Below are 288,358 nucleotides of genomic sequence, written 5' to 3' on the forward strand. Positions count from 1 at the left end.
TCCACCCTGACCATCGTGAGCCGCGCCTCTTCCACCCGCCGCCGCTCCGCACCTATCTGCTGGCCCAACCGCAGCCACACGGAAGACACTTCCTGTCCTGGGTCCTCCTGCCCTCCGGCCGATGCCTGCCCCTCCGATGTTGATGGCCCCGAGCCATGATGCCTCCCACGTTGACTCTGCTGCTGCCTCCGACGCAACTGCCTCTGCCAGCACGACGGCATCCAGGCTGATGGAATCCACCGACGCCGTCGTGCACGTGCCCTGCCTGAAGATGCCGGCACATCCTCCATCTGCTGGGGTACAGTTGCTGTGGTGTCCACCCCTGCTGGACCTCCGACTCCCGACTGTGGCAGGGATGGGATCCCCACCAAGCTGGCTGCATTGGCCAGGGCAGGTCCACAGGGGGCCCTGGTGGCATCTGGGCCGGAAGACGGCAAGGAGAACGACCGGCGTATAGCCACACAGATTGGCCGACACATGCAGGAAACCCCCGAACATGGAAGATCCCAATTGGGCCACGTCGGCACGGTGCTCTTCGTGATGACGTGCGTGCTCCTTCCGGAAAGCACGCACGTCATCACGAATTGCACCCGCGCGCATCGCGACCCCAATCAGGACCTTCTCCATACGGCCACGGGTCCCCTCGTCCGCAGGTGGAGGGGAGTCAGGTGACATGGACATCCCCTCTACCTGCGGACGGGCCTGGGACGGGGCATCCCTGCTGGTGCATGGTGGTGCACTCACAGGGTCAGGGACAGCGACATGCACAGGCCCCTCCACGGTGACCTGTGCTGCCTCCTGCCCCTGCCCCTGGACTGCACCACTTGCACCAGCAGGGATGCCCCCACCAAGCCCCATGTGTGCCTCAGTGGCGGCCTCCTCCTCCTCTGTGGAAACCACCAACCTGGATGGCTCCTCACCGTCTTCCGCCGTAGCAGGCCCCTGTGGGGGCTCACCCACCCCTTCTGCTGCAGCCGTGGGGGCATCCCCGCCGCCTTGCTCCACAGCGCCGTCTCCGCCCTCTTCTTCACTAGCCGCTGCGTAGAGGGAGACATAGAACACAAGCATCAGGGTACTGTTCAATGGTCCCCTAGACAGGAAGCAATAGCAGATGAGTACCACTGTCAAAGTACACTTCCATCATGTCCCTCCACAGCACATGGGTCAGTTCAGGCAAAACACACACAGTAACAGGCATGGTGCATGCCATGGACATTTCCGTACATGTCCAATGGACTCTTGAAACATACAATGATATGGAACTCACATGCATCATGGGTCATGCCTATCACATGCACACACTTCACCTCAGTCACATCCATCTGGCCTCATACACCCCAAACACAGCGGATACAAGGATAACTAGGCTGCATCAGTGAATCTGTGCATTGTCACACACATGTGTCATGCATCCATGGCATTCACAAGTCACAGACACGCAGGTCAGGCACACAGACATGGCTACCATATATGTACCTGGCATCAGCTCCCATCCCTCACCCCCACCCATGTCCAGGGACAGAGACTGGCATGCTCTCATGTGTAAAATCTGCATAGGGCTCCCCATGTCGCATTTAAACACATGCAACAACCATGTGGTTCACACATCACTGGTCGCACATGCATTACCATGATGTCCCTGCACACATACATGCATACATGGCCTATGTCACACATACAGGCAAGTATCAGATAACCAGCACACCGCAACATGCCCTGTCTCACACAGCAATGCTTGGCCACTTACCGCTCAACTCCAGACGGGTCTCCTTCTCAAGGATCTGGGCATGGAGCGCTGGGCGTACGCGTTCCAGGACCCTCATCTGGATGGAACTCATGCCACCCCGGCCCCCCTCCACAAGGCGCCGGGCCTTCACGAGGGTCCTGGACCTCTAGTCCTCCCAGCGCTTCTTGATCTTCTGGACGTCGCGGGTTGCCACCCCCTCCGCGTTGATGGCAACCACACAGTCGGCCCAGATCCTCTCCCGTCCTTCCTTGCTGGCGCGGGACGATCCAAAGAGGGCATCATACTGCCCCAGGACATGCTCCACCAGGACACCAACTTCGGTGGCAGTGAAGCTGGTGCCCCTCTGCCCCTCTGGCCTGGGGTTGCCACTGGTGCCAGATGTGGAAGTGCCCGACATGGCAACCCCAGAGGCAGGAGTGGGTGGGCAACTGGGTCCTGGGGCTGGGTTGTGGAGCGATGTTATCCCAGTCGGGAGTCTTCTGTTCCAGCAGGGGTGGACACAGCAACTGGACCCCTGCAGATGGCTGATGTGCAGGCACCAAATGGCAGGGCACGTTGGTAAAAGGCAGGCAGGCAGGCAGCAGCAGCAGATGGCACGTGGGAGGCTGCTCGGGGCACTGGGGGGCAGTAATTCGGCCTTCTGGGCAGGAGCGTGGTCTTCCGTGTGTTTTTCGCGTGGCCAGCTTGATACGGAGTGATTTGGCACGTGAAAATCCTGCACGTCAGCGTGAAATTCGAGGAAAGGCCCTTAGCGCGTAAGCGCGTCAGCACGCATACGCGATTCTATTGGACCAAAGGCCCTCAGCGCGTAAGCGCGTCTGTGACGTGACCCGCACGGGTGTTTCCCTCATAGCACGTAATGACGGAGCACACGTGGAAAGACTGCACGTCAGAGTGCCATCGCGTGTAATTGGACAAAAGTGCACGTACACGCGATTGGCCTATGTACGTGTATTTCAGGGGTGCGCGGGCACTTACAAACGCGAGTACATCAGCGCACGTGTATTCTGGGGTGCGCGGGAATTTCCACACGCTATTGGCCTGGGTACTGGATTTCAGGGGTGCGCGGGAAGTTTCACACGCGAGTACATCAGCGCACTTGTATTCCGGGGTGCGCGGGAATTTCCACACGCTATTGGCCTGGGTACTGGATTTCAGGGGTGCGCGGGACGTTTCACATGCTCGCCTACAACACGCGCAAAGAAACACATACGCCAGTAGGAAGCAGGCATACGTCGACCCGCGACGCATAAATTTGCGCGCAAAAAACTAACAAGCTCAGACGCCAGGATGAATATACCGTTCCTAGCAGCAGTGGCCATGGGCTACCAAAGGAGGAGGAGGAGGATAGTCAGGGCCAGAATATTCACACCCAGAACCAGCCTTTTCGGGATGCCTGATGACCAGGTGTATGAGAGGTACAGGTTTCCACCACACATAATACTGGACCTGGTGAGTGAGTGGGAGGATGACCTCACATCACCCACCCTGGGCTCCCAAGCACTCAGCCCCCTGGAGAAGGTCCTCAATGTACTGCACTTCTTAGCCACTGGATCATTTCAGCGGACAAGTGCCATAGTGGGTGGGGTGTCACAGGCCACGCAGTCACGCTGCCTACACCAGGTCTTGAACATCATCACTGCATGCCCATCAGTCCGCAGGCACATATACCTGCCCAGAACACCTGCAGTAAGGCATGCTGCCGCCCTGGATTTTTACGGTGTGGCACGATGGCACCTAACACCCATGTGGCTCTACGTCCCCCTAGGGCATCTGAGCACATCTATAGGAACCGCAAGCACTGGCATTCCATCAACGTGCAGGTAGTATGTAATGCCAAGGGAATCATCACCTCAGTATATGCCAACTATCCCGGGTCCACCCACGACAGCTTCATTTACCGAATGTCCACCCTAAGCCTGGACCTAGAAGCTGGGCGGCATGGCGATACATGGCTGCTTGGTGAGTATGAATGCCACTGCACATGCATGCATGTCAGATACTGAGCAAGGTCACAACCCCACCAATGATACCAATCACCACCTCCACAGGGGACAGTGCCTACCATCTCAGCCCCCACATGATGACGCCAATTCGGAACCCCACCACGCCACCCGAGGTAAGATATAACACAGCCCACATTGCAACCCGGGGCATAGTGGAGCGCACATTCGGAGTGCTTAAGTCACGCTTTCGCTCCCTTGACCATTCTGGTGGGCAGCTGTTATACGCTCCCCCAGTAGTGTGCAGGATCATAGTGGCAGCATGTGTCCTGCACAACGTTGCAACACGCCGGGGCCTGGCCGTGGACATGGTGGTGCCCCCACATCCCCAACCACATGCACGCCCGCTGCGCATGGGAGGGGAAAGGGCACGGGGGAGGCAGCCCGTACACAGCTAGTGGCTAATTACACATAGAAATCACACCCCTGTGGAGTGCACACTGCCCTGGCACATACCATCTGACAATCAATGATGACTCAACTTGACACTGATCCTGAATGTCTGGAGAATCAACCGTCAAAACCATATCAGCCTGAGATTGTTCACCTGGAAGTGTTCCAATGTGTGCATCCCTACCTAGACAGACACCACCAATGCAGTTTCGTGAAAAAAAACATTCATGCAGATAAATGAATACCCACTTGCAAAATGCAACATGAGGACAGTGCCATGTCACCCAACCCATCCCCAGCACCGCCACACGACACACCGTGCCATGTCATGCTATGTGCAGGTAAACAAAGTAATCCCCACAACATGACACAAGTGTCACAATGTACAGTGTCCCTAATTGAAACTCGCGACACCTGAAATGCTCACAGTAATGCAGGACCAACAACACACTTGAGCAGGTATTTAGCAATAACACTTATCAGCTACTGACCCTCAAAACTACCATTAACATGACATTACGAATGTAAGGAATTAGTAGTCTCACCACCTGGAAATGCCTGCACTCCCCCCACTTCCAACTGTACAGTGTTGCCGCCATGTAGAGTTGTAGGTGCACTGCTGCCAACATGGACCCCATCTCCAAAGTAGAGGGCTTTGTGTAGACATGAGGAAAGGACTTGCAAATTAGGAGGTAGACACGGATGATGAGTTACACATCAATGCAACATGCAGTGTACAACACAACAGCAATATGCACTAGGAATGTATACACAGTATTGACTAGACTACCCACACATGTAGTGGGAGTCCAATGTCACCATGTACGTCAATGTCACTTGGGCACACCCTATGCAAGCCCATGGAAACGGGAAGCAGGAGGGGTGTGTTTGACAAAAACCCAAGCATCTGAACCAAATACATGACAAGCCTGCATGTGCCCAGCCACAATGCAGCGTATGCCCACGGGAGCCACACAAGGCAACAGATTGTCCCCCAATAAATAAATAAATAAATAAATTAATAATAATAAAAAAAAATGGCCATTAATGGGCCCGGGGGGGTTGGGGAGGCCACCCAGGAGGTCCGAGGACAGGGTGCACACCAAAACCCACCTGTGTGGATCTTGCGGAAAAAAAACACCTCCATGGGCTCATGGCCCACACGGCTACCCTATTGTGGGAGTATCACTGCTGTCGCTATTATCACCCTGTGCAGCTGCATCCGGAGGTGGTGGCACTATGGGAGGCAGCCCACGCAAGGCCCTAGTCTGTTCCTCCATGGCTGCAAGCATGCGGGTGTGGTAGGTCTCGTTCTGGAGGATGAGTGTGCGGAGGTCCCCATGCAACAACTCACGGGATGCCCGGACCTCCGCCCTAGTTGCCTGCATCTCAGCTGAGAGCGTACGGTGAGACGCTCCAGCTGCTGTTCTGTCCTTCGGTTTGTTGAAGCCTCAAGCTCAACAAGAGTCGTCCTGAGGTGAAGGAGTTCCAGCCTCAGGGCTTCCCTGTGGCCCTGGGACTCTATGGAGATGGCTTCCTGCAGAGTCGCCAGTGCCGCCCGCCTGTCCCTGTTGGACGCCAACATGTCCTCCCTGTGTGACTGGCAGATGGAGTCGGTTGCCTGCTGTAGTCGCTCCATCAGCCTTTCGGGGAGGGACAATGGAAGTGGCCACCCTATCCATGGCCTGAGCCATCATCTCTGATGATGCTGCCTGTTGGGTTGCCATACCGTAAATGGATTGCTCCCATGCGGTATTGCCAGGTGGCATACGGCCACCACGTCGGCGGGCACCACACCTGTCTGGGGCAAGGCGAACTGCGCCTTGCTGTGCTGGCACTGCCTGAGGCTGCAGGACTACATTCCCCCTCTGATCTGCTGGCCCAGGAACAGGATCAGATGTCGCGGAGTGTGACCCTGCATCCGTAACCACCAAAGGCGTAGCTGCCAACACTGACATCCCCATTGAGGGTTCTGACCCTGGTGCAGGTGGGTGGGAAAGAACAGAATCCCTCCCAGGAACACTCACCTGAGACGGCACGTAGGTCTCATCATCCGAATCAACAGCTGAGTACAGCTCGGGGGAGGTGCAGCCAGAGACACCCCTTGAGAGCACGACCTGCAGCAGTTGTGGGTTCTCACCCACCACCACACCACGTTCCTCACTGGTGGTCGGTCGGCCCTCGGACCCCTCCTGGGTCTGCACCATCTCCACAACCCCAGCAGTATCAGGTGCGTCTTCCCCTGCAAAGACATAAAAGCAAACAAATGGAAACAGGCATTAGCACCATGGCACACAATGAGGGCTGAGAAGCAACGATTGACACATGTCCCACATGACTAAAACCCTCCCATGCATGCACCCTCACTGCGTATGAAGGGCAGGCAAATGGCACACACTGATGACACCAAGATGGAAGATGAACACATTTTCTGCATGCTGCCTGGCAGTGGCATCACACATTGGCCTGTGATTGCCAGGTGAAATACACATGCCATCACACAGATGGCATGTACCATTGCTATTGAGTGAAGATGGAGAGGAGGGCAGCACTTATTCATTCAGTCCAGTTCCCTCATGTAATAGCTTTTCTAATTCAAACAGGTCTGATTTTTCACCTGGAGCTGCCAGTCCAAAATGGTCCGATTGCACAGGGACATGTCTAGACAAATGATATCCAGGTAACAAAGTCACTCCACTTTACCATAGCCATGTGAGACATGTGACTAGAGGACTGAGAAATGCCTAGTAAAAGTGGTGGAATGCAAACAATCTGCCTGAATGAACAGAGAAAAATAAGCAACAATGTTGTGGCAAGGTGACACTTCAAGGGCAACTGGCGTGCTGTTGGGCTAGATGTCTACTGTTGGCAGAAGGGATACTGCTATGGCCAAATGCTGCTGCGCAGAATGTATTGCATGAAGCACATGGGTGACCCAAACGACTCAGGCGCACGCACCCTCACCTGGCACACAAACAGAAGCCCTCACACACACACCATGCACATGGATGACACACACATGCATGTGCACTCACCGGACAATGCCTCATAATCAGGCAGATCTCCCACGCCTTGGATCTGTTCCTCCGTGACGTAGGTCCCAGCGACTGACTCATGTGGAGTGAGTTCCATGTCTTCTACTGGAGACCCACCTCCAGTCACTAGAGTTGCGGCATGACTTGAGGCCAGCTTATTCTTTGCCCTGCGCTTTAGGTCATTCCAGCGCTTATAGCAATCATTGGCTTTGCGCCTCACGATTCCAAGGGCACTTACGATGTCCGCAACGGTCTGCCAGTGTGCCTGGCGTTGTGCAGGTGTGGTCTTGGATCCTGCAACAATGACCATCTCGTTATCATGTGCGGACACATACTCGACAAGTGCATTCAGTTCAGCATCCGTGAAGCTGGGCTTCCTCGACGGGCCGGACTGTGTAGCCGTGTCTGGGGCATCAGCCTGTGCCGGACGAGCACTCTTCCTCTTCCGCTTGGAAGGTGGTGGTGATCCTGAGTGTCCTACGCCGCTCTGGACACTAGGGGCAGGAGCCCTGGTGGACTCTATATCAGGAGTGTGGGATTGCACACTCAGCATGGGAGTTGGTGCAGGCATTGGCTCAAGTGTAATGGTGTCAGGGGGAATGTCAGCAGGATGGACTAGGACCGACACTGTCCTGGCTGGGTGTGTGAGAGCTGGGGTGGATGGAGCCGCAGCTGCCCCTGCAGCCTCTCCACCCTGCCTACTTGGGGCAGCAGATGACCTTGCTGCCCCTGATCCACGTGGCCTGATGACATCAACGTGCACCAGCGCACGTGTCATAGGCCTGCTGACCTGGATGTCAGCCATGGAGTCAGCCAGGTCTGGTGCCACAATGGGCTGGTCCAACAGGGGCTGAGCATGGATGGTGTCAGCCACATCAGCCTCAGGGGTGGCGGGGGGGATTATGGGTGCCCTTGACTGGTCCTCCACACATGGGGGGACAGGGTCACCCTGCAAGTAACGACCACGTCCCCTACCGGATCCACCACGGCCACCACTTGTGGCTCGTCCACCTTTGCCACCCTTACGGATTCCTCGCCTCCCAACCATGGCACTGATGTTACTGTGCGTATGGGAGTGGCTGTAAACTATTGTCCTGGGCAATTGGGGGTCAAAGGGGTTGGGTACCAGATGGTAATTGTACCCTAGTGCTCTAGCAAGGCTGAATGTGACCCCTGGGGAAAGATGACGGGTCACGCAACGCACAGGAAGCCCAAAAAAGGGAGATCACGTGCACGCAACCCCTCCTAGACCACGTGTGCGGAAAAAAAACCTGCACTACGCTGTGGCACCCAGTAACACAAGAATGAACGTATGCGTGTCACACGCAGCCTAGAATGACCTCTGAAGGGGTAGGCTACACACGGGGCAAGCACAGATGTTAGATACGTGCGTGACTCGTCGTCTGCCAGGAAAAAGAGCGTGAAAAAGAAGCGCGTTTGGCAACACCCCCGCCAAAAGAAGAATTGTACGCTGTCTGAGGAGACAGGACAACAGTAGAAGGGAACGCTGTTTGAGGGAACAGGCCCAGGAAAACCAGAAAAAGAGAAAAAAGAGAAAAAGCTGTCAGAGGTAACAGGGAGTACGAACTTGAAACGCCGTGAAGTAAATCGCGTGTGCAACGACAAGAAGTACAGATTTCACCCACTCGCTCGTACAAGGAAATGGTGTTCTACACATACCTTTTATGCAGGCCCACACGTCCAGCGTCACTTCTGCGTGTACGCGCTAGGGCCATTTCCACCAATTACACGCTTTGTCACTTCCGCGTGTAGGGCCATTTCCACCAATTACACGCTTTGTCACTTCCGCGTGTAGGGCCATTTCCACCAATTACACGCTTTGTCACTTCCGCGTGTAGGGCCATTTCCACCAATTACACGCTTTGTCACTTCCGCGTGTAGGGCCATTTCCACCAACTACACGCTTTGTCATTTCCGCGTGTATGCGCTAAGGCCATTTCCACCAATTACACGCTTTGACACTCGGACGTGCCTTTAATTTTTTTAACACGCAACATTTCAAACGTGTGCCATATTCAACGTGCACGTGACTTCATAGACGCGCATACGCTGGTGGCCTTTGGGCCAATGAATGTACAGACGTGTGCTGACGCGCTTACGCGCTAAGGGCCTTTCCTCGAACTACACGCAGACGTGCTGGATTTTCACGTGCAAAATCACTCCGTATCACGCTGGCCACGCGTTCACACACGGAAGACCACGCTCCTGCCCAGAAGGCCGAATTACTGCCCCCCAGAGCCCTGAGCACGCTCCCACCTGCCATCTGCTGCTGCCTGACTGCCTGCTGCCCACGTGCCCTGCCATTTGCTGCCTGCACATCAGCCAGGGGTGCTGTTGCTGTGACCACCCCTGCTGGAACCGAAGACTCCCGACTGCTTTTCCATCGCCCCACAGCCCAGCCCCAGGACCCAGTTGCCCACCCACTCCTGCCTCTGGGGTTGCCATGTCGGGCACTGCAACATCTGGCACCAGTGGCAACCCCCGGCCAAGGAGGCAGAGGGGCACCAGCTTCACTGCCACCGAAGTTGGTGTCCTGGTGGAGCATGTCCTGGGGCAGTATGATGCCCTCTTCGGAAGGTTGCGCGCCGACAAGGAAGGACGGACTCGGATCTGGATGGACATCGTGACTGCCATCAACGCGGAGGAGGTGGCAGTCCGCGACTACGAACATGTCAGGAAGCGCTGGGAGGACTTCAGGTCCAGGACCCTCAACAAGGCCCGGCGCCTCCTGAAGGCAGAGGATGCTCAGGGGCGCCGGGGCCACTTGTCGGAAGATCAGATTAGGGTCCTGGAACGCATATCCCCAGCGCTCCACGTCCAGGTCCTTGAGAGGCAGACCCGTCTGGAGTCGAGCGGTAAGTGTACATGCATACTGATTGTAAGCTGTGCGTGTGGTGTGCCAGGAGTGTGCAGGTTGAACATGTATTTTTATGTGGGCAAGTAGGGGGGTGCACAGGGCCGTGAGGGTGACACACGCGAGGGGTCTCATGTGTGACACATGGATGGTGCTTGTGTGTGTGGGCTTGCATGGCACAGGATGTGAAGGAATGATTGTCAGGTGTGGCATGGATTTCGATCGGAACTCTGCGACAGTTGGCGGAGGTGTACACATGCATGCAAGTTTCGTGGTGTGTGTGCATGTGTAGTGTACTCCCTCTGTTGCATGTGATGTGTGGATGACCTTTGGCTGCTCATGCTGTTGTATGTGAATGGATGAAGCTGGCTGTTGCAATATGCCTGTGGTATGGCTCATGTGTGCAAGTTGAAATTACATGTGTATTGGGGATTGTGATGCCATGTCTGAGGTTTACCAATGCCACTCATGTATGACTGTCATGTGTGTCTGTGTCCATTGGACAGTGCCCTGATGCCTGTGTTTTCTTTCTCCCTGTCTGCAGCGTCAACTGATGAAGAGGGCGGAGAAGGTGCTGTGGAGCACAGCGGCAGGGGTTGCACCACCAGCCGGAGACGCAAGGCCCGGATCCCCTCCCAGGTTCTGATCTTGTCGGGGAGTGAGGAGTCCGGTGCCGTATCCCAGGCCGCAGCTGCCGAGGGGAGGTCCAAGAGGTGGAGGTTGGAGTTGGGCTCCTCGGCAGCAGAAGGGGCAGCTGGGACCCCACAGGGCCCAACGGAGGAAGATGGCACAGAGTCATCCAGGTTGGTGGGGGGTTTGGAGGAGGAGGAGGCCGTGCAAGCACAGAGGCGGGGTCTGGAGGTGGGGATTCCACTGGTGCTAGTGGTGCAGTGCAGGATCTGGGACAGGAGGCAGCACAGGCCGCTGCGGAGGTGCCTGTGTGCAATCCTGTCCCTGCTCCTGTCACTGCATCATCTTGCACCAGCGGGGATGCCTACCTCCAGACCCGTTCTCAGGGAGGGGATTGGCTTACAACACCTGGCCTTCCTCTCCCTGCGGATGTGACTATCCTGCACCAGGTTGAGCCTGTCCAGGGTGGGGTGGCATTGCGTCAACGGGCCATGCGAGCTGACCTGCAGTCTTTTCATGATGAGTCTGCACGTCTTCTTGCATGGCTCGTTGACTGTGTTGACCCACTGGGACAGCTCACCAGGGCTGGATTCCTCAGTTTCCTGGACCTTGTTCCGACCCCCTCCTCCACGGAACCCCCTATGCCCCAGTCGTCCTCCATGCCATCTTCCCACCCATGTGTCACCTGGGTGCCCTGTGGAGCTGCCTCCGACCGTGCGGCCAGGCTGGTGGACAACAGATCCCTGCCACAGTCGGGAGTCGGACGTCCAGCAGGGGTGGCCACATCAACGACTGCACCCCTGCTGGAGGAGGATGTGCAGGCACCATCGGACAGGGCACATGGACAGCAGCAGCTGCAGCAGCAGGAGACCGTAAATGGGAGCCACGATAGCTCGGGGCCTTCAACATCGGAGGGGCAGGCATCGGCCGGAGGGCAGGAGGACCCTGGACGGGAAGTGTCTTCCGTGTGGCAGCGGTTGGGCCACGCCATAGATGCGGAGCGGCGGCGGGCGGAAGAGGCGCGGCTCAAGATGGTCAGGGCGAAGAACTCCATGCGGAGGGCCCTGAGGCAGGCCGAGTGCCTCGAGGCAATCCGCAGGGAGTTGGAGGTGAACATGTCGGCGTCCCTGCGGACCCTCGGGGCCATGGAACAGGACCGCCTCCGGGACATAGACGAGGAGTTCGATGATGCCCTGGCCCGGAACACCACTAAGTGAGCCGCTGGACTGGCCCGCCGCCATTGTATATAGTTATTTAGTGATAGGTTTCCTTTATAGTTTATTTTTATTTGGAGTCGACGGACACTGCTCCACCTTTTGTATATAGTTCCATTTTAGATAGGTTTTTTGGTAGGTTTCATTTCTTCTGTTGGGATGATGGACCCTGAATACTTTGTACATAGTTGGACTTTGGATTTGGACATTTTTTTTACTATGAATATTTTTTCCCATGGAGCAATGTTTTTCTATTTCTTTTTTCCCTTCATTTCCTTTTTATGGACTTGAACTTTGGAAGAAATTTTTTTGGATTATCATTTATTGATTTTAATTTGAAAAGGGACAGCCAGCTTAATTTAGTTTTTTTTTTTACTTGTGTATTTTGTTTAATTTTGATTGCCATTACTGTTGTTATTAATACATTATTTGGATTTTTTCATTCTTCAATGTGTGGTTTCATCTCATTGTTTTCATGCATGTCATGATATGGGTTTTCAGGTTCACTTGCATCCATTGTGTGTGTGTGAGACACATGTGTTGATTTACATTGTTTCCATTGGAGTAGTATCATGGGCGCATGTAATACTTGGTTGTGTCTTTGGGCTGTGGTGGCTGGCCATGAGGCCAGCCTTGAGGATTGTCAGGGCCTGTGGGCAGGGGGACATGAGTGGGGGCCTGGTGGAGGCTGCCCATGGTGGCTGGGGGGTGGGGGTGGGTGGGAGACATGGGTGGGAGCCTGGTGGGGGCTGCCCATGGTGGCTGGGGGTGGGTGGGAGACATGAGTGGGGGCCTGGTGGAGGCTGCCCATGGTGGCTGGGGGTGGGTAGGAGACATGAGTGGGGGCCTGGTGGGGGCTGCGCATGGTGGCTGGGGGGTGGGGGTGGGTGGGAGACATGAGTGGGGGCCTGGTGGGGGCTGCCCATGGTGGCTGGGGGGTGGGGGTGATGGGAGACATGGGTGGGGGACTGGTGAAGGGTGCCCCACACTGCTGGGGGGGTGGGGGTGGTGGGAGACATGAGTGGGGGCCTGGTGGAGTCTGCCCATGGTGGCTGGGGGGTGGGGGTGGTGGGAGACATGGGTGGGAGCCTGGTGGGGGCTGCCCATGGTGGCTGGGGGGTGGGGGTGGTGGGAGACATGGGGGGGCCTGGTGGAGGGTGCCCCACACTGCTGGGGGGGGGGTGGGGGCGGTGGGAGACATGAGTGGGGGCCTGGTGGAGGCTGCCCATGGTGGCTGGGGGGTGGGGGTGGGTGGGAGACATGAGTGGGGGCCTGGTGGGGGCTGCCCATGGTGGCTGGGGGGTGGGGGTGGTGGGAGACATGGGTGGGGGCCTGGTGGGGGCTGCCCATGGTGGCTGGGGGGTGGGGGTGGTGGGAGACATGGGTGGGGGCCTGGTGGAGGGTGCCCCAAACTGCTGGGGGGGTGGGGGTGGTGGGAGACATGAGTGGGGGCCTGGTGGAGGCTGCCCATGGTGGCTGGGGGGTGGGGGTGGTGGGAGACATGGGTGGGAGCCTGGTGGGGGCTGCCCATGATGGCTGGGGGTTGGGGGTGGTGGGAGACATGGGTGGGGGCCTGGTGGAGGGGGCCCCACACTGCTGGGGGGGTGGGGGCGGTGGGAGACATGAGTGGGGGCCTGGTGGAGGCTGCCCATGATGGCTGGGGGGTGGGGAGGGTGGGGGGGTGGGAGACATGAGTGGGGGCCTGGTGGGGGCTGCCCATGGTGGCTGGGGGGTGGGGGTGGGTGGTAGACATGAGTGGGGGCCTGGTGGGGGCTGCCCATGGTGGCTGGGGGGTGGGGGCGGGTGGGAGACATGAGTGAGGGCCTGGTGGGGGCTGCCCATGGTGGCTGGGGGGTGGGGGTGGTGGGAGACATGGGTGGGGGCCTGGTGGGGGCTGCCCATGGTGGCTGGGGAGTGGGGGTGGTGGGAGACATGAGTGGGGGCCTGGTGGAGGCTGCCCCTGCACTGCTGGGGGGTGGGGGTGGGTGGGAGACATGAGTGGGGGCCTGGTGGGGGCTGCCCATGGTGGCTGGGGGGTGGGGGTGGTGGGAGACATGAGTGGGGGACTGGTGGAGGGTGCCCCACACTGCTGGGGGGGTGGGGGTGGTGGGAGACATGAGTGGGGGCCTGGTGGAGTCTGCCCATGGTGGCTGGGGGGTGGGGGTGGTGGGAGACATGGGTGGGAGCCTGGTGGGGGCTGCCCATGGTGGCTGGGGGGTGGGGGTGGTGGGAGACATGGGGGGGCCTGGTGGAGGGTGCCCCACACTGCTGGGGGGGTGGGGGTGGTGGGAGACATGAGTTGGGGCCTGGTGGAGGCTGCCCATGGTGGCTGGGGGGTGGGGGTGGGTGGGCGACATGAGTGGGGGCCTGGTGGGGGCTGCCCATGGTGGCTGGGGGGTGGGGGTGGGTGGGAGACATGAGTGGGGGCCTGGTGGGGGCTGCCCATGGTGGCTGGGGGGTGGGGGTGGGTGGGAGACATGAGTGGGGGCCTGGTGGGGGCTGCCCATGGTGGCTGGGGAGTGGGGGTGGTGGGAGACATGGGTGGGGGCCTGGTGGGGGCTGCCCTTGGTGGCTGGGGGGTGGGGGTGGTGGGAGACATGAGTGGGGGCCTGGTGGGGGCTGCCCATGGTGGCTGGGGGGTGGTGGGAGACATGAGTGGGGGCCTGGTGGGGACTGCCCATGGTGGCTGGGTCGTGGAGGTGGGTGGGAGACATGAGTGGGGGCCTTGTGGAGGCTGCCCCTGCACTGCTAGGGGGTGGGGGTGATAGAGGACATGAGTGGGGGCCTGGTGGGTGCTGCCCATGGTGGCTGGGGGGTGGGGGTAGTGGGAGACATGGGTGGGGGCCTGGTGGAGGGTGCCCATGGTGGCTGGGGGGTGGGGGTGGTGGGAGACATGAGTGGGGACCTGGTGGAGGCTGCCCATGGTGGCTGGGGTTGGGGGTGGGTGGGAGACATGAGTGGGGGCCTGGTGGGGGCTGCCCATGGTGGCTGGGGGGTGGGGGTGGGTGGGAGACATGAGTGGGGGCCTGGTGGGGGCTGCCCATGGTGGATGGGGGGTGGGGGTGGGTGGGAGACATGAGTGGGGGCCTGGTGGGGGCTGCCCATGGTGGCTGGAGGGTGGGGGTGGTGGGAGACATGGGTGGGGGCCTGGTGGAGGGTGCCCCACACTGCTGGGGGGTGGTGGTGGTGGGAGACATGAGTGGGGGCCTGGTGGAGGCTGTCCATGGTGGCTGGGGGGTGGGGGTGGTGGGAGACATGGGTGGGAGCCTGGTGGGGGCTGCCCATGGTGGCTGGGGGGTGGGGGTGGTGGGAGACATGGGTGGGGGCCTGGTGGAGGGGGCCCCACACTGCTGGGGGGGTGGGGGTGGTGGGAGACATGAGAGGGGGCCTGGTGGAGGCTGCCCATGATGGCTGGGGGATGGGGGTGGGTGGGAGACATGAGTGGGGGCCTGGTGGGGGCTGCCCATGGTGGCTGGGGGGTGGGGGTGGGTAGGAGACATGAGTGGGGGCCTGGTGGGGGCTGCCCATGGTGGCTGGGGGGTGGGGGCGGGTGGGAGACATGAGTGAGGGCCTGGTGGGGGCTGCCCATGGTGGCTGGGGGGTGGGGGTGGTGGGAGACATGGGAGGGGGCCTGGTGGGGGCTGCCCATGGTGGCTGGGGAGTGGGGGTGGTGGGCGACATGAGTGGGGGCCTGGTGGAGGCTGCCCCTGCACTGCTGGGGGGTGGGGGTGGGTGGGAGACATGAGTGGGGGCCTGGTGGGGGCTGCCCATGGTGGCTGGGGGGTGGGGGTGATAGGGGACATGAGTGGGGGCCTGGTGGGGGCTGCCCATGGTGGCTGGGGGGTGGGGGTGGTGGGAGACATGGGTGGGGGCCTGGTGGAGGGTGCCCATGGTGGCTGGGGGGTGGGGGTGGTGGGAGACATGAGTGGGGGCCTGGTGGAGGCTGCCCATGGTGGCTGGGGGGTGGGTGGGAGACATGAGTGGGGGCCTGGTGGGGGCTGCCCATGGTGGCTGGGGGGTGGGGGTGGGTGGGAGACATGAGTGGGGGCCTGGTGGGGGCTGCCCATGGTGGCTGGGGGGTGGGGGTGGGTGGGAGACATGAGTGGGGGCCTGGTGGGGGCTTCCCATGGTGGCTGGGGGGTGGGGGTGGTGGGAGACATGGGTGGGGGCCTGGTGGAGGGTGCCCCACACTGCTGGGGGGGGGTGGTGGGTGGGAGACATGAGCAGGTGTGCAGGGTAGTCCCCTGTTTTGTGGGCTGCCTACAGGGGCCGTGGAGGGTGTACAGGGTACACCTGTGAGGACCCACCCAGCCTAATCATGTGTGATTATTCCCGCGCACCCCTGTAATACACGTACCCAGCCAAATCGCGTGTGAGAATTCCTGCGCACCCCTGTAATACACGTACCCAGCCAAATCGCGTGTGATTATTCCCCCGCACCTCTGTAATACACGTACCCTGGCTAATCGCGTGTAAAACTTCATGCGTACCCCTGTCATACATGTACCCAGCCAAATCGCGTGTGAAAATTCCCGCGTACCCCTGTAATGCACGTACCCTGGCTAATCGCGTGTTTAACTACACGCGTACCCCTGTCATACACATACCCTGGCTAATCGCATGTAAAACTTCCCGCGTACCCCTGATATGAACGTTACCCGCTTTGCGTTCCTTTTTTGGCAGCCCTATAAACTGGTCCAGGGTTAGCGCAGCCCTTTGCGATGATTTAGCGATTTTGATGGCTTTTCCTTGCGCAAGGGCGTTCTTGGGGGCGTTACTGGCGCTGCTGCAGGGTCGCTGCGATACTCTGCGCCACAGCTGGTTTGGGAGCCTAAAATCCATGAGTACGCTGTGCGCGGAAATCGGTTTTGGCGCACGCGCCTGGCGCAGACAATCACACGCGGACACTCTGCGCCAGCCGCTTGCAACACTTTTCTGCGAAATTCTATGAATTACCCTGTCAATGTTTTTGCTAGATCTTCGTGTATTGTCTTTGGGTGCACTAATATCAAAAACTCTGGGTCAGTTATGCATATTTTCCCAAAGGATAGGTCGTTGATATGAACATGGTTGGTCAATTGTGGATTTCCAGTATCCGACTTTGACAGCAGAGCCAAGGATGTCTCGGAGGACATGAGGGGCAATTGATTCCTCATCTGCAGCATGCACTTCTCGGAAAAATGTACAAACCATCAAAGTTCATAAAAAAGCATCTCCCCAGACTCCTTTGCAATTTACTTCCCAATGCTGTTCCAACATTATTTCAACACACACTGAGTCAGGTGAATAGTGAACATGAATGATTAATCTATGTTTATATATACTTATGTGCATATATATGTATTAATTGAAAATACTTTGTTAAAGGGACGTTATGGTTACAAGTAAGAAATTCTACAGTTATGGTAAATTAAGCAACCATAACTTGCGCCACCAGCGTGCACTGCTAACACCCAGGACATCAAAGATGACATCATAAAAAACACCTTTCACAGTTAAAAAATAGAAGTAAAAAAATGTAAGCTTATAGACTCCAGCTACTTTACATTTTTCAGTAAAGTAGTAAGACTCAATAAGTTTCTCCAACATTCCCATTAGCATTTTCTAGTATGCTAATGGAAATAATGGACAACAGTATACCAGAGAAAAAAACAAAACACAGAAACAGTTTTCTGTCCTAAATACTTTTCTCTAGCATACAATACGGACCATAATCAATCCTCTCTATGACTATCTGCGGTCTCTGCAGTCCCCTCTCTAGGTCATACTTTATTTTAAAAAACAGATTGCAGGTGCACACCATCGCACAAGACAACCCTTCTACCCTTTTTATGGTTATGTTTGTACCACTCCCTCATTGCCTGCTTTCAAACAATCACACACATATCCAGCAATCAGTTAAAAAAGCTCTGTAGATAACCCTATCAACATATTAAACTGCCATACACCAACTACTACTTAAAAATGTTGTACACATCTTTTCCATAGGCATTTAACCTTGCTCATTCAATAAATGGTACACACTGCTGCTATAAATGCACATATGCATTGTGCAGTAAAAGAAGTACACAAATGATAAGAGAAGTAGGGATTACCAAGTGCTCATAGAAGCCCAGAAGGAAAGTACCAAGACATACCAAAGTGGGAGACCACTAACTACCTGCTGGGGCAAAGTTACACAGCTGGGCGGCAGTACACCGGTAAGGACAGTGCTGATGGGTGGAGGGGTTTATTGGTGTTGACTAGATATAGGGCATGGAACCTGTGAGGGTTATGAGGGACCAAGCCACTAGTGTCAGTGGTATGAGTTAGCAAGGAAGGGATTAAGTAAAACAGGAACACAAAAGCACAGTTTGTGGAATTTAAGGAAGTCCAGCTCAAGTATAAAAGGAGCAGGAAGGCTGTTCCAAAGAGAGGCAATGGCCGAAGACAGAGACATGACTCCTGCTCTCTGTTTCAAAAAGGATTTCACAAGCAAAGTATTGAAGGTACAGCAGCAGAGCACTGTGGCAGTGCAGTATTTAGGGAAATGAAGTTGGACATATTATAGTCCTTGCAATTAGCAGGACCCAACTTATCCCTTTTCGGTCTGCAGCAATACCACCCCAGAGGTTCAGGCCAACGATAAGTCTTCCAGCCCTATTCTTCATTACCCGAAAGGGGTATAGACAACAAATGGGGAAGTTAAGGAAGAGGCTGTTGCAGTAGTCTAGCCCACACAGTATCAGGGCTCTATAGACTTTGACCTTCTGGGGGAAGGTAAGGAAGTGTACAATACCTGTAAGGAGGGCAAGCTCAAACCATGGACTTTTTTTACAAGCGCCAAAATGTAAAGAGTAAAAGAGAGAAAAGATTTAAGGATACCACCAACATTTCTGGCTGTACAGAATGTTAAGAGTAGACCGCCCAAAGACAGCAGCCACAGGGTAGGAGAAGAACAGGGTAGAGATGTCATAATAAGAAAGATCTCCGATTTACCAGCATTCAGCACTATCCTCAAATGTAGTGCAATCATAAATACTATATACACTTCAATTATATCACTCCACCATATTGCAAATACTGTATACTCCCCCTGCATTACCTGCAATTACTATACACATAGTATTATACTATGTGTTGCCAGTAGCCAGATTCTTGGGGGCATTATGTAAGGAAGGCATGGTATCAATAGTAAGACAGACACAAGTGACCACAGTTCAAGGGTGTTTATTGAACTTCAACAAGGGTATGATAAACGCCTATCTAATCCTAAATCTACAGATGGGAGCAAGCTACGACCTTCAAATAATAATAATAATTCAGTCCTAGTTGTGTCTTGTCAAAATAAAAGGTCCTATACTAAAAAAATACCTATTACCAATCCTTACCTCTAAATGCAAACAGCGTGAGGGATAATATTACAAAAAAAGAAAGAAAGCGTTCAAAATGATATGTCCCTACTTGTATAGCACTGCACAGGGTGGTTCACGCAAGCATAGCACAGTCTCTGGCTTCTTTAGCACAAGGATACAGTCCAATCATAACATCGGGACCTGTATGTAAGTCTCTTTACTCCTCAAAGTCTCTTCATTCAGAGGACCTGATGCAACCAAACAAAAACAAAGTTATTTTCCTCTTGGGATTTCCACAATTATTCACTTTAGGTGATTCACAAGGGAACTGAGAAAGGAAATCTACGTTCCCTTTATCTTTGCCTTTTCGGTTCTCCGCAGAGAAACATAAGGTTGCAGGTCTAAGAACCATCGGATGACTCGAGTGTTAGAATCTTTCCATTGGCTAATCCAAAGTAAGGGAGAATGATCCGTGACAAGTGTGAACTTTCTTCCTAGGAGGTAATATCTAAGATGGATAATGGCCCACCTGATGGCAAGGTCCTCTAATTCTAACACAGAGTCATTTTATTGACGTGGGAAGAGTTTGCAACTAGTCAATAAGATGGGCTGTTCCAATCCATCACACAATTGTGACAAGACTGCTCCTAACCCTATTAGGGAGGCATCTGTTTGTAATACAAACTCTTTCAAGAAATCTACTACCATTAGGATCGGGTTCTGGCACAGAGATTGTTTTAGGTTGTTGTATCACACATCATCCTCGTCAGTCAAATTAATTTTCTGGGGTTCAGCATTCTTTCATTTCTCGGTCAGTTTTGCTGTTCTGTCTGAGTAATTAGGGGTAAACCTACGATAATAATCAATTAGCCCTAAGAATGCTCTATGGTCTCTCTTAGTTTTAGGCGTAGGGGTATCTAGGATGGCCTTTATTTTCTCGCATTGAGGTTGGACACTATCATTCCCTACAAAGAAGGCGAGGTATTTCACATCTGATTGGTCCAGCCTGCATTTGGATGAATAGTCAGCTAGGCCGGCTTTCCTGAGGGCTCTCATAATAGTAAAAAGATGGAAAAGGTGGTCTTGCCAGGTTTTACTATAAATGACTATATCGTCAACATAAGCTCCACAGAAGCAGGGCTGTAATATTTTATACATGAGTCATTGGAAAGTTGCGGGGGCCCTGTGTAAACCAAAAGGGAGGACTTTGAACTGAAACTGTCCCAGGGGCATCGAGAAGGCTGTCTTCTCCTTATCAGGTCCATGTACTGGGACCTGCCAGTTCCCCTTGGTTGGGTCTAGGGTGGATAGAAAGGTGGCACTCCTGAGTTTATCAATTAAGTTATTGATGCGTGGCATGGGATAAGCATTGAAATCTGAGATGCCATTAACTTGGCAGAAATCTATGCAAAACCTCTGGGAATAGTCCAGTTTTGTGACCAATACTAATGGTGGAGGACCAAGGGCTTGAGGAGGGTTCGATGATATTCGCTCTTAACATTTGGTTTACTTCCTCAACCACTATCTGTTTACAGGTTTCCGGGAGTCTATATCGTTTCAGATGGACCACTTTTCCTTTCGGTGTTCTAATGTAGTGATAGGCACCTTTCACTCTTCATGGTTTCTCCAAGAATACATCAGGAAATGCTATAACTAGATCCTTTACATTTTCTTGTTGCTGATTAGATAGCTCTTGGGGAATTAATTCAAAGTTATCTATTTCCTCTGGGACCAAGCAAGATAATATTGTGGCATTGGCGGCTAAAGGATTTTCCTTCCACTCTTTTAAGAGGTTTACGTGGTATAGATGGGTCTTTTGTTTCCTGTTAGGTTGGGCTACCTTATAAGCACAGTTTCCCGTGTGTTCCAATATTTCATATTGCCTGTGCCACTTAGAGACCAGTTTGTTTCCCAAAGTAGGTAGGCGGACCAATACTTTTTGTTCTATGGAAAACCTTAAGCTTACTTTTGTTTCATAAGTGGACTTTTGGTGTGCTTGGGCTTTTCCATATGAGTATACACTAGATCTCAAACAAGCCTCATATGCTCTCGCAATCCAGTAGCAGTTTGCAAAAGGAGAATGGGTGCATCTTCTCTTTCTTCCCATGTTTCTCAGAGCATATCATAGAGTAGTTCAAAAGGAGAGAATCCAGTGGATTCCTGAGGGGTTTTCACACTGCAAATAGTGCTGAGCGGATCATACGGTCCCAATCTTTCCCATCCTTGTCTACCAATTTCCTCACGATAATTCTAAGATTTTTATTGAATCTTTCTACCACTCCATCGGTTTAGAGTTGTAGACCGATGTTCTTAAGGTGATAATATGGAGAAGCTCCATGACTTTACCCAAAAGCTTGCTCATGAAATTGGATCCTTGATCCATCAGGATTTCCTTAGGAAAACCAACTCTAGAGAACTATGGTAATAGATGTTTTAAAATCTGCTGGGTGGTGTTGTTCCGCACAGGAAATTCCTCGGGGTATATGGTTGCAAAAGTACATATTTGTGTCCTAGTCTAGAGGTTTCCAAAGGTTCAATGATTTCCATCCCAATCCTAGAGAAAGGGATTTCTATTATTGGTAAAGGATTCAGAGGGAATGCAAGGGAATGTGATTACTGGTTCAGTGACATAGCTCACATGTCTGAATAAAGTTTTTTATATCAGCATGGATGCCTGGCCAGTAAAACCTCTCACTCCTATGTGCCTGGGTTCTGGATTGCCCTAGATGTCCCCCTGTTAGATGAGAATGGGCAATCTCTAGTATGATCTTTCGGTAGGTTTTGGGGTTACTAACTGAGTTTTGCTTAGGCCTTCTTTGGATTCTTCCTTTCTATACAGTAACCCCTGTTTTAGGAAGAAAAAACAACTTCCCTTTTCTCTCCCCTCCCCTTTGCGAATTGCTTGCAAGAAAGCCTCAGCAAGGGCTGGATCATTTCGCTGAGTGAAGGCTAGGTCAGGAAAAATAGTAAACTCGACTTCCTTTTTTTCTTAATTTGAATAAGCTTCATCACCTTCCCCAAAGCCTAAGGTACCTCTCTCCATATCTTCCAGTCCATTCTCTTTAAGGAAATAGAGCTGTTTCAAGAATTCCCTGTGCAAGTTTGTCTCCACAATGTACTTCAAATGGGATTTCACCATGGTTCTGTAAGAGAACCTTTATGTCTCCCCGGAAGTCGGGATCTATGATGCCTGCCAGAACGTATAGACCGAATTTCCAGGCCAGGCCAGATTTCGGGGCCAATCCTATATAACACCGAGGAGGGGGTATCAAAACTAAGTCTGTGGGGATCATTCCTCTTTTCCCGGAAGGGATAGTAGCTTCTCTGCTGCTACAAATATCAAAAGCTATTGATTCTTTTGTGGCCACAGAACGGTCTGAGGCACTATGGCTAAGCTTCTGAAATGTTATGGTTCCCCAATTTGTTTCAATTGAGTCACAGCCCACTCCTGACACCACATATAAGTAAGGCATGGTATCAACAGAAAGACAGACACAAGTGGCCACAGTTCAAGGGTGCTTATTGAATATCAACAATGGTATGATAGACGCCTATATAATCCTAAACCTACAGATGGGAGCAAGTTACGACCATCAAATAATTATGACGCAGTCCTAGTGGTGTCTTGCCAAAATAAAAGGGCCAATACTACTCTGTTCAGCGTAACTATCGTTGCTTCAAAAGTTCAGTCACTCATTTAGTGCATTAATTATGTTTGCATCACTTGCCACCTATGCCTCATACCCTGTCCTCTTCAAATTCCTTCCTACAATGTTGCCGTTTGCTGACAATCCGGGTTAGTATCAGTCTCCCCAACCCACCGACTGTGCTGCCTTCACTGGCTTTTCTTTGTTGTAGGAGTCAAGGACAGTACCACGCCGGCAACCGCTTCTCCCTGCCTTGTCTTTCGATGTGGGAGGGCCCCGAGTACCTTCCACACACAATGCAGAAGTCTTCAGCATTGATCCGAGGTCTTACATTTTCTATTCTCGAAGGCACATAAAGGTTAGTCTTTTGGTGAAAAGGTCAAGGGATCTTCCTGCTTCCTCGTGTGCTTTCCCTCACTCAAAGTGTGCTCTTGTGCTCCGCCTTTTATCTGTCTGGGGAGTGGAATGGAGTCAGGTGTGTGTAATGATCAGTAATTACCTGACCCTGCCTGACCATCGTGTTGGGACATGTCAGGGATACAGCTCGGATTTTAGTCCATTTTCCCTCACAGTGAGTTGTCCTTGAGAAAGTGTTTGTGTCGGAAAAGGGGGGGGGAGTTGAATCCCTAAGTATCCTACCTGGTAGGATGGAGTAAAAGTGTTATAGGGAAGGAGATACCACATCTTGCCATCCGGTGTCCCACTTCCACTCCCCAAAGACCACCCATCCAGGTCATACTTCTACACTGGTCCACCCCCAGGAACTGGATCCAAAAGCGATGGCTGTGTCCTGGCCACCTGGATGACAGATCCCTGGGGACTAGCGGGTGAGACACTTTCTGGTTTCTCACAGTGGCCTACGGCCATGCCCCTAAGAATCTGGCAATTGGGCACAATCTCCACAATAGAATTAAACCATATAACAAGCCATCCTAATCATGTGAGCGGACACCAAAATTGACTGCAAACTCAACGGCACCTGCATGCCTTTTTTCACCTATAAAAACAGCTCCATGTCATCTTTATTCCACTCCACCACCCTTTCCAGCCGCTCCTATGACCACCAAATAACCCCAAATGGGTTTTCAAGACTTTTTCCCCAGTGCACTATCCACGGACAGCGGCGGCTGCCCGCGGATCCAACATGGTAACTGTTCCAACAAATATGACTCACCTCATGCTTTTCACCATCCAATCAGCAGGTGCATCCCGGATATCACAATTATTTTTACCTACTTTTTGGCCGTTTTAAAAAGAAACTACTGAACAGATTTACACCAAGCCGTCACTCCTGGCGCAAATTTGGTGAAATTCCAACCAGCGGTTTGGGCTGTAGGTGTGATTTTGGGAACCCCCTATAACTTTTCCCCACTGTATGAAACCACACCAAACTTCACAGAATCATTCCAAGGGGGCCATATAGTTGTTTTGCAAAGTTTCATGAGGATTCGTCCAGGGGTGGTGAAGTTATAAGCCGCCCAAAAAGTGCTCTTTCTATGAGTTGAGCAACTTAACCAGAGCTACAGGGACACTACTGCAGGCCCTGTAGTATATATATTTATATATCTATAAATAATGTTCATACATTTTATTGACATTGTGTGCCAATAGGAATTGGGATGAAAAGATTAGTTTTTTTGGTGTAATATTGGTATAGTTATTTTTTAGTTCAATGTTCTATTGTGTTTCAATTTGCACATGTATTTAGATTTTAGACTTTCTCCTTGAATAAATACCGACTTTTGTGATGCATTGAAAGTTCACTGCAATCAGAGACTTTCTAAAAACTTCAATTGCAAAATCTGTAAGTTGATTATTTTTCCAATTTATTCATTACAATATCTGTCATTACGTAGAGTACACTGATGGAAGTCCAGACCATTTGGAAATTTGAGGAAATGACAGACACCTCCAATATACAAACAGTGAGACCTACTGACATGCACATAAACTGATTTATAGTGTATTAAATTGCATATTTTGTATGAATAATACATTTTTGTTACTATTGTTATGTATACATAAATTGAATAAAGAAACAAGCTTCATCATCGGCAACTACTTTGGAATCAACAGCAAGCTGATTTCCGTTTAAAGTAATATTGTTTTCAATTATACATTTATCTGTGACTATACTATAGAGGTTTAGGGTCATGATCAACCTTTGAACAAACTAATAATTCTTATTGTTTACATTTCTTATTGATTAAAAGTAGAATGTTTAAACTTACCACTGTATTTATTCTCTTTTTCATTTAATTTTATAGCTCAACTTCACTCCTAACATAATTTTAAAAAACTATAATAAAGTATATACAGTTTGATAACCGTACTTACACAACATAGTCTTCTTCTGTTGCGACCGATCAAGCGAATGAGGTATGACACGTGATACTTTATTGAATGACCTTTCCAAGTAATAACATAAATCGTACTTTATTTTGCAATAATAACATAACTGATTATTTGTTTACAAGTAATAACATTGTCGCAAAATCTGAATGCAGGCAAACATCAATGTATTGTTGTCATTCACCTTCCTACATGCAACATTGACTGTAATCCATTACAAAAACTCTGATAGTAGATTCATTAAATGGAATATTTTATTCTCCAAGTGGTCTATGCATGTTTTAATGCATTGTTGCTGGACAGCGAAAGTGCAAGACACGAAAATCAACATTATCATTTTGCATTTTATTTGTTTTAATAATTAATTATCTTTATTTTTGAAGGATAACAGTAAATTGCTAACTGTAACGCCAATTTCTTTGGACACAAGTGAAGTTCAACAGGTACATTTCAAAATCAATCGGTGTTAAAAACTATATTTGCTTACAATGGTCAACTTTCTCTTTTTAAAAAATAAATTTCTTTTCATTTTGAAATATAATTTTCTTCTTCAACAATTGTATTCAACATATGTACCTTTTCATTGTTTTATGTATAACTTGTGGTTGAAATTCAACAATCATACAAGGTTACGTATCAAGATATAATCCTTGTTATCAAAGATGTTAACATTACATTGTCAAGTTAGTATCCAATGTTTATTGCATGTGTCTACAAGGAGTCTAGTACTGAAGCAGCCGAGATGGAAGAGACACTTGCATTGCAGGTATACAAATAATAATGATAGTCATCATTTATCATCTATTGGATTTTTAATGTTACTTTGATTGTGTGCATACTGTTCTTGATAGTGAAATTGTGTTCATGTTGTAATTGTATTCATGTGTCATGACATGGAAGAGTATCATGGTTGTTTACAACATGTGTGAATGTTCTGTAACAGTTGGGTGATGAACTAGGCAACTCAGGATTGACTGTATCAAAGCACATTCAGGCCTATCAGTTTTAATTTTTAGAAAGTGGCTATTTGGAATTTGTTTAATTGGTAATAGATTGTAAGGTTGATCATCATATGTTCTGCAAGTGTGAAATAAACAATTCTTGTGTTTTTTTATGTTTAAGAGGCCTAAGAATAAGAGCTGGAAGACTTAAACCACAACACTAACAAATGATGTCGCTTGACGAACTGATGTCACTTGGATGCAACCGATGTTTGAGGTTGATAATGCTTGTCCCAAGCTTCAGAATCAGTATGCCGATCTGCAGTGGCTGGAATTTGAACTGAATATCACCAGCGAGCCATGGAAAGTAACAATTGATCGTTGTTACAGCACACAACATCAACCAGAAATGACAGACAACACAGAAGATGCCTCGTCATTACTTGCTGATCCTCTCACACAATCCACGCCATTGAAACAATTTCATTCAAAGAAAAAAACAATGTTTCCTGTTTTCCCAATACATTCTGAATATCCAGAAATATCACACATTGAAATCACTGAGGCATCTTTTCAATTGATCGACGACTATGTTCATGACCACCCTGACTTCACCATTCCTAGTGCAGAGGACATATCCACCACCATAGAATGGCAACCCATAGTACTGCAGGACAATTGGATATTAAGGGAACCAAAATACATTGTTTATTGACAGCTGCCTATTGCAGATTATTACAATTATTAAATGTCACTATAGGATATGTAGGTAGATTTGTTGGGAGACACTGGCTAAGTTTACTGGAGCAGTCAAAGGGACCAAACTGAAGAACAAGGGAGGCTGTCTCCACAGCCATAACACATTTTAGTGGTCTGTACAACCCATTATAGAAAAATTCAATCCTGGAAATGTACTTTGTTCTCGTGCTCTGTTGTTCAGTGGTTCAACGTTTAGTAAGATTTCAAGTTTCTGTAAATTTGTAGTACTTGAGTTCATTGCTAAAACTGCATACTACAAATATCAGTGACAGTTCTTGTACCCCGCTATTAACTACAAATATCAGTGACAGTTCTTGTACCCCGCTATTATTCAGGCCTGGAATCTCAAACAGATATCCATAGATAATGCTCTCAGAGACATAAGGGTCAGACTTGATGGTGATGGACAGTGAACCCTGGATTTTTGGCCAAGTACTGCACTTACCACTTCCAGGACATGGACATCCCAGAAATAGTGAGTTCTATCAAGGTGCAAGTGTCACAATGTACATCTTCTGTTGCCATGGAGAAACATGGTTTCATTTAATCCATTGAACTTCTTCAATGAAGCGGAATGCAAATACAACTGATAGCCACTGCAAGAGCAGTTCCCGCACATAAAGCATCAATTTGATGTGTGGCACATTTCCAAATCAATAGCCAAAAAAATACCAGCAGCTGGTACAAATAATAAAGGTTCAGAAGAAATTTGAAATGGCCAGTCTATCAGCAACCACCTTTGGTAGAGTTCAAAAGTTCCATACAGATTCTTGTTGAAAGGTGGCATTCAATGCTCCATCATAGTTCAAATGGTCACTCATAGGGAGAATAACAGGAGTTTTACAGGAACCATTGTGTACATGAACCATTGAGTGAGGAGCACAATTATAAGAAAGAGTTGTTGGTGCAAGGCTCCCCTCCTCACATAGCCCTACAATAGATTGTTTGAGACAAAAAGCTTCTCAGAAATTTAAAGGTACAGACATAATTTTGCTAGACTGGTGATTTGGAGATTTTCCATAATATATGCCTGAAGTACAGGCCTAAGAGGTTGCATTTCATAATATACGGCATGGAGGCTGGAATAAGGCATGCTGTACTTGCTCACAATGAGAATATTGGTATGGGACAAGCTAGAACTGGAGGTACTTTTGGTATGCTTCATTACACCATGGCGTTTATAAAAAGAAAAAGCATATTACAGCAGATGAAATTTGATTTCATGAAAGATCTGACATTGACTGTGCTGGCCATGCAAATATACAAACTGAACTCTGAATATGTTTCAAGGGGGAAATCTATGCCACAGAACATTGCTAATGTGGTTTGTGCTCCAAAAGTTGAACTTGTTGGAAAGTTAATTTTGAGATTCAAATGAAGTGGTGTGGTTTTTACACTGCCATCCAAATCAAGTTTCAATCATGTGTTTTCCTTTTAAAAACGTTAATGATAGAAACATTTTATTTAAAAAAAGGTGAACATAGGGGCGTGGATTGGTGCCATGGTAAACGGTCGGGTCCGGTGAGAGCTCCCGGCCGTGACCGAGTGTTACCTAAAATGCCCAAGTAAATTGTAAGTCTAGGCGAAGGAAATCGACGCCCTGCAGAGCCGGGAGGCTCGGGCTGCTCATGCCTTAATTTGGCGGTTCGAAGTGACGGGGGGATCGAGCTGAGACCGTCTTCTCCCAGTGGGGGATTCCGACGTGTGCGGTGAGCCAAGATGGCGGACGGCGGATGGACATAATGAAGGCCCCTCCGACGTCTGAGTGGAACGGGAACTGAGGGAGCCCCCCTCTCCGAAGCGCACAACAATCGATCTGCCTGGATGAGACTGATCGGCAACACCGCCAGCACCCCCTGATCGTGGAAGCAGGGGCTGATCCCTGCCACAAGGAGCAACGGTGTTGGATCCCCCCCTTGCCTGCAATCTGCAATCTGCAATCGAAAGTGTGAGTCCTGCTGAGCCCCGCGACTATCCGCAGCCGCTCACCTCTCGGAGGACCGTCGGGGGGAGTGGCGATGAGCGGGGGGCCTGTGCTGAGCTCCGTTGTCATCCGCTGAATCCTGAAGCGAGCTGAAGCCTCCCCCCACTCTGACCCGAGAGAACCGCCGCCAAGGCGGACCCAGATCTCCCGCGCCCGCCACCCCTGAACCGTCGGGCCCGCGCCCGCCCTTACCTTTCTGCAATTGTCGGCTGCCGCGAGGAACATCGGAGAGGCAGCGGGCAACCAGGGTGCCGGCTGTAATCTACAACGCCCTCGTACGAACTCCGTGACCCTCTCCAGCAACCACCAGCGGAGGGCGCGAGACCCGCCTTCCTCCGGGAGCTTGCCGGCACTTCTTCCGTTGGGGCCCGGCAGTGGGCGGAAAAACAACTCGGCCATCTCCCCCGACTGCCGCCCCAAACCAGCAGCTACAGTGAGGTGTCCTCCGATGGGAGGGGGGGAGCATATCAACAACTACCAGCGGTATCGGCAGCAACGGGCCTCTCCCCTGAACGGAGCAACTCAGCAGGCTGGGAGTCCAGCCGCCCCCATCAAGTGCAGCCCTGGACAGTGGAAAGAAGGCTGAGGGCGGCCCCCCCTCAGCGGGAGTGAATTCCCCCCCCCCAGCGGGCCAGCAGCCGAGGCCCCGGGGGCCTGTACCGCCGACGGCCCGGTGGGGTCAGGGCAGGAAGATCCTTGTCCCCCCCCGGCTGGGCACCGACGACCCCCGCGGTCTGGGAGGGCCCAGTCCTCCGGCTTCCCGGGGGTGCAGATCCTGGAGACTGCTCCTGAGGGGAAGGTAAGGCGGCACCTGCTGCAAACTGTGGGAGTTTCCTAGCCCCTCAGGCCTATCCTCGCGCCCCAGCGCCCAGTGGGGTGACCAAGCCAGCCACACAGACGCGGTCCCTCCGGGGAGTGGACCTGGGACTTGAATTGGCGGCGGAGGCCACGCCTGGTCCCCAGTATCGGCACTCCCGGCCCCGGGGGGGTTCCCCTCGCCTTCCCCTGGAGACGCCAATTGGCCAGGAGAGCAACCGACGGTCCGGAGTCCCTTCACCCGAACTCTAAGATCTGAAAAGAACCTAGTAGCCCCGTATGCAACGAGGTCTCTAGCAAAGACTCCACAGAGAGGGTGAAAGGGGGCCCTAAGAGGGGTCCAAGCGCTCCATAAAAGACATTCTACCCCCGGGTGGGTCGGGCTCCGGGTAGTCCACAAGAAGTAATGTCTAGAAACCAGAAAGTAACCAAACAGACAGACATTGCGACACTGCTGTCCACTAACATGGGAGAAAAGAACAAGAAAGGAGAACGCAGTGACGTGGTGGGTGCCACTCAAGAACCCAACGGGGGTTCTGCAGCCCAGGCGGTGACCAAAGCTGACCTACAGGAGCTCCTCTCTGCCATAACCAAGGAATACCAAAAAGGGACAGAGGAACTGAAAGACAGAATTGCGTCGCTGGATAGGAGAGTGGGCGAGATTGAAACCAGAACAACAGAAATAGAAACCACCCTGTGTGAACAGAACTTTGAGATCGGGGAGGGGGCTGATAGACTCTCCGCTCTGGAGGCCAGATATGAGTCCCTCGAGAACAAACAAGAAGAGGCTGAAAATAGGTCCAGACGCAACAATATTCGCTTGAGGGGAATCCCGAGCTCGGTCTCCGACGAGGAGCTCAATACCTATGTCAACGACTTATTTCGCTTCATCATAACGCTCCCAGATGGAGCTCCTTTGGAACTGGACAGGGTCCACAGAGTTAGAGCCAGACAAAATGCAAATGTTGTGCCGGATGTCTTAGCAAGAATCCACTTCTATAAAGTAAAGGAAGAAATTATGCAGGAAGCTAGAAGTTCGGCCCGAATCCTGTTCCGGGATGCCAAAATATCCCTATACCAGGACCTAACTGCGACTACCCTCGCGAAAAGAAAGGCCCTTAAGCCACTAGCCGAGTGGCTGCGTGAACGGAAATCATCATAAAGATGGAAGGACGGAGAATTTCGTCACGCAAAAACAAGGAACAAGAGAGCTTCAAGGAACAATCTGAACCGACCTACGTGAAATCCAAAAGATGGGTTCGCTAGACAAAACCCTAACTATTACAACCTGGAACGTGCAGGGGCTTAATGCGCCTAGAAAGCGGAAAGCAGTGGAACACAAACTAGACCAACTAGCAGCCGACATTGTCTGCATTCAGGAAACCCACCTCATTGCGGACGACGAAAGCCGACTAAGGTTTTGGCGCTACCCGAAACGCTACTTTGCTTCGGCCACACAGAAAAAGAGAGGCGTCGCTATCCTACTAAAAAGAGTTCTCCCATTAACACAGATCACCATCAAAAGAGACCCCGAGGGCAGATTTCTACTTTTGAAAGGCCTCCTAGTGGAGCTACCAATCACCTTGGTGGCCATTTATGCGCCAAACAAAGAGCAAGACCAATTCCTTCACAGCCTTCCTCCAACCATCACGTCCTTCGCAGCGGGCTGCTTAATAATTGGAGGGGACTTCAATCTCCCCCCGGATCCGACGATGGATAAGTCGCTCCCAGCCTCAAGGGAGGACTTCGGTAAATCCCTCGCCCTGGCGAAATTCTTGCGGGAAACTGAGACAATAGACATATGGAGATTCCACAACCAGGGAGAAAGGGACTACACCTTCTTTTCGCACGTGCATAAAGGCTACACACGGATCGACCTCTTGCTAGCCACGAACAACTTGGCCCCCTGCGTGGCGAAGATTCAAATTGGACCAATTGCAATATCGGACCATGCACCAGTCACGATGGCGGTGTCTATCCACGGGGCCCCGGAACCTAACCAGTGGCAATGGAAACTGCAAGATTACATCCTTACCGATATAGCGGCTAGCTCGGATCTCACTGAGGCGATTCGGAATTACTTCTCCGAGAACACAACCCCCGACTCCTCAACAGCAATGGTGTGGGACGCCATGAAACCGGTGATTCGAGGGGTCGCAATGTATTTGACAGCCAGACTCAAGCGCCAAAACCTACGGAAGCAACAAAAGCTCGAGCAAAGACTCACAGCCTTGGAAAACAAACTCAAGGCCCGTTACAGGAAAACAACGCACCAAGAACTTAAAAGAACTAAAAGAGAGCTCGAGATCCACCTGGCGGACCGGGCCGCCAGAGCATTAACTTATACCAAACAATACTATTACCTGAACAGTAACAAAGCGAACAGTCTCCTAGCACACAAACTGAAAAAGCTTCAGACCAGGAACCACATCCAATCCCTGCAGGATAGGAACGGCTCCTTACACCACCTGGACCCCGAAAAACTCGAGTTAATGGTGCAACACCACGAAAAAATCATGGCAGGGCCCCCGACAGCCACTTCCTTAACGCCAAAGAAACAGCCACCTCCATCCCTAGCGGACTTAGAGGGCCCTATCTCAGAGGAGGAAGTTAGCGAAACGATCCGCCACCTGAAGAACACAACACCTGGCCCGGACGAGTTATCGTCAAAATTCTACAAAAAATCTGCTCACCTGCTAGCCCCACTTTTGGCAAATCTATTCAATTCATTCCTGTCCACTGGTTCCACGTCCCCTTCTATGAACGAGTCAATAACAGTGCTGATCCCTAAACCAGGAAAAGACTGAACACAATGTGCATCGTACAGACCCATAACGCTCCTAAACAACGATGCGAAAATATTTGCAAACATTTTAGCAAACCAGCTGTCCCCCTTTCTCCCAGAGCTCATCCACCCGGACCAGACAGGATTCATCCCGGGCCGGGGTACCCAAGACAACATCCGCAGAACCATCAACATCATTGAATCAGCGAACAGACTGGGCACAAAGCCGGCAGTTCTCTCCTTAGACGCGCACAAAGCTTTCGACATGCTCGACTGGGGCTATGTTGGGAACATTCTAGAGCACTTTGGCTTTGGCCCGAATTTCGCAAAGTGGGTCCTGGCCATCTACCAAAGACCCTCTACAAATCTTCGCCTCAACGGGGTCAAATCCAGTAGAATAAACATAACTAGAGGCACGAGAAAGGGATTCCCTCTCTCCCCACCTATTGAAAGGGTCCGCCGAAATACATCAATATTCGGCCTAACGATTAAAAAAGAATCCTACAAAATTGCGCTATACGCGGACGATGTGCTCCTCACACTCACTAGACCAGAAGAGTCAATAAGAGCCCTATGGCAAATGATCGAAGAATTCCGAGTAGCATCGGGATTCACAATAAACATCACCAAATCCGTCGCACTGGGCATAAACATCCCAAGAGAGTCCAAAGCTCATCTCAAAGAGGAGTTCCAAATCCCCTGGGCAAGAAGCAGCTTCAACTATCTAGGGGTGCATATGCCCAATAAAACCGAGAAGCTGTATAAGACTAACTTCCTGGCATTCTTCAGAGATCTGAGAAATGACATCAACCGCTGGAAAAAACAGGAAATCTCCTGGTTCGGCCGAACTACTGCGATAAAACTGAACCTCACGCCGCGGTTGCTATACTATGCCCAAGCCCTGCCGGTGTCGATCTGGGAAAAGGCCCTGCAAAAACTGCAAGGAGAGGTGCTGAATCTAGTCTGGGAAGGAAAGAAATCTCGTATCCCATAACGCATCATGCTCTGAAGTGCCGCCCTGGGCGGCCTAGGGGTCCCAGACGTGTCAAGGTACTGCCTCGCGGCCCAACTGGCCCCGGCCTTTGCCTGGAAGCTTCCAACCAACCGACCCCGGTGGTTACAACTGGAGGAAGATTGGTGCCAGACCCCACTGGAATCCTTGCCCCACTCCAAGGAGCCCAAAGGGGCCCGGGACCTGGGCCCCCTACCAGAAACAAGAAACACAGTCGCCAGCTGGAAAGCGGCTGCACGCCGGTGGAAATGCAGAGGCACAATGGGTCCACTCACGCCAATTTGGAACAATCCTGACTTCTCCCCCGGAATGACACCAAATCAGTTCACAGAGTGGCGAGCCGGTGGCTTAGAAACTATCTCTGATTTCTTCGAGAATGGCCTCCCTTTGAACTTCGAAGAGTGTAAAGCAAAGTTCAAGATCCAGGAAACAGAAAGCTTCCGCTATTCCCAGCTGAGGCAGTGGCTATCGCACCCTCAGGTCAGGAAACTAGGCAGCAGGGAGCTAACGGCATTGGAACACACCCTCTCAACAACCCCCCAAAAGGGGAAAATATCCGCTCTGTACAAAATACTAGATAGAACAGATCCCACAAAAAAGAGCCATATATGGTGAAATGGGAAGAGGACATCGGGAGACCAATTGAACTGGAGGAATGGCAACACATCTGGTCCCGTGCACTGAAAAGCTCAAAATGTGTGACGAACAAAGAAAGTGCATTTAAAGTCTGCTACAGATGGTACAGAACCCCGACAATCCTTAACAAATGTAACCCGGCTATCACAGCGCAATGCTGGAGGGGATGCCCGGACCGCGGAACCCTATTCCACCTCTTCTGGTTATGCCCTAAAGCCACCCTATTTTGGAAAAACATCCTGGAACAAATTAAAACAATCACCGGACTCAACATCCCCTGGGATCCAGGGATCGTGCTACTGGGGGCGACAGGAGAAGGCCAATTCCCCCTAACCGGCAACCTGGCGGACCTATGCTCCTATCTCCTGACAGGCGCCAAAATTACCATTGCCAGACTCTGAAAAAACCCGGAGGGTCCGTCCACACAGATGTGGTGGTCCAAATGCTGGGAAATTGTCGCAGCAGAGAAAGTCACAGCCATCAGGTCAGGCAATAAACCCAAATTTGAACGCACATGGGCGCCCTTTCTGGACTATGGGCAGCAATTCCCTGGGGTGGCGAGGCAGCCACCTAACTTACGCTGGATGGAAACCCAAGACTGAAAAGAATGCACAGCCCCAAGCCGGACAGGCAGCTGAGTTCCTCCAGTCCTCTGAAGTGCCACGAACGATCAATCGATTTCCCCCGACTTGGAAGATCCGGTGCTAAAGTACCCTGCCGAAATCTAGTGAAAGTGTCACCTCGAACCCTTGAAATTGTCTCCTTGTCGAAATAGGCAGTAATCTGCTCTTATGTGAAAACAGCTCCTTGTGAAAACAGCTCCTTGTCCCTTGTTCCCCCTTCCTCCCCCCACCCTGTTGAAGTTATTACTTTTATTATTTTTATTATTGAAGAGAACGCAAGACTGGCTAAGACTTAAGCACGCAAAGTACTGTTCTCCTAAATTATATGTTCTAAGAAGCTGGCAAAACATGTAATAATCTCAACTTCTGCATGACTTGGTATGTTTAAAACAATAAAAATAAGGTTGGAAAAAAAAAGGTGAACATATTTTTGTGCATTTTTTTATTTAAATAAATGTGAGTCTATATTTTTAATAAATGTGTACCTTTAAATGTGAGTCTATATTGTTAATAAATGTGTATCTTTATGACATTTTACTTAATTATTCACATAAATAGTATTACTTGATATTGTACATGAGAATGGCAATATATTATGTTGTACTATTTCTGCAAAATCATTACAAAGTAGATTCATTCTTAAAATGCAGTATACATTTGGCTGTTATGTTATTGTTTTCAATTGTAATAGGTTATTTTAAATAGTTAAAAAAGAGAAAAGGAACATAGATGGCTAGGATAGCACTATCAAATTCAAATCATTAGACTGAGTCAGGTGACAGATGTCACTTTAAAATTCTTTTGGTTTTTTAAAATACATGTCTAAAGAACAGAAGAAGATTAATTTCCCTACCTTGAAATATATATCCATAAATATTTAAAGTTAAGAAAACATACCCAAGGGACGACTTATAATGTTTTTCCTCGGGGGCTAGTATAATAGTATTGAAGATGGCGCTCCTGCAGTGGCATAAGACGTGAAAACCAGCTTCCCTAGCCTCCATAACAACTAGATTCCTAAGAAATGCTACACCAAGCTCACATTATGTATCATCTTGTAGACAGGACAGGAATTGACAGGAAAAGAAGCATTAGTTGGTTGGTTATTAGTAATTGTGGATCATGGTCTGCGCTTGGACAACGCAGAGCGAAGAGGCTGATGATATATAGCTTTTTACATGCAATAAACATGCACTTCATTGTAAAATATTATGCAGATTACTGTATTACAGGGAAATCCTTAGAGATGTATTTTCAGATGAACTTCTGCGTCCATTATGCTTATTTTTGAATAAATCTTGCAAGATGATTAAAACCCAAATCTCACATAACAGGTTATGTTTCAAAGAAACATGAATATATTTTAAAAAACATCTATAAAATACGGATATAATATTTCTTGTGGTCATATTGAACCTTTTATTAAATGGTTTGTATAATTAGGTCACCATGGAGCAAATATAATTGACAAGACTATTAAAAATAATAAAACACAGAACCAACCAAAATATGTATGGCCTGTTATTTCATTGATAAGTTGGTGTGTTTAGAAATTGATGAGGATTTTAAGAGACCAATATTCTAGGTTATACAGCGCTGCCAATTTTACCAACAAGGCTTGACAATGAGTGCAATAACTATAGGTCCATGCAGAACCTCTTTGTCATCCTTATAAGCCAATGTGTATGGCCTTGTGTTGGGTCCGACCACGTAGACAAGAGGAATTGCTGAAATTGATAGAAGTCTATCACTGCATCTTCTCAGTAAGATTGCAAAGGCATGAGACATTGAAGCTGTATAGACTGACTCTTTCTCATTCTTCTTCAATACCTCTTTGACAGAAAATGTGTCCTCTTTTAGATATAAATATATATAGTGATCTCCATGTGTATGTATCAGCCTCTACATTTCCACTCACCTCTTTTTCTCCAACTCTATCCATATCTATATCTAACTGTATTCCTCTCTCTATGTCTGTCTTTGTTGAGCTGTGTTTGCATGTCTCTTTATGAAAAGTTCCATCAAGTTCCATCCTTCTCTCAGTGGACATCTCAATTGATGTTTATATATGTATATGAATCTCTCCATCTATCTATAGCCATCTGTGCCTCTGCATTGTATCATTATTCTGCGTATATCAATCTCTCTACATTTGTCTCTATGGACACATACATATTTATATTCATCTATCTTTTTGCCTCTCAGTGTACTGCCAAGACACAGAGCACAAATACTCAAGCTCACATCCAGCCTCCCCAACACTGAGGGCACAAGCCCTATACCTTGCGTCCTTCAAACTTATCACCAAGACTGAGAACCCCAGACGTGGGATGTAGCCCCCCACCACACAAAAGCCATAGCAGAAACTCAGTACTGGGCACCTATTGGTGCCTAGATGTAAGAACCTAAGTTCTGTCCCCCCTTGTGTGCTGCTGGCTTTCTGCATAGAGTGGATTCCAGCACGGAAACATGCGTACGCACATGCCACCTTCGGTCTAGGTGATGGAATATTGTGAACCGTTACCATTTTATTTAACTCACAGTAAACATTGTATTTAATTGATTGTGATTGTTAGTGTAGGACACGGTTTAAATTGGGTTGAAAGAGGTTAGTTGTTAATGATTTTACCCAAATAAATTTGATTTTGAATGCAAGTTATAATCTATTTGCATTGTAAAACTGGTTGACCAGATGTAACACCAAAACACTCCCTCGTGCTCATATAGCCTTGTTCAATAAAATAATTATAATAATTAAACAAGGTTTGATTAAGAATGTGTCTTTTTATAGCAAAGTAGACAAAAATATGATCTGCTTTTCAAGAGTTAAAATATTTTCTTATTTTCAATGTAGAGCTTTCAATTGAAACTCGATCATACAATTTGTAATTTCTGTGGTAATGCGGAAAACTAAACCTAAGTGGACCTTTAGCAATTTGAGCACACACTGCAGGGTCTCTTTGTTATTTGTCCATTAATCCTTTGCACTAACCATTACATGGACACAATATAGCAATACTTGTAAGCAATGAAAATGGAGTCTTGTTACTGGGTGTATTGAAGGTGATTTAATTAAACACTTATCGCTGTGACCTCACATCTAGTTACAGCAGCCTCTGTGGCCTTACAGGTTGTTAATCAACAGAGTCAACAAGTCGGAGCTCATATTCTACACACACCCCTCTTGCTATCTAACACACGCCTTGAAAAAGATACCTGTTGGGTCGAAACAAGTGTCAGCATAAGTGTTTAATTAAATCACCTTCAGTATACCCATTAACTCAGTTTTCATTGCTTACAAGTGCAATTGCACTTATGGATACTAGCAACATCCCCAACGTAGCGCCTGGTTCGAGTTTGGTTCTTCCACAATACCTACTCTAACTTCACTTAGATGGAAGGGCACCATCTTACAAGAACTACTCACTGGCTGCAGGACCAACTATTCCCCACACTTGATCAGTGCAGTCATCCGCATATTCTAGTGCTCTACCTAGTCCGTACAATACAGCAAGTAACCTCAAAGAAAAGATAAGATTTACTAAAATGAAACTGAATGGAAGAAATTGACGTTTCTATTCGAAAGAGCTTTCAAACAAGAACATGCTTCAATTTAACATTGCTAACATTGAGAGTCTTGAAATAATGTGAGGTAACTTTTCAGTATTCCCATAATATTCATGCAACTGTGTGCTTGATGATAAACAATATGCCACACTGGCCATTTTTTCTAATGTAAATGTAACTTAACCAGAAAAATGCAGTTTTATTATGTAACTTATTTTGCAAAATGGGTACCAAAATATATTTTTGCGTTCATAAATGTACATAGTCATGTCATTAGGATGTGCGTGTGCCATAGCTACAATCTGCCCATGGATGGGTTCTTTAACCAGAAGTGGATCATATCTATCACTAACGGATCAGTGATAGCCACTGTTTGGCCATTTGCGGTGCCAGTCATCCGGAGCAACATGCCAGGCTTCATGGTATGAAGACATGTGAATTGGAAAGTTTTGCTTGTCGACGTGTAAGGAGACACATTTTTCTCGCAAACCAAGCACCAAGTGCTTCGATAGAATATAGATGATAGAACACAATTGGATTATATTTTAGTAAATGGAACTTTGACTTTCACAATTCAAGTACTGGGATTAGAACATTGATGAACGGAATCATAAAGATTGGATAGAATGTGACAGTCAAACTCAAAATGTGAAGTATGCTTTGTAGTAAACAATGTGTTCTTACACTCATTAGGTTTGCTATAAGTTTGAATGATTCATTGGATGTATTCAACTCATTGTACGTCGAATTAGGAAATATAATGACTTGGTAAATTCCCGATTATGAGTATTTCTTGAAAAATGTACTCTGTTTTCTTCTTTTTGTGAAAAGAGAGTAAACCTTTTCTATGTGTGTGTGTGAGTGTGTTAATCTTCCTGCTTTTGTGTTAGGTAACGTGATGATGTTGTTGATGACAGGGTACCTTTGGCTGTGCTTTAGATGATATGTACTAATAATATCATGAGAAGAGGAGTAGCATATCGGTTTGACATATCGATTTGAAATTGAGGGGCGGGTGATCTGACTTACTGCCATAAGGGTGCTTGAACTTATGGCCATGGGTCAATGGATATGATTATAACAAGATGGCTGTTTCCAACCCGTGTGTTTTGCATGTGTAAATGTGAGAAAATTGAAGGTAAGAGGCATTGGAAAAAAATATCATATTGATCGATATATGATAAAAAAAAAAACATACTCTATCCATTGGCCAGTAAAATTCCTGAGAGAAATACATTTGGGCGACAGTTATGTGGAAAGAAGGTGTTAGCATTTTAATGGTATTCAGTAGCAGTGGCATTTCATATAAACATTACAGAATGATGTGAATGTTCTTAAATGTCTGGGTTACTCGGACATCAATGAGGCATTGCACAATCTATTGCATAACATAGAACTTACATAGTGGTCTATCCCTTAACCCAGGTTTCACAGCATAGAAATGCAGCAATGTGCGGTTGTGTGTGGTTGGCTGTACCAGTTGCTAGCTATGGGTGCATGTGCAGCAGAGAAGTGTTGTGATCTGAAAAGAACATCACATATGACACAACATTGCAAGTACTTTCCAAATGCGTTATTCAAGCTTGTCAAGATCTTGAGAGGCGACACCAAAGTGTCTGGGCAACATCGAAGTGTCTCAGGTTTAAATCAAAGTCTATGATTTTCAACAAAAAGATCTGTGGCTTTTATGCATCAGTTCAGAGATCCACGTCCTGGGTCTTTTTCATTTTCCTTCAAATACCCATCTCCCCCTATTTTTGAGCCCTGTGTGCTCTTGCGCAGTAGACCTTGGCAAGAGCAAGAATAGTCAGTGCTGCAGCATTTTACACTAGGTGTCAGGATTCTGGGCCATTCACCACGGCCACAATCAGGGTGTCTATGGCAGCAATGGAGTCTACAGCACTATAGCCACCATTGCCTCATTCAAGATGGCACCAGTATCGCTACGACACCCCCGGGATGTCACATTATGCATGACGTCATCAAAAAGGCGCCCAGCGCATTGCCTGGCCTCCATAGTTCCCGTAGCTGTCAGAAGCACATAAGGAGGCGCTTGACTGCTGGATGGTGCATTGCTTCGCGCTGGTGAGCCCTGATGCAGCCCTTTTCATTCCTTTTCCATGCTTTCCTCCTTGTTTCTCTCCTTCCTTCCAGCCATGTAAATGCCCTCTCTGCTCCACTTTTGGAGATTAATTTCCGTTCTCCTGCTTCCCCCCTGCTGCTTTCTGGAGTCGATCCTCTGCCATCCTGGTTCCTGCTTGCTCCTACACCTGCTCCTACACTTCACAGGTTTTCTTCCCAACCTAGTCCAAGGGTAGTGACTAACCCTGATACCAGGAGTATGGACAAAGGAGCTGCTCATAAGGCTGGGTCTGTTTCTCATCACCACCTCCAGGTTATAGAGTCCTGATTCCAGTCCCCTGCACCCCTTGTGTATTTCTTCGATAAGTACTCACAGTCACATGCCTATGGGGGCGGGTCTTGTACCTCTCCTCATCTTTACTTTCCTCTATTTCTCCTTACCAGCCCATTGACACTCTCCCACACTCTCATGCATCCACCCAACCTTTGCCCAGGGTGTGATGCCCTCTCTTTCCTCCCTCTTATCTCTTCTCTTTGACACACTCCTCCTTCACTTCTTCCCCTTACCCACCCCTTTTGGATTTCTCTTATCCCAACCTCTGGGGTCTCTCCTCTCCCACCCTCTTGGGCCTTTCTCTTCCCAACCTCTGGGTGTCTCTCATCTCCCAAGCCCCTGGCTTGCTCTCTTCCTAATTGCTGGGGTCATTTTCTCCCTAGTCTCTGAGGTCCCTCCCTAACCCAAACTCTTGGGTCTCTTTCATCCCACCCTTTGGGATATCTCTCTCCCTAGCCTCTGGGGTCTCTCTCCCTACCCAATCTCTGGTGTCTATCTCCCCAACCTCACTCCTTCCCCTGTTCCACTGCACACCCTATTTACTCTATACCACCTCCTCATTCTTTGTCACCTCCTGCTTCCTCTCATGCTCTTTGGCAACCCATCCAGCCTCTTTCCTCCTGCTCTCTGTGCACCTCTATGCGGCCTCATTCCTCCTTGCTTTGACCACTGCCTCCTCCACTGCTTTTTTTCTCTCTCCCAATTCTTACCCTGGAACTCCAAACTTAGTGTCCCCTGTTGTGTTGGAGTTGCTCCAATTTAATGGTTGGTTTTGAATGGATGCAGCCTGACGATCTGGAGCTGTCACAGGCTGAGTCTGATCATGCTCAGTAGATGGGAGAGAGGTAAATGATTCCCCCTGGAGGAAGTCTTTAAAATGACCAGCCACCATCTTATATTGAAGACCAGAAAGTGATCTACTTTGGATAGGTAGCATGTTCTGTTCCCTTTTTTAGGTTCTTTTTAGGCTTGAAAGGCTTAAGAACCCATCTACTGCTTGTGGCTCAGTGGGGAATTATCCCCCATTGGTTGAAGTGTGGAAGAGGAGGGTTGCACTTGCTTCTGCTCCTCTGAATATTAGCTGAGGGATGAGCATCAATTGCCTATGAAGGATTTATGTGTGGGTTGTACAGTAATCATGTGATGTAGTTCAGACTTCCAGAGCTGAAGGTTTTCTTTCAGAAGGAAAGGGGAATTGTGGGAGACATAATCCTTCTCTATCTGCTGGCAACATTCAGGTACCGTGTTTGGATGGAGATCTCACAAGGCCTTCTAGACTCTAGAAATCATCTTAGGGATTTTCTATTAACCTCTTCCAATCAGATCCATAGGGAGCTCTTACATGTTCAGTTCAGGTTTTATTCCCAACCAAGAGGGGTGTAACCCATTTTGTCTTTACTTACTTTAGGTTTGGCACTTGATGGGTACTCTGATATACGCTGAATACCAGAGGACTCAATGTAGAGAGTAATCAACCTAGGTGCCCATGACATGAGAGGGGCTTCATGGTATGTGGGCATACCTGAATTCTCTATATAGTCAGGGGGCTAGCCTTGAGGTTGTTGTACCAATAATCTCTACCTGTGTGGATGCAATGCCTCCATCTGGAGTGATTGTAAGGGTTGTACTGCCAGATCCCTTAGCCGGAATGGAAAAAGTATCTCATGATTGAAAAAATGCAAAGCATATCGCAGTGAATGAATGAAGAATAAAAAGCGCAGCTGTCTAGAACCCTACTTTGAATGATCCTTACAGTAATAAACAAATAAAGAACGCCTCCCTGACTAAGCAGTGTAGAACAGAAAACCCCTCAGTGAAATGCTCAAATATCCATCGATATTGAATACATCCACAACTGAAAATTATTTTGATGCAGTTTTTAAATATAAATAGTGCAATAGCACCTAATCTGACTTTTCAATACCCCAACACTGAGTGCATGTACAACAGTGTGCAACATTATAAACTAGAGAGTACAGTCCCAAACACAGCCTTTGATGCTATTGTGGTCTCATTTCCTTGTTTCACCCAGAACCTGGACTTTCAAGATGTTATATTTATTTTGTTTCTTCTTTTTTTAGTTAACTTCCATTAGTGCAGTGCCTGCCCAATTCAGCTTTTCAAAAACGGGCCCCTGGCACTTGACTTAAAAACACCCTTCTTTTTAAATAGTCCTTATTACTCCTTTTACTAAGGCTCAATGCTAACTAAAGGGTAGATGCAGACTACCACAAAAATAACACAAGAAAAGCCAGAAAAACCTAAGGGCACCCCAAGAATGGTAAAATGAAAAACAACAGTTTGTTAAACCGCAATACCTAGGACATGGTGAAGGTCAGTGGGGCTGGTCATGCAGCTTCTGTCATTTGATGCAGGATTTTTTCTTTCTTAGATGGGATTTCACTGCTTGCTCGCCAAGTCTGGCGGCCCTGGGGCAATGTTATTCTTCCATAAAGAACCTTTTGTACCCTAGCACCTGGAGCGTTCCAAGTGCTGAATGGGATTACCACAATAAAGTATCTCAGGACCAAATAACCAGACAGACTCAAAGAATATGGCAAAATACTACTTTAATATCAGTTCCGCGCGCGACTAGCAAGTGGGCTTCAAGTGGGCTGTTTGCTGTTTGGAGGACTGATCGTGGATTTAACACAGCCTGCCTTTCATATATCACACGAATCCTATGGAGAGCTAAGAAGCCACGCCCCCTTTCTAACGATCGTCATAAAAAGCCCAGCACGCGCGCTCCTGCGCGCGCGCGACTAGCAAGTGGGCTTCAAGTGGGCTGTTTGCTGTTTGGAGGACTGATCGAGGATTTAACACAGCCTGCCTTTCATATATCACATGAATCCTATGGAGAGCTAAGAAGCAAGTTGACACTACTTATCATATGTAATGGACTATGATGGACTTTTAAATTAATTTAGGGAAGTATACTATAATTATAGAGTACTAATATGATGTTTATTTGAATTTTTTATAGGCCACGCCCCTTTCTAACGATCGTCATAAAAAGCCCAGCACGCGCGCTCCTGTGTGCGCGCGACTAGGAAGTGGGCTTCAAGTGGGCTGTTTGCTGTTCGCTGCTCGTAGCGCAGTGGAGCAGTCCCATGAAAGCTGGGTGTAATATGTGCCTGATGAGAAACATATGTATGGGGAGATGCTAGGCGAAGTTAACTTACACAAAAACGGTATCTACGCCTAACAAAGAGAAGCGGCACGCTAAAACAGTATGTAAAGTGGTAACAAGGCGAGCTAGCATGGCGCTGGCAACAGCAACGCCAATTCCAGTATCATCCGATACGGACGATGACGTGCTGGAGAGTGCCCAAACTGTTTCTGAAGATGGGGAAGAATTGTTTAATGTGGAAAGTACTATTCATTCGCAATGCTTGTTTGATGATGGTGTTAAACACGCTCTAATTGTAGATACTAGAATAGAGTTAAATGCGAATGAATCTTTTGCTGATACACCCTTGATCTTTAGCACAGGTGAAATCACTATGCTAAATTTTACGCAACACCTGAATACAATTAATGAAGAACACGATGTGCTCGAAGCAAAGAGTAATAGCCAGATCCCTAGTAAGGAAAAGGAATTAGGACAGGCAAGTACTCAAGGTATGATGTTTATTGAATTAAAAAAGCATTCAATGTTACTGGATGAAATTGTTCTAGCTCTAAGAGCGCTGCCAGTACTGTGCAGAACTTTAATGTCGGAATGGCATGAAGGAGCATACAAGACGGATAACATAGACGCAAAGCATCAAACAGAACAGTGCGCTATAAGTGAAAATAATAAATGTCATGCGCAGGATACCGCGGAGGTCATTCTGGTGGAGGAAATAGCGTCACATACTACAGAAAAAGACCCAGCAATTTCATCCGTCCCGACTGTCACCGGGGAAATAGGTGGAGAGAGGGGCCTAAGTATGAATAATACCAAAACCTGTGTTAATACGGGGTCATCCAAAATAAGGAAAAAAATAATAATAATAACAAAGGAAAAAAAAAATGGTGCCAAGGGTGAGGGACCCAACATGTCGTCACGCAAATTTATGCGAGGAGTAGACCTGCATAATGAATTAACAGATTTTCAGTCTGAAAGGGATAGGTCTGTACATGAAGATACTCGAAGCACAGTTAAGACCCCTAAACAAAAAACAAATAGGATTCTCCCTGGCTCGGCTCCTGAGTCTTGTAACACCGAAAATTAATACATTGAAGGGACTTCAAAGTTCTCAGAGGCTCTAAAACACAAAGATGTCTCTGATAGAATTGACAAAAATCTACAAATCCTGGAAAGAGGTGTAGCAGACATTTTTGACATCTTCAAAAATCCCGAAGTAATCTCAAGGGAAAATACACCGACATCGGCATGTACCATCATGAAAAACAAAAGTAATAAGATAAGTGACCAGTCCTTACTGTGCATAGACGATCTGATTACAAAAAGGACTGAAAATAATGGGGAGTATGGCATACAGAACAATGTCCCAGCAGATAAAACTGCTGGGGTTAACCATCACAATGAGATGCCCTACTTAGGAAACAACTTACCCACTTTAAATAATATGACAGATAAAAGTGAGAATGATAATCTTAAGAACATGTCTGTGCAGGATCTAAATATGGCCATAGACAGGATAATTGCACAGAGGCTTACTTTAGTCACGGATTGTACCAACTTAAATGGAAGTGCGGAAGAGAACGCACCAAAATCGAATCAATCCTTTAATGCTCAGAATTCGATTGCGCTAAAAAAAACCTTAGAGGTTAACAATCGTGCATGGTAGAGAAAGAATCTAGAGAGTCTGACAAATCAGTAGACCACTATATAAACCACCAGGAAAATTTTAGGGATCCAGTGTTTCCAAATGAGCCAAGTTTAATATTGTATTATGTTTTTGATGAAGGGGGACCCAGATCCTTGAACAGATCTTGCATTTTAAACTTGTTTGAAGACATTCCCGAACTAAGATTGATTTCCTCAACGGACATACAACTAGTGGACTTCATGCACAAAATAAGATATGACTATGTGCGGCTGATTATTAACTCGCCACTGGTTAGAGCGCTGATTCTAAAAGAGGCAGGTTCGCTGCAAAAAAAAGGCTATGACGTTATGACCTACACACACAGGGAATTGAAAAAAACAGATAACCTTAGACCCAAAAACGGGGTACAATATGAAGACAGATATTTGGATGAAAGGTCTGTTCAAGGTGAAGGGTATGCAGTTGTGAATGAAGCCAGGGCATGCCTTAAAGATATGAAAGAGTGGAGAACCCTGGCCTCTTCTGTGAGAGAATCATTAGAAATTATAAAATCAACCCAGAAACCAATTTAGTAAAGATTCTTTCTTCCAACTTGTATCCTGGAATAGAAGGGGCCATAAACAGTTATTAAAAAACGAGGAAGATTGCATCAAGTTGAAAGAGTTTGATTTTATTATGTTGCAGGAGACATGGGCCATAAGTGATTTATATTTAGACGGATATACCATAAAGGGATTACCAGCTAAAAAAGGCTGATTAGGTAGACCTAGTAGTGGGCTCATGATTGCATACAAAACAGATGGTAACATAGTTTTCGAATGCTGTAATATGGTGCTAGATTGTGCGATATTAGCCGGTTTTGTTTTATGCGCCAAAGAGTCTAGATTTCATATTTTACTATGTAACATATACTGGAATGCCTGCTCTAAGCAAAATGAACAATTGGATGATTTGTTTGAAAGCCTACATGTGGTGTTGGATAATTGGCTGGAAATTCACCCACTCAGCTTTATTGTATTGGGTGGAGATTTGAATGCAGATTGTGAAGTATCTAAACGAGAATTATTGGTGCACAGTATGGGTTTGAGTATTGGTCAGGAGAAAAAGAACAGAGGTAGTCAATGGCTTAATTTTGCTGCCAAAAGTAGGAACCTGATGTTAGTATTTAATAATAAGCATACGTGGCATGCTCGGGGTAAGAGCTCCATAATTGACTACATATTCACAAGTGCGCAAGAAATACTGAGTTGCAGTAATCTAGTGGTCATACCCTCTGTACGAAGTGATCATGCAATGTTGTGTATAGATCTTCCATGGGCAAAAAATCAAGACAACGATGTATACTTCCCCATTCAGATCATCACTAGCAATGATGGTAAGTGCATAAGGTGGCCCGAACACAATATGAATATATTCAATGGAATGTTGTCACAAGAGTATGCATACTCCTCATATGAACTGAAATGTGCCAATTATTCTGTGGAATTGTACGCTGAATACATAGAAGGCACCATAGACCGAAGTAAAATTCTTAATAATGCTTCACAAGGGGTACAAAAACATCATAAACATTCCTTTAGCAAGGCGGTGAAAATGAAGAAAAAGACTCTTAGACAGGCTATTAGAGAAATAGAAAAGGTTTCAGGGAGATCGTCTGAGGGAATAGCGAGGATCAAGGTATGCAAACAGAACTATAAAAATTGGCAAAAAAGCATCAAGGCCAATATTAATCAAGATGATGGGGAACAAATGCTGAAAGCCATGAATACATCTAATACACATAAATATTGGTCCATTATTAACAAGGACAAAGGTGTTGAACATCAGTTGCAAATTAACCCAATCGATGCTAACACATGGCAGGGGCATTTCAGTTTAATTTACACTAACTCTACTGTGGCTTGGAAAAATGATAAGGGGACTGATGATTGTTGGCTCTTGGACACTACAGAATTAAATATCCTGAACCATATTAAAAAATCTAAGAGTACTTCCACACCAGGTCCGAATTTGTTGTCCTTTGCTAACCTGAAGAATGATCCACTCACATGGGGAAAACTAATGACAGTATTGTTTCAGGATATATGTCATACAAAAAAAAATCCCAGAGGCATGGAAAATGTCTTACGTCTTACTGATATATAAAAAAGATAGGATGTGCCCACACATTTATAGACCTATCACCCTTCTGAACGTCGAATCTAAAATATTCACATCCATTGTGTTAGAAAAACTAAATAACTGGATTAATGACAAAGTGGTTTTAGATGTGAGACAGATTGGGTTTAGACGAAGCATTGGTACAGATGCAGGGGGGCTCTTACTACATCATTTGCTGAACTCGGTGAAAGGCAAAAGGTCTGAGAATCTTTATGTAGCATCAATGGACTTGACGTCAGCCTTTGACCTAGTGGATAGGCCCACTTTGTGGAAAACCCTAATGTCACTGGGGATCGACAATGGACTAATAAATATTATCATCAACCTATACTCAGATACAGTGATGAGGGTCAGGTTAAACAACAAGGGATTACTAACTGACATCATAAACACCTCAAATGGACTAAAACAAGGCTGCAGGCTCGCAGCCACTTTATTCAACTTATATGTGACTGAAGCTGGGAAAAAAATAAATAAGAGTGGACTGATTGGTCTAAAGATAGGTGGTCTTATGATACGATGGATCACCTATGCTGATGATTTTCTTCTAATCGATGGCTCCAAAATAGGGCTACAAAGACTAATAAATGACTTCGGCGAATACATCTCAGAACGGAAACTAAATATTAACCCAAGTAAAACAGTCATCTTTCATGTAGGGTGTAACAAGAAGAAATACTCGTGGCATTGCGGTGGTATGGAAATAAAAAGCCAATCGCTATTAAGATTCCTGGGCTATGTTGTATATAAATCCTATTCGAATGAGATAGCAAAAAAGACACTGTTACTGAAAGCAAAAAAAGCCTTGTTCCAAATTAAAGCAGTAGAAAGAAGATTCGGGAAATTTACCATAGCACCGTGTATACAATTCTATAGGCTGAAAATTATCCCAATACTAACTTATGTGATGGAATTCCTACCGGATTCTATGGTAAACTTCTTGAAACAGGTCGAAGCTACAATATGGCGTAAAATACTATTCTTTATACCGACATGCGTACCATTTGAGATGATTCGGTATGAGTTGGGATTAACCTCTTTGGCCTGCATCATGAAGATAAAAAAACTTGCCCTGATGAGAAAATGTCTTACGGCAAAAAATGATTCCCTGTACTATTACATCCACGTAGATAAGAAGAGCAAATTTATGATGGCCTTAAATGAGTCATGTCTCAAAACGCTGGTAGGTGTGGGTATGTCATTTCAAACATTGATAAGTAAACCAGCAAAAGTAAAAGAAACAGTAAAAGCGTTTGACTGGGTAGAGAACAATATCATACTGTTGAATTTGAAAAAATGATATGCACACATGGTATCTTTTTGGAAATGGTGTCCAAAGCCAGAGAATTATCTCTTAAAATACCCCTCCAAGTCGTTCAGAAACAGGATGATGCGCTTTCGTTTTAATGTTATGAACTGTAACGAAATACTAGTAGTAAGAGGTTGAAATTCTATGGGCTCTACTGGATGCAGATTTTGCAAAGACACAAAGATGAAAGAATCACTGTTACATCTGTTGTTGGAATGTACCAATTTAAATGTATCAAGAATTGAATACTTCTCCAGATTTGTAAGGGATACTTCGCACGTTAACAGAGAGAAATCATGGCACGATATGCTACATGGCAGCTCAATAGCATTGAATTTGAAAGTGTTGTCATTTTTAAATACCATATGTTCACTAGAATGAACTATAGGATGGAGCAACTGCTTAGCTGGATCTTAATTAGTACTCAACATTTTGTAAAAAAAGTAGTATCTAAATGAGGAACTGTATGATCTGTAAATAATTGATACCACGAAAGCATGGAATCAAGTATGAATGCTTTTATTCTATTTTAAGTGAAGATCTGTTTGTATAGTGTGATTTGTTAAAGGTTTAGTGATTAGAAGCATGTGAATTTTTGTGAAAATTTTTAGTGGTTGTAAATATGCAAACTTTCGGAAGTAAATATTTTTGAAATTTTGTATGAAAATGCTGTAAATTGTGAAAGGTTTATATAAACCAAACAATAAAAGAATAAAAAAATATCAGTTCCATAAAGTAGGGAAACCTGGTGAACAAATAGATTGCAGCACACACATTCTCAATGCATTTCAGTTACAAAAAAGTTTTACACCTCAACATGCGTCAGGTATCACGCAATTCTATGTGGCTAACAGTAAAAACCTACTGGGTGGAGGGATTGTTTAAGGGAAACGTATACATATAGTTTGTTTAAGTGTTAGTATCATCATTGGACGCCTCTTATCTGGTAGGCATGCCTTGAACCATCTCTAACTATGTAAAATACAGATAGTAATGTAATACCAGCAGCGAATAGGCCTGTGCAACAATGTATGGTCCACCATTACATTGGACCTCATGAATGGTTGGCACTTTCTTACCAACCTTGAACATTCGACTCGTTAACAGCACGTAAGCAAAGAGACCTAGGTACAAGGGAACAAAGCCAGACAACTGCCTTTCTTAGCTAATCAGCCTACCATCTCTCATCAGTTAGGCCTAAATCAAGGCTTCTTCTTTGCAGTTGACGTTGCTGAGGGTTTTCTTCCTGTGAACTTTAAAGGGAGTGAAGGTACATTGCTATCTTCGTCTTGAGCCATATGAATAGGCGTTGTTTTCCAGTCCTAAATCAGGTGTCAGAAGACCATGATTTTGTCCATTTTGCCCTTCTATTTAATATTATTTGATTCACTTATATTGGGTGCGATTCCTCTCCTAGGCCTCTGAAGGCTTGGTTGCTCCATTCTACATGTGCTTTCTGCATCTTTATTTGAATAATACTTGCCATTTGCAACTGTTCCCTCCTTTACTTAACCTAAGAGAAATATGCCCTGCGTCCATTGCTTATCCTCTTCGACTCCTTACGAGCCATGTAGTTGCTCCTGCTGCAGCATCCTTGATTCTAAGCCAAGAAAATACCCTTTGTTCTTACACAAATTTGTATTCCAGTGTCTGTCAGCATTACAGCCTCGGTTTTCCTTCTTGGGGCTTCTTGCTTACTATTATACGATGCCGACACCGACCTTACCATGGCTGCTTTGCTCGCGTTCTATTTACTACGTTAGCAAACTTCTATGTGTCTCATCTACCTTGTGTCTCTGCACATATGCATATGCATCTCCTGTCAGTTATCCTCTTAGCATATATGGGTTTTCTTCACATTTGCATATATGTGCACGTCGTCACTTTAATTACATCTTCGTTCTTTAGATATTCATACATTGAGTTCAGTGCATCCACCTATCTACTCTCTTTAGTAGTGTCACTTTACATCTGCCAGACTTCACTTATAACTCTTCTATGCCCAGTGGTGTCTGCAGGTTCATGTCTACTGCATCAGTTCGAGGGTACATTTCGATACGGTTGTCTGAGTGCATAATGTCTGTCCTACCTTCTATGTGGTATTGGGATGATACCAGGTGTCAAAAACAGTGCTTTCTTGTTCTTCCAGTATGACAGAGGTAAGGGGGTGGGATATATAAATGACGTGCACATTTTCCTCTCTGCACATTTCTTCAGAGATTCATGTCTTGTATGATTGCCCCACAGATGAAGCTTGGGGGGAAGCCAGGGGGACTGGAGAAGTTTACAATTCTGCTCTTCCTGCTGCTTAAGTATGATAGCATGGTTAGGAAAGCATATTTTAGGATTTAGAGTAATGCCTTCTGGTGGGGGGATAGTGCATTTATCTTTCTCTTTTCTCCCTAATATGTGGGTAGATGAAGGTTCCAGGGTGATGAGCAGGACTATATCTCTCTCTGTGAGTGATAGTTGGGAGAGATGCAGGTAAGAGGGATTGCTTTTCTTTGTTTCTTCTCTTTCCCTCTGAATACCCGACAAGGGTGAGGGAATGCCAGACAATCCTTCCTGGGAACCTGCAATACCTTTGTAGCGGTGGATCATACCACACACCTTATTTGGAGACAGGTGTAGGTGGGCACCCAATATTCCTATTATATACCTTTACTGAATACTTTACCCGCCTCTTTGCTCTGTGCAACCCTGCCTACCTGGATCCAAGATCAACCCAGTGAGCCCTGCAGTGATGTTGAGAACAGATGAAAAAGTAAAGATTAGGGCAAGTTTTCCCACAAATACCCCTAAGGAAAAAAGATACTACGTTAAAGTAACTGGCACATCAAAGGAAACACAGACAAAGGAATGTTGTGTACCATTCTTTTAGTTGTTGTTTGATAATGTATACTTTTTCCTTCAGTTCACCAGCAGTTTTTTTTGGAGTTTTGTAAAAAAAAAGAAAATCCTGAGACCATTGATACACAATTACAATATTTTATCACAAAATTAAAAAACATTAATTTACATGTATATATTATCACTCTCACAATCAATTTCCCTGCCGCTCATACACACTCATACATTCAACCATAGCTCTCACTCTCTCTCTAAGACAAAGCCTGGTATTAATACACATATACCTCTCTCAAAAAAATCATCTAGGACAAAGTTCTCGCACCTTTTCTTTGGTACAAGTGTGACTAATCTGTGAAAACCATAGATAGTGTACAAAAACAGTTGACACGTGTTTTGGTCGTTTTGTCTTGGGCTTTATAACGCTAGCCCCTTTGTTGATTCGACCTTTGTCAGGACAGAAGCTCAGTGCCAAATGTGCCTTGCTTCAACCATGGCTGGGGTGAGAGCCTTCATCTCCATTGTACAATTTGTGGAGTAAGTGCAACCAGACATGGCGTAGTTCCATGCAGACTAAACCAATTAGCAGATATTCAAAATGCAAGCTAGTATGTCTTCCAACATCTTGTGTAAGCTGGAAGTTGCCTATGTCGAATTTTCCAGTATCCAACCAATGTGCTGGTATCTCAATTTAGAGGGACAAAACCGTCATCCTTCTCATCGGCGACATTATTATGGTTTTGGTGTATTAAAAATGATGTCAAGTATTTCTCCACGGGCCTCAACTGTCCGTAGGGGTCATGTCACGTTCAAATTCTGTTGCATGTGCAGCACTGTGGCAACGAAGAGGTGTACCCCAGTGCAGTTCTCTGAGGGTGGAAAAAATTGTTTGCTTGATAGGTTCTATTGTTTAAGATATCCAAAGTATATATTGTTGGGTCTCCACAGTTTGAGATCCACAGGTTTGGGTCTATGAATACCCACCCCCAATTTCAATGAGCATTCCAACAGTTTCATCAAAGAACATTGGGAATGGAAGATTAGTCAATAAATTTGTTTTACTTCACAAAAAAAGATGATTATCAGGTTAAAGAATAACAGCATGAAGAATAAACATAAAAATACAAATTACAATTTGTTAATGATCATCATGCTGACATAAAACAGCAATCATGAATGGTTGTCAATTGGTTTGTGTCACTTATTTCAGGCTGAATGTTTGGGTGTACAGTGTGAAGTGTAAACAATACAAATTGAGAAAAGAAAGACATTCATAGAACAATTATTTCAACCCTCATGTGTATTGCTTACTTCTTGTGTAATTCTTCTTCCCCAGGTTTGGGCTGGTGATTGATAAACCAATTTTGGACCAAGCCTATGTTGACACTGGGGAGATTGGGGTCTCAATGTTACGCTGAGTGTAAACTAGATTTGATGAGGAAATAATTTTTCAGGGTCCATTGATTAAAGATATCCTAGCCATGGCCTATGTGAAAAGAATTGATTTAGCAAAATCTCAAGTGAGGGAACCTATCAATAAGAGGTTATTCCCTGTGGCCATCACGTTTTCGGGGGACATGAGCTCTTAAGATGCTGCCTTCATCAGGGCTCCATGTCGGGTACCCTACCGGGGGTTGAATCCTAATTCTCGAGTCTGAATATCCATGGGAAGCAACACAATCAGCTGTGGTGGTGACAATGTGGAATTGTTTAGTAAGAACTGCCTGGTGATAACAGAGGAGTGGCCTGCAGTTTCTATGGGCATCTGGGAGGACAGGTGGTACTTCAGTGTGGTCCTGCGAGTCTTCAGTATGAGCGTATCGTTCTTCTAATTTGTCTTTCTAGGGGCAGTTCCTGGTGTTGTGAATCTGCTCCTTCCTTTCTCCCCTGTACCTGTTCCTCAGTACCACGAGTGAAATCTTCAGTTATGAGCGTCTCTGGTTGATGAGAAACCGTGGGCGTCTTCGTGTTCACCGAGGCGTCTTATACCTGGAATAGTTTTCAACCATAGACACACATTACTGAAGATTTCACTCATGGTAGATGTTTTGAGAGAGGTATACATTAATTCCAGTTTTCGACTTAGAGAGAGGGAGACCTATGGTTGAATGTATGAATGCGTATGAGCGGCTGGGAAATTGATTGTGAGAGTGTTAATATATACATATAAATTGATGTTTTTAATTTTGTGATAAAATATTGCTTATATTTGATAAAAATAAAATTATCTGTATGAAGAATTAGTTCGAATTGTCATCCTCGATCTATTCACATTCTCGATAGTCTCCATAGAGACTCTAGTTTTACCTTATAGATTTTCCTGGAGGACACCAGCATCCCCTTGGTTTTACCAAGGTTGACTGTTAGTTTAAACTCGTTTGCATATGTAGCCAGTTCATGGACGTCATTTAGGGGTCACCGGGGGTCACAACTGCGACCCCTGAGGCCACCCTGGCTACCCCTGTGGTCTCCCTTGCTACCCATAAAAAAATGTAAAGTTTTTTTTCATTTTATTCTTTTTAAAATTGTAACATTGAGGCTAATGGGCTGTGGCCAGCATCATGTGGCTCTTTGTTTCTGTAGTGGCTTGTTTTCTTATAGCTATAGCTGGTACGATAGCTCAATGGTTTGAGCGCTGGCTGCTGCAATGTGTGTTTGATCTGCAGGTCGCAGGTTTGACTCCAAGCAAGGTCAACTCAGTCTTTCATCCTGCCGAGGTTGATAAATAAGTGCCAACACAGGTTTGGTGATATTGTATGGATATTTGTTCTATATGAAGTGCTTAAGCATAAGTGCCATATAATATAACACATCATTGTCATTTGGCCTTGGACGTTTGCTTGCATTCACAGTGATTTGGTAATATGGGCCTATACTCACTGATATTAACAATACATATGGTGATTGATTCTTGTATGAAATGTATATCACTTTACAGTGATATCGTAACCATATTGCTCGTAGTCTACTCAGAAACAATGCTATGTGATGCCACTCTGTTTTGTCGTGGGGTGAAAGGTCGTGTTCCATCGCTTCCTGTGATGTCACTTTTGGGTGGGGTCAAATGACATCACTCCCTGTGATGTCATCAGCGGTCAAGGGTCATTTGATGTCACTTCCGCTACCCCTGGCATTTTGTTGAAATGACGTCCCTGAGGCAACTCCTCCAGCATCATCTTCAGACCAGTCACCAAGTGATCAAAAATAACCAGATCATTGGCACATAACATGCCTCCAATCTTAGTGTTACCAATCTTTGGTGAACAACCCGCTCTTATTAACAATCTGGCCAATAAGTCTACTAAATTAAAGTTTAAGAGTAGAGGGGCCAACATACCCCCTTGCGTGACCCCCTTATTAATAGGTATTTTATCTGATAGGGTCCCCTGATCATTCAATCTAATCCGAGCACTGGTGCACTCATGCAGTGCCCTGATGACCTTCAAGAGCCAGCTAGGGCAACCCAGCTGGTGCAATTTACCCCACAGGATGCACCGATAAACCTGGTCAAATGCCGATCGGAAATCGACAAATGCGATATTCAAAGAAGGGCCAGCTGTGGTACAAGCCTGAGAGAAAAACACATCCAAAACCCCAAGATTGTGAACCGTACTTGAACAGGTCTAAAGCCTGTCTGGCGAGGGTGCAAAATAATGGCCTCATCAACCCAGGCCTGGAAATGCTCCAGTACATAAATTGCAAAAACCTTACCGGTTACATCGAGTAGCGATAACAACCTATAATTATCGGGGCTCAAACGGTCACAGCCTTGAAAATCGGAACCAGAATGGATTCTTTCCAAGAGTCTGGAATGCTTTTACTCATGCACGCCTTTGCATACAATGGATGCAAGGCTTCAGCCCAAACTAAAGGGTCTCTCTTCAATACCACTGAAGATAGGCCATTCGGCCCCAGGGCTCTAGAATTCTTTAGGACACATAAATGGTGGCTGATATTATGCCTGGTAAAGTAAATGGGCTAACCAGCCTCAGAATACTCGACAGGTAAGTCTGGCCCCCATCAGGATCCTCCACATAGCCCCCACCATACAGTTTATCAGGGTCTGAATCAGATGTTCACAGTTCCCCCGCTTCCCCTCCCAAGATCTTCTTTGTACCCAATTGCGAAATCTGGTCTTCAATTGAGATCTTTCATACATTACCATATCAGAAGAAACATGTAAAAGGCTAACTGCCCATAATTTTCTCCTCTGTAATCTTTTGGCCCTGTTAACCTTTGGGTCGTAGCCATGTCTATGTTCTTTCCCAGTCATGGTCAAACATTTACTTTTACATTTACCTGTGGACTTAGATAACCATTTTAACCACCCTTCAATATCATTAGAAGTCAATGCATATAGATTTAACCTAAAAAAACTCCTTTTTTAACAAGGCACAGGCCTTAGTCACATTCTTATCAGATCATAGGAGACGATGTCCTGCTAATGAGACTTCTCTAAAAAGTGGGGGAAATCAGGTATAGTAATAGGTTATGGGGAAGCAGACCTGACCTGTATAAAGTAAGAACAACAAGGCTCCCACACCTAAATTAGGTTTATGGCATGTAATTAGCTGGCTAATTTTGGGATCCACACATTAGCAGACGACAATTCAAACAAAGACAAGTGGTAGTTCAAGGAAAATACAACCTAACTTCATAGAGCATTAGTATAGTAAAATAAGCAGTTTTTAATAAATAGAAATGTTAAAATCATCACATAAAACTAAACAAGGTGACCAGTGCTATAACGTGCATGATGGTAGTCATCACAACAATTCCAATGTGCAAAATGTGCTTCAATTGTGCAAAATATGCAATTACACAGTATCTCTCCCTGAGAGATCTCAAATCAAGTGTACAGATAAATATACAGACAGCTTTGAGTTATTCAAGTCTCAATTGTTGCCGTAGGATCGAACCACTCGATATATCAACAGGTGACACAGAGTTCTTGATAATAAGTACCTCTTGTCTACATGCCTGGGTCAATCAGTACCTAGAGTGCACCTATCTGAGATTCTTAAGCTTTTGTTAATGCTTTATATTAGTATCTCAAGTTACATCATACAGCTCACATGGCTCTAGTGATGAAAACTTGGAAGATGGTGATGATTACTACTTCAATAATAGAGGCACTCCAAGAAGCAGAAGAGCTAATGGAATGAGACAAGGTCAACTACAGAGACCCCAAAGAGGGAGAGGGAAAGGCAACATGAGACCCAACTCTGCTTTTTTTAGACCAGGGCCAAATGAACTGGGACTTTGAACCACGACAAGAGCAAAACACCTTATTAGTCAATCTATCGATCTACCAACTGAATGAGGCAGAGAGAACTATACTGGAAAACTGTTTTAGCTTTGTCTCAATTGATCGCTATGATGCCTTCAGAAATACAAGTGATCTGGAAGCACTGTTTAGGAAAATCCACTTGAAACAATTCTTCTCTATGAATACATACACGGGTGAGACTAATGAAACAGGACTACGTCATCTCTCCAACTTTAACCCACCTACCACAAGCCATACACCTGAATCGATAGTATTCGAAAGAAGAGTGATGAGCGACCTGGAGAAACTCGAAAATAGAAGTGTCCCTCGCAAATTTCAAAATGTTAGCAATAAAGAAAGAGAAGCTATCCGTACATTGAAATCCAAACCGGATATAGTGATAAGAAAAGCAGACAAAGGAGGAGCTATAGTTATTCTCAATTGACAAGATTACATTAATGAGTGTGAACGGCAATTAAGCAACATATCGACATATCATTTTATGAAATCGCTTACCACTGATCCTACAAAGAGGCTTCAGACTTTAATTAATTGTAAAATCACCAAAGCGGCAGTAAGAGGTTGGATTTCCAAACAAGAAGCAGATTACCTTATGCCTCCACATCCCAGCGTGCCTAGATTTGAATTGTCGTCTGCTAATGTGTGGATCCCAAATTAGCCAGCTAATTACATGCCATAAACCTAATTTAGGTGTGGGAGCCTTGTTGTTCTTACTGCTAATGACACTCCCAGTTTCGCAGGCCCCTTCTATACATGGTGATTTAACTCCAGCCCCCATTCTACAGAAATGGTGGCATGATCACTAGCTACTTGCGGGGAGACAGACAACATCACCACTCTCTCTACCAAAGGGTGGTTACATGCAATGTAATCCAGTGTGGCACGACTGCCACCCATCTGCCACGTTTGCTTCGCCGGTACCTCTTCCTCGACTCTGCCATTTAGGACCACCAAATCCCAATCATTCAAGAACTTAAGACATTTTTTTCCTTTGGGATTAACAGTTTTAAGCTCCATACAATAAACAAAAGTTCCACCATCAGTGATGGGATGCTCACCAGTTCTGGCATTTAAATCCCCTACCACAATTATGCCTTAATTCGCATTGCCAGTCACCCATGCGGTAAGCATCTCATCAATATATGCAAAAGTACTTTCAGTGTGCAGGACACCTGGGGGTTCATACACATTAACAAAAAGCACCTTTATTACCTCTGACATCCCCCCACTCCCTCAGGGCACCTCAACAATCAACACCTTACCCCCTTTCTCCACTGGGGCAATTTACCTGGATACCAATGCATTGTTAACCCCACCCTTCAAACCACCATAGGGGCATCCAAAGGGACCCTTCCCTGCCTCCTTCTGATATATCTGAAACCCGTCAAGTAGAAATTGATCAACCAGCCAGGTTTCCTGGAGCATAAAGATATTGGGCCTCATTACAAGTATGGTGGTAAGGCAACAATGGCGCCATTTTGGCAACCAGCACCGTTGCTACCATACCGTCATACTACGAGTTCTGCTCGCAGGTGCCCTTGCAGCCACCAGGTCTGACCTGGTGGCCGTACCGGCACCCGCGAGCAGAACCTGATGGTAGCACCGGTACCGTTATTAACAGTGCCGGTTTTACCACCCTCCCCATTCCCATTGAACCCTATGGGGCTCAAATGGGAATGGGCATGTACCTGGGCCGGCACCCGCGAAAGTGCAAATACCGGGTCCGGCTGGGCCAGAATAGCCCGGTAATTTCCCATTCGCCGATCCCGGACCCGGATGCGAGATTGGAGGTAGCCTTGCCGGTTTTACCGCCAAGGCTACCTCCAAACTCGTAATGGGGCCCATTGGGTTATTCCAAGACCATTAAGGAGGGACCTAATTTCAAGATATGGGAATGACCCCTGGTATTCCACACCACCGTGGCCAGAGGCTTGACTTTCACTCCCCGCAAACATGGCTTTCAGCCAACGCCACCCATGTACATTATCAATCTTCAACCCCTCAGGTTCCTTTGCATTTAATTAACAAATCCTAGGAAATACTTTCAGATCCATTTTACACCTACACTCAGGTGCAGTACTTACCAGGATTAGAGGTTTGCCTAGGGTCTAACCTAAAAATGTCAAGGAATCTTCCTGATCACGTAGTAATGATGCAGTTACTGGAAGGCCACAATGAATTGAGGCATCGCCATATAGCCCACCCCTTAATGGCTCAACAAAATCAAAATCTGCAGAGCTAAGAATCCGCAAGGCCGGCATTTTACTGCAGATTGTGAGTACTGGCTTCGCTTAATGTGGTGCTTCTGCAAGCTCTTGCTTCTTGCCATAGTTACTTTACATTAATCCAGAGGCTCAGACTTGGGAGTGGGAGTCCTTGATGGTACCAGCTCAGACTCAAACGAACCCTGTTGAGGCACCCTCCCTTTCCCAGATTGAATATTTGCCCTCCCATCACCTGGGGGACTTGGAGTCAAAGGCGGCTCGTTGACACACACTCTGTCTTGGGGCCCTTGAATGGGCACCGATTGCAAAAGCAATTCAACTTCTGCCTGCTCCTTAATGAGCCAACTTGACAGCGTTCCATCACCCATAGAAGTGAGCTTCATCCTCTGTGCTGCGTATTTACATTTGCACTTAGTCAATGTACGCAGACCATTGCTTGATATTACCGTAGAGTTTGATAATGAGTCAGCTTCAGACGGCTCACTTGCCATTACTTCCTTCTTCCTGGGCATTTTGTTATTCTTTTTCAGTTCTTTTTATTCACTACCCGTTGCTGCTTTTGTGTAAAATAATTCGCAGGGGATTGAATAAAAGACTCCACATTTTCTTTGTCTTGATCCAGACTTTGTGAGGGAATTGATATGGGGTCATCGTTTATCAATACACAATTGGACCACTCCTGAGGGCCCGACTGCCTTGCTACCACCATCTGCTGCATGGCCCCCGTACATTTTGCTACTCCTTCATGTAGCAGTGAGATTTGCCATGCCTGTTTCAAAATTTCATTATGGGTACTTCCACATAGTGTAAGCAGAATTTTGACAGCAAAATTCAGTACAACCCATGACACACCCACTTCAAGTTGAGTTAACTGTGCTCCAAAATTCCCACTCCTATTACCAATTATCCTCTCATCAGTAGAAACTTGGCCCGTACCTCTGGCCATTTCGGCAGATTCTGGAGAGTTAGGGTTTGAAATTGGCAACAATATTGGAGTGGTAGAAAGTCTATCACCTCTGCTCTTATCCGGCTCTTCAACCGGTGCTAGTAAAGAAGATGTGTTCCTCCTGAGTCAGGCCCCATTGGCAAAACCATGGGGTTAAGCTGAACAGTGGGGGGGGTGTGGGGGGAGATGGAATAATAAACTGGTCTCCATCCGCAGTGCAGTTCAAAACAGCCCTTGGCTCAGCTTCCGCAGAGCCACCAATCACCCCACCAGAGCCCATCTGATAGCATAGCCGTAATAGGGAGGTATTATCTATGTCCCCAAAAGTAGAGTCAATAGAAGCTCCTGGGAAATAAACTCCTGTAGATTTGCTCAGTCTGCAAGAGGGTGCACCGAAATTCTGGTTATTTTGGCACCTTTAGATGGAAAATACTTAGTGATCGGGCCCCTTGCAGTCAAAGGAGTTGCCAACCCCCTCTCATATAATGCCCCATTTTCATGCTGAGTAGCCACCGTTGATGGCGAGCTCGTCATCGCATTTCTTTTATTCCAGTATGGTTTGTTAGTTTGTTTGCTCTTCGATTTGAGCCCTTGGTAGACAAGCTGTTTGTAAAGGGCCTTTCCAGGCATAACAGCCCCCTGCAACACATCACATATTGCTTGTACTATCCCTGCTCCAACACCCCCAGTTCAGGTGTAATATCCAACGCTCAGAAGGATGCTTCTTCAGACGGACCCCCACAACTTCCCACACCGCTGCTAAAAGACTGCAGGAACTCAAGATCACTAGTTGATGGAAAACACTGCTCACCATCTTACCCGGGGAGCAGGGGAGACGGAGGTGGCTGCAGGGCATGGCAAGTTACAAGGCACTAAATAAGAAGCATGATCATAGGGGCACTCACAACTGTTACCGCGTAATCAATCAGGAGGGAGGAACATCATAAACAGCCGTCCCCGCAGTAACTGCATTATCAACAGAGTCCAAAAGAAAACAGGGGTAGCACAAGCAGCTTTCCCTGCACTGTAGACCTTCGCCCACAGTCACGACAGCTCCACATGACTGGTAGAGTAAGAGGTGATAATGGGATTCAGGCTTACCTTTGCCCTCGCGGCAAATACCGCATATGCAGCTGGAGAAAGGGACAGCACAAACAGCTATCCCCTAGCTGCAGGCTTGCCACCACGGGAAAGACAGGCTCCACAGAAATCAAGAGAGAGCAGGGGCAGCACGAGCCACTTACCACACGGAATAGACTTTCCCCTGCAGTTGCAAGAAACGCCACATTGCTGTCGGGCTAAAGAGTCAAGGCAACACCGGAGGCCGCTCACCGCTTCCACTTGCGAAGACTCGTAAACTCTCCGGTCACGCCTTCCTCGTTCTTCCCAGCCTAGAGAGATTAGAGGAAAGGTCCTCTTGACATCAAGCCACACCATTCGTGAGACAAGCAGCGTTTAGAGGAACAGGAGAACAACGGCCACTTCTGACACCAATTTGTATTGATTAGTATTATGTCTTGGACAAGGGATGAATGTTATTTCTTATTTCACACAAGTGCCTGTGATCTTATGATTTTACCTCTAAATGTTTTTTGAAATACGTGTGATCTTCTATTTGAGACCTTTTCTTGTTGGTCCAGAAACTAGAGACGCAACCTTCCTTTTATATACTTTAGCGGTTTCTACGTCCCATTAGTGGAAAGGTGTTGCTATAACCCCCAAAGTCTTGGGCACATCATTTATATATCGATTATTTCAGAGACAGTCAGGGTTTCCAAAGTTCCTTGATGCTGCCCTTTCTTGATGTTATGCTGTGTCTTGATGTCCTCTTGAGATGATCTTGAGCTCTCTTGTGATGATTCTGGTAAGCAGTTCTTATTTATATGTAGGCAGTAGGAGTGTGTGGGGGCCCCAAAATCTTTGCTTTGGCTGGGTTGCTTATGCAAGATGCAGCCCTGCACTCATATGCAGCATGGAGGCCCCACACAACTCTCCTCCACTTGGGCACATCTTCCAGGTGTGGCCCATGGAGTTCTGGTAGGCCACCTGTCAGGGGTGGTCCCTTTAACAAACTAAGTGGCCCGAGAGGGCTGAAACAATGAATGCTCCCCAGTGTGGGGACCACCAGTAAATTAGATGGCCCGGGGCTTTGCTTCAGCTTTCACACCATCCCTTGTCTTCATTCCCGAAAGTCCCAGCCTTATTTTCCACCTCGACAGATAGCAACAATCTTGTACCAAACAGAATTTCTCCTGAACCTCCTGTTCTTTCCTCTCTAATCTGTCCTTCCTCTTGTAACTTCTCGACGTGCTGGCAAATGCTTGTACATCCACCCCTCCAAGGTTCACCCAGCTCAGATGTTGGGTTTGCTTCCTCCTGATCCTTTAAACCTTACCTCGGGAACAATGTTCTCATATTTTCGCCTCCCATCTCCTTCACATTTTCTTCTCCACCTGACACCTGAATATCATTTCAAACTCTATTTCCACCAACCTCCTTCCTGTTCTTCTTCCTACCTTTCTCCTTAGTACCCTCCGCAACCTCCTCTGTCTGCCTTTTTCCTACTTCCTGGTTTATATTCCTTCAAATTACCAATTTGGTGTTCTCTCCTCCTTCCTCTTTTCTTCTCTATCCAAACACCTGTTTCCACACTCCTTACTCCATCTCTCTGCCTCCTCCCAATTTACTGTAAAATGTACCTCTTAACTGCCATTCAAATGGTCCCGCCACATTCCTCTCTCTTCCCTCCAAACATCTTTCTCTCAGGCTCCTTACACAATGTATTTCTGTTCTGCCTGAAGTGCCTCTTCTCTGTCTCCAGAACCTGCACAACTCTCTTGCCAACTCGTTTTCACGCTCCCGCATGCCAAAACTACCTGTTTCTCTTCCAGTCTCTAAGCCACTACTTTTGCTCTGTGCTAGTTGGGAGTGGTGACACCTGGGTGTGCTTATTTTAGTTGTGACGGGATTGGAGTAGCAGTTTACCTATATTGAATTCCCCTGATGCAGACCAAGCCAATTTTAGACTGACATCATCTTGGAATTGATGTGCATCTTTAGGATGCAACCAAGTGGGCTGCCCCACCCTCTCTCTCCTAAACTGACAGTTGCTGAAGTTGCTCTTGCTCTTCACCAGATACTATCGGCATATTTTCACAGTGTTAATCAGTTCCTGCAAGATTTTCAGATATTTTCCTCAACCTACCATTGCATGCTGCCACAGTGTTTATCTGTTCCCGTAAGACTTCCAGATCTTTTCCTCAACCTACCATTGCATGCTGCCACAGTGTTTATCTGTTGCCGTAAGACTTCCAGATCTTTTCCTCAACCTACCATTGCATGCTGCCACAGTGTTTATCTGTTCCCGTAAGACTTCCAGATCTTTTCCTCAACCTACCATTGCATGCTGCCACAGTGTTTATCTGTTCCCGTAAGACTTCCAGATCTTTTCCTCAACCTACCATTGCATGCTGCCACAGTGTTTATCTGTTCCCGTAAGACTTCCAGATCTTTTCCACAACCTCGGTGCAACAAATGGAGATCATAATGTAGAGAGTCATTGGGGTATTGGATCATTCTAACCACATGCAAATCCCTTAAAAGGTCAGTTTTCAGCAACAGTCATATATCTTAGTCCTGGGGCAAGGCAAGGCAGTGGTTGGGATGCCCTGTGCACCCCCAGCAGGCCCAGCATCTTAACCGTGGATGGCAGCTACTTGCCCAAGTGACTACTCTGTCCGCTACCCCTGGCACCGGCAGGGGAATTCGTCACACTCTACAACTCTGAGTTGAGGTTTGGGGATGTTTGAGAATGATCTGTTTGCGTGTCTGCCTTGAGCTCTGTCCTCCCGTGAGCTAGATGGCACTGTTGTTTTTTTGGCATCTGGGTTGATTTCCTTGGATGTGTACATTGCTTTGACAATTTTTCATAGAGTAATGAACGAGACAAGGAAGCGGTAATTCCCTTTTTATGCATGGTAAGGAATGGATCCTGGTAGATGCAAGGCCGTTCTAGGGCACTCTCTGTGCAATGAATTATTCCTTACATGCAGTATAGTTTTTAGTTTTCCTAAAAGATTAAGCTGGAACATTTCCAACTATAGCTTCAATCTTGAATTGTGTAATAAGATCTGAAGCAAAATATATACAAAAACCATTTTCAAATGCACTGACTATAGCTGGTGGATTTGAAATGCATGTGAGTTCTGTCTTTTAACTTGTACAGTTCAAATGCAGTAAAATAGTCATTTGTAACTAATGGAATGTAAATAGAGTTTTATTAGAGCTTTTTGAGGTATAGTTTTAAAAGGGTTGCCAACGTTGACTGCAGCGTGCTATTCAAGATTTAAGTGGTTACAGACAGAATTTCAATTCAAGTTAATGAAAATGATTTTCATTGCAAGAAACTGAGATAGCTTCCAAAGCAACACGAATTTGGATAATAAAATAGTGTTATGTTTTTGAAGGCTCTTTGGATTTCCGTGCTGCGCAGGAGACAACGAGTGGAAGCAGAAAACGTAGGAACTCTGGCACTCTGGCTATGAACCCCTAAGGGATGTCGTTTCACCAAAATGTCAGGGGTAGCGGAACTGACATCACAGGAAGTGATGTCACATGACATTTGACCCAGATGGTATCGGTTCCTCTTTAAACCTGGTGACATCATAGGAGGTGACTTGTGGCATAAATAAAAAAGTACATAAATGTACAATTTATATAATGCCAAATTGGTACTAAAGCAGACAGGAATATTTTAGAATACCAACCACATTTTAATAAGAATGCTTCTTTCATATGCCATGGATGGGGTAATAATATGCTAGCATTAGACCCAACAGAAACAACATAGGCCGAGGCACTGCCATAGATATGCCACTTCAGCATTGTATGGCCAGTTACTTCCATATTATGCCTATTATAGCTGCATGTCAGGTATTGTCATTATATGATAAGTAAAGCCGCTACATTGCCAATTGCTGTAATAATACATTATCCACAAATCCAAGTAATCAACAGTGCACAGGAGCATTAATGCTTTAATTCATGATAATGATTTGTTATTTACATAGCATTTTTGCCCCAAACGCTATGTGTAGCACATATTTACATACAGTCATCAATCCACCAAAGTTGGTACTGAATTAACAACCTCGGAAGAATGAAAGGCTGAGTTGGGCTTGCCAGGATCCAAACCTGTCACCTCCAGATCACACATAGATTGCAGCAGTAAACGCTGACCACGCTGAGCTATCGGACCGCTTTGCTACTACAAATGAAATACCACAGTCAGAAAACATGTCAAAATTGGCCACACAATGTCGGACAGACACGTAATAACACTTATCATGTTTGCTGTAGCTTGATGATTCACAGTAAACACTGTCATGACACAGTAAAACACAGCTAGAATTCCTGCATCAAAATGCCAATCTGACCACGCAATAACACTTCTCATATCATAGATGCCCAGAAAAATATACAATGCCACAGTAAGGAAACTGGCTGCACCCAAATGCCATTTTAGCCAGAAAAGTACACTTATCATGATTGCTTTATCAGAGATGCCCAGTACAAAATGTTAAGCCACAGTAAGAAATGGCTAGACTAGCTGCACCAAAAAGCTACTCTAGCCACGCAATAGCACGCATGTTGCTTACTTCATCCTATATGCCCAGAAAAATATGAAAACATGCTATGATACAGTAAGACATGGCTAGACTGACTGCACCAAATGCCAGTTTGCCACTAATAACACATTTCATGCCTGCTTTATCATTGATGACCATTATGTATTAGTGCACCCATTTCCTGCCCAACCGTTCCCACACATCCCTCTCCCTCCCACAGTCCTCCTCCAACGCCCAAACTCAGCTCCTCAGCTCAACATTACCTCCATGTCTCCCTTCCTTGTCCCTTGTTCCTCATCCCAGTACTTAAATACTTACATATGAGGCAAGTTGCTTCACGGGCAAGTACTGGGATGAGAAAGGGTAGGACTAGGAGTGATGAACATTACCAGTATGTAATCCAGGCATTGAACACAAGCACAAACATTCACACACCATTCACTTGCTCGTTTATGAGTGCACCCATTCACCATTCACTCACACACACACAAACCCAGCCACCCATACATCATGCACTCACACATTCCCACATATTACAAAATATATACACACATGTACATTACATAATTTACACACATACACACTCTTACACTTAAAAAATACATGTTCTTACCTTCCCAAAACGGTTGCTCCTCCTCTTCAAGCTCCAGCATGTACGCAAGGAACCAGCTCTGGGTCTTTTCATACCCAGCAGAGCAGAGGAGCCAGAGTCCTCCATATCCTGGGGTGGGAGGAGCTCGGATTTCACTCTGACTGACTTAAAAAAAAGAAACGATTTCCATTACGAAAACTGTAATGGAAACAATTTCCTTCGGAAGTCAGAGTGACTTCAAAAAGAGATGATTTCTCCTTGAAACCCGAGGGGTCGCAGATGCAGTGCCAGGGGTCCATTCGAGTTGCCAGGGTTCGCAGTTGTGACCCCTGGTTACTCCCAAATGATGTACCTGGCACTCCTCTCTTAAGGTACTCGCAGGGTAACGTATTATAGCCTCCTTCATTGTTACCCTGTAGAGAACTGGCACTTGGACAGAAGGACGAATTACATTTGTGTTTTAGCAAATATTTAGAGTAATGGGAATCTGCTGTGCAACTACTTTGCCAGCACTGGTAGAAGCAACAGTTTTGACCTTTATTTAGATATTATTATTTTCCACAAGTTGCGCAAAGAACATTAATACCATGTTACAACTAGTCTATCAGTTCTTGCCAAATAAAAAAATAACATAACTACTAGTAATTCAAGTTTCTATACAAAATCTCAAGAAAGAGAAAATATGTACTGTAGTTCAGGGAGGTGTGCTTGGATGCAGCATTCTTAGAAATCAAACGAATGAAGGCTTACTTTTTTATGAAGTTAATGTTATGAATTGCCTTCCAGCCAGCTGTTTTAGCAGGCAGAAATAACGTTTTGGCATCACATTAATTAATGGGACAAGGATAAAGACAACACAGTGATTTTGCCACTGGCAATGCTACTGGTGTACATGTACCCACAAATACTTTTACAAAAATAGACCTATATACTTTCTATACCAACAGTTTTATTCTCATAAACGTGGCTTCAATCACCCCTATGAGCCAAAAAAAGAAAGAGATACAGCCTCATCATGAATATGGAGGTTAAGTTAAAAGAAGTGGCAGTGACAGATTTACTGCCACTGTTACCAATCTGCCATGTTCTCAGTTTGCAAGTAAAGTGAGGAAAAGCTTCCACCACTACCTCGGGATTTGAAGAATTTACTTCCAGGTCTGAGGCAGTAATCCAACAGTAGCGGTAAATGAATTCAGTGGATTTACCTATGGTAATGTTGCCAAACTCATTATGGGGCCCATCATTCTCACTGAGGAGTAAAAACCCTTTAGGCCAGAAACACTCCTTTTGTACCTGTCCTTGTTATTAATGAAGCAAATAAGGTAATCCCTTTGACAAACAAGGAAGGTGTGCATATCTATTCAGCTAATAGATCATGAGATGTGGGCAGTTATGAGCAGTGGCGGCTTTTGAATTTTGTAATGAGAGGGGCATAAATACTTGCTCCCCAATATGCCCTGAGGAACATACGTAGTGACGGAGCCCGAACTAACAATGTTTTTTTTGGGGGGGGGGCGGGGTGCTCCCACTGAGGAACCTATTTGAATAATGGGTTAAAATTGTCCATTTTACAGCACACTTTAAGAAAAAAAGTGGGTAAAAATCTAGATAGTTTGCAATTGGTTTTGTAGCTAAATGTTTTTTATTTATTGTATGCGGCTTCACACATATTGTTACGAAAGAAGATCATACATTGTATACAACATCAATTTAAAAAAATGTATTATGTCATAATTTATAAACAAAGGCACATACTTCGTTCCACCATAATATATACCTTATACAAACTTAAATACAGTATTCATAGTACCTTCATTAAAATATCAATATTTGGCTGGCAGTTCCTTTAGCTGTGCCTCGATCTTACACCATCCATCTCTTAAGGCTGCAGACAATATCATGGAATTGCCTGCCATACACTATGACCACAAAGTGCCATCTCAACATTTACCATCCTAGCAACACATTTTTTATAACCCTTACAAAACAGATCCAAAAGCATATAGGACATTGCGTCAACAAATGCCTACCTGTTTCTTTGGCCAGATGACATAATCTACATATCCTCTTTTCTCGAGGAATATCGTTTCTAACACATGTTGTTGCTAATAGGGGGGAGTTGTTTTAATCGTAGGTACAGAATACATCTCAATGCATGGACATTTCTCTCGCTATGTCATGAAACTACCCAGACAGTCATGACTGTCTGTGTTACCCTTAATCATGCTATTAAACATACTCATAATTGGATCTTCTTTACTATAACACATTTTCAAATACAGAATGCTCTTCATGATATGCAATTGGACTTTAATGAAGGGATGCCCAGTTCAAGTTGTACTGCCTGGACCGGAAACACCTTGTCCAAGACCCATAACAGGGTGCCACAATTTGCCTTCTAGAAACTATAGCCACTCCGTTTTTAGATAAAAATGCGATTACAGGCTATATAAAATCACCCGAGTAACACTCTCCTGGTATTTTTTAATAAAACCCTCCAGCGATTAACCCGCTTTCGATTTTTTATAAAATGCTTATCAGCAGCAAATTTCCCTATAGCGTTATTGCATTTCTTTTGCTCAATTTGTAAGTTAAGGTTACCATTACCAATAACAACCCTGAGATATTTAAACCAGGTAACAGGCTCTATCTTTTAATTTCTGATATACCAGCAGATGGCTCTTTTCATCTTGTCCCTGTCAAAGGAAATAATTTTTGTTTTAGACCGATTGATTATTAGATCATTACTTTTAGAGTATTCAGCCAACGCTTTCATTGAGTTTTATAAGTAACTGGTGTACGATCAAGGATGACCAAATCGTCAGCATAACTAAGCCACAGAATATGATCAGTGCCAATTTTTGGAGGAAAAGTATGTGTGCTGGTTAAAAAGAGCCGAGGCCAACGCGCTGCTTTGTTTTAGGCCGCGATTAGTAGTGATCACTTTAGAAAGTGTGCCATCTGCATCCATTCTCATTTGAATCTTTGGATTCGTATGTATTGCTTGTAGCATTTTTAATAGCCCCATCGGTATATTCAGTTGAATCCATTTCTCCCATAGCTTACATAGATAGTATCAAAAGCTGCAGTATAATCGATTAGGTCAATATATAGCTTCATGTCCATGTTATTACTAGCATCCTCAATCCATTTCTGTAGAAAAATGACATTATGCATTTTTCCATAACCAGATCTAAAACAAGTTTGAAATGTATGTAGAATATTTTCCTCCCTTTCCCATTTCTCAACTTCCTTGAGCAAGAAGTTGGCGTAAAGTTTGCTATATGCATCAAGGATAGCCAACAGCCAGTAGTTTGCAGGCTCAATTCTATTCCCATTCTTATGCACTGTGATAACATGAGCGGTTTTCCAGGAGGAGGGAACCACGGATTGCTGCTGGAAATGCTTATAAATGTATGCTTAAGAATCGGCGCTATATCTCTGGGTCTTCCTTAAACATTGAATTTGCAAGCCCATTAGATCCTGGAGCATGTGAGGAATTACTTATTTTTATCATATCTATCATATCCTCTATAGTATATTCAAATTGATATCTATACTGATGAGTATGGTTTAAATTATTGTAATTCATTTTATCACAACATTTTTCTTCAATATACCTTCGCCAACTCTCCTCCCTGATCAGGTTTATTATTTGAGTATTCTTAATCTGGGTTAATTTAGTATTCTTACTCTGGGTAAATTTATGATGGCTGGACCTGAATTGTTTTGTATTCCCGCTTTTTAGTGCTACATACATAACATTCCATCTTGCAGAATGAACTAATATCATATGGTTTTTTATCCAGTTTCTGTATTGATGTTTTAAGTTTATTAATCTCTTCCTTGATGGTGCTGTGTGTAAGAGCGCTCGTGCTACATATCTTTCTTATTGTTTGCCTTAATACTTTTTTCTTGGCGGCAATTATGGCGTCATATGGAAAGATCCTGTTCTCAGTGTCTCTTATAGTCCTATGATGATTATCTGTACTATAATGATGCACTAAGGTTTTTAGCATTTCTATGTTCCAGTCACAACTGTATTCATTCATACTTTCGAACAGATCAGACTGCATCGTGCCAACGTGCCTGTTCAATGACAGCATGTTTTTATGCCATGTAATTCGATTGCCACTCTGATTAACATAATAACGTCCTTTTAGTTTGGAATTCTTAACATATTTAGCTACTTTCATCAACATGTTTAGCACTGCGTGATCACTAAGTGGTTTAAACAAGACTTGGGTTACGCCAGGTAGGTTTCATCTTAACCTTCACCCCCCCATATTGTAAATTGACCAAATTATTTGTGAGTATGAATTCATCCCACAACCTGGCCATCTCTCTTTTACCTTTTTATTACTTCATCATTCCCAAAAGAGACCTCTGTCTGCCCCGCGATATTCCGAACTCCCCGGCCAATTTCATGACAGTGAAAATCTCCTCCTACCACAATTGGGGCATTGGCCCTGTCATCTCTCAATTTTTGTAAAATAATTTCGAGCACCTGAATTACTTGTTCTCATTGCCTTCTCCCAGGGGGCATATAAACATGTGTAACTAATAATTTCGTATTCTTCTTGGGAGTGTCCAAGTCTACCACACCACGCAGCATGTGTTCATTCATTGCACCTCCCATATAACGAGTGAGTCTTAAATGGTTTGTAACACCAATTAGTATGCCATCGAAAGGCCGGCCCATCTTACCCGTCTTCACACATCCCTGAATAACAGAAAAGCCATCTAGATACATTTCTTCTACAAGTCATGTCTCTTGTAACAGTACTATGCCATATTTGTTTATAATATCCAAACCATCCTGTCTACTAACGAAGAGGAAGTGCTTGCTTATATTCCATGTCATCACAGCTATGTGGTGTGAGACCTGGTCATCATATTTTATTCATCCATCATTATTAATAATGGGTATATGGACCCACTCCTACCGGGGGGGCCTCAGTCGCCCCTCTACCTTGTGTGGCAAGCTGATCATATGTAACATAACGCCCTTTTCCATCTTGTTTCACCATAATAAATTTAGAATCAAACATGTGGGGGCATAGCTTGGCACAGAGCGGAATGGCGGGCTAGCTTTGGAGCTCCGCTCTTCGCGTAAAAGATTATATCAATAATGTTGTGAGAGTCGGGTTCTTCTTACCCCTTTTCCCCGTCGGAGCCTCGGGAAGGCTAGAGCGACCTGGGTTTATCAAAATTGCAGGTTTGCTGAAAGTCAGGAGGAGCTGTATAACCGGGAGTGAAGCATCGAGCTGCAGTCGTAGTTAATCTGGAATTCCTGTCAGCTGTTCTGGGCAACATGCGATGTGCGCACTGCCTGCTGGGGGAAACGTTTTTCCTCACAACACGGATCAACTTTATTAAAGGACCCAACACGAAATCCACACACACAAGTGTTTCAGGTACTTTGTGCAATACAAAAGGGTCACAGAAGATCTATAATTATCCTTTTGTTGTAGTCTGCATTATACTGTCACAAATTACACAGAAACTGTTCTCTTCAAAGCTTTACAACACGACTAGTGGCTCCAACCACTAATTATCAATCAGAGGCTCTATAATTTTAAAAGGGATACAGAGACCCACACCTGTCAATACTAAACATGGCATAATCTAAGAAAAATCTGGCCAAAGATACTACCTCAACAACTGACACTATGTTAAAAAGACAAAAAAGTGACCCACTCACTCCTAATGAGGAAAGTATGGACCCACCTTTGCTTGCCATTTTGATGGACATTAGAGCCTTAAAACTATTCATGGAGGATACCAACAACATACTACAATATTTGGATGACAAGTGATCAGCTTTTGATTCTAGGATCACTGAAGTGGAGCGCAGAGTGAGTATTGAATTGTATTGTATTTATTTATATAGCGTGCCCAGCCCTTAGGCATCTGGGCACATTTCTTACGGATACATATTTACAAGGTTACAAAGAAAGTATTTGTACATAATTTGACATTTACATGGTACAATTTACAGTTGCATAGGTATGAATTTACAGTATAAAGACAGTTGCATAGGTATGAATTTACAGGATAAAACATAATATAACTACATATACAACAAGGGAGATCTCAGATAGTGTGGAAAGTTAATCTTCATTAGTGGAGAGCCAAGATTTGAAAGACTTTTGGAATTTGTGGTAGGAAGTTCCGAAAGTCTGTAAAATCTTGTGATGTAATGCGGAAGACATCACAGACAAAGTAGCCAACCTAGAAAACTCGGTTAAAATATTTCAAAAGCAATCAGGGGTGGAATGGGAACCAAAATAGGCCCTGGAAAATCCACTGCAATTAATTTTCAAAGTGGCCCCATATTACACATTTTCAGCTAGCCCAACCCTTTTCCTATGAATAAATTGGGAAATACCACACAAAAGAGGCCCAGGGTGCAGAGGCCTACTAGGAAATCTCCAGAGTTCCCTAGGGGCCAGTCCACCCCTGAAAGCAATCAGAAAACCTGGAAAATAGAAACAGAAGAAACAACCTTCATGTTGTGGGCCTTCCTGAAGGGATTGAAGGAGAGGACACCATTCTTTTCCTAACCACTATATTATCTAAATTACTTGACCTCCCTCGTTCATTTCAACTTAACATCCAAAGAGCTCACAGCAACAGTCCATTGCTACCTCAAGCTAACACTACTAAGGCCTCAAGAACTCTTATATTCACTCTCCTAGACTTTTAAAATGTACAACTCATAATGAAAAAGGTCAAGTTGATTAAACATCTCGTTTGGAATGGGTATAATATTTATTTCTCTCAAGATGTTGCAAATTCTACTGCTGCAGGAAGAGCATAATTATTGGTGCTAATGCCAGCCTTGAAGCAACTTAATGCTAGATATGGATTGGTTCATCCTGCATCCTTGAAAGTAACCTTTAGGGGACACACAACCTCTTTTGACAATCCTGGAGAGCTGAGACAATGTATTCAATCTCAAAGGTCGGATGAAATGGACACGGATGGGCCTTCTGTTAAAAATACAACATTAGTTCTCTGAAAATAAGTATCTTTCTGGCTTTCTAAGCGTAAGCATGCGGGTGCAATGCCTGGACTAGCCTGCACTCGCTGGGCGCCCTGCCCTCATTACCGTTCTTAGGTTAAAACATGAAATATTTTGGCTGTTTCCAGTTAGCCATTGGGTTCTATCATACCAAGATTCAAGATCCACTTTCTCTCTTTTTTCATGTTTCTGTTTGTCTTCCCTCTCTCCTCATGTATCTCTTTATCCTCATGTTCTTCCCTTAAGGGTAACACATCATTTGTAATTACTAGATGTTTCATCAAAATGATTTGGAGATTCTTATACTCATATTCTCCCATGAATCAATTAACTATTTATTTTAGGTTTATAATGTATATCTCTGAATTCCTATGTCAATAGATATATCATCTTGGAATGTTAAAGGTATCTACAATACCATCAAAAGTCAAAAAGTACTATCATATCTCAACAGAAATAAGCCTTCCATTGATAACATACAAGAAACACACCTTTCCGCCTTAGAAGCTGCTAAACTTAAGAAGCTCTGAGTAGGTAAAGTCTTTGCAAGTGCGGCTCTAGATAAAAACAATTGAATGATTATTCTAGTAAATAAAAACTTTGATTGCAAGATTATTAGCTCAGAATCTGATGACTCAGTTAAATGGGTACTTTTGAATATTCTTGTACACTCTATGTACTACTCAATCCTAAATGTATATGGCCCTAATGCTTCAGACCCAGGTTTTTGGAAACAACTCAAGGAATGTTTGCTACACTTTAATGTACACAATCTTATTATTTGTAGAGATTGTAAGGAAACAGTAGATCCATTCCTTAACAGAAAATCTAAATCTCTTTTTAAAAATTCAAAATCACACAACCAATTTCTAAAGTTCATCTCAGAGCTAGGCATTGCTGATGCCTGGCGACTGCAACATCCATCGGCCATGGAATATACCTTTCATTCTTGACCGCACAATTCATTTTCTAGCGTTGACTATATCTCCCTAACCAACTCCTTGGCTGCCAGCCTAATTGACTCCACTCTAGATTCTATAGCCTTGTCTGATCATGCCCCTGTCTAAATTAAAATTGGTAATACTGTTCTTAACTCTAAATCAAATAGATGGAGATTTAATTCGGCCTTACTCAGACATGAAAAATGTGTTTCTTTCCTGAAAAAACTCATAAGAATTTTTTTCAGTGTATTAAAGCAGCTGATACTTCTATACCAAATATTTGGGACTGTTATGTAGCAGTACTCAGAGGAGAAATAATCTCTTTTGTGAAAAAAAAAGGATATGAAACATGAATCTGAAGATATCTTAAGGAAAATTAAAAAATGTAGAAAAACAATACACATCTAACCCTTCCCAAGTAGCCCACTCTAATATATTACAATTAAGAATCAAATATAATAAACTATTGACTATTCATGTGATAATATGTTAAAATATAAATAAAACATGTATCAATTTTCCATCAAAATAGGCAAATCCTTAGCCTCCTACCTCAAAATTAAGGGATTTCCCATTGATTTTTATGCTCATTTTAAATTATTACTTACTCCTAGATTATTTGAACTTTTTGCCCATTTTGTTTCAAACTCAAAATCTGAAGGCTCCTTTATAGAAACCATGATTTTGGCATTCCTGAAACCTAGCAAAGACCCTGAATTGCCACAAAGTTATTGACCAATCTCCTTAATTAACACTGACTGCAAAATCTCTGGCAACATTTTAGCAAACAGACTCCTCCCATGTTTGCCTAAATAAATTAAACAGGATCAGGTTGGTTATGTGAAAGGAAGGCTTTCATCATTTAAAATTAGGATCTTTCTGGATGATTTGAATGTAGCTGCCTCCTCAAGTGATCCCTACACAGCTGTTTTAGATGCTGAAAAAGCATTTGACAGATTTGAATGGGATTTCCTGTTTGATGCGTTGCGGTGGCATGGGTTTCATGAAACATTTATATCCATAATTCCTATACTTTACTCTAATCCCAAAACCACTATATTCGTAAATGGCCAGAAGTCCCCCTTCTTTCCGTTAGGCAGAGGTACACAGCAAGGTTGTCCTCTCTCTGCCTTTGTTATTTGCTTTAGCCCTCAAATTATTTTTAGAATCTGTGACAGTGCACCCACACATCCAAGGAGTAACTTCAGGTAATTTACAAGTTAAATTGGCAGTTTATGCAGATGCCATCCTCCTATTCATTAAAAATCCCGAAATAAGCGGAGACAATGACTCAAATTTGTATCACGTTTCATTAGCGCCAGGATATAAATTGAACATGGATAAATCAGAAATTCTTCCCATGAACGTTCACTGCACTAAACACCTTGTCCAACAGTATGGCATGAAATGGTGCCAAAATAAAATAAAATATCTAGGTCTGCAAATGTTCCCCTCGCTTAAAGATATCATTGAAGACAATACCAACAGTGTATTAACCAAAATCAAAAGTCTTTTAGATTTCTGGTCCACGCTATATCTAGCCTGGTGTGATCGCCTCAAATCCATTAAAATTATGATTTCCCCAATTATTTTATATACCTTAGTTATGCTTCCTATTCCAATTCCATGTACATTTTTAAAGATATTGACTCATGCCTTGCCAAATTTCTATGGGGTAAAAAAAAACACAGGATATCCCTTAGTAAACTAAATCGGAATGTTATGTGTGGAAGGGTGGGTTTTCCCTCTTTTACTAAGTATCACTCTGCCTTCATTGTAAAGCAAGCACAGAACTGGTTTTGTCAAGTTAATCATGTTGATACCCTGACATGGGTTTGTGTTGAAAACATCATGGTTAGGCCCTTCTCTCTATCTTAATGTTATTTGTTTACTGCAAAAAATAGATTTATTAAATGTACTAATGTTCAGTTCACTGCTAAACCGATGAGAACATATCTTATCTCTACAAGCCCCTCCAAATTTATTTCACAATTCATTTGGTTAAACAATCATATCCAGATCAAAGGTAAAGCTATTTATTGGAAAGGTTGGATATTGGAGTCAAATATGTACACCAACCTTTTAATCAGGTCATACCACTAACATTTAATGAATTCAGAGTGAAATTTGCCACTCCAAAGTCTTTCTACCTCCAATATTCGCTATTAATTAATGCTATCGTTGATAGTTTGCAGCTTCTAACAAAATCCTTTGGACAAATTAATGCTGCTAGACAAAAGCATATGTACACCAATCAGTTTTCAGCCTCCCTCTTTTATAAAGATCTTACTAAAGACTTGATGGAAAACACAGCAGGTATGGCAACAGGAATGTTCATTAGCCCTTGAAGATTATACCTGGCTGTCTTTTTGTAAAAAAACATTAACCATAACTGTCTCAGCTAATCTAACTCAAACTCTTTTCTTTTTCCAGCACAAGATTTTTATTACCCCTGTTATGCTTTCTAAGTATAAGATATAGTCAATACATGTTGGAATTGTCATGATGGTGAAGGATCTTTCATACATATGTTTATGGACTGTATATTTATAGAGAATATATAAAGGGCGCCTGGCAGAGTCCTGATATGCCCAGGAGGGTACCTGTATGCAAAATGCTAAAAATCAGGGTGAAGGATCCGTAGACAGCTGTCGAGTTTTGAAGCAATTTTATTCTGCCTTCAAAACGATTTTGCACAGATGAAAAGGAATTAAACATTTACAATATCGATAAGCACGAATGTTTTTGGACAGACGTTTGTTTTACAAGGGAAATACAGGTGAGTATTGTCCTCTTCAATTGTCAAGAGACAATTTCCACAGTGATGCATGAGTGTACAATACAGGTAAGTAGTAACATAGAATATTTACAGGGTGTGACCCAGTACTGTGGTTGGTCCAGGATACTAAACAAAATAGTGTACACAACACTATCTATAAACACATATATACAAGGGTTGTGCCACAAAACTTCGACACAGAAGTGTTTCGGCCAAGCTGGGCTGGGTAAGAGCCCAAGGTGGTGGTGGCCTTCGTCAGGATAATCGCTGGTAGTGGTGCTGTCCTTAAAAGTGATCTGTGGGGGAATGGAAAGCTGTCAGGATCTGAGGATCAATGATTGATTTAAATATTAATAAATAATGGCTGATTAGTGCCTCAAATACACTGGTGGTGTATTAAAAGAACAGCTTACCGTCTGCTGTAGTGCAGCGGGGACGCTGTGCTGAGAGTCCTTTCATGAGTACCGGACTCTGAGAGCCATGTCAGCGGGTGACATGGAAAGACTTGTACAAATCGGGTCTCCTAGGCAACTAAATGTAGCCTTTGGCCTCTGGGAGCTGTGAGAGAAAAGGTTAACAAACCGTTATCTCCACACTCAAGAGGGACCGTGTATCTAAAAAAAGCATGTTCCAGGCACGTCCAGCGTGGGATTGTGCGGGTTTGGTATGTGACTGGGGACACCAGTGGTGTGGGTGTCTACAAAGTGGGGTGGAGTGAGTAATAGTCACCTGTAAATGGGGTGCCTGCTGCAAGGTCCTGCCGACCGTGGACTGGGAAGCGCCGCTGGCTGTGGTCTAAAGAATTTACAATTAATGTCTACAAAGTTGGGTGGATTGAGTTATAGTCACCAGTAAATGGGGTGCCTGCTGCAAGGTCCTGCCGCCTATGGACTGGGAGGCGCCGCTGGCAGTGGTCTAAAGAATTTAGTACGTGGTTCATTGACTGTTAGAGAAGTGTTTAAAAACGCTCACAGAACAAGCGTAGTGGAGATAGCATGTACACATGAGGGTGTTGTGTCCATATCTAGTGTGGTGGTGACTAGTTAAGGAACCAAGTAAAACCTGTGGCGTGTCAGCTAGTGACTATACGTGTTTGGACCTCTTATGCGAGGTATCTTATAAATATATTAAATGCTGCCCACGGGGTGGTCAAGAGATAGCAGCTGATCTAAAGATAACAAAAGCACTGCAGCGGTGCGTGAAAGCCCGAAAGTGACGGGAAGTATAAAAGCATCTCAAAATCACAGAGATGAAATGGAGAGTGGGGAGCCAATACAAACGTTTTTCTTAAAAAGAGAATGCCCGTGAGTTTAGTGGGGAAAGCTCAAGGTACCTCGACTACATGCTACATGCAACAAAAAGCACAAAATGGCACCGAAACTTACCAATGCAAAAAATGGCGACTGCACTCCTCACGGCAATGGATTCTGCCGAGGAGTGTTGTTGTCACTCTTAAAACCATGAGACCTGCAAGACATCCAGCCAATGGGGTGTTGGCTGGGTGCAGGGGTGAGCGTGTGGCTCCAGAATGAGCAACAGCAAGAGCAATTGGTGGGAGGTGGTTGACCAATGGCATATGGGCACATCATGAGTAAAACAAAACTTATGTGTGTGGTCCAATGAAGTGACCAAAATAACCAAAATAACCCCAATGATGGATAACAGGGGAAAGTAAATGGACAAGGATGACAGCGGCCAAAAGTGGCTGCTAAAAGGAGTGACCTCCAACCTGATTGATGGTGGCATGGCTATTGCTATGGCTGTATAGGCCCTAAGGTGATAACCAGACAATGGGTTACAGTTACAAATGAACCTAAGGTGAAACACGATGTCACTTGGAGATCAAGTACATATTACGTGACTATTATGAGTAAACACAAGCAGACTTATGGTAACATATATAGTGCATCATCCCGCAGTGACTGAGTAGCTTACAACTGAATGTTGCAATTTATCTTTTCATGGAGCATGTATGCCAGGAGTCACAATGAACATACAACAGGCAATAAACATTGATGGTGCATGTTGTAATTGGTGTTTTACATGATGTTAAAAAAACTGCTGATGTCACCTGTGCTCGGTAATGGGCATCAGATGTCCATGTGGGGTATATTACCACAGTGGGGTTCTGACCCAATCCCAGCAATGTTTCCACTCTACGGTGATATTAAGGCCAGTTTTAACTGTGTCCAATCTGTGGACCCATTTTTGTTCAAGCCTGGTGAGGGCTAGATTGATATCGCCACCTCTTTTTTGCTGCTGGAGTTGTTGCAGGATAGTCCACGTGAGTTGCTTGCAGGGTGTGGCCTTTTTTGCTAAAATGTTCCACTAGAGGTTTGTCTTGTATAGAGTTTTTAATGCAATATCGATGTTCGCTTATCCTCTGCTTTATGGGTCTAATGGTTTTCCCAATGTAAATGAGGTTGCAAGGACATTTGATCACGTATATGACATTTTTGCTCTCGCAATTAGTGTGATTTTGCATTGTCCAGACAAAGTTTTTGTGAGTGAAGGTCTTGCTGGTCTCGGTGTAGCAACATGCCACGCACTTGCCACATGAGTAGTGTCCTACTACGGGCGGTAGTCCCCATAGTGTAGGTTGCTGTTTCTCTGGTTCCAGAAATGTATGTACCAGGGTGTCTCTAAGGTTCCTGTTCTTCCTAAAGGTAAACAGAGGTTTTTTGTCCAAAGTCCCTTTGTTTTTTATCAGGTGCCAATGTTTGTTTATTGTGGTCTTAACTAGGTTACTGACGGGGTTGAATGTAAACACACAGACTGTCCGGTCTATGGGGTCCTTGGTGCTGACAGTCAAGCAAATAGTATGATCAGTGTTGGCTGCCCTTTTATGAGCCATTCTGATGGACTTTTTGGGGTAACCTCTTTCACTTAGGCGTGTCTGGAGTTGTTTGGCATGATGTTCGAACTTTTCTTTTTCTGTGCAGTTCCTGCGTACGCGGAGAAATTGTCCGTATGGAAGGTTGTACTTTAATCCTTGGGGATGGAAACTCGAGAAGTGGAGCAAGCTGTTTCTATCAGTAGGTTTCCTGAATAATTATGTTTTTAATGAGTTTCCGGAGCGGTAGATGTGCAGGTCCAGGAAATTCACAGTTTGGCAATCCCTTTCAATGGTGAACTTTATGTGAGAGTTTATGTGGTTTAGCCATCCGTGGAACTCGAGCAAGAGCTCTTTACTGCCTTCCCAAACTAAGAGAACATCATCAATGTATCGTCGCCATAGTAGGATGTGGTCTTTGCAGGGGTTGTCCTCGTTGTATACATGGTCATCCTCATACTGAGCCATGTATAAATTGGCTACGTCTGGGGCAGAAGTGGCCCCCATGCTGACGCCTTTGATCTGCTGGTAAATCTGATGTTCAAAAAGGAAAAAATTCTCGGTCATGGCTAGTTGAATACACTCCAAGATGAAATTCGTGGGAGTAGAAGTGGTATCGGTTCTTCTGTTGAGACAGATAGTTAATGCATCCAGTCCTTCCTGTTGAGGGATCGAGGTGTAGAGAGCCTCTACGTCCATGGTTGCCAGGATGCAGTTGGAGGAAAGGTTTAGATTCTGTAGAACTTTAATGGTGTCAGTGCTGTCTTTGATATAGGACTTCATCTTTCCGATGAATGGTTTCATTAAAAAGTCAGTGTAGAGTGACAAGGGCTCCAAACGTGAATCGCAGGCGGAGACAATCGGGCGACCAGGCGGTTGAGTAGCGTGTTTGTGGATCTTGGGGAGGATATAAATCGCTGGTATTCTAGGGTGGGTCTTGTTGAGAAAATGGCGTTCATCCTCACATATCCAACTTTGGTCTTCTGCATGTTTGGTGAGGCTAAGGATCTCTTCTTGTAGTCTCTTGGTGGGATCTCTGTTTAATTTTTTGCATGATGAGGTATCGGCCAACAGGCGCAAGCATTCCTTGTTGTAGTCTGTGGTGTTCATACAAACAATACCTCCACCTTTATCTGCCGGTTTGATGGTAATAGATCGGTCAAGGTTGAGATCGCCCAGGGATTTCCTTTCTTCTTTACTGAGATTTTCTTGGTAAAAATTATTTTCTGTTAGGCCTGCGTTGATGGTGGTGGTGACTAATTTTTCAAATGTGTCGAATTTACTGGGGATAGTGTGTGGAGGAGGTACAAAATTTGACTTTGGTTTGAGTCCTGACGTGTTCTCTTGGCTCCTTTCGATGTTCTCGGCACTAGTGTCTTCTGAGTTCAGTTTGTTCGGGAGGTATACTTCGAAGAAATATTTGAGTCTCAGGGTACGGAAAAATCTTCTTAGTTCTGCTTCAGTTTTGAAAGGATCTGCTTTTGTAGCTGGGACGAATGATAGTCCTCTTTGTAGCAGTGTCTCTTCTGAGTTGGTCAATGATCTAGATCATGATCTAAAAATTATCTGAAAAAAGGAAGTTGCGGAGGGCAGGTGGACCAGCGGCCCTCCGCAACATCCTTTTTTTCAGTGGGGAGGACAACTGGGCCGACCGAAGAGGCACCCACAACAATCAGGCCAGTACATGAGGACGAGGCAATGGTATTCCAACCAACCATGACAACAATACCTATCTTCAACCTCTCATCTAGATCATTGACCAACTCAGAAGAGACACTGCTACAAAGAGGACTATCGTTCGCCCCAGCTACCCCAAAATGCCACTCTAGCCATCTCATAACACTTAAAATGCTTACTCCATCATAGATGCCCAGCAAAAATAAATGTCATGCCACAGTAAGAAATGGCTTGACTGGCTGTCTCAAATGTGCAGTACCCCAGCTTGCATCCACAATGGGCCATGCAAGGCTAGGGAAGCAAAACAACCCCAGCCTTGCGTGGCTAACTGATCATGTGTGCTGGGGTATGAACTGGCAAAGGAAAACTATGTTTCCCTTTGACAGTTCAGGTCAGCTCAGGAGTCCTCCCTCGGCTGCAACAAGCACCTGAACGAGTGTTCCTGTTCTGGCTTGGCTCCCCCTCGCCCATTATGGATAAACCATGCCGGTTTATTTGATTCTCTGAGGAAGGGGTTGGGAAATGGTTGTCTTAAGAACAATAAATAAAGGCAGGTTTGCTTAGCTTGTTTAGCTTGTTACACCCTTTTCCGGCCTTTCCAAACCTTACCATTAAACATGTTTCTTCAATCTCATCATTGCTTGAAGATGCTCTGTCATCGAACACTCTGAGAATTTGTACATCTTCCCATGGAGAACTAAGGTTCAGGGCTTGATGAAAAGACAGATATATAACCACTGTTAAGTTTGGCTTCATTGATGTACAAGTACCACCAGAGCAAAAGTAATGACTTAGTGGCTCACATATTCTTTGAAGTGAAGAAAGCAGCAATTTGATGTCTCACTTTGTGGTGGACTCTTTTTAATGTGTTGTTTAACCAACTCTTAAAACACTAGACAGTAAATTGCGCTTATGTTGTTGGTTTGATAGCTCAGTTGTACATCTTGTTTTTCATGGTGTGTATTTTATATTTATGAATTCTCTGATAGGTGGCATGTCACATGAAGCACATGCTGTGGGATATAGTGCAGTCCAGTCGAAAGTCACCAGGGAAGGTTGATCTTCCAGCAGTGGTGTCGCAGTCTGGGCCACAGCACCGACAGCTGCTGCACCTCTATCTGGTTAAGGCAGAGATCAGGCTTCATTCCGAATTTGGTGGTACTCCCATGACATTTCATTTCAAATACCACCAAACCCTGCTAACATTTCAGCCACTCGAACCAATGAGTTTACAGATAGATTACAAGTGTTGGAATGGTGGTGTTAATCTCAATTTTTGGAGTCCATAGAAATCTATTGCGGATTTGGCGGATTTACCACAGGTGGTAATTCCACCTGTGGGTAATCTCCCTCTTTTTGCTATAATCTTAGAGATCGTATTCATGTAATCAACCTTCTGTGGTTAGTCTTAGGCTTCACTGGTCAATTGATTCTCAATTATTTAATTCAGTTGTCCTTGGTCTGTGTGTTTAGAGTCCTGCGTTGCTACACTCAGCTTCTTTCATGACATCGGTACTCTGATAATCAATCAACCAGTGAAACCTAAGACTAACCACAGGTTAATTAGTAGTTAATTGGGCATCCTTTTTTCATCATGTTAAATTTGACAGGTGGGAATGCCTCCTGCTTCCGGCCTTAGTCCCGGCTTCCCTTTGATAGGTTTTTGATATAAAGTTTATATACATTTTATATAAAAATGATATCACAATGTTCTTATATCGCTTTCATATAAAATGTTTATTTGATATAACGTGGGTATAATTTATATCAATTTGATATAAAGTGATTATACATTTTATATAGAGAGCAGCGGGTTGTTATGCTGCTTGACCGACTATGTAGGGCGGAGTGAGCTCTGAAGAAAGAGACTGTGAACTTAGGGTTTTGCAGAGTGACACAGTGATGACGTGGGAGAGGGTTTTGGCCTTTAATGTTATATGAAGTGTTTATACATTTTATAGATGGTGTAGATGATTTCATGATGTTATAATTTGAATGATACAGGTTTCAGAGTTAGCTTCAATAGCCAGTAAGATTAAACATGCATATAGCCAGGATATTGAGTGCAAATAAAGACTGGCACGGTCAGCCTTATGTGAATTTGCTTTATAAGCAAAGTGTGCTTGTATAGTGCTAATATAAAAGACTTAAAACTATTGGCTTTGGACAATGGGTGTTGCTTTTAAAAAATGTATGCAATTTGCTTTATAGGCAAAATGTGATTTTATAGTGCTAATTTAACATACTTAAAACTATTGGCTTTGTTGCTTTTAAATAATGAAAGTAATTTGCTTTACAGGCAAAGTATGGTTTATAATGCTAATATAAAAGTGCCGCTTTTAAATAAGGAACATAATTCATTTTATAAGCAATGTGTGTTTTCTAGAGCTTATACAAAAGTCCAAACTATTGCCTTTGGAAATGTGTGTGTCTTTGAAATGATAAAGGCAAGTTGCTTTATAAGCAAAGTGTGTTTCCCAGAGCCCATATAAAAATGATTGGCTTTGACAATGCATTTTTTAAACAATGAAAGGGGTTCACTTTATAAGCAAAGTGACTTCACCAGAGTTACATAAAATACAATGCATGTGCAGTCAGATACAAAATACAAAATATAAAATGAAAGAGCGCAATGGCTGGTTTACAGTGCCAATACAAAAGGCCATTAGCTTGGACAATGCAGCCCGGTCTCTGCCAGCTAAAAATATAAATGATAGAACTGTCTCTTGTTAGACAGCAAAAGTGTTTGCCTTTTAAACGTTCATGAATGGATGACATTTTTGCATTTTTCAGATCTCAGCAAAAAAGACATCTGTGACTATTGATAAGAAGGACCATGTATTTCGCTATGTAAGCATCGGTGCTGCTTATGAATGGATGATGTGATGCATTCGATCACAGTATTTTGGAACTTTCAATGGTTTTGTTGGTGAGAATACCAGGTATGCCAGAGGTCTTGGGGATTGTTCCGAGGGTCCAACAATCCCCTCCCCAAAATAAAGTAGGACTCAGCCAAGGGCCAGTCAAACTGTGGTTTATTACAAATAACTGACTGGGATCATACAAGACAATCACAATTCTCCAGTAGATCTAAATTTTCCAAGGTGCGTTTCCCAGTTTTGATGCCACATGTTGTCATCACCTGGGCCCTCCCCATAAAACCTATCCCCACTACTGATTGGGTGCTTAGAGTAGTATCACCTATAGCTAGCCCCTATAGAGGTTATTCTACTGACCCTCGCATTTCAGGTGGCTGACCTGCCCCATCCCCAAGAAACAATCTATTACATTGTTGCAGGGTCGTAGACTTACCATTGGCCCATTCCCTTTGCCATCCACCCCTGGATTTCTTCTCTCGTGATTGTCTGGATCTGGTCTCCACAGGCCTGGGACCCAGTTCGGTTCTCAGCCCTCTGTGCACCTCTTCAAGGCAATGTGAAATGACTATGTGTCTCAATTGTATCTGGTAGTATGATATGATATGATATTTTATTTGTATCACGCTCGTACACAAGTGTTTCAGAGTGCGATAAGGCAAGGGAGGGGAAAAGAGGAGAACAAAAACAACGATCTTACTAGGCCCAGTGACATTAAGATTGTGCAAGTGTGTGGGAAACGGAAAGGGGGAGAGTGGAAAGTGCAGAGGATAAACAGATAAATTTTAATAAATACAAATAAAATATATAATGGAGCAATAAAGAGGGTAGTGCAGCCAGCAAGTGGCAAGTGCTGTAGACCACCTTTGCATATGAGAATGCGCTCCTCGTTGCAACATTTGTTTCACTTGTCATCTGTGTGGCTGAGAACAATTTGTATTCCCACCATGGGTAAGTGCCCATTGTCTAGTTCGGCTCCATCACCTGGCTGTGGACCACAAAATTTTGCTCTTTGGGTCTGCATTTATGAGGATTTATTCTGTTTTCCTGCAACTGGTCCCTTGTCAGGTGGAGCTTGGAATGTGCTTGTTTTATCTCTGACCTTGGCTGTGTGCTCGGGCTTCCTGCTTGGCGCAGCCTGAGCCTGCTTCCCTTGTTTGGTGTCCTGTAGCCTGAGGCCTTCTGTAATTTTCCTTACACTTATAATGTGATTTCTACATGCTCATACTGTGCTATGTTTCCTATAGGTTAGTTATAGGTGGTCTTACCAGGCTACATGTATACTCCTGTAGTCCCATAGAGTTAATTGCCATAACTATCTGCAACCTTGGTCTGGATCTCTTGTTGCCCCGCCTTTCAGCATTACTGCATTTGGCTAGTGATAAAAATAATAAAAGCTTTGACAAAATTTATATGTATCTGACCTCTATCTACAGAACTTTGTAAGCATGTTCTTTGTGTATACAAGTGTGTGTTCCTGTAATGCTGTGTAGGGCTGCAAGTATGGTTCACGACTAATGCTGCTATGTCGTGTTGCCACCAGTGAGTTCAGCACACTGGCTTCTCGGCACTCAGTTGATGCAGTCCGTTATAGTGTTCCCTGCATCTGGAAGGATATGCACTGGATATGTTTTGAATGGCTGTCTGAGGAGATATCTCTCTGAATACATGTCAGTCAGTGGTGCACCTGGGGTTCATCCAAAAAATAAGTGACTTCAAGCATTCTTGATTCTTCGGCCTGTCATGCTCATGGGAGTGAGGAGGGGCATTCCTGGGACACTCTCTTCAGTTTGGACGGTCATTTTTCATTTTGCAGATCGCAGGGAAAAAGACATGTCTGGCTATTGATAAGAAGTGGTTGTATTTTTCTTCTGTGTAAGCACTGGCACAGAAAGAAATAAACAGCTTTGGTTATCTAGATGCATCACAGGTGCTATGAAGCAAATAAAAAACAGCTGTAGCATATTGGGACTGTCGATATAATATGTATTTAGCTGTGTCATAGAGAACACACTGCATGGTACATTATCAGTTGATTGTTGATTTCTGTACATACCAGGTGCTTTTGTTAGCCAGAGGTGGCAGGAGGGCTGTGGGGCCTTCTGCAGTCCCTTAAAAGGGTCCGTTTTGATAAAGGAGGAACAGCTGTTGTGAACCATGTGGATTTTTACTTGGAGTTAAATTCTGACAGAAGAATCCATCTGGGAGTTTTAGCTGTGAAGGACGCAGCCCATTGTCAACAACCAACTTTAAGGACAGTAAAAGGTGAGTTGTTTTTTTAAAACTATATGTATATGATTTATTGCTATTTTAAGACACGCTCTAATAACACGTAGATGCACCACAGGAATGCTTTTTATCTATACTTATATTTTGTTCACTGCGAGGACATTCTGCAATGCGTATCAACTTCTTATTCTAGATAATGTGTTTACCTCGTCTTGTTCAGCGTTCATTAGGGGTGTGAAGGTATTGCCTAGTTGCATTTTTAAGTAATGTTTGAATAATTTAGTGTTGATTGGGGTCTATTTTGACACATGTAGGCGACGTGGATCTGAATATATGTTGTGCAGAAATGATTTTTTCCACATTTAGCCACAAAGCTCTTATACATTTTAAATGAGCGCTTGGATGTTTTAAGCAATTTTATGAGGGGTGTTTCACACCTTAGAAGTTGAGAGTAATTGCAGCCTGTTTTGATGTATTAACCAGCACAAAAATATAAAAGCTATAATTGCAATTTAGACTCAGGCCCTGGACAACGTGCTAAAATTTACATTATTTGTTTGTGCAAGCAAAGCGTTCTATGTGATGGGGAGGCTTAGAGTGCTAGGACTCAATTTCTACATGTGAAAGCTGCAGTGTGTGCTTTATTAATTGCGAGTAAGATGTGTGATATGTTGTGCATTTGCAATTTAAAATACAGTTTGAACTTTCGCTGTGTTTCATAGAATATTGACACTGTTTTTTAAAAATGCAGGGCTTTGTGAATGTATAGTTTGGCCGGCTGTGCATGACAAGGTTTGAGTACATGGCAGAGATCACACATTTGCTGAGATGGTGCAGCCAAGGTTTTGTCACACAAGTGGAAAGAAATGTTGATTTTTTAAAAATGGTCCAAGTGCTAAGCGCTGCATTGGTATTAGGACATGATTGGTGTCTTTGCAACATGATGTGTGTTGCTACAGTTGGAATATTATTGCTTAATATTTTTAAAGAGGTGAAAGCTGGCTTCTTTTAAGCTCAAGTTATTGTGACAGTCCATGCTGTAAATTGTGCTGAACTCATGTATTTTTAGTATGTCCTACAACTTACATTTTTGTTTTGTGCACGCAAAGTGGTATCAATTACAGTACTTGCTTTGTGCACGCAAGCCATAGAATTGACATGGTTATGGCGATGTCCACAAAGCAGTAAAAAACAAACAAATATTTATGCTCATTTTCTGTGTGCAGGGAACATCAGAGTGCTAGGACTCCATTTTTACATGTGAAAGTTGCAATGTGTGCTTTATCAATTGCGAGTTAGATGTGGGCCATTGGGTACTAGCAGTTTAAAATACAGTTTTAAATATTGCTGTGTTTCATAGAATATTGACACAGCTTTTTAAAATGCAGGACTTTGTGAATTTATAGTTTGGTCATCTCGGCATGACAGGGTTTGTGTATGTGGCAGCCTTTGATGAAGTTCTGTAGCCGATAATCATTTATACAAACAGAATGAAATCCAAATTCTCTAGGGGCCAAGTGCTAGGTTGTTACATAGAGTTTAAGATGTTGATGCTGACATTGTAATATGCTGAGTGTTGCGAAAGTCGGAATATTATTGGTGAGTATTGTAATGCGCTGATTCTCATTGTGTAAAAGATGTCCTATTATGATTCTATATTCGTTTTATTTAAAGAGACCATCTCTTCCAACAACTGGATGATGCAGCAGGATTGTGCCACCTGACAACCGGTAGCCGATGAATTTATCGAGTTTGGTGCATCTAATGCAACAAGCCCCATCTGATCTGGGAGTCAGCAAGACCTAAGGGTGATGGGTGGTGTGCCACAGTTTCAGAATGGCTTTGGGGGACTTTAACAGGGGTGAATGGATGGAGCAGTTAAAGAGTGGAGATTGGCTTCTCTGATTCGTCAATGCGCCTTGGTAATCGGTTTCTAGGAAATGGCCCAGTTTATGGATTCAGGCCTATGGAACTGTGGTGTATTTCACTGCTTTGTTGTCACAAGGAGGTATACATTTGGTACAGCGTTGCTACCTAGGCTTCATCATGGAATGCTATAGGTAGTGGTATTAAGCCTCCAGCCAGCACTACATGATGTGATGGTGGCCACAACAGTTTTTAAGTGTGAAGCATTGTCTTGCAGTTTCATGGGGTGGGTAGCCATATCACATTTTAGGTAAGAATCAGCCCTTGTAACTCTGAAATGCACTCCAAAGGATATCCTGAGACGTTGATGAAAAGATCCTTACACAGAGTGTAAAACAGCAATAGACAAGCCCTGTCAGTGTCAAAACTAAGTTGAAATCCCCAAACTTTTGGAAGTATGTTCATGAACACCACTGTTGTCAAGACAATGAGAACCAGTACTTCCTATTCTAAAACTCTTCAGACATAGAACGCAATCACAGTAAAATATATAATAGGGCTCTATTACAAGTTGGGTAGTAGCCTGGTGGTAATTGTGCTGGAATACCGCCCAACTCTATGTCAGGCCCTGTGCTTCCTTGTCCGCAGGAGCTCTTGAACACCACAGATCCACTGAGGTGTATAGGCAACAACTTATTCGTGTACAGCTGAAATCCAAACATTCCTGGGGGAAAGGGGAAGTGGATAAAATAAAACAGGCAACAGATTTTCCTATCTTCCATTGGGGAATATCCTCTCAGCTTCTCAATAAGAGCTGAGAGGAATTTCAAGTGACTTTTTGCGAGTCCAGAAGATGTTCCAAAATATAATTTTGATTTCTCCTTTAAAAAAAACTTTCATATATTATTGTCTTCAATAATAATTTGAGAAATTTCACCTTCAAATTTCTCTTTGAGTGTTAATTGCTTGTTGCATTTCTTTTGTAAACCACATGGTTCTTAAATATAGTATTTTAAACAGGAAACATTACTCTGAACAATCTGAATATCTGGGTGAGAAGACAAAAAAATAATTATTATTACTCTAAGACACCTTGCACACCTTATAGCCCCTATTGAACAATTAATACCTGTGCATTTCTCAATAAGAGCTGAGAGGAATTTCAAGTGACTTTGTGAGTGCAGAAGATGTTGCAAAAGATAATTTTGATTTCTCCTTTAAAAAAAACCTTTGTATATATATTGTCTTCAATAATAATTTGGAACATTTCACCTTCAAATTTCTCTTTAAGTGTTAATTGCTTGTTGCATTTCTTTTGTAAAACATGTGGTTCTTAAATGCTGTATTTTAAACAGGAAACATTACTCTGAACAAAGTTCCAACATACTGTGTGGCAAAGTCTCTCTGAAGTTGAACTTTACTGATCGGAACGTTGTTTTGAACTTATTTCACTCTTTGTTACGAACGGGAACCTTTATGAAGAAAGATGAAGTCACTACACCAATGCACATGATTATTGCTTTCAGTCGCAAATGAACACGACTCCCCTTCAGGTAAATACGTTTACTTTGGCGAATGTGTGCTGCAAATGTTCAAAGGGAGTATTCATGCAACACTATTCTTTTGGTCAGGCGTGCGCAATTTACTTTGTGGAAAACTACGTTTCAAGATTGACTTGTGTCCATGGAAGTTAACACAGTTCTTTTTGGTTACGCAAGCGCACCCTACTTTCAAAGAAACAAAAGTTTCTGGTTTCTTTAAGGTTTTCTGATTAAGATCTTGTGCGCTACTGACTGGGTGTTTGTATTCCTTACTATAGATGACGTTATCAAACACTGCTCGTTTGAGCATGTGCACTGATCTCAGATGAATTTGCTTCACCTTAGCTGACGCACAAAGCACATTTAAAGTCTTTTACTAAACAGAATTAAACGTAATAGACGATTTACCAACTAGCCTCGCTAAATACCTAAGCTAAATTATACACTACCGAAAACATTAACAGCAGTTTCATGAAGACTTGAATTTTCTGCACTTATTTCAAGCAGTTAATTTTGCCGCGCTCCCACAAAATACTCTGCTTTTCATGAACCATGCAGACCGTAGCACTTCAGGTTGATTTCTTTATCTGGAACTTGATCAGCTTCTCAAAGTTAGGCCTGAACACAAGAGCAAAAGACAGAGGACCTTCCTGCTTAAGGAAGGACAATGAAAGGCAGTTTAGAATGCCTGTTTCAGCTCAAAGTTCTCTTGCACCACCAATCAGCTGCTAGATTAAAATCCTCACCAATCAGTTACTAGGTTCTTTGCCACCATGATTTTTTGGGAAGCACTCCCTCTGCAAAATGAAGGTTAAGGGCCAAACTTCCAAAGATAACACCTGAATGCGAAAAATATGCATTCACTCATGTAAATCATGACCCAGACCTGACAGTACCCCCTCCTCAGGCCCTAACCACAGGACCAGGTTTGGTTGGATGTTTTCTGTGAAACCTAGCAACTAATTGTAGGGTGTGAATAACAACTGCTAACTCCCAAGACCTCTCTTCAGGGCCATAACCCTCCCAATCCACCAAATACTGTAGTTTTCCGCTTGACTTCCTAGAATCAAGAATTGTGTTCACTTAATTTTCTTCAGAATCAGTGTCAACCAACACAGATTGAGGGATCGGACCAAACCTTGTTCCTTTAATTACAGGTTTGAGCAAACTGACATGCGAAGTTGGGTGTACTCTCAAATTAGGGGGCAACTTCAATCTCACTGCCACAGGATTAACAACCTTTTCCACTCCAAAAGGACCTATAAACCTCAGACTGAACTTGTTTTTACCCTTCATCCTCAAAAATGTTGTAGAAAGCAAAACTTTATCTCCAATACAATACGTAAAACTTGGCCCATGTTTCTTGTCTGCACATTTTTTATAATCTTCCTTACTCTGCTGTAAAGCTCTAATCGCCCTTGCCAAACTCTCACACATGGTATGTAATCTCTCCTCAACAGCGAGATTAGACAACTCTTCTTGCACCAAATCTTGAAGGAACCGTGGATGAAAACCTCTGCTACAGAAGAAAGAGTTTGAGTTTGAGTTTGAGTCTTTCTTTGAATTGTTATATGTAAATGCTGCCTTTCAGAGAAGATCCACCCAACCTTTGCCCTCTTGCCAATAACATTGCAAATACTTTTCTAATTCTTGGTTGACTCTTTCTACTTGACTTTTACCCTCAGGATGATAGCCAGAAGTCAACTGAATTTCTATTCCTAGTTCTAAAACTTAGAAACAAATTGCGTTCGATGATCCAAAATTACCTGATTAGGCAAACCATGTAATCAAACCACTACCTCAAAGCATTAAACCACTTGGGATCTATTCTCGGACTAAGAATCAAGAGAAAGATATTTCCATTCACTGTTTGATTTTATATATGAATATGTAACAAAACATGTTAAAAATGTACTTGTTTGACAGTATGGCAATTTTTGACCCTATGTGTACATAGCTGCTTACGTTGTAATGCAGTACCCATTAGGTTAATATTTGTTATTGAACAAAATGTGAGGAAAAAATGATATTAGAAATCTAGTTCTGTGCGACCACAAGTGTTTAAGCTACAACTTAGTACAATCCAAGTCAGAAAATCTCACAGAAGTACTGTAAATAAGAATACATTTGGACAATAGGGGTGGTGTTGTGCACCCACAATGAGCAGAGTCCATCAGCATCACTGATCACAGACACAGTGACATAACGACTGCCTCTAAAAAACTTCCAATCCCGGGTATGCAGCGCGTAACCCTTGCTAGTGACATCATCACGCCACTACGCACTTTACGTGCTATATAAATAAACATGGCAATGGGGGCTGCGATGCGAAAGCACGCAGAGTGCTCTATGATGAATCTGAACTGCACACCAGCTTATTTACGGTAAGCCGCGTGACGGGGCTTAACTCAAGCCACAAGTTGCAATAGCCATTGAATAGGCATGCGGGATTCTAGTAATTAACTAACTAGTATCCTTAAACGCTACAGGCATTGAAAATAACTGCTATGCCAATTTTGAGGCAACAGATTATTTTCTATAGAACAACAACGACCGAGAGCAAATTGCCTAACAACCAAGCAACGGTATGTTTACAAACATGTACGTTAGATTGATGATGAAATGTCAGAATTCCATAACTAATGAGACCTATATTTGTCTGTGCACAGGTCTAACAGTACATGACGAGGGAGAGCAATTAACTTTAAATGCACGCTTCCCTGCACGTTATAAAAAGGAGATTGGTACCAATGCCTGGGCATAAGATTTGTGGGTGCACAACCACCGCACAACCACTGCATGCACTGTCACCTAAAGATATTCTCACCATTAATGTTGAGGGGCTATAACAGACCACTATCCTTTGTAATCACCACCCATAACTTGTGATAGGTAATGAAATGAAGAGTTCCCTATACACACTTATGCTAATATGCTCATGTACAGTTGACAGCAGGGCTAAGTAACTAACGAGTATATATGTTCATTCTGCTTCCTTCTCAAACTTCCCGACTGCCACCAATGGTATCTATTTCTGTACCTTGTTTGTTATGGCATGCTATTCAATGCCCACATAACATCTGTTTGTTCATTATACGACAACCACTTATCATTTGTCTTGGAAAATTGACTTTGTTTGAATTTTGTTTCTTGTATGCAAATTTCTTTTGAATCCAATGCATTATAAATATAACAGTCTTGAAAAAGACATCTAGTCGAAACACGTGGTGGCTGTTTCAACAAAGAGTAAAATAATTGAACAGGGACACCAAATCAAGTGTTGAACTATAATTGCTTGTGAAATTGAGTGCAAAAGCGCATTGAGCTGACAGTATACATGCACTATCTTCACTTAAAGTGTGTGATCTTGGCCAAGTCATTTTCTCTTACTGTATTTGCTGAAATTGTTAATCCATAGAGGCACAGAAGTGATTCTGTTTATAGTATACTTTTTGAAAATGTCTCAATCACAGTTCAATACATGTTTAATGTTGCTCCATTCATAATATTAGTGACCAATCATATGCATTTCAAAAAAGTTATTTGTGCCTTGTACTCTCGCTCCCTGTGATATAATAAGGTATAAAAGATTGCTGTCACTCATTGTGTTGTCATTTTCTGTATTGTTCCTTCCGGCAATGTCACTATGATAACACGTTTTTCTTATTTTTTGAGGCCTAGATCATGCCACCATGTCACCCAATGAAGTTACATGTGAGCTTATGTAAGCGTCCTAAAATTTCACTTCATCCTTTCTTCTTTACGTCCGACGCCACCAAGTTAAGTACCATTCTTTGCATGCACTAAACTTGTGTAGGAATGCTGCTAAATTATTGCTTGAACTGTTGCTTATACACTTATTTTTTGGCATTGTGCTTCACCGTAGCCACACGCTACCTAGAGCCACAGTCCAAGCCCGCTCATTGGCATAACACTGAGGCAGACCCTACATGCAGCTTCTCACTGCTTGTATGACAGTCGCACAGGGACCTTTTTGGTCAATTCATAGACCCTGTACAGCTTCCAGTGACCTCCTGGAGGTGTGTGTGGAGCCTTCCAGAGACTGCCCCTCACACAGTGCTCCTGTTTCCATTGTGTTACTGCACCAATACCTTTAGTATCACAAGGTTTGGCTGTTATTATGGGATTGTGTTTTTGTGTCTGCTCGATGCACTTTGAGTACTTCAGTGCAAGTGAATGCTTGGGGTCCGCCTTAGGCGGCACCTCATTGATGGTCGTAAGGCTGTCAGTAAGTGGTTTTCTCTTAAAAGGTAACAGTTGTGCTTTTGTGTTGTGGGGCTTTCCAGCAAGTTGCTAAGGGAGATGTCAGCCTCTAGCATCTTGGAAGAAAGTATGCCTGATGCTAGCAATGTGGGTGCTAGAGGTTCAAAACAATCCACTATCCAGGGGATGTGGCTGAGCTCTTCCGTCAAGGGCAGGGTCTGCTGGGCCTTCCTTATTCACCTCTACTCTATGAATGGAGTTGTCAAGTAAACTATTGACAGTGATGAATGGGACCTCATTAATAAACAAGTCTCCACCTTTGATATACTTATAGTTTCTGTCGTAAGTAAATCCTCCTCCTGCTGGAAAAAAGGATTGGCAGAATCTGTCAAGAGATTCATCTTACACCAAAGGAAGGAGGAGTTGTCCCTCAGACAGTTGGCAAAGGAGCCTAGGATGTTGTCGGCATCCATTCAGGCTCTCTTCTCAACCATCTTCACTACAGAGATCTACAGCGGCTCAAAGCCAGATACCTACGCAGGAGTCTCTTTTACTCCCAGTTGATACATCTCTTTTTAAATGCCAAAGAACTTATTTGGTAGATCAAGTTCATGGAATCCTGATATGGGAAAGGAAAAGTTTGGTCCCTCTATCAGCAGAGTGTTAGAGCCAGGTACCAGCAATCAAGGCTAAGCAACGTGAAAGGGGTACCTGTCCGCAAGTGGGGAAATGGTCACAGGTAGAGTGAACTCTATATGAACTGCCTGGAGCTTTTGTCAGGTTTGCATTGAAAAGCCTTGCAAGGAATGAGATAAACAGTTGTGTCCTCCTACATATGGACAACGTTTCAGCGGCCTGTTATATCACCTGCCTTGGGGTACAAAATCCAAGAGTCTAGCGGGTCTGGTGAGGGAGTTTTGGCATTTCTGCCTGGACAGTAATATAAACCTCTAGGTCAACACTGTTGTAGATTGGAATTCCAACCATGTACAGGACATAGCGATTGGAGGTTGGATCCCAGACTGTTTGCTTCCCTCCAGGCCCTTTGCTGCAGATTGAGTAAAGTCTGGAGAGACAGAGATAAAGCCAAGCCAGGAAGCATGGAGCTCAGCTATCAATGGACCCCTTGCCACCTGCTAGTCAAGTATGCTTGTCTCAGCATGGCAACATGTGCTGCATGTGTTCCTGATAGTTACTATTGCCATATTTTCTGTAACAAGTATTCTTACGACTTTAGAGTGGAACCAACTTGCAGTCCGTTATGTGGGTTGATCATTTTAACTGTTTTCAATGTAAATGTGGTGGAGTGTGGCTGAGTGTGGCTGTCTCTGTGGTGGACTCTTCAGCTCTTGGTGGAAGTTGTTACACAAAGCACTGACAGTGTTACACCATCCTCGTTATCAGCTTTGTAACACGCTGAGCATGGCACAGAGTGTGGATGATTATGACAGTCTCTGCAGTGGACGCTTCAGCTCTTGGTGGAAGTTGTTACACAGAGCACTGACAATGTTACACCACCCGTGTTATCTGCTCTGGCACACGCAGAGTGTGGCGTGGAGTGTGGCTGAGTGTGGCTGTCTCTGCAGTGGACGCTTCAGCTCTTGGTGGAAGTTGTTACACGGAGCACTGACAGCGTTACACCATCCGTGTTATCTGCTCTGGCACACGAAGAGTGTGGCGTGGAGTGTGGCTGAGTGTAGCAGTCTCTGCCATCTGGGGCCTCACCCTAGTTGGAGGTACCTTCACCCACTGCGCTTGTGAGTATAGAACTGTGTAAGAGCTGGTAAATGATCTGCTTGACTGCCTGACTGCTGACGGTCCAGATATTCAATCTTTAGTGCCAGTGGGGTGAAATGCCTAGGAAAATGGCAAAGAAAAACTACAGCCTATGCAGTAAAACTGTGATGGAGTGTATTATACTAATTAAGGCTACGTTGGATAATATTGCAGAGACCTCCAAAGATTGCCTTAGCGCCGTAATGACTGTACCCATGGACACTAACAGCGTGACACATAAAGGACAAAACAAATCACAAAATATTTTCAACAAGCAAATGCATCCGCACTAAGAAAACTGAAACCTCACTAAATGAATCTGCTACTAATATGTCAGTCCTTAACTCCATAGACAATATAATTAATTGCTAAACCTGTGTGAAATAAAGCTAATACTAACCATCAACTTAATCTCCCTTTCCAAGTTAATAATTCTATCTCTGGATCAAAAACAGATGGTTTTGCCCCACCAAATATTAAATATAAAAGGGGTGCACTCTAGATACTGCAGGAGGGTAGCTGGTAAAGTAATCAGTCTTACAGTTCAAGGTTATTTGGTTCCAGCACCAAGGGGGCAAAGGGTCATAACTGTCTCTAGGGGCCTTCGGAGAAGGACCAGGGGGCAGAACCACAATGTTGCTGGTGCTGAAGAAGTTCTTGGTGCTCGACAGCGTCGAGGTGGTTCCAGGGTGCTTTGCAGCCCTTGAAACAGAGTAAGTTGCGAGAGACAGATCCAGGTACCAGGCAGCAGGCAGTTCGGCAAGCGAGGCTGGATGGACATCTGCAGGCTGTCCGGCACGATAGCTTGGGGACAAGAATCGTTGTCTCTGTGCTGGTTTAGGCAGCTCGGACGGCTCTTGTGACCGCGGCATTACAACAGTCAGCGGTGCAGCCGGATGCGGTTCGAGGACTCGGCTGTCTTGAAAATGTCCTTCAAAGATGGACGCTGGATGATGCTTGTGTGGCACTTCTCCTGGCTTCTTCACAGGGCTTGTGTCCTTTCAAGGCAGACAGCCCAAAGCTCAGGCAGCAGCCTTGTCCTTTGTACAGAGACTCTCTGGCACTTCCCACCTAGGAAGCTTGCTAGCAGAACCTAGCAGGGCATGCTGTGTGCTGGCTGAGTACTGGTTCTGGAGCTCCTGGACAGGTCCTCTGAGTCCAGTATCTCCCTCTGTTCGCTGAGAGATGTTTAGGTGAAGGATTTTGCTTCCCTCTTGGAACTCCTGGCCTTCCTTAACTGGCGGAAGATCTAAGGTAGATTGCATCTTCAGCTCTGATCCAAATGAGTCCTTCTTCTTATTCCTTTCAAAGTCTAAGTGAGGGGTTCAGCCCTCTTTTAAAGCCAAATGGGCACCAGTGATTGGTGCAGGCTAAGCCTACCTTAATGGACCAATCCTGGGTCCCCACCAACAATCTTCTGTTATGCCTGAGGTCAAGACCAGAGTGCTCTGCAACAGGAAAAGGTAAGGGGTTACCATATATACCTAAGTCCCACCCATCTTACCATCTGTTGTAGATCAAAGTGTCTCTCTGGTTAGCTTAGCCCTCTGTGACTCTTGATCAAAGTGCAGGTTTCCCTTGAAGAATGTGGTGGGAGAAGACCAGTGGTAACTGTTGGTCCCAGACAGGCCATTCACTGACTGTCATACAGAGAGGTGGGAACTAGCTTCAAGTTGACACATTGCATACCAAAGGGTTGTTAGCCCTGTCTTCCCGTTGTCTTATTCGGCAACCAAGCCCCTTCAGGCTTGCCTCAATAATCTCATTTGTATACACTTCCACCAATTGCATTTAGAGAAAAGGAATGCAAATCCATGGAGCCTTCGATATTTAAATTAGGCTGCTCATGGCTGGAGGAGGGTGTGCCTTCCTCCTTCTTGGAATGCTTTGATGTACCCGGGGCTGTCACATGCCAGCTGAATATGACAGGGAAAAAGGGTGCATGTAGGCTGTGTCTTCTCGGAGTACATATGGCTATGCGTTTTGTGCGGGAAGCAGGTGAAATGTGCGCAGAATGGCCTCACACATTTCTTGGAGGTTGGTCTCCCATCATTCATTTAAAAGATCAAAAAAGCCCAGGCGAGCGCACACTCCCCGTGCAGATGGTCGAGTTACTCACAGTCTCATTGTTTCTCCCATTCATTTAGGGAGGCTCAGGATAACGTTTCCAGTAAGGACTTTAGTTCCCACCAGATTGAGCCCTCCTCCGGCACCATATCTTCCTCAACAGAGAGAGGTTTTCCCAGAGTATAGAAAATGTAATGGAGGATAGGCCAGGCTTATAGCAGATTACTGCTGCTGGTATGCCGTTTGGCAATTGCAACACCTACCACCAAAACAGCCCCTATGGGGCATCGCAGGCCAGTTCAATTGGAAGCCCCAGGTCCCCCCCCCATTCGTTATTATTGGGAGCACCTTTAGTTTACAGAGTTGAGAATGGGTATCAACGAGAAATGACCAAACCTGTGATTTACAACAAAAGCATGGGCACCCAATATTGTCATTTTAGATCGGTAATGGTTCTGCAACTCAATTTTATTCTGGAGCTCAAATAGACAGATTGGCAGGTAAATGAAGTTAGGTACTGTCTCCAAAGCTGCCCCAATCAGGGACCTTGGAAAATTCATGTACTTGTACTTCATCCCTGGACTCAAGACGAGGACTTGAATTTAGCGAATTAACTGTTAATTTGTTCTGATTTGCACACACTTTCAACACATCCAATTTATGTTGGAGCCCAATAGGGGTGTAATAAAACAAGGCTAAATCATCAGCGTACAAACGATAATCCGGTCGACAAGTAGTGAGGCACAGGGAGAAACTATGTATGTTCCCCAAAATGTTGCTGATGTCTGAGATTAACAAACTAAAAGTAACAGATTCAGAAGCTCTGAACAGTGTGTTTTTCACCACCTACTGTATAAACATGGTCCTCTATTAATACACCTTTTGACCCTCCTGGTCGCTTGCCAATTGTATGGTCGCTTAGAGACCACCGTGATTTGTGCTGTGCCTTATGGTCGCTTAGAGATCACTGTGATATTGTGTTGTGCCTTATGGTCGCTTAGAGATCACTGTGATATTGTGTTGTGCCTTATGGTCGCTTAGAGATCACTGTGATATTGTGTTGTGCCTTATGGTCGCTTAGAGATCACTGTGATATTGTGTTGTGCCTTATGGTCGCTTAGAGATCACTGTGATATTGTGCTGTGCCCTATGGTTGCTTAGAGATCACTGTGATATTGTGTTGTGCCTTATGGTCGCTCCTGACCGCCCACAGGCCCTCCTAGGATTCTTGCTACTAGCCTAACAGTATTTCACTGCTGACTACTGTATCTAGCCCAATTGGTGCTATAAAGCGAGCCGAGCCTCACTTTACACCACCCCCTATATCCCTAGCTATGTTAAGTTGGATATTGCGCATTATGTTCCCCTTCTGCCTTGTCCGAGCAGACACCCCGTGCACTGGCACTCACTTCTTCGCCCTCAGTAAAGGCCTCACCAAACTAGCTTGCCCAAGACACCATCCCATCCCCTGTCCTTCCCCCTTCCTCCCTACCACACCTCCCTTCCCATCCTCCTCCATTCTCTTTTCCAGGCTCAAGGACTCCCACGCAACCAGTAAGGAACACCATCCCACCTCGACCATCACTGATGATCCACATGCACACCTCAACCCCTCAAGCAATGGTAAAACACACCCTATCCTAGGAGACAAGAGAATACCCCGTTTAAGAGCTCGCACAAGGCCACCACACCGCAACCCTACTACCATGACCCAGCCTCCCAGATCACCCAAACCCACGGCCCACACAACAAACGACAAACACACCCAGCCTAGAGCAACTAAATCTACCCCACTAAGTGGCCCACCAACCATAAATACTCCCACTAAGGAGCCCAACCCTCCCATTAGTCTCAAAAATGCTCTCATCAATGCCCGCTCCCTTGGAGCCCACGCCATTCATATTCATGACCTCATCATCGAACTTGACCTTGACATGTTAGTAATCACAGAAACTTGGCTACACCAAGCATCAGGCCCTCTGCTAGCATTAGCTATTCCACCAGGCTACACCAATATTCAGATCTGATAGAACCACCACTCCAGGTGGTGGCGTGGCCTTCATTGCAAAAAACACTATCAAACTTAGATCAAGTTCCATTGAAATAATCTCAGGGTACGAATTACTACTCGCCAAACTCTCATTGAATGAAAACACCACAATTAACATAGTGGTCATCTATAGAGCCCCTAGCACAAACAGCCACCCAGAAACAGACATCCCACTAATACTGGCGCCCCTCCTCAAACCCAAAACAAAATGTATCATCATTGGTGACTTGAATCTAGGTTTTAATGACAACCAAGACACCAAAGCAACCGCCCTCATCCTGGCACTAAATGACATGAACTTCCGCCAACATGTCAATGTCCCCACCCATACCAAGGGCAGAACCCTTGATTGGATCCTCACCCTCAACACCAACATCACCTTAGGCCCGATTACCGCACTGAATTGGACAGACCACTTCTGTATAGAATTTACTATCACTAGTGACGACCCTTGCACACCCAAGAACATACCTATGGATATCATCGAAAGTAGAAACTCCAAAAAGCTCACAGCTGAGAACTTCGACCCCACCTTGAACAAATTGCTAGATACCCACTCAATCCTCAGCAATGACCCAACTACTCTCGCTGAGTACTACCATAAATGCCTCTCCACAGCGATTAACACCATAGCACCTGTAACCTCCAAACTAAGGCGCCTCAACAAAAAATCCAACTTCTGGTTCAACGAGGAACTAATCGCCCTTAGAAGGAAAAAACGCTCTCTTGAGCATGCCCATAATAAACACCCCTCCCCGGACTCAGCCAAAGCATTCAAAGACGCTAATACCCTCTACAAATCAGCTATCATCTCTCATAAAGCTAACGCCTACAATGCTCGCATTAGTAATGCAGCATCCGACTCCAAAGAGCTCTTCTCTATCCTTAGAGAACTTGAAAATCCACTTCCCACCGTCACATCCACAAACACAAGCAAAGAATGGTGTACCACCATCCAAGATGCTCTTGCCTCCAAAATCACTACGTTACAAAACAAAATCAATTCCAAAAAATTACTCCTAGCTACAAAAAACCCCCCCTTCCCCAACCCCTGTGCCCTTTCCAGTGACAACTCCAACCCCCCCCTTTCAATTCACACCAGTCACCCACAATCTCGTACTCGATACTATCTCCAAACTAAAAGCATCCAACTGCAAAGGAGATACTGTCCCAGCCAAACTAGTCAAAGCCTGTGCACCCACCCTGACCCCCCTCATCACCAAATTTGTCAATGCCTCATTCAACTCCAATGCAGTTCCGACTTGCATTAAAGAAGCTTGGGTTACACCACTTCTAAAAAAATCAAATCTAGACCCCACCATTCCAACTAACTATCGCCCCATAACCACGGTCCCATTCTTACTCAAAATCATCGACAAACTAGCCTACAACCAAATTCAAACCCATTTAGAATCTAACCAGCTCCTCAGCACCAGACAATCAGGCTTCAGGCCCAACCACAGCACTGAAACAGCTCTCTTGGACCTCAAAATCCAGATGGATGCCATTAGAGATTCAGGGAAACTTTGCATTCTCCTGTTGTTGGACCTCTCAGCAGCGTTCGACCTGGTGGACCACGACAAACTCTGCAACTCACTTGCCCGTGAATTCAACTTCTCTGGGGCAGCCACTGCTTGGGTGAAATCTTTCTTAACTGACCGCACCTCCAGAGTGTCCATAGGCAAAGAAGCAGCCAACCCCATCCCAGTCCCCATAGGAGTGCCCCAATGCTCTTGCCTTTCTCCCACGCTGTATAATGCATATACCAAGCTCCTGTTCTGATATGGGTGTCATTTACACTAATTTTGCGGATGACACCCAGATCCTTATACCTCTTACAGGCAACTATGACCAGGACACTTTAGCTATCAATAAAATGTACGTCATCATACAAAACTGGATGGCATTGAACAGCCTATGTCTTAACGATGAGAAGACGGAAGTCCTCATAGTAGGAGCTCCAGCCAAATTAGCAACCCTTCAGCCAGAATATTCAACCATCAACATCGACGGCACCAATATCCCAGTGTCAAAACAAGTAAAAACACTCGGCGTGTACTTCGATGCTAGCCTGACCATGACCAAACAGATCAATGCACTTTCCTCCTCCACGGCCTACACTTCCAAATTAATCGCACTCAGCCGACAATTTCTGACCCCAGCAAACTGCCTCACCCTGGCCAGAGCACTGGTCCTATCGAAATTGGACTACTGTAATGTATTACTACTGGGCACCTCCAACACCAACCTAGCCAAAATGCAACTTTTGCAAAACAAAGTCCTGAGGGCAGCACTAGGCATAAAAAAATCAGACCATATATCCAAGACCAGGAAAGATGCCCACTGGCTCCCCATCAAAGCCCGCATCATTTTCAAAACACTATGCATCACCCACAAATGCATTACAAAAAAAGGACCTACCTACCTCAATAACATCTGCATCCTAAAACTAACATAAGATTACTGAGATCCAACGACAAACTCCTCCTTGACCCCCCTCGATTCAAAACCACTAGAGCAGGGGGCAGCAGCTTCACCACTTTAGCCCCCAAACACTGGAACACCCTACCCATCATCATCAAAAAAACATCCTCCTTCAAGCTCTTTAGGAAACAGCTAAAAACCTGGTTATTCAACCAATATTAGCACCCTAAAATAGGACCCCTCCATCCGACACTGTTGTGAATACTTAGGCCACTGTATATTGCTGTGAATATGTTGTAACCTTTATCTTGTATTGCACCCTTTGTAATGTTTGATTGTGACTAATTTCTAAGCTATCTTATAACCTCGCCGTGACACCCGAGGGTCTGGGCGTGTAACAAATATACAAATAAAATAAAATAAATAAAATAAAGAGGCCAGAACGCAACTACTTTCAATTACACTCGATAACCTGCCCTAACCATTGAGCCTCACCCTCACAGATGTGTTTGAGTGCAGAGCCACAGTTATCCCAAGCAAATTTTTCAAGCAGACGCATGGCAACAACTTACTCCATAGTAGATGCCTTTCCACACTGTCAAAGGCCATGGAGGAGTCAATAAAATCAGGTCTTCACCTTCCCATGGCCTCCTTCTTTAGCAGTCCCACACAAAAAGCATTGGCGTTGGTACCCGTCCCCCTTCGGTACCCTGTCTGAAGTGAGTCTAACCTACCTACACTCTTGGCCCAACGGGTCAGGTCTCTCAGAACCAGGGCCGCAAAGATCTTATCAGGGATGTATGTCTATAAGGGTGATAGGTCTATAATTGCTTGGGATCAATCGCAGTCCCTTTTTATGAATAGGGACCAGAATAGACTCCAGCCAAGATTTTGGCAGATGGAAGGGTGATGTAATTCCACTAAAGATGATTCTCAACGCTCAAGCCCATAAGTTGGAATTCAGCTTCAAGACAGCATTGGATAAACCATCGGGACCTGGTGCTCGTGAGTTCCTCCTGCGGTTTATTATTAGTGCTATGTCTTTCGCAGAGAAGACCAAATGCCAAGGTCCTGATAGCGGTTTTAGGTGCTGCTTAATGCGACTTGTTCACCAGTGACGGCTCCTTACATCATCTATCAGTGTACCAGTGCCGGCTGCTCACATTGTCCACCACTGGCCCCACTCAGTGGAGGGTTTAAGGCCATTACTGTACTTTCATGCTAATCACATGTCCTGCAAACACTGAGCTATCTTATTATGCCAAAGAGCATTGGAGGTCTAATACCATCACTGGCACCAGACAGACCTTGACCAGAAACGCAGTACCTTACACACTTTATTCCACAATTTCCTGTGGGATTTCCCCCCTCTTCTGTCCCAGCCCTTTCCTTCACTCTTTTTTTTTTTACCTGTCTGCCAACTTTCCAGCAGCTGTTCTGTCGCCCCCAGCTTTTTGAGAAAAAGTACTCCTCTGTTACTTACTCCAGTGATGGCCTAGTGCTGGAAATTGACAAAATGTACTGGGGGAACTACCTCCCTCCCCTTCGCAGGAGGTGGGGGGTGGATTGTCAGGGTCTCCGGCGACTGGGCCGGATTGTCAGTGGTGTGGGCAGGACTCTGGGGCAGTGCTAAGTGTCGAAAGATGGGCCTGCCCAGTATATAGGGGGCTGGCTGCTTTGCATAAAAACAAAGTGCATTTTGGGTGCAGAAGAATAACCATTAATGTATCAGACATGTCTGTGGTAGTCATTCAAACGTTCATTCCTTCTGAGGATGGAATGCACACTTGGTATGGTACTCGTTTGCTCTGTCAGAATAGTCACCCTGACAGTAAAATGTGTGCAAAGCAAGAGGCAAATACACAGGGTTGTACAGTTTCACTGTTTGAGTTTGAACTTTTGAGCAAAGTACGACTTTCAGATTCAGTTTGTGATGCCATGAACCTGTGGCAGTTAGGAGCAGAGAGCTTTCTCAATTTAGGGGGTTTGGACCTCGTCTCTACATGAAAGGCACTCCTGCAAAACTTTTTGCAGTACCACAGCTCCGTCTTGTTCCGGCCCAATTCTTCCCCTGCGGTATATTGTATTTACCTTTAGCCATAAGCTCCATGAATCCTTCAGTGTATTTGTTGTGTGCATTTGTAGGCAAAACCACTGCTGTCTTCTCAGACGGTCTGCTCGGGTTTGACTGGCTGCTATTCCAGCTATAAAATGAACAGGAGTCAGGATCGTCCTCCTTCGGGTGTTGCCGGGACAGCTGTGTGTTTGCGGGGCCCCTGACAGTTTACTTTAGCAGTGTCTGGCAGTTCCAGTCTGCATCTTACACCAATCGGAGCGTCTGTACACGCTGAAGCCACTTGTTCCATTGTGCTGTGTTTAAATAATGTTTTACGGTCAGTAACTCTTAAAGTAAGTCTTAGGTTTACATTCTCACGGAAAGCTGCCTGTCCGAGATGCTGTGCAGGCCTGGAGCCCCATTTTAAACTTGATCCTGGGTTGTAACACTGCATACGCCTGAACGCCAACATCTATGTTCTGCCTTCTTTTAATATAATATGCGATTTGATCTTAACAACTCGCTGATTGGAAGCGAATGATTGGAAGATGATGACAGAGAGGAAAACAGACATGATGTCTGGATGTGAAGGAGCTTCTATCGAAGGATGACATTAAGACTTTCCAGACCCGGGGCCTCCTGGGAGATTGCCCTGCTGCAGCTACAGGCGTGAAGCAGATTGATTATCCGGGGGTACTCTGCAAAGGGCTTGTCCTCACATCCGAGTCCCTTGCAAGAGTTTACATTTCTCTGACAGTGGGAACGTGTTTACCTTCTTGGGCCCTTTAGGTCATGGGCTTCGAGAGAAAGACTGCGGGATTTATTGGGCAGAGGCGCTGCATTCCAAGCGCCCCAGTGACTCAGCTGAGTTACGCTCGGGTTTCTTGCCCTGGGCGCCCTGACCTCCTGCCCCACACCGCATCCCGAGGGAATGAGGAAGGGTTGCCCTCGGTGTGCAGGGAGCTGCCTCCTTTTAAATTATGCCAGTGTGGGAAGACGCACAGAAAGTGACCTCGGTGCATAGGGTGGGTGAGTCATTCTCGACACTTATATGTGACAGACATTATTCAAAGAAACCGCTCTAAATGGGTTGGGAGAAGGCCATGACGCAGTGCCCAGAGGTCGCTTGGGCACAGGATGTTGCTGGAGATGGGGCAGATTTTAGATACGGAGATATGCAGTAGAGTGCTTTACAGATCACATGAATACCAGGAACTGGAACAAAGGGAATGAATTGTTCAATGATACATATTTTTAGACTTTAGAATTAAGGCAGAGGTTTGTTCTTGCATCTGCATTGTTCACCCTCTTGTATACTTGGAAGGCTTGGAAACTGACATACCCTCAGTGGGGAAGGGGAGAGGGCATCGACCACAATCTGGATTTTCTCAGATGATGCTGTACTAAAAAACAGCTGATTTGGTACTGAAGTGTCTTTCGAGTGCTGCAATGCTTTATTGCAGGAAAAAAGCTGTGGTGATAAACTTTCCAAATAACACGCTTCTGATTATTGGAAAACACCACAAGGCAAAGGAGGATACACCCAGGTTGGGACTGGGACATACAATTATCTCGGGCACAAACGAAAAAGTGGCCTACAGTAGTTGCAAGTAGCAATTCATTCCTTTTGTGGCAGACTGAGTAGTACCCAAGAAGGAGGTTTTCGATAAAATGTGATGCAAATTGTGCATTTTAAAGAATATTCATTCAGTAACACTGGTCAAAACCACTAGCTGCAAGGTGGAGTAACTTATCAAACAGGCCACATGGGCCAAAAAAGTGGTCCACCTAGACCCAAAAAACTGTCCCACACTAGAATTTTTGCATTTTGGGTTCGGGCAAAAAAGCAAACTTGCAGCCATTTGCTTAATTGATACATTGTGGAGTTATGATCATTCGTTCATCCCCTCTTACACTATCACTATTTCCTTGTGTTAATTTATTCCCTATTGACCTGTTTGTCTCCCATTTTTTTCTCCCGCTGTTCGGAATCGGGTCACAGTACATACATCCAGGGACAAGGACTAAGTGCACTAAGGGCCTCATTCCGAGTTTGGAGGTAGCCATGGCTGCCTCCAAACCCAGGTCCGGGTCCGGTCTGGTTGAATGGGGACTTACCGGGACATTCTGACCTTGCAGACCCGGTAAGTCCCCATTCAACCAACCATTCCCCATTCCCATTTGAGCCCTCATAGGGCTCAATGTGTATTTGGAAGGCGCTAATTACGGTCCCGTAAATTACAGGCCTGTTATTAGCCCCCTGGTCCCTTAGCGGGACCCGCAATGGACGTGTGGTCAGACCACACGTCCTTTGCGGGTCCCGCTAAGGGAACTCCGGATTGGGCGGTAAGGGTTTACCAGCACCAGGTTCCTTACCGGTGACTGTTAACCCTTACCGCCCAACTCGGAATGAGGCCCTAAGATCACTATGGTAGTGATTTGCGCAACACAAGAATCAAGTAATCAAAATAACATAACATAATATTAAGAACAAACAGGTCTTTATGGCCCTTTACAGAAAAAAGTATTTGGAAATCTTTTGAATTAACTAAACTCAATGCCTCTATTTTTCAGTGCCCACATCGGGAATCAGCTGAACTGAGATACCTAGCTCTGATATGAACTGGCCAAGCGTGCATCATACTTATGGGAAGCGTCTCTAAATCCACTATGTGCGTTCATGTTCATTTATAACCATGCAATACACTGCTTGATTGTGCAATGCAATGTTAGCCCAGCCTCAGGGCTTAGAGCTATAGGAATGGCAGTTAAGTGCTTTATAAAATCCATGTAACATAACATCTCTCTTTCTGCTCTGGGAACTGTCTCATTTTGGAGTCAGTCTTGAAATAGAATCCTTTCGTGTTTTTATAGGTTTTAGTGTAGTTTGGGTTTCTAAGTGTATTTTTGGTCCGAATTTCAATTCCAAGTCTATCTACAGCCCACATTTCTCCTGTTGCTGGCACAATGCTTAGTCTGTCAGTCCATTTTGGAGCAAACTGATTTGTGTTTTGACAGGTTTTAATGCAATCATGCAGTATTTTTAAAGAGTTTCCAAATTATCTTTCACCCAGATCATAATTTCCCCTGCCAATGTGTCTGTTTTGGAACCACTTCATTTGTGATCAATCCTATCTTCTTAACTTGGAGCCTGAATATTGTCCAGCTTCTTGAAGATTTCCAGCCTACTTGCAAATTCCAACACACACCGCAGCTATAATTTCCAGTGATTGACCAGAATATACAAATACAACTTCAACGGATCAAGCTATTTCCCACCAGGTGCTAGATAAGTATGGCACTTTGATTTTAGTTCTCTACCCACTTTTAATTCCCTCGACCTTTCTCCGACGCATACACATTTCTTGGTGATCAGTGCTGTGTAAAGAGCAGTTTGTTCATTAAGCTGAGCTATTTTCCCAAAGCTATCTCAGTTCACACTATGGCCACCAGTTAATCTAACTTGGCATCAGCAGCTATGAGAAAGAGTTGGAAAGAGATGATAAAAATGTAGATTATTGCCAAAGGAGACCACAAGAGGGGCACAACCTCCACAAAGCCTCATGAAACCTCACAGGGTTTAGTGGCAGGGCCCAATGACTGCTAAAACAGCAGAGTCAGGAATGACGTCTCATCTGGGTTCATACATACTGAAGGTAACCCTAACCTGGTAATGTCTTCAGGGTCAACAGTTTATCACTACTATCAATTGACATTTGTAGCCATTTAGGGTTGAAGGATACACCATTGCAAATGTTTGGGAGCACTGGTGCCAACAGTTTTGCCATGAAAGTTCAGAGATTACCCTCTGCTTCTCAATCACAGTGCTGTGTGGTGGGCTTACTGTGGATAAAGCACAATAGAAGCAACAAGTATATCATAACTTTTTGTGGAAAAAGTAATGTAAACCACTCAGCCACCTGTACAGGAAGCCTGAGCTCTGCAGCGCCTGCACTCTCAGACAATATATTACAATATATTTTATGAATATTACAGTATTTCCACCTACTGCACACATCCCTCAGTTTGTAGCCATGTAATTATGGCACTCTGAGGCACGACCCACATCCCTACAGGTCACTTCCCCTCTGTGTCCACCTCATTTACCTTGCACACTATTACTCTATGCTCTATCACTTTTGACAGTCAGCTGTGGAAATCCCAGATTTATCTCTCTGAGGTATATCAAGTTGTGATAACACCTAATTGACAAATAAGCCTCCACACCTCAAGGGTATGCTTAAGCAGACCCTGAACCCACCACCCAGCCCCACATCGGGCCTGGCTGAAGAGGTTAAAACAAAGGAGACAGGAAACCCCAACACCCCTTTCATATGTACTGTGTTGACCTGAAGCCAGCTCCCACCCTAAAGTGTCAATGACAGTGAGGTGTCATGTCTGGTACATCTGTATGCGGGTACCAGACCCCCTACTCCCCTCAAACTGAGCATAGATAACATGATAGGTTGCTCAATGGTTCCAGCATTGCAAAAATCAGATTTATAGTGTTTTTCTTTAAAGATAAAGACCGCATGTGAGGCACTCTTGTATATTTATGGGGTCAGAATGACTCAAGAAGTGAAGGGTGCCTCAGGTATTACACACACATCATGCATATGTAAAAAAATATTCTGGAAACTGGATAGAAAATGAGTTATGCTCAAAAGTAGATAACAATTTACCGTTTGGTAGCGAGGCTGAACAGACAACAGATATTTTCTAAAATGGATGACAGATACAAAATGGCATCATGAGACCAGGTGTTAGAGTCCTTACTCATGCAGATAGAATATATTCTTTGGCAACAGTTCACTGTAGATAAGCACATCTGGGATGGTATATTTAGAAATGTTGGCAAGGAAAGCAGACATGATTGATATTAAATCAGATAAAGGTATGGGGAAGCAACCAATTAGACAGAACAGCTGCGATAGTTGGCGGCTAACAAATGAGGTCATGAGGTTTTCCACGGTATGCACTGCCAATTAAACTTGGCAGAACCTCGAGAAGCAGTTAAGGATTGTTTCTTGGCAGGAGTTAAATGATGTGTAATTGTGTCTGGCTGGGCCTGAAATAAGCTTATCAGTCTATGTGTCAGTCAGTTAGGGCTTGCCAAGTGTGACTAATGTGGGCTTTGTGAGTGATGGATAAACCAACCAATCAAAGATAAGGAGGGCTTTTATTTCTGCTAAAAGAACCAATCAGAGAAGTATCCTGAATTTGCATGAAAGTATTGCATCATTCAAAAGACAAATATAAGCAAGCTGATTGCAGGAGCTCTGTGTGCTTCCAGTGTATCTTTCTGAACTTGTATTAATGATGACTGTGAACCTGTACCTGGGCGTCCGTTCCTTTGTTCTTGTCCCAGTGCCAGTCTACAGATGCCAAAAGCTGATGAAGTACAGAGGGTCATCTTTTACACATGTGTTTACAGTAGGCAGCCCCCACGGGGGACCCCATTCAGAGGGTAGGAGTATGAGAGTTGATGGAGACAGAAAGTCTGTTCAGGCACTGGGAGACCTGCTGCTTTAATCGGGAACCAGAGAGAACTCAATTACCCAGAGAGACCCTTTGATCCACAACAGACAGGACGATGGGTGGGACTTTGTATTACATGTTTTCACCCCTTTACCTTTTCTGTTGCAAAGCACTCTGTTTATGACCTCGTGCATACAGGAGATTGTTGGTGGGGACCCAGGATTGGTTCATTAAGGTAGGCTTAGCCTACACCAATCAATGTGGCCCATTTGGCTTTAAAATAGGGCTGAGTCCCTCTTTTGGGCAGATCATTTGAAGACTTTGTAAGGAATAACCAGAAGAACTCATTCAGACCTGGGCTGAAGGTGCAGTATGCTCTACAGCTTCTGCCAGTGATTTCCCAAGAGGGATGCAAGATCACTCCCCCAAACATCTCACAGGGAACAGAGGAAGATACTGAATCCAGTGGACCTTCCATTAGCTCCAGAACTAGTACCCAGCCAGCACACAGCATGCAATGTAAGGCTCTGCAAGCAAGCTTCCTAGGTGGAAAGTCCCAGAAACTCTCTGAACCAAACCAGGGACAAGGAAGTTGCCTGCAACACTCTCCTCAGCTTTGGACCATCCGCCTTAAAGGACAACATAAGCCCAGTGAAGAAGCTAGATGAGTGCATCAACAATCATCCACCAATGTCTGCCTTAAAGGACATTTTCGAGCCAGTCGAGCCCCTCAAGCTGAAACCGACTGCACCACTGACTGTTGTTAGGCCGCAGTCACTCACACCGTCCAAGACTCCTCGACCAGTGCTTCAGACCCACCAACCAGCACTGAGACAATGATTCCTGACCCTGAGCCACATTGTAGGCCAGCCTGCAGCCATCCGTCCAGCGTCACTCGTCTAACTGCCTACTGAATGATACCCGCAGCTGTATCCCATCTTGAACTCTGTTGCCGGAGATGCAAAGGATGCCAAGCACAAAGAACTTCTATAAGCACAAGGTACATTGTGGTTCTGTCCCCCTGGTCCTTCTCCAAAGGCCCCTAGTGACATTTTACAACCCATTGCTCCCTTTGTTCTGAATCCAAGTATACTTGAACTATTGTCATTAATTACTTTACCGACTACCCTCCTGTCAGTATCCAGAGTGCATCCCTTTTCCTCTGCATTCCTATACAGAGTGGGTTGTATTTTGTAGTGTGCTAGAACAGCCTATTGAATAATGATAAAGTAGATATTTGTATACAACCTTGACTGGACATTCCCTTTTATCCTTGGGTAATAATTATATTTTCGCTGTGTTGCAACTAACCAATGATCCACGACCTTGCAGAGATAAGCTTGCGGTTTCATCCACGTTACCAAAATTGGACAAGGAAGTTTATAATGTTCTTGTGTTCCCAATCCGTTTGTATCCATTCTGGTGTACTAGAGGTGTGGGGCTGATTGATGGTTTAGAAACCGATATTCATCCCTGGACCACTTGTGCCCCAGAAGTTGATTCATCACATTGGTGGCAGGCGGTCGGGGCCCTACACACAGCTTAGTCACCCAGTCGCAGGCAATGTTTAGACACTGCTAGGTATTTGTAATAATCATGGACGTGGTTTTTCAACACATGCCAGTGAGGTCAGGGGCTAGTGCGGCATCTTGCAGGTTCCAGGCCTCAACACAGTCTCTAAGTAGCCCAGTAATTGTTCCTGCTGTTAATGAGGTAACAGCTAGAAAGCTTCTGCTGAAGGAGAGGAGACTAGCGCTAGATGAACAGAAACAGCGGGACAAGGTCACCTTAGTGCTGCGCAAGCTGGGGCTCGAAGAGAAGAAGGGGGCCAACAGATCCACCTCTAGCGAAAGCAGCAGTAGTGGCTCAAACCAGAGTGCCCGGGATAAGGGCCGGCGGCACATCCCTAAAGACTTAGTACAGGCTTAAGAAGTGGGGAAGGATATTTTTGACTTGTTTGAAGCACTCAAGCTGACTTTTCAGCTATAGGAGATGGACAAGGTACTGTTGGGTGCAGTCTGATGAGCCGCTTACCCACACCAGGGACTGACGCAAATCCTCAGTTAACTCCTGAGGAAAGGCCTGTTTATGAAAGCATGAAGGCGGCACTCCTCAGGAAGTTCTGTATAAACCCCAGAACAGTATCTCAAGAGCTTCAGAATGAAAAGTGGGCAGACATTTAAAGTGTTCACACACTTGTCGTTGAAATATCTGAGCGGGTGGGTGGCTGGTAACAAAGTTGACACATTTAAAGGGATGTACAAATGAATTGCGTTTGAGCATGTATCGAAGAATTCTGAGGTTGACCTACACCAGAATCTCATGGACAAGACTATCACAGACTCTAGGGAGCTTCGAAAGGATGCCGAAAGGTTTGTGAGTAATCGAGTCCAAAAAAATGCTCAGGTGAGCACACCCAAACCGCAAGAAAATCTTCAGCCAAAAAAGTAAACAAGGTTGGGAAAGCCAAAGGTCCAACCCACTCCTCTTCAAACTTAGGTCCCCAAAAGAATGAAGGGAAAACCCCAAACTTTAGTTCAGCTGTAGACACTGAAAAGAAGAGCACAGGCACCCCTAACACTGGGACACCTGTGTTCTCATCAGCCAAAGGTTGTTTCATGTATAAGGATATGGGCCATAGGAAAGGGGATCCTGCTTGCAAGGGCTTACCCAAGCAAGCCATTGTGAATTCTGGAATCATAGAAGAGGCCATCATTAGTGAGGGCCTCCTAGAGGAGGACTTCCCACTAGACCAAGGAGTGGCCGAATGTGGATTGGTTTCACAGAGTGGGAATGGTCCCGGGTCTCCAGAAGAGAGCCCAGTTCCCAATAATACTCAACTCTATTTTAAACATGTGTATATCAATTGACACAAAACTCCTGCGGTCCAAGAAACCGCGGCTAACGTCACTGCTGTTTTCCGGCAGTGGGTACAGCCAGGTCAATATATTGATGGGGCTGACTGTAGCATCATTGGCTTTGATGGAAAGAGTAAGTGCCCCTTGGCGATAGTAGTTCAGCTTTAGAGGTGAAACGACCTAGCGCAGTGTAGTGGTGAAAAACTCCATCCCTGTCTCATGTCTGTTGAGTAATGATCTTCCTGATCCCAAGATATTCACTGCGGCCACACGATCGAGGGCCAACGAGAACACCAGATTGAACACTGTCAGAGCCTTAGGGCCTGGAGTGATTGCAGAGGGGTTTATTGGAAGGACCGGCATGGCCCTTAACCCCTAGTCCAGTTCCACAGACTGCTGAGTCACATACTCCTGTGTGAGGGGGTCCGGTAGCCACTGAGGTCCCTACTTTGTTAGCAGGGGACTCAGTGACTTCAGAGTTGCCTGGCACAGCGCAGGAACCTGAGTGTGCTACCAGTTATTTTGTCCATGACCCTATCTGTGTCCCCTCAACTCTACACTAACCCTCCCCTCATCCCTTACCCCTTTCACACCCCTCTATTCCCCTACTTACCCACAACACACTGCTCCAGTCTTTCGCCGACTGCTCTGGCCTGCCGTGATGTTCATCATCAACGTAGGGAAGGGATTTACAGCCTTTTCTACGTTGCACAGTGGCCATCTTTTCTTTTTAAAGGTGTAATGAAGCAATGTCCACACATACTTTAGTTACTACTTTATAAGTTTACTTCCAGCTTTTAGGATACAAGTTAACAAGACTAGGACATCAGGAATAGGACATAATCACCCGCACCCATCACCCAGGGAGGGAGGGACCAACTGACCACAAACAGAACACTCAGCATGCCATTCTCTCACTCATCCATCAACATTCCACTTGACACTCACATGAAATCACCAAGCACATGACAACTACAGCAGACTCAGACAAGCACTTCACAACACATCTCCCTCCTTACCAAAAGCACCTACACAAATGACAAGCACTTCACATACAGACACATCACAACACATCCAGCGTCAGATAGCACAAAAATGCTCCTACAGCCATGCAATTCCAAAACTTTCCCTACACTTATCCAAATCACCATCAATAACAACACAAATCACCTTCTGTCTGTTCCTGCCACGAACAAACTCTAAACTCACACTCTAGACACATACTAGCCCAGATAAAAGGCTAAGACTCCCCTACAAACCAAACACCCACTAAAAATAACTTTTATCCTTCCGCCCGCCACAGGCGAGCCTCCAGGCTGCCACCCTGAAGCACAAATTGCCATCCTGGCGCAATGCTAGACATCCAGGATGACAACAAAATCACCATAGCTAGAAAGAGAAAACTCTTAGAAACGCTGAAACCACTACCAAGAAATATCACCATCTGTGCCTGCATCACAACCAAACACACTGATACATAAATGGACTAAGCCAATCGAGCACACCCAACCAAACCAAGATATACAGATCCTTCAACAAACTTGAAGATGCTGGCCATCCATCTCCAAGACCACCTACAATGCATGGGGTTGACCTAAACACTCATCTCAATAGCAGTACTAACAAGTCCCATAATCAAACCCTGACCTCATAACACAATGGCCAGGATTAACGAATAACATACAAAGAAAACAACTCACCAACCAACTCTTCATCTGGGACAGATTCTTTCCCTTTCACCATTTAGAGGCATCCCTAAACATAACCACCTGTCTCTTACAACAGATAAGAGTCGGTCAACCAACCAACTCTTCATCTGGGAAAGATTCTTTCCCTTTCACCATTTAGAGGCATTCCTAAACATAACCACCTGTCCCTTACAACAGATAAGAGTCGGTCAACCAACCAACTCTTCATCTGGGACAGATTCTTTCCCTTTCACCATTTAGAGGCATCCCTAAACATAACCACCTGTCTCTTACAACAGATAAGAGTCGGTCAACCAACCAACTCTTCATCTGGGAAAGATTCTTTCCCTTTCACCATTTAGAGGCATTCCTAAACATAACCACCTGTCCCTTACAACAGATAAGAGTCGATTTATACTACAGTGCACTACCACCTCTCCTAATCTCACCAACCATACAACTCGCATTCTACTTAGTGCACATCTCACATACCACTCTCTCACACACCTGACAGGGGCGCTACCCCCAGAACTCTACCTCACATTGGTTTTTTACCCGCAGTCGCTACCTCCATATCCCAAAAATGCCAACCACAATTAAACCTAAAACTAATGTAAGGAGGCACTTCCACCTAGCAACAATTGTACCACAAAAACGGAGGCGCTATCTCCAGTTTCCTTTACAGAGTGCTACCTCCATAACCCAGTGGTACCAACCACACATAAACCTAAAATTGCCATAGGAAGCTCTACCACCTAGCAACACTTGTACAGCAAAACGGAGACAACTTCCTCCTGTTAACTTCAATAGAGGCGCTACCTCCTTAATATCAATGATGCATAGCACACATATGTCCCTCACATATGCTATAAAAGGCACTACCACCCAGCATCTCTAAACCACCATAGCAGAGGTGCTACCTCCTAAATGTTCCTAACACCCACACTAACAGAAGCAAACTCTCCTCACCCGCACCTTGATACGAACCACACAAACACCCACAGGCGTGTACCGATCCACACCAACTTCGTAATGCTTGAGCACACATCTATCATTGATGTGACATATATAGTGCCTGTTATTCACCAACATCCTTCTTAAACTAAATGCATAGAATGCGCATCTTCTGCAACCTTCAACATTTTAAAATGTGTCTTCAATTTCCAAGACAGTACACTTCTTGGCTATGGTTTACACGAGAGCTCAAAGGCTCAAAGTCCATGTTGTTGTCAAATTACTTGACACCTGAAAATCCTCCAAAAGGTTACACTAACGCATGCCACACATATAAACCCTTGCCCCATCACCTCACATGCTCCACTTTTAGGACAACAACCCAAAGCATAAACAATTGTAACCATCATCTCAAAGACATTTAACTCCAAAGCCTTGAAATGGTTACTCTTCAACATTACCTAACAGTCCATTTACCTGCCAAGCCTCGAAAGGGTTATACTTTACGTGACATGTTTTAACCATTTCAAACACATTTCCTTATTTTCACCCTGTCTGATGCACAAATGCATTTCAATAAACTTCTATGTGAATGTCTATATTCACCCATTCCAAACTGCATTACTCAAAAACCGGAATGCACAATATAACTCTTAACCCATAGGAGTAAATCGTTCTAGCAAGGATTAAAAAACATAATGCACAGTACTTGACACGTTATGACGTGTCTTGATCCTTACAGGGCTACGGTAAGGTTTCTTCTGTGGTTTCTTCCTCCATAAAGGCCTCTCCCTGCTCATTCCCAAAAACGATTCCATCACGGCCCCACAGCACTTGATACTTGGCCGCTGCTTGACACCTCGGTAGCCGAGGTGGAGCGGCATTCTTTGGTGCGGCCGCGACTGCCTTCCCCAACTTGAGAAGGCAGAGCGGCAGTTTCTTCAAACGCGTCCTCTTCCGGATGTCGGCACATGACAGCGTCACATTGCGTGCCTACCAAAGGGTCCTTTACACGAGCATCCGAGGTATTCCTCATCTCGCTCCTGTCATACGTATCTTCCACTGTGAACCATGGCGCTCCAGAACACTGGGAACGCTCAATGTTCCGAAGCTTTGCCAAATCCCTCTGATGGATGACAGACGTCATCATTTCTAAACAGGTAACCAAAGGCTGAATAGGTCCCTCACTGCCGGATGACCAACAGCCCGATTGGCCACAGTGCTTTTCAAAGAACATGCACTACTTCACACCCGGTCCAATGACACACAGAGTCAGTTTCAACCTTAAGTAAATACATCTGGGCAGGCCTATTCAACATTTTTTTCATGTGGCATGTGTATAAAACTCATTATGTCCAGGAGCACATTCACGTTCATTATGTCCCATGACCAAGCACTCCCAAGCACTATGGGCTGCACTTTACTGGACTGCGCAAATAGGTACAGACACACCCTTCTGTCCAAATAAGTACAGGAACACCAATCTTAAATGAACCGCTTCCCACTTCTTATGTCCCTGGACTACTTCCGACTTCAAATGTTCCAGGACCACTTCCAACTTCACTAGTCCATGACTTAGCACTCCCAGTAACCTATGGGCTGCTGATCGTATCTATTATAGTCCATACATCCTCCTCCCTTATCCGCCCAGGGTGATGGGTTTTCTTACTTGGGGGCGGTGTAGTTCATCGATTGCTATCTGGTCCGATGTCTCCTGCACCCCCCGCAGCAGTCCTCTTCAGTCTGTATGCCAGTCTTTCCAGGTTTGCTTGGAGGAGAAATCCTCGTTGCCAATGTAATGAAGCAATGTCCACACTTGCTTTAGTTACTTCTTTATAAGTTTACTTCGAGCTTTTAGGATACAAGTTAACAAGACTAAGACATCAGGAATAGGACATAATCACTGGCACCCATCACCCCGGGAGGGAGGGACCAACTGACCACAAACATAACACTCAGCATAGCGCATTCTCTCACTCATCCATCAACATTCCATTTGACACTCACATGACATCACCAAGCACATGACAACTACAGCAGACTCAGACAAGCACTTCACAACACATCTCCCTCCTTACCAAAAGCACCTACACAAATGACAAGCACTTCGCATACGGACACATCACAACACATCCGGCGTCAGATAGCACAAAAATGCTCCTACAGCCATGCAAAAAAATATTTGCACCTTGCAGGGAGCTACAGGGTGCTAATAACATTAATGCATTGGGGGGCTGCTTGGCCGGTAACGGCACAAAGTCCTTCCAGATGTCTTTGCTTTCTGCAGGCCCACTGTGGCTCTTGCTAGCAGTAGGATACTGGTCAAGCCCCCCTCACAGCATTGATGTACCCTCCAATGATATGGGGAACACACTGATAGGCACAAACAAAAGATGTTCATGTCACTCAGATGCAGTCAACTGGGAACAAGAGAGGGAGAAGGGGATTGGAGAAATGAGCTAAAATTGGAGAGTTGTTGATGCAGATTATGTAAACAGCTAATTGTGACAGTTGACCTTCCAATTTTAAATTGGATTGAATTAGAAGCAACCAGTATATTGGAAACCTATATTTTATCAGATTTTAACATGAATGACTGATTCAATGAAACATTTAATGACGTCATTGAAAATTCGATCATATGGAGGTGTAGTGAAAAGATATAACTCAAGACCCCCTGTTGTTACCTGAAATAGACCACATGGTCCATAAGTCGATTCCTGAAGACCTGTTGGTCGGGCTGGTTGTGAAGCTCTTCTGCTGTTTGTGTTTATCGCCTGGTGCAATCAAGCGAAAGGATCAATAATTGCAATGTGGCAGATTTGGTGAATTAAGATGCTTGTTGGAACATAGCTCGATTTTGGAGTTGTCAAGGTTAATCATAAACATTTTTGATGTGCTTGCACAATATCAGGCATCACTTTACTAAATGATGTGTTCCTAATGGGACCCAGACCTAATATGAGGAGTCTCCACTAATGAATCTATGTGAGATTTTATCTATAGCGTATGTTACTCATATTATATTCATTAGTCTGGTTGAAGAAGTGAGATGTAACTGTTTATTAGGATGAAACCAGGGTTGGATTGGCCCATCTGCTACTCGTCCCTGGCCGGGCTAAAATCATGTGTAGTCCCTGGGGGCTGGTTTCTGGCCATGCCTGGGCCGGTTTGAAAAATCAAAATGTAAAAAAATAAGTTAGAATTTTTTTTTGGGGTGGGGACAAGCAAAAAGCACCTGCAATGGCATAATTCATCAAAGCAAGGTAACGTCTGTTACCTTGCTTTGATGATTGATTTGCATGCATGATGTGTGCATCATAAATTATGAAGCATGCATCATTCACATGCTGCTGCAGAATGAGGCCAACTTTGCACCAGACCTGCAGATGAACTTAACTGGTCCGCTGTTAAATCTCAGTTCCCAGTTTAATGGTATCTACTACAGAGTAATTGCTCATTTTACTACAGCCAATATGACAGCTCAGTGGGTTGATCGCTCGCTGCTGTGGTGTGTGTGATCTGCAGGTTCGATTCCCAACAAGGCCATCTCAGCTTTTCATCCTTCTGAGGTCGATACATGAGTACCAACACAGGTTGGGTGATACAGTGTGCATATTTGTTCTATAAAAAAGAGTGTAAGTGCTATACAATGACATAATATCATTTGAATCCTTGGACGTCTGCTTGCATTCACAGTAATTTGACAATATGCAGGGCTTTAAGTGGGCCGGGGCCTGCCGGGGCTGGGCCCCGGCAGGCTCCGAAATTTCGTTTTGAGGTGGGGCCCTGCCGGTGCCCACTAATCTCCCCTTGCAGCCCCAGCCACTACACGAAAAGGCTTTTTTTCTACAGCCTGAAGCTCTCGCTCGTGTGCGAGAGCTTCAGGCTTCAGAAAAAATGCCTTTCAGCCATAATGGTGGCGCCGCACCTGCGAGGCATCCCTTTAATCAAGGGATGCCTGTGGGCCGGCGCCACCATTATAGAGAAAACGTGAGGCCGCTGGAAGCAGAGGCCTTGCTTTCTAAATAATGAAGCTCCCGCGGATTCGCGGGAGTCCCGGGAGTTTCAGTATTTAGGAAAAAGGCCTCTGCTTCCAGCAGCCTCACCCTTTCAACCTTAATGGTGACGCTGCTCCTCCCCAGCTGGCGAAGGGCAGCGCCACCATTAAGGCTGAATAGACGAGGCACTGTCCACTGCCAGGCAAGCCTATAGAAAACAAATGCAGAGATCAGCACCCTCTCCCCCATGGGGAGAGGGTGCTGATCTCTACAAAAGGCTGCCTGGCAGGGGTGCCAGTAGCCCATTGAACCGAGGCTTGTCAAGGGGGCGTTCGCCTCACGGGCCAGCAGGACCCCCGCTGTTAGGCCACGCCGCCTCGATGAGCCCCGGCTCGATTTGTAGTGCCACTTAAGGCACTGACAATATGGATCTATAAACACAGATATTAATGATAGATATGGTGATCCATTCTTGTATGAAATGTATATCACATTATTGAAATCATAACCATATTTTTCGTACTGTACTTGGGAACAATGCTATTTGATGCCACTTGCTGTCTTGTCAATGGGTGAAAGGTCGAGTTTCATCGCTTCCCGGAATGACACGTTTGGGTGGGGTCAAATGACATCTCTTCTTGCGATGTCATCAGAGGTCAAGGGCTGTGAGGAGAGGGGTGGGCCACTTTTTTGAGGCGAGGAGTGGGCCACTTTTTCTTGGGTGTCCGTGCCTATTTCTTGTCCCAGTCCGACCGCTTTGTGATGGATTGGAACATTTCCTTAGCCCATAGCCAGGACTCAAGTTGAGGGAATCTGCAGGTGGACGGCTTCTGCCCAATTGTTTCTGGGGCGGATATGTTCTCCGTCGTGTTTTCAATGAATTCATTTTGTTCTCATAAAAAAGGGCAATATCCGCTTGATAACACAGCGTCATGTCCGGGATTCCAATCCGGGTGGCGAGGCTGTGTTGCAAAAAAGGTAACTGCGAGACCACAAGAATCTCTGAGCACAACCTTGTGAAGCATTCATATTGACTTTCTGCTGTACAGGACACATTTTCGTACACATTTTAACATATAAACGGTGCATACCTTTTCTATTTAGCAAGCAACGTTTTAAGAAATCAGGTTCTCTTGGGAAATGCTTATTCGTCCTGGTGACTTCTTTGAGTTGGGAAAGGCATCTTAAAATGAAATATGCGAATGTCTTTCAATTTACACTCAGTGCCTGTGACGTCACACTGCAGCACATATGTCATAGACCCCACTTTCTTTTAATAGGACTCTGGTCCTGTTAACTGTGACATGTGGAGCTGCATTTAATGTGAATGTGTTTGAAGTGAGCATAGGACAGGAGCATAGTGCAGGCAGGTTACCATTCAGTACCAGATATGATTACACTCCTTGATCCAATCCTTCTTCACTAACGGTAAGCGTGCTATCGATGGGATGGTAAATGCCCACCTCGAGGCCTGCTGCCGCTCCTCCAGGTCTGGAGGTCTGGGAAGAGACAGGCTCCCTGTGGAGGCAACACACAGATGAGAACAGCAGAATGCAATAAAGTATAATATTTGGAAATAATAGTAAGAATCAAGCAGTTGATTGTTGAAAATGTATGAACAATCTTGGGCCGAATCAGATGATTTTTCAAACAGCCAGATTGGATTGCTCATTTTGCTAACATTTTTGGGGCTGCGATAAAATATCAATTGCAATAAATGATCATCTTCCATTTTTGATATTGAATGTAAGCTCCATAAATTGAAAAGCCCTAGAGCTGTTGCCCCAGATGGGCTCTCAAATTATGTCTTGAAATGGGAGCCAGACCTGTCAGTAGAGATTGTATTCTTTTTCTTCAACAAAATAGGAGCTAAAGCAGAAATACCATGTACATGGTATACATTATTTACTGTTTGTTTGTTTGTTTTGCTTCAATAGCCTCACTGAATCGCTTTACAGTTATTTAATTAGTACAATTTATAGATATGATGAGACAATTTAACAGAAGGAAGATAGATAGAAGAAATAAGAGGGATGATAAAGAAAGAAATCCAATGATGAACCAAATAACAGAGTAAATGAAGTTCAGCAATAATGCGACCATTGCAGGACAAAAATCAAACCAGCCACCTTAAGCTTCCAAAATAGCTAACAGAGGTAAAGACTAAATATACAGAGTCAATGGGGCTCATTACGGGTCCGGCGATAACCCTGCCGGTGCTACCAACGGGTTGCTGCCAGACCCGTAACAAAATTACCGGCGCCTGACTTTCCGGTGCCACTGAGCTATTCCAAATCCAGAGGCCGGAAAGTCAGGCACCGGGAATTTCGTTAATTCCCATAGAGTCTCACTGAGACTCTATGGGTGTGGGGACCCGAAATCACCGGCACCGTTGTTAACGGTGCCAGTGCTTCTGTGACGGGTTTGCCTACCATGACCACTGTGCCCGACTGGGTCAGGCCTGTCGGCCACAGTGGCTCTGGCAGCTAAACCTGTAGTTTCTGGTCTGGAAACAAGGGTGCTGGTGAGCTTACCAGCATCCTTATTTCCAGACCGGCAAACTCACCATGAGGCCCATTGTCCCCTATTGAATGTTACAGCACCATGGAGCTACTGCTGGTGTCCTCAAACACTCAATCTTCACATCCTTATCTCTTTCAGACTTTGAGCAATTGGCTGATGATTCTGGAACACTTGCCCAACTACCCAATACGTTGTAAGAAAAGAAATAAGTACAATTTTAAATGGTTTTATGCTTTATCTACTTGTCTGACTTGGTCTAAGGGCAATTTACCAGTATAATTAGCTTGTGTTGATCTAACGGCAGCTTTTCACTGTGTCGACAGACTGACACTTTTGTAAAAACTGCAGAAATGGGGAATGCCAGAAGGGCTCCTAAAAATGCAAATTATGTTACAATATGATTATGATTTTATCCTCGTGTGTGTTCAATCTTTACCTTTCTGATTTGAATGAGGTTTTCCCTAGAGGTTGGGCAAGCAGGATCTTAGTGTGAGTGACTTCCCCTTAGGGGACAAGGACTCCAAATCTGGTAAGACTGTAAGATCTCCCTTAAACCTGGTAACCCCACTGCTCCCAGCAAGGGACTAGAGGGAAGTGCTGACGTAATGGGGACTTTGCACATAGTTGGTGTGGACTCTGACCCTCCTGAAAGATGAAATCACAGGACCAATGGGACTATGCCTCTCACCTCAAGACATCAAATATAAGGAATCATAGCCTTCCCTGTAGAAAGCGGAGCGGATGTGAATTCAATCAGCTGGAGGAAAGACGTGCAGAGCGGATGATGCTGCTGCAGCCACGCAAAGCCGACACTGCCTACTGCTTGAAGGCAGGACCACAGCCCAAATGTGGTGGGCAGACAGCCGGCTGCACAATTCTGCTCAGCCTAGGATTGCTAGAGGAGCAAGGCTCCCTGCTCTCTATCCGAGAGTGACCCCACCACTGAAAATATGGAAGACTGTTGTGCCGGAGAACAGGCTCCTGCCGGTGGAAGCACAGAACCTACATCCCAAGAAGGAGGAGACCACTGCTGACGGAGCGATCGCCACTCCAGCGAGAGAAGACTGCGGAATAGCAGGTATGCAGTGTATGAGCTAAAGAGGGAAGAGGGCAGTTGAGCTCCGAGGAAACCAGAGGTTAGCTCAGAATCCCGTAAGTCAGAGGCCTGAAAGGCCTAGTAAAGCCACCCACTGGATATCTAAAGAAGGGGAACCAATATCCCTCATAACAAAATGGACACCTAGAAAACGGAGCCCAAGAGAAATACCCCAAAGAGGGGAGCCAGCAGAGTATATCCAAGAAGTGAATGTGAGACAAAGAAAGCAGAGAAGAAGACCTGAGAGGAGTGTAGGCGAACTGGCTAGTTTGTCCGATAGAGCTATGTGGTCGAGACTCAGATTTCCGAGTTGACCACATTATCAAAACTATGTAGAAAAAGTGAAGAACTTTAATCAAGGATGTGAATCAGAGTCCATCGCTCCTTAGGACCCCAAACCAGAAATTGAACTGAACTGAAGGGGAAAGTCAAAAGGGCCATTAGAACTACATTCAACACTACAAAACCTAGCAAAATAAGTGGGATGTGCACGTTTAAAGCTTGTCTAGAGTGTGTGGAAGGGCTCAAGAGTTCGCCCCAGTAATGATGCCCACCTGATATATACAGAAGGGCAACCAATATCCCTAGAGACTAAAGGGTCCTCTAGCATAGAAAGCATTGGATAAAACCCCCAAAAGGGAGGAATCCAGAAGATTATACCCAAGCACTGACTGCAAGACAAACAGATCGGAGGAGAAGACCCAAGGAGAGTGCAAACCGATAGGCTACTTGGTCTGAAATCGGTACATGGTTGAGACACAGAGGTCTGAGTCGACCAAACAATAAAAGCTGTTTAGAAAAGCTCAAGAACATTAATCGACGCTGGGAAGCAGGGCCCAGAGGTCCACAGGAGACCATCAGAAAATACCCCAAACAAGTATGTGAACTGATCAGAAGGCGAGAACCAAAGAGACTACTAGATTTACTGTTAATGCTGCAAAAGCTAATTAAACAAGCGGGAAGTGCACTTGTAAAGATTGTCAAACGTTTACGGAATTGTCCAGCAATTCGTCCTGTTCTCCTGAATTAAACAACTTTTAAGAACTATCATGACTAAGATCTGTGAAAGTCTAAAAATAGGATTTTGGTTACTTTTCTGTTGATTATAAAGACTGTAAAGGGAAACCAGGCAAGAGGATAATTTCACCTTTATACAAGACTTTGGGGATTTTGTTGGAACTGTGAAGAGAGGCAAAAACTTGGGCAGCTGAGAAGGACATTTTGAAATACATTTAGTGGGCGGGTTCAAGAATTACCCAACAACCGTTGTCTCTAGAGCAAGATGACACAGAGCAATATAGGTTAAATCCCCGGGTCCGCACTTAGAAACCTATGTGTATTAAGCACGTTATAAATAACCTATCATATTATAACCAACTTAGAGCATTTATCTGTATTACTTTTTTTTTTACTTTAGAGTGTTAGGGTCAGTTAAGTAGCTTAGGTTTGGACAGAGGACAGTGTTGTGCTATGCAAGAAGGCCATGACGAGCACCATTTGTATTTAATTTCATAAATAGGGAACCCCATTGTAGCAATAGGGCTAGGTGAGGGAATTTGCTTTCTTTTGGTAAGAAAACTTGTATTTTAACAATGTACACGTTTCGGACTCCTATTTCGGAGCCGACGACAGTATATCCTCCAAAAATAGCTTATCTACATATCGTTTTTCTGGTATTTGTAGTGAATATAATTTTTGATAATGCATAGGCTTACATCATTGCCTGTCTGCTATGGAATCTGAAGCCAAAGAAAACAATGCACAGATCAACACTGTAAATCAGCTTTAATAACTTTCAAGCATGGTAAGAAATTCCCCAAATTTAAGTAGCCTATTTATGATCAAGAATCGATGATAGTTCAATAACTAATACATTTAGGGTTCCCAGCATATGATAAGATAAAGGAAAATTAACAGTTTTGAAGATTAACTATAATAAAGTACCATTGGTGGTGCAAATAAATACAACTCAAAGTACATTTAGCTGCTTTACCATTATCCCATTCTTTAATTTTTCCAAGGTGACAATAATTCCCACCTAAATGTACGACCTTGAAGTTCCCGATATAACTAAGTGGGAGAGACTTGAACTAATTGAGGGAGGAATATGGAAAAAAATCATGAATTTACGGTTCTCCTTACCAACAGTAATTGTTAGATATGATTTAGGCCTGTAATCAATGCAGACATCAGTTATATGGACACAATTGATGATACATTATTTAAAACTGAGTCCTGTTTGAGAATATTCACTAAAGTTTAATTCAGGGATTGTCTAACTTCATGTGTGAATTTACAGAGCACCTATTGGCTACATTGGTGTGAGTAATGGCAAGGCTAAGCAGTTTCATTTTATTTTTATTCTGACTATCAAAGAAACTGATTGCCACCCCATTTACAAAATGCAGGAGTCTAGTTTTGGTCTGGTTGCAAACATACAAACCGACCAAGGGCTTGGGGTTAGCTTTTCCCCACCCCACAGGCTTGACAGTTTAGGATCCAGGCTTCTTTTAGGAAGCCTAGGATTTTTTGGGACACTACATGCTTCTGTGTGAGCCACTGTGAATGATGCGCAGGTAACAGAAAGTGTCCCCCAGGCCTTGCATTAGGCTACAAATTATGTTTTCCACACTGTGCCCTTGCCCTTGCCTGTAAGATAGCTCAACGGCACGAGCGCTCGCTGGTGCAATTTGTGTGTGAGCAGCAGGTCGCAGGTTCAAATCTCAGCAAGGCTATTCAGCTTTTCATCTTTCTTATGTCGATTAATGAGTACCAACTATGGTTGGGTAATAATTATATGGACATATGTACAGCACTTAGACAAAAGGCTATACAAATATCAAATTATTATTGGTTTCATAAATCCATTTGTAAAGTGCAGCTATTTTATTTGGGACTGCAGCAGACACAGCAAAGAGTGTAAGATTGTCCTTTTTATCTGCCAAGGGCTAATGCCAATGGTTATGGGAAACAAAGTGCTGATATTCTTTGTGAAGCTGTATATGTTATGCACATTACACATAACAACAACGACCAAGCTGCAAACCTATGTCAAGCAGAAACTATAAGCAGGTGAATTTATCGTAAAGAGTATTATGGAAAGCCTTGAAAATAGTACAACCTTTAGGACAGTTTAGAGATTTACCATGTCAACAACAGTCAAACACTCTTGGGTTTTAGGGCCACATCAGATTGTACTCTGGCAGGTGTAGTCCTGCATCAGTAATGTGAAAAGGAATGCAAACTGAAATGCAGGACTTCCAGAGCATGAGTTCATAGCTCTGGTTCAGTATATTTATTTTTTCCCCCGATAATCGCAGCTAAATAAAAACCAAACATAATTGCGGCTATATGTAGTTCATTGATATTATAGCTGCAGTTATGGATCATTTCTTTTTTTTTTAAATGAGCTTCAGTGAGGTCGGGCGTGAAAAATCATTGGTTAACATTATATCGATACTCATACAATTGCCAAAAGGGTCTCTACTGATGTTCCAAGATAAAGATTTAAAGTAGATATGTGAACCTTGTGAACAAATCCATGTTTATATTTCACTATATGTGCAATAGGAAATTGAGTCTCTATGTGTGTGTACTGTATTTTTGTTTTTAACATATCAAAAAAGAATTATGATGTATTGGTGAACTGTATAATAAAGACATTTATTTCTGATATTGGATATAACAACTATAGAGTGTAGGTTCATTTTTTCAGGACTATTCACTTTTTCTTATAACCAGGGTACATAAAGCTGAAGACAGCCTTCCTATAGAATAATATATTTGTGTGTGTATCCCTTGGGGTAGGAAGGTTACAATGTCCCCTTTCGTGGGGTTGCTGATTTTGGGGGTAATTCATAGAATTTAGCGCAGAAGCAGTGCACGCGGGCAGTGCAGAGAGGGAGTGTGCGCCAGCGTGCGCTAGCCGCGTGCGCCTAAACCCATTTTCACGCACAGTGTATTCATCGATACTTACATCCATAACCAGCCGTGGTGCAGAGTGGCGCAGTGACCCTGCAGCAGTGCAAGTTATGCCCCAAACCCCGCCCTGTGCGCCAAAAACATCGCACACATCCCCTACATGGTGCAAAGGCCAGTGGACCAGCATACAGCCCCCCCAACCATGAAAATGTGCTAAAACGCCACTCGGCTCTCACGCACCAGCATAATCGCATGTAAAACTCCCCACGCACCGCTCAGATTACGCGTACCCCGCTCGCGGCAGCAAATTTCGTGTAAAACTTCCTGTGCACCCCTGGAATACGTGTACCTCGCTCGTGCCAGCGAAATCGCGTGTAAAACTCCCTGTGCACCCCTTGGATTACGCGTACCCTGCTCCTGCCAGCGAAATCGTGTGTAAAACTCCCTGCGCACCCCTGGAAACGCGTACCTTGCTCGCGCCAGCGCAATCGCGTGTAAATCTCCCCGCGGACCCCTCGGATTACGCGTACCCCGCTCGCGCAGCAAAATCATGTGTAAAACTCCCAGCACACCCCTGGAATATGCGTACCTCACTCTCGCCAGCGCAATCGCGTATAAAACTCCCCGTGCACCCCTCGGATTATGCGTACCCTGCACCCACCAGCGAAATCGCATGTTAAACTCCCTGCGCACCCCTCGGATTATGCGTACCCCGCTGGTGCCATTGAAATCACATGTAAAACTCCCCGCACACCCCTGGAATACGTGTACCCCACTCGTGCCAGTGAAATTGTGCGTAAAACTCCCCGCGCACCCCTGGAATACGCGTACCATGCTCGCGCCAGCAAAATCGCATGTAAAACTCCCAGTACACCCCTTGATTATGCATACCCCCCTCACGCCATCCCAATCGCTTGTAATTCTCACTCCCGTACCCCCAGATTCATGCAGCAGTGTGGTGAGAAGCCACATGCACCCCCTGCAGCCAGACCATGCCACAGGGGTCCATCCTAGACCCCTACCCATGCCCTGCAGGCAGCCCATCCACCCTCTCCATGCCCCGCAGGCAACCCATCCACCATGACCATGCGCCGCAGGCAGCCCATCCACCCTCCCCATGCCCCGCAGGCAGCCCATCCACCCTGACCATGCCACGCAGGCAGCCCATCCACCCTCACCATGCCCCGCAGCCAGCCTATCCACTCTGACAATGCCCCGCAGGCAGCCCATCCACCCTGACCATGGCCCGCAGGCAGGCCACATGGCACCATGCACTTGGGAACCCCGACTCAAGTCCCCCCCAATTGACAGGCACCTGCCAGTAGGCCCCGACTCATGTACCCCCAATTGACAGGCACCTGCCAGCAGGCCCCGACTCATGCCCCCCCACCGACCCCCATTTGACGGGCACCTGCCAGCAGGCCCCGACTCATGTAACCACCACACCAACCCCGCATTGACGGGCACCTGCCAGCATGCCAGACTCATGTCCACCCCCCAATTGACGGGCACCTCCCAGCAGGCCCCGACTCATGTCCCCCCCACCCACCCCAATTGACGGGCACCTGCCAGCAGGCCCCGACTCATGTCCCCCCCAATTGACAGGCACCTGCCAGCAAGCCCCGACTCATGTCCCCCCAAACACCACGTCATAACTATACAGACCCATGGCCCTAATGCCAACCCGAATCCCACACACCCACCACCCAGTACAAACACCCAATGATTCACTAACCCACTCCCTAGTAAATTACCCATTCCATGATAGTCTGAAAAGAAACAGCATGCCCATCAACAACTGACCTACAGAGCCACATAGTGGCAACACATGACTGAGCCAATGCTCATGGAGACATGCACAAAATAAATAATAGTAGACCACACCAATAATGAAGATTAATGAAATGTATTAAAAAGAAAACCAAATGACAAAATGAAAACCACACATGCAAATGAAGAAATAATGATTGCAATATGAAAAATAAAGTAAAATCCAAGGAAAAATAAAAATCCAAAACATGAAAAAAGAAAAATGGTCCATCCCCAAAGTCCACAGAAAGAAATCCTAAATTGAAAAGCATTAAAAAAAATGCCTTCATGTGAAGATATAAAAAAGAAAGTATGTACATGTCCGCAGAAATAGTAAATGAAAGTCTGTAGGGTCCGTTATCCCAAGACAAAAGGAAACCTACAAAAAACCCTATCAAAAATACAACTATATACACAAAGTGGAGCAAAGTCCAAATGAAACCTAAACCTAAATAACTCTATACAACGGTGGCGGGCTAGTCCGACGGCTCACTTTTTGATGTTCCAGGCCAGGACATCATTGAACTCCACGTCGATGTTCTGGAGGCGGGCCTCTTCCCTGGCCTTGAGGTCTCGCAGGGATGAAGCCATGGCTTCCTCCAACTCCCTGCGAGTTGCCTTGAGGCACACAGCCCACATCAAAGCCCAGTGCATGGAGTTCTCCGCCTTGACCATTGTGAGCCGTGCCCTCTCCGCCCGCCACCGCTCTGCACCTATTCGCTGGCCCAACCGCTGCCACGCGGGAGACACTCCCAATCCTGGGTCCTCCTGTCCGCCGGCCAATGCCTGCCCCGATGATGCAGAGGGCTCCGAGGCCACATGCTTGCTACGCCGAGCCTGCCGCTGCCTTTCTGCTGCCTGCCACCGCCACCACGACTGCCTCCGGGTAGATGGCAACACCCAGGACCGTCGTGCAGGTGCCCTGCTTTTATGTGCCTGCACATCGTCCATTGCCAGGGGACCAGTTGCTGGGGTGACCATCTGTGCTGGAGCTGTGGCAGGGATGGGATCTCCACCAGCCAGGCTGCGTTTGTTGGGGCAGGTCCACAGGGGCCCTGGTGGCATCAGGGCTGGAAGACGGCACGGAGAACGACTGCCGTATAGTGTGGCATATAGTGTGTATAGAGGAGGAGAGGGCCGCAAGACAGAGCGACACATGGAGGAAACCCCTGACCATGAGCCCTCCCAACTGGGCCACGTTGGCACACATCTCTTCGTGATGACGTGCGTGGTCCCCCCAGGAATCATGCACATCATCATGAATGTCACGTGTCTGCAACGCGACACCAATCAGGACGGACGCAATCCTGTCACAGGTCCCCATGTCCGTAGGTAGAGGAGTGCCAGATGACATGGACCTCCCCCCTACCTGCGGACGGGCCTGGGACTGGGCATCCCTGCTGGTGCATGGTGATGCAGTCACATTGTCAGGGAAAGTGACATGCACAGGCTCCTCCGTGGCGACCTGTGCTGCCTCCTGCCCCTGGACTGCACCACTTGCACCAGTGGTACCACCCCCACCAGGCCCCATGTGCGGCTCTGAAGTGGCCTCCTCCATACACACTACCAACCTGGATGGCTCCACACCATCTTCTGCCGTCCCCAGATACAGTGGATACAAGGATGACTATGCTGTATCAGTGAATCAACACATCGTCACGGACATGTGTCATGCATCCATGGCGTTTACCAGTCACTCACACACTACTCAGGCATGCATACATGTGTGCATTCCGCATGCTGCCGCTCATGATGCATTGTAACACATTAACCCATCCATGTGGGTCACGCCTGACTGGACTCACATGCAGCACCATCATGTCCATGCACACACACATCCATACATGACGCATGTCACACATACAGCCAAGTAGCTAACTACCACCACACTGCAACATGCACTGTTTTAAATGGGAATGCATGGGCACTTACCGCTCGACTCCAGACGGGCCTGCGCCCGGAGGATCTGGTGGTGAAGCACTGGGCGAATGCGCTCCAGGACCCTCATCTGCTGGGTGGTAAGGTGGCCCCGGCGCCCCACTGCATCCGCTGCGTTCAAGAGGCGCTGGGCTTTCTTGAGGGTCCTGGACTTGTAGTCCTCCCAGCGCTTCTGGATGTGTTTGAGGTCGCGGGGTGCAATCCCTTCTGAGTTGATGGAACCCACTTTGTCCGTCCAGATCCTCTTCCGTCCTTCCTTTTCGGCGCGCTATGGTGTGAAGAGGGCATCGCAATGCCCCAGGACTTGCTCCACCAGGATGCCAACTTCATTTGCACTGAAGCTGGAAGCCCTCTGACTCTCTGCTGGGGGGTTGCCACCTGTGCCGGATGGTGTTGCATCGGACTTGGCAACCCCCGAGGCAGGTGTGGGTGGGCAACAGTCGGGAGTCTTCTGTTCCTGCAGGAGTGGTCACAGCAACTGGACCCCTGCAGATGGCTGGTGTGCAGGCACCGAATGGCAGGGCACTGTTGGCAGCAGGCAGGCAGGCAAGCAGGCAGGCAGGCAGGCAGGCAGGCAGCAGCAGATGGCTTGTAGGAGGCTCCCTGAGGCTCTGGGGGCCATCAAAATGGCCTTCTGGGCAGGAGCGTGGTCTTCCATGTGTTGTCACGTGAAAAAACAGCACGTCCGTGTGTAATTCGAGGAATGGTCCTTAGCGCATAAGCGCGTAAGTGACATAACGCGCTCAGGCGTTTCCTTTCTGCACGTGTTAATGGTCCACGCGGGTCTGCAGCGCGCTGTACGTGCTTTCAGTGGAGACCGACATGTGTGTTTTTCCTACTTTGGGGTTCACACACGATTACTTCACAGCAGTTACAGTGCCTACGCGTATTTCTTTTCCATGCAAGGCAGACGGTGAGTCGCGCACGCTATTGCATGCTATTTTTCCCACTGCAGGTGCCCCGTTTGTCGCGTACCCCATTTATTGAGGTCATAGTAGCCCGCGTGTTAATCACGTACACTTTTTTGTGTTCCTGGGTGCCACAGCATACTGCATGAGTTTTATTTACACGCATGGGTGCCTGAGTGTTGCGTGACCGTCATTTATCCCCAGGGTCCACAGGCAGCCTTGCAGGAGCACAGGGGTGCGTCTACCATCACGTACCCTGCCACCTTCACCCCAATTGACCAGGACAATTGTTCAGTGCAGCTCCCATTGGCATTAGTACATCCGTGCCATGGTTGTGAGGCCACCAATGGTTAAGGGAGGCTCAGCTGGGCGTCCTGCCAGTGTTGGTAGTGGTTGGGCACGTAGCCGGGGTGACAGGGAGTACGTGGAGTCCAGGGTGGCCAGGGTGGCCAGGGTGGCCGTAGAGCAGGAAGAGGCATGGGTGAAGCACAGGGGCAGGATGTCAAGCCACGTGCTGGTGCAGCCATGCCACCACTCCCTGCAGCTCCAGGTGATGCTGCTGTTGCATCTGATCCTGTCAACCCGACAGTAAGTAACATGTGCTGACACACAGGCCCACCAGTAGTGGTAGCTGCAGGTGCAGCTGTGGCGACCACCATACAGCCTGCCACCCAATATGTAAACAGGCATGAGACATTTACATCTGACATGGAACCTGATAAACACACTTGGCAAAAATCTCCCACACATACAAAGGGGGTCATTATGAGTATGGCGGTATGCCATAGAGGATGCCGGTACGGTATGGACGGTACCAGTGACGTACCGGCATCCTCTATGGCATACCGCCATACTCATAATGACCCCCTTTGTATGTGTGGGAGATTTTTGCCAAGTGTGTTTATCAGGTTCCATGTCAGATGTAAATGTCTCATGCCTGTTTACATTTTTCACGCTGCACTTAATGACGATAGTGTTATGTGTTGTGCATTTGGTTGGCTGTTCAGCTGTTGCATGCCATGGCATGGAGGAGAGGGGTCATGGGTGTTGGGAGGGTTTGGGTGACATACCAGTGATTTACATGGCCTGTTGTGAAGGGGGGTGGTGGGATATGCACCTAGCACGTGTTCCTTTTGGTCCACCAGATTGGTTATGTTTAAGTAGCTAGGGATGCACACAAGGTAGCACTTCCGTAAAAACATTCTCAGGGTGGTAAGGTTCTGACAGTTGACTGTCTCTTTGTCATCATCGATTGTCACCTGGTATGTGCCAGGCCTGTGTGCACTCCGCAGGGGTGGGATTTTAGGTGAAAAATGTGGCCACAAGCTGGGTCCCGGCTGCCTCGCTACATACCCTTCCCCCTCCCATGAGCAGCGCCTGTGCATGTGGTTGGGGATGTGGGGTCACCACCATGTCCTCCGGTATGCCCCGCCATGTTGCGACATTGTGCAGGGCACATGCTGCCACAATAATCCTGCACACTACTGGGGTGCATATAGTAGCTGGGCGCCAGAGCGGTCAAGGGAGCGTAAGCATGACTTGAGCACTCTGAATGTGCGCACCACTATGGTCCTGGTTGCAATATGTGCTGCATTGTATCTTACCTGGGGTGGTGTGGTGGGGTTCCGTATTGGCATCATCATGTGGCTGCTCAGAGGGTAGGCACTGTCCCTTGGGGAGGTGATGATGGTTGTCATTAGTTGGGTTTGTATATTTGTCTGTGTGTGACATGCATGCATGTGCACAGACATTTGTACTCACCTATGAGCCATGTGTCGCCAGGCTTCCCAGCTTCCAGGGCCCTGCTCAGGGCAGACATTCTGAATATATGAAACTGTCATGGGTCGACCCTGGATAGTTTGCATAGACAGAGGTGATGATTCCCTTGGCATCGCATACAACCTGCACGTTCATGGAATGCCAGTGCTTGCGGTTGCAGTAGATGTTTTCAGTGGCCCTAGGTGGACGTAGGGCCACATGGGTTCAATCTATGGCACCAAGCACTTTGGGGAAGTGTGCCACCCTGTAGAAGTCCAGGACCATGGCCTGCCTTTCTGTGGGTGTTCTGGGCATGTATATGTGCCTGCGGACTGATGGGCACGCAGTGATGATTGACAACATCTGGTGTAGGCAACGCGATTGCATGGGCTGTGAGATGCCCCGCACTATGGCATTTGTCCGCTGAAATGAGCCAGTGGCATAAAAATGCAGTACATTGAGCACCTTCTCCAAGGGGCTCAATGCTTGGGAGCCCAGGGTGGGTGATGTGAGTTCATCCTCCCACTCAGTGACCAGGTCTAGGATGATATGAGGTGGATACCTATACCTGCCATAGACCTGGTCATCAGGCATCCCAAAAAGGCTAGTCCTGGTCAAATAAATGCAGAGCCTGGCTCTTCTCCTCCTCCTGTGGTGTCCCACGATCACTGCTGCGAGGAATGGGACATTTATTGTAGCTGTATATGCTTGTTTGTTGTTTGCGCACACTTTTATGCTGCACGTGGACGCTTCCGCCTGCTTTCGTGTGGTGGACGTATTTGTGCATATGCGTGTGTTTTGACTTGCGCAGGTTTTCCCTGTTCAATTCCATGAATACGTGTTGTTCACTAGTGTGTGGGTGTTGCGTGTGTTTTCCAGCGGTACTTCCCACATTATGTCAACATGTTCATGCGTTGTTCCCCATTCCCCGTGTTCCGCCCCCTTTTTAGGTGTGTGCGCGAGAAGTTGTGCGCTTTCCCCGTTCCTGTCATGCACGCGTTTGGAAAGTCGCAGTGACGTGTAAGGTAAGCGTGGATTTGGCGCACATCCCAGGAAAAACACGCGGAGGGCCTTCCATGAATTGCACACGTGCGATTCGCACGCGTGCGCTAGCTTTTTCACGCTTACGCCAGCTTGAGCCACACATTTCGGCGCACATTTATTCCATGAATTACCCCCTTAGAGTTGCAGATCTAGCCTTTCATTTGTACTCAATTAACAAAATAAGTTCCATTCATTTGGGGAATAGTTACACCTGGAATATACAACCCATGAGGGCACTGGCATTCAATGAGATGCCTTGTAGAGAATCACTTGATTGAGCGTAATGCTGTCCATTAGACAATGGAAGCTCAGAATGTTTTGTGCACTGAAATAGCAAGTAATTCATTGTAAACAGATAATACAAAGGCACAGGAAACCAGTTATGTTGTAGGCTTTAATGAACACATGAACATGTAATTTAAAATGTGCTTTTGCATGTTTGCTTCCATGTTACATGGGGGACAGGGTGAGTCGCGCCACTTGAATATCAGTGTTCTATAAAGAAAATGACAAAGCAAAAGTTAGGTACCACCTTAACATATTCATTCTAGATCACATCATTAATATAATATTTGTTAATAGAGCAATCTATTATTTAAATGGTATTATAAGTAGAAACATTTTAAAGTGAACATTTTACTGTAGCATGAGACAGCATACATCTCACGTAGATTTGACATCATGTGAACATAAGCTATGACCTTCAATTTAGCTGACACCCAATGTTTGTGCAGAAGCAAGAAACCAAGAATGCACATACTCAGTTATTGAGCACTCTGATCGAGGCAAAGGAGACTTAGGGGGCGGATGGGGGGCATTTGTGTGTACTCGTGACAAAGGCATTGTTTACAAATAACTAAAATCTACTTCTAAATGCAAGATTTATTTTGGGAATTCAGCCCAAATACATGGACTTGTATTTTGTAGCTTATAGCACGTGCCTCTAACAGGCCTTGACCCCGGCATTGACAGAGCATTAGGCTCATGACATAAAAAATGGTCCTTTTTCCATGACAGCAGATGGTTTTGTTGAGCTAAGGGGCAAGCCACACACATGTATTTCAAGCTAAATTGGATACCAAAATGTGCACCAGAAGAAAATGCATTTAAAGTGACCATGGGAAATACATTTTTTGTCGTAACTTGTTCTGAATCAGAAACCAGATCCACATTTGTATTCAGCAGAACCGCACAAATCATATGGATATATATAAAGAATATATTAAAATGAGTGAATTATGCACACATATTTTAATAAGTCTGCTATGTATGTGTTGATAAAAACAAAATGGATGTCTCTGGATTCAGAATATTCTCAATATATAATTCTTAATATCACACGTCTATACAGGGAATTAGTTGAAACATAAATATCCCAGTCCAATTTGACTCCTTATTCTTCAGGGGAGTGTGGACTCACAGCTAATGCAGCCTCTTATGATACAGCAAAATACATATGCCAGAGAAGTTAGGAGGAGGGACCCAGTGGGAATGAGAACATGAAGAGAGCCCATTTTAGGCTATGTCCATTCCTAAATTGTTGCATCAACTGGTGCTTTAGGGGCAGGGGCTTTTGCTAGGATTCACGCTCAAAGTAATAGGGAGGAGAGAGCTTTTGAAAAGCCAACTGTCCATCCGACAGGATAATTAGGTATAAAAGATAATTAGGAATAAAACTGGTGGTAGCTGATGGGAAAACTCATAAAAAGGCCCTTTTCCAGACGGGACTCAATGCAGAGGCCTTTCCCATGAGAGAACTAGATTACCTGAGAGGATTTTGAGTGTTGGTGCACGGATTGAAAAGAAGAGTTTATGTGGAGGTGCTGCCTGTATCTGCTTGATGTCCCTACCGTTGCCGTGCCTTTGAAAGACATACCAAAAGTATTTAGACAAATATCTTAAGAATTAATTAAACCCAAATAGCAATTTGAAGTCTTTTGGGGAACCTTGTTCCAGTCTGTCACTGAAAGGGGGAATATAATACAAGTTATGTGTGCTTAGTAATTAACAACGAAATTGAAACCCTAAGTAGGTTTATCATAATCAGGCTTTTCAATCCCAAATTGAAATGTGGAATGACAAGCCTTTGTGATTGGTGTCTGCCATAGTTAATAAAATAATTGAAATCTATTTCTTAATGAACACATAGAACTAGGTGTTGTGAACCTAATTCCTTGAGAATAGTGATAATGTTGGGTGCTGATGTACTTGTATCCAAAAAGAAACAGAATTCCAGAACCTAAGACTTTCAAATAATGATAACCAATTTAACACCACACATATATCCAATTGTATCTATGCCCAAGAAAGGAACCAATAATTGGTCACATATAGTGTCCAAAACATTAGGCTAGCATTAGCACTAGAATCAGAAAACTAAATGTTAGAACCAATATTTTTATCTGATGACAATACTTGTCAGTGGTTTGAGAGAAAGCTAAGTGAACTGTTTTGTTTCAAATTGTATTGAAAGAAATTATTTGGTTTTCTTTAAACTCAAACAACCAGTGTCAATTTGTGTGTCTATATTGAAAGGCACATTGTCGTATTATTTGAAACAGTCCTTTTTTTACTATGTAGGGATGTCTATGCAAATTGAAATGAAAGCTTTAGCGAGACACCAGCAGGCATGTTGCATTTTCCTTTCGATAGACAAACTGCCTGTATTTATTTTTTACATTAGTGTCATTCTTCAGTAAAAAGGGCCCTTAGAAAAAATAAATGTCTTCCATCGATAGATGTTATTACACAGTGAAATGTTCTACTTGTCCCAGAGAGTGTCTAGATTGCAGTGGTATTGTTAGAGTGCAACGTGGGAGCCTGAGGGGATGGCTAGTTAGGGCTCTGTCCACTCTTGGACCACCCATTGGGAGACAGAGTCACCAAAATGTAACAGTATCCTATTCCATAGTTGTACCCACACCCCTGCACCTGCCACTTCCCTAGATTCACAAACACACAAACAATCGTGAAATTTAGAAAATGTAGATAATTGCAGCAGATAGATTGTGCACACTTCCTTAGCGATGTGCATGAAGCAGCATTTGAATATCATATAATGCAGTGTACCATGAAACACTTCTAATTTATATAGATTTAGAGAAAGTGGCAATAGGGCAAGATTCTTGTCTGATTTCATTTTCCCAGTTCAGACAGCACTGAACTTTGACCTACTCCCCTGACAACAGTACGCCCAGCACCAAAACCCCACCAGACACCGCTCGGAGGACACGCAAACCGACCCACCGGAAGAACAGACGGCACAAAATCTCCCAAGCCTACCAATACAAGAAGAAATACCAGCACTCTCATCACAAGACAGAGCAGCCAACCAATCAACCGGCACCTCTGCACTGAGCACCAAAATGCCCCGGACCAGAAAGGGACGCGGAGAAAGGGCACAAGACAAGGCCCCACTGGAAACAGGCACACAAATCCTACCTACCACTGAAGCAACAACCTCAAATAGAAGATACACAACGCCAAAAACCAAAACGACCAGAACAAAACTCCAAAGGGAAAACTCCCTATATCTCACACCATACCTCACAACAACCCCAGAACCAGTATACCCCAATGACACAGAGACATCAAGACAGACAAAGAAAATCCTGAGACAACCCGAAAAAAGACGGGAACACCCAAGAAGAAGGTGGCCAGAGTCCAACCCCATCACCCCATACATCACAAGAACAGAAGGACACCCCTAACACCTGCGCCATACCGGACAGAACGACGATGAAGATCTTATAACCAACAACCCAAACATGAACTTAACTGACCAATTCAACGAAGAAGAACCCTTCACAGACCTTCACCAAACCAGCACAAACGTAGAAGCAACACCACTGTACAGCCAAGCTTTCTATCTAGCAGACCGCCCCTATGAAGATGCAGCCTCTGCTGATCCTCATACGCCCTCCTACAATGAAGATACAACCATCGCTGATCCTCATCCACCCCCAATCAATGCCAACAATGATGCAAAGCAACCAAACAACCACAAACCAAAACAAGGTACAACCAACAAGAAAAACCACACCAATAAGATCCACTGCAACCTCATCAATGCAAGATCAATGTCGAAACATGCCACCGAGATATACGATCTGCTCTGCGACGGAGGGATCGACATCTTATTTGTAACAGAAACTTGGCTAGACGACAATTACAAGATCACCCTCAACAACTGCTTACCTGAATACTTCAAATGCGCCCAATCAAAAGGAAAAACCAAAAGAGGGGGAGGGCTGGCAATCATTCCCAAGGAACACCTGGATATCAAACTGGAAGACCCACTAATCATTGATAAATGCGAATCCCTAATCATACGTCTAGCAGTAACATCCAAAACAAACTTGAAATTCGTACTAGTATATAGACCACCAACCTACGATGCAACCTTCGTAGACTCCTTCACAGAAGCAATCACCGTCCTAGCCATCAAACACAATCACCTGATAGTCCTAGGCGATTTCAACATCTGGTTTGAAGGAGAAAGCACAACCATACAAAAATCGCTAACGAGCCAACTAGCAGCAATGAACCTACAACAACTAGTCAAAGGAGCAACCCACTCAGCAGGGCATACACTTGACGCAATTATCGCTAACAAACTACTCCTCACCACGGCACCCCCAATTCAAATACCCTGGAGCGACCACCTCATCATCCCATTCGTTACCAAAATGACCAGGCCAACAAACAATCAACCGGACAAAACAATGAAAACCATGAGAAGAACCTGCATGAACTCCTGGAGCTAAACAAACCACACCCAACATTCATGGAAGAAAATGACCTGGACATAAAGGTAACCCTGCTGCATTCCTGGATTATAACTACTATTGACAACATCGGCAAAGAAAAACCCTTCGCTTCTTCTAATAAACGGTCAATGGCAAAATGGTTCACCCCACTACTGTGCACCATGAAAAGAAAAAACCGAAGACTAGAACTTGATTGGAGAAAACAAAATGACGTGGCGAACAAACTGAAATTCCTACAACACGATCGGGCTTACAAAAAGGAAATACAAAAAGCAAAGAGGAAACACTACGACAACCGAATCTTCGAAGCACCAAACACCCAAAAAGAGCTCTTCAAAATCATAAACGAAATCAAAAACCCTCCTGGATGTAACAACACACCAACTCTGTCCGCGAAACTCTGCAATGACCTTGCAGACCACTTCAAAAACAAAATCACCAACATCCAACAAACCATTCAAAGCAGACCATCTGATCTGACCACAACCCCAACCTACACCCGGGAGGAACACCCAAACAAACTATGAAGCTTTCCAGAAATATCAGTGGAGACATTCGTCAAACTGGTGAATGAAAGCAACAACTCAGGGTCCCCCGAAGACCCATGCCCACCAGACATATACAAATCAATTCTTAAACAAGGAACGCCCATGGAATATCATAGGAACGTCCTCAACCATTCCATTGCAACTAGGAAAGTGCCACAAGCCTTCAAAACGGCATACATCAGGCCACTACTCAAAGATTCAGCAGGAAACGTAGAGGACCTCTCCAACTACAGACCCATCTTCAACATCCCGTATACAGCCAAGCTGCTCAAAACGTACATATACAAAACGACCCAAGAGATTATAGAAGAGCACGGCCTACTAGACCAGGCCCAAGTTGGCTTCAGACCACTGAGAGGAACGGAATCAGCTCTACTCTCAATATGGGGCGATCTAAAAATCAACGCAGACTCGGACAACAGCACTGCCTTGATACTTCTAGACCTATCGGCAGCATTTGACACAGTCGACCACGACACCCTCATAACGAGATTAGAAACACTTGGTATAACTGACACTGCCCTACTATGGCTCAAATCTTTCCTAACAAACAGAACGGAAACTGTATGGATGAAACCCTTCAAATCCAGCCCGAGAGATTCCACCTGTGGAGTACCACAAGGATCATCCTTCTCCCCGCTACTTTTCAACATCTACCTGTATCTACTTATCAGAATCGTCAAAAGCCACGGCCTCACCTGCTACAACTACACTGATGATACACAAATAATCTTCAAAATACAAGACAACCCGGAAAGAAACTCAATGTTAGAAAACTGCCTCCGCAATGTATTCTTCTGGATGAACTCCAACTCCCTCAAAATCAACCCAGGCAAAACTGAAATAATGATCATCATAAAAAATGGAGGAGAAAACCAATTCATCCCTTGGCCAAGGGAACTCGGAACTACCCCAGCACCGTCGGCGATTGTTAAAAACCTGGGGGTTCTGATGGACAATAATCTCACGCTAGAGCCACAAGTGAACGCTCTCCTCAAGAACTGCTTCTTCCTCCTGCGAGTGGCAAAGAGAATCTTACCATTTTTATCGTTCGCCAACAAAAGGTTGACCATCATCGCCCTCGTCATGTCCAAAATAGACTACGCCAATAGCCTATACCTAGGCATGCCTGAACGACTCCTAAAAAAACTACAACGCATTCAAAACGCAGCAACCAGACTACTTCTGAAACTACCCCGAAGAGAACACACCGCACCAGCGCTGAAAACACTACATTGGCTACCAATTAAACATTGAATAAAATTCAAAACAATGTGCATTACGCACAGAGCAGTACACGATGAAGGCGCTGAGTTCCTAAGAGTCAAACTGCGCCTACATCAACCAACAAGAACGCTCCGATCAAGCATGGATATCCGCCTGGAACCAAAGCCCTACAACAAAAGAAAACTTGGAGGATCCTCCTTCTTTCACCAAGCCCCGAAAACCTGGAATGACCTTCCAAAGTACATACGTAACACAAGAAACCACCTATTATTCAGGAAATTACTCAAAACCTGGCTCTTCACATCGTAACTAGGCCACAGGGGCACCGACATAACTAAAAACATCAATGAAAGTAGAGCGACCGCGATACGCACCGATCAATCAATGGGAAAAGCTGAGGTAAATATCCCATGGCATACTAAAGGACCAAACAGGAGACAGGCGCAATACGACCAAAGACGGTAAACATAGCAAACTAAGACAGAAAGACTAGAACGAATCATCAAGAGGACCAGGACCTAACTATGACCTTCCCCTACAGCCCTTAGAACAAAACATAGAGAGGGAAAGAAAGCACTGCACCACGGGCCAATTGGTGAGAAAAAGAATGTTTCATCACTACACACGGTCCACCAATACAAAGCAGGAAGCACAATGCCCCACCACACAAAACTACAACTAAACAACAGTCCCAAGGATGTTCACCCCACAGAAATCAAAGAACCATTCGGGACAGAAGAAACAGAACAAACATCTGAATATACACGCTCACCAAGACGGATCCACTAGGACAACACTTCAACACGACCCCGACCGTGAACCACCCAAAGCATTAACCGACCAGGGTCACACTAGATCACCTGAGAATAGATATGTATGTCCCAGTCCCACACCTGAAGATTAGGCTCAGACTCACCCACCAATCCAAACTATACTCAATAGGATACAGTTGGATCAGCACAACACCACCGAACTGTGTTGGCCCACGAGGAACTAGCAACATCGTAATCCACAGGTATACAACTCTAACGGAATCATAAGTACCTAAACCAGGATACAGACCCCACTAACCCAACCTTCAATCTTCTGCATACTTAAACCCACGCAAAACCACACAACCATCTCTCTCCCAGCAATCCGCATGCACTTTACCACACCGCACCAACAACACATAAAACTGCACCCACAGCACTCGAGGCCTTCATCCGTTCCGATACTAGCACCAAAGCCCAGCACTCGGTGTATACCGAGCTGAAGCTGCCAACAGCACACCACTTCTCCCTCTCTCCTTCTCCCCTCCTTCCGACTAACCCTACCCACCCTTCCTGTTTCAGATCCGCCAGAGCGCCTGGGGACCAATTCCGTTGGTGATGGTGTGCTATACAAGTACCGCTAACATAACATAACAGTTCCCTACACTTGGTAGCATGCAGAGTTCCTACCTATAAATGCCACCTGGACAATCCTGGGGGAGAGATCAAGAAACAGAATGCAGGACCTTGAGAGCTCCATATGAGCAAGAGCCAGTCTGTGGACCTCCTTAACCAAATGCTGCCCATCACGTAAGTGCTGACATGCAGCAGAGCGAGATTGAAGAAAGATCAAGAATGTAACTGTGAAGATGATGATAATGTTGATGATTTGATGTGCGGAGCCTCAAGGCCCACTGTGGCAATGGCTAAGGCCCACTGTGGCAATGGCTAGTATATAGAGCAGAGCAGCAGAGCAGGGATGGTTCAGCCCCCTTCATTTTCCTTCCCTAGTCTTTAGGCTTGGTTGATGGCATGCCTCCACTCTCCTTATCCTCCCTGATCATAGCACCTGTTGCAGATGTGGCTGGTGAGGCAAGTGATGTTGCGAGAGAATGTGCCCAGGATCACCTTGCTCATTCGCTAGGCCATAAGCAAGTAAACCTAGGCCAAGGGTGGGGGTCAGGAGCACGATTCAACTCTGTTTCAGTGTCACTGATGGTGTTGTGTACCCTAAAACAAGGGTTCAGACCATGACCTCTAGACATTGCACTTCCTTCTATCATTGGGCCCGGTCTGGACCATCCCATCTTTTATTTCTTCTCCCTGTTTCTGGGCTGTTACATCATCATGTAGGTTCACTTCAAACAGACCCACTCTATGTTACAATATGGACATACATAGAGTGGCCATATACAAGTACAAATAAAATACAAAACGTACGATCCACAATTCCACCGTGGATTGTTGTTTTAGATTCACATTTTTACCACAAATACCTGATTCTTATTAAGCCAAATTCTATCGAATTACTTGTGATGGGAAATTCTTAAACTTGTAAATTGATTAATTGCTTCCCTCAGACGCCAGACCTTTTCCTGTCTAGCTCAACATGGCACTTGCACTCTTTTCTATTTGGCAGCTGCGCATTTGCACTGACAGTTCTGTCTCAGGGCTACATTTCATACTTGTCTCTAGGGACTGAGCAAACCACCCACTTTGCACTTTTCTGCCTACGTGCACTTTGCGCTTCCATGGCCTCTAAAAGGAAACTCCTCCCCAGATCCCACACAGCCTCAAATAAGAAGCATAACTCCAGCCTTCTCCCATAGAGGAGGCAAACCTACTGATTAGTGATGATATCTAAATCTTATTAAAGGATTTAGACCCCAATGATGAACCCCAAGGGAAACATACTGGCAAAGGAAGTGGGGTGCAGGGCTCATCCCAAAATGTAACAAGTCACAAGTTGAAGCAGCAGTTTCTACCTTTCAGTAATACACAAAGTGGACCCACACAGGGAACAGAGGGGAATCGCCCAGTGCTGATAGATGTAGAACACCTTCAGCACTTTGAAATCAGTAGGGAGCCGGAACAAGTCGGCAGCTATAGCTTTGCACTCCCAGTAGTTTTACATGATACAGCCGAGACGGCTACTAGCTCTGCTCCCAAATCTCCCTTCCTGACCTCAGAGATGGCACAATGCCACCTAATTGCCCCAGAAATGTCTTTGTCCAACAGATGCTCTTCTCTAGCTGAACCATTCTTTCCCCCATACCAGCGAAATAGGAGAGAGATGTGGCACACATATCAAGCCCAGTAATAGCAGTAGCACACCAATGTTACATCTACGCATGCACCCATCAAAGGATGCTTTAGTTCTAAAAAGCCAGAGATCATCAGACGCAAACTACATCAACCCTTCGCACCAAGAATTTAGGGCCTGGAAGTTTGTGATACCCACTATAATGTACTCCTTTGTCAACAAACTTTCACTTCACTGAGAGAAGGCATTACAAATGGCCCTTTGGTCAGAATGACCACCCTTTAGCCCTGCAGGGCCACATGTGCACTACTTCTAACATTTTACTGCACTCAAAAACCTTAGTCCCATCTCTTATTCCACTTCTTAAAGTAATTGATAGGCATGAGTCAGCTAATGCCAGCTCTAACCCCCGTAAACCTGCAATAGGCACACTAGACCAGCACATCTTTCCAGAAGACCAACCAGAGGTAATGATATACGTGTAAAATTCATGCCAAGGGCCCAGAGGAAGCTGATACCACACATTCCCATTACACTACTGGGCCAGGCTTTAAATCGGAACCATACCAATTGTTCTTTCTTTATGACAAACGCCCCAAGGCCCTAAATAATAGTGAGGAAAGTTGGGATTCTCTTATCAACAAAGTAGCCCATTTGCTCCGACATAATAAGGGTGCCTTTCCATCATCATGGAAAACATCCTTGATATCCGTAGATTTTCCAATTAAATTACACCAGGGATGGATAAAATAAAGGTAATGCTTAAACATTCCCATTAAATTGAGGGCCTTCTTTTTATTGGTCAAAGGGCATTGCCATTAGTGAGACTCAAAATAGGTTTAATCTTTTGTGAAGAACACAATATCCTGCCTGAATCCTGCCCACCTAGATCGAACACTGCCTAAGCTAATCGGGGACAAATTAGAAAATGACTCAATAATAATAGTTCTACGCCAAAGGGCCTACCAGATTCTGCTTTAGATGAGATAGATTGACTCCCCACGCCCCATGCCTCTGACCCCATCCAACCAAGTACTTTGCTACTTAATACAAAGCCCGCTTTGGATCTAAGTATTATTTCCTGGAACATTGCAGGGCTCAAAGTCAAAATGTAAAACTTGGAGTGGCATGCTTTTCTCGAGCAATTACAGGTGATTTGCTTCCAAGAAACTTGGCTCATGGAAGCTTACTAAAGCCTGTTATGCTATCTACTTTAAACCAGCCACTCTTGGCCCGAGAGGCAGACTGACTGGTAATAAAATCCGACTCCTTTTTAATTTATACTTACGCCCAGGCCCCTCAGGTAACATATCCTCAATGCAAGGTGAACTAGAGGATGTGTGATCGTAACACAATACAACGAGGAGGATATGATATCGGGCATCCCAGAACTGGATTGACCCTCCACCAAGCGTAGATACCCTCAAACAAAAGAAATTGATATCACTCTATTTTTACTAGGTCTATGTATGTGTAATGGACGTCTGCCTGGTGAGCGCCCAGTAGAGCCGACCTTTAGAAGAGGTGACACATCAAGTCACATGGATTATATCTTCCTTTTGTAAACTACATGGCAATTGTGAAATTCTATGAGGCGATCCGCTGACCAGAATGTGATCATGTGTGAAACTAGCCAAGTATCTTCTTAACAATCCATTAATTTCTGTCCAAAAGGATAGTGTTAACCTCGCTCTTATGAATAATCGCAGGATGATCAGGTGGGAGGACTTTGATTATGCTGACAATGCCCCCATGATCTTTGAGATTCTCTTTCCTATATTTGAATCTGCCCTAATGCAAAAGGCTGTCTCCCTAGTGTCAATGGAAACTCTTCATTGTTCGATCGCTGCAAAGCTTATGCCTCTGTTCACTAAACCCCCTGCAGCAATTAAGCCCATAGCTCAGGGCCATAACCCATGGTATAATTTGGATTACTGACTGGCCAAGAGAGCTCTCCTTAGAGAACTAAAAACCATCAGGCATTCCAATCAGATCCCTTTACTGAGAAGAATAGATAAGCTCTTAATCAACACAAAAAAAGGGCCGTAGAGGAATAAAAATGGGAACTCCTCCTAGATGGCTCAGCAAAAAAGCTTCTTCTGGAAGCTTATTTCAGAAATCCTATCGGGGTCATCATCAAGCCAAGAAGTAGACAGGGTAATTCATAGAATTCAGCGCACAAGTGGCGCACGCAGCTGGCGCACAGTGTGTGCGTGCGACTCTCTGCGCCAGCCGCATGCGCTAAAATCCATTTCCGCGCACAGCGTATTCATGGATTTTAGAATCCAAAACAAGCCGTGGAGCAGAGTGGCGCAGCGACCCTGCAGCAGCGCCAGTTACGCCCCCAACCCCTCCTCGTGCACCATGCACAGCGCACAAATCCCATACATGGCGCACAGGCCCGCAACCATGAAAATGCCTGTAAAACTCCCCGTGCACCCCTCCGAATATACGTATCCCGCTGCACGGGAAGTGTCACACGTGATTGGAGCGTGGTACGTGTATAACTGGGGTTCGTGTGAAGTTTCACATGCGATTGGAGCGGGGTACGTGTATTTCGTGGGTGCGCTTGAAGTTTCACACGCGATTGGAGCGGGGTACGTGTATAACTTTGGTTCGCGGGAAGTTTCACACGCGATTGGAGCGGTGTACGTGTATTTTGGGGGTGCGTGGGAAGTTTCACACGCAATAGGTCCTGTGCGAGTGGGGTACGTGCATTACTGGGTTGCGCGGGAACTTTCACACGCGATAGGCCCTGCGCCAGTGGGGTACGTGTATTTCGGGGGTTCGCGGGAAGTTTCACACGCAATTGCAGCGGGCTACGTGTATTTTGTGGGTGCACATGGAAGTTCACACGCGATTGGAGCGGGGTACGTGTGTAACTGGGGGTCGCGAGAAGTTTCACACGCGATTGGAGTGGGGTACGTGTATAACTGGGGTTCGCGGGAAGTTTCACACGCGATTGGAGCAGGGTACGTGTATTTCGGGGGTGCATGGGAACTTTTACACGCGATAGGCCCTGTGCGATTGGGGTACGTGTATTACTGGGGTGCGTGGGAAGATTCACACGCGATTGGCTCTGTTGCGAGTGGGGTACGTGTATTACGGGGGTGCGTGGGAAGTTTCACACGCGATTGGCCCAGTGCGAGCGGGGTACATGTATTTCGTCGGTGCGCGGGAAGATTCACAAGCGATTACGCTGTCAGAGCGGGGTTCGTGTATCCAGTGGGGTGCACGTGGAGTCCCACACGTGAAATAGCACTGTAGGTCCTCCTAGGTGTCCCCTCTACCCCCTCCACGGCCCCTGCAGGCAGCCCACACCACAGGGGACTACTCTGCACCCCTAGTCATGTGCCGCAGCCAGTCCATCCACCATGGGCATGCCCCCCAGCCAGGCCACATGTCACCTTGCCCTAGTGATCACCAACTCATGTCCCCCAGCAACCCCACCCCCCAGCAGTCAGGGGCACCTGCCATCAGGCCCCCACTCATGTCGCACTCATGTCCCCCAGCACCCCCACCTCCCAGCAGGCAGGGGCACCTGCCAGCAGGCCCCCACTCATGTCCCCCAGCACCCCCACCCCCCAGCAGTCAGGGGCACCTGCCAGCAGGCCCCCAATCATGTCCCCCAGCACCCCCACCCCCAGCAGTCAGGGGCACCTGCCAGCAGGCCCCCACTCATGTCCCCCAGCACCCCCACCCCCCAGCAGTCAGGGGCACCAGCCAGCAGGCCCCCACTCATGTTCCACTCATGTCCCCCAGCACCCCCACCCCCCAGCAGTCAGGGGCACCTGCCAGCAGCCCCCACTCATGTCCCACTCATGTCCCCCAGCACTCCCACCCCCCAGCAGTCAGAGGCACCTGCCAGCAGGCCCCCACTCATGTCCCCCAGCACCCCCACCCCGCAGCAGTCAGGGGCACCTGCCAGCAGGCCCCCACTCATGTCCCACTCATGTCCCCCAGCACCCCTACCCCCCAGCAGTCAGGGGCACCTGCTGCCGGCCCCCACTCATGTCCCCCAGCACCCCCACACCCAGCAGTCAGGGGCACCTGCCAGCAGGCCCCCACTCATGTCCCCCAGCACCCCCACCCCCCAGCAGTCAGGGGCACCTGCCAGCAGGCCCCCACTCATGTCCCCCAGCACCCCTACCCCCCAGCAGTCAGGGGCACCTGCCAGCAGGCCCCCACTCATGTCTGCCAGCACCCCCACCCCCAGCAGTCAGGGGCAGCTGCCAGCAGGCCCCTAATCATGTCCCCCAGCACTCCTACCCCCCAGCAGTCAGGGGCACCTGCCAGCAGGCCCCCACTCATGTCCCACTCATGTCCCCCAGCACCCCCACCCCCCAGCAGTCAGGGGCACCTGCCAGCAGGCCCCCACTCATGTCCCGCAGCACCCCCACCCCCCAGCAGTCAGGGGCACCTGCCAGCAGGCCCCCACTAATGTCCCCCAGCACCCCCACCCCCAGCAGTCAGGGGCACCTGCCAGCAGGCCCCTACTCATGTCCCCCAGCACCCCACCCCCCAGCAGTCAAGGGCACCTGCCAGCAGGCCCCCAATCATGTCCCCCAGCACCCCCACCCCTCAGCAGTCAGGGGCACCAACCAGCAGGCCCCCACTCATGTCCCACTCATGTCCCCCAGCACCCCCACCTCCCAGCAGGCAGGGGCACCTGCCAGCAGGCCCCCACTCATGTCCCCCAGCACCCCCACCCCCCAGCAGTCAGGGGCACCTGCCAGCAGGCCCCCAATCATGTCCCCCAGCACCCCCACCCCCAGCAGTCAGGGGCACCTGCCAGCAGGCCCCCACTCATGTCCCCCAGCACCCCCACCCCCCAGCAGTCAGGGGCACCAGCCAGCAGGCCCCCACTCATGTTCCACTCATGTCCCCCAGCACCCCCACCCCCCAGCAGTCAGGGGCACCTGCCAGCAGCCCCCACTCATGTCCCACTCATGTCCCCCAGCACTCCCACCCCCCAGCAGTCAGGGGCACCTGCCAGCAGGCCCCCACTCATGTCCCCCAGCACCCCCACCCCGCAGCAGTCAGGGGCACCTGCCAGCAGGCCCCCACTCATGTCCCACTCATGTCCCCCAGCACCCCTACCCCCCAGCAGTCAGGGGCACCTGCTGCCGGCCCCCACTCATGTCCCCCAGCACCCCCACACCCAGCAGTCAGGGGCACCTGCCAGCAGGCCCCCACTCATGTCCCACTCATGTCCCCCAGCACCCCCACCCCCCAGCAGTCAGGGGCACCTGCCAGCAGGCCCCCACTCATGTCCCCCAGCACCCCTACCCCCCAGCAGTCAGGGGCACCTGCCACCAGGCCCCCACTCATGTCTGCCAGCACCCCCACCCCCAGCAGTCAGGGGCAGCTGCCAGCAGGCCCCTAATCATGTCCCCCAGCACTCCTACCCCCCAGCAGTCAGGGGCACCTGCCAGCAGGCCCCCACTCATGTCCCACTCATGTCCCCCAGCACCCCCACCCCCCAGCAGTCAGGGGCACCTGCCAGCAGGCCCCCACTCATGTCCCGCAGCACCCCCACCCCCCAGCAGTCAGGGGCACCTGCCAGCAGGCCCCCACTAATGTCCCCCAGCACCCCCACCCCCAGCAGTCAGGGGCACCTGCCAGCAGGCCCCTACTCATGTCCCCCAGCACCCCACCCCCCAGCAGTCAAGGGCACCTGCCAGCAGGCCCCCAATCATGTCCCCCAGCACCCCCACCCCTCAGCAGTCAGGGGCACCAACCAGCAGGCCCCCACTCATGTCCCACTCATGTCCCCCAGCAGCCCCAGCCACCCAGCAGTCAGGGGCACCTGCCAGCAGGCCCCCACTCATGTCCTCCATCACCCCCCCCCCCTCCCAGCAGGCAGGGGCACCTGCCAGCAGGCCCCCACACATGTCCCCCAGCACCCCCACCCCTCAGCAGTCAGGGGCACCTGCCTGCAGGCCCCCACTCATGTCTCACTCATGTCCCCCAGCACCCCCACCCCCCAGCAGTCAGGGGCACCTGCCAGCAGGCCCCCACTCATGTCCCCCAGCACCCCCACCCCCCAGCAGTTAGGGGCACTTGCCAGCAGGCCCCCACTCATGCCCCCCCTTCATGAAATACAGATGCACAATCATGTCCCACTTCTACACCAAAATACCACAGCACACCACCCCATTCTTGAGACGCAATGATTTCCCAATACACCCCACACTGACATGCCTATCTCAAGACACAAACCAATAGTCAACTATGTACATCAACACATGTCCGTCGCACACACACACTGGTTGGCATTGATTGTGTAAACCCACATTTTCACATGCATCAACCCAATGAGCGAATCCCACACATGGAACTAAAATTTGAAAATGTATTATGTACAAAAAAAAATCAATGACATGAAAGCATAAAAAAACAGCAAACATGAAATGAAAAGCATGTGCAAAAGATGAGTAAATGAAAAGTATAACCAATCCAAACAAATCCGAAAGAAAAATAGTCCAAACTCTCCCTCCAACAACGCAAATCCAATGGAAACTTAAAAAGAAAAATCCATTGATCCATGGTGAAATCAAATGAAAAAGGTCAAAATAATCCATTGTCCAACCATGTACAATCTTTTGTCAAGGGTCCATGAGCCCAACGAAAGAAATTAAACCTACCTAATAAACTACCTAATAAAAAAACTATATACAAATGTGTGTGGCATAGTCCATTCACCACAAATCAAATAAAAAGGAAAAGGAAACCTAACTATAAAAACTATTTACAATGGCAGCGGGCTAGTCCGACGGCTCACTTTTTGATGTCCCGAGCCAGGGCATCATCGAACTCCCGCTCAATGTCCTGGAGGCGGTCCTCTTCCATGGCCCCGAGTGTTCGCAAATACGACGACATTTTCACCTCCAACTACCTGCGAATTGTCTCGAAGCACTCGGCCAGCCTCAGTACCCTCCGCATGGAGTTCTCGGCCCTGACCATTGTGAGCCATGCCTCTTCCGCCCACTGCCGCTCCGCATCTATGGCGTGGCCCAACCGCTGCCACATGGAAGACACTTGAAATCCTGGGTCCTCCTGCCCTCTGGCCGATGCCTGCCCCTCCGATGTTGAAGGCCCCGAGCCATCATTGCTCCCACCATGTTGCTGCTGCTGCTGTGCCTGTGCCTGCGCCCTGGCTCTTGCTGCCTGCACGTCCTCCTCCAGCTGGGGTGCAGTTGTCATGGTGGCCACCCCTGCTGGACGTCCGACTCCCGACTGTGGCAGGGATGTGTCCTCCACCAGCCTGGCCGCTGGGTCAGAGGCAGCTCCACAGGGTACCCAGGTGATACATGAGTGGGAAGATGGCATGGAGGATGACTGGCGCATAGGGTGTTCAGGTGAGTAGGGGGTCGCAAGAAGGTCCAGCACACAGAGGAATCCAGCACCAGTGACCCGTCCCAGCAGGTCAACGTGGTCAAAGAGGCATCCGAGATGACGTGTAGCCTCTTCACGAAAAGACTGCAGGTCACATCGCATGCCCCGTTGATGCAACGCTATCCCGGCCAACACGGTCCCAGATAGCCACGTTTGCAGGGAGAGGAAGGCCAGTTGTTGTGTGCTCATCCCCTCCCCGAAAACGGGTCTGGATGTAGGTATCCCTGCTGGTGCCAAATGATGCAGTGACAGGATCAGGGACAGGATTGCACACAGGCACCTATGTGGCGGCCTGTGCTGCCTCCTGTCCTTGCCCCTGCACTGCACCACTACCACCAGTGGAATCCCCACCTCCAGACCCCATGTGTGTCCCTTCCGCGGCCTCCTCCTCCACCAAACCCCCCACCAACCTGGATGACTCCATGCTGTCTTCCTCTGTTGGACCCTGTGGGGTCTCAGCTGCCCCTTCTGCTGCCGAGGAGTCCACCTCCAATCTCCGCCTCTTGGACCTTCCCTCGGCAGCTGCGGCCTGGGACGCGGCACCAGACTCCTCACTCCCCGACGAGATGACAATCTGGGAGGGGAGCCGGGCCTTGCGTCTCTGGCTGGTGGTGCGATCCCTGCCGCTGTGCTCCACAGCACCCTCTCCGACCTCTTCATCAGTTGACGCTGCAGACAGGGAGAGATAAAACACAGACATCAGGGCACTGTACAATGGACTGATACACACATGACAGTTGCACATGAGTGGCAGTGTCAAACTTCAGACATGGCATCACACTCCACGACACACATGTCATTTCAACTCACATACATGAGCATTTCCACAGCAATATTGCACCAGGCAGCACCATCCATACACATACAACAGCATGAACAGCCGAAGGTGAGCCTGACATCACATGAAACACAGGGAGTGAACTAGACATGCACACATGCCACCACACTTACATGCATGTCTACATCTCCTCCAACTGTCGCAGTGATGTGATCGCCATACATGTCACATCTGGCATTCAGCCGTCTACATATCAGTGTCACGTGCATCCATGTTGCATCACAGTTGCACACTTGTCAAATACACACACATGCACATGTACACAGTGCAGATACATGAAGCAGGAACCACCATCCATGTGTGACACCACAACCATGCCAACGTACATACATAGAAAATCAAACATGTGTGCTCCCACACCTGCATTTGCACAGCATGCTTACCAACACATACACCATTGATGTGTCTCACACCTAAGAGGACTCACATGTGGCAACCTCACGCCCCTGTTCATACACATCCCTAAATGGCCCTACGAAAACACATGTGCAACCTGCACACTACTGGCACACCACCACACGCACAGCGTCCAATCAGTATACATGTACACTTACCGCTCAACTCCAGATGGCTCTGCCTCTCAAGGACCTGGACATGGAGTGCTGGGCATATGTGTTCCAGGACCCTCATTTGGTGGCCGGATAGGTGGCCCCGGCGCCCCTTGGCATCCGCTGCCTTCAAGAGGCGCCAGGCCTTGTTGAGGGTCCTGGACCTAAAGTCCTCCCAGCGCTTCTTGACAAGTTGTAAGTCGCGGACAGCCACCCCCTCCGTGTTGATGGCAGTCACGATGTCCATCCAGATCCTGGTCCGTCCTTCATTGTCGGTGCGTGAACTTCCAAAGAGGGTATCATACTGCCCCAGGACTTGCTCCACCAGGACACCAACTTCCCTGGCACTGAAGCTGGTGGCCCTCTGCCTCTCTGGCTGGTGGTTGCCAGTGGTGCCAGATGGTGTTGTGCCCGACATGGCAACCCCAGAGGCAGGAGTGGGTGGGCAACTGGGTCCTGGGGCTGGGCTGTGGAGCGATGGTATCCCAGTCGGGAGTCTTCGGTTCCAGCAGGGGTGGTCACAGCAACTGCACCCCTGGCTGAGGTGCAGGCAGCAAATAGCAAGGCACGTGGGCAGCAGGCAGTCAGGCAGCAGCAGATGGCAGGTGGGAGCATGCTTGGGGCTCTGGGGGGCAGTAATTCAGCCTTCTGGGCAGGAGCATGGTCTTCCATGTGTTGTTGCGTGGCCAGCTTGATACGGCGTGATTTGGCACATGAAAATCTTGCACGTCAGCGTGTAATTCGAGGAAAGGCCCTTCATGCGTAAGCGCGTCAGCACACGTACGTGGTTTCATTGGACCAAAGGCCCTTAGCGCGTAAGCGCTTCTGTGACGTGACTCGCACGGCCACTTCCCTCGTGACGTGGGCATAGTGGTTCAGCGCGTGTGATAAAACTGCACGTCCGCGTGTGAATGCGTGTAATCCGAGGAAAGGGCCTACGCGCGTAAGTGATATGATGCGCGCGGGCGTTTCCATCAACACGGGTGCATGTTCATCGTACACGTCCAAAAACTGCAGGTCCGAGTGTCAGCTCGTGTAATTGGAGGAAAGGGTCTCAGCGCGTACACGCGTGAGTGACGCTGTACGTGTGGGCCGCTTTAAAAGGTACGTGTAGGATACCATTCCCTTGTACGTGCTTTTTGTGAAGAGCGAGTAGTTGAATTCTGTACTTTTTGTCGGTTCACACGCGATTACTTCACAGCGTTTCAAGTTCGTACTCCCTGTTACCTCTGACAGCGTTCTTTATTTTTGGGCCTGTTTCCTCAAACAGCGTTCACTTCTTCTTTTGTCCTGTCTCCTCAGACAGCGTACAATTCTTCTTTTGGCGGGGGTGTTGCCACGTTATTTTTCCAGGCAGACAGTGAGTCGCGCACGCATTTACCAACTGTGCTTGCCCCGTGTGTCGCGTACCCCTTCAGAGGTCATTGTAGACTGGGTGTAACATGCGTACGCTTGTTTTTGTGTTTCTGGGTGCCACAGCGTAGTGCGGGTTCATTTTTCCACTAACGTGGTCTACGAGGGGTTGCGTGCACGTTACTTTTTGTTTTTAGGGTGCCTGTGCGTTGTGTGACCCGTCATCTTCCCCCAGGGGTCACAGACAGCCTTGCTAGAGCCCTAGGGTACGAATTCCATCTAGTAGCTGTAACGCTCACCTGACTCCCACGGGGGCGCTGGCCTGGTTCGCGCTGCTGTGACCTCGTCTAAGGTGATGCGCAGGGTTCGGAAGACGGACTGGACCGGGCCCCAGATCTGGCTTGTCTGACTCGCAGAAGTATCCTTCTGTAGGTGAGAATATGGGGTTAACTGTCTGCGGGGTAATGCAATCGGCCTCCCACTTACCCCTCTTACCCTCCTCAAAACCCTTCTGTGCTTCCCCGTAGCGTCTCACCTTAGGGTCTGGAAGGACGAGCTCTCCATCCTGCTTCTGATGAAGGGGCGCGTTGGTATCCAGTTACGTCACTGGATTTTCGGATGGGTGAGAACCAAACTTGCTTGGCTTCCAGGTAAGTTTTCTATAAGTGGTTCCCCTTGTGTCCATGCATTAATGTTCTAATGCTAGTGTCTTTTTCCCCATAGGGGTCGGGGTACGGAATGCTGGGGAACAGGCACCGACCCGAGGTGAGCGGTGAATTCCTTGTGGAAATCAGGTAAGTCTTTAATGAGTGTTTTGGTAATGTCTTTTCATTCACTCATTAACGCTGATGTCTTTTTCCCCTTAGGGGCCGGGGTCCGAAAATGCCTGGATGCGGCGCGGACCCGAAATGAAAAGGGAATGACCCAACAGGTAAGTCTTGACATGGAGTTTTAGCTTCCCTTTTCCCTTCTTTCTCTCACCTTTGTTCTTGTCTTTTTCTCCCTAGGCGCGGGGGCGCGACTGCGAATCCGGATGATCGCTGCTGAACATGGAGGCGCCCTGTAAAGGTGAGTAGAATGTGGCGCTGCAGCGATCGATGCGATGTGCTTTTAAAAATAAATGTCTTCCTTTTCAGGATTGTCGGCGAAATGTCTCTGGGATGCAGATTAAGCAGGTGAGGCCTTTTCCTTCTTCTGTTCTCTTGTTCCCTTCCTTTGCAGGTGATTCAGGATGCTGGCAGGTGTGGCAGAAGTCAAGATGCAGGAGCAGACACGGTGAGCGTCCAGCTGCTAGATGCAGAACAACGCGAAGCACGTGTGGCTGATCGGGTGTGGTTTAAATAGCCTTGGAAGAAGTTCCTAGAATGTGTCCTTCCTCCAATCAGGTATGTATCCTTCCCCGACCACGCCCGGGTGGTAAATGAGTCCCACAGGTTAAGTAGTTCCTTTCAGGCCTCAAGGAGGCCGGGGTTCTGCAGCATGGTCTGCATCAGGTAAGTGCATCCAAACACTTTCATAATGAGCCTGGCGCCTATGGCGCCAGGACTGACGTTTTCTATGAGCCTGGCGCCATAGGCGCCAGGACACTGTCCAAAGGGCCCCTATAAGGGGTTGCTGGGACCTTCCCCGGGGACTTGATGTCCGCTTTCGGGGACGCAGGCCCTGAGCCGGCTCCCCGGGAGCGGGCATCGTGACAGTACCCTACCCCTTTCACCCCCAATTGCCCAGGACAATTGTTTACTGCAACTCCCATACGCACAACAACATCAGTGCCATGGTTGGGAGGCGACCAAGCGGTAAGGGAGGCAAAGGTGGCCGACCTCCAAAAGGTGGGCGTGGTGGGTGCGGTAGGGGACGTGGCAAGGATTTGCAGGGTGCCCCTAGACCCCCATGTGTGGAGGACCAATCAGGGACACCCATGTTCCCTCCCCCATGGTTGAGGGAAACCTGGCTGACACCATCCCAGCTCAGCCCTTGTTGGACCTGCCCATTGTGGCACCTGACCCAGCATAGGATGACTCCCAGGCTGATTTCCAGGTCAGCAAGTCTAAGCTACGTGTGCCGGTGCAAGTTGGTGTCACCAGGCCATGTGGATCTGGGGCAGCGATGTCATCTGCTGCCCCAAGTAGGCAGGGTGGGGAGGCTGCAGGGGCAGCTGCAGCTCTATCCACCCCAGCTCTGAGTCTCCCAGCAGGGACAGTGTCAGTCCTGGTCCATCAAACTGACGTTGCCCCTGCCAACATCACACTTCAGCCAATGCTTGCACCAAGACCTATGGTCATTGTGCCTTCGCACACTCCCAGTACCCAGTCCACCTGCGCTTCAGCCCCTACTGACCAGAGCGGCGCAAGCCACTCAGGCTCTGCTCCACATTTGAAAAAGTGGAAGAAGGGTGCTCTGGCACTACAAGCTGAGACCCCAGACACGCCTACACAGTCCGGCACGTCAAGGAAGCCTAGCTTTAATGACCCCGAACTTGATACACTTGTGACCTATGTGTCGGCACATAGCCGCGAAATGGTGGTGACTGCAGAGTGCAAGACCACACCTGGTCAACGTAGGACACACTGGCAGACCATCGTGGACCGCATAAGTGCCCTTGGATTTGTGAGGCACACAGCTGATGATTGCTACAAGCGGTGGAATGACCTGAAACGCAGAGCAAAGAACAAGCTGGCCTCAAATCATGCTGCTACTCTGGTGACTGGCAGTGGGTCTCCACCAGAGGACAATGAACTCACTGAACATGAGTCTATTGCTGGGAACTTCGTCACAGACGAACAGATCCAAGGTGTGGGAGAGCTACCTGATTACGAGGCATTGTCCGGTGAGTGCCCATGCATGTGTGTGTAATCCATGTGTATGTTGTTTGGGTGACAGGTTCTGTTTGAGGGCCAGGTGAGGGTGTGTACTACTGAGTGTAACGGGTCACCCATGTGCTTCCTCCAATACATTCATGTGCCTTTGATTTGGGTATGTACCTATCCCTGCTGCACACAGTAGCCAATTAGCCCCACATTAATGCTGTTGCACTTGAACTATCATCTTGCAACAACATTATTCTGATTTATTCTGTGTTCATTCAGGCTGATTGTTTAGATTATCCCATTTTTCATATGCTTTTTTCATCCCTAATGCCACATATGTGACCTGCTTCTGTCATTGTTTACACCCCACATTGTGCCACTTTAGTTACCTGGTTATGTGAATGTTTAAACCATTCAGGGCGAGGGATGCATGTGGAACATGATAGTTGTTTCCTGTCATGTTGAAGTGACCAACCATTGATGTGTACATCTGCCTACAATCACTGTCTAATTGTACACTGGATGTGTTGCAGTGTGCGACACATGCATATTTTGCAACACAATTCTGCATTCATCTTCTCATCATGTCCATGTGACATGGATGTGTGACAGTACTCATTCACTGACATATCGCTGTAGTTGTCTAATTTACCATGGCTATGCTACATGACATCTGTGTGCTGGCATGTGTCATGTATGTGTATTGGACATGCCACTCACAGGCTGATGTGTGATGCCAGTGCTACACGACATGCTGCAAATGTGTTGCTTTTCCATCTTGGTGTCCTCATTGTCTGCCTTTTTGACTCCCCTTCAGAATTATTGACAGTGCATGCATGCCAGGGTTATGGTCATGTGGGACATGTGTTAACCATGTACAGGATCTCTGTCTTGTCAGGCCTATGTGTGTGCTATGGTGCTCATGCCTTTTTCCATTTCTTGTGTTTCATGTTTTTGCAGGTGACGACGCACTTGATACTGGTGAGGTTCAGGAGATGGTGCAGACCCAGGAAGATTCTCAGACATGACCAGGCACCAGTGGGGGATGTGGTGTGGTGGTGGGTGAAAACACTTTGGTACTGCAGACCATACTGTCGAGGGGTACCTCTGGGTGCAGCTCCCCAGACCTCTATTCAGGTGCTGAGTCGGATGATGAGACTTATGTGCTGTCGCAGGTCAGTGCTTCTGGCAGGGATTCTGTTCTGTCCAACCCACCTGGACCAGGGGTAGAACCCTCTATGGGGATGTCAGTGTTGGTAGGTCTGCCTTTGGCGGTTAAGGATGCAGGGTCACACTCCACGGCATCTGAACCTGTTCCTGGGCCAGCAGATCAGAGGGGGAATGCAGTCCTGCAGCCTCAGCCAGTGCCAGCACAGCAAGGTGCAGATCGCCTTGCCCCAAACAGGTGGTGCCCGCCGACACGGTGGCCGTGCGCCACCAGGCAATACTGTATGGGAAAACTCCATGTATGGTATGGCAACCCAACAGGCAGCATCAGTAGAAATGATGGCTCAGGCAATGGAGAGGGTGGCCACTTCCATTATCCCCCCTGAAAGGCAGATGGAACAACAACAGCAGGCAACAGACTCCATTTGCCAATCACACAGGGAAGACATGTTGGCGTCCAACAGGGACTGACGGGTGGCACTGGAGACTCTGTGTGAATCCATATCAATAGAGTCACAGAGCCACAGGGAAGCCCTGAGGGTGGAACTCCATAACCTCAGGCAGAGTCTGCTTGAACTTGAGGCTTCCCGAAATGTTAGGGCAGAACAGCAGCTGGAGCAGCTCACATGTTCGCTCTCAGCTGAGCTGCAGGCAACACGTGAGGAGATCCGGGCATCCCGCGAGGCCATGCGTGCAGAAGTGCAGGCAACCCGTGACGTGCTGCATGGGGATCTCTGTACTTTAATCCTCCAGAATCAGACCTTCCAGACCTGCATGCTTGCTGCCATGCAGGACCATACCAGGGCTTTGCGTGGGCTGCCTCCCATAGTGCCACCACCTCTCGATGAAGCAGCAGAGGGTGAAGAGACCGACAGAAGTTCTCCCACAATGGCATAGCTGTGCAGGCCATGTGCCCATGGAGGTATTTTTTTTTCTCGCAACATCTATGCAGGTGGGTGTTGGTGTGCACCCTGTCCTCGAACCTCCTGGGTGGCCTCCTCCAAATGGCCATTCTTTTTTTTTCTTTACAGTGTGTTGCCGTGTGTGGCTCCCGTGGGCATCCACTGTATTCCGGCTGGGCAGATGCAGGCTTGTCCTGAGTTTGGGTTAGATGCTTGGGTTCGTGACACACACACTGCTCCTGCTTCCCGTTTCCATGGGCTTGCAAAGGGTGTGACCAAGTGACAGTGACTTACACAGTGACATTGGGCTCCCATGAGCTGTGTGGGCAGTCTGTAGTCAATACTGTGTGTACATCCCTAGTGGGTATTGTTGTTGTATTGTACACAGCATGGTGTATTGATATGTGCTTGTGCATCCATGTCTTCCTCCTAATTTGCAGGTTCCTTCCTCATGTCTTCACAAGGCCGTCTCCTTTGCAGATGGAGTTCATGTTGTATGCAGTATACCGAGACATTTGCGTGGCAGCAACACTCTACAGTTGGAAGGGGTCGATGCACTGGCTTATTCAGGTTGTAAGACTACCACTACTTTTACTTAGTACTGTCATGTTTTTGCAATGTTTCATGGTGTGTTGCTGTATTGTGTTGGTGGTAAGTATTTGTTCATGTGTGCTGTTTGTTATTGATTACTGGGAGCATATTGTCTGTGGACAGTTTCCATTTGGGACAGTGCACTTTGTGACACTTGTGGCAGGTCTTGTGCATTGCTTTATTTGCTTTCACATTGTATGACATGCCATGGTGTGTTGGGTGGCAGAGCTGGGGAGGGGTTGGGTGACATGGCGCTATTTTCATGTTGTATTTTGCAAGTGGGTAGTCATTCATGCCGCATAAATGTGTGTTTTTTTGTGACACAGCATTGGTTGTCTTTTGGCAGGTAGGGCTGCACACAATGTAACACTTCCAGGTGACCAATCTCAGGCTGGTATGGTTGTGACAGTTGACTGTCCCTTATGTCATCATCATTGATTATCAGCTGGTATGTGCCAGGGCTGTGTGCACTCCACAGGGGTGTGATTTTAGGTGAAGTAATTAGCCACCAGCTGCGTACGGGCTGCCTCACCACGTGCCCTTTCCCCTCCTATGCGCAGCGGCCGTGCTTGTGGTTGGAGATGTGGGGGCACCACCATGTCCACGGGCAGGCCCCGGCGTGTTGCAACGTTGTGCAGGACATATGCTGCCACTATGATCCTGCACACTACTGGGGGCGCATATAGCAGCTGCCCACCAGAGCAGTCAAGGGAGCGAAAGCGTGACTTGAGCACTCCGAATGTGTGCTCCGCTATGCCCCAAGTTGCAATATGGGCTGTGTTGTATCTTACCTCGGGTGGTGTGGTGGGGTTCCGAATTGGCGTCATCATGTGGGTGCTCAGTGGGTAGGCATTGTCCCCTGGGGAGGTGATGATGGGTATGATTAGTGGGGTTGTGACATTACTCAGTATCTGACATGCATGCATGTGCAGGGGAATTTATACTTACCAAGCAGCCATGTATCACCATGCCGCCCAGCTTCTAGGTCCCGGTTTAGGGTTGACATTCTGTAAATGAAACTATCATGGGTGGACCCTGGATAGTTGGCATATACTGAGGTGATGATTCCCTTGGCATCACATACTACCTGCACTTTGATGGAATGCCAGTTCTTGCAGTTTCTGTAGATGTGGTCAGTTGCCGTGGGAGGACGTAGAGCCACATGGGTGCAGTCAATGGCACCTAGCACTTTGGGGAAGTGTGCCACCCCGTAAAAATCCTGGACGACAGCCTGCCTTTCTGCAGGTGTTCTGGGCAGGTATGTGTGCCTGCGGACTGATGGGCGTGCAGTCATGATGGCCAACACCTGGTGCAGGCAGCGTGACTGCGTGGCCTGTGAGACTTTTCCAAGGGGCTGAGTGCTTGGGAGCACAGGGTGGGTGATGTGAGGTCATCCTCCCACTCACTCACCAGGTTGAGTATTATGTGAGGTGGAAACCTGTACCTCCCATACACCTGGTCATCAGGGATCCCAAAAAGGCTGGTTCTGGGTGTAAAAATTCTGGCCCTGACTATCCTCCTCCTCCTCCTGCGGTATCCCACAACCACTGCTGCGAGGAACGGTATATTCATCTTGGCGTCTGAGCTTGTTTGTTGTTTGCGCGCACTTTTATGCTGCGCGGGTCCACGTACGCCTGCTTCCTGCTGGCATATGTGCTTCCGGATTAGCGCGTCTTTTTTGGCGCACACATTGGCCCCGTTCGATTCGATGAATACGTGTTGTAGACGTGCGTGTGGGTGTTCTGCGCATTTGGCTCCTGTACTTCCACCGTGATGCCCACATTTTCATGCGTTGTTCCCCATTCCGCGTGTTACGCCCCCTGTTCCGCCTACTTTAGTTGTGTGCGCTGCGCTATGTGTGCTTTCGCTGTGCGCGTAGCGCACGCTGTTTGGAGACGTGTGCGCCACGCAGGATTTTAGCGCACATCCAGGGATTGACATGCGCACGGGCTTCCATGAATCGCTGTGCGCGGGTTTCGCAGAGATTCTCGCACTTGCACTGTCATTTGCACACTTTCGCATGCTTGCGCGGGAATTTTCAGCGCACATTTATTCCATGAATCGGCCTCAGAATCTTTTATTGGATAGGATTCTGTAGGATATTTTGTGTAGATTTGGGATCTGGTGGTATTTTCTTACCGCCAAAGAAGAGTGGTAATTTGGTGATGACTTATCCTTGCATTTAGATTGGATTTGGCCTTATTTCCTTTCAGTGACCATGTCTTATTACACTATATGGGATAATTTAGTGGTATACACTATTGGTGGTATTTTTTTGTGGTAAATTACTTATTTATTTATTTATATTTATATAGCGCACAGACAGCCCAGGGCAATGTGGCGCTTTTACTTGCAGGAACTTAGTTACAGGGGGTACAGGATTGGTAGCAGTCGTTGGCACATTATGATTGCTACAAACAGATTAGTCATTACAGCTCATGCATCTTTGGTTATTACATTACAGGCATTTTATTGGCAAACGTGGTTCTGCGAGAGACCTTATGTGAAGAGGATGGTTTTCATAGCTTTCTGGAAGGCAATGAGGGAGGGCTCACTTAGTGGTGAGCATGATTTTCCTTCCCTACATTATAGCCCCATCATACACAAAACCGTCCTTATTCTTATAATGTTCTTGTGATCTATAGAGAGCCTTGGACCTACATTCAGAAACACCACAATTTCACATAGAGCATTATCAATACCCTGGGGCGTTATTACTGATTTATCTACATCAGTGAACTATGTTTCCATAGGCCTCATTACTGATTCATTACTGGTTCATGGACCCCAAGTAATCTATATTTTGTATTAGATTTCACCCAATCACCATGCACTGGGTGAACACACGCACACAACTATTTATCACTGCTAATTCTATCTATTCCATCTGCATGGGAAACATGACAAATGTACTACCTAAAAAAGAATTTTCCCTGTGTCATACAGTATTATTCCAAATGCACCAAGAAAAGAGAAAAACAAAACTCTATACACGTTCTGTTTTTATATTGTGTGCATTAGAAATAATTGCAATTCAAAATAAACATCTTACCATTTGCATTACCGCATTCTCTGTAACAAAAAGAAGAGAAAAAAAAATACAGCGACAGAACAAAATTCACTTTGTAACATTATAACATGGCAATTAAATGCAAGGGATTCCCTTTTGGCTACTCTGCTTGCCTGATATTTTTAGAAAGTCATTCGTACAACAGCACACAATAACCTCAATTCAACTTTGGATATTTACCAAAGATTTGTAGTTCTCTCCCACACACCGCCTCACTTCGCTCGCCTCCAAAGAATGGGCCCAGACAGCAGGGGTTGCCTTTTTAATCTTGATGGTTTGAAGTGCACAGCGAGAACATGGAGCCGGTGCTAATTGAGACTAGGGACATCTGTCTCACAGCCCAATCATCCAGATCATCCGTCTTGGGAGCCCAGCAAAAGCGATCTGAACTTTTTTTGTTAGACTTTCCCCAGCAGAACTCTGTTGCTTACGCAGCATATCTGCAGATATACTTCCTTCCAATCATATTAGCAGAAAATGTATTAGGTTTACACCCTCTTGTCACAAACAATGGTAGCTTCATATTATAATAACTGTTTGTTTTTCAGTTTTCCTGCTGCCTTCCTGCTTTCAGCACAGCAAGAGAAAATAAGAGAGAAAATGCATGTTTAAAAACGAATTTCAAAACCTGTACTTGCACCTCATTTTTCACATAGAGGTTACATTATAATGTTAATGAGTTAGCACTAGTGATTAGTACTTGTTAATTAAGTCAGTCAGTTAGATAAATAATGTAGTCTCCTGTGTATGAGGCATTTCAATGAAGAGAAAAAAAAGAAAACAATAATAATGCACATTTACTCTCTGTAGCTTTATATTGGGCTTTCTGGATGCATTATGAATTCCATACCTTGCATGCCTCCAGCCATATATTCACCTGTTATATTGGCAACATAAAGATGACTATATGTGTGTGCCACATTATTGCTGGCAATAGAATGCTATCACATTCAGTGAGGCGCTATACTTCAAGGCGCTATACTACAAAGCACTATAAATTATACTACATTATCCCTCCTTTTCTGACAATTTGGCAGTGGTCCAAGCCAAAATTGGAAGAAATCCAACTTGTGCTCCTCATTTTTTAAAATATATGTGTATTGGGATATCTTTCATTCCCTATTGTTGCTAATATCATGAGCAACATCTTCACTTTTTACGGATAAAATGATTAACCATCCTCCCATCATTAGCACCACAACAGCTAAACCCACCATAGTGCGTTCCCCCCAGGTTCGCCAATTAAACTTTTCCACTTCTATTATACCTAGGTTACTAACTGTAATATTGTTTTTTCTCAAATTCATTTTCACACTATATTTTTCTTTATGATTCAATAAGAACTCCACATCCGGGTCTATTGGGAATGCATCCCTTTGAAAAAAACTCAATATTTTCTACTTGGCTTTCCCAAATATCATTTGTTATATGAAACAATATTAAACCCCCAATTGAAACAATTGTATCCTTTGCAACCTGTAAGTAAAACACATTGTATTTCACCTGTTTAACAACAAATGTTCCATGATTTAAATGTATGATCGTCAGGTGCTGGCCAACCATTTACCTTTGACCATTTTAGCGTGTGCCAACTCTTCACCTCCCATATTGCTAATAACTACTTCACATCCTCCTGATATACTTGGGTTAGATTTCAAATCAGGAATAAACGGTTTACCTGGACACATGTAATTTTGTTCTTTAAATTTTACACAGGTTTCCAAATTTGGGATCAAGTAAACCTCAGGCTCCCATGACTGAAATGCCACCACTTCTGGAGTCTTAATCTTTATAAACTTATCTTCTTACCAAAATCCCACATTATGTACCCACTTAGTTTGATAAATAAGTTCAGGAGCTATATATGGGATGCATAATAAAAAACCTATTTCCAACCTTTCCAAATCCACATATAAGGGCATTGCAATGCCCATTTCAAATGAAATTTTCACTTGTACCACATCAATCTCCCTCCTGGTCAACCTTTCTATCATTTGATGAATGATATCTTGTGAAACAAAATACAATGGTATATGTCCTCCAATCAATTGTGAAATTGCAGTTTGAACTTCCCTCATGTAATTCGTCAACAATCTATCAATAGGATGCATTCAGGATCTCATTCAATGTCCGGTCATGCTTAATTATTAGCTTGGTTGTATGTTAAATAACTTCTGCTTGCTCATTCAAAATGATTGCAGTTTCATTTATAAACCTCACTTGTTCATCCAATCCACCTCTAATTCCATCTAAAGTTGTTTGTATCATTTCTAAATCAAACCTCAGCTGTTGTGCTTTAGCACTTAGAGTCCCTACTGAAATCACATTGGCTGTTGACATCGTATTACCTATTATAGCTCCAACTATAGACATCACCAATGAGACCACAAGCATTACTCCTCCTCTTTTTCCTCTCCTTTTCTTTATGTCCGCTGAATTCACAAATATTTTTTCTAATTGCATCAACATCTCTCTTGTCGACTGCTTGGTGTCCTCCTTTCTTAGTTCTAGCCACTATTTAGTCTGCTCAGCCTTAATTCCAGTATTATTAAAATGTTTTCTCATCAAAATATCTGGATTCAAGGGTATATAAATGTTTTTGAAGATCATCCTTCTATCGCTCATGATGAATCCTGGTGCTTCTTCTACCGCAATGCCAGATGCTGGTCCGGGCTCAATGACAACTTGTGCTTCCAAAGTTTAGAAATTCCCTCCAATCATCGTAATAATTAACCACGTTGTTGGCGCCATCATCAATGCTACTTGTTTTATAGATTTGGTCTTCACCCCCCCAACCGGGGCTTTTCCGGAATCCGTCCTCGTGGATTCCAGGACTCCATCGCCTCCCGTGTCCTCCGGTCCTGTGACCTCTGACCTCAAAAGACAGGTTAGAGTTCTAAATCAAATAGAAAATAGACAGATTAAGTACATAGCACAATACTAATTTCACCCTTTTACCAAAAATAAAATATCTATGTATTCAAAAATATTTCGCCCTTTTTCTTTCGCTTTCTGAAGTTAAGCACATGTTAGAGAGAAAACAAACATACATAAAGCATCATTGATCATTTAACATATCTCAACTTTGGAAAAATAATTTAATTAGTTTCAGCCCTCTTTTAATGATCATCACATATAGTCTTTTTATTCAGATGTATTCTATTACAACCATCACATCTATTTTTATTTCTCTGTTATTGGGCCCTATGAATAGACTCAAGTGTCTTCTTTCATGTTTTTATTGTATTTAAGGGACCTGATCTGTTTCTATACACTCCAGCCTCTTTATTTCATGCTTGGGGTGCCAGGGCTTAATTTGATGAACAAATTGTTCTGTTACCGTCTCACCTTCAGTTTTCAAAATTGTATAGACCACTGGGGATACTTTATAATTTGAAATGACCCCTGCCAGGCTGCCAGAAATTTAGATTTTCCAAAATGAAATTTATACACCTGATCCCCTACACTATACTCTTTCACAGATGTCTTTATATCATAATATGATTTTGCACTGTCGGCAGCCCTTTCTAAATTCCGCTGCACAAAAGCAAATGCATGTTGTAAATGCTTCCTCGGTTCTTCTATGTATTCATGAACTGTAGATGCACTTACAAGTGTCTGCTCAGGTGTCCTGTATAGTAGGTGTTGTGGCAACACCATTTTCCTACCTGTCAATACTTCATGAGGGCTAATACCTGTTGCTTTTGCAGGAGTTGATCTGATTGCCATCAAAACCGGAGGTAAACGTAAATCCCAGCTGGAAGCTGCCTCTGCTACAATCTTCTTTAATATATCCACAACATACCTATTACAGCGTTCAACTTCACCAGAAGAGGCGGGTCTATATGCAATATGTAGTTTTCTTTTCAGTCCAGTATTTGCCACACATTACTCATTAGAGCGCTTGTGAAATGACTTCCTCTGTCTGATTCTATTCTTTGTGGTAACCCAAATCTTTGAAATATATGATTTACCAGTAATGTAGCTGCCATTTGCACACTACAATCTGGTGCAGGAATACACTCCATCCGTTTTGACATTAAACAGACCACACTCAAAATATACCAGTTCCCCCTGCTCGACCTCTTTACAGGCCCTACATAGTCTATTTGTAAATCTGACAATGGAAGAGTTAAGCCTCTTTTCATTAATGGAGCTCTATGCATTGGTGAAGCAGGTTTTAATTGGGCACATACTAGACATCCCCTAGTATCTAATTCCACATCTTGGGACATATGTGGCCAGTAAGCATAATCTTTCAGTATCTCCAATGTTTTTTGTGAACCTCTGTGTTCTGCAGTTATTGCATCATGTGCATGGTGTAGCATTAGCCCTCTGAATGAAAGGGGTACCACCCACTGTATTTGTCCTGTTATGGACTCTCTGATTATGAGTCCATCCTGTAGTCTAATTCGTTTCTTATTCTTTAATAGCACCCTCAACTCTTCTTTTCCCACACAATCATTTTCTGTGAGAGGGTTTTGTTCATGGTCTATCAAAAAATTATAATAAATTCCCAAAATTGTATCATCTTTTTGTGCCTTAATCAGATCTTGATCTGGTGTATCATAACTCCATTGTACTACTGGTTGGTCCACCTCCTTTGGAGCTTTAGAGCGTGTAACTGCATCAATTTGTATTTCACCAAGTAAATGTTCAATAGGTAGCAACTCTCCTATCACAGCCCCAATTTTATCTAAATGATCTGCCTTATCATTTCCTTCTTTATCCTCTCCTGGAGTTTTTAAATGTCCACAAATTTTTCTCCAGTATATTGTCAAATCATTCTCTGACACCAATTTGTCTATGGCTTGTATCATCTTTCCATGTTTAAGGGGCTTTTTATTGTATGTAATCATGCCTCTTGCTTTCCAGCCAGGTAAATATTCCACAAAGCTATTTCGTGCATAATCAGAATCAGTCACCAGGCAATTTCACTAAATGTATTCTCAACTGCAGTAGTATTTGCTTTATAAATGGCTGCCAATCCACTACTTGACTGCTCCTAGCCCCAATTCTCATCCCTATACTGGGAATGCCTTCACTTTTCAACCAGACATTTCCTATTCCTGACACCAATTGTTTATTACTGTCATTTTCACTGTGAAAAGCACAACAGTCAACATATACAGTTGGCAAATCCTTGCATGTCTTCTCATCAAAAGCTTTGTGTGGTGATTGTCCAAACTCCTGTAAATTAGATTCCACTTCTACTTCGTTTGATACATGTTCAGCTGCACAGTCATGTAGATCTGCCAAACCTTGAGCAACTGGGCTCTTTTTACTTTGGCCATATTTCACTTCTACAGGAAAACCTTGCAATGACAGTGTCCATGAAGAGATTCTAGACTGTGCTAGATTACCTGACCTAATTCTTTTACTCTCTAAAAACTGCAAAGGTTGATGATTTGTCTCAATAATTACCCTTTCTCCCTGAACAATGGGGCGGAAATGCTGTAGCGCCCATACAGTGGTCAAAAGGGCCTTTTCACTTTCACTGAATTTAATTTCAACTTGGGAAAACGCCTTACTTGCATAAGCAATAGTTTTGTGATTCAAATCATGTTTTTGTGATAACACTGCTGACATACAATGTTCAGAGAAACCTACTTCTATAAAGAAATCCCTATCCTTTATGGGGTATGCTAAACATGGTGCCTTTACAAGACATTCCTTTAATTTAGCCACTGCCTCAGACTGCTCTTTTTCCCATTTCCAGGGTGTATTCAGCTTTAGTAGTTTAGTAAACGGTTGAGTAATTTCAGCATAATTGTCAATAAACTTTCTGTTATACCCCGTCATTCCTAATAAACTTTTCAAACCTTTCACACTTCTAGGGTCTTTTCGTTTTTGTATGGCCTCTACTTTCTTCTTTTGTGGGTTTAGTACATGTTCAGCCGCTTCATGGCCTAGAAAATTAACGTTTTTCTTGCACCATTGTACTTTGGCACCTGCCTTTTGCAATTGGCCAAGAACATGTCTTATTTCATCAAAATGGCTTTTCAAGCTTTCATTTTTTATCAGGACATCATCCACATAAACTATGGTTCCTCTTTCCGCTGTATCAGGCATGGCCTTTCTCAAAAATATTCCAAATTCACTCCCACTATTGACATACCCGAATGGAACTCTAACCCATGCATATTGGGTCTTATCAAATGAAAATGAAAATCAATTCAGAATCTCCTCTGCCAATGGCACGCACCAATATCCAGATGTGAGATCTAATGTAGTAAACACTTCTGAGCCATGCTCCTGAGCCAGGCCTTGATCAATGAATGGCAGTGGCCATCTGGACACTGGCACTCTTTTATTTAATTCTCTCAAATCTGCTCATAAACGCCATTGACCATTTGGCTTTAACACGCCTAAAATAGGTGTGTTGGATGTGCTATGAATAGGCCTGATAATTCCCAGAGACTCCAAGTTTTTAATTATTTCTGCTAATGACTCTAAACACGCCAGTGGTAATCTATACTGGTGTACAAATACTGGGCTTCTACCACACATTTCCGGTAGTGTGGCAACATGTAAATTAGTTTGACTGCAATCATAAGCATCTTTAGCAAATACATCTTTAAAATCCATAAATATTTTTCTCAATTCATTTTTATCTTCATCGCTATCGCATGCATCTGCTGATAAAATCTGCTCCTCTACCATTTTTGAAAATTCTGGGAAATCTTCCTTGGAGGAATCTCTGTGCTTTCTTCTAACTGTGTGACTGTACCTCTCTGTAAAGCTGCCACTTTTAAATATTTTGGTATATCAGCTTCCACTTCAATGGGCTGATTTTCTGTTTCATTTTCATTTAAGTCAAATCTTATATAATCCTTTTGATGACAGCACACTGTCTCATTTGAATCATAAGGGTACACAGATTGAATTTTAAAGATCCCTTTGGGCTGAGAATCCAGGTATTCTGGCAACACACCCCCTGCATCTACATGCCTTTCAGGGATATTTCCAATTACCATGTTATTGAGATCTGCAGAATAATGTGATTTTTGTATGGCCATTCCTAATGAAGAATTTTCCTCTAAATGAATATCTTGACATCCTTTATTATTCACCAACATTTTTACAGACCCTTCACCAACATCTATCAATGGAATGTATTCATAATCCAGACCTTGCTGTTTTATGGATTCATTCAAGCACACAAATGCATCAGAATCCTTCATCTGTTGTCATTTTTGCATTTTAGTGTTATGGCAACCTGCTTGGTGAATGCAGGGATAATAGTATCCTTCCTCAGCTGTAATTCAATTGCATATGGGACCAGTTGTGCGCAATGATAAGCCCTTCTTTTGTCTTCAAATTCAGGTGCCAGCCCACCTAGGCATGACCATATTTTTTTATTAAGGAAATCTAACACCATACACATTCTGTGCATGATATCATTGCCCATGTAAAAGTCATTTTGTGTCCCACTCACTATCCACACATTATGGCGAATTGTTTTCTGTCCAATACTAATCTTCAGCATGCATCTGCCTGCAATTCGGTTTTCAAAGTCTGGACTGTCCAAACCAGAGACATATTGATTTTTAATTCTGAATTTTGGGATCTCCTCCCTCCCCATTGTTTTTGTAATAATTTCTCATTAATAAAGCTTCTTCCCAAGCGCTAAGGTGGTTTTTATTATTTTAGAATAGTCATTTATACCAATGTGAACCCATGGTTGCTCATCTTCTATGTGTATTTCAGCAAGAGTAGTAATGTGTTTTTCTGTGTCTGTTTTAGGAGTAGTATTCTGTTTGCATGTCTTCTCTTTTAAATAAAAACGTAATGTGTGCTCATCTATTGCAGTTTGCCATTTTTTCCTAGGGTCTAAATATATTTGTACAGACTGTTTCTCATTTTCACTTTGCATTTTATCTTGACACATCAAGATAACAGTGACACTAGGTATACAGCTATTCTGGAGATATACCTCTACTGTATCATTTGTTTTGGCAACGGTTTTGTGATGTTATTTTCTTAGGTCCCAATGGTTTTTTAAGGACCAAAGTACTCCATTCACCCCATCTATGAGAGGAGACAATCTTTTCAGGCAATCTGTCCCCATCAGAAATGGAATTTCACAAATAGATGTGATCAATACCTCCTGTCTCATTCTGTGTTTTCCTATCTTTATGTCAACCTCGGTAACACCTACAATAGGCACCTCCTCCCAGTTAAAGTTATGCACGGGACCATCATTTTGCCTCACTGTGATCTGATTCTGTGGAAATCTCCCCTCATTAATACTTTTTACCAATTCTTTGGGCATAATTGTGGCCTGTGCGCCAGTGTCAATCATTGCAAATGTATTGCATTTCTCTTCTACAGTGATTGGAGCATAATACCTGTCTTCAACTTCCTCTAATACACATAAGAAGTGCAAATTCTTACTGATTTCAGGACTCACCTTTCTCAGGCCTTTTTCACTTTTGGCTAAACACATTGGTAAATGCAAAGATATTTTTCCCTCCTTTCTGTCCATTTCTATGTGAGAGACTTTATTCATTTTCCCATGTTCAGAGATTTTTTGGAGTGTGGCCACTGTTCGCCCATCCATCCAGGTATCATCAGAGGTCACATTACAATCCTCCAACTGAACATGTGTAACAACATCACTTGGCAATTTGTCATTTTCTAACTCTGCGAATTTGTGATCATTTAATATGGTACCAGTCCTTTTAACTTCCTCAAAAATATGTGGCTCAAAGAATTCTTCAGGTGATTGACCTGTACCCTCCTTTTGAGTATTTCTTTTTTTCTGCCTGTGTTTGGTTATTGTTTTGATTGCCCAGGGAAGGAGTTATAGCATCCCCACTTACTCCCTGTTCACTGGTATTCCCCATACATGAGTCATTTTTCTTAAATCTGTCTCTTTGTTCTTTTGGAATTTTAGGATTTCCTGTTTCATTTGTACAAATCTCCAATGTTTGATTTTGCTCTAGGTTAAACCAAACTTCTTTTATAAAGGTATTTGCACTTTCTGTCACATGTTCATTTACCGGTCTCTTTATTTTTGAATCTTTAGACATCTCAGAGTCATTATGCAAAATCATGTCAGAGCAATCTGTTTTCTTAGCATTGCAGGTATCATTAATACTTAGTCACTTACTATCAGAAACCCCCCCGGTCGTTGTTATGGACTTCTGCCCCCTCCTTTGATGACTGTTTTTCTGCTGTACAGAGCTTTCCTATTTGCTCAGCTAACATTTTCACTTGGGCCTCGAGACACTGGAACCTTTCCATCTCTCTAGAATCCTCTCTCTGTGGCCTAGATTGATATTGGTTGTTTTCCCCCTGATTGGATCTATTCTGATACCTCTCAGGGGAATGATTTCTATTGGGATTGTTCCTGAACTCTTGATTCATATGTGGAGGGGAGCAGTGTGCACCCATCCTTTGATTGTAGTCTCCTGGTGGTGAATCATTGTATTGACGTGGAGCGTAATTCATAATTTGCCTCATGTCCTGTCTCTCATGTTGTGGGTACTGACCCCTATGTTGATTCCCATTATCAGTAAATCGATCCACATATTGCGGTCTATCCTGATTACCATATATCATGGTGTTGGGATCAAATCTTCTCTGTGTCCCCAATGCCTGGTAGGGACCATTATTTCTTTGATCCTGACTTTGCCTCTGGTTATTATTCATACCTGACATATCAGGCCGGTATCCCGCCCGGGGCCTATCTCCTAAGTACCTACGGCTGATGTAGCTCTCCCTATTACTAGGATCATGTGATTGAAACATTGGTGCAGAGAGTGACGACCTTTGTTGATTACCCCTTTGTTAAGGTGTCAAATTATTTTTACCTGGATTTTGAGCAGACTCAAGGGACATTTTGGCTGACCTGATTTCCATCACTGTTGCTGAGGGATCTTTGGATTTTGGCCTAGTGTCTTTCATTTTATCACTTTCTCTACCCTGACAATATAGTACCTCATATAGTTTTGTGCTTTGGTGTACAATCCATTCAAGGGACTTGTCACGGTCATATTCACGGACCAATTGGGGTATGATGTCTTTCTGTAGTCCATAGAAGTAGGCAGTTTTAAACTCATTGGAATTGGGGTCAAAAGATACGTCAAAGCGAGAAAAAGCTCTTTTTAAATCTTGCAAAAATTGGCGAGGGGATGTATTAGGCCCAGCAGTAATCGTGCAAGCCACTTTCTTTGCCTCCTGTAATGACTGGAAAGGAGAAAAATGACATCTAATCTCTTTTCCAAACTCAGCCCATGTCATATTCTGCTGTTCATTTAATCCCCTTATGATACTGGCTGTGGGAGCATCTAGAGTTAAATGAAAATACTGCCTGTATTGTTCCTTAGGTATCTGGAGGGCTTTAAATATGTCATGCACCGCTTCTAAGTGGCCCTCTATGCAGCACTCCTCTCCTTTTTTAAATGGTTTAATCAGGACTTTGATGGATTTCATTATCTTTATGGGGCTACTTGTTGCTATGCACGGGATTGCACTACTTGGTGATTCAACTCTGGTTCCAGGTGAATGGGATTGGTGGCGGCCCCCAATGGGTGTATCAAATCCCCCAAGGGCGCTGCAACCAAGTTCAGTCACCGGCCCAATCACTGGGGCACTAGCTCTTTGGGTAGAAATAGGATTCACCTCAACTCCATTGAATGTGGTGCCCTGCCATCTATCCTGGGACCTGGAAATGCTCATTTGCTGTTCCAAATCGTTACACTTTTTAAGGAGCATGTCTGCCTCTTTTTGCAAATAATTGTTTTCATCACTCATTTTATTAATAACCTCCTGCATATCGCACATTTGCATTTGGCATTCATTGAATTCTTTGTTTCTCATGTCTCTTTCTTAAAACATTTTAACCATTTCCTGTTCAACATTTTGAAGATCACTTTCTTTTTCATAATGTTCTTTTTGTAAAACCTGCATTTCTAAAACAACCTCATCTTTGTCTTCTTCTAATATGGTCTATCAACGCTTTTAAATGTACCAATTCTTGCTCACTATCCTCAAACTGTTTCTTGCTTTTGGACAATTGAGTATCAAGAGCCCTACATTTTAACTGCATGTCTTTTTGACATACCTCCAATTCTGCTCTTAACATTTCCTCCTTTTTACTTGCCCCATCTAGGTCGGCTTTTAATCTGTTAATCAGTTTAGTATCATTTTCTTGCATTTGCAGGGACCTATTCAAAATAAACCATGTCTTGGCGCATAGTGTATCAAAAAATCTTTCTCTGCATGTTTATCAGCTGCATTTAATAATCTCAGAAGGCAGACCTGAATTATACTGCCTTGTGCAAAAATGCTGTCTAGTGGTTCTTTCTGTACTTCACTATAAATGCGGTCATGCCATTCTGTGGTAATATTTGATGACCATGTCCGATGTGCATATAACTTTGCCTCCAGATATTGCACTAGTTCTGAGAATGTGGCTTCTATTTGAGACATTCTGAAATTCGCTTTTAGTGACACACTGCTATTATGAAATGGGTTCCCTCTATGCACGGATGGTACTGTGTGGCACACTTGCCACGCCCAGTAGGTGCTCTGTGATCACTTTCCCGGCCTGCAACGCACCATAAATATGTAGGATATTTTGTGTAGATTTGGGATCTGGTGGTATTTTCTGACCGCCAAAGAAGAGTGGTAATTTGGTGATGACTTATCCTTGCATTTAGATTGGGTTTGGCCTTATTTCCTTTCAGTGACCATGTCTTATTACACTATATGAGATAATTTAGTAGTATACACTATTGGTGGTATTTTCTGGTGGTCAATTACTTAGTGGTGAGCATGATTTTCCTTCCCTACATTATAGCCCCATCATACACAAAACCGTCCTTATTCTTATAATGTTCTTGTGATCTATAGAGAGCCTTGGACCTACATTCAGAAACACCACAATTTCACATAGAGCATTATCAATAACCTGTGTGTGGCGTTATCACTGATTTATCTACATCAGTGAACTATGCTTCCATAGGCCTCATTACTGATTCATTACTGGTTCATGGACCCCCAGTAATCTATATTTTGTATTAGATTTCACCCAAACACCATGCACTGGGTGAACACACGCACACAACTATTTATCACTGCTAATTCTATCTATTCCATCTGCATGGGAAACACGACAAATGTACTACCTAAAAAAATCTTCCCCGTGTCATACAGTATTATTCCAAATGCACCAAAAAAAGAGAAAAACAAAACTCTATACACGTTCTGTTTTTATATTGTGTGTATTAGAAATAATTGCAATTCAAAATAAACATCTTACCATTTGTATTACCGCATTGTCTGTAACGAAAAGAAAAGAAAAAAAATACAGCGACAGAAGGAAATTCACTTTGTAACATTATAACATGGCAATTAAATGCAGGGGATTCCCTTTTGGCTACTCTGCCTGCCTGATTTTTTTAGAAAGTCCTTCGTACAAAAGCCCACAATAACCTCAATTTAACTTTGGATATTTACCAAAGATTTGTAGTTCTCTCCCACACACCGCCTCATTTCACTCGCTTCTGAAGAACGGGCCCAGACAGCAGGGGTTGCCTTTGTAATCTTGAAGGTTTGAAGTGCGCAGCGAGAACATGAGGTTTTCAAGCCGGTGCTAATTGAGACTAGGCACGTCTGTCTCACAGCCCAATCATTCAGATCATCTGTCTCGGGAGCCCAGCAAAAGCGATCTGAACTTTTTCTGTCAGACTTTCCCGAGCAGAACTGCAGATATACTTCCTTCCAATCATATTAGCAGAAAATTTATTAGGTTAACACCCTCTTGTCACAAACAATGGTAGCTTCATATAATAATAACTGTTTATTTTTCCGATTTCCTGCTGCCTTCCTGCTTTCTGTATTTAGCAGAGCAAGAGAAAATAAGAGAGAAAAATGCACGTTTAAAAACGAATTTCAAAACCTGTATTTGCACCTCATTTTTCACATAGAGATTAGATTATAATGTTAATGAGTTAGCACTAGTGATTGGTACTTGTTAATTAAGTCAGTCAGATAAATAATGTAGTCACCTGCGTATGAGGCATTTCAATGAAGAGAAAAGAAAGAAAAAAAATAATGCACATTTACCCTCTGTAGCTTTATATTGGGCTTTCTGGCTGCATTATGAATTCCATACCTTGCATGCCTCCAGCCATATATTCACCTGTTATATTTGCAACATAAAGATGACTATATGTGTGTGCCACATTATTGCTGGCAATAGAATGCTATCACATTCAGTGAGGCGCTATACTTCAAGGCACTATACTACAAAGCACTATAAATTATACTACAATTCCCATTGACCTTTTCAAGGAAGATGGCAACATTTGGGCTCCAATCCTGGCTCACTTTTTCAAATGTCTGAATTTAAGCGATAATGTCCCCTCCAGCTGGTGGCAGGCTAGATTGTCCCTATTTATAAAAAAGGCTATACCCAAGTACCAAGTAACTACTGACCCATTAGTCTGATAGCTGGGCTCTCCAGGGTTTATGGCAAGCTGCTTCTTTCCCGCCTGGAGTGTTGAGTAGAGGAAACAAGTATTGTCTCTGACCTCCAAGCTAGCTTTAAAAGGGGCCGGGCACAACTGAGCAAGCTTTACACTTATTTTCCATTTTAAGCAAGCATGTTGTTTTAAAAAAAGAAACTCTTTTCGTGGTCTTCGTTCATTTTAAATCTGTTTTGTGGCTCTAATGACAGGAAAATCATATGGAAAACTTTAAATGACCTTAGAATTCCTCAAGAAGTTTTGAATCCCATAAGAAAACGTTATGAAAATAATTTCTCCTCAGTCAGATTTGGCCTGGAGTGAGAAAGAACAAATACCTTCCAGCTGAAAAAGCAGTACGTTAGGGCTGCATCCTGTTGGGGGTCTCTGGGTGCCCCCACGCGTGCCCGTGAGCCCCTCCACCCACAGACTCAGACTGGACACGTCTGTGTGCTTCGGGCTCCCCGGTCGCTCTGACGCGGCCGGGAACGCCCCGTTTATTTAAGACGCACGCGGCGACGTGCAACGTCACGTCGCCGCGTGCGCGTCTCCCTCACGGGGCAACGCCACACTCCTCCTTTTTCCGGGAGGAACAACAACAACAGACACTTCCAAAAATTGCACTGCACACAACATAACAATTACAAACTCAGAGCCCATGCCCCTTTAATGTCAGCCTCCCGGTTCCCCTTACTCCGGCACACAGTCAATCGGCCCCAGGACATAGTCTCCGAGATAGGCAGGTCTCCCTCGCCCAGCCCTCTGGGGGTACCTCCCGCCTACCTCAGCCGCAGGAGTCCCAGCTGCTCCAGTGCCTCGTTCTGGCGACCCCACGAGTTCCCCCCGGGGGGTATCTTCATCCGGGAGGACAGTCTCATCCGGGTCAGGCGGGAGCTCAGCTCGAGAGTCCCCCAGTTTCTTAAAGAAGCTCACATTCCGAGTGACAGCCGACTTCCCGTCCCAGGCCGTTACCATCGATCCCTTTACTGCCACCACGTCCAGCGGCTCCGGTTCATATGGGAGCGAGAGTTTTCCGTGGGGATGCCGATTCCTGATCAGCACTTCGTCGCCCGGTTCCAGCCGCTGCGGACGAAGACCCCGCCGTATGTTCTCTTGATGTGTCCTTGCCTGTCGCTCCGCTTCCACCCGTTGGTCATCTATTACGCCGGGTTCCTTTTCATGTACCTCCGGGAGGAGACCTCGGGGGCACCTTCGGAACAGGACTTCAGCCGGGGCCACCCCCGTTGAGGCGTGTGGGGTGGTGCGGTACACTCTCAAGAACTGGTAAAGCGCCCGCTGGAGGGGCTGGCCCTGTCCCTGGGCAATCCGGAATGTTTTGTTCAATGTCCTCATCAGCCTCTCCGCGTCCCCGTTCGCACGGGGCCACAGCGGGGACACCTTCCGGTGCGCCACTCCACAGCTCTCCAGAAATTCCGAGAACCTCGCGCTCTGGAATGGGGACCCATTGTCTGAGCACAGAGTCACTGGAAACCCATGGGTGGCAAAGATTTTCTCCACAGCGCCCACCACGTGCTCAAATGCCACCGACTCGACGAATTCCACCTCAGGGTATCGGGAGTATTCATCCACAATGGCCAGGAAGTGAGTGCCTACGGCCGTGGATCCGAAGTCCGCATGTACGACCTCCCACGGCCGGGTCCCACGTGGCATTACTTCGATTTCAGGCTCCCGCTGGACTGGGGAGGCCGCCTGGCACCACACACAGGCCGCTACGAAGTCGTCCACTTTTTTTTCTAGCTCGGGAAACCACACCTTCAGCCTCAGTCTCGCCTTCGTCTTGGCGGCCCCTTGGTGCCCCTGGTGTGCCAGGTTGATGACTTCATGGATCTTGGAGCCCGGCACCACCAGGCGATCGCCCCGCAGCAGCAGGCCCGACTCCGTGAAGGACAGTTCGTCCTTCACCTTCCAGAGTTGCTCGAGGGTCACTTTAGCTTCTTGAGTGCGCCCCGCCACCAATTCCAGCACGGACTTCCAGGACCCCGACCGCATCGAGCTCCTCAAGATGCGGAAACACTCGTCGTTGGCCGCAGCACTCTCCAGTTCAGGTAGCGGCATTGCGTTGGGGGTGGCACCCTCTACCACCATCCTGACGTGGTCATCGGCTTCCTCAGCACACGAGTCTTGTGCGGGTCCTCCACCGCCCACCGGGTCGCTGGACAGGTAGTCAGCCGCATTGTTGGTACCCGGCCGGTAGATCAGGGTGACGCTATACTCCAGAAGGGCCAACATCCACCTCTCGATTCTGGCTGGCGGTTTTGAAGATGATCCGGCCATGATCGGAAGCAGCGGCTTGTGGTCCGTTACCACTGTCACGGGTCTCCCCAGCACATAAAGCCGAAAATGCCGACAGCCCCACAAGACAGCCAGGGCCTCGCGTTCGATCTGCGAGTATCTCTGTTCGGTCTCGGAGAGGGCTTTGCTGGCATATGCCACTGGCCTTACCCCCCCATCTCTGCCCACTTGGGTGAGCACAGCACCGAGGCCAAACGGGCTGGCGTCCACCACAATCTCTGACTCCAGGGCGGGGTCAAAAAAATCCACGGTATCATCTGCTGTCAGGGCGCCTTTGATGTCCTCGAACGCCGACTGTTCCAACGGGCCCCACTGCCAGGTGGTATCCTTTTTCGTCAGGGCCCTCAGAGGCTCCGACCTCGAGGCGAGATTCCTGATGAAGCGCCCACAGTATGTTACCATACCCAGGAAGCTCCGCACATCTGACGCCGACTCAGGGGGGCGCGCGGTCCTGATGTCCTGGACCTTCCTGGGGTCCGGAGATACACCGCCCTCCTTGAAGATGAAACCAAAGAACTCAATGGTCGGGCGGAGGAACTCGCACTTGTCCCTGTGGAGAGTGAGCCCCAGCGACTGCAGCCTCTCGAGGGTCTTGGCCAGACGTTTCAGATGTTCAAGTTCCGTCCTGGCAAAGACCAGAATGTCGTCACTAATGTTTAGGACGCCCTCCAGATCTGCGAGAGCGCCTCGGATCAAGTTCTGAAATACCTCGGCTGCTGACGACACTCCGAAACTCAGCCGCTTATATCGGTAGAGCCCCCTGTGGGTAGTGAAGGTTGTAATGTATCGGGACTCTGGGTGGAGGACAACTTGGTGGTATCCCGCTCGTAAGTCCAACTTAGAGAAGAACCGGGCCCCCTGCACTTCAGCAATGATGTCATCGATTGTCGGGGTCAGGTGTCGTTCTCTCCTGATGGCCTTGTTGGGCAGCCTCATGTCCACACAGATCCGGACGGAGTCCGGCTGTTTTGGTTTCCTCGCCACTACGATAGGGGATACCCATGGAGTGGGGCCCTCCACCTTTTCGATTATATCCAGGTTCACCAGGTTGTCTAGTTCCCTGTCCACCTGGTCCCTTAGATGAAACGGGATCCGCCTGTGTTTCAGAGCCACGGGCTGCACCGACTCATCAATGTGGAGCCTCACGGGGTCACCCTTCATTCTCCCAATCCCTTTAAAGATGTCAGCATATTTGTCCAGCAGATCGTTGATGTCCTCTAAGTAGACTGAGTACGCGAAGCTCACTATGCCAAGAGCCTCCGCTGCCGCACAACTCAACAGGGTGTTGCTGCTCACCGGAGTCACGTAGAAGCGGGCCTTGATCTCCGACCCGTCATGCTCCACCTTGGCGACAAACGCACCGTCCAGCGGCAGGGGCTCCCGCCCGCCAAATGCAAAAATGCGGGCTCTCGGCGTCGCCAGCCTCGGGGGTGGGTTGAGCGCGGCATAATGTCCTCTCGCCATTACGTTGACTGAGGCCCCCGTGTCGACCAGCACCGGGACCGGCGAGCAGTTCACCTCCACGACGCATCTCGGCTGTCTCCTGCTCCTCCCCTTGAGGACTTCCATGCTGGAGACGAAGAAGATATTCTCCTCATCCTCTTCCTCCGCTTCTTCCGCCGGCGTCTCCTCTCCCGCCTGTTCCACCTGAGCTACATTGGGCGGGCGGTTTTGGCGAGGGGTCCACAGACGGGGTTGTCCCCTCGGAATCAGTACAGGCAGGGTCGCCCTGCACACCCTCGAGAAGTGGTCGGGCACCCCACAGCGTCCGCAGATCTTTCCTATTGCCATGCACTCAGACGAGTGGGGGAGGTCATAGCCGCACTTCTGGCATGACTCCACTGGCTTACCAGTTCTGTCTCTGGGAGCCCCACCGGGCCTTCGCACCCCTCTGCCGCCTCGCCAGACAGCGCACACCTCTTCCGGCCTCGCTGCGCGGGATCCGGCCTCCATCTTGTTGGCACGGGCCTCCGCCACCTCATGGCACCGCCCGAGCTCCAGGATTCTGGGCAGGGTGAGTCCGGGCTCTCTCAGGACCTGTCGCCTCAGCTTGCCAGACGAACATGCCTGGATTAGCATTGTCCTCATCATATCCTCCGCATCCCCCCACGCACACCCTTGGGATAGGCGGCGCAGGCGGCCATAGAAGGTGTCGAGCGTTTCATCCTCCTTTTGTCTGGCCGAGAGCATGACGAACCTCTCATAGTCCACGTTGGCAAGGGGAATGAAATGCGCGAGGAGGGCGGCTTTGGCTTGGTCATACGAGTTGTCCACCGGAGTTAACGACTCAAATATCTCCTGTACAGCTGCTCCGGCCGAATACAGCATCGTAGCCACCTTGCTGTCATTGTCCGTGACCTGGGCGGCCCGAAAGTACATGTCCAGCCGTCCAATCCATCTTCTCCATCGGGGGCCCAGGCTGGACGGAGGACCCGTAGCGTCAAACTCCGGAATGGGCTGCAAGGCCGCTTGCGCCCTGGCTTGGGCCATGGCCAGGGGTGGTGGTGGTTGGTTCGGGGGAAGAGCGGCACCAACCGTGGGTGTAGGCAGCCCAGACGTCGCAGGATGTGGGGTTGGCTGTGGGGGATTCTGTTGAAACAAATCTGCCAGGCTTTCGTCCTGCGAATCCTCCGATGCTGTGGCAGTCGCACCCTCCAGGGCGCCGAAATCACTCATGGGCCCAAGCGCACAGGCACCCTCGTACTAGTCCTGAGGGCCGCAACTTGCACCATTCCCCACACTGCCACCACCCTCGTGATGATGAAAGGGTTAAAGAGGCTACCTTGAGGCGTCTCGTTCCAACGTGGATCTCAGGAGCGGGCATGCCATCACCCACGTGATGATGAAGGGGTTGAAGAAGGTCCTTGAACCAAATGTTCCAAAAATTGAGCTTCAAAAATGGAGTGGGCTGAGAAGGCCCAGCCACCTCAGTCCATCTTCCAGCTACCACACGACGTTACAGACTGAAAATTGGCTAAAACATCAAAATTCAGGCATGGGCCTGCGGCTTAGGCTGCCCGCAGTCAGCAAATCCAAAAATTGGGCTTGGATGGCCTTCCGACTCCAAACCGGAGCTTTCGGAAGTTTCTCAGCCACGTGCGCAAGATGGCCGCCAGCCGCGTGTATGGTCCGCGGCCACAGCGTGAGACGAAGACATCCGCGGATGTTTCGTCATCGAAGAAAAAATTATCCGGGATCGCTCTCACCGCCGGGCCCGGGCATCCAACACTCGTCGCCACTGTTGGGGGTCTCTGGGTGCCCCCACGCGTGCCCGTGAGCCCCTCCACCCACAGACTCAGACTGGACACGTCTGTGTGCTTCGGGCTCCCCGGTCGCTCTGACGCGGCCGGGAACGCCCCGTTTATTTAAGACGCACGCGGCGACGTGCAACGTCACGTCGCCGCGTGCGCGTCTCCCTCACGGGGCAACGCCACACATCCTTGCCCCTCTTCTGTATTTAATTTATGTTAATGACTTTTTAAGTAATAAACTCGGACGCTCCCACTATTGCAAAACGCAAAGTGGGTATATTACTGTATGCAGAGGATACTGTTATCAATTCAAAGACTAAGGTGGGCATTTTTAAAACGGCTCGCCATTTTAACAGAGTTATGTAGTGAAAGAGGACTCCTCATAACGCCAACGTTTGCATTTAAGGTTAATTTCTATTACTATTTGGGAGTTAGATTTCAAGATAATGTGAAATGTTCATACCAACTAGACAAACGCGATCTTACCCTCAAAAGACAACCTGGCGCAAGCATACAATCAATTTACAAACTGGTCATTGCCATCAGTTGGCAGTGCTAGATGTGTATGTGGCACAGCCATGGTCTGCTGCCCTACATGGAAGTAAGATCTGGGGTTATGAGGCTGTTCCATCCTTAACCATAACAGAAAATAATTTCTAAAGAAAACTCTAAGCCTCCCCACAAGCACACCAACGGCCTCAGTAATGATGGAAACTGGAGTCACTCCATTGAGATTCTTGACTATGAGCAGAACCCTCACCATTTGGATGCGGCTGAAAAAACTAAATTCTATTTACTATATTTTCAAAGATGGAATTGAGTCCCCCAATGGTCATTTATGTCCATGGTACAGGCATCCTCAAAGTGTCCTAGTCGGAATTGAGATGCCCAATCTACTGGATGGAAGCACACAGGGCACAGATGAGACGATAAAATAAGTTAAAATAAAATGAGATACTGATGGTTTGATTTGAGGCATTTGTATAGCGCATTGGACGGTCTCAACTGTATTTAGGTGCAGATATTACCCCAACCACACTGAAAGGGCAAGCAGCTCAGCCAGAAGAGCAGACACCATTCAACTCCTTTAGTTCTTCAGTCCTCAGATCTATTATTTGAGTGATAGGTTTGAGAGTTTTACAGAACTGAAGGAAGGATTGAAGTGCCAAATTTAGGTGTTTTTCCCACTTAACAGGCATCTCAAATCTAATGTTTGTACTCACTGCTGTGTCCCAAATTTAGAAATGTTTCCCACTTGACAGGTGTCTCAAATCTAGGTGGTTTGTACTCACCGCTGTGTCCCACATGTAGGTGTTTTTCCCACTTAAAAGGAATCTCAAATCTAAGTGTTTGCACTCACTGCTGTGTCACAAATGAAGGCGTTTTTTCCCACTTCACAGGTTTCACAAATCTGGGTGTTTGTACTCACTGCTGTGTCCCAAATGTAGGTGTATTCCCACTTAATAGGCATCTCAAGTCTAAGTGTTTTTACTCACTGATTTGTCCCAAATGTAGGTATTTTTCCACCAAACAGGTATCTCAAATCAAAGTTGTTATACTCACTGCTGTGTCCCAAATGTAGGTGTTTTCCCACTTAACAGGTACCTCAAATCCAAGTGTATGCACTCAATGCTTTGTTCCAAATCTAGGTGTTTTTCCCACTTATCAGGCATCTCAAATCTAATTGTTTGTACTCACTGCTGTGTTCCAAATGTAGGCATTTTTCCCACTTGAAAGGTTTCTCAAATTCATAGAAATCGGCGCACAAGTGGCGCACGCGGCTGGCGCACAGTGTGCCCGTGCGCCAGGCTGCGCCAGCCGCATGCGCCAAAACCCATTTCAGCGCACAGCGTATTCATGGATTTCAACATCCATAACCAGCCGTGGCGCAGAGTGGCGCAGCGACCCTGCAGCAGCGCCAGCAACGCCCCCAAACCCGCCTCCTGCGCGAAAAACATCACACAATTAGCCTACATGGCGCAAAGGCCAGGGGACCAGCATACAGCCCCCACAAGCACGAAAACTTGTGTAAAAGTGCAGGCACAACCCTTGGAAAACATGTACTGCTCTCGCGCTATCGAAAACGCATGTAAAAGTCCACGCGCACCCCTTGGAATATACGTACCCCGCTCGTGCTATCGAAAATGCATGTAAAAGTCCACGCGTACCCCGCCTGCACTATCAAAAATGCATGTAAAAGTCCACGCACGCCCCTCGGAATACACGTACCCCGCTAGCGCTATCGAAAATGCGTGTAAAAGTCCATGCGCACCCCTCGGAATACACGTACTTCTCTCGCGCTATTGAAAACGCATGTAAAAGTCCACGCGCACCCCTTGGAATATACGTACCCCGCTCGTGCTATCGAAAATGCATGTAAAAGTCCATGCGTACCCCGCCTGCACTATCAAAAATGCATGTAAAAGTCCACGCGCACCCTTCGGAATACACGTACCCCTCTCGCGCTATAGAAAATGCGTGGAAATCTCCCCGCGCACCCCTCGGAATACACATACCTTGCTCGCGCCAGCCAAAACACGTGGCAAAGTCCACGCACACCCCTCAGAATACACGTACCCCTCTCACGCTATAGAAAACGCATGGAAATCTCCCCGCGCACCCCTCGGAATACACATACCTTGCTCGCGCCAGCCAAAACACGTGGCAAAGTCCACGCGTAGCCTCGGAATTCATGTACCGCATCCCATGAAAAGCACATACAGAGCGATGGAAACCCACGTGGAACCTTCAACCCGTGGCGAGGGAAACGCCCGCGCATATTACATCACAGACACACTTACGTGCTAAGTGCCTTCCCTCGAATTACACGCTGACGTGCTGTTTTTTCACGTGCCAAATCACTCTGTATCAAGCTGGCCACGCGACAACACACGGAAGACCACACTCCTGCCCAGAAGGCTGAATTACTGCCTCAAGAGCCCCGAGCAGCCTCCCACGATCCATCTGCTGCTGCCTGCCAGCTGCCACCGTGCCCTGCCATTTGGTGCCTGCACATTTACCATCTGCAGGGGTCCAGTTGCAGTGACCATGCCTGATGGAACAGAAGACTCTCGACTGAAGTACCATCACTCCACAGCCCAGCCCCAGGACCCAGATGCCCACCCACACCTGCCTCGGGGGTTGCCATGTCCAACACAACACCTTCCGGCACCAGTGGCAACCCCCAGCCAGTGAGGCAGGGGGCTACCAGCTTCAGTGAAAATGAAGTTGGTATCCTGGTGGAACAAGTTCTGGGGCATTATGATGCCCTCTTCACACCATTGTGTGCCGACAAGGAAGGGCCAGTTTACCAACCAGCAGATGAGGGTCCTGGAGTGCATTCGCCCAGTGCTTCACCACCAGGTCCTCAGGATGCAGACCCGTCTGGAGTCAAGCGGTAAGTGGCCATGCACTTATGTTTTAAAAAGGGCATGTTTCAGTATGCTGGTAATTAGCTTCTTGGATGCATGTGTGAAATGGGTCATGTTTGGATGTGTGTGTGCAGGGACATGATGGTGCCACATGTGAGTCCAGTCAGGCGTGACCCACATGGATGGTGCATGTGTAACTGTTGTGATGTGCTTGTCTCTGTATGTGAAAGCTGGTGATGTCATGTGGAGTGTTGCCTTGTGAATGTCGGAATGTTTACCCAAGGATTCCACCCCCAGCCATTTAGAGCTCCCCAGCCTGGGTGATGGGAGCCAGTGCTATGTCCTGTCCACTTATGTATATAACTTCATGTAACTGTGACTTAAGTACTTGTAATAAACATATAAGGGATCCCAAGAAGCCTGGAAGTCACGTTACAACATTGGCGACGAGTTGGTCTTAAAAAGAAGAACATGCGAGCAAGAAACTGAAGAAAGTGGAAGAAGCCTGCTGCTGGGGGTGCAGGAAGAAGTTGGAAAAGGACAACACTGCCCCAAAACACAAGTAAGACCCATCACCCAGGGCACCAAAAGGGAGGAAGGAAGCCCTATACGGAAGGATAAACTGCCCATAAGGTGGAGGGAGAGCTGGGTCCTGGGGCTGAAGAGAGGAGCAAGGCCTTGAAAGGAAGCTCAAGAAGGGAGCTAGGCCTTTAAGATGAAGAAATCTGTGTGAAGAAGTCAAGCCTGTTAAAATAAAACCAGAAGTGTTGTCTCTTAAGTGAAGATAAAAGGAAGCTCAAAATTACACCTGGGCCCTTAAACTGAAGAAGGAATCTCGCCCCATTAGTTTAAGAAACCTGTAGATTAAACAAAGCTCGTAGTGAAGATGACTCCCATGAGAGAGGGAGGAGCTAAGGAGCTGTGGGCAAGAGAAGACAGCTGATGTCATGACCAGCAGCAACTCTTTGTGATAGGAAGGTGTTCCTGGGGTATGGCGGGCTGGTTGAAGATGTCGCCTGTCAGAGGTTGCATTGCAAGTGCAAAGTACTGAGGGGTGAAGAAGAAAGCTCTGCAGTGATGTTTCCATTCACCAGTCAAAGTGTCATTCCCCAGTCAAGCAGGGCCGGGATGTGATGCTGTTTACCCTCATATGAAACCAAAAGTAAGATTTGGGGAAAGTATGAAGCCCAGTAAGCATCCTCCCGTGTAGGAGTGTAAGTCTGCTTTGAGTTCATAAGTGGGACTTGGAGAAGGATGTGAGACTGCGGACAGTGAGCTGAGGGGTTCCCCAACGAGCCACTATGATGTTAGGGAAGATTTTGAAGTGACAGTCTGGAGTGAGCAGTGAGTACTGGCTCTACATGTCCCAAGCGCAATGTGAACTAAAGGTTAGACCCAGGCAGCGCTAGCCTGGTAGCGTATGCTCAGGGAAAGGGATGTAGGGAACACTGCCTGCGTGCCACTTTGTTTTCAAGGATCAAAAGCGGATCATGTTTTGGAAGCAGTGAACTGTTTTAAAATATTGAAGTTGAAGGGTGACATGCGCTGGGTCGAGGTACGTGGTATGAGTGACGTTTGGCTTATGAAGAACAGCATTGCCCCGAAGCAGAGGTGTGACTGGTGACATCACAGCTGGTCTAAGGGAGTCGGCGATGCCATAGAACGCCAGATTCAAGCATTATGTTCGTATTAGAATGCACTCACCATGCCAGATTCCAGCCGGTAGCCGAAGCCGTTAACCGAGGCAGGATGAAGAATAAAATAAACAATGTTATGAGGAAAGAACCCTGCGACGTGCATTGCTGTGCACAGGAAGAGGAGAGCTGAAGGCATTGGGCCATAAGATGAGTGAATAAGCCTAAGTGCATTGTGGGGTGAGAGGAGAGACCCCTTTAAGAATCATCTTCACAGTGTGCCTACGATTTTATGGGTATTATCCGGCTGAGAGATGTAGAGCGCTGCTGAGCACGTCAGTGAGTGGGAAAATCAGACAAGAATAAGAGCGCAGTAGGAAATCCGATTCCAATACAGGATTTGCCAAGGATGTCATTATTGTCGTCATGAGTGTTGTTCTTGGTGAAGGGAATGCAGCAAATTTGGGTTATGGTGCATCAAGGTGCTGCGACTGCAAAGGAGGCACAAGGACCGCATTTGAAGTAATGGCTGCAGTGTATCATTTTATGTTTAAGTGATTATGATGGTTACGAATCTGGTCTTTCAGAAGATAACGTTGGACATTCAGGAGCAGCAACGTGTATCCTTTAACTGTTTTTGCATTAAGTTTGTGTTACCAACCTAGTTTTGTAACAGATTAAGGATTGACAAGCATGGGAGGTGCAAGAGAAGTTTGTTTGTGGATATATGCGTGCAGGAAGTGAGGTTAAAAGCTAAAATGTATTAGATTTAACGCATTTGAGGAATTATAGGTTCAAAAGGACTCATTTGGATTGTAGTGAAGCAGGTTCCAGGCTTATTTAGGTTACATCAAGGGTTTATTAATACATACTAAAGTTACGGTTACAAGAAGGTATATACATACGTGGACAGGACATAACACTTGCTCCCATCACCCAGGCTGGGAAGCACCAACTCCTGAGTGTGGAACCACTTGAGTCAACATTCCAACATTCACAAGGCAACACTCCACATGACATCACCAGCTCTCACACACAGAGACTTGAACATCACAACACATCTCCTTCCTTTACTAATAAACAATACCAACACACAGAGGCACGTTATAACACAACTCCTTCCTATGCTGATTCAGACCGCACTCACACATAACACATTTGTCAAAGAGAACCCAACATATAAGTAACAATGCATCATGTGGAGCAGCATGCAGAACGCACACATGTATAAACGCCTTGTGTCTGTAATTTGACATGTTTGTGGTGTGAGAGATGTGTGCTGTTGTCATGGACATGCATGATGTACATGTCCGTGTGTTTGAGTAGTGTGTGTGCCATGGATGCATGACACATGTTGGTGACGATGTGCTGATTCACTGAAACAGCCTAGTCATCCCTGTATCCACTGTGTCCGGGGGTATACCGGGCCAAATGCATGACGCTCCAGTGACGCGTGTGCATGTGACCAGGATGTCCCATGGTGCATGTGAGAATCAGCCCACCATTGGATGCAACTATGGTGCCTTGGACCTGGATGCCAATGTATGTTGCAAGTGCCATGCCTTTTCCTGCATGTGTGTTGTCTGCACTGACCCATGTGTTGTGGAGGGATATGATGGAAGTGACGTTTGACAGTGCCACTCATGTGCCATTGCTTTGTGTCTAGGGGACTATAGTTCAGTACCCTGATGCTTGTGTTACATGTCTCCCTTTACACAGCAGCGATTGACGAAGAGGGCGGAGACAGCGCTGTCGAGGAAAGCGACAGGGATGCCTCCACCGGCTGGCGACGCAAGGCCCAGTCACCCTCCCAGGAAATACCATCATCCGTGAGCGAGGGGACTGGTGCCGCGTCTGCCACTACGGCAGCAGCGGAAGGGACGGATGAGCCCCCACAGGGGCCTGCAATGGCGGAAGACAGTGCAGAGCCATCCAGGTTGGTGGTGGGCATAGAGGAGGAGGAGGCTGCTACAGAGCTGCACATGGGGCCTGGTGGGGGTGGTACCACTGGTGCAAGTGGTGCAGTCCAGGGGCAGGAGACAGCACAGGTTGCCGCGGAGGTGCCTGTGCATGTCTCTGTCCCTGACACTGTGACTGCGTCACCATGCACCAGCAGGTATGCCCCGTCCCAGGCCCGTCCACAGGTAGGGGGAGGTCCATGTCATCTGGCACTCCTCTACCTGTGGATGAGGGGACCCGTGACCAGATGGAGTCTGTCCTGATTGGTGTTGCGTTGCGCACACGTGACATTCGTGATGACGTGCGTGGTTCCCGGGGGGACCAAGCATGTCATCACGAAGAGCTGTGTGCCAACGTGGCCCAGTTGTGAGGGTCCATGGTCGGGGGTTTCCTCCATGTGTCGGCCACACTTTCAGCCCTCTCCTCCTTTGTGCACACCATGCGCCAGTCGTTCTCCGTGCTGTCTTCCAGCCCAGATGTCACCAGGGCCCCCTGTGGATCTGCCCCTACCAAGGCAGCCAGCCTGGTGGAGATCCCATCCCTGCCACAGTCGGGAGTCGGAAGTCCAGCAGGGGTGGACACCCCACCAACTGGACCCCAGCGGATGGAGGATGTGCCGGCATCATCAGGTAGGGCACGTGCTCGACGACGCCGGTGGATTCCATCATCCCGGATGCCGTCGTGCTGGCAGAGGCAGTTGCGTCGGAGGCAGCAGCAGGCTCAGCATGGGCGGCATCATGGCTCGGGGCCATCAACATCAGAGGGGTAGGCATCGGCCGGAGGGCAGGAGGACCTTGGATTGGGAGTGTCTTCCGTGTGGCAGCGGTTGGGCCAGCGGATAGATGCGGAGTGGCGGCGGGCGGAGGAGGCATGGCTCACTATGGTCAGGGCAGAAAACTCCATGCACAGGGCATTGAGGTGGGCTGAGTGTCTCGAGGCAACTCGCAGGGAGTTGGAACAGGCCATGACTGCATCCCTCCGAGACCTCGAGGCCAGGGAAGAGGCCCGCCTCCCGGACATCGACGTGGAGTTCGATGATGCCCTGGCCCCAAACATCAACGAGTGAGCCGTTGGACTTGCCCGCCGCCATTGTACATAGTTCATTAGTGTTAGGTTTCCTTTGTTTTTACTTTTATTTTGGAGTTCATGGACATTGCTCCACTTCGTGTGTATAGTTTATTTTTCATAGGACTTTTTTGTAGGTTTCCTTTTGTTGATCATGGACCAACTAGACTTCCATTGTATATAGTTACATACTTGTACATACTTTCTTTTTAAATGTTCCCATGGATCAATGGCTTTCTTTAATTTGGAGTATGTTTTTCTAATAGACATTGGCAATGGACCACTTTTTCATCCAACATGACATATTTAATTTTTTCTTTATTGGATCAACATTTTTTTTTTTCTCTCATTGGACATTGATTTTCAAGTTTCATTTCTTCAATGTCAGTTTATAATGTTGCAATACATTTTAGCTAACTTCAAGATTGGTGTTGTGTTCTATCATTGGTTTTGTGCATGTCTCAATGAACATTGCCTCAGTCATGTGTTGCCACTGTGTGGCTCCGTAGTGCATTCCTGCATGGGCATGGTGGTCCATTTAAGACTGTCATGGCATGGGTAATTTGGAAGTGGGTTCTGTGGATGGTTGCATGCTTGTACTGGGGGGAATAGGGTTGGCATTAGGGACATGGGTCTGTTTTGTCAGGACATGTTGTTTGGTGGGCCATGTGTCGGGCCCTGCTGGCAGGTGCCCGTGACTGCTGGGTGGGTGGGTGGTTGGGGGGCATGAGTCGGGGCCTGCTGGCAGGTGCCTGTCACTGCTGGGTGGGTGGGTGATTGGGGGACATGAGCCGGGACCTGCTGGCAGGTGCCCGTCACTGCTGGGTGGGTGGGTGGTTGGGGGACATGAGTCGGAGCCTGCTGGCAGGTGCCCGTCAATGGTGGGTGGGTGGGGGTGCAGGGGGACATGAGTCGGGGACTGCTGGCAGGTGCCAACACTGCATTGGGGGACATGAGTCTGTGCTCCCGAGTGCATGGTGCCATGTGGGCTGGCCGTGGGGCATGGGGAGGGGGGAAAGGGCACACCCGAGGGCCCACACTGCCAACGAGTGTGTAAAACTCCCTGCACACCCCTCGGAACACACGTAACCCACCCGCGCTAGCATAAACACGTGTAAAACTCCCTGCACACCCCTCGGAATATGCATACCCCACCCACGCTAGTCTAAATGCGTATAAAACTCCCCACACACCCCTCCGAATACGTGTACCCCACCTGTGCTAGCATAAATGCGTTTAAAACTCTCCTCGCGCCCCCCTCGGAATATGCGTACCCCACCCGTGCTAGCATAAATGCGTGTAAAACTCCCCACGCACCCCTCTGAATACGCGTACCCCACCCGCGCTAGCATAAATGCGTTTAAAACTCCCCGCGCACCCCTCCGATTATGCGTACCGCGCTTGCATTAGGTAAAATGTGTAGAAAAAGTCTCCCCTGGGGTTTGGGCTGCCTGTGAGGCATGGGGAGGGAGGATGGGCTGCCTGTGGGGCATGGGGAGGGAGGATGGGCTGCCTGTGGGGCATGGGGAGGGAGAATGGGCTGCCTGCCCGTATTCCGAGGGATGCGTGTGGATTTCTACACGCATTTTACCTTATGCGAGCGGTGTACATATAGTCCGAAGGGTGCGTGTGGACGTTTACACGCGCATTGGCAGTGTGGGCCCCTCGGGTGTGCCCTTTCCCCCCTCCTCATGCCCCGCGGCCAGCCCACATGGCACCATGCACTCGGGAGCACAGACTCATGTCCCCCAACCACTCACACACCCACCAGTGATGGGCACCTGCCAGCAGACCCTGACTCATGTCCCCCTGCACCCCCACCCACCCACCATTGACAGGCACCTGCCAGAAGACCCCGACTCATGTCCCCCTGCACCCCCACCCACCATTGACGGGCACCTGCCAGCAGGCCCCGACTCAAGTCCCCCAGCACCCTCAGCCACCCAGCAGTGACGGGCACCTGCCAGCAGGCCCCGACTCATGTCCCCCAACCAAGCACCCAACCACCAAGCAGTGACGGGCACCTGCCAGCAGGCCCCAACACATGTCCCACCAAACAACATGTCCTAACAAAACTGACCCATGTCCCTAATGCCAACCCTATTCTCCCTTGCCCCAAAAGTACAAGCACGCAACCATCCACTTCACCCACTCCCAAATTACCCATGCCATGAGAGTCTCAAGAGAACCACCATGGCCATACATCAATGTACAACAGAGCCACACAGTGGCAACACATGACTGAGTCAATGCTCATAGAGACATGCACAAAACCAATGAGAGTAGACCACATCAATAATGAAGATAAATGAAATGTATTAAAAATCGTGTTGAAAAAAGCATATTATAAATTAAAACTTGTACATTAAGAGACAGTGAAATCATAAACAAAGAAAAATCCAATGTAAAACAAAAATCCACAAGAAGATAAAAGGGAAGTGGTCCATTTCCAATGTCCAAATAAAGTACATGAAAAAATCCAAGAAAAACCATTGATCCATGGGATGTTAAAATGACCAAAGTATGTACAAGTTGGGAACTATATACGCTGCAAGTCCAAAGGGTCCTGATGCCCAAACCAAAGGAAACCTACCATAACTCCTACAAAAAAATGATGTACATAAAGTGGAGCAAAGTCCATGAACTCCAAAATAAAAATAAAAAAAACAAAGGAAACCTAACACTAAAGAAAAATGTACAAAGGCGGCGGGCATGTCCTACGGCTCACTCTTTGATGATCCGGGCCAGGGCATCATTGAACTCCACGTCGATGTCCCGGAGGCGGGCCTCTTCCCTGGCCTCGAGGTCTCGCAGGGATGCAGTCATGGCCTGTTCCAACTCCCTGCGAGTTGCCTCGAGGCACTCAGCCCGCCTCAATGACCTACGCATGGAGTACTCCGCCCTGACCATAGTGAGCCGTGCCTCCTCCGCCCGCCACCGCTCCGCATCTATTTGCCGGCCCAAGCGCTGCCACACGGAAGACACTCCCAATCCAGGGTCCTTCTGCCCTCTGGCCGATGCCTGCCCCTCTGATGTAGATGTCCCTGAGCCATGATGCCTCCCACTATGAGCCTGCTGCTGCCGTGCATGTGCCCTGCTGGTCGATGCCTGCACGTCCTCCTCTTGCTGGGGTCCAGTTGTGGGGGTGGCCACCCCTGCTGGACCTCCTACTCCCGACTGTGGCAGGGATGTTTCCTCCACCAGCCTGGCAACTGGTTCAGGGTCAGCTCCACAGGGTGCCCAGGTGATACTTGGGCTGGAAGATGGCACGGAGGATGACTGGCACATATGGGGTTCAGTTGAGGAGGGGGTCACTAGAAGATCCAGTACACGGAGGATCCCAGCCTGGGTGACCTGTCCTAGTATGCCGACACGGTCAATGAGGTATTCGGAATGAGGTGCATTGTCCTCACGAGAACCCTGCACGTCATCCCGAATACCACGTTGACGCAACGCCACCACAGCTAGCACAGGCTCAACCCGGTCCGGGATAGCCATGTCCGCAGGGAGAGGAAGGCCAGTTGTTGTTAGCGCATCCACTCCCTGAAAACGGGTCTGGACGAGGGCATCCCTGCTGGTGCAGGATGATGCAGTCACAGGATTGGGGACAGGATTACACACAGGCACCTCCATGTCGGCCTGTGCTGCCTCCTGTCCCTGCCCCTGGACTGCACCACTAGCACCAGTGGAATGCCCCCCTCCAGGCCCCATGCATGGGCCTTCCATGGCTTCCTCCTCAACCGAACCCACCACCAACCTGGATGACTCCGTGCCATCTTCCTCCATAGGCCCCTGTGGGGGCTTAGCTGACCCTTCTGTTGCCGAGGAGTCCACCTCTGACCTCTGCCTCTTGGACCTACCCTCGGCAGCTGCGGCCGCGGACGTGACACCAGGCTCCTCACTCCCCGAAGAGATGACAACCCGGGAGGGGAGCTGGGCCTTGCGTCTCCGGCTGGCAGTGGGATCCCTGTCGCTGTGCTCCACAGCACCATCTCCGCCCTCTTCATCAGTTGATGCTGTAGACAGGGAGAGACGGAACACAGGCATCAGGGCACTGTCCAATGGTCTGATACACACATGACAGTTGCACATGAGTGGCAGGGTCAAACTTTACAGATGGCATCACACTCCCCATCACACATATCATTTGAACCCACACACATGCGCAAATTAACAGGAATGTTGCAGCAGGCAGTACCATCCATACACATACAACAGCATGAGCATCCGAAGGTTAGCCTGACGTCACATGCAACATGGGAGTGTGCAACACATGCACACACGCCACCAGACATACATGCATCTGTACATCTCCACCACCTGTCACAGTGAAATCATCGGCAACCATGTCATATCTGCCAATAGGCCTCCTACATGTCGGTATCACATGCATCCATGGCGTATCACATTCACACACATGTCAAACACACACACACACACACACACACACATATGTATGCCGTGCACATACATGAAGGTGGAACCAGCGTCCATGTGTCACATCCCAACCATGCCACAGTACATACACAGAAATGCTAACATGTGTGCATCCCCACATGCATTCGTGCATCATGCTTTTCAACACATACACATACACCATTGATGTGCCTCACACATGACTGCACTCACATGCGGCAGGCTCATGTCCCTGTAGATACACATCCCTACGTGGACCTTTCAAGACATATGTCCAACCTGCACACTCCTGGCACACCTCAACATGCACTGTGTCCAATCAGTATGCATGGACACTTACTGCTCGACTCCGGACGAGTCTGCCTCTGAAGGACCTGGAGGTGGAGCGCTGGGTGTATGCATTCCAGGACCCTCATCTGAATGTTGGTAAGGCAGACGCGGCACCCCTCTGCATGCGCTGCCTTCAAGAAGCGCCGGGCCTTGCTGACGGTCCTGGACCTGAATTCCTCCAAGCGCTTCCTGACGTGTTGCATGTCGCGGGATGCCACCCCCTCCACGTTGATGGCAGACACGATGTCCATCCAAATCCTCTTCCACCCTTTATTGTCGGCGCGTGAACCTCCGATGAGGGCATCATAATGCCCCAGGACTTGCTCCACCAGGATGCCAACTTCATTGGCAGTGAAGCTGGCAGCCCTCTGCCTTTCTGCTGGGGGGTTGCCACTGGTGCCAGATGTTGTTGTTTCAGACATGGCAACCCCTGAGGCAGGTGTGGGCGGGCAACTGGGTCCTGGGGCTGGGCTGTGGAGTGATGAATACCAGTCGGGAGTCTTCTGTTCCAGCAGGGGTGATCACAGCAACTGGGACCCCTGCAGATGGCTGACATGCAGGCACCAAATAGCAGGGCACGTGGCCAGCAGGCAGGCAGGCAGCAGCAGATGGCAGGTGGGAGCGTGTTCGGAGCTCTGGGGGGCAAGAAAATGGCCTTCTGGGCAGGAGCGTTGTCTTCTGTGTGTTGTCGCATGGCCAGCTTGATACAGAGTGATTTGGCACATGAAAAAAACACGTCAGCGTGTAATTCGAGGAAAGGCCCTTAGTGCGTAAGCGCGTATGTGACGTGAAACGTGCAGGCGTTTCCCTCAGCACGGGTGCATCCACACGTGCAAAAAAGTCACGACCGTGTGTGAATGCGTGTAATTCGAGGAAAGGGCCTAAGCGCGTAAGCGCGTATGTGACGTTACACGTTCAGGTGTTGCCCTCTGCACGGGTTAAAGGTAAGCGTGAACCAGCAAAACACTGTACGTCCTGTTCGTGGAGACTGACGCATGTGTTTACTCTGCTGGAATCACACGCAATTACTTCTCAGCGTCTGAAGTCCATACATCTTCTTTTGGTGGGGTGTTGCCTAAGCGCGTGTGTTTTTTTTTTCAAGCAAGGCAGACGGTGAGTCGCATACGCTTTTTTCCCACTGTGGTTCCCCCTGTGCACGTGTACCATTTAGAGGTCATTGTAGCCCGCGTGTACCACGCGTATGTGTTTTTTGTGTTCCTGGGTGCCACACTGTACTGCTGGAGGTAATATTCACACACGTGGGCTACCGGGGTCGCGTGAACACATTTTTTCTTTTTTTTTCCAATTTCCTGAGCTTAAATTTCTTTTTATTTTTGATTTTTTGATATTTTGATTTTTTTCTTTTCTTTTTGGGGGTACCTGAGCATTGCGTGACCCGTCATTTCTCCCCAGGGCTCACAGACAGCCTTGCAGGGGCACTGGGGTACCTATTCCATCAAGTACCCTGCCGCCTTCTTGCCAATTGCCCAAGACAATTGTTGAGTGAACCTCCCATATCCCATTTTCTATCGGTGCCATGGTTGGGAGGCCACCAAAGGCTAAGGGCGGCAAAGCTGGGCATCCTCCCAGGGCTGGACGTGGTTGGGCACGTGGGCGTGGAGACCAGGGATGACAGGGAGTCCAGGGTGGCTACAGGGGTGGAAGAGGCAGGGGTGCCCCTCTGGGACGGGATGCCCAGCCACGTGCTGGTGCAGACATGCCACCACCCCCTGTGGTTCCTGGTGATGCAGCTGTTGCATCACAACCTGGCACCCCTATCACCCAACAGCAATTTACATCTGCTGTCACAGGCCCACCGGTGGTCGTAGCTGCAGGTGCAGCTGTGGACACCTCCACCCGGGCTCTGGGTCAGGCAGCGCATGTTGCGTTGTGTGACGAGGACTCCCAGGACGATTTCCATCTTGTCCGGAGGGTGGACTCATGTGCGTCCACTGTGGCTGTGACTGTGGCACACATATCTGGGGCAGTTATGACATCCCCTGCCCTAAGCAGCGGGGTGGTGGTAACTGCATGTGCAGATGCAGCCAACACTACCCAGGCAGTGACTCAGACCCATGCCAGACATTCTGTCCTCATACTAACACCCACTTCCTTGGTCCAGTCCACCAGTGCCACTGCCCCCACTGATCAGGGCCACATTGCCCCCTCAGGGTCAGTACCAACGTCCAAAAGGAGGAAGCGTGCTCCTGCACAAGAGGCTGGGACCCCATACACGGATCCAGCACACAAGGGAAGAAGCCTTTCTGCAATCAGGAACTGGACTTCCTTGTGGACAAGGTGTCGGGACACCAACGCGATATGCTTGTGGTTCCACAGTGCCATACAACACATCACCAGCATTGGGTCCACTGGCAGCATGTTGCGGATGGTGTGACATCCATGGGATTCCAGGTGCGCACAGTTTAGGACTGCTACAAGCGCTGGAATGACTTCAGACGCAGTGCTAAGTAAAAGCGTGCCTCCAATTACAACATGTCTCTGGTGACTGGTGGTGGGCCACCACCAGAGGAGGATGAACTCACTCAGCATGAGGAGATCACTTCAGAGTTCATCCCGGAAGAATAAATCCGTTGAGTGGGAGGGAGGATGGATTATGATGCATCATCTGGTGAGTATTGATGCGTGTAACTAAATGACATGTGTGTTTGGCATGTGTGACCAGCCCAACTACAAGTAGGCTCTTTCCTATCTTCAATCTCCCTCACCACCTGTGTTGTTCACCAGGGGTCTGTCCTCTCGGCCCCAATTCATGGAGAGCAAGTGGCAGCTCTTAACTACTGCATTATCATTTTTTGTACAAGTTCCAGTGCTATGCTGATGACAACCAACTCATTTCCTGGCTGACCTTGGCCACCTCTTGTCCCTCCCTTATTTCTGATAGCCTCATCGGCATTTGCCTTTGGTGTACTACCAACGGTCTCTCTCTGAATGCCAGCAAGACTGGCATCCTCCTCATCGATGCACCTTTTCCATCCTTTGCCATCAATCTCTGGTCAGCCCCACTTGGCCCTCCTTCTGCCTCCACCTGCAAGGCCAAGAACCTCAGGTCACCTTTGACTCAACACATCCCTTTTAAACACACATTTGTGACGTATCTTGGAATGGATTAACTTCTTGCTCTGCCACCTCAAGGGTACTGTGCCCTCCCTAACATTCTCTTACATGCTCACAGTCTGTCAAGCTCTGGTTCATTCAAGGTTGGGGTACTGTGACAGTCTCATTCAATATTCGACCTGCCTCCACTCTCCACCCTCCACCACTAATCCGGTACAGGACTGCAAGACTTGTCCTTGGCCTCAAGCCCTAGGATCCCATCTTTCCAGCTATGTGACCCCTTCTTTGGCTACATGCAAGGATGTTACTTCAGACCCTCTGCATTGTGCACAAGGTTTTTTTGGGAGTGGGTAGAAAATACCTTCGACAATCCCTCTGCCAATTCCTCCCCCCTTGAGTCCTTTGCTCCTCTACCCCACACTCCCTCAAGGTCAGTCGTTAATTTAATAAATAAGGTAGGAGCAGATCTGTGTGTACAGCTGGGATCTCACTTTTGAACAGCCAACTGGCCACGTTGAATCTTGAGGAGAGGTATATCTGCTTCTGGAAGCAGCTCAACACCTTCCTTCTTGCTCCTGCATTAGCCCCTCTTCTACCCAGCTGAACAGTTTCCCCTGTTGGCACTGTGCCCCTGCACACACTCTGTCCATCGGATCAGGTACCTGCTCACCCTGCCTCCCTGCTGCACTGCCTACAGGCTTCCCATATCAATGGGTCCAGTTCCTGTCCCCATACAGTCCAGCACTCTTTGTCTGCACTCATCAGATTTGCCCTGTCCAAATCATCTTGCACTTGCCACTTGCTGGCTGCACTACCACTTTTTGAATGGACATTCTATCATTGTACTTCATTTTCCTTCTTTGGTCTCCTCTGTTTGGCACGGTCCCCTTCTCCACCTTCGGGGGGTCTTCAACTGTTTATCCCTTCTCCATGCACTAGCGTGTTCTGTATGTCACTGTGCCCAGTATTATAGTTGTTTTGAATTCCTTTTCTCCCTTGTTCCCCTCCCTTTGCTTGTTTGCGCTCTGAGCCACTTGTGTAGGAGTGCAATCTTGATGAGATGTCACATCATGTCATATGCATCCTTTGTCCTTGGTGCAGTGTAGCTCACTCTGAGTGTGCTGATGGCAGTGGCTCCTCATGCACATATGTGCAGGATCATGTTACATGTGCTTTCCATGTATGACCCTAGGTGAACTTCACCACCTGCTCATTGTTGTATTTGTCCAGGATTATCCAAGTGTCATCTCATTTGGACAGCCATGCCATGCTTACTGTAGGTCTGTGTGCATCATGCACGTCTTTGAGCTGTGCACATCCGTATCATGGCCATGGCTCCCCCAGTTACAGAGTCATGACCAGTTTTCAACTGGTGTTATCTTCTACATGCATGGATGTACTATGGATGGTTCCTCAACTCTCCTCCATCATGTCCACTTCTCATTGGCTGTAGAGACATTTGACTGACGAAATGCAATAAACGCATGCCTACACTGTCTGGCAATGCACAGTTCTGCATGGAACATGTCATTGCCATGCAGTACCTCCCTGCTATTGGCCATAGGGCAGGTGTTTCACGGAAACCATGCTACCTGGTGCTTGCCATTTACAAATGATGGCTGCAATTGCAGTTACACTGCCATAATGTTTGAATATTGTCATCACTACGTACATCTTGATGTTGTAAGTTGAGGGGCTACACATGCACTGCAACACACACACCCACTCCTGTGCCAAGTTAAGCCCTTTAACGTGCAATCATGATGGTGCTGTGTGATGTTGACCTGACATGTATGTACCCATGTCCCTCCCATCGCAGTATGGAAATACACTAGCATAGGTGCCTCCTATGACACATGTACTGTGCATAGTTGATTGTAGTTGAGTGCTGCACATGAACATGCATGTTACATGTATCGTGGTGTGTTCGGTTACATTTCTAGCTGTGTATATCTGTGTGGTAACACATGCTTATGCTAGTTGCTGACTATGGGCCTCATTACGAGGCATACTGGGTCCGGGTTCCCAAAATATGGACTTATCGGGTCATTCCAATCTTGGAGGACCCGGTAAATCCCCATTCCGGGAACCATTCCCCATTCCCATTCGAGCCCCCTTAAGGCTCAATGGGAATGGGGATGGAGCTAATAACGGTGCCGCAATTTGCAGCACCGTTATTAGCTCTGAAGTCCCTTAAAGGGTCCTGTCCTTATCACCTGGTCAGACCAGGCGTTAAGGAAGGGACCTGCTAAGGGACCTTGGAATAGGGTGTTAAGACCGGCACCGGTGTCCTTACCGGTGCCGGTAATCCCTTACCACCTACCTCGTAATGAGGCCCTATATGGTACCATCTCTCATTTTGGCATTGGATGTATGCCCTCTAGAGGTTGAGTGTGATGCAGGTGATATGCAACATGCAATATATGTGTTGCATTCATATTTTGCACACATCCTTTACTGCTTTTGGGATGGCCCTGCATTGCAATGCTACTGGATGCATGTTGGGGTTTGATTTGCCTGTGACATGGCTGTTTCCTTATTTGTCTGTCAATGTTGTGAACTGTATGTGTGTGGTATGTGCTACTGACATGCTTGTTCTTGTTTCTCTTTTTTTATGTTGCAGGTGATGACGCACTGGTGGCAGAGGATGAAGATGTCATCCCAGACACGGTGGTCTGTTCACATGACCAACCAGGCACCAGTGGTGGTCGTGGGGTGGCAGCCCACGAGAACCCACAGGTGCTCCAGGCCATCGTGTCCAGAGCTGACTCTGAGTCAGGCTCTGATGTATCCTCTGACCACTATGTTGTGCTGGATCTGCATCATGACGTGTCGTCGCCGATAGGTGATCCTGTGTCAGATGGTCTTCTGTCTGCAACACCTGTAGTAGGGGGCCAGGCAGGGTTGGAATTTCCACCTGTGGTGGTTATGGGTGCACGGTCACACTCGACACCAGTTGGCCATGTTCCTGTGGCATCAGGTCGACAGAGGGATGCAGTCCTGCAGCCATGGGCAGCACCAACCCAGCAAGGACCACGGCTCCTTGGGCCCAGCAGGTGTGGTGTCCGGCAACGCGGTGGCCGTGTGCTACCGGGGTCAACTGAGTGGGAGCGTTCCATGATTGCCATAGCACAGCAACAGGGGGCAGCAGTTGAGATGATTGCTCAAGGTATGGAAAGTGTGGCCCATTCCATCCTCCCCTCTGTTAGGCAAATGGTGCTCCATCAGTGGGCTACGCAGTCCACGTGCCACTCACTCAGGCTGGGCATGATGGCGTATGACAGGGCGTGCCGGGCTGAAATGGTGGCGCTGCTTGAAACACTTAATTCTCAAGCAGAGGCACACCGTGAGGCCCTGAGGGTGGAACAACAAGCCCTCTGATCTACTCTAGCTGACCTCATGATGGATCAGAGTAGGCGGACAGAAGACAGGTTTGAACAGCTGAACTCTGTGCAAGCCTGGAGTCACTCCATTTGTCATGTGAGGCCATGCAAGCAGAACTCCGTCTCACACGTTAGTCCCTGCAGGAGGAAGCACGTGTGACACGTGAGGTAATGCATGCTGACCTCAGTCTCATTGCCTGCCAGGACCTGGCTTACCAGACCCGCATACTTGCTGCCATTGAGGGACAAGGCATGGCTAGGCGTGGTGAGTCAACTGCACCACCTCCACCTTCTGATTCAGATCCAGAGGGTGACGATGACAACCTATCTCCCACATAGGTCGGGCCATGCAGGCGCTGAGCCCAGTGAGTTTTTTTTTTTACCTCGACATCTACACATGTGGGTGTAGAGGTGCACCCTGTACCTCCCCTCTCCTGGGTCCCTCCCCCACCCCCGGGTCATATATGGCCATTTTGGATTTTTCTTTTTTTTTCCTGCACATTTTCTTTTTCCGAATTGTATGGTTTTTTGGTAAGTATGTTATCTTTTCATTTTATTTGTTATTTTGCTGTTCTTTTTCAATGATTTCACTTCGCTTTTTATTTGTTTTTTTCTGGTTTTCTTCTATTTTATTGATTTTGCTTTTGTTTCTTTCATTACTCTTTTCATTTTTGTATTTCAATTGATTATTTGATTTAATTTGTATTTTCTTTAGAATAATTTTTTTTCCAATTTTATTTTGTCTATTGTGCATACATGTGACAGTGTGGTGCTTTGTGGCATCGGAAGGCATCCACTGTATGTGCCTGCTGGGTCCATTCAGGCTTGTCTTGTGTATGTGTTTTACTTGGGGTCCTGACATATATGCTACTGCTGCTTCCCTTTTCCATGGACTCGCAAGCATGGCTCGGTGTAATAGCATATCACACATGGGCATTGGGCTTCCGTCATATCTGTGGCCAGCCTGCAGTTCTACTTGTGTGTACACCCCTAGTGGGTATTCCAGATGGGTTCTCCAATGCATGTCTGCACTTAACCTGGGTGAGTATTAAGCTGACTGTGCATTTCATCATGTTGCTTGAGATGTTTGTTATGTTTTGAGATGTTTGTTATGTTTTGAATGTCTCTGTTGATGCACTTCCTGCTGTAGCTTTGGCTGCATACAACACACTGATGGTGGGAGGGGTCCATGTGCTGAGAATGTTGAATTGGGAAAGTTTTCCAACAGTGATTTTGATATGCCACATGAAGACTGCACGCTGAGTTACCCCTGTCACCACGCATTTCAACAAACACCCATTCCTTGCTAGAACCACTTTGGACAGTTCCCAGCCCTGGCTGGTGTTTGGATGTGACATCTGAGTTATGACTACATGTTTGCACTTGGTCCTTGTGACAATCCGGCCAACCAGGGCGCTTGAGCCTGCCACCACTATCAAAAGCCCACTAAGGGTGCACTGTCTAGACCCGTTCACATGCCTTCTCAGTCACTTGAATACTCCCCTGTCTTCCCTGCCCCTGTCAGTGTCCCTCTGTCTCCCCCCCTTCATCATCACATCCCCTACTCTCCTGCACCGTCAGGTTTCCCTCTGCCCCCTGTGTGTGCTTTCTTTCACCATATTCCCCATTGGTCATTATTTGGCCAGTTAATTTGATTATTAGTCCCTCCACCACTGATTACAGGTCATCTCTTCCCCCTTTCCCCTCTGTCTTTCTTCTCCGCCTCCCCAGCACTATGTTGATTCTTTGTAGACCTACCACAGTTTGTCACTTGTTTTGTTACTCTCCTCACCTCTTCCCTCCTCTTCCGTCACTCCCCTCCTTATGTGACTCCTGCACTGCGACTATTCCTGTCAGGCATAGGAATGTTGATGCTAGTTATGTCATCCTACATTCCCTCCCTAAGCTCTTCCTTATTGGTCCAGGAAATTGTAATATGTACTTTTCCAGTTCATTCTCACACTGTGGACTGTTTGAAGGACATGTAGGAATGTACTGTTCTTCTCCCTTATTCACTCCCTCATTGATGCGCTTTGATGAAGTTTGTGTGTTGTTCATTTAATCTATTTCTCTGAATCAGTGATGGGTCACTGTCTGCCATTGCCGATGTGGTGTACTCTGTACATGATATGTTCTGCTGGTCAATGGCTGATGCAATGTAGTGATTTCTTTTGAGGTGTCAGGGGATGGGTGTGGTTTGAGACACAGGGGGGTCCTTGGTGCTATGTTCATATGTGCTGTGTACGGGACACTGGCATTCACTTCATTTCACATGCATGTGTTCTAGGCATGTACATATGGACAAATACACTTAGGCAACACCTCCCCCCCAACTACATTGCACCCAGATTGCCTTCTCATGCATGCTGTGTCACAACAATCCACGTTCACTTCCGAGTCATTAATAGTGTACATGCATGACAGGGTAATATTTGGTTGTATGCCATTTTTTGAAATGATGCAGATTGGTTTTTACCAATGCAATGCACACTCACTGTGCAGTGTGCAGTGTTTGATATGGCCATTTGCTATTGTCCAGTGTGCATGGCAAAAGGTATTCAGACTTTTGTTGCTTGAACGACTGGTGGCATGCATTGGTGGCGCCGTTTTCAGGGTGCAAGGTTTTGGTCACTCCTTTCTTCCGATTCCATGTGAGGTATAATTGCCTGGTGCCTATTTACATTTCTCACATGGCACTTCATGACTATTGTGTTATGTGTTGTGCATATGGTTGGATGTTTTGACGTTGCATGCCATGGTATGGTGTGGAAGTCAGGGTTTAGGAGTGTTGGGAGGATTTGGGTGGCATGCCATTATTTCATGCCCTGTTTAGCAGGGGGGGGGGGAGAAATGCCTTGAATGTGTTCCCTTTGGTCACATGGGATTGGTTGTGTTTAAGTAGCTAGGGATGCACACAATGTGGCACTTCCATGGACCCATTCTCAGGGTGGTAAGGTAGTGACAGTTAACTGTCCCTTTCTCATCATCGATTGTGACCTGATATGTGCCAGGCCTGTGTGCACTCCGCAGGGGTTGAAGTTTAGGTGAAAAATGTGGCCACAAGCTGGGTATGGGCTGACTCGCCACATGCCTTTTCCCCTCCCATGCGTAGTGGGCGTGCATGTGGTTGGGGATGTGGGGGCACCACCATGCCGACTGGTACACCATGCCATGTTGCAACGTTGTGCACGACACATGCTGCCACAATGATCCTGCACACTACTGGGGGTGCATATAGTAGCTGTCCACCAAAGCGGTCAACAGAGCGGAAGCGTGACTTGAGCCCTCCGAATGAGCGCTCCACTATGGCCCTGGTTGCAATATGGGCTGTGTTGTATCTTACCTGGGGTGGTGTGGTGGGGTTCCGTATGGGCGTCATAATGTAGGTGCTCAGAGGGTAGGCACTGTCCCCTTGTAAGGTGATAATAGTTGTTATTAGTGGGGCTTGTGTATTTGTCTGTGTGTGACATGTATTCATGTGCACAGGCATTTGTACTCACCTAGGAGCCATGTGTTGCCATGCTTCCCAGCTTCCAGGGCCTGGCTCAGGGTGGACATTCTGAATATGAAACTATCATGGGTGGAACCAGGGAAGTTTGCATATACAGAGGTGATGATTCCCTTGGCATCGCATACCACCTGTACATTGATGGAATGCCAGTGCTTGCGGTTTCGATAGATGTGCTCAGTGGCCCTAGGTGGATGTAGGGCCACATGGGTGCAATCTATGGCACTGAGCACTTTGAGGAAGTGTGCCACCCTGTAGAAGTCCAGGACCACGGCCTGCCTTTCTGGGGGTGTTCTGTGCCTGCGGACTGAGGGGCGCGCAGTGATGATTGCCAACACCTGGTGTAGGCAGCGTGACTGCGTGGCCTCTGAGACACCCCCCACTATGGCAGTTGTCTGCTGAAATGACCCAGTGGCCATGAAATGCAGTACCTTGAGCACCTTCTCCAAGGGGCTCAATGCTTGGGAGCTCAGGGTGGGCGATGTGAATTCATCCTCCCACTCCCTAACCAGCTCTAGGATGATATGAGGTGGAAACCTATACCTACCATAGACCTGGTCATCAGGCATCCCAAAAAGGCTGATCCTGGACAAAGAAATGCGGGGCCTGACTATTCTCCTCCTCCTGAGGTGTCCCACGATCACTGCTGCGAGGAACGGGACATTCATCGTAGCTGTATATGCTTGTTTGTTGTTTGCCCGCACTTTTATGCTGTGCAAGGGCGCTTCCACCTGCTGTCGTGTGGCGGACGTAATTGTGCATGTGTGTGTGTTTTCCCTATTAGATTCCATGAATACGTGTAGTTCGCGTGCGTGTGGGCGTTCCGTGTACTTCCCACCGGTACTTCCCCAGTTACGCCCTTATTTTCACGCGTTGTTCCCCATTCTGCGTTTTCCGCCCCTTGTTCCGCCCCCTTTTTGATGTGTGCGCTGACGTTGTGCGCTTTCGCTGTGCACGTCGCGCACGGCATTCGGGATCTGGAAATGACGCGTGCGCTGGTGTGAGCCACGTGCGGATTTGACGGACATCCCGGAAATTACACGCACAGGGCCTTCCAAAAATTGCACGCGTGAGATTCGCACGCGTGCGCTGGCTTTTTCACGTTTGCACCTGCTTGCGCCACTGGTTTTGACACACATTTATTCCATGAATTACCCCCTAGGTGTTCCCCACTAAATAGACATCTCTGACAGCAAGAAGTCACACTACCAGCTGCACCTCTTCAGAGGTATTCTTCCTTTCCTCTCCTTCCCCCAGAAGCTCACTGTCTCCAGAGCTCTGGTTCTCTCTAGGCTGGACTATTGCAACAGCCTCTTTGTAAATATGCCTGCTTCTACTCTTCGCCATCTGCAACTCATCCAGAACAGGACTGCGGGACTTGTCTTTGGCCTCAAGCCCAGGGATTGTATCTCTCCAGGACTGAAATCTCTGGACTAGCTCCCAGTGGCTGCGAGGATTAAGTTCAAAACCCTCTGCATTGTCCACAAGGCCTTCTGGGGCCTGGAGCCTCAATACCTTCAGCTCTCTCTTCCTAAATCTAAATATCTTCCTTCTCGAGCTCTTTGCTCATCCGCCTCCAACTCCCTCAGGGTCAGTCGCTTCTCCAAGCAACGAGTGGGTGGTAGATCTCTTTCCTCGGCTGGGGCCTCCCTCTGGAACAGCCTCCCTGCCTCGCAGAAACTTGAGGAGAACCATCTGTGGTTCCGTAAGCACCTCGAAACCTTTCGCTTTGCTTCTGCTTTTTCTCCTCCACTTCCCTGCTGACTTCCTGGCTGAAACGGAAGCTGCACTGGTTACCTGGCCACCCTCTGGTCTCGGGCCCAGGTCCCCTCCCCCGCCAGTAACACACCTGCACTAACTTCCTGGCAATCCCTGCACCTAGGGACTGTTTTCTGTATCCCTACAGTTCCACTACCAGCACTTGACACCTGATGTCTGCAATTACCCTTGCACTTGCCACCAGCTGGCCGTACTTCATTATTGTTTATTATCCTTTATCCATTACTGCACTTTCCCCCCTCCCCCTTCCCATGCACTTGGCCTAGTGGGATTGTTGTCTGTCTTCCCCTGTTCCCCCTCCCATGCCTCATCTCGCCTTGAAACACTTGTGTATAGGCGCGTTATAAATGCCATATCATATCATATCATATCTCAAAACTAAATGTTTGTACTCACTGCTGTGTCCCAAATGTAGGCATTTTCCCCACAAAACAGGTTTCTCAAATCTAGGTATTTTGTACTCACTGTAGCGTCCCCAATTTAGGGGTTTTCCCCACTTAACAGTTATCTCAGATCTAATTGTTTGTGCTCACTGCTGTGTCCCAAATGTAGGCATCTTTCCCACCTGGCATAGCTCTCACATCTAAGTGTTTGTACTCACTGCTGTTTCACAAATGTGGTCATTTTTCCCACTTGACAGGTTTCTCAAGTCTGTGTGTTTTGTGCTCACTGCTGTGTCCCAAATGTAGGTGTTTCCCCACTTAACTTCTATCTCTAATCTAAGTGTTCTGAACTCAGTGCTTCATCTCAAATGTGGGCATTTTCCACCTTGGTCGGTGTCTCAAATTGCTGCAGTATCTCAAAGTGTAGACGTGTATCCCTCGTGCTAGATGTCGCAAACTGTGGGTGTTTCTAATTGCTGCTGTGTCTTAAACTGTGGCCGTTTCTCAAGTCACAAATCTAGGTGTTTCTGATTGCGTCTGTGTTCAAATTTAGATGTTCCTATTGAAACCTAGGTGCTTCCCACCCTCTGATCCTTTAAACTCCAGGTACTGTGGCCCAGTTGCACCCTCGTGATCAGTCCTGTCCCTGTACTCTTTCACTACTCCAGCTGCATCATCCAGACATGTGCAATTTTGCTATTAAGGGTGCATCCTATCCACAAGATAGACACCATGCTCCACTCCATTCAAATCAGAGCTGCACGCTGGTGCGCTAGTATGCCTAACGATGTCCACCCCACCCAATCCCAATCCTCTTCCACGCACAGCCCAACCTCTTAACCCTCCACTTCGTCATGCAGTCCCCTCTTCCCGCTCCAAAACCCTGAGGTAAATGCCCAACCTCCACCCTTGTCCAATCCTACCTCTTCCCCCCTGTTCTAACCTCCACATAGATCTTGCTCCACCCAAGCCAGAGCAGCATGTTGGAGAGCTAGAGTTGAAAACATTGACCCTCTGAGTATTCCGCTCCGTACACCTACCCAGTCTTGCCAACCCTCCTACTCCAACCTCACAGTGGGTACCTCACCTAAGGACTCACCTCTCTCTAGTATGACATGTCCCCCACAGCCCTCTACTCCCACTTCCCTTCTATTAGGGCAGCAAGGGCATCCCTGGACAAAACCCCAAACTCAACAGAACACCCCACTCACCCACACACCATTGGTCACACAAAAGTCACGAAAAGGCCCAGGCCTCAGCCACCTCAGGCCCCACTTAGCATCACCCATGCTCTACCCCAGATCCCAATCCTTTCCCCCTCACTATTGCACCCAATTCTCCCCTCCGGCTCCCAACCTGGTCTTAGCACTATTCCCCTCTTCCCCTCTCCCTGCTGTGAACCTCCATCTACGATGCCCTTCACTGGACTTCCCATCCCTCACCCTGCTGCCACTCCCCTCTCCACCATTCCCACCCCTTCAACAATCCCCACCATGACCCGGGCAAGCTCATGCTGTCCAGCACATCCCACCAATTCCCACCAAATCTCTTGGATTCTCATCAATCCCAGGTCAGTCACTATAAACAAATGTAACATCTTTGACCTTATCCTGGACGAGAACCCAGACATCCTTTACATCACAGAGACCTGGTTGGCTGAAGACTATGAACCCATTGCACACAACGCCTCCCCAAATTTCCTCCGCTGATCAAGGACACCTTATCCAACACCACAGATTATTAATCCCTTTTTGTAAATTCCAACTCTCACCCTGCACCTCCCACAGCTTCCTAACCGTTTATAGACCCCCTGTCTACAACAATAACTTCACAGACACACTCAGCGACACTCTGTCAACTAACATCAACCCACATCCAGCACTCACCATTCTAGGTGACCTCAGTATCTGGTTTGACTCCCCCCTCAAACCCCATGACCCGCTTTCTCACAGATAACCTAGAAGCCTTCAACCTGGCACAACTCATTTAACTGCCCCCCAACACTGCATGCTACACCCTCGATGAGGTCTTCAGCGCCTCAAACATCATATTCACTCTGCCCCCAAACCTCCGAACATGGACAGATAACTCATCAGTCATCTTCTCCTTACCATCTTCACCACTGGTCCCTTCCCAGGACCACGCCCGGCAACCACCAACCTCTGCAGCTCTCAACCCACTCCGTTCGCAGTGGCACACCGTGAGAAACTTGCACTCTTCATGACCCATGCACACAAGTACCAAGACCAACTAAACACCTACTCTTCCAAACCACAGCGGATGCAGGCAGAGTTCATAGCGGCACATCATGAGATAGTTGCACTCTCTCCCCTAGCCTCCCACAGATGATCATACTTCACCCTGTCCCTCCGGGCCATCTCCCGCCCATGCCCAAACCACCAACACTATTATTGTTGCAATCTGGTTACTAAACAATGCCGGTAAATCTGATGAACCTCAGGTGTGGCAACATAAAGATCCAGGGACAGAGTGCTCGTTCAGAAGGACCACTAGATATAGGAACGGTAGCAGTAGCAGTTTGAACAGGGGATGGCTCTGATTCGTGCACTCAGCTCGAGGTCCCTACCTAAGTATCAAAGGGCTGACCCAAGCACATAGAACGCTAAACCCATAGGTCACACTGGGGGTAGTGAGGAAATGTGCCAGTTCAACCGGGGCTATTGGGAACAGAAAACATTTTAATAGCCGGGGGTATTAACAGAGACACACTAAGAAGCACTTAGACGGTTCTTTCTGTAGAGGACGGGAACAATACTATTGGTCTCAGCGATAGGTGGAAAGATCAATTTAATTTAATGTATTTCCTATTTCACCCAAATTAAGGCACCAGCCAGGTTCTCCACACAAAGGTAGTATGCTAACATCATCAAAGAAGCACTTGAACGACCAATCGGCCATCTTGAAAGTCCTAACAAAACGACACTGAACGAAAATCTGCCGAAACTAAGATATGTATAACTCGCACCACATCTGTGGACACATGCTGCAGGCATGGCTCCTTATCCATGCACTCTAGAATTCAGCTGTGGCTATGCAAATCCGGTTTAGCAGTTCGCATAGCCGTCCACACTGAAATCCCTGATTTACTGCACCACCTCTGCTTTTAGTATATTGCGACAACCTATGAAAGAAATTTGGTCTATCTGGGTACGCATTGAATCTCCTGCACTAGCACTCTTTCCTAATCCACCAACAGCACCCACCCATGCGCCTGACCTTGGGACTGCTTACTGGGGCCCAGTCGACCCTCCTATGTTCTAACCTCGTGGAATACACACACTCATCTTAAACTTAACTCTTAGATTTGATTCGATTTTTGAATTTATAGCACGCATATTCCGCATGGGAACCTGGCAGTGAACTGCATCTAGGCGCAGGTGGATTTATAGTGAACCAACACTGTTAACAATGCCAGATGACTAAGAGAACTACGCAACCAAATATGTTTTCAGATGGTTCCAAAATGTAGTTAAAGAGTTTATTTGCTGTAAGTGTAAAGGAATGGAATTGCAAGCTCAAGAGCCCGCAACAGAGCAGCGTCTATCACCCCAGGTAGTGCTTCTAGAAGGGGGAATTACCAACAGGCTTTTTCCCCATCGATCACAATGTCCAAGTAGGCTGATGACACACAATTCTAGATGTCAAGTAGGTAGGAGCGAGGCCGTGAATGATATGATATGATATGATAATTTATTTATATCGCGCTCGTACACAAAGTGTTTCAGAGCGCGACAAGGCAAGGGAGGGAAACAGGGGAGAACAAACCGATCTTACTAGGCCCAGTGACATTGGGACATGCCAAGTGCATGGCAAAGGGTAAGGGGAGAAGTGCATGGAAGGGGGAGAGTGGAAAGTGCGTTGCAGAGAAGAACATATAAATAATAATAAATACAAATAAATAGTAGAGGCAATAAACAGTGGTAGTGCAGTCAGAAAGTGCTGTGTTTAAGGCAGCAGACTGGGTAAGTCTGATAAGTGCAGAAAAAAGAAGGAAATGGGGGTGTGAGGAACTGTATCGGTACAGATCAAGTCCACTACTGCAAGGGGTGGCCAGGAGGCAGTGCAGGAGGGTGGCAGGGTGAACAAGTACCTGGGCCCAAGGGACACAGGGTGGCCAGGTGCACGGTGCCAAGAGAGCAGTTCAGCAGGGGAGAGGGAGAGCGAAAGCGGAAGCAAAGAGGAAGGTTCTTGAGGAGCTTTAGTGAATACATTTGAAGACAAGACATACAACTTTAAACTGTATTCACTGCTGTACTGGAAGCCAATGAAGGCTCTTCCGAAACTCTGAGATCGATGTTCTCCGTGGTAGTGAGTAAATCAATCACTAAACGGAATTCTGTGTAAACTGAAGCCGATGAAGCTGGTTTTTGGGTATTCCGGCCAACAAAGCATTGCAATAATCCAATTTGGTGTTCATAAGATGTCCCACCATAATTGGACGGCCTTTCTCAGAAATGTGTGGGAGTAGGGGTGTAAGGAGAGTTTCATCTGGTAATAACAGCCCTTAATAATTTGATTTATCTGTAGGTTACAACTCATCTTAGAATCTCCCACACATGAACTTTGGTCCCCGAGGGCTTTCCGACCACAAAGCGCATTGAGGCCATACAAATGGGTAAAGGGCGCTATATATATGACGATTACAATTACAATTGCTTGATGGTGTGTCCATCTCACACTTTTGAGGGTCAGTCTAATGAACTCCAATGTTACAACCCACAGTCCACAATGCCATGAAGAGCAAACAAGGCAATCAGACATGTTCGCAGCCTGTAGATAACTGTGCAATGATATGATATGGCATTCATAACGCGCCTGTAAACAAGTGTTTCTTGTATGACCAATAAAAAAGTATGTTGTCGTCCATGATATACTTTTTGCGATTTCTAACTTTTAGAGTTCGGAAGGAAAGAAGACACCTTCTGTATTAATGATATGTATTCAGATATTTATATAGGGCTTGCGTCACCTCTAAGCAGGGCAATAATGGCTGTTATAGTTACCAAACACATCTATCATGGATGGATGAAGGGCTCAGACCGCCTACCATGATTTAAACGTGTGAATTTCAGGATTGCTGCATGTCAGTGGCAAGCACTTGACCTGTTAGCTGTATGTCCTTCATTCTGGCCCAACAGACAGCTGTGCTCAAGCAATGTAGCATGATGAACAACGAATGCAATGTACAGTGACAGTCAGAATTAAACACCAGCAATCACACTGTAATCACTTGCGGAGCTCTGAAGTCTTCTGAAGATGTGTATTTTCTCAAAGCTATATTCACATCGTTTGCATATCAGTTAAGCAAATCAAACAAATGAATAATCGTGATAGGAGAAAAGTAGTTCAATATCGTAAACGTATTTGCACTGTGCATTTATGCGTATGTGAAATATTTGATGTATTCTGTTATGACAAGGCTTAAATAGCTTCTTTTCCCAATACCAGCATCGTTTCTTTGTTGAGTAGTCATTTATATATGGCAAGTTATTGTCAGCCATTTTGTTTTAGGCATTTCATATGTTTCAAACCTAGGTCCAAGGAGCAACGGGCCCCTTTATACAGCACGTTTCTTGTAGCTCGTTCATTCTTGCACTTTAGGACCTGCTGATAGAGCAGTGCAGTGTGCAGCGGCTGAGTGAGGCAGGATTATAGCAAACGTAGGGAATTGCAGGTAGGAACGTATAAATGGGAAAGTTTGAGTTGAGATATCCTTATCAGCATTACATTGCACATATTTAATATTGTAGGTAAATGAAAACGTAATGTTCACAGAATAATGTAATTTCTAGTCAGGTGATGACGTTTGGACTGATATGATGTGATGAGTCATTTATAATTCTCCTGAGTGTTTCTAGGTGCAACAAGACAAGGTAGGGAGACAGAGGGAGGACGAACAAATGATCTTATTAGGCCTTGTGTCATTCAGATCATGCAAGTTCAGGGAGAGAGAAGAAGTGCCAGGGGGTGGGAAAGGGGCAGTGCAGTCAGGGCACAATGCTCTGAGTAAGTGCAGCCAGGGGCCAGCATAAGGATACTGCAAGGAGGGAGGGGTCTGTAGGGTTACAGGTACAGCCCCTCAGTGCGTGGAGGCTTGAAGGCAGTGCAGGTGTGAGGAAGAGCCTGGTGCCTGTGAGGTTCTGAGGGTATCCAGGCAACCAGTCAGCGCAGCAGACAGCTGGGTCAGCAGGGGAGAGAAAGAGAGAAAGCAGAAGTGAAAAGGAAGGATTTGAGCTGCTTTTAGATCCTGAGGTGGTACTGCTTGAGTTTGAGATGGACAGGGAGGCCATTCCAGAGGGAGGCCCCTGCGGAGGAGTGAGAAACACTTGTGTACAGGCGTGTTATAAATGCCATATCATATCATATATACCTCCCACTCTCTGCCTGGAGAAGCGTCTGATCATCAGAGAGTTAAAGGTACCTGAGCGAAGGGCTCAAGACGGAAGATGTTTAGGAAGAGAGATTTGAGTGTAGTGCAGGCCCCGGCCCCAGAAAGTCTTGTGGACAATGCAGAGGGTCTTGAACTTGATCCTAGCTGCCACCGGGAGCCTGCAGTGAGATTTTAGGGTTGGAGAGATTCCATCCCCGGCCTTGAGACCAAGGACAAGTCTCGCAGTCCTGTTCTGGATTAGTTGCAGAGGGCGGAGAGTAGAAGAAGGCAGATTGAGAAAGCGGCTGTTGCAGTAGTTCAGCCTAGAGAGAACCAGGGCTCTGGAGACGTTGAGCTTCTCTGGGAAAATGAGAAAGGGATGAATACCTTTGAGGAGGTGCCGTGGGTAGTGGGCCTTCTTAGAGCTGTCCGTGATGTGAGGAGAGAAGGAGAGAGTGGAGTTGATGATGACCCCAAGGGTTTTTGCCTCACGGGAAGGCTCAGGGAGAGGGCCCAAGGAGGGTGGCGAAAGTGAAAGAGGCAAAGCGGGATCAGGGTCCCAATGAGGAGAATCTTGGTCTTGCTGGCATTAAGGCAGAGATCGTTGAGGGTGCACATTTCCTGAATCACGGATAGACAGGAATGAGCGAGAGAGGAGAGGGGGTTGTGGGGAGTCTGAAGGAGAGCTGAGTGCCATCTGCATAACACTGAAATTTAGAGGAGAAGGTAAAGATGAGGTGGGCTAAAGGGGCCACGTATAGGTTGAAAAACCAGGGTGAGAGGTTGAGCCCCGGGGAACATCACATGTAGAGAGAGAGAGAGGTGGTGGAGAGAAAGGACCCCAGCTGGACCAGAGAGGGATGGCCCAGGAGGAAAGAAGTCAACCATGCGAGGGCCTGATCAGTGATGTCCAGATTCTCATGGAGAGGACTCAGCAGGATGGCATGATTGACCGTGTTGAAAGTAGAGGAAAGATCAAGGAGGATGAGGACAGAGGGAAGGCTAGAGTCGAAATTAGAGTGCAGGTGTTCATGGGTGTTCAGGACAGTAGTATCCATGCCTCTGGCTGCTCTGAAGCCAGACTGATGGTTATGGAGACAACCAACAGATTCAGTGTGGAGGGTGAGTTGGGAGATGGCCAGCTTTTCTAAGAGATAGCCCAGGAAAGGGGTGATAGAGATCAGGCAGTAGTTTTCCAGATAAGAAGGATCGGCGGAAGGTTTCTTCACGAGGGGGTGCACAAGGGAGTGCTTAATGGAGGAGGGAAAGTTCCTGAGGCAAAAAGAGAGATTGCAAAAATCAGCCAAGGCTGGAACAAGGGTGTCGATGTGGTCCTTGATGGTTCTGGAGGCGCAGGGGAGCACCTGCTTGGATGACACGTTCACAGATCCTACTTGTCTAGAAATGTCATCAGGAGTGATCGCAGAAAAAGAGGAGAAGAGGGTGAGGCAGCCAGGATGGGGCCAGGAGAGGGGGAAAGAGAGACAGAGGAGAGAGAGGAGGAGAGAGAGAGGACAGGATGTCCTATGTTTTAGAGTTGAAGTGAGAGGCCAGAGCCATGCAGAGGGCCTGGGAGGGAACAGGCGAGGAGGGCACTGTAAGAGGATTGGCCAGCTGCTTGCTGATTTTATGGATTTCAGCCGTGTTGTTGGAGTCCGCAGAGATGCAGGCTTGGATGTGGGTTCTCTTCTTGGATATGACAGAGAGTTTGTATTGCCTTTGGAGGAGGCATCAGGCCAGTTTCTCAGGAGATGTGCCTGATGCACTCCACTTCCTCTCAGCCACCCTAAACTTGTGTTTTATTGTGGCGAGGTGAGAGTCATACCAAGGGTTGCACTTGAAGGCGGATTCTCATGAAGCATCCAGATGAATGTTGAGGTCTCCAAGTAGAAGAAGTTGAGAAATAGAGGCAAAGAGAGAAGGGGAGAGGTCAGCTCATTTGGAGAGGAAGAGGGCAACCTGGCCAGGTGGCCTGTACATGGTGGCCACCGTTAAAGAGAGTCCAGGAAAGATAGAGAGCCTGCAGACCAGACATTCAGGAGGAGTAAGCCTGCGTAAGGATTTCAGAAGCAGGGACCCAATCTGGAAACATTCAGGCTTCTTCACCACAAGGACGGTTTGTTCTGGGTTTGAACAGATTCTCTAGGTTTCAAGGTCAATTACTAATTCTTAGAAGGGTAGCTGGATATTACACTGAAGGGTTCTGAGTGAAATCGAATAGACAACATACATGCATCCTGTGGTTGAAAACTAGCCATCTATACGTTCATGTTGTTGTAGTGACATGGTGTTTGTGTTTGGGGAGTTCTCGAACACACACATCAGTTGGTAGCGAGCAGGAGAGTGACTGTTGGGAGGCGACAGGAACGGAGCATATGGAGTTGATTAAAATACAAAAATGCTAAAGAAGCCAGTTTGGAGGCATGTGCCAGATTAGGGATGCACTGTTCCAATAATGTGATGGGGTTAAGAGAGGCTATAGGATAATACCACCAAGGAAATTGAGGAGAGATTGCACAATAAGCCTGGCTCATGAAGGTCTTTAAGGGATCACAAAGGACAAGCTATGTATTACAAGTGACTACTGGTGGCCCGAATTTGATTGCCAAGTGGAGGAGGCTGAGTTGCAGTGTATCCTTTGTGAATTGAGTGAGAAGAGTTGCATGGCTCACAAATGTCCGATGGTCATGCCTGATATTCCAAAACTACCATGGGATAAAGTTATGCTATAAATTGCTGGGCCAGTTTACAGTAAAGGGCAAGCTACATATTGTTTGGTTTTGGTTGACCTACTAACAAGGTGGGTGAAGGTGATGACTATTACTAACGTGTCTTCAAAGATAATGACTGAATTCATGAGGCAAACTTTGCAAAGAGAAGGAGTCCAGAGTGTTCTTTTAACTGATAATGGAGTACGGGTAAAATTGAGGAATATGCAAGAGTTTGCAAGGGAAAATGGCATCTTTTTGCAAAATAGGGCAATTTCACAACATAATGCCCACCATCTAGTTGGGTAGTTGAACGATTCAGTAGAGAAAACTAGAAAGCCATCAGATGGGCATGGTCCAATCAAAAAGAGTGGAAGGGGGCTGCACAGGAAATTGTGGTGGTGCACCATTTTACCCCACATTCCACCAGAGGAATAGCACCATTCGAATTTAGAAGTGGGAGGAAGACAAACACAAAATTAACTCCACCATGGTTACAGAAAACGGGGAAGATGGTGGTGGATTGGGAAACCAGTGATGGTAGACTACAAAGTGTACAAGAGCGTAACAAAGGGAGTATGACTGGAAGGGTGTAAAGGATCCCCAGTACCTGATCAGGATCAAGTTGCCTAACATGTTGAGAGATGGGCCGTTCATTCAAGTGGTGAGAGACATGTGCAGTGCTGTGGAGACAAAGGATGGAAGACTACGGAACATGGAAATAGTGATTATGTGTAATGAGGCACGTGAGGAAGGGGTGAATGGCGATTCATTGGAATTAACAAGGTCATTTTCCTTATCTGGAGAAACCCATGAGAGAAGCAGCAGTGATGGAGATATGAGGATGGAAACGAGAAGTCTGGTGAAGAAAATGGCACAAGAAGGAGGATGAGGAGATCAATCTGCAAGCCACACATTCCTCCATCTGATCTCAAGGACTATGATCGAGGAAGTGTTGCAAATTGGAATGGAGGGGTGTGTGTGTGGTGACATGGTGTTTGTGTTGGAGGAGTTCTTGAACACATACACAAGATGTTAGCAAGAGACAGAGAGAGTGACGATGTGGAGGCAATAGGAGCGGAGTGCATATGGCTCCTTCACATACAATAAAAGTATTCTAAATGATGTCCTCTGTGCAGTCTCACCTTTAGAACAGTTGTGTATGGCCTATATACATTCCTTTTCCACTTTCTTCATAGGCCTGCACTGCAGGGAAGAGAGAGAGGAGGCACAAGGGACCTATATAAAACAACAACACATGTTTCCTTCTCTCTTCACCCAACGCAACTCAAATGAAAAAAACAAAAACCCAGCAGAGAAAATGGCATATCCCTCTGCTGTCATGGCTGTTGATTATGGAGTGCATTGTCATATGCCATGACGTCACATCAGGAGGATACAACAGTTAGAAAGTGAATTAGTTGCAATTGGCTGAAATTTACACAAGATACAGATTAACTGTTCATCTTTGGCTAATGGAGACACAACGCTGCGGAGTTAGTCATGGTTCCATCATTTATGTCACTTTTAAATTGCCCACGCATGGTATGCTTAATGTGAATTGAATGCTTACTACCACATTTTAAAAACGAACACCTCATCAACTAATTCTGGCCACATTGTGTGCCTATATGCACTCGATAACTAAGAGCCCATCTTTCAAATCTCTACTAATAGCAATTTACATCAAAGAAACTTGCAACCGACTGAAGTAGTAGTTAATGCGAGAGAAAGAAGAGAAAGTGATGGGAACATCCTCTTGTAGTCTGTTGGGTACTGGCAGATAATTCCAAAGTGCACACAACTAGATTGTAAATGCTCGAATCAAGGGTGCTGTACTGATCAGAATGTGCCATATTGGCTGACCAAACAGTTCTTGAGGTGTATGAAACCGTTGATTAAGAAAGAGGCCCTTATTCTGCCCGGCACAGAGCAGGTAGAAAGGCCTTCCGTCCTTTGCTCCACATTCATTCTCTTCTGTGCCTTTTGGGGACATCTCACATGGGGCAGGAACCCCGCGGGGAAACTCTGAATACGGTATTCTGATCCCCACTGAGAGGCTTGATTTCTGAGGACTGTGACAGCATTTTCTGCACTAGGAAAAAGCTGGCACAGTACATAGAAAACAATGGGCAGTGATGGCTGCCATGTTTGCTGTGGCAGCCACCGTTGATGATTTCCGTGAACGGGTGTGTTTGGAGGATATCCTGCCTGTCTCATTGCATTAGTGCAATACAGGACACACACATCTGGGTGGATCCTGTACCTTTCATTGCACTGATGCAGTGACTCCCTAAACCAGCTCCCCTGTTCATCAGCACCTTGCCGATTTCACTCTGATTCTCCACTCCAACCAGAATCAGCATGAGAGATGGCATTTTCCCTAGGCTCGCTTAGTGGGTGTGGGTATTTCTTAGCCTTCAGCAAAGTGGTGTGATATTTTCTACGGTGTTCTCTAACAAGGACGTTTACTGGAGGTTGAGTCTGAATGTTGCCATGTGCATTCTGTTTTGCCCTGTTTTGCGTTCGTTTAGTGCATCAAGTCCCCTTTTGTGCACGAATTTTACTCATGTTAGTTTTTAACCACATATTTCTCAGCGGTCGCTGATCCCAGAATATTGGTAATTCGAACGTTTAGACTTTGTTGCAATTGCATATCACGTGTTATGCGCATTTTGTAAATCGTTAGGCACGAGAATGATTCAATGATATTCCCCTCCCAAGCTGCAAGTAGATGGTTGCGTCCGACAGATGGTGCCCCAGAATGTCAGTGTTTGCTTCTTTGTGTGCCTGACTTGTGGCGCCAAGTCAGCGCCCTTAGCCCAGCTCTGTTTTATTTTCTTGGCTCCATTTTGGCTTGGCCCATTCTCATTGTCAGAATAATTTAACATAGATCATGCATTCTGTTTCGAATATTTACTATTGCCATATACAAAGAAATGTGAGAGAGATTCAAATGTGTACATTTGTGAGGGTTGATAGTTTGCGCTACATGTTTAAAGGAAAGTCCAATAGTTCTAGATGATAACAGTCAACATTTCCAAATGTGTCCACTCCTGGAAAGGTATCTTGTCTGTTCATGGTAGCCTGATCACTGTACATTTATTACATTTCAACCCGAAAATGATTACAGTAATCAAATACATGTAATGACTAAGTTAGCTTTCTGTTTGGCCAACATACACTACATTTCTATGAGTCAAACTCCACTCCACCGATCCTCCTTGTAGATGGCGCGCTTCCATGGCCCTTCATTCAACACGCGTCTTTCCCAGGTGTGCAGCGCTACGCGGACACACTTCAGTTCTCATCTCTCAACTTTACAGGCATTACCAGTGCAGCAGATAGCTTCAAGCGAACAAACATCTGTTGAAGTGGTTTTCTAAAATGCGAGTATTCCGGTCTAGCGGAACTATGTTGCGGCCTGCTAATGAACTAATGATGGATGTGCAAATGATGTGCAAATGGAAGCTCTCTGGTGAGCTTAGAGACCTGACCGATAGTTATTTCCCCCTCACTTGCCTTGAGATCTCTCATTGGAAATACTTCAGGCAATTAAAATGTGCTTTTTTTTAGATAGAATTTGCTTGCTTGCCATTTAACCTCTTTTGTTAAGGACATTATGTTCAAAGTTAACCATAACCCTTAAGGGCGGTTAATGAGCAACCATTTTTCTGGAGCGTGATGAGGGGACATGATTCCATTTGCCAACACCTATAGAAATAAGGATTTTGATTCTTGGAATGTGAGCAATTCAATGCCGCATTTTGTATATCTTTATGAAGTATGAACAGTCATGTGTTTCATAAAAGCTGGGCTTCTCTGATCCTGAAGTAAGTACTTGGACCTGTGTAAAATCAGTGTTGATCTCGCTGTCTCATACAATGGCCCGTAGGTGTTCTGATTGTCATTGCAGGCTGGCAACAGTGGCCAGTGGCTCAATGCAACAGAGGAGAGCTGATCCGCCCTATGTATTACATGGTAGTAATCTAAACTGCTGCTATTAAATGATCTGAATTGAATTTTCTCTTAGTTAAACATTTAACCATAGAGAACATAAAAAGCTGTATGCTTTACGATTCCCAGACTGCTCATTGAAGATTTAATTTCTCAGAAATCTTGATAGAAATATATTTAAAATTGCCATTGATTTGATTGCTCATTTGTATGCTTTGCAGAGACGTGTGAAAGGAGGCCGCCACATAGATACGAGCTAACGCTAAGTGTATTTGTTCGGAGGGAGCGCAGAGATCAACAGGCACCCGTGCCGAGCTCCCTTGCAACTGTCACAGTGTTCCAGAATCAGGTTCGATTCTGGAACACTTAAAACACAACCCATCTTCCCTTCTACAATAAATTAACACTCATCAGAATTCTTCATTCCCTCAGCATCCTTAACCACCACCTCACCATCATCACCATTCCTGCAAGGAACTATTTTCTCCTTGCTCACCTTGCTTAACGCCAACCTACACTTGGACCTCACTTCTCCACCATCAACAACCACTACACTCTTTCTCACTGCCGCAGTCCTCTTTAGTCCTATACATTTGCTTTCTAAGAGCTTGAGACCATACCTAGCATTCCTAATCAAATCCCAATCTTCAACCATCCATTCATGTTCCTTTACTTTGAATCTTGATCAAACACACTTTTAGAGTGGCATTGTGCCTCTTCCACACTTCTCATCACCTCCTTGTGATCAACTTCAACAGTGCACACTAAACCCATCCACCCAGGAAATAACTTTGAACCCGGCTGGCGACCCTTTAATGAGACAAACGGGGATACTTTTGTGACCGAGTGTTGTGTGATACAATAACTCCATACCATGTGTTTCAACATGTCAATCCATAACAACCGTAACCTCATAGCCAGTTGAATGCCACCCTTAAAAATCCACTTCCACCAGTCCATTAGCTCTGGGATGGTATCAAGCCTTGCACATCTGCCCTATCCCAAATTGCCTCAAACATTTTCTCATGGTTTCTGAACAAAACTGTACACCATTATGCATTACAATTTACGAGGGAAACCCCTCACATAACTTTACTTTACTTTATTGATTTGTATTGCGCACCACTGACCTGGAGGCTTAACGGCGCTAACAAGAGACAAAGATTAAGACAGTACATAGAGGGATACCATTAGTCAGGCTACGGGTTAACGATGATCAGAAAAAGGGCGATAACAGTGTTAGGGAGAACTCTCAAGAATGTGCTAATTTCCCTTAACTTTTGAGACCCCCAGCAACTTTGCTGGATTAGTAGGATTTGATTTTTTTACCTGGAAAGAGCATGAGACTTTTTTTCCCACTCTTCTATGTATTTTGATGTGTTTTTCACTTTTGTGTTCTTTGGTTATGGAGTTTTAAGACAACTCCATAGGCATCATCTTTTTCTGTGTGTCACACAGCACCTTCAGTGCAGTGGCACATGGATGTCTTTCAGACTTCCCAAGGTTTAAATACCTTCTCTGGGACTGACTACTGTCTCCCAGAGCATGTAAAGTTAAATTACTAGTCTCTTTAAATTTACAGACCCAGCACACACTATCTTCCTATAGAGTGCTGGAGGGGTTGCCTAACATCCCCTGAGTCAAAACACTCATGTAACAGTCAGATGTTACCCTTTCCTACTTGAAATGGCTGGTGACAGTGGTTTAGATCAAACTACCATGAACGGAAACCAGCGTGTGGACTTTAAGGCACTCAAACCTTAAACCAACGTTTTGCCAAGCTTGTGGCCTCACCCCTGGGCAGTACAGGAACCTCTCAACGTCCTCCTTCTTGTTCCCATGACTGAAGCTCGGGAACAGCGAGATCTGCTCGAACTGCCAGGAACAACTGCCTCAGCTACAGCTCTTCTTCACTTTAAAGGTACTGTGCAAACGCGGTCCGGAAATCTTTTCGGCGAAGGTGAAAGTTTGTGAAACTTTCCCGACTTTAAAGGCTTGTCCTTCCCTAAACATTCATCTAACTTTTCGTCTGACCAAATTCTTCTAAGATCTGTGGCAAAGACTTAACCGTTTACTACCAGAACTGTGCTATCCCATACAAAGACTCTGAACCATTGACTTTGGCCCAGGCCTATGAACTGAATTGCTGGTTGTAGTTTACTAAAACCCTTTGCCCTGCCTATAAAAGCATTTGTGCTGTTGATTCTTATAACCTTGTCTTTTTACCCCTTTTTAAAGTATCTGAAGTGCCATTTTGCTCCCACTTCAGGGTAGCTGAACTTGTTCGGTAACTTATTGGTTGTGTTTTTGTAGTATATTAGTAGATGATATGGAGCTGCTCTGGCTAGTGTAATGTTTTAAAACTGACTGTGTAAATAAATGTATATTCTTTTACCAAGAAACCTTGGTAAGTGTTTGTTTGAATCATTGTATTTGTTGGTCCTATGTGTAACTTGTTCTACTGCTCACTCAACTCTTGAGATAAGTCTAACCACTGCTACCGCATAACTGTGTAGTACAGGCTTGTACCAAAGGTGACATTGTACTGAAACCTGTAGTCTTAATTGCATGTAGTGTTCCCCAAGGGTACTGCATGTGATTCTGCCTAACATTGGTGTAGGATAAAGTATAATTGTAACATTTAGAGTATTGCTCTTACCTTTGTTCAGATAACCCTCACAAGGCTAAGCAACACTAGAGAAGCAATTGTTTCATCATGACTGATATGGAAACCTACAGACAGGAGACCTTAGTCACTTTAAAAGTTGATCAATTGAGACATATGTGTAAAGCTAGGAATCTCACTGTAAAAGGCAAAAAGGTTGAATTGATAGAAAAGTTGTTGGAATACCAAAGAATGCGAGTTACCTGGCCATTCCGACCTTAGCGGGCCCAGTAATTCCCCTTGCACGGGAACCGGAGCCCCCATAGGGCTCAATGGGAATGGGGAGGATGGTAGCAGCGGTACCGTTCATAACGGTACCGCTGCTACCATCCAGTACTGCTCACGGGTGCCGCTCTGCACGCCTGGTCTGACCAGGCATGCAAAACGGCACCCGCGAGCAGAACTCGTAATGTGGCGGCATGGTAACAACGGCACCGGTAGCACTACCGGCGTCGTTGTTGCCTTACTGCCACATTCGTAATGAGGCCCATTGAGTTTTTGGGGGAAGGTGATGAAAGGGAGAATGCCTCTTAGGAGGTGCAGCTGAAAGTGTGCCTTCTTGGCAAGGTCTGTGATGTGAGGAGAGATGGCGAGAGGAGAGGGCCCCTGGAGGGCGGCCTGAGTGTGAGAGGAAAGGAGCGAGCAGGGGTCTCAAACGAGATGGTTCTCAGTCTTACTGGCATTAAGGCAGAGATCGTTATCAGTGCACCATACCTGAATACCAGATAGATAGTCAGGAATGAGCGAGGTTGAGGAGGAGGCAGAGGAGAGAAGCTTGAAGAAGAGCTGCATTTCGTCCACATAACACTAGAAGTCAGGAGAGAAAGCGGAGATCAAATGGGCTATAGAGGCAAGGTAGATGTTGAAAAGCCAAGGCAACAGGATAGAGCCCTGAGGGACACCACAGGTAGAGAATGAGATGGAGGATAGAAAAGGGCCCAGTTGGACCTGGAAAGGCCGGTCAGAGTGGAAGGAGTTCAACCATTCCAGATCCAGGTCTGTGATGCAAGGGTATTATGGAGCCGATTTATAAGGGTGGCATGATTGACCATATCGAAGGCAGAGGAAAGGTCAAGAAGGATGAGAATGGAAGGAGATATGGATTCGAGATTAGAGAGCAAGTCTTCATGGGTTTTCAGGAGTGCAGATTCCATGCCTCTGGTAGCTCTGACGCCAGACTGGTGGTCATGGAGACAACCAACAGATTCAGTGTGGTGGATAAGCTGGGAGATGGCTGGCTTCTCCAGGAGTTTGCCCAGGAAGGGCGTAATGGAGATAGGGCGGTAGGTTTTTTGAGGAGAAGGTGCACAAGAGAGTGCTTGAGAAGTAATGGGAAGGATCCAGTGCAAAGGAGTGATTGCAGAAATCATCCAAGGCTGGAGCAAGGGAGACAATGTTTCCTTTGATAGTTCTAGAGGAGCAGGGGAGCACCTGTTTGGATGATATTTCATAGAGCGGACTTGTCTAGGAACCTCATCAGGTGATATGGGAGAGAAAGAGGAGAGAAGGAGGGAAGGAGTAAGGGGGGCCAAGGGAGGCCTGAGAGCAAATGAGGGAGAAAGGAGTGGTGTAGAGAAGAGTGAGGACAGGATGTCCTGAATTTTAGTAATGAAGTGAGAGGACAGTGGAGTACAGAGGGCCTGGGATGGCAAAAGAGACAAGGAGACTGCATTAGGATTGGCAAGTTCCTTGAAGATTTTGAAAAGTTCTGCCGTATTTTAGTGGCCCCAGAGACACAGGCTTGGCTATAGGCCCATTTTACAAGCAGATAGAAAGTCTGTATTGCCTTTAGACAGGTTTTAGGCCAGTTTGACAGAGGGTGTGCTTGAAGACTGCCACTTCCGCTCAGCAGCTCTGCACTTGCATTCCAGAGAGGCCAGATCAGAGTCATACCAGGTGTTGCGCGTGGAGGCAAACTACATGCGTATCCTCATAACAGGGGCAAGGATGTCGAGAGTGTTGGAGATGGAGAGTTGAAGGTTAGTAAGAGCTGTGGCGTAGTGAGAGTCAGAGGCAGGAGTTGGAGGGGGAATGAAGGTGGCAGCAACTGACACTGGCGTCATAGGTCAAATGATGGAGAAGGAGACTGGCAGTGCAGGTGGGGGCTTAGCCGGGGGACCCAGGAGGTCTAGGTGAGAGGACAGGAGAACATGATCAGTCCAGGAGAGAGGAGTAGCGAGAGGGTTTGTATTTGGGGATATCAGCAGAGCTGAGAGCATCCAAGGTGTGTCCGGCGGAGTGCGTCAGACTTGGGTGAAGAATGGAGAAGAAAAGAGAGTCACATAGGTTGTGTAAGAGTCCAGAGGCTGCATCAGGGGAGTCAAGGTGAATATTGAAGTCTCCAAGGAGGGGAAGCTTGGGTGTGGATTCAAGGAGAGAAGAGATGAGGTCAGACCACTCTGAGGGGAAGAGGGAGACCGGGCCAGGGGGCCTGTAGATAGTGGCCAGAGTCAGTGACAGGATAGGAGAGACACCAAGCCTGCGATCAAGAAATTCGAAAGAGGGGTAGGAATGAGTGGGTATGATAGCAGCAGGGACCCTTTCAGGGAATATCAGGGACACTCCTCCCCCAGACCGGTAGGGCCTGGGCTTAGACAGGATCTTGTAGCCTTCTGGGAGAAGTGTGTCAAAACTTGTGAGAGAGCTGGTCGTAAACCACGTCTCGATGAGAGTGAGGATGTCAAGATCTACATCTTCAAGGAGGAGGCAGATCTCAGAGGAATGTTTGACGGCAGAGCGAGAGTTGAGGGTAGCTAAGTGAAGCTGGCTGCCAATTTTGAAGGACTTCCATGGAGGGGTATAGGAATGTGGTGGCAGATGGGCCCGGGGGTTGGCAGAAGGAGGAGCAGCAGGAGAAGGGAGGAAGTTGATGAGAGACGGAAGACGAGGTGGGCCGAGAGTCCCCAACCATGATTGTGTTATTTAGGTAGACATTAATCATGGCCCTAGAGGAAAGGAAGTATGCCAAGAGTACTTCCCAACAGGTGCCACCATTAATGGGAGAGGAAGAGAAAGGGGAGAGAACTGAGACCATATGTGGAATACATAGGTCCAGAGAGGGAGCAACAAAGAGGATGTTGGTGACAGTCTGCCTGGAAGAAGCGTTGACATAGTTGTCAGCGATGGGCAGGCCTAGATTGTAGACCAGGACATCCTTCTTGAACATTTACTTCCACACTTCGACAGAGAGATAGGATAGGTGATAGAACATTGATAGCACCATCGAGGGAGAGTGCAGAGAGAAGGAGAGGGGAGAGATGGAGGGAGAAACTGCAGTGCACGAGGTGCGCCAAATGCCTGCTACACCGTGGATCAACCCACATCAAGGTAAACCCATCCATGCTGCATTGTGCTTTTGTGCATGTTAACCAAGAAGCGGATTACAGCAATTCGTGGCGGACCACCAGAAAGCGCCTTGCACCAAGGTGTTTATTTCTCCTGCTTCCCACCGACACTATGTGTGGGTATGTACCTGTCTTCGTTTTTTGAACATAAAAAAATGGCTGCCCTCTTCATCAGCGTGGCTACAAGGGTTGCCATGGAGCCCACATCATGCTCCTGATTGGCTTCCTGTGCATCTACCTAGGCCTACCAGGTGCCAGCAGGCGGGAGAGCTGGCCAGTCCCCAACAAGAAGGGCCGCCCTAAGGCACTTGGCTGGACCTGTCCGGAGCTGTTGGGGGCCCCTCTCCATGCCACGGCTCCAGAAACTAGCCCCCAGCCCACACTGCTCAATAATCAAACCTACTGTTACCCCCTGCATCCAGTAACCATGAAAAATCTGCTTCTACACAGCACCGGTAAGCATCCCGGTTCGCCCTGTCCTGGACTATAACCCTCTGCCTGGTTGCTTGTTGTATCATGCCTCCTTTCCCCCCTATTCTACCTACAAACTGTAATTTATGACCACTTGGTATAGGTATCTGCTCAAAACCTGACATTGCTCGCTGTCTGCTGCCTGTAAGTGCCTTACTCGAAAGTCATCTTTAAGCATGCTTATAAATCTGTGCGCTCTCCATTTTGTGCTGTATTTTAGTGCTTTATTTGGAATTAGAATTTAGGTGTGCTTTTAAATCTTGTGCACTCTCCATTCTTTGCTGTATGTAAGTACTTTATTCAGAATTCAAATGTAGGTGTGCTTTTTCTACCTGTGCATGGATTGTCTTCCATTGCACACCTCCTTCTTCTGTGTCTGCCTGGCTGCTTGGCCACTTGGTGAGTTACTGTGCACTGTGCAGTTTCCCTGTTTGTCTCTCTCTCTCCCCGCTACTCCCATGGCACTCTCTATCTCCACTATCTATTCCAACTGCTGTTCTACCACTTATCCTACCTCTCTCACAAAATCTGGAAGAAAAAGATGAGAAAAGCTCTCCTGGACTCTAACCCAGTCCTACCTATTGCTGGCACCTACACCAATGCCACTTCCAGGCAGACTATTATGGACATCCTCTGTTCTGTCCCCTCTCCTGACCTATGGACCTGGTCTCCACTCTCTTCCCTTTCTCCTCCTCACCCATCAATGGTGTCAACAGGTGGGAAGTACTCCTGGTATACTTCTCATCCTCTAAGTGTATGATTAATGTCTATCATAATGGCACTATCATGGCCTGAGGTTGGAAACCTACTCTTCTCCTTCTAGTCGGGTGCTTGCCCTCTCTCATAAACATCCTGCTTTCTCCTCCCACTCCTTCTTCTGCTCCTCTCACCTCTCCACCACCACCAACAGGAGTACTATGCCCCTCTATCCCCCCTCGGAAAACTTTCAAAGGTGGTAACCAGCTTCACTTAGCTACTCTGAATGCTTGCTCTGCTGTCAAACACTCCTCTGACATCTGTCTCCTTCTCAAAGACTTTGACCTAGATATCCTCGCTCTTACCGAGACATGGTTCAATGCTAGCTCTGTTACTGCTCTTGACACTCTCCTTCCTGAGGGCATCAAGATCCTCTCCAAACACCAACCCAATTGGCCTGGAGGTGGAGTGGCCCTTACCTTCCCAGAGTGGGTCCCTGCCTCCATAATACCTACTAAATCTTGTCTGTAGGCTTAGGGTCTTGCCTACTCTCTCTCTCACCCTTGTCACTGTCTACAGGCCTCCTGGCCCTATCTCTCTCTTCTTCTCTTAATCGGCTGACCTCGCCTCCTTTCCTTCAACCTCTTCTTCCAAACTCCTCCTCCTTGGTGACTTCAACATCCACCTCGACTCCCTTGAATCATCTACCTCTCAATTCTGTGACCTCTATGACTTCCGCTCTCTCTCTATCCTCCGTTCTGGCCTGACCCACCCTGCCGGTCACACTCTAGATGCCCTAATTTCTGGTGACATCCCTATCTCTGATCTGGCCACCACCCCTCTCTTCTGGTCTGACCACTCCCTCCTTTGCTCCTGCCTGGGGCCCCTTGGTCCACTATCAGAGCCACCCCCAGCACTGTCAGCCTCCATCACCGTCATCCAACCTATCAAGCGATTGTCATTCACTGCTTTTGCCTCCACCTTCATCCTCCCTCTCACCCCCACTTCTGACTCTCCCTCTGACTCTGTCCTTGCTAACCTGAACCTCTCCATCTCTACCACCCTCGACATCCTTCCCCCTGTCATGAGGATCTGCCTAAAACCTGCCTCCAAGTACAACAGCTGGTACCACTCTGATCTAACATCTCTGAAATGCAAGTGCAGAGTTGCTGAATTGAAGTGGCAGACCTTGGGTTTACCCTCTTACAAACTGGCCGGCCGCTTGCTCCAAAGGAAATTTCGCTTCTCTACCTGTTCCAAGAAGCGGGCCCACATCCAAGCCCGCATCTCTGGAGCCACTAACAACACGGCCGAACCTTTCAAAATCCAGCTGCACTCTCCACCTCTCTCCTTTCTTCCCATGCTTTCTGCACCAATTTGGCCTCCCAATTCACATCAAAAACTCAGGACATCTTGTCCTCACTCTCCTCCACACCCATCTCCACCCCCGCACCTGCTCCCCTCCTCAACCTCCTCCCTCCTTCCCATAACACTGGATGAGGTCTCTAAAGTGGTCCACTCTATGAAGGTCTCCTCCAAACAGGTGCTCCCCTGCTCTTCAGAACCATTAAGGACAACATCTCCTCTCTCGCCCCTGCTCTTGCTGACTTCTGCAACCACTTTTATGCCACTGGCTCTGTCTGCCTATTCCTCAAACACTCCCTTGCGCACCCTCTCTTAAAAAAGCCATTTGTTGACCCTTCCAGCGCAGCTAACTATCACCCTATTTCCACTACCCCCTTTCTGGGTGAACTCTTGGAGAAGCTGGTCCTCCCCCAACTGACCCTCCACACTGATCTTGTTGGTTGCATTCATGACCATCATTCTGGATTCCGGGACATCAAGAGGCATGGAAAGTGCTCTCCTGTACACCTGTGAAACCATGCTCGCAAATCTTGACTCCAACTCTCCCGCTGTTCTCATTCGCCTTGATCTCTCCTCTGCCTTTGACACAGTCAAACACTCTATCCTTGTAAAACGACTCTGTGACACTGTCAAGTTGTCAAGTACCTGGTCTCGACGTGCCTGGGTGTGCTAACGTGCTGTTTCTTTCTTGGTCCTTCCTGTCTCCTCCAGTATTCCAGTAGAAGAAAGTGGGACGTGGGGGTCGACCACAAGGACCCCCCCGTGGCAGTGATTCAATCCAAATCCTTGGGTGCCAACTCCCCTTTTCCATGAAACATCTGTTCCCAGATTTGCCTGGTGAAAGGACAGCGCAATACACTGCCAGGACAGCTGGTAGATGACAATACATCCCCCACAAGACTGTGGGGATGAGAAAGAGCAAATGGTAGAATACAGAAGGAAGCAGCCCAGAAGACAGACGGGAACAGGGCAAGGCAGGATAAGGCAGGTAACCAGCAGGAAGGCAACAAGGATGGGAAGTGAAAGGCAATGAGGAAAAACGAAGGCAACCAGTAAGTGGCAGAGCCAAACAGACACTCAGCAACTCACCGGCAAGCGAACACATGGAGCGCATTAAGACTTGTCTGTTCCATGGGACAGTCGGCTTATGAAGACTGCTTTTTCTGAAAGCCGCCCCATACTGCGGACGTTGTTTGCCAAGGCAATGCAAGATGCTGGGTGCAGGGCGGCAGGTCAGGGGACAGCGTTCCAAACGTGTGCATGCGCCCTGGAACCAGGAACTGCGGTGTCCACTCTCCAAGTCCTGCTGAGACCCTGATGCTGCCGTTGATAGCCGGTCAGGATGCTGCTGCCCGGAAAGTGACATGCGCCTCTTTTGGGCCTCAGTCTTCATCATGATTGTCATGCCCCCCTCCTGGAGCACCAAGCTTCCATGGGAACCTCATATAAAAGCGTTGGACCAAGCAGGGGCATGCACTGTCAATAAGGAAGTACAGGCACCCATGTCTGTACTCAGCATCACAGACATCCTGGACCTCATATTCTGGGAGACCATGGACTGTGACAGGAGGCGACAAGGCGGGGCACGACCAAGGGAGTCTTAAACATACAGTTTCAGGAGAGAGATTGGAACACCTGCAGGAAGCTGAAGATGAAAGGCCATAGGAGAGACCACTGCAACAATCCGGAAAGGTCCCAAAAAATGCAGAACCACCTAAGTTACACACAGGCAGCTCCCTGCTGCAAACCAGACCTTATTGCCAACCAGATACATGGAGCATGTACGAGCTCCTGTGGACTTCAACCAGTCATCGCACCAGATCATCAGAAGCAGCCACAGCACTCTGTGTAGGGAGAGACAGGGGAGGATCTTTGAATGTTGACCAAAGGTACAAAAGAACGGACTGTAACCTGTATATGAGTGACATGTGCTTCTATTATTAGGAGATTTTAACCTTGGCTTTAATGACCCTATGGACAAACAAGCCTTAGACATAGCCAACACCATCAATGCTTCAGGCCTATCTCAGAAAGTTAACAGACCCACTCACTCCAAAGAGAGAACACTAGACTGGATAGCAGATTACAACTGCACAGCCTCCATCACCTCCATCTCTCCTCAAGCATGGACAGATCACTCTCTCATCACCTTTAACCTATCTACAGCCAGACCCTCTCCGACGGTCCCATTGCTAGCACCTCCTTGTCTAACCAGAAACAAAAAAAAGCATTATAGCGGAAAAAGTCATCCCGCCATCCTACCCACGCTAAACGCTCTATCTGACAATTTAGACCCCAGTACTCTAGTTGAAGAATATAACAAGATTACGCTCAGCACACCGGACAAAATCTCCCCGCTCAAACTTAGAAAAAGCAAACCTAAAGCACACCTTAACAAATGGTTCACGCCTCAACTAAGAGATTTAAGACTCCTAAAAAGAAAAAGTGAAAATTCCTGGAGATTATGTCCTTCTATAGAAAATAAAGCAAAACTATCCTCTATCTCCTCTCACTTTAAAAAAAGAAGTGAACCTTGCCAAAAAGAACTCCTATGATGAACGTATCACTAACTCTAATTCTAGTATGAGAGAACTCTTCGCCATACTGAAAGAACTAGAGTCGCCAATAGTCACACCAGACTTAGTCACCAAGGATAAAACCTGGTGCACAGACATTCAAAATGCGCTAGCAAATAAAATCAATACACTTCAAACCAAAATACAACAAAAAAAAGATATGCTCAATCTCCAGCACCCCCCTAACACCTCTACACATAGCATCTCACCAGAGGCAATTAACAAATTTCACTTTTCAAAAACTTCCCCACTAGAAGTAGAAAAAATCATTCTTTCTCTCAAACCATCTAACTGCAAGGGCGATACCTGCCCAGCACAGTTAATAAAAGACGCTGCTAGAGACCTTTCACCATTTATTTCTAAATTAATCAATGCCTCCTTCACAACAGGCATTATCCCAGCCAACCTAAAACATTCCTGGGTGCTCCCACTTCTCAAAAAACAGACCTTAGACCCACTTATTCCTACCAACTATCACCCTATTACCACTGTGCCATTCCTCCTCAAAATACTGGACAAAGCCGCCTATATTCAGATACAAAAACACCTTAACTTGTATAAGCTTCTAGGAGCAAGACAATCTGGTTTCCGTCCACTTCATGGAACGGAAACCGCCTTGATTGATTTAAAGACTCAGGTCGACGAGCTGAGAGATGGAGGAGGAACAGCACTCCTGCTCCTACTTGATCTCTCAGCAGCATTCGACTTGGTCGATCACAAGGTACTCTGTAAACACCTGGATTCTGCTGCCCACTTCTCTCCTGAGGCCATCAAGTGGCTAGAATCTTTCCTAAGTGAAAGAACTATGAGAGTTTTTTCCCCCTCGGCCGCAGCTGACCCTACCCCGATATCATGTGGCGTTCCCCAGGGTTCCTGTGTCTCGCCTACCCTATACAATATCTTAACCAAACCCTTGTTCGACGATCTGGACCTTCTGGGTATCACCTACACTAACTATGCAGATGATACACAGATTCTCCTCCCGCTTTCTGGGGATCATAGGAAGGACTCGGAATTGGTGAACAGGGTATATCTCATTGTTCAAGCATGGATGGCCACACATGGCCTGTGCTTGAACGACGACAAGACCAAGTTGATAATCCTGGGAACACAGAAGAACACCAAAAAATTAACTCAGGAATTCTCTTCCTTCAATATTGATGGAAACCTCATTGGGGTCTCCAAGGAAGTAAAAACCCTCGGTTTCTACTTGGATTCTACACTATCATTCGATAAACAACTCAAATCCTTGGCTTCCACCACTGCCTACACTTGCAAACTAATAAGAGCAGGCAAGCCTTTCCTCTCTAACAACAGCTGCATGATCCTGGCTAGAGCACTTATCCTCTCCAGGATCGACTACTGTAATGCCCTTTACAGTGGCGCCAACAAATCAACCATCCAGAAACTACAAACACTCCAAAACAATTCTTTGCAAGCCGCACTGGGCATAAATAAAAGGGCACACATTTCCACCATCAGACGTCAACACAAATGGCTAACTACTAACCATAAAATTCAATTAAAAATGATCTCCTTGACACACAAAGCTCTTAACAACGCTGCCCCAAGCTACCTCACGAACAAAATACAAAAAAAACCTCCATCAGACCAACGAGAGCTACTAACACTAACTGTCTGGTAGTATCTAGATTTAAACAAACCACGGTCGGTGGGAATAGCTTCCCTGTGAAGGCGGCCAAAACCTGGAATCTATTACCTAACAATCTAAGAGCAGATCAGCCGTACCCACTATTCAGGCGGAATGCCATCCAATATCTCATCTCCAATGACCACTAGACACAGGTTTATAGTATTCCCAGACCCGACACTGGTCCCTCTCCTCTGACTTACGACATGCCTTACGACATGTCGACCCCTCCTCTGTCTTACGACATTATGCGTACCATCCTCTATGGAACTTATCGACCTGTACGACGATGATCCTGTATATTTGTATACTATTACTGTATCCTGTATAATTTGTATAACCTGCATAATATCTATATTAGCCATTACTATAACTTGTATAATATGTATAACTTTCACTGTATCCTGTATAATCTGTAACGATGTAAGCTTCGCATTATCCTACCTGCTGCGCCCTTCTACCTATGGGTCTGGAGCGCATTAGAAATAAAACAAACAAACAAACAAACAAACAAACAAACAAACATGTATTGTTATGAGCCACCTCAGCAATATCCAAGAAGGTTGCCCAGATGGATTGAAGGGCATTGGCTTAGCAACAGAGATATTACTCCACAGTCTGGTTGGTGTGCTCAGTCTGCCCATTTGACTGTGTATGGTTGCCAGAACTCAGAGTGTGGTGGATACCCAACAGAACACAGAGTGTCTTCCAAAAACAAGCAATAAACTGAGAACCCCATTTGGATACAATCTTTTCAGGGAGTAGATGTAATCGGTATATACCTCATGGAGGAATACCTGGGCCACCTGCACGTCCAGAAGTCACCAGTCCCCTGTGTCCAGCAAGACAGGAATCTTGAAAACTGGACAAAAGACCAGAACGTAGGACAGCAGATGGAACATCGAGGCATCCTTGTCATATCACAAGACAATCAGCGCTCTTCCCCTGAGGATCACGCAACAGGACCGACTTCTCAGATGCATGGGATGTGCCCTCCCTCATCCGCTGTAGAAACTGAGAAATAGCACCAAGGAAATTACTTTCTGGTATAACTGGTTGTAGCTGGATGCGGCTACCCTTCTCATGGTCACAGATCCAGGACAAAGCATCCGCTTTCACATTCTGTGAGCCTAGAACATAGGTAATGATAAAGTCAAATTGGTAGAAGAAGAAGGCCCATCGAGCTTGGTGACTATTGGTACAGCGAAGCGGCCCCATGTATGGCAAATTGCAATGGTCTGTACGTACATCCACTGTATGTAAACCCCCAATAAGATGCAAAGCTTCGACAATGGCAAGGATTTCTTCCTCAATGACCGAGCAGTTGGTTTCCCAACTGGTTAGTTTCCTGGAATGATAGACCACTGGATGTTTTAAGGTGGTTTCCGGATTGACTTGGAGGAGGACGGCTGGCTGAAGCATCTGATTCCACTATAAATGGACGATAAGGGTTGAGGTGTTGCAATAAAAGAGCCATGGTAAAAGCTGTTTCGGGGAAATTAAAGGAGGAATCAGCAGCTGCATCCCATTGAAACGTAGTACTAGAGCTGAGCAGACAAGTGATTTCTGCGATCAGACGAGAGAAGCCAGGAACAAAACGCCTACAGAAGTTAGCAAATCCTACGAATCGCTGTGTGGCTTTCACATCTTTAGGCTGTGGCCACTCCACAACAGCCTTGACTTTGCGCTGGTCCATGTGCACTCCAGCCGGACAGATGACGTAACCCAAGACCTCAATCTGCTTCTGGTAAAAAAGGTACTTGTCATCTATGGCGAATACATGATTAGTGGCCATTTGAGACAGGACTTCAGAGACATGCGCCAGGTGTTTGTTTATGAACCGGGAAAACACAAGAATATCATCCAGATACACCCAGACAGTCACTCTAATCAGGTCCGAATAGATGGAATTCTTGAAGTGCTGGAAAACAGCTGGGACATTGCATAGTCCAAAAGGCATGGCAGGGTATTCGAACTGCCCCAATGGTGTTTTAAACAGGGTTTTCCATTCATCACGCCTTCTGATGCGTGCTAAATGGTAACAAACCACATAAATTAAACTTTTTTATATGCCGGATGATTGCAGACATTCCAAGATGTTGCATATCAAAGACAGGGGATACCGATCCTTAATGGTTATATCATTCAGCAAACGATAGTCGATACAAGGTTTTAACCCTTCTGTTTTTGGCATAAAGAACAAGGGAGCGCTTGCCAGGGATTTTGATGGTGTGATTTACCCCTTTCGTAAACAGTCATCCAGTTATTGACATAGTTCTTTCTTTTCTAACAGGGTTAAGGAGTATATGCGTCTATGTGGAATGGGCTTGTCCGGAAGAAGGTCAATTCCACAATCATGAACCTGATGAGGGGGTACGGGAATGTGGTCTGGTGCTGCAAACACATGGGAAAAGTGGGCATATTCCTCGGGTACTCTCAGGACGTACAACCCAAGATGGCAAAGGGAGCCACAGTGGCTTGTTTGGCATTGACATCCAGATATGGTTTCCTGTTGCCAGGGAAGATCCATCGATAACTTCAATAGTACAAGCCACAGTCTTGGTTAGCACTGGTATTCCGGTTTGCTGAATAAACTGATTGTCGATATAATTCCCAGAGGCCCCACAGTCCAGCAGGGCATGCATAGTTATTGAACCGACCCTTTCCGGCCATGACAGACTTACTTCAGGGTAACGGAGCCGTGAAGGAGACATTGGTGCCACGGTGGAATTCAGAAGACCTTTGGTGGTATTCAGGCTTGTTGCTCCCTTTTGCATGCACAGTTTCCCCCTTGCTTGGAAGGGCGGATGGGACAAGTCCCTACAAAATGTCCACTCCCACCGCAATACAGGCATAACCTGTTCAAACGCTGCCTCTTTCTTTCCGCCTCAGATGGAGGTCCTCGGAGGGCACCCACTTGCATTGGTTCAACCAGGACATCCCGAGAAGGGAGAGGCGTGGTAGTAAGAGGCAGTGCCGGCCGGGGCATACCTTCTCCTGTTTCCGTCATTCATCTCGTCTCTCCGAAAGTCGGTAAGAACTTGCAAGGTTTCTGGCTCGGGGGTATGGACCAAATTTGTCTTTATATTCCTCTGGAAGTCCTTGTCGAAACAAGACACTTTGAATCACCTCTGGCCACTGGGAATCCACGGTTAACTTATGAAATCAGCTTAGGTAAGCCACTAGCTCCATATGCCCCAGTTTCAGGTCAAGGAGCAGGTTCTGGGCCGTGGCAGCTAGGTTGGGTGATTGAAAGACCGCCAGAAAAGCCTTTTCAAATTCACTGAAGTCATCCAATATCGGGCTATTAGCAGAAATATAGGGAGCAGACCAGGCCAAGGTTTTTTCCGTCAGATTGCTAAATATGTAGTCTATCTTGGCTTTATCGTGTTGGAAGTGCTGTGGCCGAAAGCAAATTGAACTTTACAATGGGTCCAAAATTCCACCTGTTTCCAGGGATCACCATCATATTTCATTGCTGTAACGTGGGCAACTGTACTCTCAGTGGTGGTAGAAGCAGAGTTGCTGGAGAAGGCTTCTCGTAACAACGTGTTTTTTTGTTTCACCGCTTCCAGCTCCGCTCTAAGGGCCTGCAATTCATTTCTTAATTCCTGCACAGCTTTCATATCGTCAGGGGTTGTTTGGCATCTTAATTTGTCAAGTACTTGGTCTCGACGTGCCTGGGTGTGTTGACGTGTTGTTTCTTTCTTCATCCTTTCTGTGCCCTTCAGTGTTCCAGTAGATGAAAATGTGATGTGGGGGTCGTCCACCAGGACCCATCCTGTGGCAATGATTCAGGCCAAGTGTCTGGGGGTCGACTCCCCTGGCTGACTCGCTGACTTCCCTCACCACGAAACAGCTGTTCCCAGATTTGAGTTGTGAAAGGACAGAGCGAGGCACTGGCCAGGACAGCTGGTAGATGAAATGCAGCCCTCCACAAGACTGTGGGTAAGAGAAAGAGGAAAAGGTAGAATACAGAAGGCATTAGCCCAGAAGGCAGATGGGAGGGCAAAGGCAGGATAGGCAGGTAGCCAGCAGGAAGGCAACAAGGAAGGGAAGTGAAAGGCAGAGAGCAAAAGCCAAGAAAACCAGTAAGCGGCAGAGCCAAACAGATGCTCAGCAACTCACCGTCAAGCAAACATACGAAGCGCATCAAGATGCCTCCGTTCCATAGGACAGTCGACTTATGAAGACCACACTTCCTGAAAGCCGCCTCCTAAGGCAGACCTTGTTGCCAAGGGAATGCAAGGTGCAGGGCAGAGGCGCAGGAGACATTGTTCGGATTCTGCGCATGCGCCCTGGAACCAGGAACTGCAGTGTCTGCTCTGCGAGTCCTGCGGAGACCCCGATGCTGCTGTTGATAGCCGGTTGGGGGACGGCTGCTGGGAAAGTGCCCTGTGGACCTTATGGGCCTCAATCGCCATTGTGAGTAGAGATGCCAGGTGAGAGGGTGCTGCCCAAGGCAGTAGCGGGCCTGGGGCATGACAGATACCCTCGGCATCACTGACTGGGCACTGGATTGGTGGGCCTCTATCCTCTATCCACTAACCGGCCTTCCCAGCTGCAAATGAGCCCTTTCTCCTCCACCACCTCACTCTCTACCTGTGTCATCCCCCAGGGCTCTATCCTATTGCCATGGCTCTTCAATACCTATCTTGGGCCTCTTGCTCAACTGATTTCCTCCTTCTCTCCTCATTTACCGTGTTATATCAGTGACCCACAGTTTTCCTTCAAATTTCCCATTGCTACCCCTTTCTCCTCTCTGATCCCTGACTGGCTGTTCACCATTCAGGCATGGTGTGTAGCTAACAATCTCTGTCTGAATGTCAGGAAGATGGAGATACTTCTCATTGGTACACCTGCACCCTTTTTTTAACCTGCCCTATGGCCACTCTCTCCTTTCAACCCTCACATCATGGATCTTACTAAGAAGTCCCACTTCCAGCTTTACCTCTTCAGAGGCTTTCTTCCTTTCCTCGCCTTGCCCCAGAAGTTCAATGTCTCCAGAGCTCTGGTCCTCTCCATGTTGGACTACTGCAACAGTCTCTTTCTCAATCTCCCTCTTTATTCCCTACGCCCACTCCCGCTAATCCAGGGCTGCAATACGTATCCTTGGCCTCCAGTCAGGAACCGTATTTCTCCAGCCCTAAAATCTCTCCACTGGCTCCCGGTGGCTGCACGGATCAAATTCAAGACACTCTGCACCATCCACAAGAACTTCCGGGTCCTGCGACCATGCTATCTCCAACTTTCCCTTCCTAAATACTCCTGCTAGAGCCCTATTCTCCTCTAACTCCACCTTTTTGACTGTCAAACGCATCTCCAAGCAGAGATTGCGGGGTTGGTCTCCCCCCTTGGCTGGCGCTTCCCTTTGGAACTGCATCCCGTACCCTCTCAGACTTGTGCCGGACCTCCTTAAGTTCTGCAAACTGCTCAAACCTCTGCTGTTCTCTACCTCTTTTCCTCTTTCCCTTCCCTGTTAATCACACCACTGCCGCTGTGACCGGTGGCCTGATCCTCATGAATCACACAGGATTCCAGGTCCTTCTTCCCAGTTGATACCTGCAGGCTCCCCCACCCCCACTGCACAGCCCTTGTGGGCCTCTTCTTGGAGGCTCTGCATTCCACCCCTGAGAGTCACCTGAACTAGCACTTAGCCTGAGGTTCTCCTCCTTGTCTCCCCTCAACACTTCCCTCCCCGCCCGCCACCAGCACTTGTCCACTCCTCTGTTCCCCCCTCCTCCCTCTCTATCTCATGCACTTTTCCTCACTGCACTTGAACAGCCAAATGCCACATGGTCTAGAAGTAGCATGACTGTATTTTATTGTTTTACCATTGTTATTTTTTGCCCTGTTCCCTTCCCATTTAGCCTTGTGGCACTTTGAAATACAAATCAGTTGTATAAATTGCCTAACAAATGCTCAATAAAACAAACAAAATAAAATAAATGTAAAAACATACAGATTTGGTAGAGGGAAAAAGTCTTATTGTTAAACATAAAAGGAAATGCATAACACACAGATTTGAATTTCCTAGATAGAGGGGAAAAAGGATAATTTTCAAACACAACAGCAAATGCAAAACCCTAGGCACAAATATTAGACTTTCCTAGGTAGAGGGAAAAGCCTAATTTTCAAACACACAGCAAATGCAACACACATATTTGACTTTCCTAGATAGAGGGAAAAACCTCAAATGGCTAACTACAACAACTCGCCCATACCAGATATGGATAACATACAACTGTGACTTGCAGCTGACTGCAACCTTAACTAATAGGAGTAATAAGAGAAGAGAGATAGTTAAATAGGGAGCAGTAATGGCTGTTCCCCCTGCCCGTACCTTTCTTACCTTGTCAGTCGCTACTGGTTGACGGCTGCGCCACAAGCTCCCATGCCGAACAGAGGCAAACACAGACTGGAACTGCTACTGTAGGAGCTGCTCTTTGCCTTCGGCCCTTAGCCGCAGGGGCTGCATGGTTAGTGGGGCTGACCTGCTGATCTCACCAAAGTGGGTTCACTCGCCAATCAGGTGTCCCGGGCGGGATGAGGGGCGGAAGAAAGGAGGAACAAGGAAGCACTCCCAAACACACAGGCAGCTATGCGGCAAGATGAAATCCCCAACAAGAATTTAAATTAAAGTAGAGCTGAAGCTCAGATGTTATCGACTCACCTGCAGCACAAACAGAATGAAATGGAATGCCACGCCGAGTGTTAGCAAAGGGAACCCTCACTGCATACACACAAAGGGGGCCGCTTGACAATCAGGTGTTCGGGGCAGGATGAGGGGCAAAGGGAAGGAGGAACAAGGAAGCACTCCCAAACACAGAGGCCGCAATGTGACGAGATGAAATCCCCAACAAGAGTTTAAATTAAAGTAGAGCGGGAGCTCAGATGTTATCAACTCACTGGCAGCACATATACAATGAAATAGAATGTCGGGCTAGAGCATTTAGTGGTAAACTGGTATGATGCAGGGTGCTGTTCCAGTTGAACACTGGATCTCATGTCAGGATAGAGCATTTAGTGGTAAACTGGTATGATGCAGGGTGCTGTTCCAGTTGAACACTGGATCTCATGTCAGGCTAGAGCATTTAGCAGTAAGATGGTATGAAGGGGGTTCATAGTCATAATGTCGAAAAAATAATATCGAAATACAAAAATGTCGAAAAAAAAATGTCGAATGTAAAAAAGTCGAAAATACATACATATAATAGGAAAAGTCATAATTTCGAAAAAAAAATGTCGAAAAAAAAATCGAAAACCCAAAACACTTTTTTTTTTTTTTTTACCCAGATAGTAACATTTATTATGGGGGGGGGGTCCCCCCCTCCAACCCCCCATCCCAAACCCCTACCCCAACCCCCCCCTCCTGCCCATCCCCCCCACCCCCCATAGATATACCTTTAATTATTTTAAAAACATCTTTAATATAATATTAAATAATTAATTAATTATTAAAAAAACCATCCCAAACCCCTATCCCCAACCCCCCCCCCATCCTCCCCATCACCCCCACCCCCCACGGAAATACCTTTAATTATTTTTTAAAAAAAAGTTTAATAAAATATTTATTATTAACATATAAAATCGAAAAAAGTCGAAAAAAAGTCGACATTTTTGTTTTTCGACATTTTTGTTTTCGACTAAATATTTTCGACATTTTGTCTTTCGAAATTATTGCATTCGACATAATGACTGGATACCTATGAAGGGTGCTGTTCCGGTTGAACACAGTATCTTATGTTTGGCTAGAACATTTAGCTGTAAGCTAGTATGATGGGTGCTGTTCCGGTTGAACACTCTATTTTATGTCGGGCTAGAGCATTTATCAGAAAACTGGTATGATTGGTGCTGTTCTGGTTGAACACTGTATCTTATGTTGGACTAGAACATTTAGCGGTGAGCTTGTATGAGAGGTGCTGTTCTGGTTGAACACTGTATCTTATGTCAGGCTAGAGCACTTAGCAGTAATCTGGTATAATGGATGCTGTTCCGGCTGAACACTGTAACTTATGCCAGGTTAGAGCATTTACCGGTAAGCTGGTATGATGGGTGCTATTTCGGTTGAACACTGTATCTTATGTCAGGCTACAGCATTTAGAGGTGAACCGGTATGATGGATGCTGTTCCGGTTGAACAATGTAATTTATGCCAGTCTACAGCATGTACCGGTAAGCTGGTATGGTGGGTGCTGGTCCAGTAGAACACTGCATCTTATGCCAGATTAGAGCATTTACCAGTAAGCTGGTATGATGGATTCTGTTCCGGTTGAACACTGTGTATCTTATGTCGGGCAAGAGCATTTAGCAGTAAACAGGTATAATGGATGTTGTTCTGGTTGAGTGCTTCTCTAGACAAACATGCTGTAGCCATCAGATCTCCTCTTTGTTTTGCCTTTATGGCTGTTGTTTTCGGTCTACTAGAGACCTCTCGTCTCGAGCTGTAGCTAGGCATGACAATCACTACCCCAGTGCTCTTCTTTCTACATCTTTCATATGATCAATCTAATTGCGGATCTACTTAATATAACTACACCTTTAGCTTTTGATAGTTTTAGCACTGTGTGTTTGGTAGGATATGAATCGTTGTTGATATTCTGTAGCGTCTGGTCTTAAATAAAGATGATTTAATAGATGAAAAAAGATGACAATTAAATATAAGGGTGAAAAACATGTGATGCCAATTCCTTTGATATCAGGGGTCATGCAATGTCTATTGTTCTACCACACTGATTATATTTAATCTTAATTTGACAGCAGGGACCTGGTGCGTTTGCACTCAGGTGTAGTTAGGTCCATGCCACCAAATTTTGGTCCCTTGCACGGCAGAGTGCAAATGTGCAAATCCGAACTTCGTTGTGCAGATGAGTAAACGCTGCCTACCATGCACGCAGGATAGGCATTGTTTAACTGTAAATAAATATTAATGAAATATCTATCCCTTTATGCTGCTCAAGCTGTCAGGAATCACTGCTTTCACATCAGTAAGGCTCCAGTGTATACAACCAGAAAGCGGAAACCAGAAAAAAAGTCCCATCATACTGTGCAGAGTCATGCAAATCGCTCCTGATCAAATTACATGTCAAAGGAGGACAAGCTCCCCCGCTTCTCAGAAGTGTTCATGTGCAAGGGTGGGAGCCAGCACTAGGGCATTCATGATGTCTCCCTGGGAAGCTTGCCATGGAGCCAGCGGACTCTGCTGTGGGAATATCACCATTCCGAGACTTGAATAAGAACTGGAGTGAGCCATGCCATGTGTGTATCAAGCCTTGCTGACTGCGAGGCGGCAGAATACAAGTCAGGCATGGTGGTAGCACACAAACACACAGTCACATGCGAAACCACTTTCCGGGGCCAATCAGACCTTTCTAAATGAAGACATCTGATGGCTTATGTAAGTGTTGCCCCAGTACGACATATTCAGAAGTAACAACCATTAAATCGACATTTGGTTTTTATACTTGGAGCCACTACACAGCACTTACAATTTACGCGCTGTGGTTTTGAGGTTTGGGGATTCGAAAAAACACTATGAAACACTGTATACAGACTGCCAGAGGTTTATGCATTGGATGGAATGCAACTTCCAGTTACTCACGAGCAAGCCCTGGAAGCGTTTTCTAAATCAAGTTCTGCCTCAATGTTAAAATGGACATTTTTGTATGGCACCAAACTTTTATTTATATATTTTTACATTTATAGAGCGCACCGAACCCAGAGGCAACTTTAAAGACTCAATCTAAATATGTTTTATTGGTTTTTAATACATAACTGAGTACAATACATTATGTTATGACGTATGATGATCTATTTTAGGTACCCTTACCCGCCCCTTCCTCAATACCTCCCTAACCCCAACTTTAACAAAACTTGGTAACAGGGTTTCTACATCTGGGCCTTCGACGTCCGGGGTCGATATCTTGGAGATGGTATATTCTTGACAGTCATATTTCTTCACCAGGTCACATAGTCATGATGTCTACTCTATTTATTCAGTACAGTATTTTCCGGGGGGCTTGTCGTCTGGAGAGGTGAACTGTTCTTGCATTATCGCATTCCATGTTGTAATGTCTATGGAGCCTTCCCTTCTTCCTATTCGTAGGGCTTCCTGCCAGACTGCTGTCTCTGCTATGGTCCACCTTTTGGGGCCTTTCCACCATATTTCTATCCTGGGTCTATCTTCTGCTTTCCACTTCATTGCTATCCTCCGTGTGGCTAGCGCCCATGCTATATTGATCATCTTTTCCATTGCCTTGTTTTTGTTTGGGTAGCTGTAGAGGCCCAGGAGACAGGCTTCTATGGTCCATGCCTGGCCTTTTATCTCCCTCTCCCTCAGGCGCTGCTCTATTTCTTGTAGTTTCGGATTTCCGGACAGTGCCAAAACATGTGGTCCAGATCTGCCTTTTCTTCTCCACATTTTGGGTAGCTTTCCGCAGTGGCGCCCGGGAAATTTAATATTTTCTCCGGGGTCAGGTATGCTCCATGAAGTATGTAGAACTGTAATTGTTTTAGCCTGGCATTTCTGGATACTTTCTTTGGGTAGATTTTTGCTTTCGTCCACTCTTTGTCTGTGATTTTTCTATCTATTATCTTTTCCCATGTCTGCCTTCCTTTGTTCGTATCTCTGGGAAGTTCTTCTGTCAGTGTCTGGTATATCCTAGATACCATATGTCCCCCTTCAGTGACATCGTAGAGCAGGCCCAAGGTTGGATTTTCTGTTTGTAGTGCTGCTGGGTATGGGCATTTTGTGTCTAGTTGGTTGATGAGTCTTGCATAGGTTCTGAATTGGCCCGGGTGCAGTCCGTGGGACTCGACCAGGTCTTGGAAATCTAATTTGACTCCTTCCAGGGGCAAATCCCCTGTCGTAATTATTCCTTTAAGCTCCCAGTAATCTCTGCTTTGTTTAAGGTGGTCTCTGCTGGTTCCATTAAGCACTGCAAGCGGTATCTGGGGAGAATAGGGTTCTGCCATTTTCAATAGGTTTTTGTTCTTTTCCATTTTTGCTGCCTTAGTTGTAGGAACGTCGGAGACTGTACGATTCTGTTTCTGTCCTGCCACAGCACTTCCTTTAGGAGGAATGGTGATATGTTTTTGCTCAGGAGGGTGTGTTCCACTGTCTCTTTATCGGCCAGCCAACTGGCAACATGTTGGAGTTGGCTCGCTAGATAATACAACTCGAAGTGTGGTAGATGCATTCCTCCTTGTGAGTAGTTTCTTCAAAGTGTCTCCATCGCTACTCTCCTCCTGCCCTTGCCCCATATAAAGCTGCTTAGTATTGTGCTGAGGTCTGTGAAGAACTTCCTTGGGATGAGGTATGGCACATTAATGAAGTGGTATAGGAGGCTAGGCAAAGCTATCATTTTTACTAGCGATATTCACCCTGCTACTGACAGGGGGAGCTCTCTCCCAGAACTTAATGGATGCTTGTATGCTGTTTTCCGCACTCAATGTATTGGTTTTATGTGTGTCTTCAATGGAGTGGTGCATGTTTATGCCTAGGTATCGAAATGTGTGGGTGTTCCACTTGAGCTCTAGACAGGGGAATTGGTCCTCTGCCTTCCCGGCCTAGCCCGCCCGAGGAAACAGGCAGGATTTGGTCTTGCTAATGGTGATTCCTGAGAGATGTGCAAAGTTGTCTAGCACTTCTAGATACGTTACTAGATTGTCTTCTGGTTTCAGTATATATAGGAGTATGTTGTCTGCAAACAAGGAGATGACGTGTGTGGTTCTGTCTATTTGCAGCCTGTGTCTCGGAATGAGTCCCTCATGTAGATTGCCAGTGGCTCCAGTGCTAGGATGTAAAGGAGGGGTGATAGCGAGCAGCCTTGTTTGGTGCCTCTGCTGATCGTGAATGCATCTGAAATGTGTTTGCCTGTGTGTACCCTTGCCGATGGTTTGGCACAGAGCATGTCTATCCATCTCATAAACCCTTGTCCTATACCATAATGTTCTAGCGTGGCGAACATCCATTCCCATCTAACAGAATAAAAAGCCTTGATGGCATCTAAAGCTGCTACTGCACAGCCTTCAGACTTAGTGTGTGTTCTATCTATGATTGCTTGGAGGCGTCTTAGGTTTGCTGTGGTGGCCCGACCTGGAACATAGTCGGTCTGGTCCAGGTGCACTAGTGTAGTAATAACTCGTTTGAGACTGTCTGCTAGGAACGCTGTAAGGATTTTTGTGTCCTGGTTTATTAGTGCTTCGGGCCTGTAGGACTCACATAATTTACCATCTTTGCCTGGTTTAAAGATAGGTATTAGTAGTGCTTGCTCCATTGTATCAGGGTGAGTTCCAGTTTCGTATGCCTCCTGTAGGACCTGCAATAGCAGTGGGGCTAATATGTCTGTGTATTCTTTTTAAAATTCAGGCGGTAGCCCGTCGCTACCAGGCGTTTTCCCAGTAGGTAGTGAGGCTATGACTTCCTGTATCTCTTCTAGTGTGAGTGGGTTGTCTAGCATTTCTCTTTGCTCTACTGTTAGGTTTGGTAGTCCTATATCTTCTAAAGTTTCTAGTATTTCAGCCTTCTTTGGATGTGTGATATCGTCATATAGTTTGGAATACAAATCTTTAAAGGCCTGGTTTACTTCTACTTGTGACCTCATTACATACCCATCCTCGTCCATTATTTCTGCCACCTCCTCTTTGTTATCTAGTCCCTTAACCAGCCAGGCTAGAAGGCTGCCTGGTTTATCCTCTTGGCTGTGTATTTTTTCAGTGTATCTCGTGAAGCTGAAGTCGCCTAGTCTCTCCCAATGTTCCATGCATTTTAATCTTAACGGCATGAGGGTATTTTCTTTGTTCCTCTGTTTTTTCCAATTTTGTAATTTTGGCTTCTACTTTTGTGATTTAACTTTCTAGATCTCTTTGGACTCTGCCTGCAGTAGCTATCGCTGCCCCTCTTATGACCACCTTATAGGCTTCCCATACTGTGGTGGTGTTATCTACAAAGAACTGCTCTGTTTCGAGATGCAGAGTCTCACTGAAGTTAGTGTCTCGCAATGACTCTGCGCACAGTTTCCACCTGGGGATGGGTGTGGGATGATCTGCAAGTGTCCATTGGATGATCAGAGGGGAATGATCAGAGAGAGTCGGGCCCTCATATGATGCCCCTGCTATATTCCCCAGATGCTCCCTCCCAGTAAAGATGTAATGGATCGTAGTGTATATTTTATGTACACCTAAATAGAGCGAGTATTCCCGCCCACTGTGGTTCAGGCATCACCATACTTCTTGTAATTTCAGGTCTCTGGTTAATATCTGTAGAGCTTTGGACGAGGGGGGGAGTGGTTTTCTTGTTTGGTCTGACCTATCCAGAGTGGAGTCCAACACGCAATTGAAATCCCCTCCCCATATCCAATGGGCTCCCCTATACGGGGACACAATGGAGTAAAGCGAGTGGTAAAATGTGGCAGCGTTTTGGTTAGGTGTGTAGGTATTTATTATACAGAACTCTTTTTTTTCTATATACCCATGTAACAGCATGATCCTGCCTTCTGGGTCTGAGTATTTATGTATGATTCGGTGTGCCACGCCTGGACCATTTAGTAAGTATGTGCTTTTGCTTGTCTGGCGTTAGATGAGATTCTTGTAATAGCGCATTCTGGATGGCCTTTCTGCGGAGGTAGGACATCACCCTTATCCTCTTGACTTAACAGTTTAGGCCACGTAGATTCCATGTGGCTATTCTTAGGTGTTTTGCCATTGGATATTTTTGGTTTGTTCCTCGCTGTTCATATCAAGGGTCCCGGGCTCTCGTCTCGGGTGTCTAATTGTGTCACGACAGGAGTGTACATTTCTGCAGTTCACATTCACCTTGCTATTCACATTCGTTATGTTGCTCCATTCTGTTTCCCGGGCTTTAACTACGTTCTGCCTCATCTCAACCAATTGTCCGATCTTTGCACATGTTTGTCGACATTGGGCCCCTGGTTGCCTTTTGGCTCTGTGTGTTCTCCACCAGAGGGTGGTTGCTTCCTGTGACTGTGCCAACAAAACTGAAACTGTGTAACATTGAACTTGTTGCCCATCAGCGTGTTTCCGTAGAGGCATCCCCCATCTTCCCGCAGGACCCCGGGAGAGTCAGTGGGTGAGTACTCAGGGTACTCTCAGTCCATTTTAGGTTGGATCAGGGGGTCTGGTCCAGTAGCTCACGAAGGTGTCAACAGGGTGGTTTGGTTGTTGTCTATTGTCTACCACCGTATGTCTTGGTGGGTTCCTGATTCAGGACTGATTAGATCGTGATGCTGGGTTCCGGCTTCACGTGCTCATACGTCGTGAAGTCAGTGGTGTTGGGGTCCGATAGGAGGGCTGCTGGTTGGGTTATCTATTTCGTCCGTTTCTGTTTGGGTGTCTTTTCCTGAAGTTGGCCTAGATTGTGCTCATCCATCCAGGAATTTATTGCTTCTGGGGTCTCGAAGAATAAGGATTTTCCATTATAGAGTATTTTCATTTTTGTCGGATAGAGGAGCATGTACTTGATAACCTGGTGTCGTAGTATTTCTTTAGTTGGCACATATTGTGTTTGTCGCCTTTGTACTTGTATTGTATAGTCAGGGTATATCGCCAGGGTCCCCAACCCTCTTTCGATTACGCCACCCGATCTGGAGAAAGCCAGTATCCTTTCTTTATCACAATAATTTAGTATCTTTGCGAAGATTGGTCTTGGTGGGGCTCCCGGTGGAGGCTTCTTTGTGAGAGCTCGGTGGGCCCTTTCGACTGCGAACCCCTGTGATAGGTTCCCCGGCCCTATTTCCTGAAGTAGTAGGTTTTCTATGTATTCTGTCGGATCTTTCCCTTCGGCACCCTCTGGAAGACCTAGAATTGTAATATAACTTCTGCGCGCCCTTCCTTCTGCATCTTCTGTGCAGTCTTGTAGTATTTTCAGTTGAGAGGACAGTTCACGGACCATGCTCTCGAGTTCTTTAGTCGTGGAGGCGGTCTGTTCCAGTTTTTGCTCAGTGTCACCCACTCTGCCAGCTAGGTTGTGAGGATCTTGGCGCAGGAGATTTATATCACACTTTATTTCTCCTGTGCGTTTCCATCAAGGTACGCATAGCAGCAATCGCTGCCAGGATCTTGTTTTCTGATGCATTTCCCTGTGCTTCCGAGTTGGCACTTGCTGATTGTTCATCTCGTTGTGGGGGATCTGCCATGGGGTCCGCGTAACTGTCCGTTGTCTCTTGTTTGGATTGTGCTGTTGTTTGTTTCTGATTTATTAATGCCTTCTTCCTTCTGGCATCTGGGATTTGGCAATGGGTGTCACTTCTGGAGCGTGTTTTAACTGCGTTGCCCCACTCCTCCCAGATTCGCTCGTGTTCTGGATTATGGAGTGCTGGTTCTCAAGGATTATTGGTTCCTAGCGAGCGAAGTGTTGGTGTCTCAGGATTTTTTAGTTCCCTGCTAATCTCGTTTTGTATATAAAATTATCTTGATGTCTTGGTCTAGTATGTGTGTAGTATGTTGCAGTCAGCAGGAGTTTGCTATGGCTACTCGTCTGGTTGTCGGGTTTATCCTGTGGTGCTGTTTGGAACGACCATGCAGATAGTGCTTTCGGAGTCCAGGGAGACAGTAACATGCCACTGGAGGTCGGGCAGTGGTTTTCCTGTGGGGGCCCACCTCGGCTTTGCATGGCCATGGTAAGGTTGCCCGAGCACCCTGTCGCGATTGCCAGCAACATACTCACAGTATATGTCTATGGGGCTGTCTGCACGATCGTCATGCCCAGCAGTCTCCTGTCTCCTGCCGTGATCTTGTGTGCTCCTGGGTGGAGTGTCTGGGCTGGAGGAGGTTTGGGCTTTCTTTTTACTGTTCGGGCCAATGGTGTCCTCTAGCTGTTTGTGTTCCCACTGGTTGGGGCTTTGCTGCTCCACCGTTGTGACCTCCACGACCAGGCTTATGCTGCTCCGGGATGTTTCCTGCTTCTTGCGTGCAGGAAGCCGCGTAAGGCCAGGAAAAAGTGGAGTTAATCAGTGCACGCTCCGATGTTCAGTAATCTGCTTCCACTTATCCCGTTCAGGGTTGGAAGGGTCAGCCCATATGGTGGTCGGGTGGATTTGCTTAAAGTAGGCGCTGGTGGTGTTTGTGGTGGTTGCGCTGACTGGGAGGGGTGCACTATTATTCGTTATACATTGTCTCGCAGGGACCGGAAGGCCATGTGGCTGAACTCGGCAGCGTTCCGAGCCACCGGATCAGCGTTGAGTATCTCAGCACTTGTGGCGGGTGCTGCCGAGACAACGTTGCTCGCTGCTATGCCCTTACCATCCCTCTCTCCTCCGGCGCGGCTGCAACTCACAGGCTGATGTCTCGCTGGTCGTGAAGCTGGTCCGCTGGGCTACTGGTACCGGGGAGCAGCGTATCACTCCTCTACTGCCACAGCGTTTCTCAGCGTCATTTTGTGGGCTCCTCCTCTCATCAGAAATGGTAGTTTTCAGCTCGATTAACCCTTTTTATCCGGGTCTGGGATGTGGCTGGACACAGCGCCCGTTCTGCTGGACCCACGGTTGCTAGTTTAGCGGCATAATTTTCATTTATTCACTTCTTCCAAGATCAATCGGTCAGATCAGGCAGGAGAGCGCAGCGAGGCACCTCTGCTCTACATGCCGACTGGCCATGCCCCCCCTTAAAGACTCAATCTACATCTCGAGATTGCAGAGAGAGGAATTAAAAAAAAATGATTTTAGAGACACCCAACCATCTGAGAAACATGAACTGTGTGGAGTCTTTTACGCTGCCTAGAAAAGGTTATGGCACTTGGTGCAAAACATAACCACCTCATATTTCACATTCAATTCAAACTTCCACTTCCAACCTTAAACTCAGCTATTTGCCAATGTATTCTTCTGCTTCCTACGTTCCCCAGGATCTGATGCACCTAATATCAGTCCACTCTTTGAGCTTCCCTAAAGTTGTGGAGGCAGTGTTTAATGCCAAAAGGGGGGGTGTCTCTTGAGTTGGCACCATTGCATTGCAAACAATTCAAGATCAGTGGCGGAAGGTGAATATTTTCAGTGAAGGCACTCTAAAATCTTCCTTGAATGAGGGCATGCCAAAGAATCTAGCAAGGGAGGCCTAGGTAGTGTGAATTTTTTTAACAATTGGTAAAACGCCATACAATTTAGAATTAGTTTTCGAGAAGAACCATGGAAATAATCCAATGGGTATCTATTGGTCACTCACCATCAGTAGACAGGAGCATTTTACAACAGTTTCCTGATATATGTGTCAACAATGTATTCCACATTTCCGCTTCATATCATGTTCATGAAGTGGCGCCTACCATTGTGAATGACGTTCATGAAGCTGCACCCATAATATTTATCAGCATTGTCGATATAAATAACTATCAAAAAGGTACACCCAAAATAGAAGCCAGCACTTCTACTCTGAATCACTTTCATGAAGCTGCCCCCACAAAATATGCCAACATTGCCATTGTAAATTATTTTCATTGTGATAGTAACACAATATATGGCAACATTACCACTGTATATCACTTTTATAATGCTGCATTCACAATATAGGCCAGCATTCCCACTTTGTATCATTTTGATGTACTGAACAAAGTATATCCTGGCATTTTCAATATAAATAACTCATAATAGCCCTAATCGCACCAAACAAACACATGGGAACATCCCACTCAAGCCCATATACATGCAAAAACTGATAGAACATACACACAGGAACTCAATGTCTGACTCATTCACACACACACACAAAATTATTCAAACGTTTGTGCATAATCGCGCCATTACGTTCAAATGAGCAATCGTACACTTTTAATTTAAAAAAAAACATACCTTTACATGCTATCATATGCTGATTCTTCTCACCAAACAGAGAAGCAAGATGAATAGTGTTTGCATGAGCAGTGGCCCAGACAGATCCACGGGGGCCATGGTTACTGCAGCTTGGTTGCTTAGCAACCAAGGGGACAGTGCTCGATGCATAGGCACTGCACACACAGTTGATTTCTGCACTTTAAAATGAAAAACTCCATTAATGACCAGCCTTACGGGAGGCAGAGGGGTGAACTGGGCATGGACAAGAATCCCAATGGGGGTGGGTGACCAGCCCCTTCCCCCCCACCCACGCTCTGCCACTGTGTGGCCACACCTCAAAGTGTCAGGGGATGTAAATATATAGACTACCTTTCCGAAGCAACTAGGACTCTGGAGACTATGTAAAATATGCAGTTTTGGTGCTAGCTGCGAAAGGGACAGACTAGAGGAGCCCAGGGCCTGTTGTCAATAACTATACATCTGTGTACTCACAAGGTAACGTAAGGAACTCATGGTGGCAACAGTAAAGACAGACACAAGTGATCACAGTTCAAGGGTGCTTATTAAACTGTATGCAGGTTGGAGAAACGCCTAATTTAAACCTAAATCTAAGATGGGAGCAAGCGTTTATCATAAAATTAAAATAAGTCCGTCCTAGTGGCGTTCTGACTAATAAAAAGGGCCTATACTAAGAAACCTATTGCCAAACCTTACAATTAACACAAAACGTTTGTGGCATAGTTCTCAAGAAAAGAAAGAAGTGTTCACAAATAACATGTCAGGATGCAGTAGCCTGGGACTCCCTTCCCCATGTTCTGAGCACGGGGTAAAACGGAATCTTGGAGCACAGCACAGTCTTGAGCTTCTCCAGCACGAGACAACAGTTCCACTTGCAGCCATCAGGACCGTCAATGGCCAAGTCTCGTTTCTCTTGAAAGTCTCTTGCCTTTGGGAGCCTGACGTATTTAGATAACATCAGTAGGATGGAATGACACTCTTTAGTACAAATTCATATTTTATTAAATACATTTATCATATGAAATAGCAATTTCTCAATAAAAAATTCATAAAAAATATTTCATATCCACAATCATAGCCACATACAGATCTCATTCATACATTTACACAGAACACAACAACCCATGATGCTTCACTTATCATTGGGTTTTACGAACACAGCTTCATTTATATAGAACAATAGACCCAGTCCCTAGCATTAGGTGTCGTGGTGTATATAACACCAGATTTTTGGGTCAGGTATTTGTCACACAGAAATGTCGACACGTGTTTCGGTCGGAGACCTTCCTCAGGACGTAAAGCAAAGCAAGAGTTCTTCGCCCAGTTCTTAATAAGTAAGGGCCCGTGGCCAATCTAAAAACAATCATAAAAACAGAGTGTCATACCAATTTCTTTAAATCGGTGACTAATAATGTCACAGTGTGTTATAGATTTCTTAACACACTAAATCCCTACTCACCCCCAAGTTCCAATTCAGGGAGAAGTGAACGGGATGTGGGATATTAATCCTCCACTGGAATCAGTGCAAGTACGGAACCTGTGGAACCAATACAAACATATATTTCAAAATATGTGTCAAGCTCAGGAATTTAGCTTCAACCCCTAAACTATATTACATTTAAAACATACACAAAAAGCCACACTTACATGTGTTAATGGTGTAGCTCGAAACCATTCATCGTAGTCTCACCACTACAAGACGCAGGGTATAAATCGCACACTTGATGTCTCATTCACAAAGTTCTGCCAAAAGAAAGCCCACATACATCTATGAGCCATATGGGTAAGCCTCTATGTATAACGAGATGCAGAAAACATGCCCATTCTCACACTCGTATACATGGGTGTATTAGCCACCAAGTGAGAATAAGTAAAACAATGCCCTGTTTGAACCAAAATAGGAGTGGGGATCGCCCTATGCACATAGTTTTTAGTATGTCGTAAAAAGTGCAAGCCCAAACAAGGCTAGAAAGTGGGAGAAACAATTCCCAAAATTTCACATGTAACCACGGAACTCATTAAGAAACCCTCAATTTAAGACTACCGAACCTAAATATATAGAAAAGCATAGACAACCACCGTGGAAGCGCCATCACCCCCAAATTACTCTAGTCCCATAACACGTGTGCGAGACGCTTAAGTGGGAAAAGTAAGTTAATAGGATAGAGTCTCCAAAGAGTATCCATGTAGCCACAGTACTCGTATGGAAGCGCTCGACGTAAAGCTGCCGAGCGGTCAACGCAAATACTATTCACGGAAGGGTGCCTCCACCTATCAACGTTTAGTGCATCAAGGAATAAAGTGTGACGCAGCCCCTACTGGGAGGAACAGCCTCACATAGGTTAACCTGTATTTACCTTTAGCTGTCTATCGATATGCTTGCCACAGAGCGGAACCGCGTAAGTTCATGCCACTCCAACTCCTCCGGCTCAATAACGAACTAGACATAGGTGAGGGACTATCTCTATTTGAGAGATTCTCACGTTCCTAAACACTAAAAACGGACTCGTGAACTACTGTGTGTCACGATAGCGTGTGATCTCTGTATATATGCTTTTCCAAGCCAAAACACTGGTAATCTCAAAGGCCATAACAACAACAGTTCAACACGCAAAAACACGTATCATGTGAAAAAACCTTCTGAGAATCCTTTTAATGATGAAATGGAGATCTGAATGAAATGCCAAATTATTATCGAGCTCCCTAATTCAGGGAACTGGGTCCATTTGCCCATGGAAACTCATATGCAATGATATCAGATTATTTTTGTAACTTCGGTGAAAATAATCAACATAACATTCCCAATACAATAATAACCTTACTCTTTATGCTTGGTCCGCGTTACCATTAAGCAACAAGTTATTGTATAAGTTGTATTTTCACTGTGTGACACATTAGTGTGCAAATTACTTATATGGGGAAACACAGAGCAATTTTTTTATATATTTTTTCATACATTTTATATAGTGCCTAGTAGCCGAAAACATAAAAACATACAGAAGATTACATATATTGACACATTTCTTTCTGTACATGATCTTTATGTATGTTTTACATTAGGTACTTAGTAACCAAACTTCTTGGAACATTGCCAACATATCCCATCTGGAAATACATTTCCTTTTTATATACAGGATAAACATCCCTTGAGTAATATAGAGGAATAAGGTATTTACTCCACATATCAGTTCGGTGCTCAGTGTGTATAGTTACCCATACCCCAAAATGTTGGTTGTATGGGCCCCTTATACTATAATCAATTGTTTAAGACCAGATTATTCCATTTCACCGAAACATTCAGTCCCTTATGGACTGTGTTTAATGTGTGGATCCATTTTTGTTCAATACGGTGCAATGTTGTACCTATGTCACCTCCTCTTGTATTGGGCTTTATGTGTTGTATTATAAACCACCTCATATCAGTGTCTTTATGTAGCATCTTTACAAAATGTTCAAACAATGGCTTGTCTACTACTTTATTCCGTATACAGCTTCTATGCTCAGATTTACGCTGTCGGATTTCTCGTGTAGTTTTACCTACATAGAGTAGTTTGCATGGACAAGTGATAATATATACTACATTTTTAGTGAAGCAGTTAGTGTGGCAATTCATTTTCCAGACTCTCTGACCATAGTGAAACTCGTGTTTTGTCTCTTTTAGGGGGCACGCAACACATCCGCCACACTTATAGTGGCCAACAATGGGTGGTAATCCCCATTGATCATTGATGGTACGTTCTCTGCTTGGCTCCCGGTATGTGTGTACTAGTTTTTGTCTGAGATTTTGATTACGCTTAAATGCAAACATCGGCTTTTCTTTCAAGGACCCAGGTTGTTTTATTAAATTCCAGTGAGATCAAAATCTCAGACAAAAACTAGTACACACATACCGAGAGCCAACCATAGAACGTACCATCAATGATCAATGGGGATTACCACCTATTGTTGGCCACTATAAGTGTGGCGGATGTGTTGTGTGCCCCCTAAAACAGACAAAACACGAGTTTCACTATGGTCAGAGAGTCTGGAAAATGAATTGCCACACTAACTGCTTCACTAAAAATGTAGTATATATTATCACTTGTCCATGCAAACTACTCTATGTAGGTAAAACTACACGAGAAATCCGACAGCGTAAATCTGAGCATAGAAGCTGTATACGGAATAAAGTAGTAGACAAGCCATTGTTTGAACATTTTGTAAAGATGCTACATAAAGACACTGATATGAGGTGGTTTATAATACAACACATAAAGCCCAATACAAGAGGAGGTGACATAGGTACAACATTGCACCGTATTGAACAAAAATGGATCCACACATTAAACACAGTCCATAAGGGGCTGAATGTTTCGGTGGAATGGAATAATCTGGTCTTAAACAATTGATTATAGTATAAGGGGCCCATACAACCAACATTTTGGGGTATGGGTAACTATACACACTGAGCACCGAACTGAAATGTGGAGTAAATACCTAATTCCTCTATATTACTCAAGGGATGTTTATCCTGTATATAAAAAGGAAATGTATTTATAGATGGGATATGTTGGCAATGTTCGAAGAAATTTGGTTACTAAGTACATAATGTAAAACATACATTAAGATCATGTGCAGAAAGAAATGTGTCAATATATGGAATCTTCTGTATGTTTTTATGTTTTCGGCTACTAGGCACTATATATAATGTATGAAAAAATATATCAATAAATTGCTCTGTGTTTCCTCATATAAGTAATTTGCACAATAACGTGTCACACAGTGAAAATACAACTTATACAATAACTTGTTGCTTAATGGTAACGCGGACCAAGCATAAAGAGTAAGGTTATTATTGAATTGGGAAGGTTATGTTGATTATTTTCACCGAAGTTACAAAAATAATCTGATATCATTACATATGAGTTTCCATGGGCAAATGGACCCAGTTCCCTGAATTAGGGAGCTCGATAATAATTTGGCATTTCATTCAGATCTCCATTTCATCATTAAAAGGATTCTCAGAAGGTTTTTTCACATGATACGTGTTTTTGCATGTTGAACTGTTGTTGTTATGGCCTTTGAGATTACCAGTGTTTTGGCTTGGAAAAGCATATATACAGAGATCACACGCTATCGTGACACACAATAGTTCACAAGTCCGTTTTTAGTGTTTAGGAACGTGAGAATCTCTCAAATAGAGATAGTCCCTCACCTATGTCTAGTTCCGTATTGAGCCGGAGGAGTTGGAGTGGCACAAACTTACGCGGTTCCGCTCTGTGGCAAGCATATCGATAGACAGCTAAAGGTAAATACAGGTTAACCTATGTGAGGCTGTTCCTTCCAGTACGGGCTGCGTCACACTTTATTCCTTGATGCACTAAACGTTGATGGGGGGAGGCACCCTTCCGTGAATAGTATTTGCGTTGACCGCTCGGCAGCTTTACGTCGAGCGCTTCCATACGAGTACTGCGGCTACATAGATAATCTTTGGAGACTCTATCCTATTAACTTACTTTTCCCACTTAAGCGTCTCGCACACGTGTTATGGGACTAGAGTAATTTGGAGGTGATGGCGCTTCCACGGTGGTTGTCTATGCTTTTCTATATATTTAGGTTCGGTAGTCTTAAATTGAGGGTTCCTTAATGAGTTCTGTGGTTACAAGTGAAATTTTGGGAAGTGTTTCTCCCACTTTCTAGCCTTGTTTGGGCTTGCACTTTTTACGACATACTAAAAACAACGTGCATATGGAGATCCCCACTCCTATTTTGGTTCAAACAGGGCATTGTTTTACTTATTCTCACTTGGTGGCTAATAGAACCATGTATACGAGTGTGAGAATGGGGATGTTTTCTGCATCTCGTTATACATAGAGGCTTACCCATATGGCTCATAGATGTATGTGGGCTTTCTTTTGGCAGAACTTTGTGAATGAGACATCAAGTGTGCGATTTATACGCTGCGTCTTGTAGTGGTGAGACTACGATGAATGGTTTCGATCTACACCATGAACACATGTAAGTGTGGCTTTTTGTGTGTGTTTTAAATGTAATATAGTTTAGGGGTTGAAGCTAAATTCTTGAGCTTGACACATATTTTGAAATATATGTTTGTATTGGTTCCACAGGTTCAGTACTTGCACTGATTCCAGTTGAGGATTAATATCCCACATCCTGTTCACTTCTCCCTGAATTGGAACTTGGGGGTGAGTAGGGATTTAGTGTGTTAAGAAATCTATACACACTGGGACATTATTAGTCACTGATTTAACAAAATTGGTATGACACTCTGTTTTTATGATTGTTTTTAGATTGGTCACGGGCCCTTACTTATTAAGAACTGGGTGAAGAACTCTTGCTTTGCTTTACGTCCTGAGGAAGGTCTCCGACCGAAACACGTGTCGACGTTTCTGTGTGACAAATACCTGACCCAAAAATCTGGTGTTATATACACCACGACACCTAATGCTATGGACTGGGTCTATTGTTCAATGTAAATGAAGCTGTGTTCGTAAAACCCAATGATAAGTGAAACATCATGGGTTGTTGTGTTCTGAGTAAATGTATGAATGAGATCTGTATGTGGCTATGATTGTGGATATGAAATGTTTTTTATGAATTTTTTATTGAGAAATTGCTATTTCATATGATAAATTTATTTAATAAAATATGAATTTGTACTAAAGAGTGTCATTACATCCTACTGATCCAATCTCTTGATATTTATTTACTATACCTGAAGGATCAGGGTTTGAAGTGCAGGTCTACCCCTTTATTTTTCCCGTATTTAGATAACAAACAAAAAGTTCCTTCAACAAAATTAATGTTTGTTTCTTGCTTTCTTTTACGGTGAGGATTTTTCACCCAGAGGTCTTCCTCTTCCGGGTGCTGACCCTTCACGAATCGTACCTCAAAATAACAGTTCCTTCTCTGAATGGACTTTAGATGATGGCTTCACCTCTGGATTCCCGTTGTTCCGGCTCAGACCCTTATAAAACAGTTCCTATCAGTATCAAGGCATTTGACGGTCTTGCCTCTTGATTCTGAGGGCCTGATAGTCTTCTGTGGTATCAAAACGAAAAGGCTCTTTCACAAGGGTTTTTTTCCCTGTATTTGGGTGATAGGTCTCCACCCCTGCTCCCCCTCTTCTGGGTGCAGACCCTTCTCAAATCATCAGCCTCCCCCCACTGGTTCACTATGGCTTCTTGCCTTTGGGTGATGGTTTCACCCCTGGATCTCCCTTGTTCGGGTTCGGATCCCTCTCAACTGTTAGCCTCCCTCCACAGGGTTCACTATGGCTTCTTGTTCACCGATATCAATGTTTTTTTAAACAGTTCCAGTGGGCATTCCTTGGTCGGGTTCACTCTTGTCAACACCCTGTTGGTTGGGGCTTTAGACTTGCCCCCTTATCAGCAGTGAACCCATTACCTTGTGTGGGTTCACTCTTTCCAACTTCACATTTATTCTTGCTGTCAATGTTTATAGGATTTACTTCCCTTGCTTTCTTTACCGTTTTTAGCTCAAAGGCTTTTGACTGTATGAGGATTTTGCTTGACCTCCTGTATTACCACTTTGACCTGACAGCATTGCTCTCCTTCGGCCTTCTGGTATTCGTAGTTTCACTCAGACGGGGATAGATCAGAGTCTCTCGAGTTAGCACTCATGTGGTGCCGGTTCCCTCTGCAGCTGGTATTAACTTTAATAATTTTACAGTTCTTTGAACTTGGTTCAAGTTGCCACTTTGCGACATTCATTCACCACAGCCTGGCTCTAATCGGCTCTCCCCTCGACTCACCGGCTGTGATGAACCGATTGACCCTCCTCGTAACTGGAGTCAAGGCCAGTACCACGGTAGCAGGTGTTTCCTGGCTCCCGTTTATCAGCGTCAACATGCTCGGTGTACCATTGGTGTCTGCTGCAACAGACTTTGGCTATTGTCCTTGGTCTTACGATTCACTTTGTGGAGGTTTCGCGGGTCTGCTTCGAAAAGGGCAAGGTCGTGTCCCTCCTTGTCAGCCTCTTGATATTTGCCACCTTTCTCCTCCTCTTGAACTGCCGGGTCTGGATAGCTGTCTCGTCATGTGGTCATCCTTTCTCATACTGTGCACTCTTGCTGCACCTTTTACCCTGTGGGGAAGGGAAAGGGCTGTCAGGTGTGTGATTCTATCAATCGCCTGACTTTGCCTGACCCGTTTATTGGGACATGTCAGGGAAACCACTCTGGTGTTAGTCCATTCTCTAGTGGGTCGTGCAAAAGTGTTTGTGTCAGAAAAGTGGGCGGGGCAGTGGTTTTGAATGCCCTACTTGATAGGATGGGGAAAAGGTTTTGAAAGAAGGGGGATACCGCGTCTCACACGTCAGTGCCCCACACCCACTCCCCGAGGACCCCCCATCCAAGTGATCCTCCCTCACTAGTTCACCCACAGGAACTGGATCCAATAGTGATGGCCGTGTCCTGGCCACCTGGATGACAGATCCCTGGGGTTTAGCCAGGGAGATGACTTCAGATTTCTCTCTCACAGTACTCACTGGTGCCCACACTGTGCTTTATGCATTGCCCATGTCATGCCTAAAACTGCCAGTTGCTGTACCTTTCATTCCCCACGTAAAACCTTCATTTCTACACAGGAAAACTCAAAGAGATTAAATGAATAAACCTCTTTCTCTCAGCATTAATTGTACATCCATCCATTTTAAAATCCAGCTTTCCTTCCCTCCAAACAATCACCTAATTCAGGGCCCAGAGGTAACATGAATTACTTTAAAGGGGCATGTTAAGATGGGCCATTGTCTGAATGTGGCAGGAGCCACAGGTACACAATGAAACCTTTATTGGTGAAGCTTAAGGAACAGGGTAGTCCACAGCAGGCAAGTGGTAGTAAGGGAAACATTGGAAAGTCCACTAGCACACCCTCTCTCCAAGCCAACCTCTCACCAACTGCCACACAAAGAGTATTACACAGCTCACAAACACAGCATTCCACACATAAAACACTCATAACCTCAAACATATGAGCAAGGCAGCTAATACAGACAGAAAGTATCTGTCCACACATCCCCCCCTTAAGGAAACATCAGAAAAGGAAGACCCCTTAAAAGAGACATAAGAATGTGCAGGGGAAAGCAGAACTCCCACTGCCAGAAAAAAAGTATCAAATGAACTAATCCATGAGAATGAAGCAGAGTCCCTCATCTACCTCCATGAGTGCACAGTAAACCCATACCGCACTCACCCAAGGGATTGAACAACTTCACCATCAAAAGAAAGCAAATTTAAGAGGGTGTCACTTATCTGAAGACTGAAACCCACTGACTGCCTCAAGAGCCATATTGTAGCCCCCTCCCTACAGCACTCCAGGATAAAACACTCTAAACATTTCCACTGCCATAGAACACACAAGCAAAACTAAATAAAGGGTGCTGAGGGTGGTACATTTGGCTAAGTGGCCAAATAGTACCACACCCAAACATGCTAAAACAATCCCAAAACAACTACATTCCAAGAAACATACACTTAAAGCTCAATAATACAACTTTAGAGCTGCAAGCACACAAACAGGCACAACAGGAAACAAAACATTGCATGCAGACTTTCCTTGAGAGTTAGTCACCAGCAGTGGGGTACGCCTTCAACATTCAGCGTACCTGCAAGCAGCCCAACCAAAAGCACAAAAGCAGAACAGGTGGGCACCCAGGGTGACTCAATCACTCTGACAAAAAACCTTCAATCTGACAAGTGAATAAAAAATAGTTTCCAACACCCAAGGACGTCAAATCACCAAAAGACCAGGGTAGCGTAAGTGACATCATACACCTGATGACATCACAGCATGTGATGTCATATGACCTTCGACCACAGGGGCATCATATAAAATGATATTTAACCCCATAAATCACTGACGGTTGTAAAAACATAAGAAAGCTTACATTTCATAAAATACCAAACAGGCACTAAAGCAGATATAAGACTTTTCAGTTACCAAACACATCTTCACTAGGATGCTGCCTTGGCATGGCATGGAGGGGGTCATGCTATGACAGAGGTTGACCAACTAGAACCTACATAGGTCAGGGGTTCTGCCAATCGTATGCCACTATAACTTCATAATGCCGTTTACTGACAACTAATACAAATGATTGCTGCACATGTCAGGTCTAGTAATCATATTCCAAGTAAAGCCTCACATTCGCCGGTGCTGGCACAACACAGTGTGGCTAAAGTAACCTATGAAGATACAGCCGTCTCATGTCTGTTATAGCCTTCCAGCCTAGGCATGGTCAAAATATGTAAGTTAAAACTTTGTATATCCAGTTACTTCTTTCATATGCCAAGTGCACCCTCAAATGTTCAGTAATACGACCCAATGTGAATTAATTCCCTGTACACCTGGTATGGGACAAAGGCATAGGAATAGTGAACTGACACAAAACCCTAAACACTGTGAAAGTAACAACAAATCCTTTTTTCTTCTATTTAACACTGACTTTTATCACAATGTCAAGAGGCAATATCTATCAATCAAATTTAAATCCAAAAGCTCATAACAAACAAACTGAAAGGGAACCCATAACATCTCAACACGTTTTGATCCACACATGGTTCATCATCAGGAGGACCAAGTGGCTGACCCCACAGCATTGTACTCTTAAGTGGCGCTGACCATAAATGCTGTTGACCATACATTCCTGAGCTATATGGTAAGTGGTATATACAGTTGAGTAGGCCTTGCTACAAATCACACCTGTGATCTTAAAAACACACATAAATACCAGCAATGAACACTTAACCAGCTGAGCTATCTTGCCAGTTATATATACTTAAATGTGAATAACACAGCATTTGGTAATGCATTGGCTCTGGTGGTTATATGTCTAATTAACATAACACTATTCCTAGTGCTTCTCTAGTACTGTAATGATGTCATGGCCCACTAGTCAACATGAAAATACTAGGGCTATATTTTCTTTCAAAAAAGGTATGGAGGGGACAAGAGAGGTTGATGGGAACAGATATCCTGATGAATATTTTTAACTGCACAATTAGTTAAACATCATTATGTGTCACTATTGGATATCTCATCAAGTTAAGCACTCATCTCGACACGTGCCAGCCTGCACTTTCCAGTTTCATATTTCTGCAGGGCTGAATCAGTCCTTAATTTTTCTAAGGTTGATAGTACTATTACTTTTGGTACTAACAACACTTATTTTTACAGTGCTTAACTTAAAAGCAGGAGACATCAGGAATCAGATATGAAGTGCTAAACATAAAAAGATGATTTAATACTAACTATTGTAGCAAAGTTTAGGCCACAGTAACGTCAAAATCTGAAGTATTTCTGTACAAAATGATAGGCCTCAGAAAAAGAAAACAAACAAGTTGACTCTAAATAAGTAGTTCTTCATCTGCATATCCAGTATGTCTGGTTTATGCAGACAAATACTACTCTTTAGACTAGCCTTTGCGAATATGGCATATAAAGAAAGTCAAATGTCACAGTGTGATTTCCACGAATAAAGCGGCTTCTAAGAACCTACTTTATGGTTGATTCCACACTGACAGTGGCAGGTGATACATTTTTTACTTGGTGGGTCTTAAATATTTGCCACAAATTTCCACGAGCGATCGAGCGTAGCAAGGGAGCCTGAACCTACCAAGGATGGTCAGGGGTGATTCTCCCCAAAAAAATGTTTTAAATCAAAGGTTAAAATAGTGCATTATACAGCACACTGTCTGTGTAAAATTGGTTAAAAAGCCAGACAGTTTGAAGTCGGTTTTTTAGTCTAATTCAGGAAAAGTACAATAGATGCAAGTCACCAATAGTGCAGAGGAACATTTCCCAAAACATTTTTATGATGCCTTTCCCCACGATATATGTCAATATAAACAAAAATACATTTCCATGCTGACTGTACTTATATATGACAGAATTCCCATATAAGAACATGTTCATGTTGCGCATACTGCTAGTAATGACACCATAAGAAATATGTCTAAACTGGTTATGCTGATATATGCCAGTACCCGCACATAAGAACATACTCCTGTTTGCTTTGTCATTAAAAATGCAAATGCATAATGAGAAAACATTTCAACTGGCTGATCTACTCCAGGCCAGTCCAAACACATAATAGATATTCTAGCTAGACTGGCTGCACCAAAATGCCAGTCTAGTCATGTAACAATGCTTATCATGCCTGCTTCGTCTTACATGCCCAGTATAAAATGTCATGCAAATGTAAAAAAGGGCAAGTCTGATTGTATCAAAATGCCAGTGTAGCCACGCAATAACATTATTCATGCTTGCATTATAATGCTTTTAAAGCAAGTATGATATGTGTTATTATGCGGCTATACTGGCATTTTGGTGTAGTAAGTCTAGCCATTTCTTAGTTTGACATGACATTTTTTTACGGGCGCTCTATGGAACTGTATCATAGATACCCAGTAAAAAATGTCATGCCACAGTAAGAAATGGTTACACTGATTGCATCAGAATGCGAATCTAGCCATGTAATAATGCTTATAATGCATGCGTTATCATGCTTCTAAAGCAAGCATGGTAAGTGTTAATACATGCCTACACTGACATTTTGGTGTAGTTAGTCTTGCCACTTCTTACTGTGGCATTACATTTTTTACTGCCCATCTATGTCCAGTAAAAAATATCATGTTGCAAAGTGAAATGGCTAGACGGATTTCATAAAAATGCAGTCTAGCCATGTAATAACACTTATCATGCTTGCTTTACCATGCTTTTATAGCAAGCATGATAACTTTTATCACTTGTTAGGACTGGCATTTTGGTGTAGTAAGTCTAGCCATTTCTTACTATGGCATGACATTTTTTACTCTGCATCTATGATACTGCAAAGGCACCTTAACTAAAGTTTTTCAGTGAATTTTAATTGTTTTGTTATACCATCGTTTTTTTTACAGGCCACTAGCCATGGCCTTCAGCCGTGTCCACTATGCATGTGCCCCCAATATGTTTCTTTTGAACCCACTAGCCACCTTTGGCCATGGCCACTCTACATGTCTTTCAAGGCCCCTAATCAGGGCCTTTGGCCCTTGCCAATGAGCATGGCATTTGGCGATGCCCACTGTATCTTTTAAAACATTACCTATCTTTCTCACGCACTACCCATGGCCTTCACCTATGGCCATATGCTGTGGTCACTTTACAAGTTGCCCCAATAGCTTTCTTCCCACTAGCTATGGCCTTTGACCATGGCCACTCTGCATATTGCTCCACTAAAAGTGCCCTATAGGCCATAGATGCAGCTTTTGGTGATGGGGGAGGTGAATAAAAGGGTACCAACAGGAGGCTCAGGGGTGCACAGGGGCCCCAGTCATTGGACATGGCCACACCACTAGGTTTTTGCCATGATCCCTTGACATGTTGCCCCAATAAGTTTTGTTGGGGTCCACTAGCCATGTCCTTTGGCAATGGCCAGCTGCCACGGCCTATGGCTGTGTCCACTTTCCATATTGCACCATTCTGTTCCCTAAAGTAACCCAGTAATCATAGTCTTCGGTCACACCCATTAACCCCCACCTGACCGTAGCTGTAACATTCCAATTTCTTTGGTATTAAACACATTTTTTAACTCCCTTTTAAAAAAAGAAATCCCATACCTGCGGTTAGTATAACCCTGATAATAGTAATAGACTACAAATAATCCTGGTTATTCATAAAATAACCCTGGTTATTCGTAAAATATCCTTGGTTATTCATGTGACGCACTTTCATTCCCGATCCCGTTATCAACTATAACCCTAGTTATGCGAAAATATCCTCTGTTATGACAAAATGTTTGAGCTCTAAACTAGGTAGCAAGACCCCTAACCAAAGCCCCAATTTCACATGGTGTACTTTTTCCATCTCCCCACTTCTAGCATGAAGCCATTTTATCCTTTTTCCTCCTCCAAATGGTTTTTTCCACTTTTATTTCCTGGCGATGCCCAGTTATTTCAGAAATAACCCCGGTTTTATCATGCATCGAACAATAAGAGGATGGCAGCATTTTCATTTCTGCACCTCAACTACTGAAAAAAACCTTAGTTGAGGTGCAGAAATGAAAATGCTGCCATTTCATATATATATGATAGCTGTTAATAAATGTGTGTGTATAATAGTATTCAGAGTATAACAACATTGGTTGTAGGCTCGTGGAATAAGTGTATTTTAGACGATATTGTAAGTAACAGAACATGCAGTCTTTGGGTTTTACAGTTTGGAGTCAAATTAAAAAAAAACAGCTGAAGCTATGGCAGAGAGTCAGCAGAGGGTTGCATGAGACAGAAGAATTGCTACCCCTTGTATGGCATGGGGGCAAAATCTGATAAGCCTCAACAGGGCATTAACATTAATACCTACATTATAACTTGGGTTCATCATGGGGAAGTACACTGAGAGAACAGTTGAGTTGTTCCATTCTGATAACAATGATCTGGACCCTCTGAAGAGCAACATCTTGTCCGTGCTCACGACTCTGTGATGGAGCACATGTACAGATAAAGAACAATCAGCTCCCATACAGGACAGCTCTGCAAGACTTGACCGGCTCCTGACGCAGGTTGAAACCCTCCTGTGAGAATAGGTAAAACAATCATCCTTAAAATAGCCAGAGGCTCGGCTGTGTGCTATTAATCTCTAGTTATTTTAAGCCCCTGAAGACAGCTGATCTATGGACATGTTGAGATTGTATTTTTAAAATCCAAATCTTCCTTTTTTCTCTATAGGCATTGCGATCTGTCATACGTAGATAGGCGCTGGGTTGGGTCTGTGAAGATAACAAGCCTTCAGAGTCTTTGACCACTGTGCATGATGCAGTACTGTCACACATGTAAAGACAAGGCTCGGTAGCTGCTCAGATTACTGGACATAACTACCGGGCACGATCTCTAGATCTCTACTGGACAGGCTTATCATAATCACGGTAAGAGAATGTTCCTTAAAATAGCCAGTGTCCATGCCTTATGTTGCTTGTCTATAATTATTTTAAACTTGTAAAAATATAGTTTTATTACATGTTGGGAGTGTGCTTTAAATCCAAACTCTCTTGTACTCTCTTTAAAGCTACAATGGATTTAATACGCTGTGCTGCATGGCCATGATCTGTATAATAGGGTATTGCAGTATGCAGCCTTATTTCACCAAGGGTCCCAAGACCTGGGTCCACTACAACAGATCAAAGTGCCTTTTCCATGGACCGATTCTGTTTCATGGGGTGCTGCAGGTCCCAAACTTGTTTCACAGAGGGTCCCTAGAACCGGGACCCCTATAATGCCACATGATGTCTTTATGTCAAGCACTGAACAGTGTCCTAAGATCAAAATCCCAAGTCATTGTAGATTGAGAGTTCTTTGACATGTGGAACCCGTTACTGGATGTATAGAAATAGGGTTAGGACAACTTGCAAGTCATGTGCCATCATGCAGGACGGCAGATCATTTGAGCTTGAAACAACCCTTCAAAAGCATATTCAACAGCTTCAGCTACGAACTGAGCTTAAGAAAGAGATGAGGGGTGTAGATACAAAAGCGGCTTTAACCGCCCACTCTCACAAACGACTGTCATGGTATTTCACACATTCTGCCCTACTGGGTAAGAGCAATGGGTAAGAAACCATCTCATTTGAGAATATAAAAGTGAAACTAGCATTGGCTAGCAAGGCTGAGTGGAATGTAGTGCCTTGAAGAGAAAGAGCTAATATAGCATTACATTTAGCAACATTTAGCTTAACAACAGTAAAGCTGGATAGCAAAAATATACTGAAAGAGCTTTAATGTTTCAAGAGGTTCCTAGAGGCCTATGTTAGCACTACATTGAAAAGAAGCTACGCAGCAAGAGCGTTTTAGCAGCAGTGCCACAAACACACAGTGAGAAGAGTGTTTCTGTAATAACATTTATCCATTCATTCATTTATGCTTCCATTTATTATAGCAAAGCACTTATCAGTTTGATATCCTGATCATAACACACATACATGCATTCCAACACGCTCACATGTGTACATTTGAGCAGGCCAGTACATTGACCCCATATGCATAAACATAGCTACACATAGCTAAAATGAGTAGGCGGTGAACTCAGTTCCACTTCATTTTCCATGTTAAGGGAATAAACAGCAGTTTTCTCAAAAACTAAGACAAAAGAACCACTTACATAGAGTCCTTGACTTAGGGCATGTAGCTAATTCGGTAAGGAGCTAAGAGCTGACAATTCATAAGCAATTTAAGAGTGGATAAATTGTCAGCAAGCTGAGGGGAGGAACCTTTGGACAGTGAGGGGATTTCCAAGCAGGAGTCCCTATAAGTATGCTGCAAAAGCACACAATAGGGCTGCAGCTGCTGCTCGATGCCGGAGGCTATGCCAGGGAGTGCATGCTATTTATTAGCTGTACCTTGGAGTCATGTTGATACTGAGATGCACGTTTTTTTAGCTTGATTGAATAATGTGCAACAAGTTTGGTTCTTTGGTAGCTTGATTCAATGATTTTGTGCTTTGCATTTAATATTCAGAATTTTGTTGAAATGCAATGATTGCTTTGTTGATTTAGGTTTTTGGTTTGATTTAATGTAGAATAGGTTTGTGTACCTCTATATAACAATGCTCCAGACAATGTGGCTATGGATTGGGCATTGTGATTTGTCCATAGGAGTGGAGGATCTTTTCCATAAAGGGAGGAAAAGCGATTGAAGCCCGAGGTTGAGATGGTCCGGGCTTTTTGTATTGGCCATTTGATTTAAGGCACATGATGAGAGTATTGATGTAAATAGCTTTAGTTAAAGACAAGTGACTTGTTACTTGTCTAACAAATGTATGGGAATCAGATGTTGAACTAGTGAGAATGAAATTAGGGTTGTTAAATGTATATATAATACTTCTTTTATACATCATTGGTCGTTTCTGCCTCTGGATTACTTTGGTACAGTGTAATGCTAATTAACTGCACTGTGATATTTGATGCATTTTGCCTCTCTCCAAAGTCTTTCAGTATTATTTTTCTCTAGCCCTAAATATGTGCATTAGGAAGCGTCACGAGAATTGACATAATGGTGTTGTAAAACCTGTGAGTAAACTGTCAGGTTTGAGCGGTTGTACATTGTTGTGACTGTGAGTAGGGAAGAGAAAACACAATTTGAAGCCCAGGCATTATAAATCTACATATTGTAGCAACAGCATATGTCAGCACTGTACTGATGTGGGATACGCCATCTATGTTCAAGTCCAGTGACTGATATCTTTCTCCATCACATCAGAAATGCGCTAGACCTTTCTGTGAGCTAAGCTTGGGGTACAATTTCAGAGTTCTTATTAGCTGGGAGTGATCCCAAGGGTACACGCAGCAAGAGAAAAGCCTCGGTAAGATCTAAAGGTTCACGCTTGAGCCTCAAAAGAAGTAAAAATGTGTCTAGAAGTGGGACAGGGGGTGTTACACTGACAAACGGTATTGCTATGGACTGTGCCGGTGCACCTGATCTTCAGGCTATAGCAACAACAGACATCAGGTATAGCTGGGTGGCACACATTTTGTTCAACAGAGCGACAACAAAGCCTGAGCTGTGTTAATCATCGCTGATAGCATGTAATATCTTGATTGATAAAGCACAGTTTACACTGTTAACTAATGGGCAAAGTATAACAGGTATTAGGTATGAATTAGAAAATGATATAGGTAACTATAAAGATCAAATTATAGCAAATACTGTTGTCAATGCACCAGAGAAACCCATCCAATAACACCACCTTACCGCAGGGCAAGCATTCACCAGCACATATAGGATCTTTTTATCAGTATGAGCATAATTTCCCTCCGTATGAAAACATCAGTCCATGGGACAATGAGGATGTATTTGTGGGGGCTTATGATAGGCCTGTTAATGAGGGTGTGCAGTTTGATTGAATAGATACAGTGTTGGATGCTCTGAGGACTGAAGAGTTACAGCACTGTATTAATATGCCCACTCAGGAGGTTTTGTGAAAAGGCTTACAATCCCTTCCAAACAACCCCTGAAACATTTGTCGATGTCCCCATTACAAGCACTAAGCACACAAGCATGCATAATGATCACGATGTTGAAACTCAGACAAACCATGTCAACGATTCAGATTATTTGTGTGATAACACCCATGCTTCAGCTGGGGTTCAAATGAGTCCTTCTTCTTACTCCTTTCAAAGTCATTGAATGAACTGGTAAGTGAGGCACTCAGCCCTCTTTTAAAGCCAAATGGGTCGCAGTGATTAGTGCAGGCTAAGCCTACCTTAAGGAACCAACCCTTCGGAGAATAACCAGGGGGACAGAAACACAATGTACCAGGTGCTTTAGATGATCTTGATGCTCAACAGTGTCTAGTCAGTTCCAGGACGCTTTGCAGTTCAAGACGGGAGACAGCTGTGGGTAGCAGGCGGCAGGCAGTGCGGCAAACAAGGCAAGAGGGACGGATGCAGTCTGGCCTACATGGCAGCTCGGGGTCAAGAATTGTTGTCTCTGTGCTGGTTGGTGGATCTGCAGCACTGGTTGAGGCGTCTTGGGCAGCTTAAGTGACTGCAGCGTGACAACAGTCAGTGGTGCAGCCGGTCGTGGTTCGAGGGCTCGATTGCCTCGAAGATTTCCTTAAAAGAAGGACGCTAGTTGATGCTTGGGTGGCACTCCTCCTAGCTTCTTTGCAGGGCTTGTGGCGGCCTTTCAAGGAGGAAGGCCCAAAGCTAAGGAGAGTGCTTGCAGGCAACTGACTTGTCCTTTGTTCAGAGACTCTCTGCAACTTCCAACCTATGAAGTTTGCTGGCAAAGCCAAGAAGGACATGCTGTGTGCTGGCTGGGTACCAGTTCTGGAGCTGCTGGCCGGGTCCTCTGAGTCAGGAATCTCCCTCTGTTCCTTGGGAGATGTTTAGGAGAGGGATCTTGCTTCCCTCTTGAAAATCCTGGCCTTCCTTCACTGGCAGAAGAAGGAAGGCGGACTGTACCTTCAGCTGGGGTTCAAATGAGTCCTTCTTCTTACTCCTTTCAAAGTCATTCAATGAACTGGTAAGTGAGGCACTCAGCCCTCTTTTAAAGCCAAATGGGCCGCAGTGATTGGTGCAGGCTAAGCCTACCTTAAGGAACCAACCCGTGTCCCCACCAACAATCATCTGTTATGGGTGAGGTCAGGACCGGAGTGATTTGCAACAGGAAAGGTAAGAGGTGACAACATGTACTCTTAAGCCCCACCCATTTTCCTGTCTATTGTAGATCAAAGTGTATCTAACTGAGCCATCTGTGGCTCTTGATCAAAGCGCAGGTCTCCCTTGAAGTTTGTGGTGGGAACAGAATTCTGCCTCCCTCAAATCACATACTTCGTCCATCTGAAAGGGAGTTGCCTACTGTAAAAAGTTGTCAAAGACATGATATTCACTGCCCTTCATACAGAGGGGTGGGAGCTAGCTTCAAGGTGACACATTGCATACCAAAGAGGTGTTAGTTTTCCTGCCCATTGTTAAATTCTGTGACCAGGCCTATTCACAGGCCTGCTTCAATTAACTCTTATCAGTATGCACCACCATCACACAGAAATTAGACAATAGAACAGGGCGGATCCATGGAGCCTTTATATTTAATTAAGGTGGCCATGGGAGGAGGAAGGTGGTGCCCTTCTCCTCTGGATGTTTTCGTGCACCCCTCGCTATCACCTGTCAAATAAATGTGACAGGGAGGACTGCGCAAGTAGACTGTGTCCCCCAGAGTACAGTGGACTATGTGTTTGTTGTGAGGCGAGCATTAGAAAATGTGTGCGGATTAGCCCCAAACATTTTCAGAGGTTGATCTCCCTTCATTCAATTTCCTAAAAAATCATCAAAAAAAACCCAGGCGAGCCCATACTCCCGTGCGAATGGTCGAATCCCTCACAAAAATGCATACATTGATCATGGTGATGAAGCTCAGAAGAGCAGTGTTAATATCTTGGACGGGGTGTGTGATGATCGGCAGGTGGTCCCCGCTAACATTCAAAATGGCATTAATGCTAGTATCATCAATATAGATGACACAGCCAATGTATGCAGGTATACAACCGTCATAAGTGCAGGCCCCAGTATGGTGCAAAAAGCCCAACTGCAGCAGAAAAGAACAGAAAAAAACTATAGACGCTGCCAGCTTAAAACAGAGCTATGAAAAAAGCTGGCTGTCGTAAAAACTCTGAAGCTCTATTATAAAAGTAAGTGGGAGGAACCGGAAATCAGGTGGTCTTTTCAATATGTGGAACAGAAAGTTTCCTTCTACATTGATAAAACGTCTGGATGAGAGGTCTTCAGCCTCTAATGGTGGGGCGCTGTGGATCATCCCTTGTAAGCCAGTTAAACTATATTAATAGTGCAACATGCACTGCTCAAAATGTGCAACATAGCATACCAGGGGCTGCAGGGACCGTCAGTTTGAAAACCATAACATGTCTTCTAATCCTCTAATACCCACTGAAAATGAAGGTATAGTGATACCTAGCCCTAGTACAGTTGCTACTCCAACAATACCCGCTCAAGGGGTATCACAATCATCAGATGTAAAAGAGTCTAATGACACTAAACAATTGTGACAAGTAAATAGCTCACACTTGAAAATGAAATGGCTCCTTACAAAACAGGCATGTTTTTTAAACAGCCGGCGAACCTCTAGAGCATGCTCGCATTTAACCAGCGCCAGATGTAAAAAGAGTGATCTAACATGTGAAGTTGAAAATGCAAGCACTGAGTTGGAACATCTGTACAGAGTGTGGGTGGATATCCAGTTCAGAGGCACCATAACAACACTGACCAATCCTTAAAATGGCATAGATCCAGAGCCCAGCAATCCTGGTTATTTATAATCTTCCAAAAGGCCAGGTTGCTTATTTCCAGGCGTGATCATCCTAACACGCCACAACCCCAAACCCCACAGCCTGATGCTGCAGTGTACTTAGAAAGGGTGTGGACATATCAAATGGTGTACAGAACATTTGCAGCCATCAAGTATTATGAGGAATTCCAATTTGTAAACCTGTATCAGTTGTGGTCCTTGGGACATGGGCTAGCTGTTATAACAGAAGCCATAGAAACCTTGGTCATGCATATATTAGAATATGTTGGACCCAATGATTTCATGAAGATAGGCATGGATGCTGATGGTTTGACCAGGCCCTTGTTTACAAGGTGATCCACGTGCAATGTTTTCTGTGTTTTACACATTTGTGGGAAATCTGAGGCGGCTCATGCAGAGTAAAACTGAAATTATATATTTTGCACCATTAAGAATCATTGCAATAGTTAGCAGGCCCCATTCCAGAGGTATTTACAAATCTTTGAACAAACGCATTCACAGTCATATTATAAAATCTAAAAGCATTAATGAAATAATACATTTCAGTCACTGGCCCTTAAATCTGTGTCTGGCGTCCAGTCTCATAGGTATAATGAAACCGCAGAGTTTTACAGACAAAGATATACGTGGCAAAGCATTGAAAGCCCATAGAGAGCTAGGTATTCTGTCAGACACCCGTGTAGGTTTTGACAGTTGGCTCTCTTTCGACAGTATTAACTAGAGCCATCAAAATATTATACCTCAACAGAAAAAACATGCTGTATGTTTTACATCACGACAACCATTTCTAGGGTATAACGAATCTACAAAACTTGCTAGGGGCGAAAAACCTCTGTAAGCATTGTTACCATATTTTCAGCAACTAAAATAAACACAACTGCCAGTATCATTGCTGCCTGTGTTTAAGAGATAAGTGCAAATCACTTAACAAGAGACCTTCAAAATGTCTGTAATGTTACACCTTTGCTAGGTCACGTGTTTGTATAAACATTCACATAGAGAAATCAGTCACAGGATCTTTTGTGTGTCAGATACATTTTGACGGTTGCACGCGTGGCAAATTGACCCCCAAGAGTCATAAATGTAATGGGTTAATTTGCATGCTATGCAAAATGCCTGTTGTCAACTTGGCTGAGCACCTGTGTTATATAATACCTAGTAGCCCTCAAAAGAAAAGTGAGGATTATATTGTGAATGCCATGGAAGCCAGGAAATATCAACTTCAAAAGGTCAAACCTCAATTTATTTCACTAGGAGCAAGGACACCTACTCAAGTAGGGGTATCTATGAGATGCTAAAAAGAAGGAGTTAGTGACCCAGCTCTGTGCAAGGATCACAGCACACAGCCCCGGGCTTATGTCCTGCATTCACACTTAACAAATATTTGAACATACAGGTATGTTAAAAAAGTCAAGCAACTTTATTCATATTTTAACAACAATACTAGGCATAAAATCTTTTTAAAAAACCTTTTCTAAACTAGTGCTGCTAAATCCATGTGTGTAAGGTAAGTAATCCAATAAAGTGCAACATGAAACATTTAATTCATAAAGTGCAATATGTGTGAATCAAATAATACATAATTTAATCTACTTCAACACAAAAAGAGGAAAGACTGTCATTAATAACCCCTCCCGACATGGAAGCCAGGCAGGAAAATATAACATATCAGCCAAACTACATTTATGCCAGACACCTAACAGGTGATAATTGTTGGGAGTTTAAGGGTGATTTATGCGTGAGTAATTTTGTTGGCATCTTTGTAACAACTAAATTCACAGTGTAAACGTTTTTAGATCATAATGCCAAAGGCTACGATGGCTACGTTATACTCAAACAATTGTTGAAGGAGCAAATTAGAGTGAAACATATCACACAGGGTGCTAAACGCATGTCAATACTTGTGAATGCTTGTAGTCTCGTGCAGAAGGGATAATTCAGGCTTGCCTGCCCCGTTTGGGGTGGGACGAAGCTTGATTTGCATATGGTCTTTCCCCTTTTGTAATGGATTGGCAGGCGAAGAATGATGACGTGGAAGGTTGTCCAGAGCAATGAGAGAGGTTAAGATAAATGCTAAACCTTCCAGCCATCGCCTCTTTTGTTTTGCAACATATTAAGACAGACATATCATTTGTTCAGGGAGGGAATCATTCAAACAGCCTGTTAGGAAACACCTGTACAGGGTGGCTTACACAAGTCATACACTAATCCTTTTAAAAGTGTCATGCTGGCTAGTTGCTGTATGCGAGTACACCATCAAATATAACACATTTATAGGGAGTTGGTAATGGAGTAGTGACACAAATATCGGGGCCCATATCATAAACTCCCACTCACCATGCAGAGATGATGATCCTTAACAATGGTAGGTAAAGGCAACCTAGCTTAAGGGAAGAGGTGATGCAAACCGAGGATGAAGAAATACTGGAAGGCTTAGGAGGATAAAATCCTGCCCCATCTAGAATTCCTGATTTTCCAACAAGGATGGAAAAAAAATCTGTGTGGCAGTGGAATAACAAAAAAAGGGCTAAACACCAAAAACTCCTGGTGAAATGTAATGCCAATGGTTTGAGGTAATTTCTAAGAAATGTAACCCTACCTAATAAACAAGCAATTGCAGTAAGTAATGTTGAGAAAGGCCCAAGGAAAAACAGGGATCAAGATATGGAGACAGTGGAAGAACAGGTAGTTGAGGTCTTGGTAGAGGTCAGTATACCCTCACCAACACAGGATGATCTAATGAACTTCTCAACTTATACTATAACTAGTTTTGGATGAAACTCCTCAGTTGATACAACATACCCTCTTAGTAAGCCTGGAGACTAATCACGATCAAGAACCTATGCAACAAGCAGTTGTGCGCTGAGCAGCTTTGGATAGCGCAGGATATGCCACGGAGATGAAATCACCAACCATTCTGACACTGGAGCAAAGAATGAAATGAAACAGTAGACCACGTAGAAGAGTGGGTAGTGGAACAGCACCTGAATCAGGGGAAAGTAATCACAGATAATTAATGGATGCAGAAAATTGCTTATGCTTAGAAAGACTTCTGCCATCTGAGGATGCAATGACTTTAAATAGATTAATGTGTTACATTTATTTCATCATATACCTAGCTTGTGGTCTATTGCTTCCATTGAAATTAGCTGTGTGGGGTTTTTGAATGACTACCAACTTGACTCAGTCTTGTTAACTTATAGATTCAAAATTGGTGAAACTAACGCTGCTGGAAGCTGCCCAATAATTGCTTCCATTGGGTTTTGAGATGGTTGTACCTTCTAGACAGGCAATTACACGTAGAAGCAGAGGAAGTAATTTGGTTGGGGTAAGCCAGCCGAGACTTAGTGATAGGGTGGTTAATAACGAACATCTCGAAGCATCTGATAATTTGCAAAGAGAAAATTATCAAGAGGCGGGGGATTGAAAAGTATAAAAATTATCCTCTGCAAGTGGTGTGTGCAGTAACTAATGATACCATAGTGAGGAAAGTAGTAGATTTAGCGGATAAATATTCCAGCACAAAAGAGGAGACATGTTTCTGGTTAGCCCAAGCTCTGGTGTTGAATACAAATTAGCTGTCTGACACTTCTAGGGATGGAATACTAACTCTTGGTTTTTGGAACACCAGGGGACATGACCACCTACTTAATAAGGGAAACTTTTTTGATGATTATGATTCTTTGATGCTAGTAACCTGGTTATGTAAACCGCCGATCCTGGATGGTTTCATGACATTGCTGAACCCTGCAGTAAAGGGCCCGAGGGGAATGCCATTTTTTGGGCCATTAAATGTTGTAATTAATGGTCTTGGATGGGAGTTAGTGGAAATTGAGAATCCAAGACCGTATATAAAGGTGGCCAAACAGCAATTACCCGCTCAGAATAACATAATCATATGCAACGTTTATTGGAATCCGAGGGCAATAAATGATGATGCCTGTTTAGAGGTTTTGACAAATGTATTAGACACTTGCCTTATTACAGCAGTGTGTACATCAATAATGCTGGGTGGTGACCTAAACATGTGTGAGTGATGTGAATGGAAGGATTGAGGATTTTGGCGTCCTCACCCCCAAGGATTTGTGGGAGGAAGCTACTAAAGATACTTGAAATATGAGATCTGTATGCCCTTAATGGGCAGACATTGGGGGACATACCAGCACAGGCAAAGTGGCTTAGAGACTCACAATCTGCTATTTTAGGCTGTGTTTTAGTTTCGGGGAATATTGCCCGATTTGTCTTTAATCTACAGGTGATATGCTGTTCCTCAAGCGATCACGCAATTTTGAAAGTGAGGTGGGCTATATACGGAGAAAAGGAATTGGATATTTATAACTTTGAACTTGAAGTCTGCCAAGGAAAATGTAGGTTGAGAAATAGGCCATATCTGGTAGCGTGATATATAGACCACGTTAAGTCTTTTATTAGAGTAGGCCTCGAGGCGAGAATAAAGAAAAAGACAGACTATGTCCTGGTGTTATGTAACTTTATAATAGTATAGCAGGGCCAAGGAAATCTTAGATATAAGATACACACGTTTATGATAGAGAAGTGGCACTAAAAAAGAGAGAGATGATCGCTGATATTAGAAGGCTTGGAAACCTCTTAAGAGATTAGTATCACATCCAACCGAAAAAGAGGAAGTGGGAATATAAGAACTGGCTCTGCTCCCATAAGGCCACGTTAAAACAATGGGATTGAGAGGAAATGCTTTTAACAATTGCAAAAAAGCATACTGGTGAGATTTGGTGACTCTTCAATTCATTGGACCTGGACCATCTGAGGACGTGGGTTAAAGAGGCAAATGGAAGGCACATGTACCAGTCAGGTTTTATTAAGGGTGCAGAAACGGGTTTAAATGCCTTTATTTTGAATCTGTTCAAGAGCCAAGTGTTGACTAATAAATTAACTATTTTATTGTTTTTGCACAAGTGTTCGATAGCATAAGCCGGTCACTGTTATGGTCCAAAATGGCTTAGTGGGGTTGCCGAGTGATTTGTTGGCAATCATCAGGGCATTGTATTTATTTAAATACATCTCTGAAAGTAAAATTGAACCAAAGAGTCTGTTGTCAAAAGAAATTAAAACATCTAAAAGTTTAAAGCGAGGCTGCCCTTTAGCACTGGTGCTCTTTAACCTTTTCATTTCAGATCTGGGCAGTTGGCTGAAGGAGGCTAGGTACTTCCCGCCCAACTTGTTGGGTCCCCGGTGAGTTGGATGTTATATGTGGATTACTTGGTTCTATTGGACCAGATGGCGATCGGCTTGCAGCAGCAGCTGGATAGGCTACACGTCTATGTGCAACCCAATGAGTCAGTAGTGAATGCTGCCAAATCAACTGTACTGGTTCTACAACCTAGTGGAAGAAGGAAGATGAATAACTAGAGTATTAGCAGGCAATCCTTGAATAAAGTGCCCTCTTTTTCATATTTGGGAATTTGTATAAATGTTAGTAGTGTGGATGCTCCAGGTGTTAAGCTCTTAAAAATGAGAGTTAGTAGTTTGGCAGCCAAGGTGTTTTGGTACTTAATCGATACTGCCCATTTTCACTTATATGGTCTCAATACTAACATATGGGGCTCAAATGTTCTTATGTTGCCCAGATAGGATGTGGGCCGGACTAGCATGTGTGTTTTGGAAGAAGATCTTACCGGTCCCTAAGAGCATACCTATACAATTGATAAAATAGGAACTGGGTCTTTTATCATTTTCCACAATGGTACAATGGAAAAAATTGTCTCTCTTCCGGAAATGTTTAACAAAGACTCCCCGTCATTGTTACAAATATTGTATAAAGTATTGAAGAAAAATTGTGAAAGCATTCTCGTAAAGTGGAAAGCTGATTGTATGACAGTATTTGAGCTTTGGGAGTTTCTACTGATTTGTTGATTGTGAACCCAGATTTGGTAAAGGAGAAACTGTGGTTAAATGACTGGATTCAGACCTGCAAAGGGGTCTGAGGTTTTAAATTGTTTTACCATTTTTTTCAGAAGAAAAACCTTTCAACAAACTAGCTTCCTATCTAATGAAATTCTCAAATGTACTTTTTAGAAATAGCTTTTTAAGGTTACATTTCAATTTTTCTCCCACACAGGATATTTTGATAACTCGCAATGAGGGATCAGGGACAAGTTAAACAATGCAGATGTTGTAATAATACTGATCAGAAGGAAACCCTAAATGACATACTATTATTTTGTACAGATTTAACTAATTTGGGAACATTATGCTTTGGGCAGTTTTTGTCACAGTTTGCAGTAATTACAGCGGAAGAGTGGTGGAAAGTGGTCTGTGCTAGGCGGGATACTTCATTGATAATTGCGGACTCAGATTTTAAAAAAAACGTTTTAAACGATTAAGGGAATAAGAAGAAATGGAAGAGTTTTTAATCAGTGTATTTAATTGGAAACTGTATTATGTATAATCTGAATTTTAAGATGTTTAATGATGAATACATGTGAATTGTTTTAAGATATGTAATGATGTAATGATGTGACAATTTGCACAAGGTTTATAATAAACTAAAAGCATGAATTTTTTTTTTTTAAAAGATTGCTGTATGCAGATCTACAGACAATTGTACCTGAAGCCTGAAGTGATCGCACTGCTGCCCCAGGATTTATACCACTAGTGCCAAAAATGTTATTCAACAGCAGCTAATCAATGGCTCTTTTACAGCGCAGAGACCTGAAAACATCGCCATGCCACACACTCTAACAAGTAGCAGGGAGAAACGGTCCAGTAAATACTGGCTGAACGGATATGCTTTGGTTCAGGGTGTGGGACAGCCTAGGAATTCAATGGTTGCTTTTATCAGAGGTGTCCTGAATGTTACTCATCCTGGGGTTTCAACACTCTGACAGGCACTACTAACAAATAGTTGTATAGACTCACACTGTTGAAAAAAAATTCCTATACAGTGAAGGAGTTCACGTTGTCAGTATTTGGAAAAATTAGTGGTGCGCAATGGTACAAAGCAATCCAAAAGTGGGTTGTTTTCTTAAAGAGAAGAAACTGCTGGACCCCATACAAACCTGAGATGCATTGTATGGAGGTCGTACAAAAGCTTTAAAGTTACACCATCGCATCTCAGAGGGTGAGCAAATACACTATTTAGGTTTCACCAACCTATGCCTGGGTGTGAACGATGAAAAACCATATCCTCTAGGACACCAAAAAATCATCTGTAACAATTCTGGAGCTATAGACCAGTAATTTGGTTATATCAAGTGTGAAGTCTATCCAACCAGAAGCGTTTACTTACCTGTGTTGCCTTATAGATGGGGTGGCAAGCTAATGTTCCCGCTTTGTCTTACATGCATGGAGCCAAAACAGGCTGGGTGTAAACACACAGATGAACAACGGGTGCTGAAAGGCACTTGGTGCACGATTGAGTTACATACCACTTTAAAATGTGGCTATCGACTGGGGCGTATACACGAGACATGGTATTTTAAAACAATCACCCTATCTCTCTTTTGTGAATACATTCAAAGTTCCTCCAGCAGAAAGAAGAGGCATATGGCTTTCCTTCATGGTGTATGGATGATGCCACTGAACAGGATTACATGGGTCATTATTACAATATCAGGGCCTACACTTGCATATGTAGCACATTGAGGTCAACCCTGCTAGACGGCTGTTGGCAAAACTATGTCTTAATTTGCTATGGGGCAAGTTTGCACAAAGAATTAATTTGTCAAACACAGTCATCATCACAGGCCATGATGAGCTTCATGCTTATTCATTTGATAATTCTTATGATGTGAGCAGTTGCGTATTCATAGGTGATGAAACAGCTTGTTTGTGCTGGCGATGCACCGAATCCAACAACTTCTGACAATACTATTATATTCATTGCTGCATTCACAATAGCTCATGTGATTTTGAAGCTGTACAGTGTGATAGAGAAATTGCAAGAGAGGGTTCTGTATAATGACACCGGTAGTGTTATCTTTGTCAGTGCCCCTGGGGTGTTAATATGGCCACCAGCAATTACCTAGGGGATCTAACTTCAGAGCTAGCCCCTGGTGAGTACATTGTGGAATTCCTATCTGCAAGGCCTAAAACATACACCTATTGCACATCTCGAGGGACTGTCAGTATGAAAGCGAAAAGTATAACACTGAAAGTTAACTATACAGCTGAGGTAAATGTTGACAGTTTGAAAGATTTTTTACAGGCATATACACAGGGAAATGAGTATAAAAACCCTAGGGCTATTACTGTTACACAGCTGTGCATTGTGCGTGACAAAAAACAATGGAAAATTAGAAGGCAGACTCTGCAGAAGACTCTCTGCATCGTGTTTGATAAAAGGACGTTATCAGCAGGAGTCTTGACCCTATGGTCATTGATTACCAGGTTTTATGGATACCAGACTACAACATTCATTTGCGTGTTTGCTGGCTGGAGCTTCCAGCTGCGGCAACAATTTTTTTGGTGAAAAACATCTAGAAAATGCACACACAGCGATAGAACACAGACCAACAAATATTGTCTGGCTGTATAGTTTTGGCAGCCCCTCTATACAACATTACAACACCAGTTTAAACACCTCCAATTTGTAGAAGGTTCACTGGACAGTCTCAATGAGGATCACTTACTACCACTGAGTATGGTGAATATGGTAATTGTGGATGATTTGATGACAGAGGGTGGTGTGAGAAACCTGAGGGTCTTCTCACTTCTAGACCCCTGGGATCCTCAGCACATGTGGCCAGGGAAAGGCCATCTCTCTTGGATCCTGACTCTGGGGGCAGAGAAGCGAGGGATGATCCCTTGTGTGTAGGGTCCTTGATGATTTGGAGTGGGGAACCCTTCTGCGAGACATGGTACGGCTCTTTTCATATTGATGACAAACCTAACCCTCCCCAACTTTTATGGGCTATTATAAGCCAGTTCCCCTCAATTTCCCTCATGTGACATATGACAGTACAGTGACAAGGAAGAGAAGACTAAGAGTTATGCGCACCAACATGCAGTTACACCACTTTGGTACTGAGATGACATAGAGGGTCTCAGAGGAGTACTGTTGCAAAAACCAGGCATGTTTTACCAATAAGCCTAACTGTAGTCAGTCAATTAAGAGAAAGAAAACGCACCTTCAACCCTTTCACACATAACAGGTGTAGAAAAGATGTGGACAGGAAGGAAAAGGGAGAGAGGTGAGATGCTAATGGGAGCCGTGGTGAGCTGTTCTACAGCCTGAGAAGTACACTGGGGACTGAAGCAGCTGAGAGTCCAGGCGAGTGTGGCATGTGAGCAGGAACCCCATGGGGCACAGTCGAGGTGAAGGAAGGAGACCAGATGGGGGGTTGTCTTTCATCCCATCGAAGGGAGTACTCATTCTCCGGTGAAGATGTAAGAGTGCAAGAGTGTCCGAGGGGCGCAGAAAGAACCGCTGGAAGGGAGCCACCAAGTTTGTGGTCAGTGTGATATGGAAAAGGACTTCAAAGTGAGCTGATGAGTTTCCAATACTGAGAAAACCATTATTACTTTAACCACAAGTCTCAAGAGGTGAACAGGTATTGTTAAATGAACCCAGAGACTTGTACAATGGACCAGAGTGGTTGTGTGCCTTATTAAAGAAACAGGCATGTTTTTGAAAGTCTCCAAACATTATGAATTCTTTCTTCTTAAACAATTAACATACTGTTGAAGTGGTTACGTACCTTGGGGAAAAGAAGGAACATTACTAAGGAATTAAAATGAATCACGTAAAGCGGGTGAACTGTGAAAGTATTGAATTCCGAATTACAGAGAATCCTGAAACTAAAGAAATCCAAGGCATATTGAATACTGAATTAAAGGGAAACTAAGCATTGAAGCAAACAAGTAAACTTTTAACACTGAATATAATTAAGCAACATAAAACTGCATTAAACTCTGAACTACAAGTGAATAATATTGAATGTATTTTGCACAATTAATTAACTTAAACCTTAAAGTTGAATATAAACCTTCAAGTTGAATACATAAAAGGCTGAAGACAGCCCAAACAGCGAACTTTAATGTGTGAATGCAGTGTTGCTAGGCTACTGTTTGGAAAGGGGTGTGTGACACATGGTGGCAGAGCAACAAAATGACTAAAGGGACCAGAGGAGAACACAATAAGCCCAAAGGCCAACTACGGGAATCAAGTAAAGTTGACTTGGTGCACAGGAGCAAGGAATCTGTGTGATACATTGAAGTCTTGGGGAAGGGAACCCTGAGACTTGGCCTATGTGTGTTGTCTAGGGAAAGGACTCTCAAGACCCCTTTTGTTTGGATTGTGTTATTTAAAACTTGGGGGAGGGAACCCCAGGGTTGATTCTGAACTATATGGGCTTGAACTGGAGAAAGGTAAACTTTAAGACTCTTTTTCAAGGAACTTTCTAATGCTTGGGGAAGGGGAGCTCAGCGAAAGCTGTGAGCTGGAAGAAGCTCAGCTCAGAACTTTTAGTTAAACGCTGTTTATTTTGACTTTGACATCCCTACACATTTGTTTGTTATAGTTGTGCGGGCAAGACTAGGTTTTGGACACAGATGGACTATTAAGTTGAACTCTTTGACTCAGACTTTCCTTAGTTTCGTTCAGGAAGGGAAATCCCACCTTAGCATAGGGCAAGTTAGGCCTTCAACCATCCTGACATTTAAGTTAATAAATATCTTTTGTTTTTGCTTGAAGTCTGTTGTATGTGTCTTACTTCATGATGCCTTCACACATGGTGTCAGTAGTGGGATTCGGCTCAACCGATACAAGTTGGGGTACCCATGAAAGTGACAAATTCACTAAAGCATCCAATCCACCCCTCATTAAAATAAAAGCAAGTAACGATTGGGAGATATTGATGCCATAAGGAGAGCGAGACAATGATCCTGAGAAGAACTCTAGGAGAGTTGAGACGGCCAATCTAAATTGTGTCTCCCATCAGTCATTTCCCCAAAGGTTAGAGACCCAGTAGTCCACCCGGCAGTCCACTTCCACTGAGTCAGGACCACCAGAGTCAAGAAGGTTAAAACAATATGGAGCTCAAACCCCCCTCAGGCCAAAGATAGGAATTTACTTTCATCCTATTCTTTCTATACGGAAAGCAGTGGAAGGAAACAGCTACTGTCTGTTCTGTCCCCGGAAAGGGGTGGTCCTCTCTAGAGAAAAGGTCATCATCTCCCTACATCTCTGAGTGGACCTCCCTTCGAACATGATTATGCATATTATGCCCGGCAGAGGGAAACAGTAGAAAATATCACCTCTCCTATAGTGTGGCGATAAACTGGAGTTCATACTATTGAATTTTACATCAAACCTGATAAAAATGCAAAGGAGTAATGTGATGGGGTGCTTGGCTTAAAAAGACATTGGGGAAAACGCCCATCCGAAAGTAGGAAAAGGGCGGGATCCAGATCAGAATCACACTAAAGGGGAAAGACTACCAATGTTCCAATTCCTTAAAATTTTGCAGAAAACTCAAGGCCTGGTTCTTCACTTCCAATATGTAGCCCTCGATGCCGCAATGCCTACAGTATATTCACTATACAATCTGCCTATGTAAATACTTCTACTCTACTTCATCAGTACACCACTTATGTGAATATGATTGTATATGTAAATGTAACTGATTATTATACTTACGGATCCTATGCATCTGTAAATTATCTTATGTCTGTAAATATGTTACTTATGGGAAGAAGATTGCACATGTAAATATCACTGATTATCATACTTACAAATCCTATGCATCTGTAAATTATCCTATGTCTGTAAATATGTTCAATATAATATATGGCAAACTTATGTTTTCTATTGTTGACTGTACCGCATTACCTGTTTTCCAGCGCCCAGATACACACAGGTTTGGCACGCTCTATAAATTTTAAATAAATAAAAAAAATAATAAATAAATACAAATAAAATTAACATCCTCCTCTATAGATAACTCACAAATGGGACAAGAACCCACTAAACCTGTTACAGCCATCTTTGAGAAGCATTACCCTGAAGGAGAAATTCAATGTACTCCACATAACTTGGATGTGAGATCGAACAATGGAGGGATTTTTGGTCCCATCCTTCCAAAGCCCTTGTTGTCTTCTATTGAGGTAACTAGATACCACACAGGGCAGGAATTAAAACCAAAGGAACGTGCAGAAAACATTTCCCTAATGAACACCCAAGAATTAGGAGGGTCTAGCATGTTCCCTAAGAAACTCCAGGAGGTTGCTACCATCCGGCTATTGCCTTACTCCCTTAGAAGACCCAGACCCCCAATGTGAGGAGTTTGGATTGCCTCCCTTCTCAAGAAACATCCCTCAATGAATCACGAGAAATAGAAAACCTTAATGATTGAGAGAGCGGGCTCCGGGCCCAAAAATACCCCAATAAAGTACCATCTAACTTACCACCTCTTTCCCAGGAACCAGATCTCTCCTATTTAGAATGCTGTTTATTCTGTGGGGATTGGGGCCATGTCATGGAGTTCTGTCCTGAGAATTTAGAAGAGGAGTTAATGGAGACCCAAGTGAAAGACACCAGAGAGGTGCCATCCTTTGAATCCCCATTACCTTTGGAAAGCAATCTAGAAGCCTTGAACCATCCTGACATTTAAGTTAATAAACATCTTACTTTTTAACTTGAAGTCTGTTGTCTGTGTCGTACTTCATGATGCCTTCACAGTGGTCAGAGTGCTGAGCTAGAAAAAAGCCTTTGCCCATTATTCACATGACCGCAATCCAAGCATTTGCTATATATTGTGCAGAACTTGCTCAACAAGGGCAGCAGTAACATATCTATAACACTAAATGCTAGTTATATAGTGTTATTTAAAACCCCCATAATAAACAACAATTCGATGTGAAAGCTTGACAGATGTATTGGTCCGAAATGCATTTCTCCGCTGTGGATTTTGAAGACGCTGCAAGTAATCCCGCCGGATATCTGTTGGTTAATTTAAGAACAACCACTGTAGAGGATTATGGATTGTGCACCGATATATTCCAACCAGGTCTTCTCTCTATCTACAAACCCTAAAAAGTCATCTAAAACATCTAGAAAACACCCTTAGCCACAATATCTCATCAGTAGCTGTTACAGCTTTCAACATGTCTGCACGCATACATAGAAACATTGTGCTGCACAAAATGCTTGTATACACCACCATCCAGCAATGTAAGGACATTCTAGCGATGGCGTTTGGTGATTTGGTGGCCGCTATTTCTGAGATTGCCCAGAACACTTTAAAAGGGCACTTCCCCTTAACACAATGCTAAGTAAGTGTTTTAAAAAAAAAGAAGAATGGTGTCATATAGAAACTGGTTAATAAGCATTCATCCATACGGCCTAAAAGAAAAGTGGTCTCTCAGGTCATCGGATTTCTAGGATCTCTCATAGGCATAGCACTACCGCTGCACACTCATCAAAATGTATTTGGTGGACAAACAACAATTAGAAAGCCTACGACCCATACCCTGGAGGATTGGGATATACAGAATGGTTGCAGCCGTGCGTTTCGACTCTGAAATTGTAGATGTTTGACACAGGTCTGATTTAACGGCTCATGATATAGAGGCCTTATATGTAAATATTCTAATTAAATACTTAAATCACGCTAGGCATGGTGATGCAGTAAAGAACAAACTAACATTATCCATGCCATCTGGTGAATTTATTAGTGTGAAGTTTCCACAGGCAAGTAGACCTGGTTGTGGGTGAAGTGGTAAGTGCACTAATCCAGCACTATAAACCTAATGGGGAACTACTGCTACATAAGATGGAGCTTCAAAAGGATGTTTCGGTGTGGACCAAAAGGGCCTATCTACCAAGGTACGGTTTTAAGAGGCTCGAAAATACACAATCTAATACACAGTATAAAAAGTTGACAGTCAACTTCTATACAAAATGCCCCTAGCTGCTGGAATGAGTTCATGCAAGTCTTTGCTGATTTAAATATCCCGACATCCGTTGTAGGTAATGTTACTAAACAATGTATTCTAGAGAGGTTACAAGCTGTTGACCTTGCTATCCCTCACCAACACAGTTCTGTAAATGCATCCAGACCAACCACCCCAATTATCATACCCCGATCTCCCAGTCTTGGAATGTGGTGTAATGCCAAGGGCTTTAAAGACTACTAGCTACCACAACACGATTTTATGATGACCCTGCCACCTATACCTCTGAAACTCCTAGGCCTTGCAGAAGACATATACGTTCTAGTTGGTTGTCTGATTAATGCAAACAACAGGTTGTCTAGCAGTATTAAAAAATTACTTTGCCTTTTATCCTCTACGTATTAGAAATTACTGCTTTATGTATAACTGCTTCCTTTTATCATCTAAGTATTAAAATCACTGCTTTAAGTGTAACTGCTTCCTTTTTATCATCTATGTATTAAAAATGACTGTTTATGTATAACTGATACATTTTCTCCTTTTCTTGTTAAATATATCTTTTATAAATACATTTTTACATGTAATAAAATGTACTGGTTGTTTATTACGTTGCAACATCTATGTACAATAACACAAAACAAAAACATGTTCATTTTTTTTATTTTATTTTAATCATACAAGATAAAACAGCAGGCATCTGCCTTTCTAAAACTGGGTGAAAAGTCTGCGAGAGCTGTACACCCTGTGTAATGTCTTATTATTATTATTATTATTGAATGTAGTCACCATTTGATCGTTTTGCTTGCGATTGCTCTACTACATTTTCAAAAAAGCCAACAGCGATCAATATTTAGACATTTTACTGATAAAGAATATACAGTGTTGTCCACATATAATAGCTTTAGAGTCTTAGACCGGCATTGTAATTGTAATTGTTTATTCATTTATAGGGCGGGCCGGGCCCGTGGGCATCAGGGCGCAGAGCAGGTTACAATGTTGCATAATAACATACATACGATATGAGCAGAATTTACAGGTTATATATACAATGTGCAGAAATATACAGGTGAGGGAATAAATGTACATATATACAATGGATATAATAGTTAGTTTTTAAGTCTTTTTGGAGAGAGGCCGGTAGAGGTATCAGAGAGCAGTCGAGGGTCAGTGGTCTAGGGAGTGTAACCAGTATTCGACATTGGTTTTGAAGCAGTGGAAAGGAGATATGGCTCTTAACGAATCAGGGATGGAGTTCCAGAGTTTCACAGCAAGGACTGGAAAGCTGGCGCCTCCTGTTTTTTTTAAAAGTTTAAACTTGGGTATTTTGAGGCTGTTGGATTGTGCTGTTCTGATGGGACTTGTGGAGGTGTGTTTAGTGAATCTGTCTGAGAGATAAGGGGATGCCTTGTTGGACAGACATTTGTGAGTGGGGTTGAGAGATTTAAGTTTGATTCTGTCATGCATGCATAGCCAGTTGGTATCACGTCTTACGTGGGAGATGTGTTGGGATTTGAGAATGCCTAGGTCTGCTCTTAAAGCATTGTTCGTTCCCAGATATAGGGCATTGCAATAGTCCACTTCAGAGAGTATTAAGGCTCTTGCAATTGTGATGCAGTTGGTTGTGGATAAAAAGGGCTTGCATGCATTGATCAGTTTACATGTATAGTTAGTGCCAGTAGCTGTGGCGTTGATTTGTTTGTTTAGGTTGAGGGCCGATTCTAGGTAAAAACCTAGGGTCTTTACCTCCTTTGAGATTTTTATCCTGATCCCATCAATGAGGATGCATTTATATAGTGTGGATAAGTTGGTCCGTTTTTTTGGTGACCCAACGATTAGGAGCTCTGTTTTTTCGTCATTGAGACATAAGCCATGGGGGGCCATCCATGTTTGTATGATCAGATACATTTTGTTAATCATGGTTACGTCTTTGTCATAGTCGCCTAGAATGGGGATGAGAATCGCGGTGTCGTCAGCATAGTTGGTATATGAGACACCCAGACTGTCGAGTATGTCAAACAAGGGCTTTCTAAGTATATTGTACAAAGTTGGGGAGACCTTGTGGTACTCTGCATGTTATGGGTACTGGGTCAGCAACCGAGGAGGTGGCGAAGACTCACATGGATCTATTGTCCAAGAATGAGGTGATCCAGGTGGTGGCTTCTGAAGAGAAGTGGGCGGCTGTTGTAAGGTGATTGCAAAGGACCTTATGGTTGACAAGGTCAAATGCTGCGGACAGGTCTAACAGGAGAAGGATGGACGCTTCTCCTTTGTCTTTCTGGTCATCGAGTTGGTTTTTCAAGTCTAAGAGGGCAGTCTTGGTTCCATGTCTGGGCCTAAATCTTGATTGATGAGTTCCCAGTAGGTTATTGATCTCCAGATAGTCTTGAATCTGGAGGTAGGCTGCTTTGTCAAGGATTTTAAGAAGAAAGGGTACGGTTGTGATAGGTCTGTAGTTGGTGGGAATATTTGGATCTAGGTTTTTTTTTTAGTAAAGGTAGGACCCAGGCGTCTTTGAGATTGGTCGGTACTGAACAGGATTTGAAGGAGGTGTTTATGAATGTGGATATGAACGGGCTAAGTTTTTTGTGGCTTCTTTAATAATAGGAGCTGGGCAGGTGTCTCCTAGGCATTTGGATGGTTTTAAGGAAGAGATGATATTTTTTGGTCTCAATGGTGGAAAATGATTTGAATTGGTTAGGCTTTGTTTGTTTGGAGCAGGTTTCTTGTAGAATGGCTGCTTGAGTTTCTAAGGTGATCTTGTGTAAGGAGGCTTTTTTGGCGTTGATTTTTTCTTGGAGCAGTGTTATTTTGTTACAAAGGCCGTTTTGGATGTCTGTGCACCAGGATTTATTTTTGATACAGGAGTCCTTGGGGATGACTGGGGTTTCTAGTTCTCTAAGGATTGTGAAAATGTCTCTAGTGTTGGAACTGGCTTTATCTATTCTGTCGTTAAAGGTGTCTTTTTTTGTTTGAATGATTTCCTT

The sequence above is a fragment of the Ambystoma mexicanum genome, chromosome 6p (assembly GCF_040938575.1).
Source record: "Ambystoma mexicanum isolate Mex_15411 chromosome 6p, UKY_AmexF1_1, whole genome shotgun sequence".
Taxonomy (NCBI): domain Eukaryota; kingdom Metazoa; phylum Chordata; class Amphibia; order Caudata; family Ambystomatidae; genus Ambystoma; species Ambystoma mexicanum.